At 33.2% G+C, this 288,358-nt stretch overlaps 11 protein-coding genes and 2 long non-coding RNA genes across 31 annotated transcripts; 7 read left to right on the top strand and 6 right to left on the bottom strand.

Moving 5' to 3' along the window:
* Positions 1-37,248: 37,248 nt before the first annotated feature.
* On the top strand, positions 37,249-39,698 carry LOC129911352 (uncharacterized). Of its 4 annotated transcripts, none has more exons than XR_008771628.1 (5): positions 37,249-37,499; positions 37,582-37,983; positions 38,057-38,128; positions 38,181-38,365; positions 39,246-39,432. XR_008771628.1 is itself a non-coding variant. In XM_055989120.1 (5 exons), the coding sequence occupies exons 2-5, from the start codon at positions 37,957-37,959 to the stop codon at positions 39,258-39,260; spliced, it is 318 nt and encodes a 105-aa protein (XP_055845095.1). In that variant the 5' UTR covers positions 37,249-37,499; positions 37,582-37,956; the 3' UTR covers positions 39,261-39,698. The 4 variants fall into 4 exon arrangements, 2 of the variants coding, with proteins under 2 accessions (XP_055845095.1, XP_055845094.1); XM_055989120.1 differs by having other exon boundaries at positions 38,038-38,128; positions 39,246-39,698; XM_055989119.1 differs by having other exon boundaries at positions 37,582-38,128; positions 39,246-39,442.
* A 7,397-nt stretch (positions 39,699-47,095) lies between these two features.
* LOC129911482 (uncharacterized) lies at positions 47,096-49,563 on the bottom strand. 4 transcript variants are annotated; one of them, XM_055989297.1, is made up of 4 exons: positions 48,830-49,563; positions 48,685-48,775; positions 48,448-48,632; positions 47,114-47,565 (listed from the first exon to the last, which is right to left on the bottom strand). In XM_055989297.1, exons 1-4 carry the CDS (start codon positions 48,854-48,856, stop codon positions 47,551-47,553), a joined length of 318 nt encoding a protein of 105 aa, XP_055845272.1. In that variant the 5' UTR covers positions 48,857-49,563; the 3' UTR covers positions 47,114-47,550. The 4 variants fall into 4 exon arrangements, 2 of the variants coding, with proteins under 2 accessions (XP_055845272.1, XP_055845271.1); XR_008771647.1 differs by having other exon boundaries at positions 47,363-47,565; positions 48,685-48,756; XM_055989296.1 differs by having other exon boundaries at positions 47,378-47,565; positions 48,685-49,231; positions 49,314-49,563.
* A 1,565-nt stretch (positions 49,564-51,128) lies between these two features.
* LOC129908750 (protein polybromo-1) lies at positions 51,129-67,806 on the top strand. Its single transcript, XM_055985493.1, has 20 exons — positions 51,129-51,373; positions 51,540-52,265; positions 52,338-52,539; positions 55,605-55,834; positions 55,899-55,958; positions 56,135-56,667; positions 56,729-56,861; positions 57,062-57,279; positions 57,789-57,950; positions 58,012-58,201; positions 58,266-58,394; positions 58,451-58,660; positions 58,731-59,069; positions 61,505-61,671; positions 61,742-62,123; positions 62,187-62,585; positions 62,641-62,906; positions 62,965-63,083; positions 63,151-63,238; positions 67,584-67,806. Exons 1-20 carry the CDS (start codon positions 51,248-51,250, stop codon positions 67,804-67,806), a joined length of 4,902 nt encoding a protein of 1,633 aa, XP_055841468.1. The 5' UTR covers positions 51,129-51,247.
* A 38-nt stretch (positions 67,807-67,844) lies between these two features.
* Positions 67,845-69,644, bottom strand: LOC129908751 (D-amino-acid oxidase). The gene is made up of 5 exons (XM_055985494.1): positions 69,325-69,644; positions 69,058-69,267; positions 68,704-69,000; positions 68,046-68,239; positions 67,845-67,975 (listed from the first exon to the last, which is right to left on the bottom strand). Exons 1-5 carry the CDS (start codon positions 69,507-69,509, stop codon positions 67,857-67,859), a joined length of 1,005 nt encoding a protein of 334 aa, XP_055841469.1. The 5' UTR covers positions 69,510-69,644; the 3' UTR covers positions 67,845-67,856.
* A 5,160-nt stretch (positions 69,645-74,804) lies between these two features.
* Positions 74,805-75,873, bottom strand: LOC129911949 (uncharacterized). The gene is made up of 3 exons (XM_055989985.1): positions 75,661-75,873; positions 75,092-75,459; positions 74,805-75,028 (listed from the first exon to the last, which is right to left on the bottom strand). The coding sequence occupies exons 1-3, from the start codon at positions 75,689-75,691 to the stop codon at positions 74,828-74,830; spliced, it is 600 nt and encodes a 199-aa protein (XP_055845960.1). The 5' UTR covers positions 75,692-75,873; the 3' UTR covers positions 74,805-74,827.
* Positions 75,874-134,975: 59,102 nt separating this feature from the next.
* Positions 134,976-151,681, top strand: LOC129910749 (TP53-binding protein 1-like). The gene is made up of 7 exons (XM_055988255.1): positions 134,976-135,232; positions 135,446-136,885; positions 141,603-142,869; positions 146,795-146,961; positions 147,026-147,177; positions 150,769-150,984; positions 151,053-151,681. Exons 1-7 carry the CDS (start codon positions 135,175-135,177, stop codon positions 151,512-151,514), a joined length of 3,762 nt encoding a protein of 1,253 aa, XP_055844230.1. The 5' UTR covers positions 134,976-135,174; the 3' UTR covers positions 151,515-151,681.
* A 13,076-nt stretch (positions 151,682-164,757) lies between these two features.
* LOC129909488 (uncharacterized protein K02A2.6-like) lies at positions 164,758-166,950 on the top strand. The gene has a single exon (XM_055986565.1). It carries the CDS (start codon positions 164,758-164,760, stop codon positions 166,948-166,950), a length of 2,193 nt encoding a protein of 730 aa, XP_055842540.1.
* Positions 166,951-171,761: 4,811 nt separating this feature from the next.
* On the top strand, positions 171,762-185,652 carry LOC129910750 (kinesin-related protein 8-like). Its single transcript, XM_055988256.1, has 5 exons — positions 171,762-172,126; positions 182,946-183,190; positions 183,268-183,713; positions 183,772-183,996; positions 184,427-185,652. Exons 1-5 carry the CDS (start codon positions 172,031-172,033, stop codon positions 185,557-185,559), a joined length of 2,145 nt encoding a protein of 714 aa, XP_055844231.1. The 5' UTR covers positions 171,762-172,030; the 3' UTR covers positions 185,560-185,652.
* Positions 185,653-199,388: 13,736 nt separating this feature from the next.
* On the bottom strand, positions 199,389-241,183 carry LOC129910747 (unconventional myosin-IXa-like). 12 transcript variants are annotated; one of them, XM_055988246.1, is made up of 24 exons: positions 241,122-241,158; positions 236,174-236,418; positions 235,851-236,100; positions 225,077-225,309; positions 224,872-225,008; positions 221,475-221,710; positions 221,204-221,410; positions 221,058-221,138; positions 220,482-220,988; positions 212,228-212,386; positions 212,026-212,168; positions 211,827-211,962; positions 211,502-211,767; positions 209,632-209,883; positions 209,239-209,425; positions 209,096-209,179; positions 208,850-209,033; positions 206,942-207,300; positions 206,814-206,872; positions 206,384-206,746; positions 204,902-206,322; positions 204,745-204,833; positions 202,786-204,593; positions 199,389-200,145 (listed from the first exon to the last, which is right to left on the bottom strand). In XM_055988246.1, exons 3-24 carry the CDS (start codon positions 235,896-235,898, stop codon positions 200,112-200,114), a joined length of 6,993 nt encoding a protein of 2,330 aa, XP_055844221.1. In that variant the 5' UTR covers positions 235,899-236,100; positions 236,174-236,418; positions 241,122-241,158; the 3' UTR covers positions 199,389-200,111. The 12 variants fall into 12 exon arrangements, with proteins under 12 accessions (XP_055844221.1, XP_055844222.1, XP_055844219.1 ...); XM_055988247.1 differs by lacking the exon at positions 241,122-241,158 and adding an exon at positions 240,862-241,064; XM_055988244.1 differs by lacking the exon at positions 241,122-241,158 and adding an exon at positions 240,378-240,663 and having other exon boundaries at positions 236,166-236,418.
* A 3,650-nt stretch (positions 241,184-244,833) lies between these two features.
* Positions 244,834-271,583, bottom strand: LOC129910751 (heat shock protein 60A). The gene is made up of 3 exons (XM_055988257.1): positions 271,448-271,583; positions 245,980-247,350; positions 244,834-245,645 (listed from the first exon to the last, which is right to left on the bottom strand). The coding sequence occupies exons 2-3, from the start codon at positions 247,348-247,350 to the stop codon at positions 245,292-245,294; spliced, it is 1,725 nt and encodes a 574-aa protein (XP_055844232.1). The 5' UTR covers positions 271,448-271,583; the 3' UTR covers positions 244,834-245,291.
* On the top strand, positions 267,287-268,863 carry LOC129910752 (putative nuclease HARBI1). 2 transcript variants are annotated; one of them, XM_055988259.1, is made up of 4 exons: positions 267,287-267,783; positions 267,842-268,249; positions 268,309-268,348; positions 268,669-268,863. In XM_055988259.1, the coding sequence occupies exons 1-4, from the start codon at positions 267,551-267,553 to the stop codon at positions 268,792-268,794; spliced, it is 807 nt and encodes a 268-aa protein (XP_055844234.1). In that variant the 5' UTR covers positions 267,287-267,550; the 3' UTR covers positions 268,795-268,863. The 2 variants fall into 2 exon arrangements, with proteins under 2 accessions (XP_055844234.1, XP_055844233.1); XM_055988258.1 differs by having other exon boundaries at positions 267,842-268,238; positions 268,309-268,863.
* Positions 271,584-272,529: 946 nt separating the features above from the next.
* On the top strand, positions 272,530-273,358 carry LOC129911588 (uncharacterized). Its single transcript, XR_008771674.1, has 3 exons — positions 272,530-272,885; positions 272,946-273,215; positions 273,275-273,358. It is a non-coding gene; the product is annotated as an uncharacterized LOC129911588 (long non-coding RNA).
* A 765-nt stretch (positions 273,359-274,123) lies between these two features.
* LOC129911587 (uncharacterized) lies at positions 274,124-275,694 on the bottom strand. The gene is made up of 4 exons (XR_008771673.1): positions 275,584-275,694; positions 274,795-275,502; positions 274,503-274,738; positions 274,124-274,446 (listed from the first exon to the last, which is right to left on the bottom strand). It is a non-coding gene; the product is annotated as an uncharacterized LOC129911587 (long non-coding RNA).
* Between the last annotated feature and the right edge of the window lie 12,664 nt (positions 275,695-288,358).

Genomic DNA, 288,358 nt, shown 5'->3' with positions numbered 1-288,358 from the left:
AATACATACAATAATCCAATATCTTAATTCAGAAAAAAAATTTTTTGTTTATCTTTCGTTTTTTGTATTGCTGGATCAATACTTCGCTTTTTATAACATGCTAAAACCAAAATGCACCTTTCATAATACATAATATAATATTGACTTGTACAGGTATTCGAATCATGTTTTGCTACTTAGTGCAAAAACAACCCATAGCTTTCATGAATTCCAAGAAATGTGCTGTGATGTGGGTGATAAAATATTTGACCAAAATATTTCGAACAGCACTGCATATGTAAATAAAATAACCTAAAAACTTCTGGTCAAACATTTCGGTCGAGCAGAAATTTAAACAAACAAATTTAAAAATGTTGCATGGAAAATAAGAAATCGATTTTTTCAAAAGATACACATGAAACACACAAAAAGTACACATTTTTTCTAAACAATATTGGTGGTTTTTTTCTAATGGTCGTACCTATTAGAAATAAAATATTTTTTAAAGATTATTCAATAAATTAAACTGGTTAAGAGTTGTAAAATATACATAAACTCTTTAAATAATGAAAATGAATACAGTGAGTGTGTTTCTTTATTTTTTCCGAATATTCCAAAAACGTGGAACACGCCTATTGTGTTTCTTTATTCCTCGGAATATTCCGGATAAACTTTTTTATTGTTTCTTTATCCATTCCGGAATATTTGGAATGCATTCTTTTTATTCCAACTCAGACCTGGAATTTATGGAATATTCTCCCACAGCTACGCTGTTGTGTGTAGGTTTAGGTTGTAGTGAGAAGCTGTCAGTTTTTCAATGGAAATAAAATTAAAATGCGCTCCGGAGCATAAATAAATAAAAATCGTGGGAAAAATAATGAATTAATACAAAAGTTTATATTTTAATTGTTTTTACTTCTAAATCTTATTATTGGAAATTTAAGAAGTAATAAATAGTGATTTTATATGTGTTTGTGTTTTAACTAAAAATGTGGTAGAACTTCAGATTTACATTCTTTTCAGGCTATTTCTGTTTCTTTATTTTTGCGTTCTATATATTCTCGATAAACTTTTTTGTCTCGCCGGTCTATTCTATTCCTTATCCGGAAAAAATAAAGAAACACACTCAGTATGTAGATACAGAAATACTGAGAAATTCCACTATGTTTAGTCTTCTCTATCAACGTTACACCATGTTTGATTCTTTAGAACATAATCCATAACATTAAGCTCCAGTCTTTAAACAATGTTTTCATCCCGCTCTGTAACATCTACAAATTCAAATACCTACTTAGAAACTCCTTTAAAGTATTTTTGATTAACTTTGTACATTATCATAAAATTCCGTTCGATATCACCGACAACCAATTTAAAAATATTTTTAATGGGAACACTGTTATCCGAGTTCAAAGGTTGCCAATGGTAAGTTGAATGACTTATCACCGTCGAAATGACGACCTATACACGCTTAACACATCCTCTTGAAAATATAGGCTTCCATAATGTCTATGAATAAATATGAATTTCTTTCGACAAAAGAATAGGTATACATTTATCAGATGATTTCAATGAAAATCCTTCTATTGTTAAATTGAATTGATTGACAGTAGACATCCAAAGAATCAAATGGTGAAACAAAGAAAGTCTTCTGTTCGAAGGAGATTGAAAGTAATTTATATTTAAGCCAAAATCGATGATGTTGACGGCTTTGTGTAATTAAATTGATTATTATTTTAAAGAAAAAGGAAGACTCTTACGTTCATATTGCTTATCTAAAAGCAAATTGATCTTTGTAGATATAACTTATTAAAGGAAATGAGGTGTTCTACTTTTTTAAATGCATCATAGTAAAATACCTACTTGAACAATTTTCCTAACTTTCCTTCAATTCTTTAAAAAAAATTGTTTTTTTTTTAATTTATATTTACTGAACCTTTAAATAAAGCAAAACAAGTGACATACAAAATAGAAATATAATATCAGCGAAATACCCGCTTTGAAAGATATATCTTGAAAAAGTAGGAAGATTATACTAATTTGTTTGTTGAGAAAGCAACACCAGTAAGATTCATGAGCAAACATAAGTTTTGCGACAGAAAATATACCGCAACAAATTGCCCGAAAAAATATCAAAAATATACGAAGTGTTAAAATCCTTAATTAAAATAATTAAATTTCATTCTAGATAAGATGGTTAAGTAAAGAAGAAGACAAATGTCCTTAAAAATGTAAATGAGCTAAATTAAAAACACACAACAAGGAGATCATGTTAATTTAATCCGTTTTGTTTGGCATGGTCTCTGTTTGTGTAGATACTATGGACGGTTTTAAAAATGTCCTTAAAATTTGTTGGCTTTATGACGCTTAATTTATTAAACCAATTTACATTACGGTTATAGAAAATATTAAAAATGTTGGCTTAACGTAATCTCTCAGAAAGTGTTTTCCAAATATAATTATTAGAACTTTATAACGGCAAAAACGGTTCTTACTACTGGAGAATTTTTCCCAAACCAGGTAAAAATGGCATACAATAAAAAAGACTTAGGTACTTGTACAAAAATTGAATGGAAGGGTGTTTTTTTTTCATGGAGGAGAGGGAGAGTGTGAAGATCTACAAATCAGCGAAAAAAGTGTTTGTGGAATGTAATCATACGACCACTCTTAAGTAATTTTTTTGATGCTGAATCTAATGAAATCAAATCTGTTAGCTTGACATTCTGTCAGAATAAGGAGCTACAGCCTTAACGGATGGGTTGACTCACTTGAAACTTGGTGTGTAGCAGTATAGTACATGTGGATTTTAGAATTTTTTTTAGGACCATATTTTTACGACTTTTAAAATTTTGCAAAAATCTTATTTTCCAAAAAAACTGCTTTTGTTAAAATAAAATCAAATCAAATGTTAGTTTTGAAAAAATGTCTAACACCGAATACGAAGTCCATTTTACCTCATCACGTCATGTTTTCGAGATAACCTCAAGTATTTTTACTTGCGATATAGGTACTATATCCCACAGTCACCGCCCCAAATGAAAATCATGGATTCCTGAGGTCATTTTAAGTCGAAAAACTTAAGAGGTAATTTTCTCGTTTTGTCCCGTTTTCGAGTTACCAAGGTTTTTATGATTTTTGCTCTCTTGTCCGTTAACTGGCCTTATCTTTGCCAAACTACGTTTTATTCCAAAGATTTTTTTTACAACCAATCAAGAATTTATTACAGTTTTAGTTTGTTTCAAAACTTTTTTTTTCTGCGGACAGCCGTTTCTACACAATTTTGCATCAAACACAATTTTCTTTTTTTTTTAAGTTGTTTTTTAAGCTTTCATATCATTTAAGTAAAAAAAAAACACGTTTATGAGTAGGGTAAGGTGGTATAAGAGTGCGCCAAATAAAACAATAACAAAAAGAATTTAACTACTTTTTTTGTATATAGTTTTTAGTTTATAATCAAAGCAACGAAAAAAACTTAAAACTGGTAACAAAAATGTATTAATTCGATAGTTATAAACAAAATACCACATTAGGTCATTTGCGCACTCTTATACACACTATTGTGTAAGAGTGCGCGGCTTAGTTTGTAAGAGTGCGCAGCTGCGTACAGGTGTAAGTTCGCACAAAAGTCGCAAATAAAACTGCCCATCTTTAAATAAACAGAGTATTTTTCAACCCATCACTCCTTGCATGAGGAACAATCAATTTAGTCTTCGATTAATGGTTCCGAAAAAATTTCAATATTTCCTAGTTACTTTCATTCGCTTGTTTTTTGTAAAACTTGTATTTGGTTTCTTTTTGGTTCGAATTGCTTTTTCTAGCTGCTGTTTGCTGGTATATGGACAAATGCCAGTTATTTTGAAGCCTTGGATAGCATTTACTGCTCTTATAACCCGCGCACTCTTATACATCATCATGGTGCGCACTCTTACACGTTCAGACATGTAATCGAAGAATATATATGTATTTCACAATGCACTTTATGACCAATCTTACGTGTTCCTTAAATTTTTCTTTTTACGACTTTTCAATGTCCCATACTTTGTTTATTGTTATATTTTTTTGTTGTTAAGCGGAAAATTTAATTTGTTTGTCAAGAAAAAATTGAAAAAAAGTGCTAAAAAACTTAAACTTAACTAGCACCTCTGTTTAAAAACACATTTGCATGAAATTTTGACAGCAGATCAAACTCATTTAGATCTTTCCAAAATAAGTGCATTCAGTCTAATATTCCCTTTCAGACCGTAGAAAATCGCTTTGCGCACTCTTATCAACCGCGCACTCTTATACCATCCTACCCTATTAATTTTTTGTGCTTTTTATTAAAGCCCAGTTTATTTTCATAAAAAAATAAGTTTTATTTCATAAAAACCCGAGTAAAAATGGAGTTCCGCCGCACCACCGCTGCACCACGTCCGCAACACTTTTTGACCGCCGCACCTACGCTGCAGCACGTCCGCGCTATGATCAAAAATTTCTAAACCGCCGCACCACCGTTGCAGCACAACCGCACTATGATCAAACATTTCTAAACCGCCGCCGCACCACCGTTGCAGCACGTCCGCACTATGATCAAACATTTCTAAACCGCCGCACCACCGCTGCAGCACGTCCGCACCATTTCATTTAAAAAAAAAAGAAAACTATTAAAAAAAATCGCTGACTGAGTGAATTAAAAAAAAAATTTAAATACAAATTTAATTTAAATGAACTAAAACTTTTTCTGAGCTTTATCTATTTGTTCTTTTCTTAACCACAATAGCTCAGAAAAAGTTTTTAATTCAATTAAATTATTTAAAAATTTATTTAAATTTTATTTAAAAATTATTTTTTTTTTAATTCACTCAGTTTGTTTATTTTTTTTTAATTACTTTCAGTAGCCTTTTTTATGAAATAAAACTTATTTTTTTTAATGAAAATAAACTGGGCTTTAGTAAATAAAAAACACAAAAAATTAATACTCATTAACGTGTTTTTTTTTTGAAAGTGTAAAAAACAACTTAAAAAACGAAGAAAATTGAGTTTGATGCAAAATTGTGCAGAAAAAAAGTTTTGAGACAAACTAAAACTGTAATAAATTCTTGATTGGTTGTAAAAAAAATCTTTGGAATAAAACGTAGTTTGGCAAAGATAAGGCCAGTTAAAGGACAAGAGAGCAAAAATCATAAAAACCGTGGTAACTCGAAAACGGGACTAAAACGAGAAAATTACGTCTTAAGTTTTTCGACTTAAAATGACCTTAGGAATCCATAGTTTTCATTTGGGGCGGTGACTGTGGGGCACCCTGTACCTATATCAAGTTATGCATTCGTACAAAAAAAAAAGTTGAGATAACATTTTTCCATGATATTACGACAGACAATGCCCAAAAAGTGGTTCCCGGAAGTCCGTCTGTCTGTCTGTATAAGGAGCTACAGCCTAAACGGATGGACCGATTTATGTCAAACTTGGTATGTAGCGTTATTTGGCGACTCTCCAGAGGCGTTTTTGGAATTAATTTTGTTGGACCAAAAATAACGGTACTTGTCATATACCAATTTTATTAAAATTGAAATATCTCAAAAACGGCTCTAACGATTTTGTTAAAAAAAACTCAAATGTTAGTTTTAAGCTAATATCTATCTTTTAATGAAAAAATTTTTTTTGAAAATCATTAACGGTACCTGCCATAGAACCGTTTTTTTTCAAATCCGATTATCTCCGAAACTGCTTATTCGATTTCAACGAAACTTATTTTGAAGAAGCATTTATATAATTAAAATATAAACCAAAAATTAAAAAAAAAATAAATTTTTAATTTTTAAAGAAAATTTCGAAAACGGGACATTGAATTTTTTTGAAATTTTGTTTTTAGATGTTGATTAGTGATTTCTACAAAATGGCATACCAATTTTATCTTAAAACTTTTTTTACAAAAAATTATTTATAAAAAATTAGTTTTTTAAAAAACGGCTCTAACGATTTTGAATTTTTTTTTTTTCTAAAAATGCTTCTTAATATACCAATCAAAACTGCATTCTTGTTTTGGAGTGCAATTTGATTTCAGATTTTATTTTATTTAAAAAAAAAAACGAATTTTATTTTTTTTTTTTCAAAATTCTATATAAAAAGTCTTGAAAATTTAAGCAACTTTAACTCTAAGAGCAAGTTCGTGCGACCCAGTCGTGCATTTTATTTTAAACGGTTCTAAAGATTTTGAACATTTTTTTTTTTTTTCAAAAAAAAATCTTAATAGAAGAAATCATATTGTAACTCTTTTTTTGAGTTTAAGTTTATTTAAAATATCATGGGTTTTCTTTCAAAAAAATTTTTTATTTAAGAAAAATCAAAAACTTTGTTTGAAAAAACCATTTTGAAAGCGGATTGATACATTATTTTTGTTTAACTTGGTTCTTATCCGTCGATTTATTATTTCCTTATTATATGTACATAATTATTATTATTATTCATACATAAAAAAAAACAACTTATTTAAAATAATAAGATTTAATATTCTAAGCAATTTTTAAAGCAAGAGCAAGTTGAGCATTTTATTTCCTTGCTAAATGTACCTTCAATCAAGTTTGGCCCACGCCTCAGCAAAGAAACAAGGAAGTCCATAAAACTCCATCTAATGCCATATGGAGGAATCCGGGTAATGTTTTTAATTTTGATTCCGATAAGGAACTCAGGAGCTTAAATATATTCCTCTTATCACCTAGCTTCACACAAACAATAATGTTCCTTGCAGCACTTTTCGAATTAGATATGATAATCTGAACCTTCCATGTACAATGTACATGATACAGATACCTACAGATCCAAAGTTCGTTTTGCTTGCTTCGTTTGCTGGGTTCTTCAACCTCTAACCTGGAGGGTCCGCATTCACAGAAAAATCGAAAAAATATATACAAAGTGTATAGTATAGAGAGTAAACTTCCTCCACCTCTTTAAGATGTTTATTTTCATATCTTTATACATATAAAAATAATAAAAAAAAAAAGGCTTCAGAATTTCCTAGAAACTTAAACTTTAACTCAACTCTATTCATATCTTGTTTTCATTAATGACATTTCAATAGCTCTTTGAGTGGGTTCCATAGATAACAGTTTCAATTGAATTCTTGCAATAAAATTAATTTAAAATAATTGGAACTTTAATGGGAACTTCACAGTCTTTGCGTTCTCTCTCTTAAAATAGGTTGGTGTTCTTATATTCAGGAGAATATCTTTCTCCAACAGCTTTACTGTCGTTGGCTTGCTTGCTTATGCTTGCTTCTACCATACGATGAAAAATGTAGCAAGGAATCGCCATTACATTTTTAGAATGCATTTCTCTTGCTGGCAACGTGTACGAGTGCAACTTCGTTCGAAAACCTCGATAGTAAATTTATGTGTCCTGGATTTGAAAGTATCGACAGCAGAGTATATCCGTTTTCGTTGGATGAGCAGACGACGGACGTGTTCATCTTCATCATCCATCCGTATAGCAACATCCGGTGATGTTGGAAGGGTAATAGATAAATGAATGCACAACAACAAGTTTATCCTGGACTCGAATCAAACATATATATGTATACATATACATAGATGGGACCAAGAATGCACAACATGCTGTCATTTTTATTGACATTAAACTTACAGTGTATGCAGAGGAGTAAATGTTTTCCTGTTCATTCTTTCAAAAAGAATTTTTGTAGAATAATTTTCGTTTTTTCCCGACCACCCTCATTTATATGGATTGTTTATATGTACCAACATTGTACAATACATTTATACATAAAAGTTATCAGGGAGATGTAATATAAGTTAGAAATAACATACTTTTTGGTGGTGAGTGAAATATTTTGTATTGTAAAACTTTTCCTTAAGTTCATACGAAAATTAGATGCAAACTGAAGGTTTTAAGAACTCGTAAGGTTTTAATGAAAAATTTTAACAACTGAACCAAATAGGATACCTTGATAAATAAAGGGTGGATTTCATGGACACTATAGCAAATCAAAGTACTATTATATTATACTTTAATTTTAGATAAATATTATAGATAAATATTTTTTGTACATGTTGTCGTGTTTAATTTTAATCAATACTTTATACACATTAACTTTTTGGAATGTGAAAACATTTGATTTCCTAAAACAACACAACAAAGAAAACAAACTTTGGATCAATTTTGAATTTAAATTTAAGCGGTCAATGGGGCGTATGTGTAATATTAGTTCTTTGAAAACTAAGAGCGATGTGATGTACCAAAACTTTAGTAAAGGCCTTCAGGCCTAGCTTATTTTAGTTTAATGATTTCAAAAGTAACAAATTAATATTTTTTCGCAACGTCTATGTGGCTAAATGTGAATTTGAAAAAAAAAAAATATTTAAAAAAATAAATTAAAAAAAAAACAATAACTTCTATCATAAATTTCATCAATTTGGTCCATATTAAAATAATTTCCCAAATGTCTATTAAACTGCCTTTATGAATGTGACTGAATTTATTTTGTTAAAAAACTTTTTTTACGTAATAAAGTCTTATAAATCGATACACCCCGACTGCATTCATGAAAAAGCATGAGTCATCCTCATGTTCCACTTTCCGTTAGCAGTTTGGTCAGGATTGCAAATTCATTGAAAGGCCAAGTCATATGGTGCCTAGTTGCTAGTTCAACTTAAGACAAAATCTACTATAGCTTATTTGAAAGGTTATATCCTTGAAGTTAACTCTAAGAAAGGATTTCTAAAAGTTCAATCATTTAATAGTGTAAATAGGGTACTTTCAAGGACTAATTTTATATTTTTTTCATTACTTCTGAAATTCGCTAAAAAGTCAAATTATAACTATTCCTTAATTTTTCACATAAACATTTTTAACTTGAGAGCTACTTTTACTATGAGTGCAAGTATGTATGTGCGACCTATTTATGGAATTTATTTTTTTTAGAAATGGTTATTTAACGTCCATTTTGCAGAAGATGATTTTTCTTTCATATTTCAAAACAATTTTTTTTTTTTCCTATAACAATAAAAAATGTATTTAAATTAGATTTAAATCTTAGCTCGAATTCATTCACTCTCCATTCTATTAATTTAAAGTCTCCGTTAAAAATTAGAAAACTGTCAAATAGCATAAGATTTTAAAAATGTTCCTTTATTAAATGGCGACTTTAAATGTAAATGAAGTGTGACTAAATCAACGTATTAATATTAATAGTATTTTTAAATAAAGAAAATGAAAACAAATTCCGCGATTTTTAAATGATAAAATGCAAAAAAGAAAGAACCGTTCCTTCCCTCTCTGGCCGAATGCTCTCACCCCTCCTACACTCTAAATGCCATTAAAAACTCATACCTACGGCAAGGTTATTTGCAATGTATTTATAACTTTCATTCTTGGTCTGTTTAACTGGACCACAGTACCATTTTTTTGTAACATTAGTTTATGTTTCTTTTTTCATTAAAAAAAAAGACGAGTTTTTCTCAATCACCCTTTGCTTGCTTATTTGTGTGCGTAGACAGAATTCTCAGAAAAATGAGTAATTTCTATTTTTTCTTTACAAAAATTTATTTTTACTAGCCGACCCCGCACTCAAAATTCGAGTGCCAATTGTAACTTTTATTTATGCTCAAATAAGCACACTATATAAATCACTTTATTTACTACTAAGAATATGCAACACTTAATTTTATTCGAAAATCGAGAATGTCTTTGAAATTTCTCGTCTTTGCTTTTAGAAGTTTCCACTTCCAGAAGGGAGAGGGCGTGGTTCAGCGCATTTGTTTTTGTTTTTTTCCTCAATTTTAATTTATTGTTTTTATTTATTTCGGTAAAAAAAAATAAATAAAGTATACATTCTGCACATCTAGATAAAATTTCCTATCGTTCGGTATATAATTTATGCCCCTTCAGTTTTTGTGGGCCACGTATTTTGTACCACAAAATAAGTGTTTGCCGTTTTATTATATGATGATATACATTTTGCACCACTTTTTACTTAAATTCTAGTACAGGTAAAATAGTACATAAAATCAAGAAATAAAAAAAAAATTGTTCCACTCATGAAACTTGGCAAAAAGTTTGCTTTTGGGATAAGAAACAAGTACAAAAAAAGTCTTAAATGTTGGGTGGAAAGGTGTTTTTTCGCGGACAAGAGGGAGGGGGTGAAGGTCAAAAATATACTGAAAAAAATTGTTTGTTTCCTCACACACAACTTAACCTATCAAAAAAACATCCTTTCACCAAAAATAATTTTAAGAACTTTATGAATCCTTTGTCCCTGCTTTATCTAAAACCTTCATCCCGAATTTTATTAGTGTAGCGTGTTTTTTACATGGGTTTCGGTTATATTTTACTTGTTGAAGTAAAAAAAACCCTTGTTTTTAATCGGCAATAACTTTTCTTAGAGCAATCGTATTGACTTTATTTTCATTAGATTCAGCATCAAAAAATACTTTGAAAACATGTGTCATATGATGATATTCAACAAACAATTTTTTTCAGTATATTTTTGACCTTCACCCCCTCCCTCTTGTCCGCGAAAAAACACCCTTCCACCCAACTTTTTTTATAGACTTTTTTTGTACTTGGTTCTTATCCCAAAAGCAAACTTTTTGCCAAGTTTCATTTTTTTTTTTTTTTATAAATGCCTAATTTACCTGTACTGTTCATGCTCATACTCTAGTTACTTTATTTCCTTAAGTATTTACATTTGTCAATATATGTATGAAATGGAATTCATTATGAACTGTAAAATTCTTCATCAAATTTGATAACGATGTTGATTATGAAATTATGAAAAAGTTTGAACAAAAAATGTTAAAGCAAACTTATATTGAAAATATTTTCCTTATCGATTCAAAATGAACATTGAATAAATTATTGTAATGCCTTGATTCCTCACACCACAGTATGTTGTTTAACATGAATTTTCAATACCTAAAATAACTTGTCAGACATGAATAATTCAAATTTCAATTTAATAGATTTATTTTTGTTTTCCTTTACATCCTTCAGAATTAAATTTAAATTATGAAAAAAAAACTTATTGTGTTCGTTATGACTTTTATTTTATTTAAAAACACTGGCATATTTTATTTAATAAAAATTTCAACACTAACAGTTTCAACGTAACTTTTTATGATTTCCACTGTCAGGACATGTAATTGAGAATTGATTTTAACAACAAATCAATTTTATATAAAAATTATAGCTTGTATACTTGTCAACTGTTTCATGTGAAAATCTCCCACAATTTTTTTTTTTTTGATGTGATTATCATTTATATATTATTTATTATCTTTTTTCCATTCCTGAGCTTAAAGCCATTTAAATTTTGATACAGCAAGAGTTTAAAGGTGCAAGACTACATAGCATAGACCATTGAAAATTAACTTAAATAACTTTTATCATTTAAACTTACTCCTTTGGGAAGGAGTTTAAGAAGAAAGTTTACTAACTCGTTGAATATTCATCACTTTTAAGTATCTCTGAACAAATGCTTTATCAAATTAAATGCTCGACTGGGTATCATTACGAACTTCTTGTTATGATGTGTAAATTCCCTTCCTATAGCCATATTAATGACTAATTTGAAAACTAATTTTATATCAAAATTAGTTTCGTTGAGGTGCCTGTTTTTGGAAAATTCGTAATGTTTCAGAAATTTAATTTTAAATTTCAATTAACTAGTTTCATATGGCCTTCTTACCTTACTTCCTTTTAGCTATTATTAAGAAGAAAAAAATCGTTTAAATAACTAAGTTGTATAAGGAAAAAAATCTTCTTTTTTTTCAATTTTTCATCATTTTAACTGATAAGGAGGATGCCCTCAAGGTGGGGTCCTCTCCCCACTTCTGTGGTCCATTGTAGTTAATGAACTGATTGTCATACTTAGCAACCCTGGATTTTATGTTCAGGGCTATGCTGACGACATTGTGATTCTCATTAAAGGTAAATTCGAAGACACGATCTCGAATCTTCTACAAAGAGCACTCAATCTAGTCGCAAACTGGTGCCTAAAAGTTGGACTCAACGTCAACCCTAAAAAAAGTACCATAGTCGCCTTCACCAGAAAAAGAAACAAACACAAACTTATAAAGCCTACTCTATTCGGTGAAGCGATAGAATTCTCAAAGGAAGTTAAAAATCTAGGGGTTACCCTAGACGAAAAACTCAACTGGAACTCTCATATACAGAAAACCATTGACAAAGCCAGGACTGCCTTATGGACCAGCAAATGTCTAACTGGTAAAAACTGGGGTGCCAATCCCAAAATCTCTCGCTGGCTCTATACAGCCATTGCCAGACCAATTATAACATACGCTGCACCGGTCTGGTGGCATAAAACAAAACAAAAAACAATACAAGCCAAGCTCAATAAACTATACAAAGACTAGCTTGTATAAATATTACAGGAGCAATGAGAACAGCCCCCACAGCAGCGTTAGAAGTTATCACAGATCTACCACCACTCCATCTCCTACTAAAGAAAGAAGCCATGGTCAACGGCTACAGGCTCATCGCAGAAGATAACTCTAATTCAAAGATAATTCACCCTGATATTCTCACTGAATAAAATAGAGAAGAATTACTTAAAATATCTCTAGTAGACAATTGTCTCCCAAGATATAACTTCACCCAAAACTATAAGGTCACATTCCCCTCACGACATGAGTGGGAACAGAACAGACCCATCTTCAATAGCGAGTCTCATGTATGGTACACAGATGGCTCCAAAACAAATGAAGGTGTTGGGGCCGGAGTATTCGAAATGAACACCAAAACTTACCTGCACCAGAGCATGGACAGCTTCAATTCCGTATTCCAAGCAGAGATATTCGCAATTGAACTCTGCCTCAGAGAAAACTTAAACAGAGCTGTAACAAACAAAAAAATGTATATTCTCTCTGACAGCAAGGCCGCACTCCTAGCTCTTAGGAGCAATGAAGTCACCTCAAAGCTGGTATGGGACTGTATACAGCTTCTACACCAACTTGCCAGTACAAACAGAGTTCAACTCATTTGGATACCTGGTCACAGCGGTCACGTTGGGAATGAAATAGCAGACACACTAGCCAGAAAAGGTTCCGCATCTGCATTCATGATGCCAAGACCATTCTGTGGCATACCAACAAGCACTGCAAAACTTTACATAAATAAATGGCTAAGAGATATGGCTAATCATTACTGGACGCATTCCGAAGGTAACAGACAAGCCAAAAAATGTATACCAAACATCTCCCACGCCAGAACGAAACAACTCCTCACACTCACCAGGAGTCAGATTCGCATAACCACAGGCTTTCTTACTGGACACTGCTCAGTAAAAAAACACCTCAAGACTATGGGCAATACACAAGACGATACCTGCAGAATGTGTAACGAAGACGAAGAAACAGCAGAACACATATTGTGTCACTGTAATTGCTTAATCAATACAGTCGACGTCACCTCGGAGGGTATTATCTCGAAGCGGAAAACATCGCCGCTAGTTCACCCAAAAACATACTAAGTTTTCTAAACTCAGGATTTCTACGTGAACTTTAAAAAGAGGAAATCACAATAGGCCTATCAGAGGCCGCAGTGATAAGCCGAATTATACCCACCTTTCACCCTAATCTTAATCTTAAATGATAAGTATAATAAAAATTCAATCATTCATACGAATCCCAAATATTTCACATCACCGTGACATATCGTGGGCACAACGCCAAAACCACGAATCTGCAAATTTGTAGTTTCGAGAAAAACGGCTTTAAAGTTTTGGAAACTCATGCAATCTTATGGAAACTCGTGCAACGTAAATTGATATTTTAGGCTTCTAAAAAACAGATGGAGGATTGGGGTCGATGCAGTAAATAGAGGTACCGATAACAAGTTAAATGACGCATTAAAGTGAAAATGGCCAAAAATGCAGATTCGCGGTTTTGGCTTTGTGCCGACGATATAACCAATATGTAAATGTGTATAAGCATATCGAAAGTAAAGATTACAAAAGGTTTTGATTCATCTATGTATGTTACTCATATACAAATCCATGCATAAATAATAGGTACATAACGCCATATTGTCCAACAACTTTATTATCAATGGCTTATTGTTTAACTTCAATACACTGTCAATGTAACATTATAGCTTTGGAATATTTATATTACTAGGTATACTTACAAACGAGTATTGGGGGCGAAAACGTTGACGACGCACGACTGCGAACAACAATTCCGCAATCATGAGCTCCATTCTAGCAGAAAAAACATCCATGAATATTCGAAATTGTCAGCATTTTCATCAGAAACAGATCATCCAACATATAGCCGAATATTAATAATGGCCTCGCAATGCCAGGGCACTTACAAAAATGTACAACAAAAATTACACTGAAGAAAATAAATTATAATTTCTCGCAAATGGCGAAAAATATGTTATCTTTTCTCGCATCTTTCAACCTAAACGATTCTTAAGTTCGTATCTGTCATTCAACAACCCCTAAAGTGCTATAACACAACATTGTAGGTTTTATAAAAAATAAAACGACGTGGTCGCACGTACTTGCACTTATAATAAAAGTATAAAAATATTAGCTTACCATTGGAATTTTAACGATTTGGTTAGAAATCAGAAAAAATTGAAAAAAAAATCATAAACCAAAATTTTTACATTTTTTTTTTTTTAATTTGAATACACAAAATCCTTTTAAATGATAAGAAGTATCTGTGTGTATGGTTTGAATAAAATCGGCCCATACCTTAATGAGATATGCAAAATGTCAGTTTTCTCAAAAAATGGCAACGCCATTTTGAAAAAAAAAAACTAAAAATGCAGTTTGATCAGAGTAGTTTAGATCAATGTACACCAAATTTTATCGAAATCGTTAAAGCCATTTTCGATAAAATTGCAATAATTGCAATAATTTTGTATGGGAGGTATACTTTTTAACTGAGATATTAGATAAAACAAACCTTGGAAATTACGAAAAAATCATCTGTACCAAATTTCAAGAAAATCCTTTTACCCTTTTAGACTGCAGTTTCATGTATAGTGAAGACGCGATGCGACGCACAGACGTCATGTATAAAACCACTTTTTTTAACTTCTACATCATCGTTATTAGCCCAGTCATTTTAGTCATTTTTAAGCCCAATCTGCGGAAAAATTCCTACTGGGCTGAATTTTGGTATACAGCTTAATGACGGCTTTGTTATGAAGATGTGAAAAATCGACATTGATATCGTGTCCGCGTTAATAGTTATAGGGGTCAAAGGTCACAAAAAGGTCAGCAAAACGGTAAGTCTTATCAAAAAATTTTCAATGCAAGAATTGTAGACCAGATTATTATATATAAAAAGTGTCATGACACTTTTTTTCCTAAGACCCACCGTTTTTTAGGTATAACGATTCAAAAAGTTGAAGTTTAGTTGTAATCGTAATAATCATATTCCTGAAAAAAAAACTCCTAACTGAAAAGTTCCTGAAATTTCATTATTTTTTTAGCTTGAATTTCGTTCCTCAACTGTTAAGAATATGGGGAAACCAAACAAAAATGGAAATTTTCGCCATTTTTCCGATTGGGGCCCTTCTCCCGAAACCATTTCCTTGGGAATTTTTGTTTAGAATATGTCTGAAAATATACAGGGTGTGCAATAGAGAATGGACAACCCTAAAACGGCTTATAGCTACACTTATGATTGTTCTAAAAACAGATAGAAAAAAGTTCTATCGCAACCATTTCATAAAATATGGACTTTTTTTCGTTCAGTGTATTTTAAATTTTATCATCTTATGTTTTCGTTCACTACAACCACGAATGAATGAATTTTATTTATTTCTTTTTTTTATAATTTTCTACAATAATTGGATGAGTACATAAACACTTTAAAAATTTCATAGCTATTGCACATTTTCGTAAAAAAAATTTTGAAATCTGTTTTTTGATGCAAAATGTAAAAAAAGTATTTTATGAAAAATTTAAAACACCTGTGGTATAAAATAAATCTATAGAAACCTAGGTGGCCATCTTTCTTAAAAATATTCTCCTTTTACCAGAATATTTTTAAGAAAGTTGGCCACCTAGGTTTCTATAGATTAATTTTATACCACAGGTGTTTTAAATTTTTCATAAAATACTTTTTTTACATTTTGCATCAAAAAACAGATTTCAAATTTTTTTTTACGAAAATGTGCAATAGCTTTGCAGTTTTTAAAGTGTATATGTACTCATCCAATTATTGTAGAAAATTATAAAAAAAAGAAATAAATAAAATTCATTCATTCGTGGTTGTAGTGAACGAAAACATAAGATGATAAAATTTAAAATACACTGAACGAAAAAAAGTCCATATTTTATGAACTGGTTGCGATAGAACTTTTTTCTATCTGTTTATAGAACAATCATAAGTGTAGCTATAAGCCGTTTTAGGGTTGTTCATTCTCTATTGCACACCCTGTATATTTTCAGACATATTCTAAACAAAAATTCCCAGGGAAATGGTTTCGGGAGAAGGGCCCCAATCGGAAAAATGGAGAAAATTTCCATTTTTTTTTTGGTTTCCACATATTCTTAACAGTTGAGGAACGAAATTCAAGCTAAAAAAATAATGAAATTTCAGGAACTTTTCAGTTAGGAGTTTTTTTTTTTCAGGAATAGGATTATGACGATTACAACTAAACTTCAACTTTTTGAATCGTTATACCTAAAAAACGGTTCGTCTTAGGAAAAAAAGTGTCATGACACTTTTTATATATAATAATCTGGTCTACAATTCTTGCATTGAAAATTTTTTGATAAGACTTACCGTTTTGCTGAAAATCGTGAAAAACCAGTTTTTGTGACCTTTTGACCCCTATAACTCTTAACGCGGACACGATATCAATGTCGATTTTTCACATCTTCATAACAAAGCCGTCATTAAGCTGTATACTAAAATTCAGCCCAGTAGGAATTTTTCCGCAGATAAAACCTAAAATTACTGGACTATATGTTAGATTTGATTAAAACATCGAAGTTTTTTTTGACACAAAACCAATCCTTGTGCTGTAGCGCAAGTAAAAATACCCGTTTCATTCCTTGCACTCCGTGAACTCGGTGTATTTTTCATTTCAGTCACGTTCAGGATACACATCATAGATATTCGTTTCGGTGTGAGGTGACCAATTGTTGTGCAGAACCTATTTGTTTCTTCTGGAGTAAGTCTCATTTTCATTGCACTCTATTTGGTTTTTGGTGTGACAATAACGAATAAAGTACACTGAAGTAGTATTATACCCGTTCCGAAAAGGCAAACGGATGGATTTATGCAGACTTCTTTTTCAAAACTCTGTAAATTATGTATTTTAATTTAATTTATATATTTAAAGAAACTATTAAAGAGAAAAAGAAATCTGTCAAATCGCATGCAAATTTAAAAAATTTCCGTTTTATATCGATACTTTAAATTTAACTTTGTGTGCTGTGAAAAGATTGGGCCTTAAGGAGTTTTAAAAAAGAATTTTTTCAATTTTAACTTTTTATAATGTAAATAGATCGCTCTTATATTTAATATGAAATGGAAACAGGCATCAAAAAAAGCATCCCAAGTACCTAAGTATATTGAGACGAAAAGAGAATCCATTTACGTGAGTCTATAATCTTGCTATTTGAATAATATGATCTATTAACTTTTTGAAACAAAGTTTTTCCGTAGTGTATATGTACTTATACTACATACATAGGTACCTACTTGTGTTTGTATAATTTTCATAGTAGCCCAAGTTGGTAGGTAGGTATACCACCATTCACCAACTATATCTAACCACCATATTGCTGCCGTAGGATGTCCTTCAAAATTCACATTTCCTGTCATCTTTTCCCTAATGGCAGTTGGGTGGTCCATTAGTATCTCCTGGTTTAGTTTGTTCATATCTTAAAGTGGAACAAAATTGGCTGGAAGCTTTAATAATTCTGAATTGCGGACACTGACTGTAGATACGGATGAATACTCAACGGAGTAATTAAAAACTGATGTTGATGACCGCATGCAAGGCACAAGGATGTGCCTTGTTTACAAACTAGAACGAGCAGGCTCTATATGTGAGTAAAATCTCGTAATTATACGAAAATGATTATTCCATTATTTTTGTTGTCTTTCTTCACTACGAGTTGAACGTTCTACCAAGTATAGGGGTTTGTGTTGCAAAGTATACGTTTACTATCAAATTTACCCCAATTAAAATTAATGATGTACAAAGTGTTATCTGGACTTGCAGTTTTTATGTCCACTAAATTTGCATATGGAAAACCATTTATGAATTTCATCTTAATTTATATACATACCTAATTTGCATGAAAACTGTATTTCCTTCATATTTCATTGAAGTATATGAGGAATTTAAAAATCAATAGTTTAAAAATGTTAAAGGAACAAATTTTACTATGTAGAAGTAGATAAGTTAATACAATATACAATTTTAAATCTTACATATATCTGAAACTTCGACATTTGAGACTATGTGAGTTTTTAAAACAAAAATTTTATAAGAACGAAGAAAAAATAATAAAAATAATAAAAATTATTTTTATTTTAAGTGGAGCGATTGAATATAATTCAATTTTAAAATTTTATGAAATCCATTTTTTTTATCCAAAAAGCCACTTAGTTCTGACCCTTAAGCACTTCATATGGAAATATTATACATAATAGTATTAGAAAGGAGAAAATCAGCTGCTGAAAAAGCTTTATCCTGATTGGTAGAATGATAACAAGTTCAAAACTATAAATAAATCATGTTAAACAAGATGAAGGCGTTTATTGAATCAGAAGGGAAACACACAAAATTTCCAATAAAGGTGGTTTCCCCCCCTTGTTCCTGATATGCTATTTTATATAAACATTGACATCATGATAAGAACTTTAAAAATTCAGCAACGTTAGTTAAAAAATGTAGTTTTCCTTATACCTAATAATATGGCAAGGTACTGTAAAATCTGGGTCCTTTATTATAGTTTATCCTTACTTGCAATTTGCCCAAAAGTCTAAAAACAAAATGTTCAAATTTCCATTTTCAAAGCAAACATTATCATTTAATTTTGAATACAAATAAAATGAAACTCCGAATATCATCTAACATAGGTTAATTAAAATATTGTTTTCCCTTCTAAATTGAATCTACTTCTATTCATGTCCTAACTATTATTATTGAGTTTCGATTAATATCATCTAGATTATAAATCAAGTCAATTGATATAAAATAAAGGCATTAATTAGGTAGGTACCAGGATTCAAACTCTGGTTTACTTACTTTCGACGCCCAGAAGATGTTCTTTACCGAACTATACATTTGAACTAGTATACAGTTCAGTACTATTATACATCTATGTACATTTGTTGAAATAAAATATTATTGATGGGTTGTGTGGGAGTTAGTTTAATGGTGGTTCTCATTTCACTTCCTCTTGCATTTTTTGTTTTGAAAAACAAAAAAAAATAAGAGAATCCTATTTAAATTGTCCTTTTCTTCCGCTCTTCTCTTTTAAAAAACGGCGAAATCAAACATCTCCTACTCCTTGAACCACGATATGATGAAAACACCCCTTATCTCTTATAAAGATTTTTCGAAGTTAAATGTTCGAATAATATATCTGTTCTGTAGCAGGGAAAGGATGTCATGTCTCATGTGATTTCTTTTGAGCAGGGGTAAGGAGCATGGGGTCAGGATACTTCGAAAGAGCAAATTTAAGAGTACATCATGTTAAACTGCTCTTATCAAAACATTAACTTCTTAAACCTACAAGTTTACAAACAAAAAATTAAGATTTTTATTTTGAATTATAATTCAGTTAATTTCTTATTGGAAATAGTCTTGCCTTTTATAAAAATGTAGATACTTTTTACATCATATTTTATTATAATTTACTAACTGACCCGGTGGGCTTCGTTCCTCCATTATCAATAGGTTTTTATATTTTTTACATCAAACGATCGGGATTTTTTTTTTTTTCTTTCAAACCAAAAAGGCGCAACTGAAATTTTGAATAATAACAAACAAATTGGGAACAAATGACTTAATAGAATTGCTATTCGAGTTTAAGTATTTCCAGGTTTCTGTGCAACTCGCAGGTACATTATTTATTATTGTAAAGTAGAAAAGCTACTGGATGTTTTTGAATTAATTAAGTAAATCAATGTTTCTTACATGGGAAACAACGGTATGTGACCCGTGTTAAATAACATTCAAACATAAGATGGAAACATGAAAAGCAAATCAATAAAAAGATTTGAAATAGCGGGACCGAAAGTTAATTTAGGCATGGTCCAGTAAAAATTTCTTTATACCAAATAATACGAAAAAAAAGTAACGCATACGCCATAGTGATCGTGAAAATTTAAATTCTTATAATCTTATAATTGATAGAAAGAAAACATACCATCGGTGACCAATTAAAAAACAAAAACAATAGACCTATGTAATCAATTCTCTGCACTTTCAATGTAATAAAATCAAAGCACTACTTGTAATGTATCCAATTCGAAAAAAAAGTTACGCATACGCCATAGTGTCCGTGAAAGTGTAAACTCTTATAATCTTGTAATTGATACAAAGAAAAGGTGCTATCGGTGACCTATTTGAATGAATTTTTATTGTAATGAAATCAAAGCAATAATGTAAGTGTAAAACTTTTAAATCTTATAATCTTGTAATTGATACAAAGAAAACGTATTATCGTTGACCATATAATCTGCGTTCCTTTGGGCTTTTGAACTGCCAAGTACTGCTAAGTACTAAAAGCTGCACTCAACTACTGTAGCGCTATGGTAAAATTATTTCAAAGCTGCTTTCAGTACTTCACAGCAGTCCAATGGAATGCAGGCTATAGTAGTATTATTATATAAAACAAATTATTTAATAAATCCCTTACCTTGCCAAAGACTTTTTTTTTATTAATGAATGTTAAAGGATGTCCTTGGTTACGACTATAATTTAAAAAAGAATATTTTCTATTCAAAATTTAAGAAAATTAATTTTTTTTAATTACTTTTTCAAGAAATTTAATTTGTGAATCCTCAGCCGTTTTTTGTTAATTGTTTTGTTTTATACATGAAAAAAAAGGCACCTTAAAATAAGATGATGCCCACCTTAAATCCTACTTTCTTAAAACAATAGATACGATGTCCGCTTAAAATAAGTGGAATCTGCTTAATTTTTTTTTTTAATTTAAGGTGAACTTTATTTCATTTTAATGTAAATTATTCAATGACATCAATCATAAATGGTGTTTTTTTTAATATTTTTTAAAATTTTAAGTCAAGGTAAGGTAGACCCTCCCTTCCATATAGTTAAAAATGATTTTTAAGAACCCCTCTACAAAAACCCATTATTATCAATTTTTCGCGCAAAAGTACAATATACAGGGTTTTCCGGAATGCGATAAGGTCACTTTAAGGAATGATTTTTGAGTATATTCTAAAAAAAATTGTTCTACAGTAAATCACTATCTGCAAAGTTGATTTAAGAGAAGATTTAAAAAAATTACTTTGGTATGCCTTAACTCATGTTAATGTTAATTTCTCCGTTAATACTTGAGGCAGAAACTTCATTAGTATCTTGATTTTTAGAAGAAATTTTATTCTTTGTAACTGCATTTAAAAAATGCTAACATCTTTTATTATTTCTCAGATACACTAATTTTTAAAGGCAGTTCATTTTTTCTTACCCATGATAATTTTTGACTTTGGGGCTAACTTTCTTGGATAAATGCATGGCGGACATAGTGTTTTATAAATGTATTCTTATGAAGAAAACCATATTGAATAAAAAAGTCACACACAAGTTTGCCAGAAAACTCGTAGATTTGATAATTAGGAAAGCGTTCACTAGGTAAAATCTTTAAAAAATGTATACAATTATTTATTATTGTAGGTATACAATACAAGCATTTACTATATATTTGATTTAAAGCAAAAAAAAATCATACCTACCATATCTACATGATAATACCTACCATATATTTCCATTTTGCATATAAAATTTAAAAACAAAAATTAAAACATATTTTTTTCAGTAAAATATATATTTTCTAGCGAATTTTAATATTTTGTATTATGCCTTATCAAATATAGCTTCATTGTACATTATGCACCAACATGATTTCTAAATGCTCCAACTCATCAAAATGCTTTATAATTTTCCCACTGCACCTAACATAAGCTCAACACTTAAACATGTCCGCTGATGTGTTAAAGTTCCTTGAATTTTTCTCTTTTTATAGATATGCATCAAAAAACGGTTTTATTCAAGGTTTCTTACTCAAGATGATGTCCGCAGGAAATATTGTAGATATAAAAGTTTTTCCATATGCCTTGAATAGCCTTATAAACAACAATTCTAATTAAAATCTCTATACAAACATAGATGAAAAATATACATATATTCACTGAAACAGACCGTCGCGTCGTCCTCGAAGACTGCAGGAGTAAAATAAAAATCCACGTCAATGATGCACGTTCTTGCTCTTGAATTTTGATAAATTTATAATAGTGTAACATAAATTCTACACAAAGGTAAAATATTATTAAAAATGCAAATATATTTATATTTTTTGTACGTACATAATATATGAACATACGTGTAATACCTATGTTGATTTGAATAAGATACAACAAACATATAAGTTCAGTCGAAAAAGAATAAAATGCACAACCGGGTCACACGTAATTACTCTTAAATTTCAGTACCTTTATTTTAGATAACTTTCGGAAGTTAAAGCATTTGGTTACAGAGGCGTACGTTGTTCTGCCGGTGCCCCGGATTTTTGTACTTTTGGTTTGATTTTTAATGTTTTAAATTTATATTTTCATGCACCGAACTAACAATTTTTTTTTGTCCGTGGGTAGGAGTTGAAATCTTCAAAAGATTCTATGAGGACCGGAAAACGCGTGCTCATAGATATGTGGGACTCTTAACCACTAAAACCACCTCCTCCTCCCGATTGCAACTAAGTTTAGATGGAACTTAGTTGCAATCTTTCTTTCCGGTGAAAGTTCCTACTGATGATATTTAGAAATAGCTAAATAACATTTTTTTTAAATTAAATCATTAAAATAATGGTTCAAATTTTGTTATCAAAAAATAGGTATTGTGACGATGCGTCATAACTTATAATATCCATTTCTAATAAAGAAATGAAAATTGTATAAGTAAATTATACACAATCGGCATATCCGCAATGCCCACACATTACCTTCTCTAAAAGGCATACGCATGCCATGTGACGTAGCCACAGTGCCACACAACTTAAAACAAAAACAAAAAAAAATAAACGAAGAGAAACGACGATCGTCATCCTACAAGAAAATTAGTTTTCATGCAATTTTAGCTTTTAGTAGTGTTATACTTCACAGTAAGTTTTAGCAACGAATAACATATGAGGAAGCAAAAATTGTGATTAAGTCGTCGATCTTGCAATTCTCTGTTTCCAAGTACCTATTCATTTAGTGTATAGATACAGAGCCAAGTAGACCCGGAAAAAGACTTGGCAATTAGAGGCAGCTCTTCTTGATCGTCATTTTCTTGAATTTTTGGTCCTAAATAGTAATTAAGTAGCTAGTTGTATTAGGGAATCAGAAATCAACACAGGTAGTTTACAATAGAATTTAGAACAGGAAATTATTATTATACTAACAAATTATACCGGAATTATCTCCACATTTTGGGGACATAAGGGTTTCCATCGGGATTCCCACAGACTACTCCATCGAGCTTCTCTTTGGACAAAGGTTCTCCTAGTGAGTTCCGACTAGAGCCTACGATTTTGTTCGTGTATTTAATTACACGTGTACCCGATACACGTGTACACGTGTATCTAAAAAACGTTTACACGTGTATCTTATTTACACGTGTATTTATTAAATACACGTGTATTTATATTTACACGTGTAAATACGAAACAAAATGATTTTTTTGCTTTTTGGGGGTAAAATAAAAGTTTTTAAAACTAAACAACTGAAGATTATTGTGCAAATAAATAGTTCGAATTGGAAAAATAGTATTTGAACTTTTTGAAGACCTTATAAATAATTTATTCAAAAATTAAAAATAATGATGTGCCTTTTCATTAAAAAAAAGCTAATAAATTTTTCCAAGATATATTTGCATATTGCCTACTGTGTCTTTCTCAGAAGAAAGTGTACCAACTGTTACATGTTTTTTTTTTTTTTTTTGTTAATCACCGTTTATTTGAAGATTATATGGTTTACTAAGTTCATAGTGAAAGTGTAAAAGGTGTTTTATAAATAAAGCGACAAATTCAATCAAAATAAATTTTAAAATAAAACTAAAATATGAAGCCAAGGAGTTGGGTATGGCAATATGCCCACCGAGAAGGGACAAATGCCTACTGTGACTTATGTAGTTCACAACAAAACAACCGTTTTTCTTGTCCCGGTGGAACAACCGGAGCCCTTGGACGGCATTTAAAGGGACTCCATGGAGTCAATTTAATTATTTTATATGTTTTGTTGCTTGGTAATCTAATCTAATCTGCTTTATTTTTTTACTTTTTAGAGCCGATTTTTCAATCTTCTAATAAACAGTCAGTTAACTGTTCGACGAATTAAGTTATTAGGCTCATAAACAATCAGATAAAAACATTGAATTTTTCAATCAAAAATAATTTATTCTACAGAATAACAAAAAAAAAATTGTCAAATTCAAAAATATTTAAAATTAAACGTCATTTTTATTCATGATTGTTTTTGTTTTCTTGTTTTCCACTGTATTTTTTTTCAAAATTCTTTCAAAACAGCTTTGACAACTGACACAATATTTTTTTTGAGATTATTCCTTAGAATAATTTTTATTCGTCTCTGAAGGAAGCAGATAGTTTTATTCTTTGGAATAAGCTATATCTGCCTGTTGAAAAATTGATTTTTTCTCTATCCTTAGGAATAAGTACTAACTGACTGTTTAACTGACTATTGAAAAATTGGCCCTTAGTCGTATAATATTTGAAAGAAGATGATAATTTGCTTGGGTGGTATGAGCTCCCAAAGCCCCTCTCTTGCAATTTACCTACAAAAGCTTTTGCGATATTTAGAATGGGATAAAATAGATTTGGGGTGTTTCAACCCCCCAATGCCCCTCCCCTGAGTTCGGACCCCAAAATATTGCGTTGCAATCCAAACTTCATATGTGTACAAAGTTCAGTTCGATACGATAATGGGAATCGGGTCAAAATTTTTTTCCAAGATTTATATGGCTAGGGTTGAATAAGAATTTCCAATTAAATTTTCCGTGTAATTTCAATGTGTAAATCTAGCCAATAACCGCAAAAACCTGAACAATATCCTTTTCATACAATATAATACATATTTTAGGAAATCGCCACCAAATCTACCTGTTCGAACGCTATTTACACGTGTAAATATAAATACACGTGTAAATATAAATACACGTGTATTTACAAATACACGTGCTTCGGCACGAATTATTTAAATACACGTGTAGCACGTGTACCTTAATACACGTGCAATAGTAGGCTCTAGTTCCGACCAGAATTATATCCACATTTTGGGGACATAAAAGCTGAAACACAATCACGCTTTGCCGTCGATTTTGACAACTGCGAAAAGTTCAACTATAGGAAATCTGTGTATCCTCACACAATGACGCTTTTCTTACGTACGCTTTTTTTGACAAACGTAAGGAAACGTAAGAAAGCGAGCAAAAGTTCAACCAGACTGAACTTTTGCTCGCTTTCTGACATTAACAGACATAGTTACAGTCACCCACATTATTATTGCGCCAAATGTGAATAAAAAAAAATAAATTATTGCAAAACTATGTGTGTTTTTTAATTTCTCTATATAGATTTTGCACAAAAAAACGACATCGAGATATTTTAAATCAAAACAATTTACGTATTAAAAACAAAAAAAATTTAATGATGTTTTGGACTGAGTTTTATTGTTAAAAACAATATATTTTGATTGGTTTTGTTTTTATAACTATAGGATTAAAGAATAAACAAATTTCTATGCATTTTTTAAACACATTAATATCCTTTTTCATTTTTCCACAATTAAATCAAGATAAAGACTTGGCCCAATAATTTTGTGAGTGACTGTGTTTTTTTTATTTGACAGCAGATTTTATGTTGCAATCAGCTGTTCAAAGTCAAAGTGACAGAAGCGCGCTTTGAGGATTTCTCAACGTAACGCAACGAAGCGACGCCCTAAAGCGTGATTGTGTTTCAGCTTTAAGGGTTTCCATTGGGATTCCCACAGACTACTCCTTCGAGCTTCTCGTTGGACATAGGTTCTCCTGCCGAGTTCCGACCAGACTTCTCTCCGTATTGTGGAGACATAGGATTCCATTTGGATTCCAAAGACTTCTCCTTTGAGCTTCCTAGCTCATTGGACATAGGTTCTCCTAGCGAGTACCGTCCAGAATCCTCTCCAGGTTGTGTACTGGGGACATAAGGGTTTCCATTAGGATCCCATAGACTACTCTTTCGAGCTTCTCGTTGGACATAGGATCTCCTGCCGAGTTCCGACCAGACTTCTCTCCGTATTGTGGGGACATAGATTCCATTTGGATTCCAAAGACTTCTCCTTTGAGTTTCCTAGCTCATTGGACATAGGTTCTCCTAGCGAGTTCCGTCCAGAATCCTCTCCAGGTTGTGTACTGGGGACATAAGGGTTTCCATTAGGATCCCATCACAGACTACTACTCCTTCGAGCTTCTCGTTGGACATAGGTTCTCCTGCCGAGTTCCGACCAGAATTTTCTCCGTATTGTATGGACATAGGATTCCATAGACTTATCCTTTGAGTTTCTTAGCTCGTTGGACATAGGTTCTCAGTGTGAGTTCTGACCAGATTTCTTTTCGGATTGTGTACCGGGGACACCAAAATATATGAAGTAACTTGTTATAAATAAAGATTAAGACATTGTATATATACAGGGTGTCCCATAAGTAATGGATCAAACGAAATATGCTGATAGGCCAACTTTAGGGCTCTCAGAATTTGGTAACTTGTTCATCCCAAATCCTTACGGTTTTCGATTTAATGCAGTTTTTGTGAATTTCGAAAAATCCCGACTTTGCAACAGTATTTTGCTTCCTCCGTTCACAATTGATTTTTGTTTTTTACAATTCTTTCACTAAAACATTGCCTAATAATAAGAAATAATTAATTAATCAAAATATTTTTTATTTCATACGCCATTTTGCTGCAAATTAATTAACAGTTCCATGTTTTATACACTGAACCAAATCCTTACGTAAATACAACGAAAAAATTCGTTGAGCCAACGAAAATTTAATTAATTTTCAGCCGGTGAAAAATTTAATTGGCTCAACGAAATGGCTTTCATACGTTAATGAAGAACTTCATCAACTAACGAAAACTGTCGTATTTTAATGAAATTTTTCATTAAAATTTTCGATCGCGAATTAATGAATTTTTACATCACTTTACGAAAGTTTTTCATCAATTAACGTAAAATTTAATTAAACACGGTGATATTCTAATGTATTTTTTGATTAATTTATGAAAGAACTTTCGTTAGCTAACGAATTTTTTCGTAAATTTTATGAATATTTTAATTAAATTACAAAAAAATATTCGTTAGCTAAAGAAACTTTTCGTTGTATTAATAATTTTTTTTTTAAGATTATAGTAGGTATATATTTATTGGACTTGTTAAATTATTAACAGTCCAAACAAAAAATTGGCGTTTCGACCCGGTAGAGCTCACTTGGACTCATCACTTGACTTATCCGTGAGACACCTTGTCAAAACGCAAATATTTTTTATATTCAGCTCAACTTACATAGATTTTTAAACAAAAACCTAATGTGAACTATATCCAGCAAGATTAAATTTTTAGTCCATAAAACAGAAATGCACCCGGCAACGATATTTTTTCGTTAACTGATGTATTTTTTCATAAGCCAATGTAATATTTCATTAGTATATGAAGAATTTTCATAAGCTTATGAAGATTTTCGTTAGTCAATGTTGAATTTCATAAGTTAATGAATTTTTTCGTTACTTAATTAAAACTTTGATAAAGTAACGAAAAAGTTCTTATTTTTGTTCTTCAAAATGAGTATGAAATGTTTCGTTAATTGATGAATCTTTTCATTGAATTGGATTTTTTGGCACTAAAAAGGGAGAAAAAGTGTATGAAACGTTTTCATTAATTGATGAAGGTTTTCATATTACGAAAAATTACATATTTTCGTTGAGCCAACGAAAGTTTCGTTGGGCCAACGAAAATGTAGTGTATGAAACAATTTTCGTAATTTTACGAAATTTATTATTTTCAGTGTAAAAACTCAATTTCTTTCTTTTATTTCAGAGCAACACCCTGAAAAAAATTTGTATGGTGTGGCACTGGTTTATTGTTTTGAAAACTTGTCGTGTTATTGCAGTTTTCAAAAATGTATAATAATTTCCAAAGTTGAAATTAGAACAAAAGATATTACAATTTGAATGCAAAAAAAACAGAAGTTTTCAGAGCAAAATACTGTTGCAAAGTCAGGATTTTTCGAAATTTCACAAAAACTGCATTAAATCGAAAACCGTAAGGATTTGGGATGAACAAGTTAGCTAATTCTGAGAGCCCTAAGGTTGGCCTATCAGCATATTTCGTTTGATCCATTACTTTTGGGACACCCTGTATAATAAGCTTGAAGTGAACAATAAATAAAACCGATTGAAATTAAGGATTAAAAGGCTGTTTCCTTGAGTTTGGAACTTTCAAAAACCCAAGTTTTGTTGCTTCTTTGGGAAGAATCCTGGAACCCCCCTGAGCTTACCTCAGCATAAGCAAAAAAGCATCACAGTATTTTATAGGAAATTAACAATTTTGATACCGAGTTTTGAAGCCAAAGTGCTGTTTGAAGCCAAATTGCTGCTAATAGGAACGAACATTATATAGGCTCTTGAAAAGAATATTTATCAGAGTAGGAAGGTATTACATTATAGGTAGGTACATCTTTAAGATGCAAAAGGAGTGAACAACTTCGGCTTTTTGACTATTTTGAGTTTGAATGAAAGTTTTGTCCCCAACAAGGGAAATAGTATTTTTTTGGGCCCGTGAGAGGTGAAAGTAAAGATGACAGAACATTGTTTGCTAGGCCAAGCCACCGAAAGATCGCCTAGATTGGCATTAAAAAATCCATTTAGTATTTCTGGGGCCCAATACTTTAAATTTTGTTTAGGGGTCCTTTGATGAGTAATTGTTCTTGTAACCTTCAATGCAGCAAGCCAAAAAAAAGTCTATAATTCATGCATTCAAAATAAATTAGGAAGCTAAGTAAACATTAGATCTGTTTGCCTCGTTATTATATATTAACATGATTCTTCTCCTACATGATCTTCCGTGGGGCCCTAGCATTCCTCGGCGGCCTCGGGCACTGCCCCGTCTGCCCCCATGGTATATAAGCCCCTATTTGGTTAATTTATTAGAAGAAAATTAGAGAAAAATCAAGGTAAAAAAATGTTTTTTTTGCCTTTGCTCGATGTGCATTGATTCGTTTTCAAGAAATTGATTTTTCAAAAAAATTGTTTTTGTTTTAAATATTTTTTAATTTTGATATTAAGGTTAATTTTTTTTGTAACTCGCCAGTTACGAGGTTAACAAACTTTAAAATTTAGAGCAAATCAAGTTAAGGATAAATGTACATACATAAAATATTATAACTTTTTTAAACAAAAGCAAAACAGAATAATTAAGTTATTCTCTTTTTATGAGTTTTACATAAAATAAAAATACATCTGGGGGTCAATTCCCGATCTGTGAAACTGTGAAGTGATAAAAATAATATCATTTCAATTTTCACAGCGTTTTTTCATTTTATTACTTCACAGGCACCCTTTTATTTCAAACTCAATGTGATAAGATGTGTACTAAAAAGTACTAAATGAAAAAAAACTTTAATTTTTGAGAAAAATAGCTTATATGAACAATAGTTTTCATAATAAACAAATTCGAATTAGCCTAGTGAGTAAGGCGGTTGCCTTTTACTCTACCGGCCTGGGTTCCGGGTGTAGTTGAGATTGTTTATTTTTTTTTTTAATTTTGTTCCCTATTTGTTTATTATTTTCTAAGAGGATATAATATATGGAGTGCTTGTGCTGTTAGTTCCGTGAAGCTTTTATAGAGGGCTCTAGTTTCTTTAAGTTTTTCGTTGAGTGCATGCCTCCATTTTATTTTCATTTGATGGCTGTCATACACAAGCTTGTTTATTTACAGCTGCGGAAGCGGACTCGTACTGAAAAACGAAGGCAGCGACCCCTATCCATGCATATGGCGTTACAATGTATTAGGTATAGGAACAAGCACTCCATATATTATATCCTCTAAGATTATTTTTCACAAGAATATTGGGTTGTGATAAATAATTTATCATATGAAAAGATTTAGACATTTGTTTTATATCTTTCACAAATCAAGAATCGAATTTATTATGAAAACGTGATAAGACTTATCACTTCACATTTTCACAGATCGGGAAGTGACCCCCTGGATGTAAAGAAATTGAAATGTCAAAAATAAATCCAAAAACATGATTTTTCACACAGAGAAAAAATAGTCATTTTTAACTATTTTTTAACTATTTTCATAATTAAAATCAGGATAACTATTTTGGATTTGGATTTATTTTTGACAATTTTACATCCAGATGTATTTTTTAAACTAGTGAATAATATGGCCGTAAGTGACACAAAAAAAACTACATTACATTACATTACCATATTAATCTAATCCGAAGATAAATCTACAGATTAGACACACACTACAGCTTCGGAAACTTACACAAGACATATACAACAGAGAAAGACAGAATAGAAAGAACAACAGAAACACAAATAACACATAACTACGTGGCACAGAGGGGGAGACATGGCCACCAGGGATGGGACTTTGCTGCAATTGCAGTAGATCTACTGCGTTTTTTTTTTTTTCAAGAAACAAATCTACTGCCTTTAAATAAAATCTACTGCACTTTTTGTTTTAAAATAAATCAGAGAGTTTCATATGAACAAGATTTCACCCGAAAAAATTCAATTTTTCAATTTTATTTTTACCCTATTATAAGTTCCGTGAGGAAAGTTGTTCACGTTCAGAAAACTCCCGGTAGTTTGAACTTTTTTTTCAGGTAATGAGTGAGGTAGTCGACAGGTCTTTTCTAACTAAAATTTTAGTAACGCACAAAGGAACTAGTTTTGCCGAAAATGTTATGTCCATTCGGGGGAAACCATAAACAAAAAATACCAAGACTGGAAACTCGGCGGTCAACTGACGTTTGCCTACAAGCTGCGAGGTGTGGTGAATGTCGTGAACCTATCGTTGTGTTCGTGTCCAATGTGTGTTGAATGTCGTGAATCTATAAATGTGTGCGTGTTAACGTCATTTGCCAACGTGGTGGCTTTCACATATATTCACAGACAGCACTGTACACAAAAGGGTTTTGGGGAGAAAGACGTACGAAAGTTTCCAGTCTTGGTATTTTTTGTTTATGGGGGAAACTTACAATAGATTTTTAAACTCTATGCCAACAAAAATGTTTCGGGTTGAAAATTTCTACGTGAATCTCATGTAAAAATGTTATGAACATATTATTTTTGTTTTATCGTATTTCTGAATGCAGTCAATGCATACATTTCTGTTTTGTTCTGTTTTTATTATTTTTTCTTAAAAAGAAATAAATGTTAAGTTTTTGTTAATTTTTATGAAATTGTATCCAAATATAAAAATATACTGCGATAAAAATGAATCTACTGCGTTATTTGATCAAATCTACTTCGACATTTTTTTTTTTAAAAGTCCCATCCCTGATGGCCACCTGCCAAAAAAAAAAAAAAACTTTATATGACAATTTTTTGTAAAATAACCTCAGGTAACATAATTTTTGTCTAAAACCTACCGTTTATAAATAAAAAATGTTGTGACCTTTGACCCCTTATAATAGGACTAGCGGACAGATTAAACTTCAGGACTTTTCACAGATTGTATAATACCACCCTTACACCAAGTAACAGGCTGTACCAAAAATCAAACAACATTTCAAACTAGGTATCGCAAGAGCAGACCAACCATATATTTAGCTTTATATAAATATAGACTGCCACGAGGCTTTACAAAAAAAATACTCGAAAAAGAAGGCAATACCTTATAGCCACTTCAGTACAATCCAAGCTATTGTTAGAATAAGATATAAAATGTAACCTAACTTTGAAGACTCAATAAAAATTCAATTCAATTCTAGGTATCTCATGTAATTTGATTAAAATCACAAATATAAAAATAACAAGAAAAACATAATATATGCCAAATAATGTGAGTTTGAAGCAAAAACAATTTCCTAAACAAACAACAATTCCAATAGAGAAGCTGTCAAAAACTTAGGAAGCTATCTTTTTTTTCATCTGACTACTATGTAAATTACTGACAACCTTAATTGTAAAAAAACGTGTTAGTAACAAATTTTCAAAAAAAAGCATTTTTGGATTTTAGCCTAGTACGCAACTGAAGTGAAACGAAAAATTTTGAAGTCTTCAAAGTCAACAGCGAACATGTTAACGAAAAAATACTATCAAGTACTAGGTATGTCAAATTCAAAATAATAAAAATACAATAAAAAAAATCCAAGAAAAATTATCAAAAAATAAAGTTTTAAAACAAAAAAAAATTAAATTTCGTTCAAAATTTTGCTGTGCTATTTTAGTATGAAAAATTTCGTTTTGCTTCAGCTGCGTACTAGGCTTTAAAATGGGTGCGTTCACGTACGCATAGATTACCTATCCAAGATACCTAAGTATCCGATACGTTTGTGAACACGAATCAGCTGTTCTTCAAATCTCCCATAAGATACACGAGAATCCAGAAATTTTTAGGATACGTTTACGATCAGCTGATTTTATATGGGATTACAACAACACAAAGGTATCCGGATACCCTTGGGTCGGTACGTGAACGCACCCAATAAAATGTAAAAAAGGAAGAATTCAATTGAAACTTTGTTTTCATGCTGTGGCGATTAATTAATTTCCTTTTTGCATACCAATTTTTTTTTTTTTTTTTATTTTATAATATTTATACATAAAAAAAGGCTTTAACGATTTTCAAAATTTCTTTTATACAACGTTTCCACCAAGCCTAAATCCGAGATTTAGCTAAGTAGATTTAGCATATATCTCGAGTTTCATTCTAAATCTCGGATTGAAAGTAGGTGAAAATCATAAATTTAGGGTAGCTGAACCCAAATCTGAGATTTAGCGAAGTAGATTTAAAATAAATCTCGAGATTTATTCTAAATCTACTTAGCTAAATCTCGGATTTAGCGTAGGTGGAAACATAGTATTAGAACAACTCAAGCACTTTTTTCGAGTCGATGGGAATAATTCCATTGTCAAATAATTTCAAACGATTTAGTAAAATGCTTAAGACTTTTTAGTAATTTACTAAGTCAAAAGCAGACTGATTTTTAGCTAAGTAAATTACTAAAATGGCTTTAGCAATTTACCAAATCGTTTAATACTACGTTTCCACCTATCCTAAATCTGAGATTTAGCTAAGTAGATTTAGCACAAATCTCGAGTTTTATTCTAAATCTCGGATTGAAAGTAGGTGCAAATCTTAGATTTAGGCTAGCTGAACTCAAATCTGAGATTTAGCGAAGTAGATTTAAAATAAATCTCGAGATTTATTCTAAATCTACTTAGCTAAATCTTGGATTTAGGGTAGGTGGAAACGTAGTATAAAGCACGCGTACGTTCCATTTGAAATTGCTAGTAAACTACAAGTACTTTGCTACCTCACAAAAGTAACTTGTAATATAATAGCTAGAACGTGCTCTAATATGTCATCTGCAGACACATATGTCACCTGTCATCTGTCACCTCATGCTATTGACTTGAACTTGAAGTCATATATGAAGTGTCGACGTCGATAAGAAATCATTTCGCCACCTACAGAAGTTTAGCAACGGGTTTCTAAACAAATCACTGTTTAATCAGATTTTTATTTTTTTATAACTTGAATTCTATAAATATCAAAAAATTATTTACTTTTTGCACACACACAAAAAACACACCGTTTTTTTTTACATGTCAAACGAATTTTGACAAAACTTATATTTTAGCAGCAAGAAATTTTTCAGGAGGGGAAATAAAATTTCTCTTTCATCACATGAGAGCTTTTTTTTCGTATTACTGCATACGATTACGATCCACACGTTAACGTGTTGACTATTACTATTTTTTTTTTTTAATTTTTGACATTATTGAGGTGAATAAAAAAAATTTTCAGCTGTTAAAAATTTAACCTCTCCACTTTAGCTGTGTGAATTAGGACACATATAATGTATTTCTATCTCAATTTCCACTTTTGTTTTCAGTTTTTGATTATTTATTTTAAAAAAATTGATTAATCTTTCTGTGAAAAATTTAAATTAATGTAAACGCAATAATGAAACTCACAGGACAACGCTTGGTGGAAGTTTGTAAATTATGTAAATATTTATAAATATTTTAAACACCATTAATTCTTTTGTTTTCCAACTAAAAAAAAATTTTGCGAACAGCTAAATTTAGCCAAAGATAAATTTTTTATTCTACAGACATACAAATGTCAAAAATGTATCCTCGGCTAAATATTTAATCCAATTCACACACCGTCTTAATCAGTAGAAAAAGATAGAGCCATAATAGGTTAACGTATGATCGTAATCGTATTCCGTAATTCGGCCCCCGGTTTTCATCATACTCCTATTTCGGCGTTTTTACCGGGCACTCTCTTTGAGTCCAGTGGAAAACGAATGTTGAAATAGACTGAATGTGTTCATCTGAGGTGCGTTCTTTTTCTAACAATAGTTAACTATTGTTAACTATCGTTAACTTTTGTCGTTCCTAAGTCAGCTTATTACATGAAGCCTCAAGAGGCTTGACTCTTTTTTCGAATTTTCTTTTGATAATCATTCTGTGAGGCGCGTACTATTACACGATGCCTCTTGAGTCAAAGACTCAAATTTTACATTTCTCTTTTTATTTAAGTATTGTTGTTGTTGTATTCCACCAAGAAGCAAAAAGAAATGAAAGGGAATGTTGAAAAAAGAAAGAGTGGAAAAAGAAACGTCAAAAAAGAGTCTCAGAATTTTGGCCCACGACTCTCCGGTCGGATGATTTTTTGTTTTATCTTCTTTCTCTTTTGCACTCATTAGTTTTGAAAAGAGGCGCGCCTCTTGAGGCTTCATGTAATAGCTGACTAACAGGCCGCCTCCACAGGAGATAATTTTTGTCATGTTGACGTGTCTTAACAAGGAATGTCTTGTGGAGGTTCGCCATTTCTTGTTATGATTCAATGTTAGACAACCGTGTCTTCGATTTTGTCTGAACACGATTGTCTAACATCGAATTTGACAGATGTGTTTTTTTTCTTTTGGAAGTGCAGTTTTTTCATTATTTTTTGTCCTCTCATGAAGAAGGTTGTCTCCGTAGTAGCGGACGACAAAATAATATTTGGTTGTTTTTGCGAATTTTTGCATGTTTTATGTTGAATTAGATTTCATGAAATGGTATATACTTTTTGAATTTATTTATTTATTTTGAATTTATATAACAGGTATAATTAATTTTTATAAAAATAGATTGTTTATTTTTTAGAAAGCAAATAAAAAACAATCCAAGCAATAGGTACATGTATAAATTGAAAAAAATTAAAAAAAAAAAGAATCATACAAAATTGGCCATATAAAATAAATTTTGTCCGCAAAAAATCATACATCATCCTCTGGCGAACGAAGCATATGAAATGAATTGTCCGAACATAATTTGCCCAGCCAAGAAAATGAAAATTGTTATGTTGTAGATGTTAGACATTGAGTTAGAGAAAAATATCTCCTGTGGAGGCGGCCTGAGGTGCGTTCTTTTTCTAACAATAGTCAACTATCGTTGTTATGTCAAAAAATATTGTTGATGTGTCATTGTTAGAAATTGTTGGGATTTTTACAAATCATTTAGGAACGATTTATTGTTAGATATTGCTAAGCTGTCAAACACAAAAAAAAATTGTTTTGAGAATGTTTTTATTTGCATAATTATAACAAAATAATGTTTTTTTAGTCAAAATAAATTCTCTTGCATCATAAAATTGCAAAACTCTGTATTTATTTTCATTTTATTCCGCTTATTTCCAAAAGAAAAAAATCCTTAAGTTGATTTTGTAAACAAAACATCCACTTTGACACATCAACAATCTCTTGAGTGTTTAACTCATATCATGGAGGTGAGTTGGAAATAGTTACGATTTGTAACTATTTGACACTTCAAAACGAGTTTAGGAACGATGTTCATCTGTCAAATAGTTACAAATCGTAACTATTTTGTAGTTTAGGAACGACAAAAGTTAACGATAGTTAACAATAGCTGCGTTCCTTTGGAAATATTTATCTACTTTTTAGTACTTTAAACTACTTTGATCTACTTTGCTATACTGAAAAAGTAGTTCAAAGCAGCTTTAAGTACTAAAAAGTAGATAAATATTTCCAAAGGAACGCAGCTAATAGTTAACTATTGTTAGAAAAAGAACGCACCTCAGAGGTGCGTTCTTTTTCTAACAATAGTCAACGATCGTTGTTATGTCAAAAATTATTGTTGAAGTGCCATTGTTAGAAATCGTTGGATTTTTTACAAATCATTTAGGAACCGCCGTATAGTTAGCAGCGAGTTTTCACGATTTTCAAAAATTTTGATGCAAATAATTAGGTGAGAATTAGGTGAAATTTGGTCAACGAATTTTAGAATTTGGTGAATCCTAGTTTAAAAGTTATTAACAATTTAAGGTTTGGCGTATAGTTAGCAAACGATAGTAACAAAAATAGGGTTTTTTGGTATCAATCGATCGGAAATCGCTTTGTGAAATTTGGTTAATCAATTTTAGAATTTGGTGAATCATAGTTTAATAAATAATTAACAAAATGTGAAAAAAATGACAGTTCTATAAACAATTACAATTTACACACATATTTAACGTTACGCGACGTAATGTTATGTAACGTAGTAAAATCTGTCATACACGTACACAAAACCAACACACATGAAACAAAATCTGTCCCAAACAACGTCAAAATTTTTGACAGCCCATAATTTATTTCACATTTTTTCCCGCGTTTCTTTCTATTTAAACAAACAAAAAAAAGAAAAGTTCTCGACAAACTTTTATGTACATCCTAAATATACCTATATCCCGGTCTGTAATTTTCTAAAAATATTTTTTGTTAATTATTTATTGTCCTTTTATGGGAAGTGCTAAAAACTTATCCATCGTTGGTTGTGTTAAATGCATTAAGGTGCTTCAGAAAAAAAGAGTCCAATAGACTTATGTTTGCAAGCCGCCACCATCAGTTTTTCTTTTTATTTATAAACAAATCTTAAGCATTTTCTTAAGGGAAAAACAAAAAAGGAAGAAGATTTTAAATGATGGCCAACAGAATCATTCAATTATACATATGTGCAAGCTATCCTAGACTTTATGCTGCAAAGGATGAGTGTACTATTGCGACAAGGTTTAGTACGTCTTATGCTGATTGCAACATATATACTCTTGGTACAGATTCCAAGAATCTTAAATAACAAATAACATTTTATTATAGTGAGCGTATCAAGAAGATCCCAGGCTAAAGGAGATTAATATGAAAGTGCAACGAATCGAAAAATCAACAACGTGCTTAGTCTTAACACTAATCAAGCAATTTGATGATCAAAATACACTCCGTCAGATGCTCTACATCGCTGACAATGTACCTAATTTCCATATGTTGTTCAAGATGCGCCCCTCTGATCTGATTTATAAAATCTAGTAGCCACATTCAAAGAATGTCAAACCTGCTGAAAATGCAGACGATATTCTTGAAGACCATGAGGAAAATCCACATGTTTTCTTTAAACGTTTACCCGAGGTTATTGGCGACATTTGGAAACGTATAACGTCAGTGTGGGCGTGTATACTGAAACAGTATTTGAAAGATATGTACGCCCTACAGGCTAAGAAGACGGTAAAATATCAAATAACACAAACATTTTACAAAAAATTGTTACGACGAAAACAGTGCCCAATTTCAATTGCAGAAATTAAGGAATTGGTCATAAAATCAAGTGATGTCTGTTTAAATCCAGAAGATGAGAAAGATTTATTTATATGTATGTACATATGTTCTTTATGATAAATGTAAAAGAATTTATTCTCTTTCAGTTTTTCAGTTTAAACAACTTATAAATAAGTTTGATCCAGATGATGCATATCTGCTCTTGATAAAGAAAAAAAATAAACATGATCAAGCTGGTGAGAGTAGTATAGGAGCAAGAGCGGGCAGTGCGACAACGCCACATGTAAATAGTGTTAATCATACGATGGTTTCAAGACCATCCCAAAGCAAGGTTAGTCAAAGAATGTTGTCTTTGTGATTTGCTTTCACAAGTTATTTTTTTTATCGATAGAATGCAACAAAAAATTCTTTCCTATAATCTTTCCTATTTTCTATTCCTTCTGACTTGTGCCGTGCAGCATGCATTTAAAAGTTATAAAGGTCCTACAAGCATATAGTCAAAATTATTATTGTTAATGCTCCTGGAGTCAGGTGCTTCTATTAATAAAGTACCTACAAAAATTTAATATTATTTTCAAATGCAAAGTTTTCAACATTTTAATTCTTATATTTGACAAAAATGTTTGTCAGATCTATGCTTAAACTAATCAAAATTGCACCTCCTTGCTAGCATGCCTTCATTACACGGCCAGTAAAACCCAGATTCGTGAAAACAGTCAAATAATTATGTTCTTTGTTCTGACAATTTTGTTACATATGTATTATGTTTCTCTTGAAACTGTTCTGCTGTGTTATAATTTTTTAGCGTGTCTAATGCAAAATTCTGCCAATTACTTGTGTATATGTATGTCTGTCTTCAAATGGGTAGGATTTTACTATCGGGTTTCAACTACCTTTTTTGTGATCTACAAGTTTCATCAGACAGAATCGGATAACAATGTTTTCTTGTGTGAATATTATTTTTTTTTTGTTTATATGGAATCTTGCAATCTATTTTAAAGTATAGCACTACCACAAAATTTGTTAACCAAAATGTAGGCTTACATGTACGATGTACCTACCTAAACCCAAATATACAATTATTGTCTTTGGAATCGATATCTTAAGATATAAAAAATAGTAAACAAAAACAATACCGTCCCATTGTAGCACTTTGCTTTTATTTACCCCTAAAAAATGTTATAATTGTTTTAATACAATTTTTTTTTCAGAGAATCGTTGGATAGTAGCAGTGGAAAAATTGCACCCAGCATAGGCTTTGGAACGCCAACATTACAGAACAAATGAATCAGAAACAACTATTGGAAAATTGACCCAATGAATAATAATAATAATAATTAGTTTTTAACAAGTCTTGTTATTTAATTAAACAATTTGGCGGAAAATTGATGAACATACCTTTTGTTTTGATCTGGATTTGTTTTTATCTCAAAACTGTTCTTACTTTGGTTCGATATATAAATATATTTATCAATATATAAATGTTCAATAAATCAATAGTACCTATAATAGTATCTGGTTAGTAATGAAAATGACTTTTTTTAAGTTTTGAGAATCACTTTGAAAATTAACACCACACAAACTAACAAGTTATTCTTTAGAAATCTCGAATAAACATTATTATTTAATGTTATCACAAAAGCAAAATTTCTTGAACAATATATTTTTTTCGTACTATACAAATAAATTAATAATTTTTTTTTGTTTTTTTTTTTTTTAAATTGAAATTTTTGAAAATAAGTAAGTATGTTCTTAGTTGCAAGTTAGGTTAGTACAAAATTAAATGCGTACTTCCTCCTACAGTTCAAGGCTATAAAAAACCTAATTAAAGAACTGAATTTAATCAAAATCTTAAGATCGGGAATATTTGAATGAATCAAAAATGTTATATTGGAGTTATTCAAAACAAGCATTTAAGTAAATTATTTCTCCGTATTTCAAGAAAACCAGTTTATTAGCCTCTGTAGCCGCGTTTCTTCATGCATGCATTTCGCACGTTGAGAAAGATAGTGTCGCAATTCAAAAAGTGATTTTGAATATGATTTTCTTATTTACTTCGGCTGAAAAATCGTTATTTTTGAGTTGTGTCACTATGCTTCTGAACGTAAGATAAGGCAGTATTTATATTTGAATCAGAGATTTTTTGGCAGATCCAATGATCTTTCGTGGCAAATTGGCCAAGAGATTTATTTTTATTCGTAATACTATGTTTCCACCTACGCTAAATCCGAGATTTAGCTAAGTAGATTTAGAATAAATCTCGAGATTTATTTTAAATCTACTTCACTCAACCTCAGATTTGGGTCCAGCTACCCTAAATCTAAGTTTTCACCTACTTTCAATCCGAGATTTAGAACAAAACTCGAGATTTATGCTAAATCTACTAAGCTAAATATCGGATTCAGGGTAAGTGGAAACGTAGTATAAGTAACTGTGTGTGGACGATTTTTTTAAACATATAAAAGTCATGTAAGAGTTTCGTGTGCAAATAGGTGTAAATCTCGATAAAAAAGGCAATGAGTATTTTATATAATGGGTTTGAAAGAACTTTAATGGTTTATAACATCGCTAATAACAATTTCCGCTAAAAGAAAGATTTTGTGTTTACATCAATAAAATTGAACTTTCCAAAATGGCATTTAATACATATCTATTTTTATCAAAAATGCGTTTGTATACAATATGAGTTTCTTTGTTTTCTTAACGGACTTTTTTGTTTATAATTAAAGAAAATCGTTTTAAGCATTTTTGTAAATAAATAATATTCAAAAAGTAAAGAAAAATGATTTAAATAAAGAAAATCTATCTCCGTTTTCATAAACAAATTAATCCCCTTCTTAACAGTTGGAATATCCATTGATAATAGTAGTAGATATTTCTATTGTTTCATTTTAAATTTCTTGATTCGAAAAAAAGTGTATGTGTATCCTTATGCTACTGATGAGCACCTCGCTTAATATTTTAAATTTCGTTCAGTCCACTGAACTGAAATTTCAGAAATTGGGACATGTGACAGGTGTTTGTATGTATCAAAAATCCTTACGTTACGGGTTTCAAAAAAGTTCTGTTTCCTTTAACTATTTGCATTTTAGACAAAATTCTTCTCCTTTGTTACATTATTTAATTTAAATTGTTAATAAAATAAAAGGTATAGCACACCAAGTTCTGTGAAGCTACAAAACTGATAATACATAATTTCTAAACATTAGGTTCAAGTTTCAGAATTTGGTGAATCATATTTTTTTTAGTTATCAACACTTCAACCAAAAGAATACACTAAAAAATGAGTCGCGACAAAAGAAAATCGCATTTATTTAGGAATTATGATTCACCAAATTATGATTTATGTACCAAAATGTTCTTGAACTTTTTCTGAACAAATGTTATAAATTTCAGAATTTGGTGAATCATACTTTTTGAATTACCTTCTTCAAAAGTTCAAATTATTCGCAGACACTTGCGAAAAAAAATACAAAAGCCCATATAACTCTTGAACTAAGATTCACCAAATTATGATTTATGTACCAAAATGTTCTTGAATGTTTTCTGAACAAATGTTATAAATTTCAGAATTTGGTGAATCATACTTTTTGAATTACCTTCTTCGAAAGTTCAAAATTATTCGCAGACAGTTGCGAAAAAAATACAAAAACCCATATAACTCTTGAACAAAGATTCACCAAATTATGATTTATGAACCAAAATGTTTTTGAACGTTTTCTGAACAAATGTTATAAATTTTAGAATTTGGTGAATCATACTTTTTGAATTACCTTCTTCGAAAGTTCAAAATTATTCGCAGACACTTGCTAAAAAAATACAAAAGCCCATATAACTCTTGAACTAAGATTCACCAAATTATGATTTATATACCAAAATGTTCTTGAACGTTTTCTGAACAAATGTTATAAATTTCAGAATTTGGTGAATCATACTTTTTGAATTACCTTCTTCGAAAGTTCAAAATTATTCGCAGACACTTGCGAAAAAAATACAAAAGCCCATATAACTCTTGAACTAAGATTCACCAAATTATGATTTATGTACCAAAATGTTCTTGAACGTTTTCTGAACAAACGTTATAAATTTCAGAATTTGGTGAATCATACTTTTTGAATTACCTTCTTCGAATGTTCAAAATTATTCGCAGACACTTGCGAAAAAAATACAAAAGCCCATATAACTCTTGAACTAAGGTTCACCAAATTATGATTTATGTACCAAAATGTTCTTGAACGTTTTCTGAACAAATGTTATAAATTTCAGAATTTGGTGAATCATACTTTTTGAATTACCTTCTTCGAAAGTTCAAAATTGTTCGCAGACACTTGCGAAAAAAATACAAAAGCCCATATAACTCTTGAACTAAGATTCACCAAATTATGATTTATGTACCAAAATGTTTTTGAACGTTTTCTGAACAAACGTTATAAATTTCAGAATTTGGTGAATCATACTTTTTGAATTACCTTCTTCGAAAGTTCAAAATTATTCACAGACAGTTGCGAAAAAAATACAAAAGCCCATATAACTCTTGAACTAAGATTCACCAAATTATGATTTATATACCAAAATGTTCTTGAACGTTTTCTGAACAAATGTTATAAATTTCAGAATTTGGTGAATCATACTTTTTGAATTACCTTCTTCGAAAGTTCAAAATTATTCACAGACAGTTGCGAAAAAAATACAAAAGCCCATATAACTCTTGAACTAAGGTTCACCAAATTATGATTTATGTACCAAAATGTTCTTGAACGTTTTCTGAACAAATGTTATAAATTTCAGAATTTGGTGAATCATACTTTTTGAATTACCTTCTTCAAAAGTTCAAAATTATTCGCAGACACTTGCGAAAAAAATACAAAAGCCCATATAACTCTTGAACTAAGATTCACCAAATTATGATTTATATACCAAAATGTTCTTGAACGTTTTCTGAACAAACGTTATAAATTTCAGAATTTGGTGAATCATACTTTTTGAATTACCTTCTTCGAAAGTTCAAAATTATTCACAGACAGTTGCGAAAAAAATACAAAAGCCCATATAACTCTTGAACTAAGATTCACCAAATTATGATTTATATACCATAATGTTCTTGAACGTTTTCTGAACAAATGTTATAAATTTCAGAATTTGGTGAATCATACTTTTTGAATTACCTTCTTCGAAAGTTCAAAATTATTCACAGACAGTTGCGAAAAAAATACAAAAGCCCATATAACTCTTGAACTAAGGTTCACCAAATTATGATTTATGTACCAAAATGTTCTTGAACGTTTTTTGAACAAATGTTATAAATTTCAGAATTTGGTGAATCATACTTTTTGAATTACCTTCTTCAAAAGTTCAAAATTATTCGCAGACACTTGCGAAAAAAATACAAAAGCCCATATAACTCTTGAACTAAGATTCACCAAATTATGATTTATGTACCAAAATGTTCTTGAACGTTTTCTGAACAAATGTTATAAATTTCAGAATTTGGTGAATCATACTTTTTGAATTACCTTCTTCGAAAGTTCAAAATTATTCACAGACAGTTGCGAAAAAAATACAAAAGCCCATATAACTCTTGAACTAAGGTTCACCAAATTATGATTTATGTACCAAAATGTTCTTGAACGTTTTCTGAACAAATGTTATAAATTTCAGAATTTGGTGAATCATACTTTTTGAATTACCTTCTTCAAAAGTTCAAAATTATTCGCAGACACTTGCGAAAAAAATACAAAAGCCCATATAACTCTTGAACTAAGATTCACCAAATTATGATTTATGTACCAAAATGTTCTTGAACGTTTTCTGAACAAATGTTATAAATTTCAGAATTAGGTGAATCATACTTTTTGAATTACCTTCTTCGAAAGTTCAAAATTATTCGCAAACACTTTCGCAACTGTCTGTGAATAATTTTGAACTTTCGAAGAAGGTAATTCAAAAAGTATGATTCACCAAATTCTGAAATTTATAACGTTTGTTCAGAAAACGTTCAAGAACATTTTGGTACATAAATCATAATTTGGTGAATCTTAGTTCAAGAGTTATATGGGCTTTTGTATTTTTTTTTTCAATAATTTTGAACTTTCGAAGAAGGTAATTCAAAAAGTATGATTCACCAAATTCTGAAATTTATAACATTTGTTCAGAAAACGTTCAAGAACATTTTGGTTCATAAATCATAATTTGGTGAATCTTAGTTCAAGAGTTATATGGGCTTTTGTATTTTTTTAGCAAGTGTCTGCGAATAATTTTGAACTTTCGAAGAAGGTAATTCAAAAAGTATGATTCACCAAATTCTGAAATTTATAACGTTTGTTCAGAAAACATTCAAGAACATTTTGGTACATAAATCATAATTTGGTGAATCTTAGTTCAAGAGTTATATGGGCTTTTGTATTTTTTTCGCAAGTGTCTGCGAATAATTTTGAACTTTCGAAGAAGGTAATTCAAAAAGTATGATTCACCAAATTCTGAAATTTATAACATTTGTTCAGAAAACGTTCAAGAACATTTTGGTACATAAATCATAATTTGGTGAATCTTAGTTCAAGAGTTAAATGGGCTTTTGTATTTTTTTAGCAAGTGTCTGTGAATAATTTTGAACTTTCGAAGAAGGTAATTCAAAAAGTATGATTCACCAAATTCTGAAATTTATAACATTTGTTCAGAAAACGTTCAAGAACATTTTGGTATATAAATCATAATTTGGTGAATCTTAGTTCAAGAGTTATATGGGCTTTTGTATTTTTTTCGCAAGTGTCTGCGAATAATTTTGAACTTTCGAAGAAGGTAATTCAAAAAGTATGATTCACCAAATTCTGAAATTTATAACATTTGTTCAGAAAACGTTCAAGAACATTTTGGTATATAAATCATAATTTGGTGAATCTTAGTTCAAGAGTTATATGGGCTTTTGTATTTTTTTAGCAAGTGTCTGCGAATAATTTTGAACTTTCGAAGAAGGTAATTCAAAAAGTATGATTCACCAAATTCTAAAATTTATAACATTTGTTCAGAAAACGTTCAAAAACATTTTGGTTCATAAATCATAATTTGGTGAATCTTTGTTCAAGAGTTATATGGGTTTTTGTATTTTTTTCGCAACTGTCTGCGAATAATTTTGAACTTTCGAAGAAGGTAATTCAAAAAGTATGATTCACCAAATTCTGAAATTTATAACATTTGTTCAGAAAACATTCAAGAACATTTTGGTACATAAATCATAATTTGGTGAATCTTAGTTCAAGAGTTATATGGGCTTTTGTATTTTTTTTCGCAAGTGTCTGCGAATAATTTGAACTTTTGAAGAAGGTAATTCAAAAAGTATGATTCACCAAATTCTGAAATTTATAACATTTGTTCAGAAAAAGTTCAAGAACATTTTGGTACATAAATCATAATTTGGTGAATCATAATTCCTAAATAAATGCGATTTTCTTTTGTCGCGACTCATTTTTTAGTGTATTCTTTTGGTTGAAGTGTTGATAACTAAAAAAAATATGATTCACCAAATTCTGAAACTTGAACCTAATGTTTAGAAATTATGTATTATCAGTTTTGTAGCTTCACAGAACTTGGTGTGCTATACCTTTTATTTTATTAACAATTTAAATTAAATAATGTAACAAAGGAGAAGAATTTTGTCTAAAATGCAAATAGTTAAAGGAAACAGAACTTTTTTGAAACCCGTAACGTAAGGATTTTTGATACATACAAACACCTGTCACATGTCCCAATTTCTGAAATTTCAGTTCAGTGGACTGAACGAAATTTAAAATATTAAGCGAGGTGCTCATCAGTAGCATAAGGATACACATACACTTTTTTTCGAATCAAGAAATTTAAAATGAAACAATAGAAATATCTACTACTATTATCAATGGATATTCCAACTGTTAAGAAGGGGATTAATTTGTTTATGAAAACGGAGATAGATTTTCTTTATTTAAATCATTTTTCTTTACTTTTTGAATATTATTTATTTACAAAAATGCTTAAAACGATTTTCTTTAATTATAAACAAAAAAGTCCGTTAAGAAAACAAAGAAACTCATATTGTATACAAACGCATTTTTGATAAAAATAGATATGTATTAAATGCCATTTTGGAAAGTTCAATTTTATTGATGTAAACACAAAATCTTTCTTTTAGCGGAAATTGTTATTAGCGATGTTATAAACCATTAAAGTTCTTTCAAACCCATTATATAAAATACTCATTGCCTTTTTTATCGAGATTTACACCTATTTGCACACGAAACTCTTACATGACTTTTATATGTTTAAAAAAATCGTCCACACACAGTTACTTATACTACGTTTCCACTTACCCTGAATCCGATATTTAGCTTAGTAGATTTAGCATAAATCTCGAGTTTTGTTCTAAATCTCGGATTGAACGTAGGTGAAAACTTAGATTTAGGGTAGCTGGACCCAAATCTGAGGTTGAGTGAAGTAGATTTAAAATAAATCTCGAGATTTATTCTAAATCTACTTAGCTAAATCTCGGATTTAGCGTAGGTGGAAACATAGTATTACGAATAAAAATAAATCTCTTGGCCAATTTGCCACGAAAGATCATTGGATCTGCCAAAAAATCTCTGATTCAAATATAAATACTGCCTTATCTTACGTTCAGAAGCATAGTGACACAACTCAAAAATAACGATTTTTCAGCCGAAGTAAATAAGAAAATCATATTCAAAATCACTTTTTGAATTGCGACACTATCTTTCTCAACGTGCGAAATGCATGCATGAAGAAACGCGGCTACAGAGGCTAATAAACTGGTTTTCTTGAAATACGGAGAAATAATTTACTTAAATGCTTGTTTTGAATAACTCCAATATAACATTTTTGATTCATTCAAATATTCCCGATCTTAAGATTTTGATTAAATTCAGTTCTTTAATTAGGTTTTTTATAGCCTTGAACTGTAGGAGGAAGTACGCATTTAATTTTGTACTAACCTAACTTGCAACTAAGAACATACTTACTTATTTTCAAAAATTTCAATTTAAAAAAAAAAAAAACAAAAAAAAATTATTAATTTATTTGTATAGTACGAAAAAAATATATTGTTCAAGAAATTTTGCTTTTGTGATAACATTAAATAATAATGTTTATTCGAGATTTCTAAAGAATAACTTGTTAGTTTGTGTGGTGTTAATTTTCAAAGTGATTCTCAAAACTTAAAAAAAGTCATTTTCATTACTAACCAGATACTATTATAGGTACTATTGATTTATTGAACATTTATATATTGATAAATATATTTATATATCGAACCAAAGTAAGAACAGTTTTGAGATAAAAACAAATCCAGATCAAAACAAAAGGTATGTTCATCAATTTTCCGCCAAATTGTTTAATTAAATAACAAGACTTGTTAAAAACTAATTATTATTATTATTATTCATTGGGTCAATTTTCCAATAGTTGTTTCTGATTCATTTGTTCTGTAATGTTGGCGTTCCAAAGCCTATGCTGGGTGCAATTTTTCCACTGCTACTATCCAACGATTCTCTGAAAAAAAAATTGTATTAAAACAATTATAACATTTTTTAGGGGTAAATAAAAGCAAAGTGCTACAATGGGACGGTATTGTTTTTGTTTACTATTTTTTATATCTTAAGATATCGATTCCAAAGACAATAATTGTATATTTGGGTTTAGGTAGGTACATCGTACATGTAAGCCTACATTTTGGTTAACAAATTTTGTGGTAGTGCTATACTTTAAAATAGATTGCAAGATTCCATATAAACAAAAAAAAAAATAATATTCACACAAGAAAACATTGTTATCCGATTCTGTCTGATGAAACTTGTAGATCACAAAAAAGGTAGTTGAAACCCGATAGTAAAATCCTACCCATTTGAAGACAGACATACATATACACAAGTAATTGGCAGAATTTTGCATTAGACACGCTAAAAAAATTATAACACAGCAGAACAGTTTCAAGAGAAACATAATACATATGTAACAAAATTGTCAGAACAAAGAACATAATTATTTGACTGTTTTCACGAATCTGGGTTTTACTGGCCGTGTAATGAAGGCATGCTAGCAAGGAGGTGCAATTTTGATTAGTTTAAGCATAGATCTGACAAACATTTTTGTCAAATATAAGAATTAAAATGTTGAAAACTTTGCATTTGAAAATAATATTAAATTTTTGTAGGTACTTTATTAATAGAAGCACCTGACTCCAGGAGCATTAACAATAATAATTTTGACTATATGCTTGTAGGACCTTTATAACTTTTAAATGCATGCTGCACGGCACAAGTCAGAAGGAATAGAAAATAGGAAAGATTATAGGAAAGAATTTTTTGTTGCATTCTATCGATAAAAAAAATAACTTGTGAAAGCAAATCACAAAGACAACATTCTTTGACTAACCTTGCTTTGGGATGGTCTTGAAACCATCGTATGATTAACACTATTTACATGTGGCGTTGTCGCACTGCCCGCTCTTGCTCCTATACTACTCTCACCAGCTTGATCATGTTTATTTTTTTTCTTTATCAAGAGCAGATATGCATCATCTGGATCAAACTTATTTATAAGTTGTTTAAACTGAAAAACTGAAAGAGAATAAATTCTTTTACATTTATCATAAAGAACATATGTACATACATATAAATAAATCTTTCTCATCTTCTGGATTTAAACAGACATCACTTGATTTTATGACCAATTCCTTAATTTCTGCAATTGAAATTGGGCACTGTTTTCGTCGTAACAATTTTTTGTAAAATGTTTGTGTTATTTGATATTTTACCGTCTTCTTAGCCTGTAGGGCGTACATATCTTTCAAATACTGTTTCAGTATACACGCCCACACTGACGTTATACGTTTCCAAATGTCGCCAATAACCTCGGGTAAACGTTTAAAGAAAACATGTGGATTTTCCTCATGGTCTTCAAGAATATCGTCTGCATTTTCAGCAGGTTTGACATTCTTTGAATGTGGCTACTAGATTTTATAAATCAGATCAGAGGGGCGCATCTTGAACAACATATGGAAATTAGGTACATTGTCAGCGATGTAGAGCATCTGACGGAGTGTATTTTGATCATCAAATTGCTTGATTAGTGTTAAGACTAAGCACGTTGTTGATTTTTCGATTCGTTGCACTTTCATATTAATCTCCTTTAGCCTGGGATCTTCTTGATACGCTCACTATAATAAAATGTTATTTGTTATTTAAGATTCTTGGAATCTGTACCAAGAGTATATATGTTGCAATCAGCATAAGACGTACTAAACCTTGTCGCAATAGTACACTCATCCTTTGCAGCATAAAGTCTAGGATAGCTTGCACATATGTATAATTGAATGATTCTGTTGGCCATCATTTAAAATCTTCTTCTTTTTTGTTTTTCCCTTAAGAAAATGCTTAAGATTTGTTTATAAATAAAAAGAAAAACTGATGGTGGCGGCTTGCAAACATAAGTCTATTGGACTCTTTTTTTCTGAAGCACCTTAATGCATTTAACACAACCAACGATGGATAAGTTTTTAGCACTTCCCATAAAAGGACAATAAATAATTAACAAAAAATATTTTTAGAAAATTACAGACCGGGATATAGGTATATTTAGGATGTACATAAAAGTTTGTCGAGAACTTTTCTTTTTTTTGTTTGTTTAAATAGAAAGAAACGCGGGAAAAAATGTGAAATAAATTATGGGCTGTCAAAAATTTTGACGTTGTTTGGGACAGATTTTGTTTCATGTGTGTTGGTTTTGTGTACGTGTATGACAGATTTTACTACGTTACATAACATTACGTCGCGTAACGTTAAATATGTGTGTAAATTGTAATTGTTTATAGAAAATTATTATTATTATTATTATTATAAAAATTTCACAAAGCGATTTCCGATCGATTGATACCAAAAAACCCTATTTTTGTTACTATCGTTTGCTAACTATACGCCAAACCTTAAATTGTTAATAACTTTTAAACTAGGATTCACCAAATTCTAAAATTCGTTGACCAAATTTCACCTAATTCTCACCTAATTATTTGCATCAAAATTTTTGAAAATCGTGAAAACTCGCTGCTAACTATACGGCGGTCATTTAGGAACGATTTATTGTTAGAGATTGTTAGACTGTCAAACCACCAGCTAAATTTCTTTTGAGAATACTTTTATTTCCATTATTATAACAAAAAAAATTGTTTTTTATTCACAATAAATTATCTTTCATCAAAAAATTACAAAACTCTCTTTTTATTTTCATTTTTTCCGCTTTTTTCCAAAAGAAAAAAAATCTTTGAGTTTGTTTTGTAAACAAAACATACACTTTGACACATCAACAATCTCATGAATGTTCAACTCATATGATGGAGGTGAGTTGGAAATAGTTACGATTTGTAATTATTTGACACTTCAAAACGAGTTTAGGAACGATGTTCATCTGTCAAATAGTTACAAATCGTAACTATTTTGTAGTTTAGGAACGACAAAAGTTAACGATTGTTAACAATAGTTAACTATTGTTAGAAAAAGAACGCACCTCTGTAAACTACAAAATAGTTACGATTTGTAACTATTTGACAGATGAACATCGTTCCTAAACTCTTTTTCAAGTGTCAAATAGTTACAAATCGTAACTATTTCCAACTCACCTCCATGATATGAGTTGAACACTCATGAGATTGTTGATGTTTCAAAGTGAATGTTTTGTTTACAAAACAAACACAAACAATTTTTTTCTTTTGAAATAAGCGGAAAAAATGAAAATAAAAAGAGAGTTTTGTAATATTTTGATGAAAGATAATTTATTTTGAATGAAAAACAATTTTTTTTTGTTATAATAATGGAAATAAAAGTATTCTCAAAAGAAATTTAGGTGGTGGTTTGACAGTCTAACAATCTCTGACAATAAATCGTTCCTAAATGATTTGTAAAAAATCCAACGATTTCTAACAATGACACTTCAACAATAATTTTTGACATAACAACGATCGTTGACTATTGTTAGAAAAAGAACGCACCTCTGTTGTGTATATATTTGTTTCCGCTAGAGGGCACTTTTTGACGTTTACAATTTTTCTTCGACATCCATTTATGTTTTTTTGTTGCAACGCCGCCAAATGCAAGTTGTAGTTAATCAAAGAGTGAAAATTCTTATTCTATTTCTTCAAAAATATATTCTTTTAAAATAATTTAATTATTAATTTTTTATTATGATTAATCGACGACGAAGAGGAAGTTCCGTTGCAAGCAGACAAGACGACGAAATTATGGACGATTCAACACCAGAACAATCTCCGGTACAAATTGGTGGCAGAAAGAGGAAGCGCTTGGATCCAGTAAGTAGTACCTAAACGTAGCCATTTATATATGTAAAATTAATAAAATATTATATTTTAAATGCAAACTGGTTCATAGTTAAAATTATTTCTGAGAATTTTCTCATAGACTTGGTAAATCCAAAAAAAAAGTTAACAAATGCATGTTTTTTCTTATTCATTCAAGTCTGAATTATGTCAGCAACTCTACGACTCAATTCGAACCATCAAAAAAGAAGATGGTTCCATGCTCTGCGACACTTTCATTCGCGCTCCAAAAAGACGCCAAGAACCATCCTACTATGATGTAGTTGCAAATCCAATTGATCTGCTCAAAGTACAGCAAAAACTTAAAACCGATTCCTACGACGATGTTGATGAACTAGCCCATGACATTGAACTTTTGGTAAACAATGCTAAAGCATTTTACAAACCCGATTCGGCCGAACATCAGGACGCATGTACACTGTGGCAATTTTTCACAACAAATAAATCAAAGATACTTGAGTCAGCGGGCATAGAAGAAGAACCCCGTTCGAAACGTGTTGGTCGTAATCCACGTCGTTCGACTGCAAATGAGAGTGAAACTTCAGAGTGTTCCAATAAATTGGATGAAGATTTTGATCCTTATGAAGAGCTTTTTGCATCTGTGATGACTGCAACTGATCCAACAATGAATGACCGTCCGTTGCATAGGGAATTTCAGTTATTGCCATCAAAAAAAGTTTATCCAGATTATTATGATGTGATTGAGCATCCAATTGACTTGAGATTGATTGCAACAAAAATACAAACAAATGCTTATTCAAATCTAATGGAAATGGAAAAGGATCTTTTGCAAATGACAAAAAATGCTTGTCAATTTAATGAGCCTGGTTCACAAATATACAAAGATGCCAAAACCTTAAAAAAGGTTAAATATGATAATTTCTTTATTAATGATTTGTATCTTATTTTTTTTTTTTTTTTTTTAAATTCTTTTCAGATTTTTACACAGAAAAAAATTGATATTGAAACAGGTCGTGCAAAGGCAACAACTTCGAGAAAAAATAAAACATGCCATAGCGCATCGATTGCTTCTTTGAAAGTCGAAATCGATACATCAGATGACGAAGATACAGATAAAAAAGGAGAGGGTCCAATGTGGGCATTGTTTGATCATTTGTTCAATGCTGCAAGCTCTTCAGGTAAAATTATATTGTACATTATGTATATTTATTCAAAATTTTTCCTAATTGTGTATATTTTCCATTGCTGATTAATTGAAACCTCTTGTTTTTTTGTATGGACAAAAAAAATAATACCAAATACATTAGGTTGGTTTAGGTACTTACTCAAATATGATAAGCTCTTTAAATTCTGATCTCGAATGCATTGTCCAATGTAAAATAAGAAACCGCGTAGAATTTAATGCTTCTAAATTACAATACTGCTTACTATCGTTAACACGAAACCTTCCCCCTTTGCCACTATCCATGAGTAGTACTTGCATGGAGGAAACTGATCAGCTTTCGATTCTAGGTATGTCCATTACAAACCACATTTTGTGCAGTGAGCACATATTCAATGTAGCCAAAAACTCTGCGAAATGCTTAGGTTTCCTCCGAAGATGTAAAAAATATTTCACCCCTTCTGATCTGGCTACAATTTATAAACCATATATTCGTCCAAAGCTCGAGTATATTTCCCATATCTGGGCAGGTGCTCCTAAGACCCACTTGAGTTATTTAGAAAGAATGCAAAATAGAGCTTTAAAAATGATAGGTGATAGGTCCATTACTGATACAATCCCACCCCTTGAGCACTGCTACCCCGGAATGTGCTTATTTTATAGTTATTTTTTATTTAATGTTCATATGAAATAGCTAGCTGCATTCCTCCCCGTAAACAATTTAACCGTAATACTCGTAATTCAAAGAATGCCCATCAGTTTACAATTGAGCCTATTTTCGGACGTACCATCAAATACAGAGATTCTTTCTTTAGTCGCACTACTAGAATGTTGAATGCATTACCCGCCTCAGTTTTTTCGACCCATTTTAATTTTCACAACTTTAAAACCAATGTGCATTGGTATCTCCTTTTACATCCTTTCCTCTTTTCCTAAAGCTCGTACTGAGTTTACATACATCTTAAGGGTACGCAAAACCCCTTCAATGCGCGCTCATTAAAAAATAAGAGGTAATAACACCTTGCAGGCAGGAAATCGAGTGTCATTTTCATCAGCTAAACAAAATTCTTTTTAAAGTAGACGGTAGATACCCAAATTCATTGAAGTAGTAGACCGAGAGCTGGCAGCAGATTTCTTGCGGGAGAGGTAACCGATTTATGTTAATAGAGCAATAATATTGCACTTTTCAAAATCGGCGCCTATATAAGGCGGCAGACTTAAATGTTTGTTATCGCTATAAATGGACATCCTTGCTTTATTAATATAAATACATAGTATTTTTTTCTTTTTGATTTGTTGATTTTTAAAGAAATGGCATTAGTTTTTAAATTTTCGAAAAAAAGGCCATACAATCATTAAATTTTAATATCTCACAAATTCTACGTACTTCACTAGAGAATAGTATTGTAAATTTACACACAAAATTTCAGCCCGATCGTATAAAAAATATAGGAGTAAGTTGGTCGCTCAAAAAAAAGGGATTTTGTGGTAATTTAGAACTACACCGTCATTTTATCCTCGAACAATTTTATATTAGTCTATTCTGTTACCTGTTGACAATCCAGTTAGAGCTTAAAAAATCTCAAAAGAAAATAATGTTTCTCCTTTGTTTTATCCGCTGATTAAAATGACACTCGATTTTGTGCCTACAAATTGTTATTACCCCTGTTAATTTTTTAGATTGGATTTGGATATTTCAGCCGCAAAAAATCCTTTGGGCTTTAGCTCTTTTTTGGCTTAAGCACGATACGCAAACATGGTTTGGGCTGAAAATATTAACATTTTTTGTTTTGGAAGTACCCAAACGAACCTACGATTTTGGGATGAAAATATTCACATTTGTTTGTTTTAGCGAGTATCCAAAGGACCTAATATTGGAATGATGAAATTAATCTTCATTCAACGTATTTGTTTCGAACTAAATGGAGAACTGCCCTATTGGAACACATACAGTGTTCGAATAAGGTGTTTCAAAATATATATAGTGCAAACTGAACTCATTAAAATGCTGTGAAAACTGCAATGATATTTTATTTCTTTGGCGCCGGGTACAAAGGGGTTCAGTCAGAAGAGCTAGTTTTGCGCAAAATGAGATCGAAGTTTCATTTGTTTTTGTAAATCTGGATATTATTATAGAGTAGTGATGTAAAAACGTCGCATGCTATTGACGGAAAAATGGAAGTTCTTAAACAAAACTTTTGACTTAACTCCTTAAAACCATTTAACCTGTACAAATTAATTTGGTCCTAAGGAGTTAAGAAAAATCTTTGTTTACATTAATAACAAAATTGAATTTATAAAGGAAAGTAGGAAATATCAATGTGAATAATTAGCAAATGTGAGAGTTCTTTGTGCTAGTTTATATATTGTAAAAAAATGGTTATTCTTTTTCTGTCTCCCTCTTGACTTAATCAGGATCAGATTTACTATATGGAAATTAAAAATTAATATAAATACAAAGGAGTTAAGTCAACTTACGCCCTTAATACAAAAAATTTAAAAACATTGTGACTAAAGTCCTTTGTACCAAACTATTTCTAAGGGAAGGAGTTATGCTAGAGCTATGGTGATAAGACCAAACAAAAGAGAAAAAAAAAACTGGCAAAAGTTCAATAACAATCCGAAAATCGATTTTTTTTTAACTTGACCCCTTTTTACCCGTCAGCAAAGATTTATCACTACATAGATCGAGAATTGACCCTGAGAATACCAAAAAATTATTTAATTTCATAATTATTTAATTAACAAAAACAAATTTTTTGCGTCACTCAATTAGAGATGCATTCTTAAATATTAAGATTAAAATTTCTGAGTTAGTTTAAAAGAATAAAGTCAGTAAATTTGAATAGGAAAATAAAATTTAATTTATTAAAGCTTACACACAATTTTCATTAATTTAAACAAAACAAAAACTTGTATAAAAAAAAACACCACTTATTTTATACACTTTTTTATTTATTTAAGTTCAACAATTTATACTCACATAAAATTATTATTTTTTTTGTTTGTTAATTTTGTTGTTTCCCTTTTATTTTCATTTTGTGTTTCAATACACTTTGGGAACAAATCAAACATTTATAGATCATCCTAATGCAACAGGCGCACCACTTGGAACATCATTATGGAAACTTCCGTATAGGCGATTCCATCCAGAGTACTTTGAATTAATTAAACGGCCAATCTCAATGTGTCAAATTCAGACAAAACTCAAGAAAGGTGTTTATGCTAATATAACTGACTTAACAGCAGACTTGTATTTGATGTTAGATAATGCTAAGAAAGCATTTGCTCCAACACATCGCACTCATAAGGTTTAAATTACTGTTTTTTTTCTTTGTACGAATTGCTTTAACTGTTGGTTTTTATATTCGATAGGATGCAGCAAAGATGTTAAGAATAATGAATGCTAAACTTGTAGAGGAAGGCTTAGATGCGGTAAGTTGTTTTAAGTTAGAAACACTCAAAACTTTTATATTTTATGTGTGTATACTAAAGACCCAAATTATGTAATCTTCATTATGCCAAAAATTGCCCTTTTAAATGGGGAATGTATAGAATATCGTATAAATACAAAAAAAAAGGATCTACATCATTATATTAATTTATTTTAGGAAATGAGCGATAGCGAAGAAACGACAACTGATTCAAACATAAATGTCATACAACCAAAGAAAAAAGGTCGTCCCAGAATCAACTCCAACATAAGTTCCCCAACACCTGCAACTCCAAGTGTTACATTCAGCGGTCCATCATCGAACATTTCGCCAAAAAATCGAACCCCAACAATTACCGCAACAAGAAAGAAAATGGCTATTATTCAAAAGTATTTGGCAGAATACACTGTTGGTGGGCGTAATATTGCTCAATTGTTTATGGAAAAACCTCCGAAAAAACTCTATCCCGATTATTATGATATAATTCAAAACCCAATTGATATGTCAACAATTGAGGCTAACATTCGACAAGATAAATACAACACATTGGAAGAATTGATTTCTGACTTCCGCCTAATGTTTTCAAATTGTCGACAATACAATGAAGAGGGCTCACCTATTTTTGAAGACGCTAATATTTTGGAAAAAGCATTGAATGAGAAATTAAAAGAATTTCCAGGTTTAAATGAAACTAAGAAATCATATTCAAGGTAAATAAATACATAAATTCCAACAATTCAAAACATTGGCAATTTTGGTTTTTTTTTTCAGGATGAAAATTAGTCGAAAGAAGACTCCCCGCATAAACAAGCTATGGATGTTTTATGAAACAATTAAAGAATACCAGGAACCTAAAGGAAAAAGACAATTGTCTTTGATATTTACAAAACTTCCATCCAAAAATGTAAGTTTTTTCTTATAGATATAATTTTATTTAAATACGTGGTATTGAAATTGATTTTTTCTTCATTATCCATTTCTCTGGGAATATGGATAGAAGAAGGTAAATTGATTGAAGTTGTTTATGTATTGAATGTGGTGTAATAATTTAGTGTGTCTACCAAGCTATGTTTTAGAATTAATCGAAATAATATCGTTTTTTAGGAATATCCGGACTACTATGATATAATCAAAGATCCTATTGACATGGAAAAAATTGCACAAAAATTAAGACAATGTTCATATGAAAGTGTCGATGAATTGACAGCTGACTTTTTATTAATGCTTGAGAATGCTTGTAAATATAACGAACCAGATTCACAAATTTATAAGGATGCCTTGATATTGCAACAATTGGTGATCCAAATGAAGCAAACTTTAAGGTGCTTATTTTGTTGTTATAAATATAGTAAATGCTTAACGGCCATTCCAAAGTAACGGAGAAGATATATTCACCTTGTTTCCAGTTTATCTCGTTGAAGAAGCAATATTTTTTCTTGGAACTTGGTAGGTCTTAAGGGCTCATGATAAAGTTTATGTTCTAGAAGTTTCACGAAAATCTAATTAAACGTTGCAAAATTATTTACAGATAAAGCGGTAACGGAGAAGACGCGTACAAATCTTCTCCGTTACCGTCTTGGTCTGTTAATAGTTCAGCTATTTTGAATTAGTTTTTCTTGAAACTTCTAGAACTTCAACTTTATAAGACCTTAAGACCTACCAAGTTTCAAGAAAAAAGATTGCTTCTTCAACGAGATACACCGGATAATAAGCGTGAAAATGTCCTAAAAATGCAAATGGAATGGCCGTTAATACATAGAGTAGGTGGTCATGGCCACACGATTGAGTGAATTGATTTGTTGTATAACCGACAAAAAATTTATATTTATAGAGAAGGAGATGAAACCCTTCCTGACGTCCCACTAGCCGTACAGGAATTACTACTTTCTCTGTTTTCTTCTATGTACAATCACCAAGATGCTGAGGGTAGATGCTATTCTGATTCATTGGCAGAACTGCCAGAATATGATTCAGTCTCTGGAGATGGAAATAAGTAAATAAAAAATAAATTAATAATGTTTTCGTAATCATTTAATTTTTTAAATTATTTCTAGCAAACAACGTGGTATTTCATTGGATCTAATAAAACGTCGGTTAGATAAAGGAGTTTACAAACGATTGGATACATTTCAAGAGGATGTATTCATGTGTTTGGAACGTGCACGTAAACTATCCCGAACCGATTCTGAAATTTTTGAGGATTCAATTGAACTACAATCATTTTATATCAAAAAGAGGGACCAGGTTAGTAAAAAAAAATACCTTGAGGTATAAGTTTTATGCGTTTCTTAAACTTAAATATACACAGTTATGCAAAGACACACTGAGTTCACCGGCATTGATGTATACAGCTTCTCATTTGGAGACTGATGTTGACGTTTTGCGGCAAACTAAACTACTGCAAGAAGAACAGGATCAAGATGACGAAGATAAAGCAGTAAGTTTTTCAGTTAAAGGTGACAATCATTTTTTTAAATTATTGATTTTTTAAAGGCTACCCAAGGTGAAAGTTTAACGATTGATCAAAAAGTTTACTCGCCTGGAGATTTTGTGTATGTTGAATCGACTGAAAACAAAATTCCCAGTATTGCATACATTGAACGTTTGTGGACAACAAATGAAAATGTAAAAATGATGCAGATTCGTATGTTTATGAGACCTCATGAAACTTATCATTTAACTACCAGGAGGTTTTTAGAGCAGGTACCATAAAAAATACACTCGAGTTAAAAAAATTTAAATAACACAATTACTTTTTTTTTCTATTATATAGGAAGTATTTAACAGTCACATTGTTACTATACCACTTGCTAAAGTTCTTAACAAATGTTATGTTATGCACATAAAGGATTACATTAAATACAAACCTGAAGGGTTTGCTGACAAAGATGTATATGTATGTGAATCTCGCTACAACTCTAAAGTAAAATGTTTTAAGTCGATGAAATATTGGAATTTTGTAAGAGAAAATGATCCAGTTAAATTTATACCAAGAGAAGCTCCACTTGAGCTTAAGCGTGTTATATCTGTGTTTAAGGAACGTATTGAAAAGCACAAATGTGAACTCGCTGAATTGAAACTTCAGGAAGCACTTGTCGAGAAAGAGAAACCAGTAAGTTTATCGCATCATGAATATTTAATAAAAAATTTTCAGAGGATTGAGTTACCAGAGAAAGAACGAAAGTTGGATCATTAGTCAAAATATTATCGATCACTCTAAGGCTTAGATTTTCAGTGTGAAGTTTATCTTGAGTTAACTCGAGGTAAACTTAATCATTAGGGTTGTGAGGCATTCTCTATCATTGCAATGTTGAGTTTGACTAAACCTCTAACTTTTTTTTTTTACGAAATTTCAACTCTGATTTTTTCTTAACCCATACTTCCATTCAATGTCAGTTCCCAGACATTTTTTTTTTATTATATGCCTGTTGAAGGAAAAATGCATGGCAATGGTTAGAAGGAATACAAAGATATGAAAGAATTTTTTGTTGGTACAGTGAATTGAGAAACAAGATGATTACTATCTCTTATAATTTTTTTACGGGTAACGTCCCTTTCAAGGACTCGAACCCACACCTCTAAGTTAGCAGTCAAGCAATATATCCACTGCAGTATTGACATTCGCATGTTAATGGTAAATTTATATCTCCGCCTAAAATTTAAATTTTTTCCTATTTTAACAAAATTAGTTTAATTTTGTTCATGTATTAATTCAAGAGTAAACAAGTAAACTTAATACTTTAAAATTTCTAAATGACAACTTTAAACATTTGGACTTTTGACAATGGCCGGGTTCAACGCATCATCTGAACTTAAGTTCAGATTTTTTTTGACGTTGAACGCACATTTTTTTATACGCACAGATTTCGTACACAATTACAAAACTAGATTTCATATTCTATTTGCAGTGGAAAATCTGAAATTTTTACACCAAAATCTCCAAAGTCAATAGAAAAAGACATAAAAAAGAACATTTTTTTTTTCTAGGATACTAAAAATAGTTCTAGTGATTGTAAAAACAGAGTTATTAATAAATGTTTTCAGTGAGATCACTTCAGTACATATTTGTAAAAATTATGTTGTTGGGTTGATAACATCCTTTTCTGCTATATCGTCGTTGTAGTTCTAATACCTCGTAACCCAGAAAAGTCTATTTTTTAGGAGAGGCAAAAAACTAAGTATGAAATGTATGAGAATCAATACAAATGATCTGGCTTTGATTAAGTGAAGCTCTGAAAATATCGATTTTAGGCAAACAGGATCTTTTCCATTACATCCGGATTTTTTTCAACAATACATCATTAGTCTAAAATCGGCTTTTTCTGGGTTACGAGGTATTACGGCTCGCGTACACCAAATCCGTCATCGGCCGAAGTATGCTCGGGCGTTGTCGGCCGATAGAACCAATCACATAGAAAGAAAAGAGAGTGCATACACCACTGAAAGCGACATCGTCCGTTGACGTACGATGACGCCCGATAATAACCGATTAACCGGCATAATCCGAACTTGTTTGGATTTTTCGTCCGTTGTCGGGTTGATTTATACAGAGATATTGCTGAAAGCCTTTTCTTTCCAAAAATTGAACTTTCAAAAATATAAATTTCTTCAAAACATTCCATTAAAAACAATTTTTATATGCACTTCTAGTTTCACAAATTCAGACTACAGACCGGCAGCGCCGTCTTAGATCGGAAGCAGTGTATGCAGACGATCGTCCGAGAAAGTCGTCCGAATAGTTCCGACCCGATGTCGGTCGATAATTCGGTTTTAGTGTACGCGAACGGTTAGAACTACAGCGACGATATGCTATCCACTTATGTATGTTTTATGTTGCTTTGGTCCCCAACTTCATTAAATTTTTTTTATTTCCTCATTTATTTTCATTATTCCATTTTTGCACACAAACATGCGGAGGAAAAACACTAAATTATATTATTTACATATCCATATTATGGATTGTAATATCATATCAACAAATAATAACAATAACACCCGAACAAATTTCCAAACACAAAAGCATATATAAACAAATCCATCTATAACTTGTATTAAAATCACAAAGTTCAATTTTGGTGTGTAGCACATTTGATACGTTTACCAACTTCACCAACACAAACACACTCATCTGAATTTTCAGATACAAATTTCCACCTGAAAATCGTAACTAAATGTCAAAAAACTTAACTAAATGCAACCTTACTTTTTATGACATCTGACCAATCAGAGCCTCTGAAAATTCAGATCTTAAGTTCAGGTGGCCTGCGTTGAATGCGGGGAATTTTAGAATTGGAATATAGTTTCAGACTACTTACTCAAATTCAAGACGCAAAAACCTTCCAGAAATCTAAGATTTGATTTATGTTTGCAAAGAAACACAATCGCTAACATAGGTTTTCCTATTTTGTCACATACATATTATGTAAATGTGTAAGATTTTATTAGCTCAGTCATAAATAAATAAAGTCTCAATTTGATGACTTCATATATAAATAAATTAAAACAGCCAGGGCATGATATTTTTTTGTTTTTTTTTTTTACTTAAAGAACGTCGAATGTCCCACTCCAGTTGGTGGAGAAGCCAACAGTACTTATTACCAGCAGTACAACACTATTTGCAGTGGCGTTATTAAATTAGGTGACTTTGTTTATGTGGCTACGCAAAGTGGAAAACAATCAATAGCACAAATTCATTCAATATGGGAATCTTCAGGGTAAGTATTTCTTACTGAATTAGATGTAATATCATGTTTTTTGCATTTGTTTTTATTTTTTTTTTTTTAGGAAATCTTATTTCCAAGGTCCTTGGCTGTTGGCACCAAATGAAATTTCATCGCCACCAAATAGAACTTTCTATCAACAAGAACTTCTTCTCTCTACGGTGCAAGAAATCAGTCCAATAATTGCCATAGTTGGACGCTGTGCTGTGCTAGAACAGAATGAATATTCCTCATGCCGCCCAACTGAAATTTCTGAAAGTGACGTGTACATCTGTGACTCCATTTACGATGAAATGAAAAAGTCTATTCGTAAATTAAATCCTAATACTGGACTTAAAAAATTTATTCATGGGCCGCTTGTAACACAAGATGAAATTTTCCACTTTAAAACGGTTATAAAGAAAAAAAGAGAGCGGAAGACCAGTGTTACCCAAGATGTAAAACCTGTAAGTGGTGATTCTATTGACGCTATATTTTTTTCTATTTACATTACATATTTCTGATTGAAGGATATTAAAATGGAAACAAATGAGAATCTAGGAGTTTTAGAAGATTCTTTAGACGGTGGACCGCCATCCGTAAATTCCGATATAGCAACATCCTCTCCGGCACCATCAGTATCTTCGACACCATTGTCGTCAAAGCTCAAGCCTCCAAAACCTAGCAAATCGAAAGTGCTTACCGGATATATATTGTACTCATGTGAGGTACGAAAAGGCATCTGTCAAAGCAATCCAGAATCAACATTTGGTGACATCTCCCGAATGGTGGGTAATGAATGGAAAAATCTTCCAGCTAGCGTTAGACAAGGCTGGGAGGATAAGGCTATTAAAATGAATGAAGAAAATGCAGCAAAACATTTTGAAGATCAACAAAATTACAGGCCCCCTACTCCGGTTGAAAATCAGGTAAACCAAAATATACGATTATCTGATTCAGTCGAATAAATAATATTCTTTTAAGGTCTTTGAATGCATGTGGGAAAAATGCGATTATCAATTTGAAGATGCCAACGATTGTTTGGAACATTGTATTGTAGAGGATGGTGGACATGTTCAAAAGTCCTATCCTCAGGGGTCGGATGCAGAATTTCATTGTTTATGGAGAAATTGTGTTCGTGCCAAAAAAAATATGCCAGCTTTTCCTCATTTGCAACGATTAGTTAAGCATGTTCGGGAAGTTCATCTTAACAAAGGTGGTAAAATTGTACAAGTTGCTGATAGGAGCAAGTAAGTAGTAGGGTTTGTATAGAATTTGCATATTTTAACCAAAACAATACTTTTATAGAAATTATGTCGCAAGGAAAACTCCACCACAAATTCAGTCACAAAATTCCCAAAGCAACTCTGGGCCAATGATCTCACCGCGATCAGGTCAACAATCACAACCTCAACCACAACAGCAAAGTGAGTAAAAAATAGTATTTAATTGAATTCTTTTCTTATATCTGTTTTTTTTTTTCTATTTTGCCAGTTATTTTGGCAGCACCTCCTCCAGAGCCTATGTTTGTGACAGTTCCACCAAGACCTCAACGGGTTCTTCATAGTGAAGCATATATTCGGTAAATATTACTCAAATTATTTATTATTATTTTTAATTAAGACTTTCTAAATGGAAGGGTCCTCTTTTCTAAGATGAGTAAAGAAGAATATCTGCACTCATTAATTTATCTAGTAATTTTTTACAACAATGTACGTCTGTTCTAGGAATAAATTAAGGCCACTTCAAAGGCACGCGCCTTTTAAGATTCGAAGTGTTTCTAGAAATCAACTTCAATCTTGTTCCAAATGATTTTTTATTCCGATATGTACATAGGCACAGTTTATAGGCATAGGTATGTATTCGTACTAAAAAAAAAGTTGAGATAACAATAAGACACAACATTAAGATGATAAAGAATTCCCAAAAAAAGTGGGTCCTGCACATCCGTCTGTCTGTCTGTACGAAAATAACGGCATCTGTCACTGTTATTTACCGATTTTGGAAAAGTTTATTTTTTCTCTAAAAACGGTTTCAAAGATTTTCAGCCCCATTCTGCTATTCATCGCACTGTGGACTGGAACGCTATTTTAGCAGGAATTAATTAAAAAGTCAACTTTCAATATTGCTAATTTTAGTCTTATTCGATATATAAATTGTAATTTCTAAATTTAATTTATAATTGTTTGTTCTAAATTGAGGTCAAAAAATTCATTGGCTACATAAAAAACAGAATTGAAAAGCAAGTTTTCGAAAAAAAAAAACAAAAACGGCCACTTTTTCCTCTATCCAGATATTCGTTTACTGAGTTTGTTTTAAAGGATCGATTGTCAAAATTTTTCTAATTTATCGATAAGTGATGTATCCAAATATAGTATTTGCAAATAAATTGTTATTATATTGAACTTTTGTGTATAAATTTTAAAGTAATGTACATATCGCACGCTCAGTGCAAAAGAGCGATAAGTCAAAAAATTACATTTTTGAGATAATGATGAGGAAATGTGGCTTTTTAAATTATCTTTCTTTTGAAGGGCTTGTTGTTAACGTAAACGAAAAATTCGAAAGATTATGACTGTTTTTATCCAATTCCTACTATATTAAAAGTCAAACTCTTTCCTAATTTAAACAATTTTAAAAAATAAATTTATTAAAACTACAAAATAAACATAATGGTTCTTGTAATAGAGCTTTGACATTATGGAAATTGCTGTCCCATGGAAAGTTATAGGGGAAAGTTTAGAGTCAGTATGTATTTTGCAGAAGCGTTTTCTCGAAATGAACTTTTTTGAGTTCCCGCTCTTTTGCACTGAGGGTGCGATATGTTACTAGCACGGATTTCATATAAAACGAATGTTCCTAAGCTTTTAAAAAATGGCACGAGTAGGCACACTCTAGAAATAATTTTAAAAAGTAGCTAAGATGTATGGCTTTATGTTTTATTTTAAACTATGAGGCATATGCATACAAAAAAGTAATTACTAGTAGTAAAAGGTTTATAGTAAATACTAGTAGTACTAGTAGAAGCTGAAACTAATAGTATTTACTACATTCGGTATGCATAAACCTTAGTTTCTACTAGCTAGTATAAACTAGTAGTAAATACTGGATTCATCCCAGTAAATACTACTAGTTCATCTGAAAGTAATAGTATATACTAGATACCTACATAAATGCTGTTGCTTTTTTTTTGTTCTATATTTTTAACGTTCTATAATTTTTTTCTTTTGTAACCAATTTTTTGTATTACAATTTGTTGATAAAATAGCCCCCTTCCATTGGAGGTGGTAGTTTACCCATGAGTAGGTCTATTACTAGAATTAACACTTGATCTTCTACTCGAGGAGATAGAAATGTGTAGTTGTTGTACTAGATTTCTACTCACGAGTAAACTACCACCTCCAATGAAACGGGGCTAATAACAACTGGTGTTTAAGGCGGTTAAGTTTTATACGCTTAGAACAAATGCCTAAAAAAGCATTTTAATTTTAGTACACATAATTTACTTCACTATTTCAAATCTACTTTGCTATTTTTACTTTGCATTACTTTGACTGTTTTAATCATAATTGTATACTTTTTTTTTGTTTCGTTTAATTTTCAGCTTGAAAAAATTTATTTTCCTTATTCAATAAAAAAATCAAATATACCTACAACATCGAGTGAATATACTTAAAATTAATTTTCAACACAATTTAAGAGTTTAAAAGTGAGTGTTCGAAGTTAAAAAAATGGCAAAAGTAGAAGTAGAGTTTGTTAAAATACTAGAAAAGTATGCCGTACTTATTAACAAATCTCAACAGCCTCATATAAAAAAAGCAAAGGCGGAAGCCTTAAAATTGTTTATTCCTGAGTTTCAAGCCAACACTGGTATTTTAATAACAGGAGACCAATTAAAGAAGAGGATAAATAACATTTAACATGAGAAAGTTTTTACTAGTAAATGTTCAAGTTGGTATTTAGAAACTTGAAAAATTACCAGTAAATACTAGAAAGTAAAAGTTCGTACTAGTTTTTTATGCATATCAAAACCAGTATTTACTATAAAAATTCATCCAAAACTAGTAAATACTATTCTTCTAGTAAATACTACCTTTCCAGCATTTACTATGTTTTTTATGCATATGGAAAGTAGTAAATACTATTAAAATTTACTAGTAAAAGCATATGCTACCTTTTATGCATACGGCTCTATGTCCTACAAGAGCAAACTTTTTTCGCTGTAACTCTGAAAGTATAGTGAGCAAAATATTAAAAAAAAAACCCACTTACCATGAAAAAAACGAGTTGAATGTTTTCAAATAACGGTTTTTTTATTTGCATTAACATTTTACCTTCCATATTTTGTAAAAACAACTTTTGTTCGCGTTCAATGACACCATTTTCGAATTTGATGCGTTCATTTTTTTTTTTGTTTTTTACCAATAATATCTGTTGTAAATTGGAAAACCTTATTTAACATAACTTTTCGTTTATTTTTGTTGTTGTTCTTATTTTTAGTGTCTGTTGTACCATAAAATTATGATTATTACATCATTCGACATCATCTTAATGCCTTTAACTGCAATTTCTATAATTAATTCCAGCTAAAATAGCGTTCTGTGCATCGGGGTGAATTCAAACTCACGTCGGTAATATCGGTAATGTTGTTTGCTATTCCACAATTCACGTGAATAGTATAGCTCCATACATTTGCAATCCGCATTAAAAATGTTCCGGATTTGTGCCTTTTGGTTGTAAAAATAAATTCACCATAATTTTTTTTGTTTGAAAATCATTACACTGGTTAACAAAATTTAACTTTTTTTTGTTGCCGAAACAAAAATATACTTCTCTGAAGGTTTTCGGTGTGCTGAACTCGAATCCGAAGTAAAAAAAAAATTAATCAGCTCCCGTTTTGAAAATATTACCGTTAGAAAATGCAGTACTTCGTACCTTATTCTTTTATATAAGGAAAATAGTTTGAGCAAATTTCGTAACGGTTTTTATAAGAACTATTTTCCATCTTTTTAATTCTGTTTAAATATTTCCGATATCTTTTTTTATAAATTTTATAACGTCATTATCTCCTCTATGATATATGTATGTACATATGAAGCCAAACCGACTTAATTAATTTTAAGATATCTCTGGAAATACAAAAGATTTAAACAGGTATCGAAAGATGGAAAATAGTTCTTATAGTAACCATTACTAAATATGCTCAAACAATTTTCCTTGTACAAAAGAATAAGGTCAGAAGAACTCAAAAAAACGTTTTTTTGCATTTTCTAACGGTAATATCTCGAAAACAGGAGCTGATAAGTTGTTTCTGACTTCGGATTCGAGTTCAGCACACCGAAACCCTTCAGAAAAGTACATTTTTGTTTCGGCAACAAAACCCTTGTAAACCAGTGTTATTATCGGTGTCTGCCGTAAAACCGTTTCTTTTTTTACTCTGATTTCTCCCAAGCTGCTTCACAATGTCGCTTTGGGCTTTGCTTTGACATATCTTTCTGTAAAATCTTGTTTTTAGAAAAAAAAAAAAAATACACGTGTTTTAAGTGTCTTGTTCTATAGCAAACAAAAGTGTTTCATTTAACAAAATTTTGCTCCCAATGTCTGCTCTTCCCCAGGTTAGGTTAGTAAGTAAACTAACATAAAAGTGTTTTGAATTGCAAGAGCAAGTACGTGCGACCCAGTCGTGCATTTTATTTTAAGCAGTACATATAGGTACATATGTATATAAAAACTTTTTTTTATAATTGTTAATCAATACTATTTAAAGAGATGGGTTTGTGAATATAATGGAAAATTTTATGTTATTTTAAAATTTTTTTTTTTGCGATAAAGCCAGTAAGTGCGAAACAGTCGTGAATTTTGTTTTATACGAACACATTACTTGACTCCTAAAACTAAAATATAAATTATAATACTTTTTATTTCAGTTACATTGAAGGTCTCCAAAACAATAGTCCCCATATTGGACCATGGGAAAAAACTATTAAAGCAACTCAACAAACGGCGCCCAGTGTTGAAACATCGCGTTTACCAACACATTGGCTTGGAAAACATGCCAAAGATCACCCTGATCAAATAGCAAATAGCCTATGGCATTTACGTAATTTTATGATGAAGGATGTTCTAGAAATCAAACGCAATTGTTTTTAATTTTTTTTATTATTTTTATACAAATTATACATATGTATTACGCGTCTATATTACAATTTTGATTTCATTGTCGTTTGAAGTAATTTAACTACTTCAGAAGCACATCCCCAAGACAAGGTTACACCGCAACCGCCATGTCCGTAATTATGAATCAAAATTTTGTTATTGTCTGAAAATTATTATGATAATAATAATAATAAAAAATGGTAAAAGTAATTTAAAATGCTATTTTAACTTACAAGTAGTTTCCATTTCCAAACGAACTTGTTTTCTTCCAGGGCGCAGACCAACCCAATCCGTTAGATGCTGCGCATGCTTTAGACCAGGAAAGTAATTCTGACACCCATTTTTTATAAATGTTTTATCATTAGGACAAATATTTAAGTTATAATCATTTTCTTGATGGGTCCCACCTAATACCACAGTGTCCACACTAAAAATATTTTTTTTTAGACGAAATGATGATATTGTCTTCGTTATAAAAATACCAACATAGGCTATTGATTACGTCTTACAAAAACGAACTAAGACGTTCATGGGTTTTTATTGCAGGAATCGTTCAATGAGTTATAAAAGAAGATAAAACCGCTGAGTGCTATTTAATGGGGGGGTGAAATTTAAGATATGTGTGCAAAAGCTCCCTTTTTGGTTTTTTCAATCTCGTAAACAAAGCAAAACTTTTTGCAGAGAATTAAATTTACTATCACAATAATGCTTTTTAAAATTAAAAAAAAAAATCCATACCAAAACAATCGAAACAAACAAAAAAAAATCCATTTCTGAGTCTTCAAAAAAAAAAAAAAAACAAATCTTCGGAAATGTATGTCTAGTCTTGGTAAAACATTTTCGAAAGCCAAATTAATTTAATTAAATTAGGGAAATAAATTAGAATCTTACTTAGGAATAATGTAGTTTCCATCATCACTTTCATCCAAAAATACTTGATAAATCCAGTTCGCCTTAACTCTTGAAACTTGACCACGTATTGAATGAACCAACTTATCATTGACTAAGTCTAAAGCACCTAACCCCACACAATTGACTATCACATCATAATGTGAGTTTCGAATAAACTCGTCGAAATCCGTTATTTTTTTGGTAATAACATTGCCTCCGGATGATCTAAACCTTTTCTCCAAGTAAGGCAAGAGTTTTACTGGTTCCGATGTATATGTTACAAAGTGTAAGCCGGACCTAAGATGTGTGTTTTATACATTAAATGGATAAACATTTAATATCTAGTGTAGCTACGTGAATGTTTTGTTGTGTAATCGACTGTACGCCTCTAATTCAGATTTATCCAAATTCTTGCAACCATACACTATATCCCTCCAAGAGTCATCCATTGGTTTTTCATTTGCTGTAAGGCGTATTACAGGAATGAGACAAACACCAGCTTTTCCACTATCACCAGAAAGCCATATTTGTTTTAAAAAATTGTGCATTGCCATCGACCATTCGCTGTTATTAGATTTAGTTCAAAATTCGGATTTTAAAAATAAATACCATGCTAATTACTTGACTTTTTCAGCTGGAGTATCACACATAAGATAAGGTCCCCATAGTCCAGCAGATCCATCTCCAGTTGTGCTTGGAGTAAAGAGATCGGATATTATTGTTACATTTGATTCTGGCCACTTTTCTTTAATTTGAACTGCACAACAAAATCCATTTATTCCACCTCCAAGAATTGCTACTTGCATTTTAAAAAATCAACTAATGAACTGGGTATCAAAGAAAAACATAGAATTAACTTGAATTTAATTGCTTAGCGCAGCACCCTTATCACTCTGACTACTCCCCTAATCTTGTATTGTTGCTGATACACATATTTATTGATAAATACAATCTATTTCTGAATAAGTAAAATGCAATAAATAGGTAAGTATTCCTGGTGTAGATTTGTATATTATTATTAAGTTATCATAATTATTTATTTATAGTATAAAACAGTGAGGTGAGTAAAAATTGTGTTAAAGATGTTTTAAAAATGAGGTATTTGGATCGGTGCACCGCTGTGGTGGCATTTGCATGTTTTGAGTCAGGGGTATCGAGTTTTTACTGTTTAATTATTTTAATAATTTAAAAAGAATAAAGAAAAATTGTAGTTTAGTAAATAAAACATAAATAATTTCCTTGTATATTTGTATTATTGTGATGGTAAGTATGAATATTTTATTGGTCATGGAACCAAGAACAAGAATAGTTAACAAAAATTAACCGGAAAAAAGTGATATTTGTTCTTCGAATAAGATGTCACACTCACCTCTATTACGGTTGTCGTTTGTACTAAGCCGACCAGCTCTGGAACTCAAAACTGAGGGTTACGTAAAGCAATTATTTTTATGATTGTGAACTTAGGGAAGCACTTTTCGCTAATCGAATTGAGAGTAGTTTATTATTATGTATATTAGTTTATTATTCCCTGCTCTGCATCCAATCCAATCTGGGTGCATATTTTGCTACGGTTACGGCACTTTTAATTTTGTTGCTCCAGTTCGGGTGAACCCTGAATCGCATCCAAACTAGATCCATATTTTGTATTAGTTATGGTAATTTTGATTTTTTTGCTGCAGTAGTTTTTGTGTTTTGGTTATTTCGCTCACTTTATATGAACTTAACGAATCCAAAATAACTTTATATTTTGTTGCTATTTTGCTGCTGGATAGTAACGTCAATTAAGATTTTGTTGCTCCGATAGTTTTTGTTTTTTGAGTATTTCGCTAAGTTCATATCAACTTAGCAAAACGAATCAAATTACAAAAATAATGGAGCAACAAAATTAAAATTGTCGCAACTAATTAGCAACAAAATAGTTACAAAATATAAATCTAGTTTGAATTCGCTAAGTTCAAATAAACTGAGCGAAATAAATAAAACATAAAAACTACTGAAGGACTGCGCTGGGGTCGCACGTACTTGCTCTTATGCTTAAAGTAACTATAATGTTAAAGCTTTTTATTCAAGAAGTTTAAAATTTGATATTTTTAAGAAATTTTATAAGTAGTATACAAAAATTAAATCTGTTTTTATAATTAATTAAACTCTGTTTTAAATTATCTTAAAAAAAAAACAAATATGCCATTTTATTTCTTGTATAAAAAAATATTTTTAGAAAAAAATTTTCGAAAATTGTAGGAGCCGTTTTTTAAAAAAATAATTTTTTATGTATAAAAATGTTTTAACATTTTTCAAAAAAAAAGTTGGTATGCCATTTTGAAGAAATAATTAATTTACATATAAAAACTAAATTTCAAAATTTTTCATTGATCCGTTTTCAAAAAATTGATTTTTCAAAAAAAAATTTTGAAATATTTTTTAAAAAACCAAAAATGCGTTATTTGAAAATTTTCTAAAATTTTAATATTATCTTTACTTACACACTTTTGTATAAAAATTTTCATTTAAGTCGGGTTAATGTTGTACGAGATATTCAGAAACGAAAAAAACCGTTCTATGACAGGTACCGTTAATAACGGTACAAAAAATATTTTTTTTATTTAAAAAGTTTGCTCTTATGTGTAGTACCACACACAAAAATTTTAATCAAAATCGTTAGAGCCGTTTTTGAAAAAAATTAACTTTTCTATTTTCGTTATATGGCAGGTACCGTTAGTTTTGGTCATAAAAAAAAAATTTCAATTTCCCCTCTAGGGAATCACCAAAAACTGTTAACTACCAAGTTTGAAGAAAATCACTTCACTCGTTTAGGCTGCAGCTCCAGATAGAGACAGACACACAGACAGACAGAATTGCCGGACCCACTTTTTTGGCATTCTCCATCATCGTAATGTCATGTAAAATTGTTATCTCGAGTTCGATTTTTTTTACGAATCCTAAACTTGCCCTATAGTACCTATATCGCAAGTAAAAAAACTAAATTACTGTACCTAATTAGCAACAAAATAGCAACAAGAAAGATATGGGCCTAGTTTCGATCCGATCCAGAGGGGGGGGGGATACTTCATTAAGGTCACACGAACTGATCGAAAAATTTCAATAAATCCAAACAAAATAATAAACTACTTCCAATTCGATTTGCAGAAATTGTTTCGCTTATTTCACACTCTCTTATTTTGTCATGGGGAAGTTGCTACCGATAGTATTATTAGTAGATGTAAGAAATGTGTGAAAAATCGTCTTCTATCTGGCTAATTACCGATTTTAAATAAAAAGCATACAAGATAAAAGACCTGAAATTAGCCTAAAGATTACCGGCCCTATTTGCTTTGCTTTCAAAAAGTTGAGATTTTTCAAAGCCTGTTTGACGTGATTAAGGAATAAAACCTTTCGATTCACGTGATTCGAATAGCAGAATAGGGCTGTACGTAGTGTGATAAAGGCGTTTCAAAAGGAATTTTTGATTAAAAAAAAAATATTTTGTCTGAAACGAAAGTGGAAGGCGGGAAATTAATTTCCATTTATTATTGAAGTATATTTGTCTGAAGCGAAAGCTGACGGCGGGGACTTAAGTTCCATTTTAGGGTAATTTGCCTGAAGCAATAACTGACGGGGAAGTATTATCTCCATTCAATTTTGCCTGAAGCGTAAGCGGACGGTTTAGGGTTATTTGCCTAAAGCGAAAGTGGACGGCGGGAAATTAATTTCTATTTTTAGGGTTATTTGCCCGAAGTGCAAACGGACGGCGGAAATATTATTTCCATTATAGGTTGTACGAAATAATATGTTATTGGTGAGGTTAAATAATTAAAATTGTAATAATTTAACATAAAAAAAAGATAATTTTGAAAATAAAAATATTAATTTTTTTTAATAATAAACTTGTCTTTTGGTGTTATTTGGACTAGGGATGTTGCGGATGTGGATTTTTTCACATCCGCGGATGCAGATGCGGATGCAGATTTTTAAAAGTTAACATCTGCAGATGTTTAAGATAATGGGCGCTTTCATAAATGCATGGTTGCGCAAGTCTGACGAATGCAAAGCTTTCATTAATGCAAATGACAAATGTCAGGTGTTCATAAATGCAAAACGCAAATATTTGCAGCGAAAATGTGCAAATGAAAAAATTCTCATGCGCAATGAATTTAAACTTAAAGAAAGAAGAAACATGACGTAAAAGATGATACAGCTTTTCTTTGTTTCTCAATTCTGTCAAAATATTAATTGGAAATTCAAAGTTCAAGTCAAAATAACAAAAATAGCCACGAATTTCTTGGATATAATAAATTTGTAAATATTGACAGAAATGTTTTTTTTATTAAAGGATGGAATTATGATAATATATTGTTTTTTTGGAGAAGAGGCTGAATTGCAACTTAAAAAGTTTGACAAATGACGCAAATAAGAAAAAGTGTTCATAAATTCAAAGTAAAATACATGCGCAAATAGTTTTTCTGACATTAGTCTGATCGCAAATGACCGCATGTAAACAAAGCAACCATGCAATTATGAAAGCACCCAAATATATCGACGGTTAAACTTCATAACCTCGTAAGTCTAAAAATTCGAAAAAATATTATTAATGCAAACAATTCAGAAAATTCAGAGCTATCTTTTGGTATATTCAGCTTAACAATGTTGTTCTGAACATTTTTCAGAAATGACAAAATTCAAACACTCGTATTGATAGATCCCATACAAAAACAAGAAACACAACATTTTGTTTTTTGATTTCTGAAAAACTTGCAAAAACGACTTACGAGGTTATGAAGTTTAACCTTCGATATACAAAATTAATATCAATGAATTAAAATAATGATATAGTTATAAATTACTTTTTTTATTTGTATTTAATGAGAGCAATTAAAAATAGGTGCATTAAGGCTTGGCCACACCGGAGGGTACGCGGTAGAGGTACAGGTAACGGTACGGGTATTTGTATGGAAAAAATTCCAAACTGACACATCAACGTTCGGGTGTGGAATTTTTTTAATACAAATATCGTTGCCGCTACCCGTACCGCTACCGCGTACCCTCCGGTGTGGCCAAGCCTTTAGACTTAATAAAAAGTAATACCGCCACCTTCTCTGCATCAAGTCGGTTACACAGAGATGGTTAATTAAGCCCCACTACTAAATAATTGTTCCCTAGGAAGACTGGTTTGTGGAGTGGGTAGAAATTGTCGTTAAGTTCTTCACTGGCACTTTTTTTGTCCGGAAAGAAAGATCTTTATTAATAGCCTGTTTTCACATATCGAATTCCAAATTCTAAACATTTCCTATACAATTTAAAATTCGACTTAAGGCTCTGGTAAAAACGGACTATATTTAAGACTTTTGCATTTTTTCTGTGTTTTGCCTAAAAAATTCAGTAACAGACGTATTACTCGGTGTGACTCCCACTAGTACGCGCCATTCGATGGCTCCACCCAACTTCTTTGCATCCGCATCCGCATGAAAACCCGCATTGATTATTGTCCCAAATTATGCGGACGTTCCGCATTTGCGGATGCGAATATTCGCAACATCCCTAATTTGGGATGCTTTCTTCGGATTCACCCTGGCCCCCTGGCCCTGAGTCCTACCTCAGCTGAAAAAAAACGGTGATTAACAAAAAAACACAAAAAATGTTTTTTCTTCGCATTGTTCGCTTGAGCAAAAGAATTATAACTTTAAGTAGCTGGGGTGAACTAAAAGAATAACTTTAAGAAGTTTAGGTGATCTCCAGCTCTAACGTTTTTCTCTGTAGGCAATGCCTAGAAATAAACGTGTGTGGAATTATTAGTTTGACAACTTTTATTCAACCTTTTATTCTGAATAGATAGCTTTTTCAAGCTTGTTTTCCATCTTTATTCTCTAATACCTGTGAACTCTTACTTTTGGTGATTGACAATTTATACTTTGTAATTAACGTTTTTATACTGGAAACTCTAATTACATTAAACAAACTAAGTACATTTTCCTCTAAATCGGTCCGAGAACCATTCTGCGAAACTTTTTTTTATTTAATAACGTTGTTTTCTTCTCAATGAATTAACTAAAGCTGAAGTTAAAATAAAGTATTCAATAAAACTTGCTAATAAACTACAGAAAAAATACTTGTAAAACTAAGATTTGTTTTATTCAAGACCTAGTTTTTGTTTGATAATAAACTGAGGCAACCGACGTCCCTTCCAGAATCTTGGAATTGGAGTTTCATTGGCTTTTTGCAATTTAGACATAACATATTGCTCCGCCGAAAACTTCTCTGCCGTCTTTATCTGGGATATAAGTTCGGCTTGAAATGCTTTTTCTTTCCTCATTTCTCTCCTTTGACGAACCTTGAAAAGATGCCAAATTATATTTTTATGTAATTATAAAATAAATAGATTTTAATATTCAACCTTTGCCCATTCGAACTTCATCTTCTTCCTAAGTTTCTTTAGCTTGTGCTTCTTCATCTTCCGCCTTCTAATAACAATGAGACGTGCTGCTTGTATTTCATTTTGGGTATTCTCTGGCGCTGGTGTCTGAATAATGTTTTCATTCTTTATGATTTCTCTTATTTCATTCAAAAGTGAATCTCTCGGATTTTCAATTATTACATTGTGCAAAGGTAGATCGTTGATGATTTTATTTTTGTTTGGATAAAGAGGGTATTGGACTGTAGATCCGATAAGAGGCAGTTGGCCAATTGTTAATTGATTTGCAATTAAAGTCGGTCGAGTTGTTGGGTTTGCATTATGAAAATTTCGGCTCCACTTTGATATCACTTGGATAAAAATAAAAAAAAAATTAACGTGACTTTTGAGACACTTTCTGCAGAAATATAATTTACTTAAACTTGGTTGCATAACATTTTAATCTTATTTATGTTATAAAAACTTCTATTTTATGTGCAAAGTTATGTCCGTTTATTATTAATTTAAATCAATTATTTATTAAGCAAATTTTAATAATAATAAAAACTTACAAGAAGAAATCCTACTCGGTAACCTCAACATTTTTTCTGAAAATGAATTTATAGTTTGACAGCTGGATGAACAGATAAAAAAATGAACTTTTTAAACATCGGTTCAGTGGTCGTCGTTTAGATTTGGCTAGTTCAGTTTTCTGCGATATCAGAAAATTTCATTAAAAACTCAAGATGCAATAAAAAAAATTGTTTTTCTTTCTGCCTGGCTACACAGTGATTGAAAAATCAGATTGGGCACAGTGTTGTGCCAAATCACGTTCCATTTTCCATTTCAAAACGAGAAAACGGGGTTGCACTCAACATTTGCAACTTTTTGTGTATGGACACAATAAAGTCGAAGGAGAAATCGTGATGAAAAAACCAATACATATAAAATCGGCTCCGCGGTGATTATAATTTCCATACTAATTTGAGCCGCCGTCGGACCCGTTTCGTATTCGAAGTTGCACTCAGCTCCACCTGAGGTGGAGCGGAATCATACCAAGGACGGACTCGTTTGCTTGAAGGGTTTCTAGGAACAAACGTCAAAAAGAGGAGAAACTTTGCAACGGAACTGTAATGCCTTCAGAAAATTCAGTTCCCTTCGTGAGCATCTTCCCCCTACACTCCTCATCCCTCTTGCCTACAAACTCACTCGTTAGGCGATTGGAAAATCAAGGTGTAGCCAGTCACTTTGTTCCTTTTCATACGTGAAGAACGTTTATGGCAAAACAAAAGGCTGAGAAAATTTAAAATGAGGTTTGAAAAAAGCTCTCATAAGCGAAATTTTGTTTGACATGGTTGCATTGTTAGAGAGAGAAGAACAAATCTTCGATCAAAGATGCCATTTGTCTGCAAAATATCTTGCAGACAAATGGCAGTCGAAAACCAAACGCAGTGAAGCAGACATACGAAAAAACACAGTTTAAAAACGAGCCAACTGAACAAACTATTTACTATTTACTACATTAACAATAAATTCATTACCTATAAAAAGTGAATTATTTTATTTATAAAAAGACAAAACTATAAGAAATAAGTTTCTTGAGGCAGCCGCCCTTACATGTTTTTTAAATTAAAAGTGTGTCTTTTTCCATTTACAATCGCGTGTGTGTATAGGTATATAAGTGTGAAAGTTGCCACCATAATTAAACGTTTAGATGCACACAGTCAAACACTCAAAAGGTATATACCAGCAAATAAGCACACAGTTAAATAGTCAAAGTTATATACACGAGATGGCATCACAGGGACAACAGGACGGAAAGGGACAACAGGAAAGTGATGATGATATAAGTGGGAAAACGATGGTCCTGCCAGAGAAGCTGTATCTTCAATGCTGATCAATGTCCAAGATGTTCCTTCAGATTTGGACGTCCAGATATACTTGTGCGTTACCAGCTACAAAAAATACAAAGGTTCCCAATCATCGTTGAAAACAAAATCGATCAAATCCTTGACTTTTCAGCACAGGTGCGCAACGTCGTGTCCTTCATGTCCACGAAAACTCTGGAAGTGTTCAGCATGAAGCGAATGGCTCATCCGCAAAGTGATACCAGTGTGGAGCGAACCACTTCATTACCAAGTGCAACGTCTTCAATTCTATGAGCGTCGATGATCGTTGGGCAAAAGTGAAGACACAACATTCGTGCTTCTCATGTCTGCGGAGAGGCTACAGTACATCAAACTGCAGAAGCAAAAGAATAGCAGCCTACACGACGAGTCACCGAAAAACATACCTGCACCTCAAAGCGTCCAGCCGATTTTGAGTTGCCGAACAACATCATCAATGGGACTGCTTTTCAAAATAATTCCTATAACATTGTTTGGACCGAATGGAAAAGTTGAAGTGTTTGCTATGTTTGACGAGGGGTCGGCAATTTCAATAATTCATGAAGAAGTTTCAAGTGCTCTAGGACTCAAAGGTCGACCACAGCCGTTAACACTCCAGTGGTATGGAGAAAATGTCACCACAGAGCCATCCACAATTGTCGATCTCGAAATAAGAGGCGAAGGTGAGTCATATTCTTTTATCATTAAAAATTGTCGCACTGTTCGCAACCTGAGCCTGCCAGTTCAAACTTTTAACAAATGCGAATACAAACATTTTGAGTCCCTACCAATGCGAAGCTATAAAGAGGTAAAGCCAGTCATACTTCTTGGTCTTGACAATGTTCACCTAGGGACATCCTCCACAATGGTGAAATCTGATCTTCATCAACCCCTAGCAATGAAAACCAAATTGGGTTGGGTTGCTTATGGGCCAAGCAGCAGCAATAGTGAACCATCAGCACCAGTTATCCTTATTATCAGAGAAAAACGTGACGATGACGATTTGCATAATTTAGTAAAAGAATATTTCTCAGCTAGCAACTTTGGGATTAACCCATCTCCCGAGATCCTCGAGTCCGATGATGACAAAATAGCTCGTCAAATAATGCAAGAAACAACACGCCGCATCGGAAATCGTTTTGAAACTGGCCCTAAGCCAAGTATAAAATTGAAATGCGTAAATACATCGAAAAGGGATACGCCAGAAAACTCCCACACAGCAACACAGCCTTTATGTCATTATGTCATGGTCTCCATGATGAGCTGTATGTTCGCCATGTGTTGCAGAATTTATCAAAAATCTTAATGCTCAAGAATTCCAACAAAAGTTCCCAGAAGCAGCTACAGCAGTTGTGAACAAACATTATGTCGACGACGGTGCAGGGAAATATAATTCCACGGGAATCTGCTCCACATGGGAATTTATTCCACCTTATGTTGGAATCTGTTCCACTTTTTGAAGTGGAATAAATTCCCGCCCCGAGTGAGAATTTATTACACTTTTAATTGGGAAATAACTTCACCTTCAATTTTGGTGATTAATTTTTTGTCATTTTGGAGAATGATTTTACTTTATGTTTGTATTGTATGTATAATCTGGAAAAAAGCTGCGTTTTTGCGGAAATGCATAGTACTTACTTACTTACTTAGGGTGACCAGCGCCGTAAGGCGGCTACAATCCGCTGTGGATTTGGGCCTCAACCTCAACCAAATGCATAGTACCTTCAGTTTATAAACCATTTTCATGGCATACAAAATAGTAGAGTCCTTCCAATTCGGTCTGGGAAAATATAATATATTTCTATTGTAAGTTTCTGAAACATAGCTATGTCTTGGATCGTGTCAACTGGTACATATTAGCCCTATTCCATTGGAGGTGGTAGTTTACTGGTGAGTAGAAATCTAGTACAACAACTACACATTCCTATCTCCTCGAGTAGAAAATCTTGTGTTAATTCTAGTACTATTTCTACTCATGAGTAAACTACCACCTCCAATGGAACGGGGATATTAACTACTTACATGCTCTTCATACGAAAACTGATCAAAAACTTTAAAAAACAGCAGTGTCGCTAATAAGTAGGTAGTCTAAAGTCGACTTTGATTTTTTTTGTTCCAAATCAAAGTAAGACATAGCAAAACAATAGGTGTGTTTTTTTGTTTATCTATATAGATTTTGTGCAAAAAAACGACATCGAGATTTTTGAAATCAAAACAATTTACGTGTTAAAGACAACAAAAACTTTATCTGTATAGATTTTTGAAAAATCCAGATAATTATCCAGATTTTACTTTCTCTCGATAAAAATAGTAGTGCCAAGGTACTTTATTTGTTGTGTTCATACAAAAATATCTGAAAATATTAACAAAAAAAAAAGCGGAGAAAACGAGGTTTGAAAAAAACTCTCATGGAAAAAAATAACACTGGTCAACAAAATTTGACTTTTTTTTTGCCACAAGAAGCAAAATATACTTTTCTAGTATTTTTTGTAGTACTGAATCCGAATCTGAAGTCAGAAAAATTTTATTGGCCTCCGTTTTTGAAATATTACCGTTATAAAATGCTAAAAAACGTCATTTTGGCTGTTTTCGAGGTTCTGTTTTTATGTGGGGTAGTTCATTATAAACAAATTTGTAACGGTTATTATAAGAACTGATATTCTACTTTCAAAAACTGTTTAAATTTTCCCGATATCTCTTTTATTGCTCGAGAAATCTTAAGTTTCAGTTAATAAGCCAAAGACAAACTAAACTTAATTTAAAGATTAAGTAACTGGTCACAGAATTTTTGCCACAAGAACCAAAATATACTTTTCTGAAGGTTTTTGGGTTGCTGAGCTCGAATCCGCAATCAGAAAAATTCTATTAGCCTCCGTTCTTGAAATATAACCGTTATAAAAAAACCTTTATTTTGCATTTTATAACGGTAATATTTCAAGAACTAAGGCTAATAAAATTTTTCTGATTGCGGATTCGAGCTCAGAAACCCAAAAACCTTCAGAAAAGTATATTTTGGTTCTTGTGGCAAAAAAAGTTTAATTTGGTTGGCCAGTGTTGTTTCTGATTCAAAGACCGCTATTTAAATTTTAAATATCTCGGGCAGTTAAAGAGATATCGGAAAGATTTAAACATTTTTTGAAAGAATAAAATCAGTTCTTATAGCCACCGTTACAAATTTATTCACAATGTATTACCCCACATAAAAACATAACCTCGAAAGCAGCCAAAATGACGTTTTTTGACATTTTCTAACGGTAATATTTAAAAAACGGAGACCAATAACAATTATCTGACTTCAGATTCTAGTTCAGCACATCAAAAACTACTAGAAAAGTATATTTTGGTTGTTGTGGCAAAAACCTTGTTGACCAGTGTAATCAAAAATTTGTTTGACATGGTTGCATTGAAATGTTAATATCTCGAGATATACGCAATGCACTTTTCAGATAAAAGTCTTAAATGGATCCTGATAAGATTGTTGAACAGATATGTATATAAAATTACCAAAGTTTTTTCGAAAAATTAGAAATAAAAATAAAAAAGTTTTCACATTTGATTTTTAAAAAATCGAAAAAAATTCAATATGGCTACCTTCAAACGCTTATAACACAAGAACGACGCAACTAATGTTAATGGTCATGGTCTTAAAATGTAGCTAAGAATATACAGATAATTTTTGGTTTTTTGTGAAAAAACAATTTTTTTGAATCCAACATGGATGCCATGGCCATATGAAAATTTTTGTTTGCATCCAACATGGATGTAATGGCCTTCCCACTTCGGAGTTAAAATAAAAAAAAAAAGCAACATTTTTGACAGACAGCTGCCAAAGTATATGTACAGTGGTGCCAAATATTTGCATGTATTTCAAAAATCCCGATGTCGTTTTTTTGCACAAAATCTATATAGATAAACAAAAAAACACACCTAATAATTTACGGAAAAGAGGAAGAAGCAGTCCCAATCTTTGACCTTCCTTTGATATTCGTATCACAATTCACTTTACTTATTTAATTCTTTTGAATTTGTTTTTACCTTCAAAAAACACTTAAAAGTGCCGATACGATAATCATCCGCAAATGACTTCGTACTCGTTGAAAATGGACCACAGCGCGTGCGATATCTGGGGGGGAAAGAGGCGTGGGGATTTTTTTTTTTAAATTTCTTTCAACTCTTATAGTTTTTAGTTCTCGTGATTTGAAGAAATATGTATTGTAACGATGAATTACTGAACTACTTTTAAGATAAATGTCTGAACACACTACCTACTATTGCAAAGGTAGAAATGTGAACGCACCTTTAATAAATTAGGAAACTACCCTCTGAACACATCCATAAGAAATTCCCTCGACTGCTAAATATCCCAAAATATCCCACTGGACTGGAAATATGAAGCGCCCCCTCTTGGAAAGGAAGTTTCGAGAAGCAAAGACGAGAACCTTCGAAGACATTCTCGAATCTCGAAATTCCGGTATAAAAGGGCAGCGTAGACACCGACCGGACACAGTTTAATCTTGAAAGTGAAAGAGTACAGTACAAAGTGAAATAAAGTGTTGCGAATTGTTAGTAGTAAATAAAGTGATTTAAAAGTGTGTTTGTTTGAGCGAATAATAAAAGTAAATTGAGTTGAAATAAAGTGTGTTCTTATTTGAACGGAAATATAAGTGGAAATTAAATAAGTGTTATTGTGAACCCGGAATAAAACATTACATTGGTGTCAGAAAAGTGGAATAAAACTTATTTATTTGTGCGAATCAGATAAGTTCGCGAATAAAATAAAAAGTGCGCGTGTGTTTTAACAATAAACAAAGTGTAAAACATTTTGAAATAAGTAAAAGTGCTCGCGTTTTGAAAAGTTAAAATGGGTAAAACACTAAATCAGTTAAGTTTGACTGAGCTGAAGGCGGAATTAACTAAGCGAGGTCTTCCTACTGCTGGCTGGATCGAAAAATGATCTCATTATTCGTCTACAGGATTATTTAACCCAGAAAAACGAAGATTTGGATACATTTCAATTCGAAGTTGAAATGATAGAAGAACGAGTAAGTACTAGTTCCGATATGTCATCCATGATGGCTGTTCTCCTTGCAAAATTTGAATAACAGAAAGATCAAATGGAACAACAACGTAAAGAACAAAAGGATGAACAGAAAAATCTTCTTGAACAAATTGAGACACAACGCAAGGAACAGAGAAAACAATTAGAAAAAAAACAGAGTAGTGTTCTCGAAAAAATTGAGGCACAATGTACCGAGCAAAAGAGTGAACAACAGAATCTTCTCGAAAAATTTGAAACCCAAAAGAACCTTCTAGATGAACAGAAAAACCTCATCGAAGGTAAGCTTGATGCTATCGAGAACAAGTTCGTTGCTCTTGACCCAACTAACAATTTTACTTCCACGAGGTTAAGATTTTTAATTTCTTGCAGCTATTATCTCTACAGGGCTTGTATTTAGTTTGTGAATCGAAAATTCAAACTTTCGAGGTTTAACTTTCGTTAACCGCTTCCTAGAAACCTAGTGCAAGTGGAATCTAAAAAATTTCTACAAGCATTAATGTAAACATTTCGTTTAAATTTCAATACGGCCACATGAAATTCCATTGTAGAAGCACAAGAAATAAAAGCCAATAACTGACTTCTTTTAAATGGCTTTGCAAAAGAAATTGTATTAGAACTGCTTACAAAATCTTTATGAATGCTTTCTATTTTTTTTTATCCAATTGGAAAATTATTAGACTCAAAAATGACTAAGGTATGTATTTAAGTATGGTAGAAGTACCTACAACTTATACAATTGCCTTAAATGCATTTATTATTATAATTCTATATTACCGAAATTATGTCAATAGTATATGAGTCGTTATATTCATTAAATAAAAAAAAATATTACGTTGAATTTCAAATAAACCGCATTAAACGGTTTTGCCTTTTTAAACAAATATTCCACAAAATAGATGTGTTATTGTTACTGCATTCTAATATTTGAATTAAAAAATTGTTGAATCATTGTTTTTGATTGAAAATATTACAAAGTATTGTAATGTTTTATTCCGGGTTCTCAATAACACTTATTTAATTTCCACTTATATTTCCGTTCAAATAAGAACACACTTTATTTCAACTCAATTTACTTTTATTATTCGCTCAAACAAACACACTTTTAAATCACTTTATTTACTACTAACAATTCGCAACACTTTATTTCACTTTGTACTGTACTCCTTCACTTTCAAGATTAAACTGTGTCCGGTCGGTGTCTACGCTGCCCTTTTATACCGGAATTTCGAGATTCGAGAATGTCTTCGAAGGTTCTCGTCTTTGCTTCTCGAAACTTCCTTTCCAAGAGGGGGCGCTTCATACTTCCAGTCTAGTTGGATATTTTGGGATGTGTTCAGAGGGTAGGTAGTTTCTTGATTATTAAAGGTCCGTTCACATTTCTACCTTTGCAGTAGTAGGTAGTGTGTTCAGACTTTTATCTTAAAAGTAGTTCAGTAATTCATCGTTACATTGCCCCCCTCTTAGGATTGTTCGTCCCGAACAACTCCATTGCTTCTTTCACCATTATAACGATGTAAACGGTCACAATGAACTACCTTTAGTTTGCCTCTTACCCCTCTTTGTATACGGTAAACCACGTCGTTAATTCTGGTTATTACTGTGTAAGGGCCTTCCCAGTTTTGTTGTAGCTTCGGTGATAGTCCCTTTTGTCGGTGGGGATTGTAAAACCACACAAGTTCTCCTTCTTGAAACCCTGTTGCTGTCGCTCGTGCGTCATATCTTGTTTTCATCCTGTCACTAGACGCTTTTATATTTGTCCTTGTCCGTTGGTGAATGTCAGCCAGTGTTCCTTTCAGTTTATCTACGTACTCATCCATTTCATGTGGCTCGTTTGGAACACTTCCAAATTTTATCTCACTTGGCAGGCGTATTGTTGAGCCAAATAGGACTTCCGATGGTGTATGTCCAGTAAAACTTTTTGTTGCACTTCTATAAGCCATCAAGAATAATGGAATATGTCGGTCCCAGTCTCGTTGATTATCATTGACTACTTTTGACAGGTGTTCCTTAAGTGTCCTGTTAAATCGCTCAACCATCCCATCAGATTGTGGATGAAGCGGTGTTGTTCGCGTCTTCTTGATGCCAAGGAGTGAGCAAACCTCTTGAAAGATCTTAGATTCGAAGTTCCTTCCTTGGTCGGAATGAAGTTCCATGGGTACTCCGAACCTGCTCACCCAATGAAAGACAATATTATCCACAACTGTTTTGGTTTCCTGGTTTGGGATGGCAAATGCCTCAGGCCACTTGCTGAAGTAGTCCATCACTACAAGGATGTATCGATTTCCGTTGTTGGTTTCGGGAAAAGGACCTGCTACGTCTATTGCAATTCTCTCAAAAGGTGCACCCACATTGTACTGCTGCATCTTGCTTTGGATTTTTCTAGCTGGTCCTTTGCTAGCGGCACAAGTATCACATTTTCGGCACCACTTTTCAACGTCTTCTCTCATACGTAACCAGTAGAATTGCTGTCGTAGCTTTTCCAGCGTCTTGTTGATGCCTAAATGGCCTACAGAAGTTCCACCGTGCATCTCTCGGCGAACATCATTTACCTTTGACTGAGGTACGACTAGCTGCATTACATAGGATTTACCATCTGCGGATTCCCACTTACGCCTGAGTAGCCCTTCTTGCACATGAAGTGAGTCCCATTGTGCCCAATATGCTTTGAGAGTGGGGCTTCGGTCGGAGATGTCGGCCCATTCTGGTTACTCTGGATGTTCCTTCCATGCAAGGATGGGTTCGATGTCCGAATCTTCCTGTTGGGCCATTCTGAGTTCTTCATTACTCCAGCCGCAAATGAAATCAGCTCTCGTTCTTCTAACAGCGACAACTTCCTTTTCTTCTAGTCGTGTGCAATGCTTGCAGTCTTGCTTGCACGGGCGCCGAGATAATGCGTCTGCATTTGAATGCAGCTTTCCTCTTCGATGTTGAATCTGACATTGATACGTCTGAAGTATCTCGATCCATCTTGCTACTTGACCCTTTGGATTTTTGAAGTTCAAAAGCCAATTTAGTGCACCATGATCTGTGCGAAGAAGGAACTTCTGTCCATAGATGTACTTATGGAAGTGCTTTGTTGCCAATACTAGAGCTAGAAGTTCCCTTCTGGTCACGCAATAGTTTCTTTCTTGTTTCGAGAGTACCTTGCTGAAATAGGCAACGACCTTTTCTTCTCCGTCATGAACTTGCGATAAAACAGCACCAACTCCAACATTACTTGCATCTGCGTCAATGATGAACTGTTTGCCTGGAGTCGGATAGGCCAGCACAGGAGCTTCACATAACCGCAGCTTCAGTTCCTGAAAGCTTTTCTCACACTCACCTGACCATTTAAAGGGTTTACCCTTCTCCGTAAGTTGGTGCAAGCTTTTGGCGATTCTCGCAAAATCCTTTACAAATCGTCGATAGTACGTTGCCAGACCGAGGAAACTCCGAAGTTGATGCTTGTCCTGAGGGGTTGGCCAGTTCTTCACAGTGTCAACTTTTTCAGGATCAGTCTTCACTCCTTGGGATGAGATGATATGCCCCAAATATTTAACCTCGGTCTTGAAAAGTGCACATTTCTTTGGATTTAACTTAAGATGTGCTTCTCGTAGCCTTTGGAATACAGCCTTTAGGTTTTCACAATGGTCATCAAATGTTTTCCCGTAAACGATGACATCATCCAAATAGACTAGGCAAGATTTCCAGGTTAATCCATTTAAAACGCACTCCATTAAGCGCTCAAAAGTAGCTGGGGCATTGCATAGCCCAAACAGCATGACATTAAACTGCCACAGACCATTTCCTGTGGAGAAAGCCGTCTTCTCCCGATCTTCTGGATGGATTTCTACCTGCCAGTAGCCACTCTTCAAATCCAAAGTCGAAAACCATTGTGCTCCTTCCATTGCATCTAGAGTATCGCTGATTCTTGGCAGTGGGTAGCTGTCTTTCTTCGTCACATCATTCAGCCTGCGGTAGTCGACACAAAATCGAGTGCTTCCATCCTTCTTTTTGACGAGAACTACCGGTGATGCCCAAGGGCTTTTTGAATTTTCGATTAGCCCGTCTTTCTTCATTGTTGTTATCATTTCTTCAACTTCACCTTGTTTGGCCAAGGGGAGACGTCTTGCTGGTTGACGAATCGGCCTAGCATCTCCTGTATCGATTCGATGCTGCACCAGTTGTGTCCGGCCGTATTGCCCGCTGGGTGAAGAGAAAATATCAGCATATTCATGAAGAAGACTTCCCGCAACATTAAGCTGATGTTTATTCAAGTTGTCTGATTTGAGAATTTGTTTCTTTAGTTTCTCAGAGTTCATAGTCATCTGTGTATCCACCTCGTTGATCTTAGTTATTGCGGCCACAGATTCACATTGCCCAACAACTTCTCCTTTCTTAAGCTTGATTGGGTACGGTTTGATGTTAAGTATCCGTACAGGTACCATGTTGTTCTTTGGTGCCACAAGAGTCTTCCCGATGATGATGTTTTGGGAACTTTGTTCAACTTCTTGCTTAACCATGAGGTATCGATGGCTTCCAATATTCCCCTTTAGATTCGTCCACACAAAAACTTCTGAAGAAGGAGGCAGGCACATGTCTTCCTTGATGACAGTTCTAATTGTTGTTGAGTTTTCGTTGCCAAAGACCATTGGAATCTCTACGTTTTTGTATTTCAGGACTTGATAACCGATATCCAAGATGATTCCATGCTCCTTCATGAAGTCGATTCCAATGATGCACTCATCACATATATCTGCCACCAAAAACACATGGGAAAACTTTAGTTCTGCCAAACGGATCTCAAGACGAACTTCTCCGTACACTCTTGCTGCTTCTCCTGTGGCGGTCTTCAGACGGTAGCTGTTGGTGTTATGTAGCCATGTCATCTTTACCAAGTCTCTTCGTACAATAGAGGCGGTGGCACCGGTGTCAATTGTAGCCACGTGTTGTTTGCTGTTTATGATTGCCTCCACTGTCAGACTTTTGTTGTCTCGTTTAGTCTGTGAGACTTGAATTGTGGTTCTGGGCCATCGATACCAGAAACCAGCTTCTGCCCCTCGAAGTTGGTTCTTACTCGTTTCCCGAATTGGGAATCAAGCTGAGCATGAGTGTTAGTTGTATCGCTTACCTGTTGTTGGGCAATATTCCTGTTTCCACAGTGTTCGCAAGCAGTTCTTCTTGGTGGCAATCTGCACTGCCGCTGGAGATGTCCTGTCTTGTAACAGTTCCAGCATCGAGCAGCTCCGTCTCGCTGGTTTCTTTGGAATGCGAGTTTTTGACAAGAGCATTCCTCCACTGCAACTTCTCTTACCCGATGAACGCCTTGAGAAGCCTGTTCTGCTGCTTCCATAGTTAGTGCGAACGCTAATGCTTCAGGAAGGGAACGTTTTCCAGCTGTTCGTATCGCTCGCTGAAGATTTATATCAGATACAGCACGAACAAAGGCTTCTGTCGCAAACTGATTGATAATGTCGTCTCCTGCTGTCGGATATGCAAGATGAGCTAACCTTTCAATATAAGCTTGAAGTTGTTGCAGAGTTTCTCCTCTTTTCTGGACTCTTGTATTGAGTTGGACGCGGAAGGCCTCCTGCATATGGCCATCTCCAAAGCGCTTTTCAATGACCTGGACAAGAGCGTTAAAGTTACCATTCTTTTCTGGTGGTAAAGTTTGTAACAACTCAGCAGCAGCACCTCTAAGAGCAAGAGTCAGCGCTATACATTTGTCTTTGTCATCCCAGCCATTTGTTGTGGCAGCTGCCTTAAACTGTTTCTTGTAGATCGACCAAGAACTTTGTCCATCAAAGGTTGGTGGAGGCATTTCTTTCTTCTTTAAATACTCACCAGAACTTTCTCGCACCTTAATTTTTCGAACCTTGTCAAGTTCTTCGGTAAAACTTTGCATTTTAACTTCCATTCCTTTCAATTTGTCATCGAGTTTTATTTCTACTTTCTCGAGATTTTCTTCAACTTTCTCGAACTTTTCTTGAGATTGTTTTTCAACACCTTTGATGGAAGCATCCCCAACTAACAATTTTACTTCCACAAGGATCTAACGAAGCTGTTTCGATTTTAGAAATATTGCTTGTATACGACCATAGAGAAGCCCATCTGGCCCACACGAGAAGCTTGATAGGCCTTAGAAGAGTCATATGCAAGTTAATTGGAGAGACTCATAACATGTCTTTAATGCCTTATAGAAACAACCAACATTTGAAATTTGAAAATGTGTATTATTGTTGCAGGCTTTTATTTTTATTTAGAAGCTCTGAGCAGACTTGTGGAATGATTGTGAAAGTCTAAACGAGGTATATCCCAAATAGAATAAAGAAAAAAAAATATTTTTTTTCATTTTTTTTTTGTGTACCTATTACATTTTATTTTTTCATTTTCTTCTTTGTTTTCCATCCAGACAAGTTTTGCTTCTGAAATTAAATTTCCAAACACAATTATATTAAGAAAAAAACTTCTACTTACTTGACGAATTTTGCTGGATTTGAACCTCGTACATCCTGATTGAAAGTCCGGTACCTTACCCATCGAGCTACTCAGGTATATAATAAAAGAGTTTCAAATTTGGACTAGTTGAAACCAGAACTTTCTAAGGGCTTCGACTGAATTCCTGATGAGTTGCACTATCTTAAAGAATATGGTGACCATTTGTGTTTTTTTTTTCAAAGTTATTATTTTTGGTTAGGTATTTTCTGATTTTTTTTTATCTTGTAAAAAATTATTTAATAAAGACTTAATAATATTATATTCTGATTGTCAAATCTTATCATTATTGAGAAGATGAAAGAGAATAACTTTTTACTCAAGAGCAATTTTTCTGGAGCAGAAAAAAATATCTGAAAAATTCGGTTTTTTTAGACTTTAGAGGTTTCACCCGGATGCCGTCAACTTGCATTTTTCCGAAGCAGAAAAAAAATTTTTAATTTTTTTGGGCTTTTGGCTTTTTCTTAAAAATAAGAGAATTAACTTTGTTTTGAACTTAGGTAAAAATCTAAAATGTCTATCAATATTTTATAATTAAATAAGTGGAGAAGATTAAAATCTTGTTTTCCTTTCTTCTCTACTTACTTGAATATGAACTCCAAATTGGTCAGTAAACCATTTTTAATATCACTATTTTAAACCAATTACCGATATGAAAAGATTCACTTTTTTATTTATTTCTTTATAACAATGAATAAAAAAACCAAAAATGGTCACCATAATGGCACTTATCCAAATATTTCTTATTCTCATGAGTTTGCCTGACAGTTTAAAAAATTTAGCTTGTACTCCATTGACCTATTATAATATAATATAATATAATATATATCACAACAAAAACATTACTGTTAAAAAAAGAGCCAAGTTCTCTTATATTGAAATTATGCTGGCACAAAAAGTACTGAGATGTAAAAGTGTACCAAGTTCTAAAGTTTGGGTTCAAATTCGTATCAATAAAATTTTGATTGTTCTCTTGACAATTTTTCTTAATTATCGATTTTTAAAGTTATTTCAAAAATTGCCAAGTAAACAATCAAAATTTTATTGATACGAATTTGAACCCAAACTTTAGAACTTGGTACACTTTTACATCTCAGTACTTTTTGTGCCAGCATAATTTCAATATAAGAGAACTTGGCTCTTTTTTTAACAGTAATGTTTTTGTTGTGATTTCACTACTTTTTGCAAGGTATGGCTGTAGAATATAAAATCTCTATATTTGATGAAAATTCAGTGAAAATGGGTGGTTGCCACGCCCCCTGCCTGAAATTCTCAAACTTTAAATTTTTTCCTTTGTGTAAACTACCAGCTCCACCATTCTACCAAATTTCAAGATTATACGACAATCAGAAGTGCTCTATAATATTTGATGAAAATTCAGCGGGAATGCCGGTTGCCACGCCCCCTGGCTGAAATTCTCAAATTTAAAATTTTTTCCTTTGTATAAACTACCAGCTCTACCATTCTACCAAATTTCAAGATTCTACGACAATCAGAAGTGCTCTATAATAATTTATGAAAACTCAGCGGAAATGGGTGGTTGCCACGCCCCCTGGCTGAAATTCTCAAATTTTAAATTTATTCCTTTGTATAAACTACCAGCTCTACTATTCTACCAAATTTCAAGATTCTACGACAATCAGAAGTGCTCTATAATAATTTATGAAAATTCAGCGGAAATGGGCGGTTGCCACGCCCCCTGGCTGAAATTCTCAAATTTAAAATTTTTTCCTTTGTATAAACTACCAGCTCTACAATTCTACCAAATTTCAAGATTCTACGACAATCAGAAGTGCTCTATAATAATTTATGAAAATTCAGCGGAAATGGGCGGTTGCCACGCCCCCTGGCTGAAATTCTCAAATTTAAAATTTTTTCCTTTGTATAAACTACCAGCTCTACCATTCTACCAAATTTCAAGATTCTACGACAATCAGAAGTGCTCTATAATAATTTATGAAAATTCAGCGGAAATGGGCGGTTGCCACGCCCCCTGGCTGAAATTCTCAAGTTTTAAATTTTTTCCTTTGTATAAACTACTAGCTCTACTATTCTACCAAATTTCAAGATTCTACGACATTCAGAAGTGCTCTATAATAATTTATGAAAATTCAGCGGAAATGGGCGGTTGCCACGCCCTCTGGCTGAAATTCTCAAGTTTTAAATTTTTTCCTTTGTATTAACTACCAGCTCTACTATTCTACCAAATTTCAAGATTCTACGATAATCAGAAGTGCTCTATAATATATGATGAAAATTCAGCGGAAATGGGCGGATGCCACGCCCCCTGAATTGAAAATCTCAAATTTTCGATTTTTTCCTTTGTATACACCACAAGTCCTATCACCGTGTAAAATTTCAAGTTTCTACGATATCGGGAAGTTCTCCATAATTTTGATGATCTGTCAGTGAGTCAGTGAGTCAGTTACGGTTTTTGCGATTTTTGAAGCCCTATATCTCAGAAACTACTCATCGTAGGAGGCTGAAATTTTGTGAGGAGTTTGGTTTTTACGAGCTCAACAAATGTAGTGAGTTTGAAATTTCTAGCATCTTTGGTGTGGAAGTTAGAGGGGGGTCGAAAATGGCCTGAGTTGTTTCCTGTAAATAAGGGTGTAGTGCCAAAGTTTCTAGAGAACTTGGCTGGGCACTACCGTGCCCCTTGATAATAGGTCAATGTTGTACTCACTTTCACAGGGCTTCTAGAAATAAAATTAGTTCGCTTAGGCAAACTTATAAAATTAAATGCTTTTTACAATATTTTGCTTGTACTTAAAGGATCTCTACAAATATAAATAAATGTCCATTAACTTCGCTAAGGCAAACATATAAAACTAAGGTCCATTTTCTTCACTCGGAGTTGAACATAACTTAAGAATTTTTAATATAAAAATTCTCAAGTTTTGTTCAACTCCGAGTGAAGAAAATGGACCTAAAAGCTTTTCGCGCATGCGCCTAAAATTGAACTTCTTTTTTTCTCATACAGAGATACAAAATAAACATTTATGTAAGTCGTTATATTTGAAAGTAATATAAAACATACTGTAACGATGAATTACTGAACTACTTTTAAGATAAAAGTCTGAACACACTACCTACTACTGCAAAGGTAGAAATGTGAACGGACCTTTAATAATCAAGAAACTACCTACCCTCTGAACACATCCCAAAATATCCAACTAGACTGGAAGTATGAAGCGCCCCCTCTTGGAAAGGAAGTTTCGAGAAGCAAAGACGAGAACCTTCGAAGACATTCTCGAATCTCGAAATTCCGGTATAAAAGGGCAGCGTAGACACCGACCGGACACAGTTTAATCTTGAAAGTGAAGGAGTACAGTACAAAGTGAAATAAAGTGTTGCGAATTGTTAGTAGTAAATAAAGTGATTTAAAAGTGTGTTTGTTTGAGCGAATAATAAAAGTAAATTGAGTTGAAATAAAGTGTGTTCTTATTTGAACGGAAATATAAGTGGAAATTAAATAAGTGTTATTGTGAACCCGGAATAAAACATTACATTGGTGTCAGAAAAGTGGAATAAAACTTATTTATTTGTGCGAATCAGATAAGTTCGCGAATAAAATAAAAAGTGCGCGTGTGTTTTAAAATAAACAAAGTGTAAAACATTTTGAAATAAGTAAAAGTGCTCGCGTTTTGAAAAGTTAAAATGGGTAAAACACTAAATCAGTTAAGTTTGACTGAGCTGAAGGCGGAATTAACTAAGCGAGGTCTTCCTACTGCTGGATCGAAAAATGATCTCATTATTCGTCTACAGGATTATTTAACCCAGAAAAACGAAGATTTGGATACATTTCAATTCGAAGTTGAAATGATAGAAGAACGAGTAAGTACTAGTTCCGATATGTCATCCATGATGGCTGTTCTCCTTGCAAAATTTGAAGAACAGAAAGATCAAATGGAACAACAACGTAAAGAACAAAAGGATGAACAGAAGAATCTTCTCGAACAAATAGAGACACAACGCAAGGAACAGAGAGAACAATTAGAAAAACAACAGAATAGTGTTCTCGAAAAAATTGAGACACAACGCAAAGAACAGAGAGAACAAATGGAACAACAACGCACAGAGCAAAAGAACCTTCTAGATGAACAGAAAAACCTCATCGAAGGTAAGCTTGATGCTATCGAAAACAAGTTCGTTGCTCTTGATGCTTCCATCAAAGGTGTTGAAAAACAATCTCAAGAAAAGTTCGAGAAAGTTGAAGAAAAACTCGAGAAAGTAGAAATAAAATTCGATGACAAATTGAAAGGAATGGAAGTTAAAATGCAAAGTTTTACCGAAGAACTTGACAAGGTTCGAAAAATTAAGGTGCGAGAAAGTTCTGGTGAGTATTTAAAGAAGAAAGAAATGCATCCACCAACCTTTGATGGACAAAGTTCTTGGTCGATCTACAAGAAACAGTTTGAGGCAGCTGCCACAACAAATGGCTGGGATGACAAAGACAAATGTATAGCGCTGACTCTTGCTCTTAGAGGTCCTGCTGCTGAGTTGTTACAAACTTTACCACCAGAAAAGAATGGTAACTTTAACGCTCTTGTCCAGGTCATTGAAAAGCGCTTTGGAGATGGCCATATGCAGGAGGCCTTCCGCGTCCAACTCAATACAAGAGTCCAGAAAAGAGGAGAAACTCTGCAACAACTTCAAGCTAATATTGAAAGGTTAGCTCATCTTGCATATCCGACAGCAGGAGACGACATTATCAATCAGTTTGCGACAGAAGCCTTTGTTCGTGCTGTATCTGATATAAATCTTCAGCGAGCGATACGAACAGCTGGAAAACGTTCCCTTCCTGAAGCATTAGCGTTCGCACTAACTATGGAAGCAGCAGAACAGGCTTCTCAAGGCGTTCATCGGGTAAGAGAAGTTGCAGTGGAGGAATGCTCTTGTCAAAAACTCGCATTCCAAAGAAACCAGCGAGACGGAGCTGCTCGATGCTGGAACTGTTACAAGACAGGACATCTCCAGCGGCAGTGCAGATTGCCACCAAGAAGAACTGCTTGCGAACACTGTGGAAACAGGAATATTGCCCAACAACAGGTAAGCGATACAACTAACACTCATGCTCAGCTTGATTCCCAATTCGGGAAACGAGTAAGAACCAACTTCGAGGGGCAGAAGCTGGTTTCTGGTATCGATGGCCCAGAACCACAATTCAAGTCTCACAGACTAAACGAGACAACAAAAGTCTGACAGTGGAGGCAATCATAAACAGCAAACAACACGTGGCTACAATTATTGACACCGGTGCCACCGCCTCTATTGTACGAAGAGACTTGGTAAAGATGACATGGCTACATAACACCAACAGCTACCGTCTGAAGACCGCCACAGGAGAAGCAGCAAGAGTGTACGGAGAAGTTCGTCTTGAGATCCGTTTGGCAGAACTAAAGTTTTCCCATGTGTTTTTGGTGGCAGATATATGTGATGAGTGCATCATTGGAATCGACTTCATGAAGGAGCATGGAATCCAATGGTCTTTGGCAACGAAAACTCAACAACAATTAGAAGTGTCATCAAGGAAGACATGTGCCTGCCTCCTTCTTCAGAAGTTTTTGTGTGGACGAATCTAAAGGGGAATATTGGAAGCCATCGATACCTCATGGTTGAGCAAGAAGTTGAACAAAGTTCCCAAAACATCATCATCGGGAAGACTCTTGTGGCACCAAATAACAACATGGTACCTGTACGGATACTTAACATCAAACCGTACCCAATCAAGCTTAAGAAAGGAGAAGTTGTTGGGCAATGTGAATCTGTGTCCGCAATAACTAAGATCAACGAGATGGACACACAGATGACTATGAACTCTGAGAAACTAAAGACTCAAATTCTCAAATCAGACAACTTGAGTCAACATCAGCTTAATGTTGCTGGAAGGCTTCTTCATGAATATGCTGATATCTTCTCTTCACCCAGCGGGCAATACGGCCGAACACAACTGGTGCAGCATCGAATCGATACAGGAGACGCTAGGCCGATTCGTCAACCAGCAAGACGTCTCCCCTTGGCCAAACAAGGTGAAGTTGAAGAAATGATATCATCAATGAAGAAAGACGGGCTGATCGAAAATTCCAAAAGCCTTTGGGCATCACCGGTAGTTCTCGTCAAAAAGAAGGATGGAGGCACTCGATTTTGTGTCGACTGCCGCAGGCTGAATGATGTGACGAAGAAAGACAGCTACCCACTGCCAAGAATCAGCGATACTCTAGATGCAATGGAAGGAGCACAATGGTTTTCGACTTTGGATTTGAAGAGTGGCTACTGGCAGGTAGAAATCCATCCAGAAGATCGGGAAAAGACGGCTTTCTCCACAGGAAATGGTCTGTGGCAGTTCAATGTCATGCCGTTTGGGCTATGTAATGCCCCAGCTACTTTTGAGCGTTTAATGGAGTGCGTTTTAAATGGATTAACCTGGAAATCTTGCCTAGTCTATTTGGATGATGTCATCGTTTACGGGAAAACATTTGATGACCATTGTGAAAACCTAAAGGCTGTATTCCAGAGGCTACGAGAAGCGCATCTTAAGTTAAATCCAAAGAAATGTGAACTTTTCAAGACCGAGGTCAAATATTTGGGGCATATCATCTCATCCCAAGGAGTAATGACTGATCCAGAAAAAGTTGACACTGTGAAGAACTGGCCAACCCCTCAGGACAAGCATCAACTTCGGAGTTTCCTCGGACTGGCAACGTACTATCGACGATTCGTAAAGGATTTTGCGAGAATCGCCAAATCGCTTCAGGAACTGAAGCTGCGGTTATGTGAAGCTCCTGTGTTGGCCTATCTGACTCCAGGCAAACAATTCATCATTGACGCAGATGCAAGTAATGTTGGAGTTGGTGCTGTTTTATCGCAAGTTCATGACGGAGAAGAAAAGGTCGTTGCCTATTTCAGCAAGGTACTCTCGAAACAAGAAAGAAACTATTGCGTGACCAGAAGGGAACTTCTAGCTCTAGTATTGGCAACAAAGCACTTCCATAAGTACATCTATGGACAGAAGTTCCTTCTTCGCACAGATCATGGTGCACTAAATTGGCTTTTGAACTTCAAAAATCCAAAGGGTCAAGTAGCAAGATGGATCGAGATACTTCAGACGTATCAATGTCAGATTCAACATCGAAGAGGAAAGCTGCATTCAAATGCAGACGCATTATCTCGGCGCCCGTGCAAGCAAGACTGCAAGCATTGCACACGACTAGAAGAAAAGGAAGTTGTCGCTGTTAGACGAACGAGAGCTGATCCCATTTGCGGCTGGAGTAACGAAGAACTCAGAATGGCCCAACAGGAAGATTCGGATATCGAACCCATCCTTGCATGGAAGGAACATCCAGAGTAACCAGAATGGGCCGACATCTCGGACCGAAGCCCCACTCTCAAAGCATATTGGGCACAATGGGACTCACTTCATGTGCAAGAAGGGCTACTCAGGCGTAAGTGGGAATCCGCAGACGGTAAATCCTATGTAATGCAGCTAGTCGTACCTCAGTCAAAGGTTAATGATGTTCTCCGAGAGATGCACGAGGGAACTTCTGGAGGCCATTTAGGTATCAACAAGACGCTGGAAAAGCTACGACAGCAATTCTACTGGTTACGTATGAGAGAAGACGTTGAAAAGTGGTGCCGAAAATGTGATACTTGTGCCGCTAGCAAAGGACCAGCTAGAAAAATCCAAAGCAAGATGCAGCAGTACAATGTGGGCGCATCTTTTGAGAGAATTGCAATAGACGTAGCAGGTCCTTTTCCCGAAACTAACAACGGAAACCGGTACATCCTTGTAGTGATAGACTACTTCAGAAAGTGGCCTGAGGCATTTGCCATCCCAAACCAGGAAACCAAAACAGTTGTGGATAAGATTGTCTTTCATTGGGTGAGCAGGTTCGGAGTAGGGTAGAAGGGGGAGCATTTGCCAGTGGGGTACCTTTGCCAGTCCAGGTTTTTTTCCAAACCAACAGAATATTAAATACCGAAAAATCATTTTCTGTTGCACATTTATGATTGAAAACTTTGCACAAAGTTTGACAGCTTTTGGCTGGACACGAAATTAATTAGACACTTGTGTTAGTTTTTTAATGTTGAGAACCAAAATATGAAGGTACATAACCGTCGTAAATTGTAGGTATTCGTCGTGTTAAATTACTTTTTGATACAAATATCTTTTCAAAATTATGTGTACTATGCTGTGTAGAAGCGATTTTTTTACTGTTTAACTTATAAAAAAGTTATAAGTAAATTTTTGAAAGATTAGCTTGTGGGGTGCATTTGCCATTCGTTTTTGGGTAGGTTTTGCTCTAGCAAATGCACCCCATGGGGTACATTTGCCAGAAGTAAGCTTCCTCAAAAGAGGATGGCAGAATCCTTTAAAATCAGTCCCTTCTTCGTATTTTCAGCTAAAAAGAAGTTTTGTTTATGATTATTGGTTTTATTTGTATTAATTTTGATATTTAGGTAACTGGCAATCCCTCCCCACCCCCGTGGCAAAGCCTCCCACCTGGGGAGGATTTGCCACATCGCTTTTCATTTTTTTGAATAAATTATTAAAAATAGAAATAATTAATATATCAAGATGAAAAAAATATTTAAGTGAAGATAATAAAGTCAATAATAATATCAGATATAAAAAAATTAAAAGAAACGTAAAAACTTTGCGTTAAGTCAATTTTCCTAAATCCTGGCAAATCCTCCCCCTTCTACCCTACCCTTGGAACTTCATTCCGACCAAGGAAGGAACTTCGAATCTAAGATCTTTCAAGAGGTTTGCTCACTCCTTGGCATCAAGAAGACGAGAACAACACCGCTTCATCCACAATCTGATGGGATGGTTGAGCGATTTAACAGGACACTTAAGGAACACCTGTCAAAAGTAGTCAATGATAATCAACGAGACTGGGATCGACATATTCCATTATTCTTGATGGCTTATAGAAGTGCAATACATAGTTCTACTGGACATACACCATCGGAAGTCCTATTTGGCTCAACAATACGCCTGCCAAGTGAGATAAAATTCGGATGTGTTCCAAACGAGCCTCATGAAATGGATGAGTACGTAGAAAACCTGAAAGAAACACTGGCTGACATTCACCAACGGACAAAGACAAATATAAAATCATCTAGTGACAGGATGAAAACAAGATATGACGCACGAGCGACAGCAACAGGGTTTCAAGAAGAAGAACTTGTGTGGTTTTACAATCCCCACCGACAAAAGGGACTATCACCGAAGCTACAACAAAACTGGGAAGGCCCTTACACAGTAATAACCAGAATTAACGACGTGGTTTACCGTATAAAGAGTGGGGTAAGAGGCAAACTAAAGGTAGTTCATTGTGACCGTTTACATCGTTATAATGGTGAAAGAAGAAATGGAGTTGTTCGGGACGAACAATCCTAAGAGGGGGGCAATGTAACGATGAATTACTGAACTACTTTTAAGATAAAAGTCTGAACACACTACCTACTATTGCAAAGGTAGAAATGTGAACGCACCTTTAATAAATTAGGAAACTACCCTCTGAACACATCCATAAGAAATTCCCTCGACTGCTGAATATCCCAAAATATCCCACTGGACTGGAAATATGAAGCGCCCCCTCTTGGAAAGGAAGTTTCGAGAAGCAAAGACGAGAACCTTCGAAGACATTCTCGAATTTCGAAATTCCGGTATAAAAGGGCAGCGTAGACACCGACCGGACACAGTTTAATCTTGAAAGTGAAAGAGTACAGTACAAAGTGAAATAAAGTGTTGCGAATTGTTAGTAGTAAATAAAGTGATTTAAAAGTGTGTTTGTTTGAGCGAATAATAAAAGTAAATTGAGTTGAAATAAAGTGTGTTCTTATTTGACCGGAAATATAAGTGTAAATTAAATAAGTTTTATTGTGAACCCGGAATAAAACATTACAGTATCTTACAAACAAAGCGGACAAATAATGATAACTTAATGATCAAAAACATATCAACCCTTCTTGTAATAATTGGTTGAAAGCGAAGCGGAAAAAAATTTGTTGACATGAGAATCTGCTCAAATTTCACAACCGAAACGCGAAGCGGAAAAAAATTTTGACCACGGGAGAATCAATTTTGAGGTGTGAAAATAAAAATTCGCGCGAATTTTACATTACATTCAAATACTTTCAAAAAATCTTGAAGTCTTATTTAAACATTTCAATTTTCGTTCTTCTTTATTTATATTTATTTTTTTATGGTTCATTTAAACATTTTTTCGCTAATTATTTTCGTTATTTATTAATTTATTTATTTCTATTTATTCAGTTTTTTGTTAATTCCTTTTTTTTATTTTTGATTTACATTACATTTTTTTTGTTTCAAGTTTCATATTTTTTTTTAAATTTTGGTGAAAGGTTACAGTTTTTTTTGATTAATTAATTTATATTCTTTTTCATAACAATATCGTTAATTTTTTTGTTCATTCAGTTACTGTCAGGTATTAGTTTTTTTTTTTGAGAAAAAAAAAAAAAAGTTTTCGAAAAAAAGGGAAAAGAGAAAAAATTAATTAGTTCAAAAACTCACCACTTTTGTATAAGTTTACTTTTCAATTCCGTTCACATATTCGTTGTTTTTGTTGAATCAGCTGATTATAATTTTGAAAAATGGCAGACGAAAATAACCAAGAAGAAAATTAACGTATCCAGCGATTGATTAGAGATGCTGAAATAGAAGAGGAGAGAATGACAAGAAATGCAAACACAGGTGCTAGGCGCCGAGTCGCACACTCACCACCTCCAACGGATAGACAAACCCGATCCGAAATATAACCAGTTCTAACGGTGTAGCCCCAACTGTCTCAACTCCGGTAGTACCAAATGCAAATGATACTAATCCAGTGGGTCAAAACACAAACCATCCAAATGTAAGTATTAACACCAGTTCGATCTCAACCCCGACTTATAGCGATCTTATTGGGGCAGGGGTCGACGACACGGTTAGGCAAGCTCCAGCTCCAGAATTTGATGATAGTGCAAGGGGTAACCATACCAATGAGGGATCTAGAGGTATCTTAGATACTCTTATTCGTTCATGGCCGAAAACTAAAGAAAAGAAGGTTATACCTGAGAATATTACAGCATTTATTCAATCTGAAATTACCCGAAGTATGTCTAGTTGTCAGGATGCGTTACAACATAATGTGGAGAAAGCTCTTAATGAAAGTATCCAGAATCAACTAAGTGGTTTTCTGGAAAAGTTAACTCTGGCGATGCCAGTTCCACCAGTCAGTATTCCGACAACTAGTCAACCACCTGTCGCAACAGTGCAGCCACCAATACCAATTCCAGTTCAAGTAGGTCCGCCACCAATAGCTAGTTATTAGGGTGGTCGTTATTTTCCAAAAATTGGAATTTCTATGCTCCCAAGGACTTATATGGTTGGAAATAAATAAAAAAAAATATTCCCCAAGTTTCAAGTCTCTAAATTAATTTTAACCTGTGCCGAAAAGCGGTTGAAGTTTCTTATGGGAATAACATGGGCTTTTGGACCTTGTTCCATCAAATTTAAATTCCAGCCAAACTATTCGTTCTTAAAATCTGAAACTTGGCAGACTTATACCTTATAGTTGTAGCAATCATGTGGAAACTATAATAGTTAAAAATCTGAAAAAAATCCACATGATTGCTACAACTATAAGGTATAAGTCTGCCAAGTTTCAGATTTTAAAAACGAATAGTTTGGCTGGAATTTAAATTTGATGGGACAAGGTCCAAAAGCCCATGTTATTCCCATAAGAAACTTCAACCGCTTTTCGGCACGGGTTAAAATTAATTTAGAGACTTGAAACTTGGGGAATATTTTTTTTAATTTATTTCCAATCATATAAGCCCTTGGGAGCATAGAAATTCCAATTTTTGGAAAATAACGACCACCCTACTAGTTATAACCCTGCTCCTGCAGGGCCACCACCACAGTATGCGAATCCTTTAGCTGATCAAGGTAGAAGTGCGTTTGTACCAGTAGGTCATCAAAGTAGAAGTAATCCAGTTCAGTCAGCTGCGCCGGAAATACCTTACCAAGAGCAGCCCAATCCTCCAGTTTTTGGGAGTTATTGGCCAACCGTAAAAGAAGCTTTGCTAAGCTGATATAAGAACCCGATGACTGATCTAGAAATCGTAAGAAATATTTTAGATCGTAAACAATGTTCTTACGAAAGTAGCGAGGAGTTCTTTGTAGCAATTAATAAAATGAGGTATCAGTTGCGCATGCAAATTCCAGAGGTCGAAATGGTTAAAATCATTAAACGAAACCTCAACGAAAAAGTGAGAAATTTAGTGTTTCCTCAAGCTATCTTTTCCCTTGATCAGCTGAGGTACGTCTGCAAAGAAGCAAAAGCTGCGTTTCCAAAGAGAGATCGGGAACTACTGAAGCCATCTGGTAGGCCTTTAGCTAGGTTTGGTGTGAACGACCTGGAGTATATGAAGAATAATACCAGTTTTCGGAGGAACAACTAGCGGCTTACCAGCTCGGTCAGGCACGATCCAAAAATCCTCCTCGGAAACAAGTCGATGCTTCCACATTCGAGTATTGGAACTGCAAGGAGCAGGGCCATACATGGTTCAACTGCCCCTCAGAAAGACGTATTGTTCATTGCTACAACTGCGGTCTGGAAAGTTACTATACAACCAACTATACGCGATGCCACTCGGAAAACCGAGCGAGGGACGCGAAGGCTCCGGGGGAATCGCGTGCAATCCCAAAAATGAACCCCCATACATAGAAAATCCAAAACGAAAATAAAGAATTTGAAAAAGAGATAGAGGTAGAAGAGTTTCCCTGTGAAAGAGAGAAAAAAGTTACAATTTTAAAACGAGAAAAAAGTACAGAAACAATCATAGATAATAAGATTACACAAAATTTTTCAAAAATTAAGCCGTTACATGTCCGTATAAAGGAGTATAACAAAGCGAAAAATCGTATTTTTAATAGCATAGGTTATACCCCGCCGAAAAATATTTTAAAAGCAAGAGCCCGATTTAAAGCCCGAAAAGAGACCGAAACTAAAATTTTGTCGACTGTTTTGAATTTAGAGTCAGATAAAATAGACCTTATGCAAAAATCAAATTATTGTCAAAAGAAGTTTTAGCATTGACCTATTATATATGGACTGCTAGTTGATTCTCGTTTCCATACAAAATTTTTGAAAATGTGGTTCAATGATTACTAGCGCCTGTGGAAGAAAGTGGTAAATAGAACTCAGTTAGCGTAGCGACATCTTCCGTCAGATGGCTTGAACTACCATTTTTGTACATAGAAACTATGGCCATCTACATATTTTTGTTATAAAAATGAGTAGTACCTGTCTTTTTTGAAGTCTACTTTTTGACGTTTTGGAAGAAAAGAATTCTTTCAGAAAAAAAATTATTTTAAAATGTTTGTGCGAAATAAAATAGCGAGGTAAAATAATTGAATCGTGTTGGAAAATGGTTTTTATTTTAATTTATTATTATTCGAAAGTTATTAAAAATTAGAATTAAATCTTTCAAAAAAAAATAAATGTTCCTTTTTCAATAATTTTCATTTTTTTTTTTTTCAGATGCAATCGTGGAAACGTTTTGGATGGAAGGAGGTCCAAATGCCCCCGCCCGAACAGCCAAACTTATCGCATGGAGTCGACTTGGATGGATGGAAGCAAGGCCAAATGGTCGAGTAAATATTTGTCGATTTGATGTTCTTCAATAATCCTTATTCCTTTTCAGAACAATATTCCACAAAAATAATATACTGTAACGATGAATTACCGAACTACTTTTAAGATAAAAGTCTGAACACACTACCTGCTACAGTAAAGGTAGAAATGTGAACGGACCTTTAGTAATTAAGAAACTACCCTCAGAACGCATCTAAAGAAATTCCCTCGACTGCTGAATATCTCAAAATATCCCACTGGACTGGAAGTATGAAGCGCCCCCTCTTGGAAAGGAAGCTTCGAGAAGCAAAGACGAGAACCTTCGAAGACATTCTCGAATTCCGAATTTCAGGTATAAAAGGGCAGCGTGGACACCGACCGGACAGTTTAATCTTGAATGTGAAAGAGTACAGTACAAAGTGAAATAAAGTGTTGGAAATTGTTAGTAGTAAATAAAGTGATTGAAAAGTGTGTTTGTTTGAGCGAATAATAAAAGTAAATTGATTTGAAAAAAAAAAAAAAAAAAAAAAAAAACGTTACATTGGTGTCAGAAAAGTGGAATAAAACTTATTTATTTGTGCGAATCAGATAATTTCGCGAATAAAATAAAAAGTGCGCGTGTGTTTTAACAATAAAAAAAAAAAAAAGTGTAAAACATTTTGAAATAAGTAAAAGTGCTCGCGTTTTGAAAAGTTAAAATGGGTAAAACACTAAATCAGTTAAGTTTGACTGAGCTGAAGGCGGAATTAACTAAGCGAGGTCTTCCTACTGCTGGATCGAAAAATGATCTCATTATTCGTCTACAGGATTATTTAACCCAGAAAAACGAAGATTTGGATACATTTTAATTCGAAGTTGAAATGATAGAAGAACGAGTAAGTACTAGTTCCGATATGTCATCCATGATGGCTGTTCTCCTTGCAACATTTGAAGAACAGAAAGATCAAATTGAGACACAACGCAAAGAACAGAGAGAACAAATGGAACAACAACGCACAGAGTAAAAGAATGAACAGAAGAATGTTCTCGAACAAATAGAAAAACAACAGAGTAGTGTTCTAGAAAAAATAGAGACACAACGCACAGAGTAAAAGAACCTTCTAGATGAACAGAAAACCCTCATCGAAGGTAAGCTAAATATGATCGAAAACAAGTTTGTTGCTCTTGATGCTTCCATAAAAGACGTTGCAAAACAATCTCAAGAAAAAATCGAGAAAGTTGAAGAAAAACTCGAGAAAGTAGAAGGAAAATTCGACCAAGTCGATGACAAATTTGAAAAAATAGAAATTAAAATGCAAAGTTTTACCGAAGAACTTGACAAGGTTCGGAAGATTAAGATCCGAGAAAGCTCTGGTGAGTATTCAAAGAAGAAGGAAATGCATCCACCAACCTTTGATGGACAAAGTTCATGGTCGATCTACAAGAAACAGTTTGAGGCAGCTGCCACAACAAATGGCTGGGATGACGAAGACAAATGTATAGCGCTGACTCTTGCTCTTAGAGGTCCTGCTGCTGAGTTATTACAAACTCTACCACCAGAGAAGAATGGCAACTTTAACGCTCTTGTCCAGGTAATTGAAAAACGCTTTGGAGATGGCCATATGCAAGAAGTTTTCCGGGTCCAACTCAATACAAGAGTCCAGAAAAGAGGAGAAACTCTGCAACAACTCCAAGCTGATATTGAAAGGTTAACTCATCTGGCATATCCGACAGCAGGAGACGACATTATCAATCAGTTTGCAACAGAAGCCTTTGTTCGTGCTGTATCTGATATAAATCTTCAGCGAGCGATTCGAACAGCTGGAAAACGTTCTCTTCCTGAAGCATTAGCGTTCGCACGAACTATGGAAGCAGCAGAACAGGCTTCTCAAGGCGTTCATCGGGTAAGAGAAGTTACAGTGGAGGAATGCTCTTGTCAAAAACTCGCATTCCAAAGAAACCAGCGAGACGGAGCTGCTCGATGCTGGAACTGTAACAAGACAGGACATCTCCAGCGGCAGTGCAGATTGCCACCAAGAAGAAAAGCTTGCCAGCACTGTGGAAACAGGAATATTGCCCAACAACAGGTAAGCGATACAACTAACACTCATGCTCATCTTGAATTCCCATTCGGGAAACGAGTAAGAACCACCTTCGAGGGGCAGAAGCTGGTTTCTGGTATCGATGGCCCCAGAACCACAATTCAAGTCTCACAGACTAAACAAGACAACAAAAGTCTGACAGTGGAGGCAACCATAAACAACAACCAACACGTGGCTACAATTGACACCGGTGCCACTGCCTCTATTGTACGAAGAGACTTGGTGAAGATGACATGGCTACATAACACCAACAGCTACCGTCTGAAGACCGCCACAGGAGAAGCAGCAAGAGTGTACGGAGAAGTTCGTCTTGAGGTCCGTATAGCAGAACTAAAGTTTTCACATCTGTTTTTGGTGGCAGATATATGTGACGAGTGCATCATTGGAATCGACTTTATGAAGGAGCATGGAATCATTTTGGATATCGGTAATCAAGTCCTGAAATACAGAAATGTAGAGATTACAATGGTCTATGGCAGCGAAAACTCGACAACAATTAGAACTGTCATCAAAGAAGACATGTGCCTGCCTCCTTCTTCAGAAGTTTTTGTGTGGACCAAGTTAAAAGGGAACTTTGGAAGCCATCGATACCTCATGGTTGAACCAGAAGTTGAGCAAAGTTCCGAAAACATCATCATCGGGAAGACTCTTGTGGCACCAAAGAACAACATGGTACCTGTACGGATACTTAACATCAAACCGTACCCAATCAAGCTTAAGAAAGGAGAAGTTGTTGGGCAATGTGAATCTGTGGCCGCAATAACTAAGATCAACGAGGTGGATACACAGATGACTATGAACTCGGAGAAACTAAAGAAACAAATTCTCAAATCAGACAACTTGAGTCAACATCAGCTTAATGTTGCTGGAAGGCTTCTTCATGAATATGCTGATATCTTCTCTTCACCCAGCGGGCAATACGGCCGAACACAACTGGTGCAGCATCGAATCGATACAGGAGACGCTAGGCCGATTCGTCAACCAGCAAGACGTCTCCCCTTGGCCAAACAAGGTGAAGTTGAAGAAATGATAACAACAATGAAGAAAGACGGGCTAATCGAAAATTCCAAAAGCCCTTGGGCATCACCGGTAGTTCTCGTCAAAAAGAAGGATGGAAGCACTCGATTTTGTGTCGACTACCGCAGGCTGAATGATGTGACGAAGAAAGACAGCTACCCACTGCCAAGAATCAGCGATACTCTAGATGCAATGGAAGGAGCACAATGGTTTTGGACTTTGGATTTGAAGAGTGGCTACTGGCAGGTAGAAATCCATCCAGAAGATCGGGAGAAGACGGCTTTCTCCACAGGAAATGGTCTGTGGCAGTTTAATGTCATGCCGTTTGGGCTATGCAATGCCCCAGCTACTTTTGAGCGCTTAATGGAGTGCGTTTTAAATGGATTAACCTGGAAATCTTGCCTAGTCTATTTGGATGATGTCATCGTTTACGGGAAAACATTTGATGACCATTGTGAAAACCTAAAGGCTGTATTCCAAAGGCTACGAGAAGCACATCTTAAGTTGAATCCAAAGAAATGTGCACTTTTCAAGACCGAGGTTAAATATTTGGGGCATATCATCTCATCCCAAGGAGTAATGACTGATCCAGAAAAAGTTGACACTGTGAAGAATTGGCCAACCCCTCAGGACAAGCATCAACTTCGGAGTTTCCTCGGTCTGGCAACGTACTATCGACGGTTCGTGAAGGATTTTGCGAGAATCGCCAAAAGCTTGCACCAGCTTACGGAGAAGGGTAAACCCTTTAAATGGTCAGGTGAGTGTGAGAAAAGCTTTCAGGAACTGAAGCTACGGTTATGTGAAGCTCCTGTGTTGGCCTATCCGACTCCAGGCAAACAATTCATCATTGACGCAGATGCAAGTAATGTTGGAGTTGGTGCTGTTTTATCGCAAGTTCATGACAGAGAAGAAAAGGTCGTTGCCTATTTCAGCAAGGTACTCTCGAAACAAGAAAGAAACTATTGCGTGACCAGAAGGGAACTTCTAGCTCTGGTATTGGCAACAAAGCACTTCCATAAGTACATCTATGGACAGAAGTTCCTTCTTCGCACAGATCATGGTGCACTAAATTGGCTTTTGAACTTCAAAAATCCAGAGGGTCAAGTAGCAAGATGGATCGAGATACTCCAGACGTATCAATGTCAGATTCAACATCGAAGAGGAAAGCTACATTCAAATGCAGACGCATTATCTCGGCGCCCGTGCAAGCATGACTGCAAGCATTGCACACGGCTAGAGGAAAAGGAAGTTGTCGCTGTAAGAAGAACGAGAGCTGATCCCATTTGCGGCTGGAGTAATGAAGAACTCAGGATGGCCCAACAGGAAGATTCGGACATCGAACCCATCCTTGCATGGAAGGAACATGAAGAGAAACCAGAATGGGCCGACATCTCCGACCGAAGCCCCAATCTCAAAGCATATTGGGCACAATGGGACTCACTTCATGTGCAAGAAGGGTTACTCAGGCGTAAGTGGGAATCCGCAGATGGTAAATCTTATGTAATGCAACTAATCGTACCTCAGTCAAAAGTTAATGATGTTCTCCGAGAGATGCACGAGGGAACTTCTGGAGGCCATTTAGGCATCAACAAGACGCTGGAAAAGGTACGCCAGCAATTCTACTGGTTACGTATGAGAGAAGACGTTGAAAAGTGGTGCCGAAAATGTGATACTTGTGCCGCTAGCAAAGGACCAGCTAGAAAAATGCAAAGCAAGATGCATCAGTACAATGTGGGCACACCTTTTGAGAGGATTGCAATAGACGTGGCAGGTCCTTTTCCCGAAACCAACAAAGGAAACCGGTATATCCTCGTAGTGATGGATTACTTCAGCAAGTGGCCTGAGGCATTTGCCATCCCAAACCAGGAAACCAAAACAGTTGTGGATAAGATTGTCTTTCATTGGGTGAGCAGGTTCGGAGTACCCATGGAACTTCATTCCGACCAAGGAAGGAACTTCGAATCTAAGATTTTTCAAGAGGTTTGCTCACTCCTTGGCATCAAGAAGACGCGAACAACACCGCTTCATCCACAATCTGATGGGATGGTTGAGCGATTTAACAGGACACTTAAAGAACACCTGTCAAAAGTAGTCAACGATAATCAACGAGACTGGGATCGACATATTCCATTATTCTTGATGGCTTATAGAAGTGCAACACATAGTTCCACTGGACATACACCATCGGAAGTCCTTTTTGGTTCTACAATACGGCTGCCAAGTAAGATAAAATTCGGATGTGTTCCAAATGAGCCACAGGAAATAGATGAGTATGTTGATAACCTGAAAGAAACACTGGCTGACATTCACCAACGGACAAGGACAAATATAAAAGCGTCTAGTGACAGGATGAAAACAAGATATGACGCGCGAGCGACAGCAACAGGGTTTCAAGAAGGAGAACTTGTGTGGTTTTACAATCCCCACCGACAAAAGGGACTATCACCGAAGCTACAACAAAACTGGGAAGGCCCTTACACAGTAATAACCAGAATCAACGACGTGGTTTACCGTATACAGAGAGGGGTAAGAGGCAAATTAAAGGTAGTTCATTGTGACCGTTTACATCGTTATAATGGTGAAAGAAGCAATGGAGTTGTTCGGGACGAACAATCCTAAGAGGGGGGCAATGTAACGATGAATTACCGAACTACTTTTAAGATAAAAGTCTGAACACACTACCTGCTACAGTAAAGGTAGAAATGTGAACGGACCTTTAGTAATTAAGAAACTACCCTCTGAACGCATCCAAAGAAATTCCCTCGACTGCTGAATATCCCAAAATATCCCACTGGACTGGAAGTATGAAGCGCCCCCTCTTGGAAAGGAAGCTTCGAGAAGCAAAGACGAGAACCTTCGAAGACATTCTCGAATTCCGAATTTCAGGTATAAAAGGGCAGCGTGGACACCGACCGGACAGTTTAATCTTGAATGTGAAAGAGTACAGTACAAAGTGAAATAAAGTGTTGGAAATTGTTAGTAGTAAATAAAGTGATTGAAAAGTGTGTTTGTTTGAGCGAATAATAAAAGTAAATTGATTTGAAATAAAGTGTGTTCTTATTTGAACGGAAAGATAAGTGGAAGTTAAAATAAACGAAATAAGTTTTATTGTGAACCCGAAATAAAACGTTACAATACTAAAAATTGTACATGATGCGTGTTATGACTTCGGGCAATATCACATTATTGAAAGGCTCTTCAAGACACTTCAAAAACTCCAGATCATGAGAAAGTGTTTTGGGGATTTTATCACCTTCATCTCCAATTAGTTCTTTCTTTGGATTGAATTGATCAAAGAATGAATACATCTTTTCCATACATATATCGAAAGTATGGGTGGTTGGATGGGTCATTGGTAGAATTTCACGAGTTTCTTGTGGCGTCGTGGCTGTGGTTGTTGTTGCATCTTCCATTTTAAACATTTCCTCGTCATTATCTTCATCATCATCCATGTCGTCTTCGTTTTCTTCCTCAAATTCAGCTTCTTCAATTTCACTTCGTGGTGCATTCACATCAAGAATGAGCAGTTTTTGAACCAACACCTGTATCAGGTGTTCAGTTAGGGCTGGTTGGTATTCCATTAGCCACAACACATCGTGTATATATCCAGCCACAACATGAGCAGGTTTCATTTTGCCCTATGTTATTTTTGATGTTCCCATGATGTCCTCCTGGCATTGCCATCAAGAGTAACTTGCTGCAGCCGATGATCCAAGATGGTTACAACGACTATGCCTGCTCTTTTAACACCAAATAATTGATGTCTCATCGTTTCACGTTTGATGTAAAACTCAACCCGTAATTCGGGCGTGGCTTATTCTGCATATTCGGTTTGGAGTTCTGCTGCCTCTACACGGAGAAAAATTAAAATGTGAACTACCTTATTTCTGGTACATTTAACTTTAATGTAAAGTTAAAATAGGGATGACTCCCCAATAAAATAAAATTTACCTTATAATCCAGTCAAATAAGGGTTTAACCTCGGAATGAATGTTAGTAGAATTTTTTTTTGCTCAATATCTTCCTTTTGCCATTCTATAACATATCTCAAAAGTCTAGAAAAATCTCATGTCCGCTTGTCGCGATTTCAAGGTCAAATCGCGAAATGGAGATTTTCAAAATTAGCAAAAATAGGCTATGGTATTATATACACATATGATACATGATTTCAAGGTATTTTTTAATGTTGATTCCAAAAAATCTAAAATCAAGACAATCTGACGTCTCTGGAAAAAGTTATACCTGTTTTTCATCTGTCAACTCATATTATTATAACAGTTGCAAACTTACTGCCGAAAAACCCTTAAAAGTTATGGTAGATGAACCAAATTTTGCATGAAGATTTTAGAATCCATCATTATTAAAAATCAAAACAATCCATTACAAAAAATATATATAACTACGAAATAATGGCATTTTTTTGATGGAGGGGCAAATTTTAGGATATGCACTAAAGAAGATTCTTGTTCATCTTAGGAATAAGTGCTAATAGGCTAATTTTTTCATTTTAATCTTTGTTTGGATGTTCTTTAACTACCCTCAAAAATCTAAAAAAATCTCATGTCCGCAAGTCCTAATTTTCTTGGTTTGAAAATAAGGTGCAGATTTTAAAAAATTAATAAGAAAAGTTTAAATTTTTATATGTATACCAACATAAGCGACATGATTTAAAGGTATTTTTTAACACTTATTCCAACAAAACTCACAAACAAGTCAACCTGACCATCCCTGAAAAGTAATGCACTTTATTCATGTTGATCTGACACAAATATCTGAAGTGTAGTTTTTCAATTTTTTTAAAATCTGCACCTTATTTTCAAACCAAGAAAATTAGGACTTGCGGACATGAGATTTTTTTAGATTTTTGAGGGTAGCTAAAGAACATCCAAACAAAGATTGAAATGAAAAAAATAGCCTATTAGCACTTATTCCTAAGATGAACAAGAATCTTCTTTAGTGCATATCCTAAAATTTGCCCCTCCATCAAAAAAATGCCATTATTTCGTAGGTATATATATTTTTTGTAATGGATTGTTTTGATTTTTAATAATGATGGATTCTAAAATCTTCATGCAAAATTTGGTTCATCTACCATAACTTTAAAGGGTTTTTCGGCAGTAAGTTTGCAACTGTTATAATAATATGAGTTGACAGATGAAAAACAGGTATAACTTTTTCCAGAGACGTCAGATTGTCTTGATTTTAGATTTTTTGGAATCAACGTTAAAAAATACCTTGAAATCATGTATCATATGTGTATATAATACCATAGCCTATTTTTGCTAATTTTGAAAATCTCCATTTCGCGATTTGACCTTGAAATCGCGACAAGCGGACATGCGATTTTTCTAGACTTTTGAGATATGTTATAGAATGGCAAAAGGAAGATATTGAGCAAAAAAAAATTCTACTAACATTCATTCCGAGATTTACCCCTTTTTTCTCCTTATTTTACTGTATTATTACTTTTCTAGTAAATTTATAGCTTATGATTAACTTTACAGTAAAGCCTGTTTTGTATGAATTCCTAATAGAAATTACTAGAAAGTTAGGTACATATTTTATCTTACTATAAGGCTGAAAATATTGATTTTTAAAGTAAATTAAACTTCTCTACGGAAGGTATATAATTTAATTACAGATTGGATCAAATAAAGTCAATTTCGTTTTTATTGATGACATTTTTCTAAATAAAATTGTATGCATCTATCTTACAAAAATTAATTAAAATAAAAAAAGGTTTGTAATTATTGAAAAACATAACTGGGTAACATGTACTTAATCCTCAAAGCCATTTAGGAGTAAGTACGTATGACCATGTTATGTTTTTCAATAATTACAAAAATCAGCTTTTTTTATTTTAATTAATTTTTGTAAGATAAATGCATTCAATTTTATTTAGGCAAATATCATCAATAAAAATAAAATTGACTTTATTTGATCCAATTATTTGCGAATTCTTACTCTCGCCACCTTAAAGCTTTGACAAAAAAAACATCCAACACAAATGGAGAACAAATGGCGCACTTTTCAATGACAGCTTTAAGAGTTTTTTTTTTCTATGTATCGAGGGCACTGATCTCTTTTGGGGAAAATTCCTAGAATTCAGTATTATTATTACCTTAGGGTAAGGTAAAACTTATTCATAGACTAGTTAAATTTGTAAAATATGTTTTACTAGAATCTTAAAGTGAAAAGATTCATACACTTTTTTGGTTGAAGTTATATTTGACTCTACATAAAGAAAATATTGCTACTCGTAAGGTACATACTACTTTAATTTGTTCACCATAATTTTCTTGTAAAAAATACTTTACGGATCCAAGAAATGTTCAATACGTAAGGTAAAATTTACTTAAAATCTAGGGCTTTTTACTTTAATTACCTTACTAGTCATATGGATTATAAAATACTAGATTCATTTTTCTCCGTGTAGAGAGTCCGATTTTCTTTTGAGAGATTTAGAGGGTTCCTGTGATTGAGTTGCTGCTGGTAAAACTAATTTGATTGTCCATTTTTGTTAAATTGTCTTCCGAAATGAAAGAATAGAATAAAAATTTAAATTATAAAAATAAAAATTATATTTTTAATTTTTTGTTACCTTTTTAAGGCTTGGCCACACCGGAGGGTATGCGGTAGCGGTACGGGTAGAGGTAAAGGTACTTGTATGAACAAAAATTCCAAACTGACATATCAACGTTCAGATGTGGAATTTTTTTCATACAAATATCGTTACCGCTAGCCGTACCTCTACCGCATATCCTCCGGTGTGGCCAAGCCTTTATTCTTGGGAAACATAAAATTTATGCAAACAATTAAATTGTTTTTTTTTTTTTTTTTTGACAAGCAAAAGTCACAAAACTAGATGTCAAATTACTATTTCCCGCTGCCCTACCAAGGGGCGCCACCATAGCTTGAACCTGGTCCTGGCAGTCCATATACAGGGTGTCCGGTAGAAAATGGATAAGCCGGAAATGACTGATAGGTGCACTTTTGACTGTTCCGAAACCAAATAGAAAAAGGTTCTATCGCAACCAGTTTAGAAAATTTTAGCTTTTTTTCGTTCAGTGTACTTTAAATTTCATCATCTTACGTTTTCTTTAACCACAACCACGAATGAATGAATTTTATAAATTTCTTATTTTTATAATTTTATACAATAATTGGCTCACTACATAAGAAGTTAAAAGTTTTTAAAATTGTTGCATCTTTTCTTTAAAAAAATTTTGAAATTTGTTTTTCGATGCAAAATGTAAAAAAAAATATTTTATGACAATTTTCAAACACCTGTGGTATAAAAAAACCCATAGGAACGTAGGTGGCCAACTTTTTTAAAAATATGCGCGTCCAAAGGGGATTGCAGAATGGTAAAAGTTTATGTGTTTTTTTTACTTTTTTTTCCCAAATTTTGACTTTGAAGTTGATTATTTCGAGAACAATTAATTGCAACAATTTGATTTAAAAATTAGAATCAAGTGTACAATTCTGGCTTTTGAAAAAGGTATCATTCATAACTGTAAGTATTGCCGTTGTTTTTTAATATTTTTTTTTTGTATTTAACGTGATATTTTAGAAAACTGCCCCTCCCGACTAAACGGGGGGTGATGGACCCCCCCTCCTACATATATAGTCTAAGAGCCAGGAGCAGATTTCTTGCGTGAGAGGTAACCGATTCATATGAATGTCAGAGGTAGCGTGGGTCATGGTGATGACGAATACCTTAGTCTGCTTGCATTTATTTGGGGCGTTGTCGAGAAAAAGCGCATCAAAAGTACCATTTTTCTGAAAATCGATTTAGTGAGGGTAACCACTTAAAATTTATAGATAACCAACGCCACATACTCACTGATAACAAATTTACCAATGGCAGACATTTTAAGTGGGGCCAAACCCCCGGCAGACTGTCCCGAAAATGCGTTTTTTTTTTTGGCGTTTTTAGACTTTTGGGTAACCACCTAAAATTAATCGCATCCTGTAGCGGTGGACTCCCGAAAATGCGTTTTTTTTTGCGTTTTTAGACTTTTGGGTAACCACCTAAAATTAATCGCATCCTGTAGCGGTGGACTCCCTGATAACAAAAATACCCATGGCAGACATTTTAAGTGGGGCCAAACCCTCGGCAGACGGTTTTGTAAATGCAGTTTTTCTTAAAATTGATTCATTTAGGGTAACCACTTAAAATTAGTCGCATCCTGTAGCGGTGGACTCACTGATAACAGAAACACCCATGGCAGACATTTTGAGTGGGGCCAAACCCCCGGCAGACGGTCCAGAAAATGCAGTTTTCTTAAAACTGATTTATTTAGGGTAACTAGTCGCATCCTGTAGCGGTGGACTCCCTGATGACAAAAATACCCATGGCAGACATTTTAAGTGGGGCCAAACCCCCGGCAGACGCTCCCGAAAATGCAGTTTTTCTGAAAATTTATTTATTTTAATTTTTCACATAACTCGCGTATTATTGGACCTAGCAGAAAAAATTGTATAGCAATCTTGAAGATAATTTAATTTCCTACAGAATATGTTAAATAAGTTTTTTCGATTAAACCTTCGGTTTAAGAGTTCGGATGGTTTTTTTTTTAAGCAAGTCAAAGGGTGATTTTCTTATTTTCGTCATATCTCTTTTATTTGAGCTTTTTTAAAAATTATTTTAAAGTAAAAGTTGTAGATCTTTTTATTACCTTCATTAATTAGATTAACGGTTTTTCGATTTGACAGACCGTTTTCGATCTGTAGGAAAAAAACTTCAAAAAGTTTGCAATTTTTTATATAGGAAAAAGGTTCTACATAGTACAGGGTTTGGCCCCACTTAAAATGTCTGCCATGGGTATTTTTGTTATCAGGGAGTCCACCGCTACAGGATGCGATTAATTTTAGGTGGTTACCCAAAAGTCTAAAAACGCCCAAAAAAACGCATTTTCGGGACAGTCTGCCGGGGGTTTGGCCCCACTTAAAATGTCTGCCATTGGTATATTTGTTATCAGTGAGTATGTGGTGTTGGTTATCTATACATTTTAAGTGGTTACCCTAACTAAATCGATTTTCAGAAAAATGGTACTTTTGATGCGCTTTTTCTCGACAACGCCCCAAATAAATGCAAGCAGACTAAGGTATTCGTCATCACCATGACCCACGCTACCTCTGACATTCATATGAATCGGTTACCTCTCACGCAAGAAATCTGCTCCCGGCTCTCGGTCTAATAGTAAAATATTATTGTATTAAACTCCTCTACATAATACCGTTATCAATTCTTGTCGCCTAAAAACTTTTGATTTTTATTCCAAATTGTCTCGGTTAGAAATACAAAAATATGAATAAATTTTGAAAAGGAGCAGCTAGGATTTCAATTCCAACGGATTTTGCACGTATAATCATCAACACAACCCAACTTGCAGTTTTTGTCGACATTTTTGTGCAACCTATCGATGCTTCCTGCCCACCGTGACTGGGATGTCGCCTAGTTTTCTCAAAACATACTTAAAGCAATAAAAAAGTTTTAAATTTTGAAGAAAAAATTAATTTAATATCGCCGTCGGTTGGTTCAAAATAAATTACTAACAAAAATATGATCAAAAATTTTCTTCCTGCGTAGGATAAGAATTGAAGCAAAGTCAACTATTCCAGCGATTTTTTTTTGTATTTTTCTGAAGTTTTTTTAACATTTCAACGTAATTTTGAGCTGATATCATTGAATTTTGAGAAATTTTTTCAATTGAGGGTTTTCCATTAAATGTGGGTGGGTACTAAAAATAAAAATCAAAAAACGTTTGGACACATAGTCCAATAAATGAAGCTAAAAAAAAGGGGGTTACCCTACAAAAGGTCCGGTAGTTCTAAATTTTTGATATGTTGTTAGGTATGGTTAGTAGATAGAAAAACCAAATTTCCACAACCACGCCCCCTCCGCCCCCTTCAGCATCACCGAAAAACCATAGAAATCTGGCACTTTTTTCACTTTTATGCCCATAACTTTCTTCTGGTGCATTTTATTGAAAAAAAGTTGTTGGTAGACTTGTAGAAAACATAATTTCCTACGAAAATGACCTTGGTAGTATTTTTATACATCCAAAAACAACGAAGTTATGAAGCTTCCAAAAACATGTAAAATTTCGGATTTTGCAATATTTTCAGTTTCTTGTCACTTAACAGTGCTATAACTCTTTAACAATTGACTTTTACGCAAAAGTCTTCATAATCAATCTTATAGACAATTTAATTACCTAAAATAAAATGTAGCCCACTTTGATTTTGTGAATCAAATAACCGAGTTAGGGCTAAAATAGTAAAAAAGTATTTTTGATAGTTTTAGAAAATTTTTTAATTATCCATTAAATGAAGGATTTGAATCCCACAAAAAGTCGGGTGGTTCTTATTCTATATTTAATCAGGTTCTAATGGTAGATTGAAAAAAAAATTCATAGCCACGCCCCCTCCGCCCCCTTAATCATACTCCAAAAACCAATTCTGCATTTTTTTCAGTTTTATGAAGTTTCATAGGTATATGAGTTGATGAGTTGACAAGTACGAAGGAGGTTCAGCTTTATTGCTATATACAACAGGGTGGTCCTTAGGAACAAAAAATTGGGGACGTCCCCTAGAGTGGTTCCAAATCAGGAAAAAAAAGCCCAAATTTTTTCAAATTTGTATTCCTAACCCTTCCTGACCATATTTAATTAAGAAGTTTATATAAAAAATCCGCCATTTACCCAACACTGGACACAGAATATCGCCCTTGCTATAGTAACTTCTTATCAAAATAGGGCCAGGAAGGGTCAGAGATAAAAATTTGAAAAAAATAGGGTATTTTTTTTCCTGATTTGGAACCAATCTAGGGGGCGTCGCACTCAATTTTCGAAAAAGAGTAAAATAAGGACCACCCTAATATACAACTATCAATCGGAAGTTGATACAAATTTAATTTTAATATCTTATTACTTAATTAAAAAAAGTTTTGAAAGCAGAGAATGGTCCTAGTCGTTATAAAGAAATCTAATTACAAAATTCCAGTTGACCAGTTTTCCTATAATTTTGGTTTAAAAACCCAAAATTACAGTATTTATCAACAATCGATTGACAGTTGTAAATCACAATACGGGTGATTATAAAATGGATAATAAAACAGTCAAATCCTGTTTGCCTAAGAAGTATGGAGAAGGTTAAAAGGTTGAGAGTAGTCAAAGCAGCCGCAGGCACAGTTTTGGAAGTCATTCGGTCTAAAGTTTACAATACAGATGAGTACCCTTACATATCCTCTATTTTTTGAAACTGTAATACTGAAGAATAAGAGTGGCCCTTTGGATAAATGGAAAAGGAAATGTTTGGCCTTATCCCATGCTGTTAAAGCTGCTGCTCGTCCCCGATCCTTCCTTTCCCCCTTCAAACAAGAATAAGTGTATATGTATAGGAAGGTCCTGAGCTTCTCATTTATATGATTACATCCCTTGGCTTTTCATCAAATCACCACGAGGCGCAGCTACTTTAAGTTTCTACTATCATGCAACCACAACCACCCCTGATTCAACTCGAACGTAAGGATGCTTTCTTCCAGTTGCGCCAGAATTAGTATCTAAAGCAGGTACCATAGAGCTTCAAAGATTTTTGAGGAAGACATCGACTTACTATACCTAGGGCAGAGAACGTGTATGTACCTTCGAAAACCTGGGAGGATCAATTTATCTGATGAATTCTCCATTTTTCACATTCAATTCTATGGAGAACGTCTCATTCATGCCATAAGTGAATGTGACACCACCTCAAACATCTTTGTTTTCGGAAAAAAACAAATTTTGCAAAATGTTTCAAAAACCCCTCTGCTCTTGAAGCTGCAGAGAAGCTAAGGACCCAAATGCCAGAGATCAGAAAGTATCGGAGGCGGAAGAACATATCTTGTTGGCTTTATATGGAGAGGACAGTAGTCATATCTCTAAGCTCTCTTCGATATTTCAAATTTATGAGCAGTTCAACTAACTTAATTTGTGCAAACTACCGCGTACAACAGATCCAGCACACTTTCATTTCCTCCGGACTTATCACCAGATCATGGCGTGGATGGGTATTGAGAAAAACCTCTGGAATGGGGCTGGACGAGAGGATGCCACGTATTGCAACCCATTAAAACTGTGCAAGATCCTGCTCCCCAAAAATTGATGAAAGCTGTGTCATGCAAATACCTATGTGCCTAGATGCATGGGAGCTGGCAGATGCAGGAAAGAGGGACTTAAATGTTCCACATTGTGTAATTTTTGCTGTGGACAATCCTGTCAAAATCGTCCACTTGAATTTTTTATGAAGATGTCGACGAAGAAGATCAGATATCATCGATCAATTTGAAGAAAAATTCAACGAAGCCAACTTTTCTCATAATTCACCATCTTCAACTCCACCTATTACTTCTATATTTCCCCACCTGCTACCCCTTCCCCTCATAACGCAATTCTTTTACCTTCGTCCACTCATAGCCCACCGCTTTATAAGCGCATGAGATATTAAACTAGGTTATTAAGAAATACGACTTTTATTAAATAAAAACACTTACTTTTACCTGGTTCTTATCAAAATAATAAAGTTATGCAAATGAATTCCCTACAAAAGGATTTTTGGCTAAAAATTAAAAATTAGGAAGTTATAGCGCTGTAAACAGGTAAGAAACTGAAAATAAAGAAAAACGGAAATTGTAACTTTTTTTTGAAAATTCTTAGTTTGGTGGATATTGGATGTGCAAGTTGTAGAAAATTTTGTGTTCTACAATTTTGCACATTAATTTTTCACATTTAAATGACCAGAAGGAAGCTATGGGCATAAAACTGAAAAAATGCAGAATTGGTTTTTGGGGTATGGTTAAGGGGGCGGAGGGGGCGTGGCTATGAATTTTTTTTTCAATCTACCATTAGAACCTGATTAAATATAGAATAAGAACCACCCGACTTTTTGTGGGATTCAAATCCTTCATTTAATGGATAATTAAAAAATTTTCTAAAACTATCAAAAATACTTTTTTACTATTTTAGCCCTAACTCGGTTATTTGATTCACAAAATCAAAGTGGGCTACATTTTATTTTAGGTAATTAAATTGTCTATAAGATTGATTATGAAGACTTTTGCGTAAAAGTCAATTGTTAAAGAGTTATAGCACTGTTAAGTGACAAGAAACTGAAAATATTGCAAAATCCGAAATTTTACATGTTTTTGGAAGCTTCATAACTTCGTTGTTTTTGGATGTATAAAAATACTACCAAGGTCATTTTCGTAGGAAATTATGTTTTCTACAAGTCTACCAACAACTTTTTTTCAATAAAATGCACCAGAAGAAAGTTATGGGCATAAAAGTGAAAAAAGTGCCAGATTTCTATGGTTTTTCGGTGATGCTGAAGGGGGCGGAGGGGGCGTGGTTGTGGAAATTTGGTTTTTCTATCTACTAACCATACCTAACAACATATCAAAAATTTAGAACTACCGGACCTTTTGTAGGGTAAAACTCCTTTATTTACTGGACTAACATGGTTGCTTCGGCAAACTTTTTTTATTGTTAAAACAATAGGTTTTTTTATAAAATAAGTAAAAAATGTCTGTAGCTTTAAAATTATAATAAAGTAAATATTGAAATAAACTTTAAATTAAATTTCTTGAAAGAAAATCAGATATCAAACAAGTAATGTATTTTTTCCTTAAGTTTATTGAAATAAAATAAAATGTGACCTAGGTATATTAATTACACATTCTATCTTAATCAAGTTGTGCTATCTTAATGAATCTTGTAAGAATTTGTATTTAACTTAAAAGGTCATACTATATTTTTTTATCACTGATTGCGTTCTTGTTAAACAAATAAGCTTCCGGTCATAATAATTTGAACATCGTAATAACTTAAATAATTCACGAGTTCTTTGTTTAGTTTCACAATTATTTAAGATAAAGTGTTGGCCCTTTTTCTTCTGTGCAACTTCAACTGCAAAAGGAAGTCTTTATCCATAAGCTGATATATATGTCACCCTCATTTTCTGACAAGTACTTGGTACTTTTTACTTACTTTGTTTTCTTTTGTTTTTTGATAGTGTCTTGAACTACATTTTGTGCATTTGCAAAGCAAAAGCAATGCTTATCTCGATGTAGGCAAAATCCTGCACCGGGTTGCTTAACCTCAATTACATCGGGAAGAAAAAAAAATCTAGGCGCAGAAAGAATGCAGAATAAAAAATCACTCACGTTGGCAGGGTTGCAAAAAATTCTAAAAATAATTTAAAGATCCTATGCAAGATGTTTGTTTTTTTTTTTTTTTTTGTATGGGACATTGAACTCTATACTAAGAGGCAATGAATTTTATCTAAATAAATAGTATATGATAGATGCAAATGTTTTTTTTTTTTTGATAATTATTTGTACATAGAGGTTAAAAGGTTCGCTGGTGCAAATTTGCAAAATAATATTGCTTTTTTATTTAAGACAAGCTTTTAGCCCGCTATGGTGATGATTTTAAAGATCATGGCTTACAACTTTACAAGATAAATTAAAAAAAAAAAACCCAAAGGAACGTAGGTGGCCAACTTTTTTAAAAATATGCGCGTCCAAAGGGGATTGCAGAATGGTAAAAGTTTTTATCAAATCTAGAGTTACTAGGAAGTTATTGGTACCAAAGTCCAAAAAGAGCCTATTAATTTAATAAATTATTTTGACTGTAAAATCTTAAGTTTTTTCACATTGCTGCCACAAATGCATGGATTCCATCAGTTTTTTTAATCAGTCATATTTTACAATAATTTTTCTTACACATAACTACTAAAAAAGCGTTATAACCGTTAAACAATGGCTATAAAAAAAAATAATTTAACTTTTTTTTAATGCAAAGTAGAAAAAAAAGTATTTGTTTGCTCAGTTTAAGCATGGGCATACAATTGTGCATCGGGACAGCTTGTTTTGAGTGTTGACTTCTTAATGATCTCGTTTTAAAGAAAAATTGAGATTTTCGGTCCCGTTGGCCCAATGCAACCTCATCGAAAATGTTGCAATATTTTCGAATTTTTGTTCAATTCCCAATGTTATTGGGCTACGAAAAACATCCAATATTTGTTAGATGCAATTTAATTTACAGTTAATATGGTGAGCCACTTCTTATTTTATCTTTTAAACTGGTTATTAGCGAATTAGCAAACAAAAATTTTTTTTTCTACTTTGCATTAAAAAAAAAGTTAAATTATTTTTTTTATAGCCATTGTTCAACGGTTATAACACTTCTTTTTAGTAGTTATGTGTAAGAAGAATTATTGTAAAATATGACTGATTAAAAAAACTGATGGAATCCATGCATTTGTGGCAGCAATGTGAAAAACTTAAGATTTTACAGTCAAAATAATTTATTAAATTAATAGGCTTTTTTTGGACTTTGGTACCAATAACTTCCTAGTAACTCTAGATTTGATAAAAACTTTTACCATTCTGCAATCCCCTTTGGACGCGCATATTTTTAAAAAAGTTGGCCACCTACGTTCCTTTGGGTTTTTTTTATACCACAGGTGTTTGAAAATTTTCATAAAATATTTTTTTTTACATTTTGCATCGAAAAACAAATTTCAAAATTATTTTAAAGAAAAGATGCAACAGTTTTAAAAACTTTTAACTTCTTATGTAGTGAGCCAATTATTGTATAAAATTATAAAAATAAGAAATTTATAAAATTCATTCATTCGTGGTTGTGGTTAAAGAAAACGTAAGATGATGAAATTTAAAGTACACTGAACGAAAAAAAGCTAATATTTTCTAAACTGGTTGCGATAGAACCTTTTTCTATTTGGTTTCGGAACAGTCAAAAGTGCACCTATCAGTCATTTCCGGCTTATCCATTTTCTACCGGACACCCTGTATAATAGGTCAATGAGTTTTAGATTTGCTAGACAGCGGAGCCAGTGTTAGTATACTTGGCAAAAATTGTATGCAACTGGTCAAGGAGCTCGGTTGTCGAGTAACGCCATATAAGAGCGGAGTCAAAACAGCCGACGAAAAAAGTCAGTCTATTGTGGGGAAAGTGGAACTTAAAGTTCATTATAAAGAAAAAGAAGAGAGACTTACCTTCTTTCTAGTACCTAATTTAGACCAGGAAGTCTACCTTGGCGTAGATTTTTGGAAATCTTTCCAGTTAGCCCCTAATATTATAAGTAGCCTTTCGACAGATGAAACCTTCTGATCCGAATGCTCATAAGTTGAATTCTGAGCAACAAGCCAGACTAGATGCAGTAAGGGATCAATTTTTATGTTTTGAAATTTGAACGCAACGGTTTGGGAAAGACGACGTTGATGGAGCATACCATTGATACCGGAGATGCTCTCCCTGTGAAACAGCGTCACTACCCTGTGTCTCCAGCGATACAAGCCATACTATACGAAGAATTGGATCGGATGTCGAGTCTCGGCGTTATTGAGCAGAGTGAAAGTCCGTGATGTTCGCCAGTGGTTCTCTTGCGGAAACCAGGCAAAAATCGACCTTGCCTGGATTCTCGTAAGGTGAATGCACTGACGAAAAAGAACGCTAACCCTCTTCCTCATATCGAGGGACTTACCAGTCGATTTCCAGATGCCGTCTACATGAGTAGTATAGACTTGAAAGAGGCATTTTGGCAAATACCGCTGGAGAAGCAGAGCAGAGAAAAGACTGCCTTTGCGGTACCGGGGAGACCCTTGTACCAATTCACTGTGATGCCATTTGGGCTGTGTAATGCTGCTCAACGGTTGAGTCAGCTGATGGACAAGGTGATTCCTGCACGGCTTAGGGAGCGTGTCTTTGTGTACCTCGATGATTTGCTTATCATGGCGCCGGATTTCGAGACCCATATCTCATTGTTGAAGGAAGTAGCCGAATGTTTGCGTAAGGCTAATCTCACCATCAACATGAAGTAATCAAAGTTTTGCTTCAAGGAGTTAAAATATTTGGGCTTCATTGTTGGTGGTGGGAAATTCAAAACCGATCCAGCAAAAGTGGAAGCAGTTAAAGATTTTCCGATCCCGAAAACCCTCAGACAAGTTCGGAGGTTACTGGGCATGGCAGGGTGGTATCGGAAATTCATAAAAGAATTTAAAATGACGGAAGAAGCGTTGAAAGCTTTCGAAGATTTGAAGGAAGCGTTGATTTCCGCTCCGGTTCTTTCATGCCTGATTTTTCAAAAAGATTTTTTATCCAGTGCGATGCTTCAGACGCGGGCATAGGGGCGGTGTTGTCGCAAGTAGATGATGAGGAAGAAGAATACCCAATCGTGTATTTTTCCCAAAAATTTAACAAAAGTCAGAGAAATTACAGTGTGACCGAGAAGGAGTGCATGTCAGCACTGATGGCTGTGAAAAAATTCAGGCCGTATGTCGAAGGCATGGACTTCACCGTCATTACTGATCACTCCAGTCTTCAATGGCTGATGAGTACCAAAGACTTAAGTGGAAAACTTGCCAGGTGGAGTTTGTCGTTACAAGCCTATGTCTTCGACGTACAGCAGCGTAAAGGTAGCCAACACGTAGTACCGGATACTCTTTCTCGGGTACATGTAGATTCTCTGGCTCTTGATGATGTTGCCCCGTTGATCGACTTGGATTCTGTAGAATTCCAGTCCGAAGAATATTTAGATCTCATAGAAGAGATATATAATCGCCCAGATGAACTTCCCGACTTAAAAATTAAAGATAGGTATGTTTATAAGAAAGCTTTCAAAAAGTTAGGTGAAGAAGAGATGCTGGAGCATTCTTGGCTTCTTTGGGTTCCGTCAGGTCTGACTGAAGAAATCATAAGTAGGGCCCATGATCCCCTTAAGGCTGCTCATGGTGGAATAGCCAAAACTTTAGACCGGATCCGACAATATTTTTACTGGCCTAATATGACTGTGCATGTTCGCGTATATGTTTCTAATTGTAGCGTGTGTAAGCAATGTAAAGCGTCAAATCAAGTAACTCGTCCCCCAATTGTAACGTCCTATTGTAGTAATCGTCCTTTCGAAAAAATATACATTGACTTTTTAGGGCCTTATCCTAGGTCAAAATTAGGAAATGTGTATGTTTTCATTGTTTTAGATCATTTGTCCAAATTTGTGTTATTAAAAGCTTTAAGAAATGCAACGTCTTCGAAAGTAATACAATTTTTGAAAGACGAAGTTTTTAATATGTTTGGAGTTCCCAACATAATCCATTCTGATAATGGAAAACAATTTGTCGGAAAAGAGTTCCAAAATCTTATTACCAAATATGGAATAAGACATTTTAAAACAGCTTTTTATTCACCGCAATCGAGTGCGTCGGAAAGGGTTAACAGCTCGTTTTTAGCTGCTATCCGATCATACCTTAAAATCCTCCTAACAATTTTGCTTCTATAGTGCTTTACAGAAGCGACAATTGCATCTGTAAAGCTTTATAGAACCAAAATTGTTTGTCGGGAAATGATCAAAGAGAATGGGATACGCACCTCTTGGCGATATTGCGTGTGCGTTAAGGAGTGCAGTTCATAGTGCTACTGGTGTATCCCCACATTATGCTTTATTTGGTAATAATATGATGATGCACGGTAGTAGTTATGAATTTGCGAAAAAGTTGAACGCGATGGACGACAACGAGTTGTTAATTCTTCCTCGCCAAAGCCGATTGCAATGCATCCGAAATCAAGTTCGTGAAAATATTTCAAAAGCAAATGAGAAATCGGCGAAAATATATAATGTCCGAACGAAAAATACACGATATGTGCCGGGACAAGAGGTGTATCGAAGGAACTTCATATGTGCCTGGCTACACGGTGATTTTTCAATCGCCTATGCAGTGAGTTTGTAGGCAAGAGGGATGAGAAGTGAAGGGGGAAGATGCTCACGAAGGGAACTGAATTTTCTGAGGGCAGTACAGTTCCATTGCTAAATTTTTCCTCTTTTTGACGTTTGTTCCTAGAAATGTAAAAGTGGAACGTGACTGGGCACAGTGTGTAGCCACTGCATGTGATTTTTCAATCGATTGAAATTAGAAATTTTATTTATTGCATGCTTAAAATTAGTTCTACGTATAGGCCTGTGCCTACGTTCTGTAACTCTCGCATCGAGAAATTTCTCGCACGAAACACGCAAATCGGAACAAAAATAATGGGAATCGACACAAAAATCATTTTCTCACATTCGTTTGTTTCTATAAACAAATTTTTCTCGCCTTGAAACATTTCTGAATCAAAATGCTTGACAGACTGGAAAAATGTGAATAAAACTGTGTCTGTAAGAAAATAATCGAGATAATTTCTCGATTGAACTGCCAAAATTACTCACAAGCAAAAAAGGATGCGAGAAAGTAAGATATTTGAAAAAAATTTGATAATCTTGCATTAAATGTGAGATGTGTTAAAAGTTAAAGTGTTCACGGTAATTTATTTTTGTATCACTTAAATTTTTAAAATAAAAAAAAGAATATTAAAGAAAAAAAAAGAAAAAATTACATGCCCTAACTGTGACTTAAACTTGGTACCCTCCACTCGCTGACCGACTGCTCTACATTCGGACTACCGAGCCTTGAGATATTTATTGTAAAACTATGTCTATATGACCTTTGATGGCCAAAGGTACAAATATTTTCCCTTTTTTTGACAATTTCCAATAATTCCAATGGAATAAGAAATTTACAGGGTTGCTTCTCACATCGAGATACAGACACAGGTTATTTTTCCAAATAGAGAAACGTATGGAATTTTTGTTTTAAAATTTTTCGATGCGAGAAGTTCTCGACTAAGTTACAGAACGTAGGCACTGGCTACACAGTGTTGTGCCCAATCACGTTCCAATTCACATTTTCTAGGAACAAACGTCAAAAAGAGGAAAATCCTCACCCCTCTTGCCTACAAACTGATTAGTTAGGCGATTGAAAAATCACCGTGTAGCCCGGCACTATGTTACTTATGTCGTTTTCGATTGGTTTCACTCAAGAATTCACTCATTCTGAAATCGAATGGAACAGGCCAAGTCGATTCCACTCAATTCTGTTTTTTATTTTGTGTTTGTGAAATGTCAAAAATTGTCAAATATTGATATTATTTTTTTTTTTTTTCAAACGAAAAAATTATAAAAATTAAAAATCTGAAGACGACGGAAGAAGAAAATGTAAAAAAAAATCATTCCACTGCATTAAGGTACCCATTTTATTTTTATGTTAATTTTAATTTTAATTTAATTTAAATTTTTGAATGACAACAAAAAAAGAATGATTGAACATTTTTTTGTTGACATTTTAGTGTTCATGTATTAGTACTTTTTAAATCGAGAAGAGAATTTCTCTTCTGAGAAGCGTTCTGTCTGTCATTTTTGTGCGAATAAAACACTTTCAGAAGGCTTCTGAATGATTCCGGACGTTTCCGGAGAGCCAATCGAAAACGCCATTAATGTTATTTATTTTGCTATTTTGTTATATGTTTTGATTTAAATTCATATATACTTAGTGCCTGGCTACACAGTGATTTTTCAATCGATTGAAAAATCACATGCGGTGGCTACACACTGTTGTGCCCAATCACGTTCCACTTTTACATTTTCTAGGAACAAACGTCAAAAAAAGGAAAAATTTAGCAATGGAACTGTACTTCCCTCAGAAAATTCAGTTCCCTTCGTGAGCATCTTGCCCCTTCACTCCTCATCCCTCTTGCCTACAAACTCACTGCTTAGGCGATTGAAAAATCACCGTGTAGCCAGGCACTTAGGTACTAAACTGTGATAAAAACTATTAAGGCTTGGCCACACTGGAGGGTATGCGGTAGCGGTACGGGTAGCGGTGAGGGTACTTGTATGAAAAAAATTCCAAACTGACATATCAACGTTCAGATGTTGAATTTTTTTCATACAAATATCGTTACCGCTACCCGTACCGCTACCGCGTACCCTCCGGTGTGGCCAAGCCTTTAAGCATCTGTGATTTTATAAATTTGATAAGTTTTAAAGACTGATAATTTAGTTAATTTTTTTATAATCTGTGATATTTACTTAATTTTAGTTCAATTGTAGTTTAGTTAATTATATTTTTCTTAATCTGTGATATTTACCAATTATTTTTACTTTTTTTAAATTTTTCTTGACTTTTTAAATAACTGTGATACTAGGTTTAAGTTTTTTTTACCACATTTATTTATTTATTTATTGAAATTTATTTATTTAATGGTTGTTTTGCATGTTTGAATTATTTGTGTTTTTAATAACTAACACTTAATACTACAATATGTAAATAGAAATACTTAGCAAAACGCTCACCATTATTAATAAATGCAGAAAATATTTGTCAAACAGGGAACTAAATTGCTTTCAAACACAATTTCAATGGCTTTTATCCAGCTAAAGCTTATTAACTTCCTTCTTTAGGTACGATCTGTTAAAAGAAAACAAAATATTATTGTTTGAATAGGTTATATACGAAGGGTACTTCTACTTACCTTCACTTTTGCTGCGGTTGTCTGGTATGGGGATTGTTGAGCACGGCTCATCCCAAAGGGTAGATATAATCCTGTTGGGAGAATCCAAAATGGCAGAGGATTCTCATGGTTGGGTGGGTAAAAGGCCACACTGCAATAACACCGCCAGTGCCCTTGGGGTGGTGAACGTCCGTCAGCGTCAAATTTTGAGTTTAGTTGTTAGTAAACCGGCCTGATTTATGTTTTTGGCTGCTGGTGACGTTTACTTCCGGGAACAAGATCCCCCCACATCCGACGAGCTGACGCTGCGCATAGCAAGCAGGCCAAGTTCTCGGGAGTAGACACTCTTCCCCTTTTCCTGGTGTTCCTCTTTCCTTTTCCAGATGTTCCTGTCACGGTATGGTAGTTTTGCTGCCTTATCGACTCTTCCTCTTCCACGCTCCTCTCCCCTCCACTAAAAGGCAACATTACATAATTAAGAATCCCGTGCAAGCAACTTCAGTTGAAGGAAAAACTCTATAATCGTTTGTTTTGAAAAAGAATACATCGTCGTTTTATAAAAATGAAATATTTTGGTAAAACTAAACCTTCTATTTCCGTATACATAAAGTATTGCTTAACATGAATTCAAATGGTTCTTAAAATATTCAGAAATCAATCAATCACAGTTTTGATGGGTAATAATTCCACAAAAAAATTTGTGTAGTAAATTCCCTTCCACGGTGAGAATTTATTCCACTTTAAAAAGTGTAATAGATTCCCACTTGAAGTGAAATAAATTCCCATGTGGAGCAAATTCCAGTGGAATTATTTCCCTGCACCGTCGACGACTATGTGGAAAGTTTCCGAAGTGAACAAGAAGCAACACGTATTTGCAAAGACGTAGTGAGAGTCAACAGTAAAGGTGGTTTCGATTTGAGAAACTTTTCGTCTAGTTCAGCTAAATTGCAACACACCATGAACGCCAAGTCTTCAGAATGTTCCAAAACCATAAACATGGAACACCAGGCAACCACAGAAAAAGTGCTTGGAATGCATTGGAACACATCTAGTGATACCTTCGAATTCAAAACAAAATTTCACCGAATTCCGACCGATGTCTTGAAAAGTGTCCAAACCGCCGTTAAAAAGAGAGCTCATAGGGATAGTATGGCCGTCCATGATCCCTATAGATTGCTAGCCGAGTTTCTACTATATCTAAAAATATTGGTTCGAGACACTTGGAAGAGCGGCATTACCTGGAAAGAGCCACTTACTGCCGATCTGAACAAAAGGTGGCAAGCCTGGTGGGAAGAGTTCCAAAAAGGCAACATTTTCCAAATTCAGCGTTGTTACTCGCCGTATTTGCTCAATGCAAATTCAGTAGAGTTATACATTTTCATAGACGCAAGCCAAGAAGCCTTTGCCGCAGCCGGATACTTTAGAATAATCCATAACCATGGAACAGATATCGTTTTCATATTTGGGAAAACTCGTGGAGCACCACAGAAAACTATTTCCATTCCTCGACTGGAGCTCCAAGCTGCAATACTCGGCATACGCCTCGCTAAAATTATTATTCGGAATCATAACGTAAATATTTGCAAAACGACCTACTGGACCGATTCCAAAACCTCGCTACATTGGATCAATTCAACAACACGAAAATTCAAGTCATTCGTTTCACAGCGTATCGCCCATATACTTTCGTCAACTGAACCATCCCAATGGCGTTGGGTTCCTAACAACAAAAACAGCGCAGATGCAGCCACTCAAGCACGCAACCCTTCTTATTGCCTCATCCGCATAATTAAGTGGCTTATGATGAAGGTGCTTCCAGAGGAGGCTCCAAGAGTGGAGACTCTTAGAAGCGTATTGATACAAGCGGAGAGAATATTATAAATTCACGTCCACTGACAGACATTCCCATTAACAACGAGGAAGACGATCCATTACCCAACTAGCACAACAGCTTCTGTAAATTGAAATCTCGCAGGTTCTACTTTTTATACAGCTTGTATTGAGCTTGCTTCAGAATTTATTTGCTTATAGAACTTCGGACTTGTTTAACAACTTCTAATAAGTTGTTTAAATACTGTTAAAGAGACTTAAACGAAGAAAGCTTGTTTTTCGGATAAGCCTGTTTAATGAATTTATAGAAGCTTTACAGAAAATACCAAGATTTGTATTTGATTTTCGGTTTTAATATTAAATAATCTAGCTCGGACAATTTTTGGTTTTCACATTGAATAATTTAGCTTGGACATTTTTTTGCTATTTGAACTGATTAAGTTTTTGATTTCATTAATGAATATACTAGGATGGCCGAGTGGGTAAGAGTGGTGGACTCTACCACCAAGCAGATACGAAGTTCGATTCCTGGGTGTGGTAAAAAAATTATATATGTACTTTTAAAATTATTATTAATAGATATACTAAAAACTAATGGGATGTTAGCTGCGTTCCTTTGGAAATATTTATCTACTGCTTAGTACATAAAACTACTTTGAACTACTTTTGATATACTGAAAAAGTAGTTCAAAGCCACAGTACACATATAAAGGTAATATCTTCCGAACTGACATTGGTCGCCAAATTGTAAAAACATGACAATTTGGCGACCAATGTCAGCTACCGAATTCTTAATTGTTTTAAATTACCGACGAAAAACGCACAAAAACCGAAAAACCACGCACAACACTAATTTTTTAACAATTATTGACAATTTTCCGCGAAGAAACACCAAGAAAATTTGTTATTTTTTAATTTATAATTATTTTAAATGACATTAGGTGTGTTTTTTATTACAACCGGTCTTAACTAGACAAAAAAAACGCAGTCTGGGCTAAGCAATTTACATGTTAAATACAACAACACCTTAGCCCCTTGGGCTTAGTTGTTAAGCCCGGAGATTTCTCTGGGCTTAACTTTTTGAAGAGTTTTAAATCTGTGCTACCAAACTAATTTTTTCATAAATTGTTTAGAATTTGTTTAAAAACGTGAAAACTCATGTTTGGAAGGACAAAATGTATTAAAATAGTTTTGCTAGCATACATTTTTGTATCTCTTCGTAAAACATAAATGAAAAATACAAGAAAATGACGAAAGCGAAAAATATGACAACTCTAAATTTTTGTTGTGTCTGCTGTTTTCGGAACATTCAATATACAGTGCTGCCAAGATTTCAGGTTAAGCCCCGAGGCGTTTTTTTTGTCCAGTTAAGACCGGTGGTAATAAAAAACACACCTATTTTATAAATTATAACAAATACAAATTTCCTGTTTACTGCGATTGAAATATAAAAATTAAAGGCCGCCCTGACAGATTGGTGCCAATTTTTGACAAACAAATTTTGACAACGTTCGGATTATACTACCTTATTATGTGTACTGTGGTTCAAAGCAGCTTTAAGTCACAGTACACATAAAAAGGTAATATATTCCGAACTGACATTGGTCGCCAGATTGTCAAAACATGAAACTTTGGCGACCAATGTCAGCTACCGAATTCTTAATTGTTTAAAATACCGACGAAAAACGCACAAAAACCGATAAACCACGCACACCACTAATTTTTAAACAATTATTTACCATTTTCCGCGATGAAACACGAAGAAAATTTGATATTTTTCAATTTATAATATTTTTAAATGACATTTTATAAATTAAAACAAAAACAAATTTCCTGTTTACTGCGATTGAAATATAAAAATTAAAGGCCGACCTGACAGATTGGTGCCCATTTTTGACAAACAAATTTTGACAACGTTCGGAATATATTACCTTATTATGTGTACTGGGGCTTTAAGTACTAAGCAGTAGATAAATATTTCCAAAGGAACGCAGCTGTTATAATGGCTGTGTTTTATTTTCCTCGTAATCCAGATCAGATCATTGTTTTTATTAGCTTTATAGCCTGTTTTCACTACAGCCCAAATGAGGTAATTTAGCTTTTTAACAAAGATCTATTAAAAAAAAAAAAACAAAGTCAATTCTATTCAATCATCAAATTTCTATTATTCAAAAACTTACCTCTAACATTTAATTGCTTCATAGAATGAAATAGAGGTAGAAACTAATGATGGAAATCAAAGTATTATGCTTTATAATATTTTTTTATTTATTTATTATTTACCGACGCGAAATACACAAATTTAAATTTAATTTTACCGCTATGATTTTTTTTTTAGATTGACGTTTCGTAAAATGCCACAATTGTGGCCTATTCACAATGAAGTTTTATGTGCGTTCAGGCGATTTGACTTAATTTCCTAGCTAATTTCGTTGAAATGAGATGATAATTATCTCATTTCAAATTTGAAATTTGTATGGGAAATTATCTCATTTCGAACCTCATTTGGCAAATTTGATCGAAATCATCTCATTTGCTCTAGTGAAAACAGGCTATTACAACTAAAGCAGGATTTTGTTTTGTTATCAGGTGTGTTTTTTGTTTATCTATATAGATTTTGTGCAAAAAAACGACATCGAGATTTTTTAATTCGAAACAATTTACGTGTTAAAAACAACAAAAACTTTATCTGTATAGATTTTTGAAAAATCCAGATAATTATCCAGATTTTACTTTCTCTCGATAAAAACAGTAGTGCCAAGGAGCTTAAAGGCTTGGCCACACCGGAGGGTATGCGGTAGAGGTACGGGTAGCGGTAACGATATTTGTATGAAAAAAATTCCACATCTGAACGTTGATATGTCAGTTTGGAATTTTTTTCATACAAGTACCGTTACCTCTACTCGTACCGCTACCGCATACCCTCCGGTGTGGCCAAGCCTTAAGGCTTGGCCACACCGGAGGGTACGCGGTAGAGGTACAGGTAACGGTACGGGTATTTGTATGGAAAAAATTCCAAACTGACACATCAACGTTCGGGTGTGGAATTTTTTTAATACAAATATCGTTGCCGCTACCCGTACCGCTACCGCGTACCCTCCGGTGTGGCCAAGCCTTTAAGGCTTGGCCACACCAGAGGGTACGCGGTAGAGGTACAGGTAACGGTACGGGTATTTGTATGGAAAAAATTCCAAACTGACACATCAACGTTCGGGTGTGGAATTTTTTTAATACAAATATCGTTGCCGCTACCCGTACCGCTACCGCGTACCCTCCGGTGTGGCCAAGCCTTTAAGTGTTGCAACACATAAGCTCCTTGGCACATGTGTTCATACAGAAATATCTGAAAATATTAACAAAAAAAAAAAAAGCGGAGAAAATGAGGTTTGAAAAAATCCTGATAAGATTGTTGAACAAATATATACATAAAATGTCCAAAGTTTTTTCGAAAAGTTAGAAATAAAAATAAAAAAGTTTCCACGTTTGATTTTTACAAAATCGAAAAAAAATTCAATATGGCTATGGCTACCTTCAAACGCTTATAACACAAGAACGACGCAACTAATTTTAATGGTTATGGTCTTAAAATGTAGCTAAGAATATACCAATGACTTTTTTTGAATCCAACATGGATGCCATTGCCATACAAATGGTTTTTGTTTTTTTGTGAAAATTTTTTTTTGCATCCAACATGGATGTAATGGTCTTCCCACTTCGGAGTTAAAATAAAAAAAACACAAAAACAACATTTTTGACAGACAGCTGCCAAAGTGTATGTACAGGGTGCCAAATGTTTGCATGGATTTCAAAACTCCCGATGTCGTTTTTTTGCACAAAATCTATATAGATAAACAAAAAAACACACCTATTGTTTCGCAAATAAATCAATGATCTGTGCCTACGTTCTGTAACTTAGTCGAGAACTGCTCGCATCGAAAAATTTTAAAACAAAAATTCCATACGTTTCTCTATTTGGAAAATAAACCTGTGTCTGTATCTCGATGTGAGAAGCAACCCTATAAATTTTGTATTCCATTGGAGTTATTGGAAACTGTCAAAAATAGGGAAAATATTTGTACCTTTGGCCATCAAAGGTCATATAGACATAGTTTTACAATAAATATCTCAAGGCTCGGTAGTCCGTAGGTAGAGCAGTCGGTCAGCGAGTGGAGGGTACCAAGTTCAAGTCACAGTTAGGGCATGTAATTTTTTCTTTTTTTTTCTTTAATATTCTTTTTTTTTTTATTTTAAAAATTTAAGTGATACAAAAATAAATTACCGTGAACACTTTTACTTTTAACACATCTCACATTTAATGCAAGATTATCAATTTTTTTTCAAATATCTTACTTTCTCCCATCCTTTTTGCTTGTGAGTAATTTTGGCAGTTAAATCGAGAAATTATCTCGATAATTTTCTTACTGACACAGTTTTATTCACAGTACACATAAAAAGGTAATATATTCCGAACTGACATTGGTCGCCAGATTTTCAAAACATGACACTTTGGCGACCAATGTCAGCTACCGAATTCTTAATTGTTTAAAATACCGACGAAAAACGCACAAAAACCGATAAACCACGCACACCACTAATTTTTAAAAAATTATTTATCATTTTCAGCGATGAAACACGAAGAAAATTTGTTATTTTTCAATTTATAATATTTTTAAATGACATTTTATAAATTAAAACAAAAACAAATTTCCTGTTTACTGCGATTGAAATATAAAAATTAAAGGCCGACCTGACAGATTGGTGCCCATTTTTAACAAACAAATTTTGACAACGTTCGGAATATATTACCTTATTATGTGTACTGTGGTTTTATTCACATTTTTCCAGTCTGTCAAGCATTTTGATTCAGAAATGTTTCAAGGCGAGAAAAATTTGTTTATAGAAACAAACGAATGTGAGAAAATGATTTTTGTGTCGATTCACATTATTTTTGTTCCGATTTGCGTGTTTCGTGCGAGAAATTTCTCGATTCGAGAGTTACAGAACGTAGGCACTGATCTGGTTCACGAGGAAAATAAAACACAGCTAATATCAGATCAAAAGATAAAATCCATGATTTAAAACCAGTTAAAAAAGAATAATTTTTTCAAGCTTCGTTTAAATTCCTTATAGAAGGTCAAACTTGTATAAAGTTCTCCTTTTTCCATGGCCAACAATCTTACTAAAGTTTAAAAGAAGCTTAAATGTAGCTTTTGTAATACCTTAACCGAAGATGAAATGTTAGTTGGGTAACCCCTGATCACTTCTTACTTGGCCCAACTGCACTTGGGACGATACCCATCATTGTATATATATTTCCATAGTACTATCATGAAGTGAAACGATCTTAGGAACTCTAGTGGTGACTTGAAAAAGCAGAATTTGTATGAAAAAAACACACTGAGCGCCACCTCAAAAAAGTGGCGACATGAACTAATACTAAATTCGACTTCATGATAGTACTATAGAAATATATATACAATGATACCCATATGGGTATAACTCATTTTTTGTAAAAATGGCGCTTAGAACATTGTAATTTTGGGCCGACGAAATGTAGCTAAGAATAGCTATACAAATGATTTTTGGTTTTTTGTAAAAAAAAAATTTTTGCATCCATCATGGATGCAAGTGACAAATGAGTGAAAACTCTAAAATTTTTCGCTGGAGCTGCGTACTGAAAAACAAAAAGGCAAAACGAAATTTTTCAGGTTTTCGTTAACGAAATTTTGTATGCAAAATTTCTTTTCGCTTCAGCAGCGTACTAGGCTTAAAGCCTTAACTACATTGGCCCAAAAAGTGGAAAAGTACAAAAGTGAAAAATTTCAAACGCATTTTTGTATAGTTTTTCGGGCTGAAAAACTAAAACAAATAATGCAAAAAGCATATTTTTTGGTTTAAAAAACAATTTGTATACTCACAAAAATTAAAACGCTAGCCAGAAAACAAAATATTTTCACTTTTGTACTTTTTCAAAAAGTGTTGTATTTTGTTTAGCCTTAAGCCTAGTACGCTGCTGGTGCGAAACGAAAAATCTTGGAGTCTACAAAGCCAACAGCGGACAAAAAATACCATCGGGTATTACAGAAAAGTAAAAATAATACTCGTAAAAGTACAAATCAAAATATTCACGAAAAAACATAAAAAAATAAATTTAAAAGCAAACAAAAAAAACAAATTAAATTTCGTTCAAGATTTCGTTAACGAAATTTTGTATGGAAAAGTTTGTTTCGCATCAGCAGCGCACTAGGGTTTAAAAAACAATTTGTGTACTCGTTTTTGCAAACAAACTGTGCTTGTAGCGAGAAAAAAATATTTTCACTTTTGTACTTTTGCAAGAAATTAGCCTTTTTGCCAACTGTTCACGTGCTTTCACTGCTATTTGTTTCAATTCTATTCAGTTTCAAATCGGTAATGCCCCTTCTGTGAAATATCACATGTGGTCGCAACCTTAGAGCGCGTCTTTTTTTATTTTTCTGACTTTTGATTTTCACTCTACCGTTTCGAAAGGTTGGTATCTCTGATTTCATAAATACAAATGGCGAATGGTGTAATTGTTAACTCGGCTTTTCTTTTCTCATTATTTTGAACAAATAACGGCTTCTAATTTGTTAAATTGATTAAAAAAAATCATAAGTATATTGTCGAAACACTAGAAATTATAAAATTTCTTTTTTATTTTCGTTATTTATAATAAGAAACGAAATATGGAAGTTGAAGGAAAAACTGCGGCAAGCGTACAGGACGCGTCGTTCTTGAAAAAAGGTATTTTTTCTTTCATTTCGTTTTTTTTTTTTTTTTACATGAAAAATTCTTTCATTTGTTGTTCGTCTATTCATTACTATAATAATATAAAAATAATTGAAATAACTTAAAAATACATTAGTTATTTGTAAATGTTGGAAAATTTTGCAAAGAAATTTATTTTTTATTGAATTATTTATTGAGCGCCAATTTGCTTGTGTGTATACATTTCAGATTCCGTCGTCGTAGACGAAAAATTAAACAACGCCGCTGTTGAAAAAATTGCGGCCACGGCCAACCCAGCTACTGCTACCGCCGAACTTAAAAAATCCGAAGCTGATTGCAGCTCAACAATGAATGAAGAACAATTATTATTGTCTGACGAAAAGGATGATTTGCTGGAGCAAATTGACGAAGTTTGCCATGACAAAGTTGAAAGCTCCGAAGACATAAGTAAAGCATCAGAAAATGAATTCTTAAAAAAGATTGAAGAAATGGAAAAGAGCGACGGCGAAGTAAAAGAAGTTGAGAAAGCCAACAATGTTGCCGAAGAATTGAAGGCCAAACATATAATTGATTGTGAAGCTTCTGCAGTTGATGATGTTGTTGTTGGAGATAAAGTTCTTGATGTGGAAGAAGAACCAGTGGCGAGAAGTAATGAACCATCAGCTACATCCAGTGTGGATAATAAAGATATAACGCCGACCAAAACAACAGAAAAGTCTGAAGCTAGCTCCGAAAAACCATCAGCCAATGAAGTGAATGCAAATAAAGATGCCTTGGTTTCCAGTTCAACAACGCCGAAAAAGATTGAGAATAACTCGACACACAGCGAAGCATTGTGTAAGCCAGATGAGCAAAAAGCCATTGTTACTGAACCAAAGGTAGAGTCCACCGGTTCTGTAGTTTCAACGGAGAAAGAGAATGATGTTGAAAAAATGGAAACAGTCGAAAAGGATAAAATGGAAGTTGACGACTCGAATGCAGCCACCGATGTTGAGGTTAACAGTGAAGTAATGGATGTTGAAGAGGCCAAGGAATCTGTATCAGCCGATGAAAATGTAGAAATGGTTTCTGAAGAAAACTCATTAGACAATGAAGCTAAACCGAAACAAGAAGAGTCGGAGGTTAATGATGTTGATATGAAGGAAACATTGACCGCCAAAACTAGCGAACAAAAAGAAGACATTAAGAAAACATATGTAGAAAATAGTTCTTCGGATGCGGCAAATTCTATTAATAGTCACAGCAAAACTGAAAGCACAAAAGAACCAATAAAGGATGAAATAGAAAAACCAGATATTGAATTGGTGAAAGTCGTCAATCACACAATTGATGGTGATGATGATGATAAAAAAGTCGATTCAGGCCTTGATACATCCACAACATCAACAACAACAACAAAACCACAAGAAAACAAAATTTTGCTTGAATTAAAATCAAAGCCAAAAGAGAATATTGTTTCTAGCAGTTTAACAAACACACCGGTTTCATCGTCTAACGTATTTAATAGTACGCCTATTCAAAAGCAATTTGAAATATCATCGGAAAATGTAAGCAAAATTTCGGATGCCGCTGAATTAAGTCACACAGATAAAGAGGAAGAAGCAACATCTACAAAACCATTAACTAAAAGTTTTGAAGATTCAACAACGGAGAGTGGCACATGTGCAAGTAAGTAGTAAAATATATGTTGTTTTTGTTTTCTCAAGTAGAGTTGCCTATTGTTTAAAATTTTTTTTAATTTTTATTGAAGACCGCAGTTTGGATTAACTTAACAATTACCAAAAAATGATAATTTTAGATTTTTAAGATACTACTGGACAAATTTAACAACTAAAAATAAGAGTATACCCCAATCAAACTTATTGGGTTATCACATTAAGAGCCGAATGCAATCCGGCAATTCTGTCTGTCTGTGTGTACCTCGAGCTACAGCCTAAACTAATTAAGCGATTTTTTTCAAACTTGGTAGTTAACAGTTTTGGGTGATTCCCTAGAGCACAAATAGAATTTTTTAGGACCAAAACTAACTGTGTAGCGTAACACATAAAAGCTTCCTTTGGAAATGAAAAAATATTTTTTGTACCGTTATTAACGATACCTGCCATACAACGTTTTTTTTTTTTTTATTTATGAATTTCTCGTAAAGCCTGGTACGCTGCTCGCGCTAAATTTTAGCCGAGATAAAATTCCCATACAAGTTATCGATAATTTGTATGGGATCCATTTTAGCTCAGATGAAAATTTTCGATAATTTGTATGGGAGCTAAAATTTAGCGCGAGCAGCGTACCAGGCTTAAACGACGAAACAGATTTCAACCAAACATTTTCATACAGAAACAAAAAATTATTTTTTTAAAAAACGGCTCCAACGATTTTCAAAATTTTCCACTGTTATTACGCTTTTTTGGTCTATGTAAAGGGAATGCGAATAAAACAAGTTCTATCCTCTTATTTTTTACTTAATTATTTAAAACATGTTTTTAATAATTAAGTAAGAATGAGAAAAAAATATTTGATTTTATAATTAATTAAACTAAAACAACATTGTACTAATAGATTGAATAAACACCCATAAAGAAGTAAGAAACACTTACGAAACGTTGTGAAAAAATAATGGAATAGAACTGACTATTCGCATTTCCTTTACATAGACCAAAAAAGCCTAATAACAGTGGAGTATTTACACTAAAAAATTGGTCAAACTCAACAAATAATTTCAAAATGTTTGTTCTAAAAATTCCCTTTTATGCAATAAATCAAATAGCATACTTGCTTTTGTGAAAAAGATCATTTAAATAGTGTTCAACTAGTTACAAAAACAGATTTTATTTTTGTACACTATTTATGAAATTCCCTAAAAATATAAAAATTTAAATTTTCCCTAATTTTGTTTAGTAAAAAGCTTAAACATAACTTTAATTTTTAATTTTGCTGGGAGCAGCACCCCCATTTATTCATTTATAATAATTAGAGTTTTGGAACCTGAGGTCGAACTACGGCATACGTACGTTAACGTATTGACGCTTTATGTCTCTATCATTTTCTTCTAATTAACAAGCAGGTATAATGGCACAATGCATGATTATTTTTTTTTTATGAAACATAAAAAAAAACTCTTTATCTACATAAAGTGTTATGTCGCATTACTTTCTTAACGCCTTATTTTTGCCATTTGTTAGTGACAACCAAATTATTGTTGTCAGCAAGGTGGAGATATTTTTTGATTTCCTTGAATCAGGTTCCGGACATATTGTTAGCAACAATTGGAACACGAGTGCTACATTAAAAATAAAATTTCTTATTTTTTTCGATTGAAATTAGAACGAAAGATATTACAATTTGAATGCAAAAAACAGGGATTTTCAAAGCAAAATAACAAACAAAAATCGAGCCTTTTAGTCAAAAAGAAATAAAAAAACAACGGTCGAGAAAATGTGTTTATTTTTCTTTGTTATTTTTCTCTGAAAAGCCCTGTTTTGTTGCAATTAATTTGTAATATCTAGAATTCTAAATTCAACTTTGGAAACTTTTACACACTTTTGAAAACTGCAATAACACGGCAAGTTTTTACAATAATAAACCTTTATCACACAATACAATTTTTTTTCGGGATGTTGCTCTAAAATAAAAGTAAGAAATTGCAGAAAAATGGCGTATGAAATAAAAAATATTTTGATTAATTAATTATTTCTTATTATTAGGCAATTTTATAGTGAAAGAATTGTAAAAAACAAAAATCAATTTATGAGCGGAGGAAGAAAAATACGAAATTTCACAAAAACTGCATTAAATTGAAAACCGTAAGGATTTGGGATGAACAAGTTACCAAATTCTGAGAGCTTTAAAGTTGGCCTATCAGAATATTTCGTTTGATCCATTACTTTTGGGACACCCTGTATATCATCGGCACAACGCCAAAACATCAAATCTGCAGTTTTGGACATTTTCACTTTAATGTTTATTTTACTTGTTATCGGTCCATCTATTCACTGCGTCGATCCCAATTCTCCGTATGTTGCCTAGAAGCCTAAACTAACACTTTCCGTTGCACGAATTCCCATAACATTGCACAATATGCAGTGGCATATGTACTACACAAATCATACCGGTGCTCCATTTTTATTACTAAAAAAAATTGACAAAAAAAGAGTTTGACTTTTTCATATTGGAGCAGCTCATTCTACAAACTCGTACACGATGTATTTTTTTTAAAGTGCCAGTTGTACAAACGTGGATCAGCCTTGGTTCAGAAATTTAACCCACCGATTTCGGCGGATTAGCTGCGGGTCAACTTTGGTTCAAGCATGGATGTGGCGATTTTTACATATGTGAACCTTGCACCAGTGCTAAACTGGAACCTTTCCACCGATTTCATAAGATAAAAGTTGCTGAACCACGGATTAAATGTTTGTACAACTGGGCCTAAGTTTATTATATTTGACCATTTGTGACAACTGTACTTACGTTTTCGATTATAAAACCGCATATATATTATAATTTGTAAATTAAAAAAAAAATTCCTCGACTTTTTTAATGCACACCTTAGGCATACGGGTACGAATTTGGCTTATGCCTACATCTCGGAGCTCAGTGTACAGCAAGTGTGCAGCGAAGGAATCTAATGTACTGCTGTATGCTTACTCTAATACATTGACATAATTACCTTACACAATACATGGCTGCATGCATGCTCTACGAGTGCGGGAGATTTAAAATTTTTGAACTGCAAGTTCGCAAATGTGTGCCGAGGGTTAAGTCTCATTTCAATTGGCTCTAAACAATCTATAATTTGTAATTGTCATTTTCTGGTAACTGCCATACAATGTTAAATACGACTCAACCAAAAAGTTTCTCTAGCCCGCGCCCGCTCTATCCTTAGCCATCCTTTCTCAGTTGCGCACATCAAGTTGATTGAGGTTCCCTTCGAGTTGCGTGCGCTAACTAAAACTTGGTCGCCGTCTCTCTGAATTGGAGCCGAAAACTTTCCGGGCCGGATCATTGTTGTACATGCGCTGCACATAACCTAGCCAATTTTTTAGTTGCGCACACCAAGTTGATTGAGGTTCCCTTCGAGTTGCGTGCGCTAACTAAAACCTGGTCGCCGTCTCTCTGAATTGAAGCCGAAAACTTTTCGGGCCGGATCATTGTTGTACATGAGCTGCACATGACCTAGCCAACTCATTTGCTGCATCATAACTCGTTTGGTGAGGTTAGTGTCTTTTATTCTTCATTCATCATCAATGTAGACGGAACCAAAAATCGCCCGAATGAATTTTCTCTCAAATAATCCAAAGAGTTTTTATCAACCTTCGTCAAAGTCTCTTCAGCATACAGAAAGAGTAGGATAATAAGAGTCTTTTAGTTGTTCGAGTGAGGGCGAAATCAAATCACATTCGATTTTTATTCGTAATTGTGTGTGAGCAATTTTTCTATATAAATAAACAAGTCGGTCTCATGAGAAAACCTCGTAACTCCCAAAATCAAAATTTTACAGGAGAGACGAAAAAGTAAACAAACAACAGAGTAGTTGGGAAGAAATGCGCTGTGCAAAATTTGAATTTAAGTCTATTTAGAGTTTTCGGAATGACCCCAAATTTTCTGGGTTGCTCCGCTGACATATTTTCTAAAGAATGGCATTCAAAAGTCATTTTGGAGTTACGAGGTTTTCTTATGAGACCGACGACATGTAAAGAATTTACAAAAACAAATTTTCAGAGAAATGTGAAATATAGCGATGTGTGTGGAAGGTGTATGCGAATAGGTGTAAATATCGCTTGAAATCTAGATTTCGAAAAATTGATATTAATGATCTCTTTTCGCAAATGGGATATCAGTATTTTCAAATCATTTCGGCTAGGAGATACAAAAAAGTGTATTTGGTTTTGGTGGCAAATGGAAATTCAAGTAAAGTAAATCGTGAAACTTAAAGTAGTATACACATGCACAATGTGCGGTTTTTTTGTTTTTGTAATTTTTCAATATTTGTTTATTTTGGTCTTCTTACATTCAACAGCCTTTCGACCTTGTGTATTTTCTTAGAGATTAAACTTCAACTTAGTCTTTTATTTTAAATTTAAGATTTAGACATTATTATCATGTCTGTTTCTTACAGAAGATGCAAATGCTTTCTGATATTTGTGGTTTTCACTTACCCTATTGCAAAATTTGCGTTTTCATTAAGTACACATTTGTTTGTGTAACTGTTTTCATATACCCATCGCAATCGGATTTATTAAATCCGATTTTGCAACCACTATCCCTTTTTACGAAAACATTGAAGGTTAATTTACAAAATCTATCGTATTTGTATTTATCTACTATCCCTATTTACGAAAAAATTACTATTTTTCTATGTAGAAAAATAATAACTTTTTTTTTATTTTAGCGAGTGAAACTGATCATCCCTCATCTGATGGTACGATGAAAAAATACATTGATGCCATAAAAAAATACAATGGTATGCCGGATACAACAACGGATGAAGAGGAAACATCAACACCAACAAAAAATCAAAAATCTAATGAAAAGTTTGAAATCAAATTATCTGACCTATCTGGTTCAGATTTAAAAAAAGATAGCACATACGAAGTAAATGTTTGTTGTGAGAAAAATGATGTCCGGTACCTATCGATTGAACGTGTCGATCTTTCTAGTAATAAGAACAAGAGCGAAATTGATAAACCTTCCGCATCAGAAAGTTCTGTTCAAAGTTCATCCAATGGCAGCGTAACTAGTTTACCAGCATATTCATTGCCACAAACAGTAGATACCCCAACATCGGCATCAACATCGTCTTCAATAAACTGCCATAGTTTGATAGCTTCGCAAAACAAACATACCATACTAGGCATCGAAGAACTATGCAATTTTATGATAAATCAATTCACGAAGATTAAACACGCTGTTAATCCTGAAAGTGCAAAACAAGCAACTGCAGCAATATTAGAAGCAAGCACACCAACTCATCAAATTAAAAAGAACAAAAAGATTAGTCCCTCCGCAGAGACACCCTCAACGTCAGCGAGCAAATCAAAACGTGCACGCAAAAGATCTATGCAAGAAGACGATGTCGAAAACACTCCTAAAGCGAAACAAGTCAAGCGAGACATCAATAAAGATACTCCAAAAGGTGATGAAGCTGACAGTGAGGACTCGAAAGCCGGTCCATGTGTGCTTGCGAAATGGGTGGACAAGAAGTTCTATGCCGGTAAAATAACCGGTGAAAAGCCCGGTAACAAATTTGTTGTTCTTTTTGAAGATGGAGCATCTAAGACACTTCCAAAAGAGTCAATAGTTTTTGGAGAAGGCGACACATTGCCATTGCAAGATCAACAGGTTTACGCTTTGGTAGATGAAGATTATGAAAATGGTGTTGTTATGTCTATAGAAAAATCAAACAACAAAGTTTATTACAATGTTAAGACAGAAAATACAACGGTTAAAGTCACCGCTTCTGATATCTATTTGGAAGTAGACCAGGCAAAAGAAATACAGAAAATTCAAAACGTTAATAAAGGCATCGAGGGTATAGAAGAGGAAGAATCGTTTGGAACTAGACCATCTCGGAATAAGCGACCACCAGCATCACCCAGCACTCCCGAGGCAGGATATTCTGGTGCGGTCGGCAAAAGGGGCGGAAAGAGACAAAAAAGGTATTCTTAAAAAATTGCACACACCCCACTCACACCATACTACTTTTTTAAGTACATTAAATAAAATAGGCTAAAAAGAAAAAAAAATTAAAAAAAAAAGTATATCATCCTAAAGATAAGTTTGAGCAAAACTTGAAATTTTACCACGCTAAGTATACAAAATAGCCAATACTTAGTTCATTATAACCATGTTCGAATGTATATTTAGAATTGTATGCTAAAATAAGAGAGCATAAAGCTAACATTCCTCTTGACAAAAAAAAAAAAAAAAAACTAAAACAGAAAACATTGAAAGGAAATCTTTATGTTTTAATTATGTCTCATTATCGTCATTATAATTTTTAATAAGATTTCAATTTTGATATACTTAAATTAACTTTTTCTTTTATTTTAACGATTGATAAAGTAGTAACAAAAATAAATTTTTTTCTTGCATGAGACGGTGGTTAGCTATTAAAATAACCGAAACCAGTACTCGAAACATATTTCTTTCTTACAAGCGAATGAGGAAGTTATTGCCACAATGTTGTTGTTAGTTTTTATTTAAGCCCTTTGAAATTTCACAGGAACATACATTAAAGCTTCAAGTCTTTTTTGTTTGTTATATAAATGTAATATATAGTAAAGTCTATAAAACCTAGGAAATTTAAATTACTTTTAAAACATTAAACGATTATTTTTATTTGATTTAACAGAAATTCAAAATTCAGATATTTTAGATTTAAAAATATAATCTACATATTAAAATTAACTAAAGGCCACTTTAAACTTTTTTAATAATTTAGCTTTGATTAGGCTTGTTTGTTTCTATGAATTGTAAAGAAAATAATTCGCACAAGCAAACAAGCAGTTTTGTGAGCTTCTAGAAATGATTTAGGTAAAATGTTTTTTTAGAATAATGTTTCATATTGTTTTATTAATAATTTGGTAGAAAAGCTAATTTTCTTTTTGAGCATTTGGTTCAGTCTTAAATTTAAAAACAAAAAATATGCAAGTATAACTTTTATTTGGAGATCATCATCATTGTTGTAACATCAAATTGTCAGATATGATTTTATTTTTCAGGAACTGCATTTACACTATTTCAATGATCCCTGGACTGATTTCACTACCACCTTATAAAGGTTAAATAAGCTTTCTTTATATATAATATATATAATAGCCTGTTTTGACTAAGACAAATGAGATAATATTTCCTAGACAATATTCAAATTTGAAATGAGAAATAATTTGCACCTCATTTGAACGAAATGTGCTAGAAAAAGATGTGACGCAAAAAAATGACCTATTCACAATGATGTATTGGGTGTTTTTGTTCGTAGATTAACTTCATATGCTGGCTCATTTCGTACAAATGAGGTGGATATTAACTCATTTCATATTTGAAATTTGTACGGGTAATTATCTCATTTGTCCTTATCAAAACAGGCTATAAGACGCACTCCATGTTAAAATTAAGTAGAGCATAATTTAATTGTATGTAGTTTGATAACTCTATCGCATCGCTCAATGCGTTTCGAGCTATATAATAAAGAAGTGCCTTGTATAGGGAAACAAGCAGATTATTGGATATAAAAACATCAGTTTAGAAAATGAAACGTATCTTCTAAAACATGGAGAACATTTATTTTATCAAACGCAAGTGAAAGAGCACTTTGTTTAACTGAGGAAACAATGATATAACTGTAAAAAAAAAAACAAAATTGGTGATTATTATTTGGAATTAATGTAATTGAATTCCAAATCTTTTATTAAAACAGAAATCACTTTTTTGTTTTATATAATAATGTGGTTTTTCAAGTATAGTTATAACTTGGCTTGTAAAATACATCCAAAGGCTTACAAATTAAAAGAAGCAAATCTCACGCTTACTTTCGACATTGTTTTTATGCTTACAAAGGTCAACAATTAAACACTCAATTCATTCAATCTTAGTTAGGCTGTGTCTAAAAATGTTTTAACATTAATGAATGTATTGGCATAACATAAATTTCCATTATTTACTAACGGATTTAATTTTTATTAGATTTTTTTTTTTTGTTTTGTTTTAAGGAAAGGATTTTAGGAGTAAACAATTAAGATAAGCTTGAAGATCTTATGTAGAAATTTTAGTGTTTGGCATACATCGCTCATACGAAGGGTGCAAATATAAACAAATAAATTTGTTGTTTGCGTAAAATTAGTTTTCACTTGTTTTTGATAAATATTTCCTTTATCATTTCTTTTTTTAATTTCTTAAAATAATAAAAAAATAAAAAATACGTAAGAACATGGCATAACTGAATTATTTAAAAATATATTTTATAATAAGCGCTATCTTATTTACCAATCAATGTTGTAACTTAAAATAGAAATAAGTATATTACTTTCGAAATATCAACATTTAAAATTTATTAATAATAAAAAATATAAGTAAAATAAAAGAAAACAAAAAAAAAATACATTTTATTTTAAATTGTTTTATGAATTGAAGTATGAAGAGAAGATACAAGAAGAATATACAATTAAAAAATAAATATACACAACCTCAAAAAAATGCAAAGAACACCTCTCATGCATCCTAGTAGTTCATTAAATTCCCTTATTTTTCAATATAAAATAAAAAATAAATAAATAGTTTTTAGATATAAATATTACGGTGTAACTGAAACAAAAATTATATATATATGAATAATATGTTTATATATATATGTATGGATATGTATCAATAAACATTATGCATATTAAAAGTATAATTTAATTTTAATAATAAAACTTGTACTCTGGATGGTAATTTCTTTTCATTTAAGTATATATTTTCTATTAGCCTAGTCGACAGTGTTTTGTAACATGATTAAGATTCGTTTAAGCAATTAGTAAGTTCAGTTTAAAAGAATATTGTGTGTTCCACAAGGAACTTTTTAGTGTTTTTTTTTTTAAGTAGTTGACAACTATTTATGAGGAACGAATTAAAGTTAACAAAAGTTTTTTATTTTATGACTTCTTTTCGTGTTGCCAAAACATTACGTAAGCGGCCAGTTATAGTGACAAGACTAATTAATATTGCAAACATGAGAATTATGTCGAAAGATGTTTGTTTGAAATTGAAAAAAAAAAAAAAAATACCAGGAAATAAATAAGCACGTACATATTTACCAAAAAATAATAATTAATTGAAATAATTTCATTGATTCGTTTACCTGATCGTTGTATAGCTCGTCCTTATTAAATGGTAATTTTCTGGGATTCGTGCTAAACAAACAATAAGAATTAAGTTTAAGAAAAGAAAATGATAGAACGTTATCCTCTAAGATCGTTAAAACAATGTTTGATATGACAACTGAAGAATGATTTCTTTATTTAACTTCATTAAAAAACAAAATTTTTGTATGGCATTGGAGAAAATTCATTAAAATCAATAGTCTGATATTTCTCTGCCCACTTGGCTATATTGTATTTTAAATATTTTGATGAACTTTGGCTTTCTTTCTCTACTTGGGTTTCTTTTTCTGCTATTTTCCAATCTAATCGCGTTTAACGAAATTAATTCGCGCTCAAACGTATATTTATTTGTTTCCTTTTTATTTAACGAAGTAGTAATAGATGTCGGAATATACGTTCGGTTTGTAATTTAAAATAATGAACAAATTATAAATATTACTGCTTCCGTTTTACGGTTACTAGTGTCGCGTTTGTTTTGTGATGAATCCTCTTGTAAATTTGATAAGTTTGTGTTGTTCTTTTTTATTGTTGTTAAAAACTAAGTAAATAAAATAAAATAAAAGTGAAAAAAAGATTGGAAACTCGATTACTATTTCGTTGGATGAAAAGGACTTCAACACTTATTTACACGTAATTATTTCTTTAATTATTTGCATCAATTTTGTATTTAACTATACGCAAAAAAAAAATGGTTTACCACAATGAACTGTTTTAAAATTTTCAGATTACCATTTAATTCGGCACCTCCAAAACGGATAAATGATGATAGTGACAGCTCGGACACACTAGAATCTACGCCACCTGCTTCGCCTAAGGAAAAGGTTGGTTTGGAATTAGTTGAGGGTGTGCAACCAGAACTTCAGAATTCAGCCAATGATTCTGAACTCGCTCGTATGTGATTTTAGATTATATTCTACTAATTAAAGAAAATAATATATGTATTACATATTCAAAGGGATGATATTTATATCTGATTACAAGAAAAGCCAACCGAACTGTGATGTAGATCAACTATTGGGGCCACTGGCAAAATCGAATACACTCTTTCGTAACAAACATTTTCTCCTTACATGCACAGTAGGACTCAGACCACACCGATATCAACAGGTGAGTTTTTGTTAATTTGATCAAATAGATGTTTTTGAAATTATATTTAATTTAATTATACACATGTACTCGTACTTAATTTTTGTTCATTGCAAGCCAATGATTCTGATCTCAATTTGTTCTCTTAAATAAGACATGCAATTTTGGAAAAGAAGGTATAACCAAAATTTAAGAATGTAGTCTTATATAGCTAGATGCGTTCTGATGTATCGAATTCAGAAGTTTTAGTGCTTTAATTCGCAGCTTTTTATGGTTTTCAGGGGGTTTTAAACGCAAGTTTTCCAATAAATGCTAGTAGGCAAAATTATGACTTACCAGATCAGCCCAAGAGAGTTTTTAATTGAAAAAAGTGATTGCTAAGGATAAACAAACGTTTTTTATTTGTTCGTTTACGATAGACAATTTTGTTCAAATTTTATACATTTTAGACCCTTCGACAATAAAAGATTATTAAGAAATACATAAAAGTATTCGTTTGTTGTTTATAGATTAAAAAGTTTACTTAGTAAAATACTGAGTAAATGTAAAATACGGCTGAATTTTATCACTGTAAAATAGTGTGAATTAAGTCTGGAAAACACGCGTTTTTTAATCCCCTGAAAACTATAAAAAGCTGCGAAATAGGTTATTCCTTCACTTCCAAAATTTCCTGTGGGCTCTCGGTCTACTAAAACGGAATAAGTCCATTTTGCAAAATTGTTGGGAAAACGAAAAAACCTGAATAGCTTCTATATTTTACTGTTTTCAGATGTTTGACCTTAAGATAAAATAAAGATGATGTGGTTTTGAGTCGAATGAAATAGAAATTTTATTTCTATCGGTTTCTGGTAGACAGGTATAAAGATTTAAAAACGTTGGACTTATTCCGTTCTTAAAACTTACTGTTCCACCCAACTTTTTCTTATAGACTTTTTTATTCTTGGTTCTTATCCCAAAAGCAAACTTTTTGCCAAGTTTCATGAGTGTAATAATTTTTTTTTTATTTGTTGATTTTATGTACTATTTTCCCTGTACTATATTGTTCCCGAAAGAAGTGTTGCCGTGTAAATTCGAAATCAAAGCATTCGTTTTTATTTTTTACCGACTTCCAAAAAGGAGGTATTCAATTCGACTGTATTTTTTTTTTTTTTTTATGTTTGTTACCGCATAACTTTGGACTGAGTGAACCAATTTTGATAATTCTTTTTGTATTGGAAAGCTGGTGGCTGCAGCGTGGTCCCATTTCAATTTAGTTCACTTTTAGCCATAGGAACTATTTTAAAAACCATAAAACCCAGTTTTGATCCATGGAAGTCGGTTTTGTTTTTTTTGCTAAAAATGATTATTTAATGTATTATTAATATAAATCAGTTACCTCTCGCTCAAGAAATCCGCTGCCAACTCTCGGTCTACAGTATGTACATTTACATTTAAAAAAAATTGAAGGCTTTTGAATGAACAATTCAATATAAACTGATTACACCTCAAGTATGAAAAAGACATACAAAAACCCCTTTGAAAAATAAAATTGTTATAGCAATATTGGAAAACAAATAAATACTTTGGTACTTTTTGTAATAAAGCCTGGTACGCAGATCGAGCTAAATTTTAGCCGATCTAAAAGTCCCATACAAGTTATATTGATACATTTTAGCTCGGCAAATTTTTTTCGATAATTTGTATGGGAACTAAAATTTAGCGCGATCTGCATACTAGGTTTAAAACAAAAACTTAGTAATACTTAGTAGTGGAGTAACTAAAGCTCAAAAATTGGCAATATTAGGGAACCCGGCCGAACAGCTTAGATTTTGATGATCTTTTTTTTCAAACGTCGGTAATTAAAAATACTTTAAAGTCTATAGATTAAAAATTGCCGGTGTTGCCGTTTTGATTTTTTAAATTTAATTGTCTAGGAAATTCAAGGAAAAAAATATATGGGAGTGAGGGACAATCTTCCATAGTTCAAGCGATAGATGCAATTTTCTTATTAATTGACTTCAAACACAAACAAAAATATTTGAACACAACGGCAACACCTACAATATTCAAATATACATTTTTTAAAAGCTAGAAGCTTAGTCATATATGTAAAATTAAAATTAAGTTAATTGAATGAACGGCTTTTGAAAGAGTGGTAATTAAACTCAGATTTTTGAAAAAAAAATTATTGAAAAAATTTTAACATGTCGTTTTTTAAACTTGGTCGTAATACAAAATGCATTTATTTTCAAATTTTTTTGGCCGTATTTATTATGATTTCAAATTATAAAAGGAAATGTCAATATGTATTACGGTTTATGAAAAAAATTAAAAAGTATTTCATTTTCGAAGAACTTTTTTTAATAAAAGTTTTGAAAAAAAATGTAACTTATTTTTTTTTTAAAGTTCAACATCTAAACATAAAATTATTTTTTATTCATTTAATAACCCTTACTGTTGAAAGTTAAATAGCAAAAGTTTAAAGTTCCTATTTACCACAGTCTTTGAGAAAATTAATTATTTCAATGCAAAAATTCAGTTTTAATAAAAAAAAAACCATTGAAATTGAAGTAATTTTCATTTTTTTTTTTCAAAAGTGTGATATATTTTACCTTTTTTGCTTCGAAATTCAACTGATAATATTTATGGCCAAAAATTTTTTTTAAATAAATTCATATTTTATTAGAAAAAGTTTGGAAAAAAGTCATTTTAAATTTTTCTAATAACATTTTTTTTTTAATTCTGAGTTTGAGGACCATTTTTTCAAAAAGTCTTGATTAAATTAAGTGGATTTAAATTTAAGAGATAAGAATGAGCTTCTGGCTTTTTAAAAATGTATTTTAAAATATTGTAGGTGTTGCCGTTGTTTTCAAAATATTTTTTTTGTGTTTGAGGTCAGAATGTTAGAAAATTGCATTTATCGCTTAAACGATTAAAGATTGTCCCTTACTGTTTATATATTTTCCTTAAATTACCTAGAGAATCTTTTGCTTTCATTTGTTTTATGAAATTTAAGCAAAAAAAATGGTTTTGTTAAAAAAAATAATAATTTTAATTTAAAAAAACAATACGGCAACACCGGCAATTTTTAATCTATAGACTTTAAAGTATTTTTAATTACCTACGTTTGAAAAAAAAAAATCGTCAAAATCAGAGCTGTTCGGCCGGGTTCCCTTATAATTTGCTTTAGTTACTCTACTATAGTACTCAAATTGGTACCAAGAAATTCTTCACGCAACTACCAAGTCGTAGTCTTAATAGTCTTGAATTAGAGCAAGCGATTTATATATTTTCAAGCGATAGGTATTGCAATAGTTTTGAGTTTCAATAAAGTTAGGGACTTAACTTAACATTTAGTCAAGTTTTGCGTCTGTGATCGGTAAGCTGTTAAAAAAAATCCTTCCAATTTTGGCAATTTAATTTGAAAGCTGAGTGGAAAGTTAGGCAAGAAAAATCTTCCTTAATCGATTTACTCGTCTACTTAAATTTTCGTTCAGAAAATGATGTTGACTAAAACTTTAGTCTTTAATATTTCCTGAATGTGCCCAATAAATATAAATAATATTTGCTTTCTGGTAGGGGCCAATAAAGAAAAATGCAATTATAATTAAAAAAAAAAAAATGTTTTCCTAGGAAAAAGCTGAAAACATCGAAAACAACAGATTCAAGCAGTTTTCTGAGGTTCCATACGTTAAACGTTATCTTCAAAAGCAGCTTGAAGCGGGTGGAGCTAAGATATATAATTACTTTGAAGACGTTCCTAAAAATAAATACAAACAGTGCAAGCTTATAGCACCAAGGCCATGTAATACGGCAAAATATGTCCAATGTCTAGCATCGGATATACAAGTATGATACTCTTAATTGTCAATAAATACATTTATAATAATAATTGTTTTGGGAATCTATTTTTACAGGCTATTTCGCACGATTGGGTTATTGATAGTTGTCGCCAAAATAAATTAGCTGATTTTAATAAATATCAACTACCCGCTGGATGGTCCTTATTGGCGGAAACATTCGTCCCATGGAAAATTGGAAAAAACAATCATTTACGAATAAATGGACAACCCTTTGCCAAAACCTTTGTTCTAATTGCTGGTGAACACAGTGATTTTGTTGAATTGTGGGGACGTATTTGTAAGGCAGCCGGAGCAAAATTGCGCTTGATAAAATCACTCGATGACATAACACCAACAACGACTGGATATATGGTTGCAGAATCGGACTTTTCGCATGCAATTAAGGCCAAGGCTCAGTATTATGGTATTCCCGTTGTTTCAACTGTTTGGATTGTGCAGTCGCTCATTATGGGAGCAATTTGTCCACCGAATAGTCATCCAAGGCTGTCGCAGTTGTTTGAAGATGAAGAAATCTAACTTCAATAAAAAATATGTCTTGAGTTATCTTGTTAAACAAAACAAACAAAAAAAAAAATTAAAATAAAAACAAACATTCAATTTATATTTTCCAAAATATGAGTACTTTAGTTAATCACCCTAAAAATAAATATAAATACAACTTCTTGGAAGTACAGTTATCACAGTACCTTGCTAATTTGATAATAATGACTTTTATGTGAACTAGAAAGTTTTGAAAAGTAAACAAATGAGAAATGATATTAGATTTTTTTTCTTGCTCTATAGGGCAAGTATTGGTTTCGTGTAGAAAAAAAAAATTGAGGTTTTAATCAAAACCAACATTACGATGATGGAGAATATCAAACAAACTGCGTTTTTAGTTTTTCTCAAAAAATGCGGAGAACGGAAATATGGCGTTGCCGTTTTTCAAAAATTGACATATTTTTTAAGTTCATAAATTTCATCACAGCATAAGTCAATTTTATTAAAATTTTACAGACATCATTTTGAATTATAAAATATAAAAAAAAAATATTTTTAAAAACATTTTTGAAAAAAAAAAAATTGAATTTAATTTTTAAACTTTCGACTTTTTTTTTTTTTTTGATTTTTTTTTCTCGACACTCAACAAAATCTTAAATTTCCAATAGATATTTAAGATAAAGATACTGTGAACTACTAGAGCAAGTACGTGCGACCCAGTCGTGCATTTTATTTTAATTTGACCTCGAATATCTTTCAAATGGTTAGATTAATAAAAAAGTTTGTAAGGCCTTTTTTGTGGAGCAGTCTGTTTCCTACCAGAATATGTCTTGCCTGTTTGATTATTATAATTTTTCAATGTGTTACAAAATTAATAACAAAAAACGAATTTTTAAAGATTTTTCAAACCTTGGACATCAAATATATTTAAAACGGTTAGATAAACGAAAAAAGTGTAATAAACCTTTTTTGTAGAGCGTTGAATTTCGTACAAGAATATGTAAAGAAATTTGCTTAAAAGTCGATGTATAAAAAAATAACTTTTTTTATTAGAAGATTGATGTAAAAATGGAAAATTGCGAAGCGGAGGACCTTCCCATTAAGATAAATGGCTCATGTTTGGTGAGCATATTCTAGAGGTGTCTAGCAATCGATTTTTCGGAGTTAAAAATCAAAAAAACCACCCTATTGCGTATGCGTCCTTGATAATTGCATAAATCAGGGGCCCTATTTTTTAAAACGATTTATCATTGAAAGTACTTTGATATTGTTCAAATGCTAATACGTATTACCATAATCTTATATGTATATTGTTTCAACTATCAGCCCTAGTCTGCTGTTCACGTGAATCTCAGATCCGATTCACACATTCGATTCACTTTTACTCTACCTTGCCATTCTGCTATCCATTGGGTAAACTGCATTATCATCCCTCTATTTCACGTCCACATGAACGTCAACTTAAAAAAAATGGCGAACAAGTAAATTGAAAGAAAAAAAGATTTTTTTGTTTGTGTTTATTTGTATAGAAAAAATAAAAACAACCGATTACATGTTAAGAAATACTTAAAAAAAATATAAAAAGTGGCATTTTTCTTAATTTAAAGATGGTGAATTAATTTTTACAACCAAAAGTGACAAATCCGCAACATTTTTTATGCGGATTGCAAATGTATGGAGCAAGTTCATTCACGTGAATAGTGGAATACCGAACAATATTACCGATATTACCGACGCACAGTGGGACGAATGTATGGGAAAATCGGCATTTCTAATTAGTGACTGAAACTACGCAAAGTTGCATTAAGACGTCTATTTACACCTAAATCTATGAATTCAACATGAAAACCAGATAAATGGAAACATTTTAGCCAGGAAATTCATTTTTATTTAATTAAAAGAGTTGAGCAGCAAACTTTGTTTTAGGATTTTCTTTTTATTATTATTTTTTCTTTTAAATAATTTTAATTTATGTAAAATAGAACTAATAATAGTATAGATAATAAAACACTATAATTTGAATATTCAAACAAATAAGAAAATAATAAAATAAAGAAACAAAACTTTTTATTCATTGTCGATTTCGGAGGTATAACTTAAGTCGTCCGGGTTAAATTCTAGGGGAAAACTAAGATCTATATAATTTTTTGATGAATGTTGGTATATATCTCGATCATAATTTGATATATGTGAACTTTTTGACCAGAAATTTGACAACTGCTAAGAATTTTTGCATTTTTATAGAATTTTATCCCATCATTTTTGATTAAAATGGTAAAATGTTATAAATAATATTGGTTTAAAGAGCATTTTTTTGTTTTAAATTGATGTTATCACTTACGCAATCATGTATAGCTTTAGTTATATTCAGATTAGAATTCAGCCATTATTCGTTAGCGCTCATGAACCGATTGAGTCTTCTAGAAAACTGCTCCATCTTCTACTTTACTTTGAGGCAATAAAATTTAGTTACTTCCTGTATTTGAGCTTCTACATCTCCTGTTGACTCCTCTAAGCCAAGAAGTTGTTGAATTTTCAAACAGAACCCATCAAATCGTCTGTTCAGCCAAGTTTTAAGATATATAATAAGTGTTTAACGTTAGTCCTTAACGCATTAAATAAATAATAACAAAGTTTTTAAATTTTGGCCATTTTTGATATAGGGGGTCGAACCTAAAAAATGCGATTAAAAGTACTTAGGGCAAATTGGGGCAAGATTTTTTTCTTGATTCCTTTAGAGGACACTTTCCTCAGTATAAAACCATAAAAACCCCAGAGAGCCTTTTAGGTGTAAAAAATAAAATCTTACTCAAAGTCAAAACATTTTTTTTCTACCAACACTTGGAAAAATCACTAATAAAAACAAAACTCAACAAAACAAAAAAAATTTTATAGTTAAATATTAATTTATATACCTTGATGAGTGTTATTATCCATTATTAAATTAATTTTTTACCGCACAAAAAATATTGGGAGTAAGACAAATTACAACCTGATTTTTCACATTTTCAAATGCCCATAACTTACAAAATATATGACGGCGATTTTTTTTTATTATTTTTCTGATAACTGTCACCACTTACCCTATCTACCGTTTTCGTTTCGACGTTAACTTTTGGAACACCCTGTATGTATATTTAATATACATATACAGTGGACTTTCGCTAACTTGAACATACCATAACTTGAACAATCCAATAACTTGAACATCCTATTTTGCTGAACTTTTTTATTGCTGACTCTATAAGTTGAATATTTTAAATATTCGAAGCTCTTTAAGTTGAACAAATAAATTGTATTTCAACAGAAGTTTGAATTTCCTCAATATAGGATACTACTTTTGTAATCGTGTTGTGTGTCATTTACATTAATTTATAATAACAAATTGTATTCATACAAAACGAAGACTTTTTTATATGTTCCAGCAACTTGAACAATCCAATAACTTGAACAGGCCTGGTTTCGTATGTGTTCAAGTTAGCGAGATTCCACTGTAATATATTTTTTCGGTTTAGTTTGCCCTCAGACATTCTTGTTTTACATAATCCCTCTTTGTCGTAGCTATCGTTTGCTTGGCGCTCATTTCGTATTACATAATAGACCCCTTGCCCTATCAAAGTATCCATTTGGAGAAATTTTTTGCCGGTTTGTATAAAATCAGAGAATTTTCTATCGAAATATCGGCTCCAATTGACTTATGGGACAATCTGCCGCTTAAATATGGTACCCATCCAAAGCTTTTGCGATGAAGTGCATTCAGCAAAGATTTTTTACTTGCGATATAGGTACTATATATCAAGTTATGCATTCGTAGAAAAAAAAAAGTTGAGATAACATTTTTCCATAACATTACGATTATAGAGAATGCCAAAAAAATGGGTCCCGGAAGTCCGTCTGTCTGTCTGTATACGAAGCTACAGCCTAAACGGATGGACCGATTGATGTCAAACTTGGTATGTAGCGTTATTTGGCGACTCTCCAGAGGGGTTTTTGTAATTAATTTTTTTGGACCAAAAATAACGGTACCTAATTGTCATATACCGAAAATAGTAAAATTGAAATTGCTCAAAAACGGCTCCAACTATTTTGTTTAAAAAATTCAAATGTAAGTTTTAAGAAAAGGTCTATCTTTAAATAAAAAAAAATTATTTTGAAAATCATTATTAACGGTACCTGCCATAGAATTTTTTTTTGAAAAATCAAATTTTCGAAAACGGGACATTGAATTTTTTTGAAACTTTGTTTTTAGATGTTGATAAGTGGTTTCTACAAAATGGCATATCAATTTTATTTTTAAACTTTTTTTCCAAAAAATTATTTATAAAAAATTAGTTTTTTAAAAGACGGCTCTAATGGTTTTGAAATTTTTTTTTTCTAAAAAAAGATCTTAATATATCAAATAAAACTGCAAACTTGTTTTGAGGGGCAATTTGATTTCAGATATTGTTTTATTTTTTTGAAAAACGATTTTTTTTTTAATTTGTTTTTTTTTTTTTTGCTTTATATCCCTACATTTCCCAAATTTCTATATAAAAGGTATTAAACATTTAAGCGACTTGAACTCTAAGAGCAAGATCGTGTGACCCAGTCGTGCATTTTATTGACAGTTATGCGTTAAATTTCTTCGTAAATTATCCGACAGAAAATAGATTATTAAAAAAAAATGTAATTATTGCAGAAGTAAGTACAAAAAAATACATTTCGTCGCCTCAATAAAATATTGTCGTATGTGCAAAATTGAGGTTTCAAAATTTGATAATTGATTTTTTCTCCTTCGTTCTGTGAAATCCGTTTCCGAGATAATCGCTATGCATTTTGTCGTATGTGTAGTGTAGGCTTACAAACATTTTCAGTAGCTTTTTGTCGTAAGTGCACAGAAAACGTGCACATACGACAAAAATTATAACATACTACAATTTTTTCATACAAATCAGTGTTTTTCTTCGTTCGGTAAATAACTGTCGTATGCACGGTTGCCGGAGTGGGTAGGATCCTACCAAACTGGGTAGGTTTTTTCACCTTGGGTAGGTTGGTAGGTTTGAAGTCAATTTGGTAGGTTTTTCCAAGTTCTTTCTCTAAAATAATTTTATTTTTAATAATTGACAAACAAAAATTGTAATTATGTCAAATCTACCCAAAATATTTGTGCCAAACAAATGTGCCCATCTAAGCCGAGAGTAATAATATTAACTAATGTATGTAAACGCAGTATCCTCATCAGTGGTACCACTTTACTTCAATTGAAGTAGATCTACTACTTTTTTTCAAAAAAAAATTAAAATCTACTTCCTGCTTCGCACCATCACAAAAATATCGAAATCTACTTTATTTTAAAATGTCTGTTCCAATCACCCCTGTTTTGAATTTTTAAAAATCCTTCATTTGGATTGAGCTTTAGGTTATTATCTTTCAAATAAGCTATAGAAGATTTTTGTATATAAAATAGTTTATTTTTAATTTTGAATTGAAATTTTTGCCGCACTGGCGAAAGTGCGAGAGTGCAATGTTAGAAAATGGCGTCACGTTTTGTGGTAGCTGCCATGGTTCATCGATTTATAAGACGTTATCACGTCAAAAAACGAACTGTGAATTAGTATTAATATTAATCAATAAAATGTATGTTTTTATTTTTTTAAATAAAATATCAGTAGGAAATTGCTGTTGTTTTTTTTAACAAGAATTTATTATCTTAAAATCGAAAATTTTCGATGGGTAGGTTTTTCTTTGAATTGGTAGGTTTTTTTGGAAACTTTGGTAGGAAATTTTTTATGCGAGTGGCAACCGTGGTCGTATGTGCTGTTTTTGCAACACATACAACAATATTTTACTGGAATTTCAGTAAACGTTTGTCGTTTGTCCCATAAGGAAATACACTGACGAGTGTAATTTCAGTTGCAATCAAGATGTCGAGCAGGTCGGACGAGTCGACCTGCGCCAAGTTTATCCGAGGAGCTTTAAGCCTTAACTACATTGGCTCAAAAAGTGAAAAAGTACAAAAGTGAAAATTTTCAAACCCATTTTTGTATTGTTTTTCGGGCTGGGAAATAAAAACAAATGATGCAGAAAACTTATTTTTTCGTCCAAAAAACATTTTATTTACTCTTTTTTACAAAAAAATTGCGCTTGCGAGAAAAAAAATATTTTCACTTTTGTACTTGTTCAAAAAGTGGTGAATGTAGTTAAGCCTTTATGCTCTATTTTATGCATACAAAATGGTCTTATGATTTTATTAATTAAGCATACGTAAAGAAATATTGGATAATGAATTCTTCGATGCCGATCTTTTAGGTTTCCCCAATGCTTCGAATCCAGTGGCAATAAAAACTTGGCCCTACGAAATTTGTATGAAGCTTTTATCGTGCTATCTTAAAACTGTAATAATTGAATAGTAATGCCGACTTTTCGCGAGTCGATTTTAGCCGCACGATATGTCGGTCGACTAGGATTTTTCTATGGGGACTGTCACTTTAGTCGCCTGCGACTTACGTTCACACGGGTCGAAAAGCTTCGCGGCACGTGAAAAGTCCCCATAACTTAATTTTAGTAAACTGTGATCTCATTAATTCTAAAATTGCTTTAAAAATAATGTACCTATTATTTTTTTTCTATTTACATATGTGATTTTTGATATTTGATATTTCTCACTTCCAAATTAAAAAAGTTCTATCATTTTATAGGTGAACTGCTTTTAAACCAATTGTTTAGAAGTTAGATGTAGGTATGTTATTTTACCATTGATGTTTTTGTTAAAATTGAGTTTTGCTAGACTCGGGTTATTACCAAGAGCCAATGTGATTTTAAAAAGTTAATAAATTAACGTTAGTTATTTGTTTTTTTCGCATTGAATTTGACATCTATTTGTCGTATTTCGTAAACAAGTGTGGAATAAAACTTTGCTTATTTTTGTGTTATGCCCCATATTGCACTCAGAGCTGACCCGCTCTACATCAGAAAAAAAAAATTCAAGAAGTGTTCAAGTATATAGAAAGTATAGAAAGTGCATTTAGTGATTCAGTGAATTCAGTAAATAAAAAAAAAAAAAAAAAAAAATAAAAATAGTGCAAAAATATAAATTTAGTGATTCAGTGAATTCAGTAAATAAAAAAAAAAAAAAAGTTAAAAGAAAACCACAAGCTACAACTGACGTAGCAAATATCCACAGGTAAGTATACGTATAACTGTGTATGTAGGTACTTATTTGTTAAAAAAAAAAAAGAATTAAGTGCACAAGCTCAAATTTCCGCTTTGCACTTCATAAATTTTTTTTTTCTACTCATTAAATGTTTTTATATTTGGTGTTATTGGTTGTTTTATGTTCTTATTTATTGTTTTTTTTATTTGGAGTTATCTGTTGTAATTTTTTTTTTTTTCTTCCACGCGAAAACGTTTTTGTTGGCATAGGTCGATGAAAATATAATATTATATTTCAAGGTTATTTCGATCCAACAAAAAGTTTTTTGTTAGCGTAGGTCGCGATAAAAATATTATTTTTTTTGCATACTTCTTTTGTTGGGAACCGTACAATAATATAAGGTTGGGTTAATTAGCTCCAGTATTTGTGATAGTTTTATGGATAGAACAGATAGGTCTAAAGATCAATTAATAGAAGAAATCCTTCAATTAGAAAAAAGATCCAAAGACCAAGGTGACGAAATTCAAAATTTCAATTACCATCTGTTAAGAGAACTTAAAACTATCACAAGTAGGGAGACTTATTCCCTTATATACTCACAACTAAGTTTGCAGTGGGGTAAATTTACGCGGCTCGAGACTACCGACGCAATACTCGTTGAGTATTCAGAGGCAGTGCAAAGGCTCCAGGATAAAAATAAAAGGGAAATCCAGGAGCTGAGAGCTGAACTCAATAACGTTCAGAAAATTCGTTTGAGTTTTAATCGGAGTCAGCTCGAGTCCGAAAGCGTAAACGAACGGGCCGAAGAAGACATATCGAAACTAAACTTAGAAATCGATATACTTCGGTCGAACCTCACTAAAGCAAACAGTGAGTTAAAGTCTGCCCAGAAGTCTGTGGTAGATAAGGAAGGGGAATTAAGAAAGTTACGTGGTTTGGAATTAAAACATTCCACGGAATTAGAGGTTTTTAAAAAGAAACTAGGAAATAAAAAAGAAAAAACAGTCTGTTTCCAAATTCCCGAGAATCTAAACACCTTTGAAAAAGAGGACAAGCCAGTCATGTCACACGAAAAAATTGTGAAAATAGTAGCTCAATTGGTCCCGCAGTTCTCGGGGGCAAGAACGCCAAACTTGTCTTGTCAAGTTTACGAATTTTTAAATGCGTGCGCCTTGGGGTTGAAATGTATCGACACGGCACATGAATCCATATACGTGTCTATACTTTCAACGAGATTGGTTGGGGATGCCTTTGAACTAGTTAGGTCAAAAACACCTAGTAGTTTAAAGGAATTGGAAACCCTGATTAAAGGGACATATCTATCTGTCCGGACGCTAGATAGTGTGACTAGCGAAATCAAACAGTCTCACCAACTAGTGACCGAAGATATTCACGCGTTTGCCAGACGTTTGACGGGCCTCCAAACAAAGGCGCACGACATAATTGACGCATGTTACCAAACAGCGGATTCAGTAGCTTTAAAGAAAGAACTGAAAAACTCCATCATTATCACCTTCAAGATGGGGCTGTTGGATCCAGCTTTGCGTCAATTCATGCTGACCGTAAGCGGAGATGATATGCAGACACTGGCAGACACGGCGACAAAAACATCCCAGCTACTTCATCCTGAATACAGCGGAAACCTCTCTTTCCATAACATTCATAACACCACTTTCCAATACAACTCCCAGTCCCAGTTTCCCAAACAAACTTTGACGTACGACCAAATGAGCGTACCACAGCAACATCCACAGTTCCCACAGAGCAACCCTATCTGGAATACCTCTCCAGCAATATCCCAAGTTCAGGAGACAAATAAAGCAATGTCATCAGAGATACTCAAGTGTGGTTTTTGCAACAAACCAAATCACACATATGCGGAGTGCAGAATAAGGAAGAACACTCCTTTCTGCGAATCCTGCCAAGCCTATGGCCATAGCCGTGGGACTTGTCCCAAAGCACAAGTCTTTGTAACGGAGGCTAAATCGCGAAAGGTAAGGCATAAATGTGATTGGTGTTCAAGAATAGGCCACTCAGAGGATGAATGCTATAGTAAGAGGAATTACTTAGCCAAAAAAGGGGAGGGAAACGGGAAAGGGGCCAGCCTAAACAACTGAGCTGTGCCCCAAATACGTCAAAAACTATTGAAAAAAAGGGCCAGTCTAAACAACTGAGCTGTGTCCCAAATACGTCAAAGACTATTGATAAACAAGTCTTAGTCACCAAAAAATCTAATTCTCCAAAGAAAAATATTTATGAAGACAAAACTTTAAGGAAAAAACTAAATTTGGATAACAACGAGAAGTCCCCAGACAAAGGTATAACGCTTAGAAATAAAATTAGGACTCCTTCTCGTATAGGTATTAAAAATCGTATTTCGATTTTAAGTAGGAACAAAATACCTCCAACTAGTTCTCTTAAATGTTTTAAAAATTGTATTTTTCCGAAACCTTCCTTCACAATTGGAAGAAAGGTACAAAAACAAGTAAGAAACTTTATGGGTCTGTTTTTTAACTTATTTTTATTAGCATACATTTATGTAAATGAATATATAATACAGATGCGCAATAAATGTAAAAGTATCTTCAAAACAAATAGATTTTGTGACATAAAGCGAAGTCGATTTTGTCTAATAAATAAGTTAAATAAAAACGACGTTTTCGTAGAATTACCTTTTCCTGAGGCAAAAGGAGGTAAAGTTACCGTACTCGTAGATACAGGTGCAGATTTAAGCCTTTTAAAAAATAGCGTTTTAATTCAGAAAACTAAATTTTGTTCAAAAGAAATACGAAAGTTAGGTGGAGCATTTGGTGGAAACACTACAACTTTGGGTACAGTCCAATCGTATAAAAGTTTGGACAATGTTTCCTTAAAATGGCACATTGTGGACGGTCTGACAGACATACCCGCCGATGGTATAATAGGCCGGGATATTCTTTGGAACCATGCTATAATTGACTCTGTTACCAAAACACTAAAATTTTTGGACAACAACAGAAAGCTGGTATCACAATTTCCATTGATAAGCCCTAGTAAACAAAAAAATGATGAAAATAGGGAAGTGAAACCTCGTTCTCAATCTATTCTGAAGCTAAAAATAAACACTGGTTTAAGAGAAGTTCTTGTACAAAGTCAAGAATTAGAACCAGGAGTTTACTTGGCTAACACTATAACCAGAGTGAAAAAAAATCATTTGTTTATTTCTATCATTAACTCTACCGAAAAAACTTATTATTTACCTGACAATTTTATACCCAAGTTTCAAAATTTTAATAAGTTTCGGGTGCAAACCCAAGACAAGATAAATCGTTCAATTTTTAGCGTTACAGAACAGGAGCCGAATAAACGAATCTCTAAGCTCCTGAATACGTTGAAAATTAGTTCAGATCTCAATAGGGAGGAAAAACTGGCAATCGAAAATATATGCATTCAGTTTAATGACATTTTCAACTTAGAAGGCGACCCATTGACGCATACTAAAGTGTTAACTCATAAGATTCCAGTAAAGTCAGATCAAGCAGCAATTAATCAAAAACAATATCGTTTGCCTCAGATTGCTAGAGATGAGATTAATAAACAGGTAAGCGAAATGCTCGCAAATGATATAATCTCACCTAGCAAGTCACCATGGAACTCACCTCTTTTGGTAGTCCCGAAAAAATCCGGACCTGATGGTCAAAAGAAATGGCGAGTTGTGGTCGATTTTCGTAAACTGAACGAGGCTACGATTAAAGACGTTTTTCCACTGCCAAGAATAGAAGATATTCTTGACCAGTTAGGAAATTGCCGTTATTTCTCAACCCTTGACCTGGCAAGCGGCTACCACCAAGTTTTAATCGACAGCAAAGATAGAGAAAAAACTGCTTTTAGCACAGGTTTGGGACATTATGAGTTTAATCGGATGCCTTTTGGTCTTACTGGAGCACCAGCCACGTTCCAACGGATAATGAACTACATCTTAACTGGTCTTCAAGGAATTGACTGTTTTGTCTACTTGGATGACATCGTGATCTTTAGCCCAAATTTGCATGATCACAATGAAAAGTTGATGCGAGTTTTCTCGAAGTTAAGGGAGTATAAACTGAAACTCAATACAGAAAAATGTAATTTTTTGTGTAAAGAAGTCGTTTATTTAGGTCATGTATGTTCAGAGAACGGTGCCACCCCTGATCCTTCTAAGACAAGTTGTGTTAAGAATTTTCCTGTGCCGAAAAACATCAAAGAAGTTCAGTCATTTCTAGGTTTTGCTAACTATTATAGAAAATTTATACCTAACTTCGCTAAAATAGCAGCTCCAATTAATTCTTTGCTAAGAACAGAAAATTACTTCAAGTGGACAAATGTGCAGCAAGATTCTTTTGAACAACTCAAACAAGCCATTACAACACCACCTGTGTTAATTTATCCAGATTTTTCTAAACCTTTTTTATTAACCACAGATGCAAGTAATGAGGCTCTGGGTGCAGTCTTGTCGCAGGGAAAAGTTGGTTCGGACAAACCGATAGCCTACGCAAGTCGTTCATTAAGTAAAACTGAAAAAAGGTACTCTACTATAGAAAGGGAAGCTTTAGCTGTTGTCTGGGCTGTTAATAATTTTCGTTCATACTTGTTAGGTCGTGTCTTCACTGTTTATACGGATCATCAACCTCTTAAGGGGGTTTTCCATGTGAAAGATCCCACAGCTCGGTTGTGCATGTTCCGTCATAAGCTTTCGGAGTACGTTTTTAAAATAGAATACAAACCTGGTAAGTTGAACACGAATGCGGATGCCCTTAGTCGCATACCTCATTGTCTGGCTATTTTAAGTAGTCGCATACGTCAAGCGGAGCATTGTCTGGCTATTTTAACTCGGTCCAAAGCATCTAAGACACCTTTGTTAAATTCACCAGATCAACAAGACGTTCCCAATCGAGACCAACAAGACGGTTCCAACGTTACCAAAAAAACTGATTCCCCTGAATTTTTAACAGACCAAAAAGAAATTGAAACGGTGTTAAAAGATTTCCATAATTCAGCACTTGGAGGTCATCAAGGGTATAAGAAAACGCTGGCTCGCATTAGACAACAATTTAAATGGAAACGTATGTCCAAGGACGTTAAAAGTTTCGTAAAAAATTGTCCACAGTGCCAGCAGAATAAGTCTACCCCCAATAATAAAATGCCCATGGTGATAACTGACACTCCAAGTCTACCTTTCGACAAAGTTTATATGGACATTGTATGTGGTCTTCCCCTGTCTTATTCGGGAAACAGATATATTTTGACTTTTCAGGATGACTTAACAAAATTCACGGACTGTGCGGCGCTTCCTGATATGGAAGCTTCGACAGTGGCTAGAGCCTTTTACGAACAAATTGTGACAAGATACAGAATTCCAAAGGTACTCGTGACTGATAATGGTGCAAACTTCACGTCGAAGATTTTTTCACAGACATGCAAGTTACTAGGCGTGAAGAAACTCCACACGACAGCGTACCACCCTCAAGCCAATGGTTCATTGGAGCGAAGTCATCGACCTCTAGCCGAATATCTTAGATCTTTTGCGGCAAAAGACGAAAGGAACTGGGACCAGTGGTTAAGGCAGGCAATGCATGTTCATAATAACCACGTTCATACCGCTACACAGCTAACTCCTTTAAATGCTTTATTTGGTTTTAAGTTCGAAATGCCAACTAACCTGAACAGAAAAACCACGCCACTTTATAACGCTGATGACTACCCTCTACTGCTTAAATATCAACTCGGGGAAGCCCATAGGTTGGCCAACGAGAATCTCGAGAAAGCTAAGATTAAATCGAAGGTTAACTACGATAAGGGTGCTAAAACCATTGTTTTTAAAGTAGGGCAAAATGTTTTGTTAAAAAATCCCGCAAGGAAAAATAAATTTTCTCCTATTTGGTTAGGACCATTTCAAATTGTAGTGTCTTGGAGTCACCCTGTGACTCCGAATACAAAAGTGACAGGAGACTTCAAAAGTGACACGACATTTATGTCAGTCAGAGAGACACGTGCCTACTAGTTTTTTGGTTGGTTTTGATCATCCAAGAAGATAACTGAATTAAATAAAAACTAAAAAAGTATATTTCATTTTAACTATCTTTTATTTTATTTAATTTAAAACCACAACATTTTGGCGACGAGCGAAAAATGAACGAAACTACGATGTCTAATGTCAACCATACGTCATCACAAACTTTCGGCAAACTGGAGCAATTTCAGCCATCAATGGCCTGGAATAATTACAAAGAACGAATGGAGTTTTATTTTGAGGCCAATGGCATATCTAACGACGGATCAATGAGAGCAATATTTTTATCATGTGTTGGGGAATCTACATATGAGATAATCCGTTCTTTACTTACACCTCTGTCCCCCAAAGATGTGTCGTTCCAAGAAATCGTAGAAAAGTTGGATGATCATTTTCATCCTAAACCAAATGAAATAGTACAGCGATTTACGTTCCACCAACGTGTTCAGAAGAATGGGGAATCAATTGCTGATTTTGTTAAAGACTTGAGAAAATTATCTGAACACTGCGATTTCATGGAACTAGACAAAATGCTGAGAGATCAGATTGTTTGCGGAGTGGCCGATGAGTCATTACAAAAGCGTCTGTTTAGTGAACTCAAGTTAGATTTTAAAAGGGCGTACGAAATTTCGGTTGCACATGAAGCAGCCCAGCGCAACGTACTCAACGTCCGTTGCAATAATGAAGTGATGGCAATGTCAACTAAAAAGAAGTACCAGAGACCAGAACATTTGCGATGTTTTCGATGCGATGGCAATCATTTTGCTGATAAGTGTTTTTATAAAGATAAAAACTGTGATTTCTGCAAAGTAAAAGGCCACTCAAGCAAAGCATGTTATAAAAAGAAGGCAGCTAATCGTCAACAACAAGCTATTCACGTAGTAGATGAAAGACCAGTTCAAGACGAGCCCGAACATCAGCTCTGTGAATCAACAGGCTCATCAAACTATTTTTATGAGTTAAATCACATCCAGACAGCAATGTCAAACAAGATTTTGACACAGGTTTGGCTTAATGGGGTTATAGAGTCTTTTGAGGTTGACTCTGGTGCGGCGTGCACCGTGATTTCAGAAGTTACTTGGAATCGTATAAATCACGAAAACAAGTTGTTGATTCCATCGACCATTACGTTGCAAACTTGGTCCAAGGAGAAGTTGCGCATTCTGGGATCATCTTTGGTGAATATAAAATATAATAATAAAGATTATAAATTGCCAGTTGTTGTTGTTGCAGGTGGTGGGCGTTGTTTGATGGGAAGAGACTGGTTTCCAATTTTGGGAATTTCTGTTCAAGGTGTTTGCGCGTTAGAGGTGGCAGGGAATGCTTTGAATTTAGAGGGTAAATTTCGAAACGTTTTTAGCGAAGAATTGGGTGCTCACAAAGGGCCACCTGTTTCTTTGGAAATATTGCCAGGGTCAAATCCAATTTTCCTCAAGCATCGTCAGTGTCCAATCGCCTGGAAGCCAGCAGTTGAAACAGAAATTGAAAAACTCGTTCAACAAAAAATTTTGGAGCCTGTCATGTTTTCCCGTTGGGCAACACCCATTGTACCTGTGCCTAAGTCTGACGGTTCTGTAAGAATATGCGGTGATTACCGGAGCACTGTAAATGCGGTGATAAAAACCAATGCTTACCCTCTACCAACTGTCTCAGAGGTCATGGCGGCAATCTCGGACTGCAAAGTATTCACAAAGTTAGATTTACAACAGGCCTACCAGCAACTGGTTGTTGATGACGCCTCGGCAGAGTTGTTGACCCTTAATACACACAAGGGATTATATAAGGTGCGTAGATTACCTTTTGGTGTTTCGGCCGCTCCAGGTTTGTTTCAAAAATTTATGGATAGTCTTTTGATCGGTATAAAGGGCGTAAAAGCATATCTCGATGATATCATCGTTTCTGGAAAAGACGAATCTGACCACAAATGTAATTTAGAAGCAGTTTTTGAAAAATTAGCCAAAGCAAACGTGACAGTAAACAAAAATAAGTGCTTATTTGCTCAACGCGAATTGGACTTTCTTGGTTTCCATATTAGTGGGGATGGAATTTCCCCTAACAAAGAGAAAGTGAGAGCGATTCAACAGGCACCTACTCCTGAAAATAAGGAGATGTTGCAATCCTTTCTGGGTTTACTTAATTTTTATAACTCATTTTTACCTCATAAATCATCTGTTGCTGAAAAATTACATCGATTGCTTGATAAAAATGTGCAATGGAAATGGACCGATGAACATCAAGGTGTTTTCAACGAACTAAAAAACTTGCTTGATTCAGATACCATTCTAATACATTATGACGTGTCTAAACCGTAGTTACACCTTACTCACAAGAGCAAGAGGAACAAAATGTTAAATCAAATGATGATATCTTAGCCCCCACCACCTCCGCAAAACAAGTTCCTGATAATGTCACCCGTTATGGACGAGTGATAAAAGCGCCTGAACGCTTGGGAATAAACTAAAAGGGGAGGAATGTAGTGTCTTGGAGTCACCCTGTGACTCCGAATACAAAAGTGACAGGAGACTTCAAAAGTGACACGACATTTATGTCAGTCAGAGAGACACGTGCCTACTAGTTTTTTGGTTGGTTTTGATCATCCAAGAAGATAACTGAATTAAATAAAAACTAAAAAAGTATATTTCATTTTAACTATCTTTTATTTTATTTAATTTAAAACCACAACACAAATAATATCAACAGGTAATGTGAATTCGAGAATTAAAATGGGCAGCAAAATTAAAAGAGTTCACAACAATCAATTAAAAGTTTTTTTTTCATAACATCCAATTAATGCCAACAAAAACGCACCAAAAACTAAGCTAAAAAAATATATCTTCTATTTCAAATATATATTTTTAACAATTTTGTCTTTCTTTTCAGTATTGATCAAGTGAAAACAAAGGAAATACAAACTATTGTTTTATTTATAATTGTTAATTATAGTTTCTAATTATATAACTATACAATATTTGTTTTAGTAAACAAAAAAAATGTTCAATTTTTATTGTTTTGAAATAACTATGTTCATGTTAATTATTAACATCTACCTCGGGCAGTCACAGAAACCCTACAATATAACATCATTAGAAGAGAATTCACCGGCAGTTTTCGAAACGGTAGAACACGCAGTCTTCTACAGCGATTCATGGACAATTTTAACAAAGTTCACACCGATTGACTACGAGATGGTGATAAACATGGTGGAGAAGTGTGAAAGAAAACTAGAAAATATGTGCAGCAGCATTCCGGATTCCGATTTTGAGCGATATTGTCACTTGATAGTCCAAGAAACAGAAACGAATATAGTGAACCTTCAGCAAACTGCTAATCGCCTGAAAAAACTACTACACGCAAACCGCCAAAAGCGTGCATTAGATTTCGTCGGAGGTTTTTCGAAATGGGCTTTCGGAACGATGGACAGTGAAGATGCTAGGAAGGTCTACCACCAGCTTGAATTCCTTCATAAAAGGGAGGAGGAATCATTCCAGTTAATGCATCGCCAAATGACTGTCATGAAATCGAACTTCGACACGTTGAGCAAGCCCATAGCTCAATTGGCAGCGGAGGTAGAAAACATCACGGCAGGTGTGGAAAACCTTAGTGAGACATTCCTTGAATACAGCCAAAACACAAACAAGGAAGTCGCAATGTTGAAGATAAGAAGCGAAGCCAATGTAATAACATCAGTAATTACCGCAAAAATAATGGAGATCCAAAATCAACAAGCCCTGGAGTTGTCAATAGTAGATGATCTCTACAAAAATAAACTCCATCCTTTTGTGCTAGACGAAGGTAATATCACTGACTTGCTTCGAAGCATCCCCTTTAAAGGAGGGCTGTCATTCGACAACGTAATACATTCGGCAGCTAAAACGACAGTCTTCACAACTCAAGGAAACCTACTTGTGAAAGTAACGCTTCCACTGCCAGACTCTTTGCGTTACGACATACACAAAGTATACGCCTTGCCAACAGTGTTAGACGAACAATGGGATTTGGTTATCGACACAAGGTTCGAATACATCGCAGAATCTAATAACCACGACCATTTCATAATGTTTAACGAAGAACAGTTTTCCCGATGCTCACACGTGGCAATAGGAGAATCGACAAGAGATATAGCAGTATGCCGACACGAAAGCCCAGTACTCACATCAGGTTCAAACGATTGCCTAATTGAGCTCCTCCAACACGCAGCTACATCCAAAAAAGCATGTAAATACTCTGCAGTCCCAGCCAGCAGAGGAATCTTCCTGAAGATGACAGCATCGAACGAGTGGCTATTTAAAGTAAAGGATACTTTCGTTTTGAACTTGAAGTGTGCCAGTGAGCAATATACCGCCACTCTCAACGGTTCAGGAATCCTTAAAATGGAGTTGCCATGCGAAGCCAGTGCCAAAGGATTCAAACTGTTTTACGAGTATCACTCCGAGGTCTTCACCGAATACAAACAACCAATGGTGGACCACTCAGAACTTGTACAAGCCTTACAAGCAAGCTCTGTTCCAGCTAAAGAAGCATCTACACCAAAACTTCTTCCGATACGGATTGGAAACCATAAACATTTTTCCAACAATCTCAATATTGGAAGAAAGAGTATAGAAGAGCTGGAAAAAGGTTGGAACCAACTGAATGGAGAACGTAAAGCGGCAGATCAAGATTGGGAGCTATCACTACACCGTTACTCCATAATGTCGATGATCACGTTGGGAGCAGTTGCTATCATTGCCATATTTCTAGTCCGTTTTTTCCGATCCAGATCAAAATTCACAAAGTCCACCAGAACAAAAACACCATCACTAACAAGTCTACCACTCCGTGAGGTGAATTTTTACCAAACACCAAAGAGACGTGCTCCTGCAACACCGTTGGCCGAAACAAACAACAGTACAGCAGTCTTCAGCATCACCTCTGCCCGGGTGTAAGAGCTTAAACAAATTTAAAAAAAAAAAAAATTAAAATCAACAAACAAAATACTAATTAAGTATCAATTTCTCTATCATTTAAAAATAATATTTTGTGTTAAAATAAATAAAATAAATAAATAATAATTAACTAATAATAATAAAAAAAAAATAAAATAAATAAATTAATTATATTTTGTGAAAAAAATAAATAAATAATATACTAATAATTAAAAAAATAAAAAAAAAATGTACAAGAAATATAAAAAGTATAAAAATAAAAAAGAAATGTATAAAAAATTGTAGTAATTTCTTTATCTAATTATATTTTGTAAAAAAAAAAAAAAAAAAAAAAAAAATTTATCTTTATTTAATATTTTGTTAAAAAAAAAATATTAATTTCTTGATTTAAAAATATTTTTATTTAAAAAATAATAATAATAGTTAACTTCTTTTTATAAATACGTAAAAAATAACATAATAATATTTTGTACCAAACAAAAGAAATTTTATTATTGTATTCATTCATTTTTTTTAAATTTTATTATATATAATATTTTGTACCAACAGAAGAAATTTTATTATTGTATTCATTCATTTTTTTAAATTTGAATAATTGAAAAATAATTTAAATATAAAATGAAACAATTGAAAACTATTATTATTAGAAAAAAAAAAAAAAATGTTAGATTTAAGTACTTACTTAATAAAGAAAAACTAACCAGTTCTGGAGACCTGGCCTGAACTTCGGAAGGGGGAGGAATGTTATGCCCCATATTGCACTCAGAGCTGACCCGCTCTACTTAAATAATTACAGCAATTTTGTGTCACACTTAATGTGACGCAACGCTCAGTGGGTCAAGCCAACTTCCAGAATGCAACTCAGCAGGTCAAAGCTGAGTAATGCATTTTGGAAGTTCATGAAGTTCCGGGTTGGTCTTTAGAACTCGAGTTGAGTTTTAATTAAACCACCAACCGCGACGGACCTTTTTCTTTATAATTTGTTATAACATTTGTCGTATGTGTCATCAATGGGTGCGTTCACGTACGCACAGATACCCTATCCAAGATACCTAAGTATCCGATACGTTTGTGAACACGAATCAGCTGTTCATCAAATCCCCATAAGATACACGAGAATCCAGAAATTTTTAGGATACCTTTGGATTTTTTTGCTTGTCAACACAGCTGATCGATCAGCTGAGATTTTATATGGGATTACAACAACACTAAGGTATCCAGATACCCTTGGATCGGTACGTGAACGCACCCAATTTGTCGTATGTGTTTGGCTAACAAATAGTTTCTGTGAAAACGTTACATACGACATCGGCATATTGGAGAAAATTGACTATTATTTGTTTCTGGATTGGAATATTGAAATAATTCTAACATAATTCAATAGACAAATATTTTCTGTATATGTCATGATATTTTTAAAAAAATTCAACGTACAGTTTTCGAGATAAAAATCTGAACTTTAATTGCGTTTTCCCAAAAGAAGCCGAATGTAACATACGACATTATGTATTTTACCAGCAAACGCAATAATATTATGACAGCTAAACGAAAGTTAAACGATAGGTAAATGGCAGTCGTAAAGATTAACGAGTATCGATGAAGTAAAACGATTATCGTAATACGTAGTCGGATTTCAACGAAAACGAAGTACATAGTTTCAACGATAATCGTTTTACAAAATAGGGCCCCTGGTTCAAGGTCCATATACACTAAAATAGCTAAATCCATCCTTGAACCAGAGTTGATCCACTGCTAATCTGCCGAAATCGGCGAGTTAAATTCCTGATCCGAGGCTGAACTACGTTTGTACAACTGGTCCTCAATGTTGTGCCCAATCACATTCCACTTTTACATATTCTAGGAACGCTGGTAAAATAGATACCCCGACAAACAATTTTGGTGCTAAAAAGCTTTACAGATGCAATTGTTGCTTCTGTAAAGCATTATAGAAGCAAAATTGTTAGTAGGGTAGTAGTACTTTGCCGCCTCCCAAAGGTACAGGACTATTAAAGAAAATCAATGCATTTCCCCATTAGGAGAGACCAAAAGTATGTGTAGATATTAGTACTAGATCATTGTCTTATCTCCTCCAAACGAACGCGGCTTTCAACGAGGTTTTGAAACATATTTTCTTAGTGTAACGCTAACCTTATGATAATCTACTACACTTTATATTTTCATCGCCTTGCAGTTGTCAGTCCTGACTGAAGTTCATTTCATTTTGACGTCCAAGTTCCACGTTTAAAAAAAATGGGGAAAATTGAGAATTACAATCATGTTTATAAAAATACAACGGGCAAAAAATAAATAAATATAAACAAATCCCTTAAAAACATAAGTAAAGAGTTAATATTCCAGCTGACCATTAAAAATAAAAAAACAAAAATTGCATTTATTGCCAACAAACTACAATCAACTCTAGCTGCGCCCCAATTTCGGCATACGTGTCAAACTCCAATCAAAGAACATGGATTTTTCATTCATTAGGCAAAACGAAGAAGATTATATCTTGAAAGAGGATCTTTTTAACACCAGAATTCCTAAATGTACACCCGAAATAATGGTATGTATATTATAGGTGCATTACATATTAAAACAAAAAATATGGATTTAAAATACGTAGAATTAGCAACTAGCAAAGCAAGTGAAACCCAAATAGATGACGCACGCAAAGATTTGCATCAGAATAACTTGCTGTTGCCATATAAAATGTGTATATCGGCAATTTATAATTAGTCATACAATAAACCAGATATAGGTATTCTTCTACAGTGAATGAAAGATTACCGGTGATGATGCTTTAAGCTTTCATTTTTGGCCTTGTGAAATCTGGAAAAAAGCAAGTTATTCGTGAAAGCTGACGAAGCAATTTTGCGGCGTTTAGGGTTAATTAGGTCAGATTGTTTTGCTTTTTGTACTTGTGAACAAGCAAATAATACGATGTACCCACTACAGTGGGTAGGGGTACACTACAAAACAATGAAAATGGAAACGAGACCCGCCCATGGTATTTCATCAGACCAAACCATAAGGATAATAGATTTTCTTATTAATTGTAAAAAAAACGACTAGGTATTAGGTAAGCTTAAAATTAATTAGAATTTAAATTATACATAATTTGATAAAATTCAATTTCCAACATCAATTCTAGAGCAGCACACTGAAAAAAAATCTGCTAAACTAGAAAGTCAGAGAACTTAATTTTGGTCAGGGATAGTTAGGGAATTTGAAAAGAAGTCAGAGATTTTTTTGTATCATTTTTTAAATATTTGCTGGGAAAAAAAAGGTGTATTAAGTTATGTTATCAATCAATGCATCGCACCTAATTTTTCGGATAAACTCCTTGAAGCTGTAGATAAATCTGTGGCCTGGTTATGGAATACGAAGTTGATCGTTTAAGATTCGATATCTCCCTTTCGATTCGCCTCGAATATCTGAATTATGGAATTCGAAGCGAATATTTCCAATATTCCAGCCAAATGACAGCTGGTTTCATTAGAATTGTTTTGTAATGTGTGTGGACTTCTTTTCTTTACTTGCGAAATAAAATAAAATGTTTAAATTTTAAATGTATTCAAGTGTTATTTGTGCTTGCAGAAAGTTAGAAAAATAAAGAATACACATTGCAGGAAAAAAAACAACAACCAAAAAGTACCTACCCTCGCAATTGTCACTTATGAACTTTTGCGCATCAAACAAGAAAGTGTTTTCATTTTGTGTCTTTAATTTGTTAAAAAAAATATAGCTTCTTATTATTAATTTGCATTGTTTATTATGTATACAATAATAAACAACTCAAAGTGTATTTAATAAGTATTTTATTAAAAATACCAGCAAAAATATCTTTCGTCGGTCGAAACAAAAAATCCGCCAAGAAAAAGGTGTCGTAAATCCATGGGAAGGTAAAAAGATACGGTCGAAAGCGAAAACAATAATACAAAACTTCAAATTCTCCTCCTAAATCGATCGACACCGTATTCCATAATTAGGCAACTGAAGAATATGTTATTTGCTCGGATGAATTACTTTAAAGTAGCTCAAAAAGGACATGGATTTCATTACTTCGATGAAACGAAAGGCATCGTCTGTAATCGATATTTATGTCGTTTTCCAAAATTATAGGAGTGAATCACTCCTTTTTTGTGCAATTTTGGAATTTGTTCATGACGAATTTGACAAGTGGAGTGATTTGACGTTTGCTTTGCATGTGTTTGTAATACGAAATAATGAATGAAATAATAACACAATCTTTTAAATTCACTTTTAGTGATTTTTTACAATACTGTAATGTTTTATTCCGGGTTCACAATAAAACTTATTTAATTTCCACTTATATTTCCGTTCAAATAAGAACACACTTTATTTCAACTCAATTTACTTTTATTATTCGCTCAAACAAACACACTTTTAAATCACTTTATTTACTACTAACAATTCGCAACACTTTATTTCACTTTGTACTGTACTCTTTCACTTTCAAGATTAAACTGTATCCGGTCGGTGTCCACGCTGCCCTTTTATACCTGAAATTCGGAATTCGAGAATGTCTTCGAAGGTTCTCGTCTTTGCTTCTCGAAGCTTCCTTTCCAAGAGGGGGCGCTTCATACTTCCAGTCCAGTGGGATATTTTGGGATATTCAGCAGTCGAGGGAATTTCTTTGGATGCGTTCAGAGGGTAGTTTCTTAATTACTAAAGGTCCGTTCACATTTCTACCTTTACTGTAGCAGGTAGTGTGTTCAGACTTTTATCTTAAAAGTAGTTCGGTAATTCATCGTTACATTGCCCCCCTCTTAGGATTGTTCGTCCCGAACAACTCCATTGCTTCTTTCACCATTATAACGATGTAAACGGTCACAATGAACTACCTTTAATTTGCCTCTTACCCCTCTCTGTATACGGTAAACCACGTCGTTGATTCTGGTTATTACTGTGTAAGGGCCTTCCCAGTTTTGTTGTAGCTTCGGTGATAGTCCCTTTTGTCGGTGGGGATTGTAAAACCACACAAGTTCTCCTTCTTGAAACCCTGTTGCTGTCGCTCGCGCGTCATATCTTGTTTTCATCCTGTCACTAGACGCTTTTATATTTGTCCTTGTCCGTTGGTGAATGTCAGCCAGTGTTTCTTTCAGGTTATCAACATACTCATCTATTTCCTGTGGCTCATTTGGAACACATCCGAATTTTATCTTACTTGGCAGCCGTATTGTAGAACCAAAAAGGACTTCCGATGGTGTATGTCCAGTGGAACTATGTGTTGCACTTCTATAAGCCATCAAGAATAATGGAATATGTCGATCCCAGTCTCGTTGATTATCGTTGACTACTTTTGACAGGTGTTCTTTAAGTGTCCTGTTAAATCGCTCAACCATCCCATCAGATTGTGGATGAAGCGGTGTTGTTCGCGTCTTCTTGATGCCAAGGAGTGAGCAAACCTCTTGAAAAATCTTAGATTCGAAGTTCCTTCCTTGGTCGGAATGAAGTTCCATGGGTACTCCGAACCTGCTCACCCAATGAAAGACAATCTTATCCACAACTGTTTTGGTTTCCTGGTTTGGGATGGCAAATGCCTCAGGCCACTTGCTGAAGTAATCCATCACTACGAGGATATACCGGTTTCCTTTGTTGGTTTCGGGAAAAGGACCTGCCACGTCTATTGCAATCCTCTCAAAAGGTGTGCCCACATTGTACTGATGCATCTTGCTTTGCATTTTTCTAGCTGGTCCTTTGCTAGCGGCACAAGTATCACATTTTCGGCACCACTTTTCAACGTCTTCTCTCATACGTAACCAGTAGAATTGCTGGCGTACCTTTTCCAGCGTCTTGTTGATGCCTAAATGGCCTCCAGAAGTTCCCTCGTGCATCTCTCGGAGAACATCATTAACCTTTGACTGAGGTACGATTAGTTGCATTACATAAGATTTACCATCTGCGGATTCCCACTTACGCCTGAGTAACCCTTCTTGCACATGAAGTGAGTCCCATTGTGCCCAGTATGCTTTGAGATTGGGGCTTCGGTCGGAGATGTCGGCCCATTCTGGTTTCTCTTCATGTTCCTTCCATGCAAGGATGGGTTCGATGTCCGAATCTTCCTGTTGGGCCATCCTGAGTTCTTCATTACTCCAGCCGCAAATGGGATCAGCTCTCGTTCTTCTTACAGCGAAAACTTCCTTTTCCTCTAGCCGTGTGCAATGCTTGCAGTCTTGCTTGCACGGGCGCCGAGATAATGCGTCTGCATTTGAATGTAGCTTTCCTCTTCGATGTTGAATCTGACATTGATACGTCTGGAGTATCTCGATCCATCTTGCTACTTGACCCTCTGGATTTTTGAAGTTCAAAAGCCAATTTAGTGCACCATGATCTGTGCGAAGAAGGAACTTCTGTCCATAGATGTACTTATGGAAGTGCTTTGTTGCCAATACCAGAGCTAGAAGTTCCCTTCTGGTCACGCAATAGTTTCTTTCTTGTTTCGAGAGTACCTTGCTGAAATAGGCAACGACCTTTTCTTCTCCGTCATGAACTTGCGATAAAACAGCACCAACTCCAACATTACTTGCATCTGCGTCAATGATGAATTGTTTGCCTGGAGTCGGATAGGCCAACACAGGAGCTTCACATAACCGTAGCTTCAGTTCCTGAAAGCTTTTCTCACACTCACCTGACCATTTAAAGGGTTTACCCTTCTCCGTAAGCTGGTGCAAGCTTTTGGCGATTCTCGCAAAATCCTTCACGAACCGTCGATAGTACGTTGCCAGACCGAGGAAACTCCGAAGTTGATGCTTGTCCTGAGGGGTTGGCCAATTCTTCACAGTGTCAACTTTTTCTGGATCAGTCATTACTCCTTGGGATGAGATGATATGCCCCAAATATTTAACCTCGGTCTTGAAAAGTGCACATTTCTTTGGATTTAACTTAAGATGTGCTTCTCGTAGCCTCTGGAATACAGCCTTTAGGTTTTCACAATGGTCATCAAATGTTTTCCCGTAAACGATGACATCATCCAAATAAACTAGGCAAGATTTCCAGGTTAATCCATTTAAAACGCACTCCATTAAGCGCTCAAAAGTAGCTGGGGCATTACATAGCCCAAACGGCATGACATTGAACTGCCACAGACCATTTCCTGTGGAGAAAGCCGTCTTTTCTCGATCTTCTGGATGGATTTCTACCTGCCAGTAGCCACTCTTCAAGTCCAAAGTCGAAAACCATTGTGCTCCTTCCATTGCATCTAGAGTATCGCTGATTCTTGGCAGTGGGTAGCTGTCTTTCTTCGTCACATCATTCAGTCTGCGGTAGTCGACACAAAATCGAGTGCTTCCATCCTTCTTTTTGACGAGAACTACCGGTGATGCCCAAGGGCTTTTGGAATTTTCGATCAGTCCGTCTTTCTTCATTGTCGATATCATTTCTTCAACTTCACCTTGTTTGGCCAAGGGGAGACGTCTTGCTGGTTGACGAATCGGCCTAGCGTCTCCTGTATCGATTCGGTGCTGCACCAGTTGTGTTCGGCCGTATTGCCCGCTGGGTGAAGAGAAGATATCAGCATATTCATGAAGAAGCCTTCCAGCAACATTAAGCTGATGTTGACTCAAGTTGTCTGATTTGAGAATTTGAGTCTTTAGTTTCTCAGAGTTCATAGTCATCTGTATGTCCATCTCATTGATCTTAGTTATTGCGGACACAGATTCACATTGTCCAACAACTTCTCCTTTCTTAAGCTTGATTGGGTACGGTTTGATGTTAAGTATCCGTACAGGTACCATGTTGTTCTTTGGTGCCACAAGAGTCTTCCCGATGAAGATGTTTTCGGAACTTTGCTCAACTTCTGGTTCGACCATGAGGTATCGATGGCTTCCACAGTTCCCCTTTAACTTCGTCCACACAAAAACTTCTGAAGAAGGAGGCAAGCACATATCTTCTTTGATGACAGTTCTAATTGTTGTTGAATTTTCGTTGCCATAGACCATTGGGATCTCCACATTTCTGTATTTCAGGACTTGATTACCGATATCCAAAATGATTCCATGCTCCTTCATAAAGTCGATTCCAATGATGCACTCGTCACATATATCTGCCACCAAAAACACATGCGAAAACTCTAGTTCTGCCATACGGATCGTAAGACGAACTTCACCGTACACCCTTGCTGCTTCTCCTGTGGCGGTCTTCAGACGGTAGCTGTTGGTGTTATGTAGCCACGTCATCTTCACCAAGTCTCTTCGTACAATAGAGGCAGTGGCACCAGTGTCAATTGTAGCCACGTGTTGGTTGTTATTTATGGTTGCCTCTACTGTCAGACTTTTGTTGTCTCGTTTAGTCTGTGAGACTTGAATTGTGGTTCTGGGGCCATCGATACCAGAAACCAGCTTCTGCCCCTCGAAGTTGGTTCTTACTCGTTTCCCGAATGGGAATCAAGTTGAGGATGAGTGTTGGTTGTATCGCTTACCTGTTGTTGGGCAATATTCCTGTTTCCACAGTGCTGGCAAGCATTTCTTCTTGGTGGCAATCTGCACTGCCGCTGGAGATGTCCTGTCTTGTTACAGTTCCAGCATCGAGCAGCTCCGTCTCGCTGGTTTCTTTGGAATGCGAGTTTTTGACAAGAGCATTCCTCCACTGTAACTTCTCTTACCCGATGAACGCCTTGAGAAGCCTGTTCTGCTGCTTCCATAGTGAGTGCAAACGCTAATGCTTCAGGAAGGGAACGTTTTCCAGCTGTTCGAATTGCTCGCTGAATATTTATATCAGATACAGCACGTACAAAGGCTTCTGTCGCAAACTGATTGATAATGTCGTCTCCTGCTGTCGGATATGCCAGATGAGCTAACCTTTCAATATCTGCTTGGAGTTGTTGCAGAGTTTCTCCTCTTTTCTGGACTCTTGTATTGAGTTGGACGCGGAAGACTTCCTGCATATGGCCATCTCCAAAGCGTTTTTCAATGACCTGGACAAGAGCGTTAAAGTTACCATTCTTTTCTGGTGGTAAAGTTTGTAACAACTCAGCAGCAGGACCTCTAAGAGCAAGAGTCAACGCTATACATTTGTCTTCGTCATCCCAGCCATTTGTTGTGGCAGCTGCCTCAAACTGTTTCTTGTAGATCGACCAAGAACTTTGTCCATCAAAGGTTGGTGGATGCATTTCCTTCTTCTTTGAATACTCACCAGAACTTTCTCGGGCCTTAATTTTTCGAACCTTGTCCAACTCTTTAGTAATGTCTTGGAATTTCTCTTCGAACTTTGTGTCCATTGCCAACAGCTTTTCTTTGTTTTCTTCAACACGCTCGTCAAGAGCAGTGAACTTTAAAAGATTCCCTCTAAAAGATTTTTCTGTTCTTCTAGAAGATTCTTTTGCTCATCGCGATGTTCTTCTAGATGTTTCTCCATTTTTTCGAGAAGATTCTGTTGTTCACTCTTTTGCTCTGTTCGTTGTTGTTCCATTTGTTCTCTTTGTTCATCAAATTTTGCAAGGAGAACAGCCATCATGGATGACATATCGGAACTAGTACTTACTCGTTCTTCTATCATTTCAACTTCGAATTGAAATGTATCCAAATCTTCGCTTTTCTGGGTTAAATAATCTTGCAGGCGAATAATGAGGTCATTTTTCGATCCAGCAGTAGGAAGACCTCGTTTAGTTAATTCCGCCTTCAGCTCAGTCAAACTTAACTGATTTAATGTCTTACCCATTTTAACTTTTTAAAATGCGAGCACTTTTACTTATTTCAAAATGTTTTACACTTTGTTTATTGTTAAAACACACGCGCACTTTTTATTTTATTCGCGAAATTATCTGATTCGCACAAATAAATAAGTTTTATTCCACTTTTCTGACACCAATGTAATGTTTTATTCCGGGTTCACAATAAAACTTATTTAATTTCCACTTATATTTCCGTTCAAATAAGAACACACTTTATTTCAACTCAATTTACTTTTATTATTCGCTCAAACAAACACACTTTTAAATCACTTTATTTACTACTAACAATTCGCAACACTTTATTTCACTTTGTACTGTACTCTTTCACTTTCAAGATTAAACTGTATCCGGTCGGTGTCCACGCTGCCCTTTTATACCTGAAATTCGGAATTCGAGAATGTCTTCGAAGGTTCTCGTCTTTGCTTCTCGAAGCTTCCTTTCCAAGAGGGGGCGCTTCATACTTCCAGTCCAGTGGGATATTTTGGGATATTCAGCAGTCGAGGGAATTTCTTTGGATGCGTTCAGAGGGTAGTTTCTTAATTACTAAAGGTCCGTTCACATTTCTACCTTTACTGTAGCAGGTAGTGTGTTCAGACTTTTATCTTAAAAGTAGTTCGGTAATTCATCGTTACAATACTTTATTGATTTTTTTTTGTAAATAAATATAATTTCCTTCACTAAAAAAAGTTATAACAACCACCCAACAATTTGACAAGCAGTCCATGAAGTCAAATGTAGAAGTATTTTTAGGTAATCACTCCGTCACTCCTTCAAAATTTTGGGAGTGAAGAATACACTCCAAAAATTCACTCCTTTTTCAATTTTGGAATTTGAAATCACTCCTTTTGGGAGTGATTATATAGCTAGAAGTGACACTCTTTGAATTTTGGAAAACGACATTAGAGAGCGAATTTATGGGTTTTGTAAACATGAACTTCTTCAAGAGTCTATGGGCACTCAATTTGTCAATAAAAAAAAACTCAAGCACGAGTGGAAAGAGACGGGCCCAGATGAAATGCAACTCCTTGATACTGTGGTCTCCATGTTGTTCATGGATCCATGAAGATATTGTCTTAAAACTTGTTTATAACGTTTTCAAATTCACTACTGCTAGGAGAAGTAGTTGAATTTATTTGAAGTTTGTTTCAATTCGAAACGGAGTGGACTTAATTTCTTTTAAAATATTACGGGGTACGATGGTAGTGTTTAGAGAGATGCCTCAACATATTTCATGAGCTCAAATATTTCTTCGCTTTGCACAAAGATATTCGAAAAACGCAGCCTATTGAAAACATCAACATTTTTACTTGATCTACAGGGGCAGGTTTTAATCAAAACCAACATTATTATGATGGAGAAGATCAAAAAAGTGGTCCGTCTGTGCGTCCATCTGTACATCGAGCTAGGGCCTAAACGGATGGATGGATTTGCTTGAAACTGGGTGCAGATGATTTTTGCGTAATTTCCAAGACCCGTTTTTTAGTTTTGTTTAGTTTTTTAATATCTACTTTTTAACGCATATCTCCCATATACCGTTTTCGAGGTGTTGTAATTTTCTCGAAAACGGCTTTAACGATTTCGATTAAATTTTGTGTACGTAATTCTTTTATTGATTCTAACATAACTGCGTTTTTAGTTGTTGTTGCAATTTGGCGTTGCCGTTTTTCAAAAATTGATATATTTTTTAAGTTCATATATTTCATCAAAACATAAGTCAATTCTCTTCAAAGTTTAAAGACATCATTTTGAAGTGTAAAATTAAAAAAAAAAACGATTTTTTTAAAACGAATTTTAAGTTATTGCACAGATTTTAACGCAGGCCTGGCATGGGGAGCTAACCAAGAAAAAACGTATCGAAAAATTATTACACTTATGATGGTATGTGTGTATATGCTATGATACGATTGTACGAAGCTTGCATGGATGTGTGTATATATATAATATATGTATATAAATTGTGTTAGAAAACGAAGAAGACCGTAAATGCTGTGTCTGCAGGATAAATCAGGAGCAAACAAAATTATCTGTATTTTCTTTTCTTTTGTTTTCTCTTCCCATTCTTCGGTTTCTTGTTCAACTTTTTGTGATTTTTTCTTCTGTTTCTTGTTCAACTTTCTTAAGTCAGACAGAGAGGGTTATTTAAATTGTGTTAGACAACAAAGAGAGGAGTAAGGAAGAAGACCATAAATGCTGCATCTGCAGAATAAATCAGAAGCAACAAAAATTATCTGTATTTTATTATTTCCTTCTGTTTCTTGTTCAACTTTCTCAAGTCATTTACCCCGTTTGTATGGCGATTTGAATCGGAATTGAATCAGGATTTAGGTCTATATATACCTGAATCGAATTGAATCCGGATTTGTCGATCCGATACGACTCGGGGAGCTGAATCGAATCGAAAATATGCATATATACCGAATGAATTGAATACTCGAAATATAATTTATGGTGGAAATTGTGTGTGATTGTATTCTTATTTGCAAATTCACTGTATGTATGTCTAATGATATCTAGTTTTACTTGTACTTTGTTTTTGGTTAGATTTTTCTATTTTACTGCAAATATATTAAAAAGAAAAATTGTGTTTTCGATTCTATTTCAATTCGATTCCTCGATCTGGTACTTCCATATACCTGGATCGAAATTTCGATTCAGTTTCAATTCGATCTTTAAATCGGTCATACAAACGGGGTAAGGGTAAAAAATCTTCCATCCCTCTTTTTCGAACTTTCTTTCTCCCTTACTCTTCATTGAATCTTGACTCTTGCGTCTTCATGTGAAAGTCTGCTTTTACCATTGGTTCGCCATCCCTGGACTAGAGGATAGCCATTGAGTTACGGAGAGCAAATGAAAGACGATCACATTTTCGATTATATATAAAGTTTTTTTCGATTATCGTTTTGATAATTCGGGAATGGGGGTGATTCTAGTTCTATTCATATAAGCGGCAGTGAAACTAAATACATATGTAGCAATTGTGCTAAGTTATATAAAATATCAAGAAATTGACTTATTGAAAGGGCGCCAACTTGTGTTGAGGTAAAAACTCAACTTTACACCTCCTCGCCCTATGATATGAAAATTACCTTACCAATTCCTCAGTTTTATTTTTGTATCATTTTAACACAATCTACATACGTAATATCGTGGGCACAACGCCAAAACCACGAATCTGCAAAATTGTAGTTTTGAGAAAAACGGCTTCAATGTTTTGGAAATTCATGCAATCTTATGGGAACTCGTGCTACGGAAATTGATGGCTTTTAGGAAACAGATCGATGATTGGGGTCGAAGCAGTGGATAGAGGGACCGATAACTAGTTAAATGACGCATTAAAGTGAAAATGTCAAAAAATGCAGATTCGTGGTTTTGGCTTTGTGCCGACGATATATGTAAATAAATAAATTCAATTGTATATTTTTTCTTCTCTCTTCTCCTTCATTATGTATAAATGTTAAAGCTTAAATAAATTAAATCAGAATGTATTCAATGACAAGCTCAATTTTTGTTTTTTCCAACTCATCGACTTGCACTTAATTAAATCAATATATGTATATGTAAGTACTTTAAAAAGCATAAAAAAAGAAAGGTTTCCAAAATTTGTTTTCAGATTATACTTAAAAAAGAAACATCAAACTATCACAACATGAATTAAATATATTTAAAATATCATTTCTCCTCACGCTCTTAGGAAGAAAATTGGTCATCAAGTACGAATGACATTTTGGATTCCATTTTTCCCATGGATTTTCTCAATAACTTGACCGATCACCAAGGCGAGTTTGGGTCTCTAGGAGGCTTCAACGGACATATGAAAATAGAAGCCGAAGACTATGATATCACCGAGCCCACATTACCTGAACCATTGCTATCACATAGCAATGTTATATCCAGCAATTCATCTGATAGTGGCCTTTCTTCGGATAATCTAGAAGCGTAATTCATTTTCCTACTTCGCTTTGTGAATCTATGTATATGATTTCTTTAATTTTCTTATTTTCTATTTTTATTAGGGACATGAGTCCACCATATGAACCTCTGAGTCCACCTTCTCCAGGACCCTCAATAAGTGAAAGAGGAGGCAAAAGGTCACCTGCCGAATTATCACCTATGGAAGTTATTCATCCGGCAAAAAAAATTGTTTGCAATAATGAACATAAACCTAAAGTGATTGTTCAAAAAGTTCCACAAGTTATGACTTTATCAAATACAGTTCAAACTCATACAAGCACAGTACCGCTACAAAAGCAACAATATCAAAAGTTAAATAATCAACAACAGCAAACAGTGGTAAATGGAATTCGTGGAAATGAAATAAAAATTGTCAAACTATCTCCTCAAATGTTTACTGCTTCAAATAACAAGAACGTTACAATTCAAGTAAAGAATTCGAACAGTGGAGCAAAAATTCAGGCTAAACCAGGCACTTTATTTTTAAACAAAAATAAATTAACAGAAAGTAAGTTTTAAAAATTTTTTATTCTTAATTTTAATTTAATTTTTAATTTTTTTTTAAGTGAAAAAAATCGTTCGTGTGCAGAACAATAATCCAAGGTCTATTCTAATACCAGTTTCTCTACAAGATGTAAAAGAATTGAAAACTTTTAAAATCGTTAATACGACAGCGGTCCGTTCCACTCCTGTTAAAATTCAAGAAACCCAAGAAACAAATATCCAGCAGTTTCCAATAAAATACATTTCAAAACCCAATGTCTTAAAGGATGTTGGAATCAAAGATGAAAGTAAGTCAATTCATTTCATATTTAAAAAGAGTATGAAGAAAATCTATATTGTTTCTAATTGCATCAATACTGAACGTTTGAAAAGTTGTGTATATATGGCTTCTAGCCCACAATAAAAAACTGTGTTTTAATAATATATGTAATCTTGAAAAGTAACTTGATTACGTTCTGCTTTCAAAGCTGTATCGAATTTATATTATCAATTAAAATTATTGTTAAATTGGAATAGAAAAAATGTCACTTCAAGCAATTTATTATTTAAATGTATTCATTAAAAAAAAAATTACTGAATGTGATCCTTTAGGTTAGATGTATTGTATTCTTCATATTTTTTCTATTTTTTTTTTTTTTTTTAAATAGCAACAATTTTCAAAAAATTGTTCACAGCGTATAAGAATAATAACACTTTTATTTTTTTTTTAAATTATAGTGCAGGAGGATTCTTTTATTGAAAATTCATCGGATTCTGAAAGCATTATCATTGAAGACGGGTATGATGACGAGGAGTATGTACATGATCCAGAAGTTCCGTATCCAAAACTTGCTCTCACTTCAGAAGAAAGACGACTTTTAAGCAAAGAAGGCATAACTCTACCAACCCACTATCCACTAACAAAACATGAAGAACGTGAACTCAAACGAATTCGCCGCAAAATTCGCAATAAAATATCGGCACAAGATTCGAGAAAACGTAAAAAAGAATATGTAGATGGGCTTGAGGAACGTGTTAAACAATGCACAGAAGAAAACCAATCTCTCATGAAAAGAATAAAACAGCTACAGAATCAAAATCAAACACTAATGTCGCAAATGAAGAAACTGCAATCACTTCTCACAAAAGGAACAAACAAAACAACACAGCCTACAACCTGCTTAATGGTCTTGTTGCTAAGTTTAGCTCTAGTTGCGGCTCCTAATTTAAAATTAGGTCAAAATCCAAAAGAAGCCGATTTGGAAGAAGTGGTGCAAGAGACAATATTACAAAATCGTAGAAATCTTTTGTTCAACACTAAAGATCAAAGTACTGATGTTTTCGATGAAGAAGTTAACATGAGTGACATTGTCTCGGCTCTTGAATTCAACGAACGAGAAAATAATGCAGTCTGCAAAACAAACAACAATGCTTATACATCAAGCTCGTTAGAAGAGCCAAAGTGTAAGAAAATGAAATTGATTCAGTCAAATTTCTTAGATGATGTAGATGATGATAATTGGTACCTATCCAAAAAGAACAAGGACACAACGAATGTCGTAAGTGCATTAGAGAATTTTCAAGAAACCAAACAAAATCTACAAACTAGTGGATTTAATATAGAAAAAAAGATTGAAGTCGAATCAATTAATGATGACAGTCAACATAGTTGGCTTGACAAAGATATACTTGATATGGTTTCGCCAACTATCAATGGTTTGTATGAATTGAACATGGATAAAATAACACCAGGAAATTACGTAAATTCACCTCAAACAACGGTTCTTGATGTAACGACTAATCAAATGTATGGAAATCAAATAAATAATAAGCAAAATTCATCGGAAATGAGGCAGATTAAAAAGTATTAACGGTAATGCAGATAAAACTATTTAAAATCAAACAAAAAATAAAAAACACTATTTCCTTTCCATTAAAATATTATAGATATATTTTTCTTTAAATTGTTTATGTTATTTTGTTTCTACATAATAAGCTAATTAATTTTATTTTTATAAAATACATGTGCATTAAAAATTCATCCTTTCGATTAATCGTGATTCAAAAACTGAAAGTCTTCATGACTTATTGTGTATTTTCATATTCAAAAGAAAACCATATCGTTGTCAAAATTTCTATAGAATATTTCTGATTTTTTTAAGCAATATTACATGCACATAAACATAAAATTAAATAAACTCTTCATTTCATAATAGTATTATGAAAATATAAAATTCGCCAGAATCATTTCAATTTTTGTATCACGAATTTTTATGATTTGGGTGAGTTTAATACGTTTTGGACTAAATTTTTTTTTTTTTAAATATATTATATTATTGCCTCTGTTATATTCGTTTTACACATAGAAAAATAAAGTATACATGTTTTATTATAATTAGTTATTCTCTATATATTTTACCTATACGATTAAGTAGTTAAGTATTTTTTTTTTATATAAGCATTTCATTTATTTCTGGACAAATCGCTGTATAATAATAAAAGAAATCGAATAAAAAGTTTTCAGGACTAATAAAGAACAACAATATTGTCCTCTTGAGTAAAATTGATTGTTTTATTCTAATTTATAAGTTATAACTAATTTTCTGTTGCTGAACAAAGTTGTGAGAAAAGAAAATGGTTGATTTTAAAATGTCCTGAAATACAGCTGCGATAAAGCGGCCACTACTAAGTGGTTATAAACGTTAAGTAAACTTAAAAAAACACAAGCAACAAATACTGTTAACAGAACAAGGAAAATATTAAGATACATTCTAGGGTATTCTGCTTACTTTCTTATGGTTGGCTTCCAAAAACTTTTCTGTCTTTTTTTTCTCATATTATACATATTCATTACTAAAATGAAGTTTGAGAGAAAAAAAATTTTTTTGTTTCATTTAATCTTACCACACATACACTTTTTCGACTATGAATAGAAAAAAAAGTTTGAGACATTAAACCAAACTCAAAAAGACCCACCCTTTATTTGCCAACGTTGAAGTTGAAAGTTGTAAAGAGTTTATAATTACATAGAAATTGAATACCAACTATTAGGTGGAAATTGAAAAAAAATATAACTAGCATTTTTTTTAAATAATCTTAAACATAAATGGATCCAGACCAAATTTCAAAAGAATGACTTTACTTATCGAAGAGCGAAATAAACAAAGCAATATCTGCTACAAGTCCACTTTGAGTAAAAAAGTCATGGAAAGCATTCCCACTCCACAAAATAATCCCATAAAATATAACAATGAGAACGAATTAGCTTTTTTTATGGATTTGGCTCTGTAAAAAAAAAAAAATATAAAATTCTGAGAACTTCGTTGAGATACCCCAACATAGATGTTTTGCCATAATACAAAACAATAACAGTTTCGAAATAAGAAGCAGTTACATAAAATTGCGAAGTCACGGAAATATCAGCTAGAATGAAACTTCAAGACATGATAGGTCATACTGTAAGGCGGCTATTACAAAGTAAAACGAACAATCAAATTACTTTACTAGGGCTGTTAGCCCCTTACCGCATGATTTTTTTTTTTCGGAAAAAAAATATCGATACCTTCCCGTAAGAATGTATTAAGCGATATTTCTAAAGTTGTTCAGGAAACGCAAAAAAGAAAATTTTCTTGTGAGGAAATGTATGGGACTCCCAATTTTATTTTCTCTGTAGTTTCATTTGCATACATGATAGAACAACCAAAATGTTACCAAAACGTGGCTCTTAGCTTAGAGTATATTTCCACATCAAAAAGTCATTTTCGAAAAAAATGTCGCTTAGTACATTCTTACGGGAAGGTATCGATATATATGGTAGATTCTGTTAAATAAAAAGATTCGTGTTTCAGGAATTTTCAATTTTTCCGGTTAGGATCATATTTGGCACATTGAGCAGAAAACGAAAAAAAAAAATTTAAATTAAATTAATTGCATATACGTAAAAACTACGCGCTGGAACTGTATGAGTCTCAATAAAATAGATTAAAAGGACTTTTAATCTATTTTAAATTAAACTTATAAAATTCCGCACTTAAACGTAAAAAAAACGGGTATAGAAAATAAGAAAAAAAGAGAATTTGTTCCCTTGTTGCATGATTGCTATTTTATGGACCAACAGAAAATGAACATTTCTGCACGGTGGCTCATATATGATCCATTCACTTAATGCCACTTTCAAATCACTAAAACTTGATAAATGTAAAAAAAATATATTAGTAACTAGCTGACCCGGCGGACTTCGTTCCGCCTTTCCAAGTATTTGTTTTCAAATTTTAGCCCTGTAATGTGTAAAACTTTTTCCGGTTCACTCGGTTCGGTTGATATGTGGAGCACAAATATTTTGGCTATTTAGGAAATTCAATTAGTAGGAATTTTTTTTGTAAATTTATTTGTGTCCTAGTGACAGATCAAACAAAATATTTTTTACTATTTTGAAATGATTTATTGTTTTAAATTTCTTTATTTTTATCCAATAAAGCTAGAACTGCATCGAAACACAAAGTCAAACAAAGTATAAAAAGTAAACTAAAGTACAAAATAACAAAAACAATTTTATTGATGTGACATTTAAAAATTTAAATTATTTGAAAAATTAGAAACTTTTTTGTACTTTTTTCACTTTGTGTTTCTATGTAGTTCAGGCATTGAATAATTATATATAGAAGTGACACCGATAGTTTCTAGCGCCACTCGATTTTATTTTTTTTCGGCAATCGGATGTACTAAAAAAATTAGAGATGCCGCGAACATTCGGCCACTATTCGGTATTCGGCCTATACGGCCTATTTTTCAGGTATTCGGTATTCGGCCGAATAGTTTAACTATTCGGCCGAATACCGAATACCAAATGGAGAAGAAAAAAGACAAATTATTATACCAAAATGTGTGTTTTATTAAAAATTTTTAATTTTAGTACATATAGGGCGATTTTATTCACTTGAAGTTGAACACAACTCGAGGATTTTTATTCTCAACTTGAAAAATTGTTTTCATTCACTGAAAGTTGACGTTTTTAACTTTCAATTTTCAAATCTAAAGTTTATCAACTTTAATTTTTTCAACTTCAGGAATTATCAGAAGTTTTCGAGCAAACTTGAGTTTTTTTTTTTAAATGCCGTTATTTATTATTATTTCTGTTTCAAAAGTTTGTTTAAATGTCATATGACCAATTTTTCAATAGTCAGATAAACCTCAGTTAGAGGTTATTCCTAGGAATAAAATTTTTTTTTATATTGACATTTATTCCTCTGATAGTCTAACTGACGATTGAAAAATCAGGGCTTAATTTAAAATATGTAAATGCAAAAGTGATTTGTGTGATAAAAATTGATTTTATTTGTTTGATTTTTTTCTCTGCAAAAAAACATTTTTGTTTAGGAGTTTCCTTTTGTAATCTTGGAAAATCTACTTTTTCATTGGAAATTGGGAGCGTTTCCCTCGAAATCTTATTGGTTTGAATAAATCAATAAACATATGAAACCATTAATTAAAAAAAAAACCTATGAAACTTCAATTTAAACGACACATCATTCAAAATAATATTCGAAATTGACAGTTTGTGAAATTGACTGTCACAAATAACCTAGGGATATTATTAAAACAACAAGTTGGGCAACTTTGAGTTTGGAACAAGGGAGCTAAGAATTAATGAATAAAACAAATTTTCAGCTTCAGATTAAAATCTCGAGTTGGAGCTAACTCTCAAGCTTGCCAACTTCAGATTTTTCTCAAAGTTGAGTAATAGTGAAAAAAATGGCCCATAACCTACTAAAGGCAAGTTGTGGTGAATGAAACTATTGGTTCCGCATATGTTGGTAGTAAACGATTACGTTTATCTTCGTAGACTATTCCTGCTTCGAAAAATAGTCTTTCGCTGTAAGCACTTGTCCCAGGAGAAGAAAGGTAGACTTTTGCAAATGTTTTCAAAATATGAAATTTTGTAGTATGTGTTGCCCACCACTCATATATAATTCGATTTTAGATGTCTACCTTTGCAGTAGTGTGTTCAGGCATTTATCTTAAAAATAGTTCAGTTATTTATCATTACAATACTATGTTGTTGGGAATTTTTTAAGCCACATCTATTCTTGAGAAAAACTATAAATTTTTTTAAATTACCAACGTTTTTTTCTGAGTGTCCTTGGCCGAATATTCGGTATTCGGCCGAGGAATGTGGCCGAATATTTGGTATTCGGGTAAATCAATGTTCGCGGCATCTCTAAAAAAAATCCCCAGAGAGAATGGAGCTTGTCTCGGATCTTCTCGGACAGTCAAGCAGCCATTAAATCTCTTGCCTCTGTCTCTACAAACTCAATCACGGTCCTCGACTGTCAAACATCTCTAAGGGAGATGTCTGAGCAGTTTAACATTCACCTCGTATGGGTGCCGGGACATAGAGACATCCCAGGCAACTGCAGGGCAGACGAACTTGCCAAACTAGGAACAATTACTCCTCTTCAACCAGAAAGGAACAATATGGGAACACCTATCGCTACATGCAAACTTATGCTAAAGCAGGACGCTTTAAAGAAAACCAACCTCAGATGGACTCAGAGTAATACTTGCCTAGCTACTAAACAAATATGGCCTTGTATAGACTTGAAACGTTCAAAGGGTTTGTTAAATTTAAACAGAATGCATATTAGTAGCTCCACCATAGGTGTCCTTACAGGACACTGTCTAATAGGTAGACACGCAAAAAGAATGGGCGTGTTCTCTAACGATTTCTGCAGAAGTTGCATGGATGAAGAAGAAGAGGAAACTGTTCAACATCTTCTGTGCACCTGCCCTGCTCTCTCTAATAGAAGAAAACTCCATCTAGGAGAATTCTTCTACGAATACACTAGCGATCTAGTGAAAACGGACGTTAAAAGTCTATCTTCATTCATAAGAAGCACCGAGTGATTCGGCTAGTGAGTCCCAACTTGCTAGTCTTTTGTGGTATCACAATGGATCCATAAGGGTCTAAGTGTGTCGGGTAATTAGCCTGACAGCCAATACTACCTAACCTAACCTATGGAGCTTGTCCTAGAAAATTGAGCAGGTTCAGAAACGTTAGGCACTAAATATTTAGGTAATTTCTCGGTCTCTGATTGGTCAGCTGTCAAAAAATATCTTTCCAATTTAGGTAATTTTATTGGAAAGCTAACTGGAAAATTAGGCAAGAAAATTTTCCCTAAAAATTTAGGAAAGTTTTTTTTGTCAACATGACAGCAGATTGTTTTGAATTAAAGAATTAATTTAGCAAAATTTAATTTTGTGTGAAAAACGAGTAAAAAGTGCATTATCGATTATAATTAATATTATTTATTCATTAAAGTTAAGTGAAATTTGGTGTCTGCCCCATGCGGTCTGTGAAATTCTTCAATAAATTTCGAAATTTGACAATAACATCAGATCCAAACTAATTTAGTCAATTTAATCAAATTTCCGTTCAGAAAATGACGTTGCCTAAATATCTAGTTACTTATATTTTCTGAACGTGCCCATTATGTTTCCAAAAATTTGTTTATAAAAAAGGAAATTTCACTAATACAAACATAAGGAAACAAATATCAAATAAAAATAAATCGTATCGACACGTCGACATCCTAATAGCCTGTTTTCACTAGAGCAAATGAGATGATTTCGATCAAATTTGCCAAATGAGGTTCGAAATGAGATAATTTCCCATACAAATTTCAAATTTGAAATGAGATAATTATCATCTCATTTCGACGAAATTAGCTAGGAAATTAAGTCAAATCGCCTGAACGCACATAAAACTTCATTGTGAATAGGTCACAATCATGAAACGTCAGTCAACCTAAAAAAAAAACATTACGGTAAAATAATTTCAATTTGTTTATGTTTATTTCGCGTCGGTTCGGCAAATAAAAATAAAATTACAAAAAGAAAACATTAAAAAAAAACTAATACTTCATTAAATTTTGCTAAAAAAGCTAGACGTGGCCGAGCACATTAAATAGAAGTCGAACCTATCCGATCGTGCCAAGGATACGTCGCGTCTTTATTAATTCTAAAATTAATGAAAATTGAATCCGACTACGATGATGCCCCAAGCCCATGAGACTGTTCCCACTTGCAAGCTGTCCCACATGAAGTCCCACAATCCGTATTCTACCAAGAACAATATAACATTTAAAAATCAAATGCATAAGGTAAGGAGTTTGATTTAATTGAAAAAGGGTTTTATTGACGTGCGTTTTCAGGTAAAAGGCGTCCTTCCCGGCAAGGAAAAGGAGAAAATTGGACTTAAACCAGCGGCTAACTAGTCTATAGTATCGGCTCCTCCTCAGCAATCAAATGTGCATCAAAGCTTTATCAATTCTCAGATGAAAAGAAAATCTGGACCCCCATTTACAGTCGAATATGCAACCTAATTCAATCCTCTGCTGCCGGTTATGATGATGCAAATGTGTCCACCCCCAATGAAGCTTTATAAAAATGAACATTTGAATAAAAATTAATACTCAATTGTGTTTATTAAGAAATTTCTTTGATACATTTTGGCCACTATTTGGACACCACACGAAGGGAAATATAATTTGTGTTCGTTCCAGTGAATAGTTAGATATGTTACGATGCTACCATTTAAAATGCATGTTAAAACTACACTTTGCAGCCACTTGTGCACTGTGAAATGTTTTCTCTTGTTTCATACTGTAGGGTAAAAAAAACCACAATGTTGGCCTCGAGATCGTAAAAGCTGAAAGAATTTAATATGTATTGTTTAAATGTGATAAGTTTGAAAAAAGAAATACTAACCTTTATCCAGAACTGCTTTGGATTGATCATTTGGGTCCCTGACCAAATAGTCGAAAAAAACCATTTTAAGTCACTTCCATTTCCGTCGGCTTTTGCGTCTAACTCTCTTCCTTAGCTTTCTATGGTTTTTGCGCTTGTAAAATTATTTATGGTAGGGGCTGAGCATATTATAATAATATTATTTTCCATTTTTCATGTTTGTTTTGTTTTTGAAAAATTTTCAATTTGTTTTTTTTATTTTTATTTTTTTTATTCACTAATTTCACCAAATGTCACATTTCAGGGTTGACACTTCTTGTCAGTCCAAATGAGATAATTTGTAGTGAAAACACTTTTTTGGTAATTTGCTAAATTACCTCATTTGGGGTGTAGTGAAAACAGGCTATAAAAAAGAAAAAAAAATAAGGAAATTTTAAGTCGAAACACAAAGTCAAAAAATAGTATAAAAAGTAAACAAAAGTACAAAATAACAAAAACAATTTTATTGATGTGACATTAAAAAATTAAAATTATTTGACAAATTAGAAACTTTTTTGTACTTTTTTCACTTTGTGTTTCTATGTAGTTCAGGCTTTACTCACACAAAAAGCATAAAACAAATATCAAACAAAAATAAATCCTATCGACATCCTATGAAAAAAGAAAATAATTAAATTTTACTCATACATACAAAATTACACAAATATCAAACAAAAATATTGAAAAGTAAGTTGACATTAGATATAAATGTATCCATAGTAACTCGAAACTAAAAACAAGAAATATTTTATTACGACGAGATTTTGAACAATATTAAATATTATTGTTGTATATCCTAGGCACGTTATAGCTTATAAGGCATGAAAGTTACCCTTATTTGAATAGTCCGATTAGCGTAGGTGACAAGGTGATTGCTCTTTACTTTTGCTCTCTGAGTTCGTATCCCCACAGAGATTGCCATTTTTTTATATTATATTTTTGTTGGCAATATTATGAAATGCGTAACAACTTGCGCCGTTTTTTGCTGAATCGAAACTTAAGCATTTAATTACAACATAAATCCTTATGTGATAGGTAGTTTACGCCGAAGAAAAAGTAGAGCAAAAAAGTTTATGTTCAAAATAAATTATTCAAGGTTCGTTTCAGCAAATGGCCCTTAATGAAAAAAAGAAAAGCGTTAAGAAAAACTTATCATTAGTAAATTTTATTTTCTACAGCCCTAACCAATAATCAAATTTAAGGCTGACTTTAATATTTAACTGAATTATACATATTTCACCCTACCAATAAACAATTTAATACTCAGGTACAAGGCTAACGCTCAGCTAAATTTAATAGTTGAGTTTCATAACCATAAAATTTAACCGAGCGTTTGCTTTTAACCTGAGTTGTTTTTATGCACTAGCCCAAAAAGTTAAAGGAACAAAGCAAAATTCGTGATAGCTCCAAAACAAGTACCTACCTATTCGATTTGATTTCTTCTACTAAGATATATTTTTAGAAAAAAAAATTTCAAAATCGTTGGAACCTTATAAATAAATTAAATAAAAATTCAAAAATAAAATTGGTATGCAATTTCGTAGAAACTACTAATCAACATTCAAAAAAAATGTTAAATTTTTTTTTTTTATCCAAAAACTATTATTTTTCCAAATTTTCTTTCTGTATCATATTTAAACTATATATAGCTAGTTTAAATTATACTAGTTTGGTACGGTTTTACGGTAGGTTAATAATAATTTTTAAAAATTTCCATGATTGCCCAAAAACTATTATATAATTTTTTTAAACAAAATCACTGGTACCGTTTTCGAGAAAATTAAACATTTCCGAAATTCGTTTATGACAGGTATCGTTATTTTTGGTAAAAAAAAATTAGTTCTAAAAACCTAAGTTTTTTAGTTCTAAAGACCTAAGTTTTTTAGTTCTAAAAAACTAAGTTTGATGTTAATCGGTTGATCCGTTTAACTGTAGACAGACAGACTGACAGACAGACAAACGGAAATTCCGTGACCCACTTTTTTGCATTCTCTATTATAAGCCCTGTTTCTTTGGGAGGTGGCAAAGTCCCACTAGTAGTTTACTAGCGATTTTCAATGGAACGCACTTTCAACGAATTTAATACAAATCGTATCCACTCGGGAAGAAGAGCATGAGTAGATGATAGTACCTACTAGATTAACCAAAAAATCTACTATTAGTAGACTACCACCTCCAATGGAACAGTGCTATAGTAATGCCATGTCTGATTGTTATATCAACTTTTTTTTTGTACATACAAGAGAACAACATACTAAAATTTGAGACAATTTCACCGCGGGCCACTTCCCATACAAAATGTGCGGGGTCCTTTAAGTAATGTGTTCATATGTTAAATTTAAAAAAAAGCTGATGAATTGGGCAAAATTGGTTTTTTTTTTTTTTTTTTTTTTGATATGATAACGTCTAATAAATTCATGAAACCCGGCTGCATACACGACAAATATGACACATTCTCCCGTTTCATTACCCGTTACCAGTGTGCTTTAGATTATAATTTCATCTTAAAAGCCAAGTAACATGAAGTCAAGTCCAACTTAAGACAGTTGAATGATTTTAAACCCCAAATATTGAATTTGCTTATATCTTGACATCAGCGTCACATTCCAGGTTCATTTATAAAAAAAAATTGTCTCGAATGAACCTTATCACACACATAAAAATTCAAAAAAATCTATACAGTCTTTAAAACTCCAAATATGGAATTTCACTATAACTTGACAACAGCGATACTTACCGGGTCTATATCACACACATAACATTTTACAAAGATCTGTCAAGTCGTTCGTTTAAGATATGCAATTTTCTTAAGATTTGACAACAGCGCAGCCAATGGGGTCCAATTATGAAACAAAACATGTGTCCAATGAACCTTATCACACACACAAAATTTCACAAGTCGATCGTTCAAAATATGCAATTTTCCTATAACTTAACAACAGCGCCATCTACTGGGTCCAATTATTAAACAAAATCTGTCTCGAATGAACCTTATCATTCACAAACAATTTCACAAAAATCTGTCGATTCATTCCCCAAACATGGAATTTGCCTATAACTTGACTACAGCGCAACCTACACAGGGTTCAATTATAACACAAAACCTGTCTGGGGCAAACCTTATCACACACACAAAATTTGACAAAAAATATCCAGTCATTCGACCCCAAATACGGATTTTGAATTAAACTTGACAACAGCGCCACCTACCGGGTCCAATTATAACACAATACCTGTCTCAGATGGACCTTATCGCACACACAAAATTTCACAAAAATCTATTCAGTCTTTCGACCCCAAATACGGAATTTGCATATACATAACTTGACAACAGCGCCACCTACCGGGTCCAATTATAACACAAAACCTGTCTCGGATAGACCTTATCGCATACACAAAATTTCACAAAAATCTGTTCAGTCATTCGACCCCAAATACGGAATTTGCATATACATAACTTGACAACAGCGCCACCTACCGGGTCCAATTATAACACAAAACCTTTCTCGGATAGACCTTATCGCACACACAAAATTTCACAAAAATCTATTCAGTCTTTCGACCCCAAATACGGAATTTGCATATACATAACTTGACAACAGCGCCACCTACCGGGTCCAATTATAACACAAAACCTGTCTCGGATAGACCTTATCGCATACACAAAATTTCACAAAAATCTGTTCAGTCATTCGACCCCAGATACGGAATTTGCATATAACTTGACAACAGCGCCACCTACTGGGTCCAATTATAGCACAAAACCTTTCTCGGATAGACCTTATCGCACACACAAAATTTCACAAAAATCTGTTCAGTCATTCGACCCCAAATACGGAATTTGCATATAAATTGACAACAGCGCCATCTACCGGGTCCAATTATAACACAAAACCTGTCTCGGATGGACCTTATCGCACACACAAAATTTCACAAAAATCTGTTCAGTCGTTCGACCCCAAATACGGAATTTGCATATAACTTGACAACAGCGCCACCTACTGGGTCCAATTATAAAACAAAACCTGTCTCGGATGGACCTTATCACCCCCACCAAATTTCAGTAAAATCTGTCCAGTCGTTTAGAAGGAGTAGGCTCACAAACAAACGCACAGGAGAATTATATATATAAGATAATAATCACATTATATCCTTTATTGCATTTTTTTTTAAAAGTTCTTGCTCATTGTTTTATATTTTTTATTCAATTTTTCAAATATGCTCCGTCCTGCCTATCACCAGTTCGGCCACTTTAGCGGATAACTATGCTCGCCCAAATTCTTATAGATGGCGTAGGTTGCATTAAAATAGAAGTCTTCATAAGATTGTTTGAAGACAAGAGATTTTAATTTTTTGTTGTTCACAACTGAAAAGGTTGACCAGGTTGCATAAAGTAAAGAGCAACTTTAAAATCGAATGTTTTTTTTTAATCAATTTTAAAAAGACTGATTATGGAATACTACGAGTAAGTCGATCGATACTCTTTATAAAGAACTGATGTTTTTTTTTTTTAGTTTATGCCAGTGTAGGAAAAGGGGGGAAATAAAGTATCTACCATTAAGGTGTCTATTTCCGATAAAATCGGTATGGGAGCGCTAAAGTAAGCCTTTTCCAGATATAAAGTAATACGGAAGCGAAACGAAAACGATCATTTGTTTTTGAAAAACGAAAGAAAATGTGCGACGTGTTTTCATTATCGAACGGTTTTTGTTCATTATGTTGGTGGTGATGACCTTTTGTTTATGATATAATATAACAAAACGAAAACGATCGTTATTTTTTCAAAAAATATGTATCTTATTATTTTAGTATTAGTAATGACAAACGTCAAAGAAAATTTTTAGTTCGTGAGCGAGCACTATGATACTCTTAAGAATGAAAAAGACAATCATGTTGGCACTCAAAAATAAATCAATCGAAAAGGAAGGCCATGCATTACAGCCTCCAATTATTATACAAGAAAGAAAAGTCCAGATATGTACCCCTATGTATTCATGTAACTATCTCGTTTTTAAAGTCTCAATAAAAAATACAATACAATACAAAAAACGATAGAAAATTTGCGACGACAAACTCAGAACGAATGCTTTCGTTTTCCAAGTTATATCAAGCAAAGCGTTCGTACATACGAATAAGTTTGTTCGTTTACGTGTTACAGAATTTCATCCCTGATTCAAAAACATTTTTACATCTACAAACAATAAATCATGTTCTATCATGTTTTATGGTTTTTTTTTTTAAACTCACTAAACTTAGACCAGTGCCGATGCCTTCAAAAACATTAAAAAGTACAAAAAAATCATAGTAGGATGAAACCCATTGGAAAAGGAGGGGAATATGATAAGAATGAAAGGAAAAATAAATTACGGGCGAGCCGAGTTCGGGAAGTGGGTGGGTTGAGTTTTTAGTGGTAAAAAATGGTATATCTCGATTTCCGGCAAAACTACAAATCCTATAGAAAAAAGTTGTATAGCAAAGTTGTAGGTAATAAAAAGATCTACAACTTTTGTATCAACAATTTTTTCACATAACCTCAAAATTTATGTGAAAAATTCAAAAAACCGAGTTTTTGGTTTTTAATTTTTATCTTTTTCAAAAACAAAAATTTTTCTACGAAATTTGGTGAAAACTTACCTTATTTTGTCCCAAATACACTGTAATTTATTTGATTTAAAATATTAATTTGTTCACCTTATTTTGACTTAATACCAAAAAAACACCCTAATTTTCAATCGAAAATTCACGTGTCAAAATATCAGCTTTTTTCAAAAAGTCGGTGGCCATTTCGTTCGTTAAAATGTCTATTTTCTGATGGTGTAAAAAAAATTGTACATTAGTATACTATAGAACATGTTCTAGTAAAATTCAAAAAATGAAAAAAGCTTGAATTCGAAAAAAAATTTTTATCATTGTTTACAATTTTGGCCTATTTATTCAAATTTACACTTTAATTACTCAAAAAACGTAAGATTTCATGTAACATTGATTAATCTTACGTTTTTTGAGTAATTAAAGTGTAAATTTGAATAAATAGGCCAAAATTGTAAACAATGATAAAATTTTTTTTTCGAATTCAAGCTTTTTTCATTTTTTGAATTTTACTAGAACATGTTCTATAGTATACTAATGTACAATTTTTTTACACCATCAGAAAATAGACATTTTAATGAACGAAATGGCCACCGACTTTTTGAAAAAAGCTGATATTTTGACACGTGAATTTTCGATTGAAAATTAGGGTGTTTTTTTGGTATTAAGTCAAAATAAGGTGAACAAATTAATATTTTAAATCAAATAAATTACAGTGTATTTGGGACATAATAAGGTAAGTTTTCACCAAATTTCGTAGAAAAATTTTTGTTTTTTAAAAAGATAAAAATAAAAAACCAAAAACTCGGTTTTTTGAATTTTTCACATAAATTTTGAGGTTATGTGAAAAAATTGTTGATACAAAAGTTGTAGATCTTTTTATTATCTACAACTTTGCGATACAACTTTTTTCTATAGGATTTGTAGTTTTGCCGGAAATCGAGATATACAATTTTTTACCATTAAAAACTCAACCCACCCACTTCCCGAACTCGGCTCGCCCGTAATTTATTTTTCCTTTAATTTTCATCTTATTCACCTCCTTTTCCAATGGGTTTCATTCTACTATGATTTTTTTTGGTTTCAAAAATTATCGACCCTGGTCTAACTGGTAAATTGTTTAGTTTAAAATTTTTAGATTAAAATTTCAGATTAAAATTTTTAAGATTAAAATTTTCACATTGGTTAAAATTTAATCTGTTCACCAGTCACCACGCAAGTGTCAAAATTTAACCAAAGTGATACATTTTAACGCAATTCACACACGGCCCTAAAACATCTTCATTATATGAGTTAGTTAATACATCAATTCAAAACAAGCAAAACGTACTAGTCATTATTTATTTTACCACTTTATTTAACAAATAAATGAAAGTATACTGTACAAATAGTGAAACCTAAATATTGACTTGGTCACTTACATAAAATATATGTATAATATAATAATAATAATATTAATAATAATAATAATAAAAAAATAATGTTGATCATCCAACAGAACCTGAACAGGTCCTTTTATATTTCTCCATTTCTTTTCTTTTGCGTTTGTTTGGATTGCAAATTATTAAATACTCATACGAATAAAAGAGTTTTGATAATGGATACGAAATTAAAGAGATTCACATATATATATATATATATATATATATATATATATATATATATATATATATATGTTTAAAGTATGTTTTTTAAGGTATATATTATATATATTTATATATATATATATATATATGTATATGTTTAAATTTGTGTATAAAAAAGAACAACTTTTGCTACAGAGTATTTTTATTTTTGTTTGTTTATTTAAATTGGTTTACGTAGCTTAGTAAAATCTATCACTATTTCATGTTGAATTAAAATTTTATTTATTTAGTTTAAAATTATATGCTTATATAGATAGATATGACAATAAAAAGCGAAAACAATGTATAACAAATATTTTGCGTTTTTACACTTTATTTCTTAATAATGCTTTTCGAGAACTTGATGGGTTATTGTATTATTAATAACCTTTTTTATGGAAAAAAAATAACATACTACATCACATTTACCATATATTTATTTTTTTGCCATTAGGAAATCTAAAATAAAAAAAAAATGAAAACAAAATAAAGTTTAAAATATGTTAAAGTAAATGTTTATGTTACAGAATTATTATTCTTTATTAAATTTCAAATTAATATAATTTTAGAATCTCATTGATCAGTAAATAAATTTGTTTGTAAAATATAAAAATCACAAAATAAAGGCTTTGTTTAAAATAATACATACGTTTAAATTTACTTGCGTTTTGGAATAATTTTGTTTTTATATATGATTTATGTATGCTTGTTTCTATTAAGAGCAAGAAATTTCAAATATTTTATTATTTTTAATCACGATTTCGGATGAATTAACAAATAATTTAAATAAAAGGCATTTATCGATAATAGATTCAAAAAAGATTCGATTTTTTACCAATAGAACATTTTTTTTAAACTATTTTTTCGGAGTTGATATTTTTTTTTATTCGGTTTTTCTGTATAAAATGAGATAATGGCCACACAATATCAATAAATGCAGATTGACACGAATCAAATGTCGAAAACAACAGACAAAAGTGCAGATTTATTTGAATAAGATATATGTTTATTTGTAAGTCTTTTTAAAAATGCAAATGATTTTAAAGACTTTCCATACAAGACTTTTTTTGTACTACGATAATGCAAATGAATAAGAAATGATGAAAAAAATGTGTTCTGCGATTATCGGGTAAAATCACAGCAATTCACAGTTTCGAAGAAAGTCTTGCTTGCAAAATCTGCGTGTAAAAGCAGACTTCGAAATTGATTTCAATTCACCATGTAAATGAAAATGATTTATTTATAATGAGTAGTTTTAGTACACTTTTTCTAAGAAAAACTTAAGTAAATTATATTGATTTAGATTGGTTTTTAGGTGGATCTTAAAAACCATAGTGAATACGATCCATTGAAGTATTTGGTAAGAAAAATGTTAAAATTTTAAGCTATTTGCGGTGAAATGGTTATTTCAGAGTAAATTTAACATTTTTGTACATCACAGTATCTAGATCACACAAGTAAAAAAACACTAAGTAAAACGTGATCAAGAATGAATTATTCTGAATAAAGGGTTTATGAGTTTATGGAAATAGTCTTGTTTAATATTGTTTTATATCGGATAACTCCACATTATTTAATATCCTACACTCACTAAAAGAAACCTAACAAGTGATTTATTTCATTGCTTCACACACGTTTCTACTGCAATGATCCATATAATGATAAATACTCAACTAAATGAAGAGTTTAATTTTAGTATGAATTTTGCAAAACTTAATAGGTTAATAACGATGCAAAAGCGATAAAAGCGAAAAATTTACCCAAACTTTTTAATTTGAAGCCCCGGAGTTTTCATTCAGAATAGGGGTGAATATTACAATCTATATTTTGTATGTAACTTTTATTTGTTTGTCAAAATTTTAAACTATTAAGTAAAGTGTTAAAGCAATTTTAGTAATTTACAAAGTTAAACATCAGTTTCAGTGTTAAGACTTGGTAGCTTACTAAAATGGCTTTAGCATTTTACTAAATCGTTTGAAATTGTATGCCAATGTTATTAAAAAGATTTTTTTTATATAATTTTGTTGTTCTTAGTAAAGTTTGTTAATGTCAAAGCTTTTATAAAATCAAAGTAAAGTCGATTGTGATCTGAGGAGGGATGGCTGAACCAAAATTTTTAAATTAAAGGCGAATTACTAAGCGTTAAAATTATTGATGAATAAATACAATCATTAGCTTGCCCGGTTTTTTTTTCTACAACTCAATAGTTATTCATTTTTTTATTTTATTCGAAAAATAAAAACAAATAATGTACAAATGTACATACTAACTTCTGTAATTTGCATTTCTTCTCCGAATAAAACTAAAAAATAAGAAGCTACAGAGTATTAGAAAAAAACACCGCAACTATGTTTTTAAGTTTAGAAAAGTTTCAGTTTGAATTGTACTGGGTTCTTCACGACTTGAAGGAGCACTAAGATCAATGCATTGCTGCAGTTTAAGAACAAAATAAGTTTACGAACAAAAAAAATGTCAAATTTTGTTCCGCGAATGAAATTAGTTCCTATTGTTGGCTAACGGTATTTTCTCAAACTTGTAGAAACCATTCGTCAATGGAATGTTGTCAGAAATGCATATTTTATGTATAGCTAAGGAAAAAAAAAATCTAAGTGCCGCATTTGTCGTATCATTTGATATTGTGTCGGAATATTAAAAAAAATATTGAAGGAGCCCTGTTTGCCATTGAGACTGTTTTTTAAAAATTAGTATCGCTCAACCATTGTTTTTGGAAATAAAAAGCGTTTTTTATAAACCCGAATGCTTGAAAAAATATGACATACATGAAAACATTCAACAAGTTAAGTATAGTTGCTATGCCTTTAATAATATTGATTTTCAAGAAAGAAAAATAATAAAATAGTTTTTACTTTTTTTTTAGTTATATTTATGTAACATTGTGAAATTTGCATATTTAGTTTTTTGTTTTATATATTTTATGTTTGGAAGTTTTTGTTTTACATTACGTCTGCAAACATACTTTTAGTTTTAATTTTAATTTTTTTAATGAATCTGTACCTATGATTAATTATTATTTATATATGAGTTTACATATAAATGTACATTATCTTATTTGAGGATAAATTAGAACATAGAACTTACACCATAATTGGTTCGTCGTCCAAACTTTCCTGTTTCTTTTTCTTCCGAGTCGTTTTTATATTACCGCCCTCTATAATACTTGTTACTTTATTGCTACTGGTATTGGGAAATGGTGTTGGTAATGAAGATGATGCAGAGAGAGACGTTCCTGCTATGACATGTGGTGATGTTGCAGAAGATGATGATGACGATGATGAAGGAATAGCTGAAAGCATTTGAAATCCATCAGCTCCGGATATACACTGGGGTGCGTTTGGGAGTAGATGTATGTTTGTAGCATCGTAGCCACTTGACATACTTCGCACAGCCATTGGTTTGCCCGATTGGCTTGTTGTTGTATAATTGAGTCCACTCGGACCGGCACTTGTCGATGATACCTGTGCCATGGTATAACTTAGATTCTGTTGACTGCCAGAACGTCGCGTTCCACTGCAAACGAAACTACTGTTGCCATTATTGGATGATGTTGATTTGGGAGTAGATGAATAACTTTTCGTCGTCGGATAGCCAGATGATACCATTTCGTGATCCAAGGAAACATGATGCCTGGGACTCGAAATGTAATCGATATTTTGATCACGAAGATTATAGCTTAGAACTATGGAATCACTCGCTGAATCTGCGTCGAAATTTTGTTTTTGCACATTGTGCGTTTGCTGCTGTTGGTAGTGCTCTTGTGACTGTTGTTTCTCATCGTATCCTTTTCGACTGGCATTATTATCTCCACTAAGACTTCCAAATGAAGAGTCAATGCTATCTTTGAAATCTTTACACTCAGCTAAAGAATGACTATCTTTGTCCTTTCCCGTACTCAAGTCATCCAAACTCCCACCTTCCCCATCTAAATCAGTCGAGAGCAAGTCATCGTCTGACGTAGTCCTTACTAAATTTGGCAACGCTGAAGTTAATAGTGCTTTCTCTTTCCGAATTTCTTGGATGTGTCCTTCTAATATCATTTCTTCCGTTTCAGTCTCAATTTGCGATGGCCGCTGGGTTAACTCCTCCGGGGCAAACACTTTTGAGCTTCGTAAAGTACTAAGTCTAGTGGTGGCGGTGTGTGCTGCCGTGTCCAAAGTGTCTATATCAGCTAGTGTACTCTTCACATTTAACATCTTCTGTGTGATCAGGGTTTCTATGCACTTCGTTTGTCTACAAATATCATTAAGACTATCCTGAGCAGGTACTAAACGATTTGTTCGTAAAACACAAGGAGCGAAAACTATTGATAACGAACTCGCCGACATGCGATTGTGTTTTTCTCTTTGGGCTACCAGAGCCAAGTGAAAAATTAAACGCTCTAACAGAAAATGATGCGAAGCCGAAAGTTTTTTAATCAACGAAAGAAGAGTTTGTACTCTCACATTCGTATCTGGTAAATCAGAGGCACGCAAAAAATCATCGTAACGATCGAACGAAAGTAACGGCTCCGGCATTTCACGTAGGAATGATTTCAAAACATTGGCTAACACATGTACGTTATAAGATTCATAGTCAATTTCTGCACCAATCGGAGTTTCAGACATTTTTTGTTTGAGTTCTCTTATTTTGGAATTGACGCCACTCTTGCGGTATATCCCTTCAGTATAGAGAGCTAACATTTCAATTTTAGTAATAAGTTGTTCGATTTGTATGGGTATTTTAGCTCCTTCAGCTAAACATAAATTCGTTAATGGCACACCAAAGAGTTTTGAGTCAGTAATACTAGATTGTGACGATACGCATCCACCGTGTGATGAAGATGTTTTGTTGCATGAAGAAGCCTTTTGATAACATTTTTTGTGACAAGTAAGGCGACAGTTTTGACAAACCTAAAAGAAATGAAACAAATAATGTAATTTAAGAAACTGTTAAATACAAAAACAATTATTGTGATATTTAACTATCGGTATAATCACTTTAGAAGGTTCTACATTACCCATTTCATAATATTCTATTATTGAAATTATTTTTGGAACTTACCAATCCCCGTTCGATTGGCCATAGCAAAAAAAGTTGACATATTTCACAGGCCGTCGGTATATTGATTATAGTTAATTGGAACGTATGTCCTGCAAAACATTTTTCTTATATTATTTAAAAGAAACAAAAAAAACTTTGTATAACTTTATTAAATTACCGTGATAATTTGTATGTTCCTCGACTTTTCTTTTCTTCTCCTTTTTCCTTTTAGCCTTTGGTTTTTCCGTTTCTCTAGAATTCATGAACTCATTCATGAAGCCACGAAATGCATTTACCCCCATGGTCAGAGGGAAGTCATTCTGTTTTCCACAACACGTTTCCATAACTTGACCAAAATTATCAATTAAATCTCTATACTTTATGTTTAATGAATCAGAGTTTTGTTTATGTGCAACACTATATTGCGTCACTAGATTGTCCTTAAAGGCTCGCAATGCTTGTTTGAATACTCTATCAACTTCTGATGATTTTTCCCCTTCATTTTCATCCATTTTATAAATTTTTTGTGTGATGAAATCCTGCATTAGATTTAATTCCTTAGCATCGCTTATAATTCTGTCCGTGGAATCTGTATACTCTCGTGCCGAATATTTTGAGTTTGGTGTCATGCTTTTTTCTGTACCTTTTCGCATGCGTTTTGATCTTTTTGCTTCACATATAAGTGTTTTGACTCCACCATTTTGAATACATTTTGTGTGCACGAGTACTTTGCAGTCCAAACAACGATAACCTTCATTTACAAACGCATCACTCTCTTGACAGCTTGCACATTTTTCTGCTTTTCCAATTCGGGCAGCTTTTCGGAATCTATGTCCAGCAATATTGATTTGAGTGGAAGATTGATACATGTCATTGCCTCTATTAACCTCAAGAAGTGGAACCTTATTGGTGCTTGGATCTGAGTTACGGCGACGCAATCGTTCGGCAGGTGGATCACTTAACTTAGGAAAACGCGGTGCTACCACTTCAACCGAACTCAAGTCATCACTCAAATTTGATTTGACTCGACGGCTCTTTGTTGGCTTATTAAGGCGACTAGTCATGTTGTATTGAGCTTGATCTTCCGATATTGAACCTAAAAGTGCCGCAGCCTTACCTTTAGGTACTGAAGCAGACGCAACACTAGCAGTTGATACAGTTTGTGCAGGACTTGATGACTTACTCTCATCATTGGCGTAATGCTTTTGTGAATAGGAACTTGCTTGATGAGGACTTGCCGTTAGTTGGTAATTTGAGTGAGTGTCGGGCAATACATTGATATTCTCATAATGCTTAGAGTAATTGGAATTTATTTCTGGATCGCCTGCACTAATGGATTTTTGGGGACTTTGTGCATCACTCATGTGATACCTTCCTTGGTGCTGCTGCCCAGCTATAATATCACTAACATTTTGTGAACTCCCTTCTACAGGATTTGTTTTTGTTAAAAGGCTGTAGTCTTTTTTCGTTGGGTTGTTTGATTGCTGATTGTCTATATCTAATGTGTTATTATAATCTCCAATATCTTCATAGTCCATGTTATAATAGTTTGTAGGACCAGAATCTGTTCTTCGCACTGGAGTTTTAATGATGTCATGTCTAATCGTACAAAAATAAATTTTAAATAAATTAAAAAATAAATAAAAATAAATGTACAAACCTTTTGAAATTTTCTGGGCTTTTTTCAATATATTTTACGCCAGTCTCACTATTCGGATATATCTGTTTTCCTTTTTCAACATTTTCAGTAGTGTTTTGCCTTAGATGTAATTTAATATCAAAATTTTGAGGTAGTGAATAATCACTTCCAATAGGAATCGTTCGGTTATTATTGCCAGATAAAATCATCAAATTTCTCAATTGATTGCCAGCCTTTTGAAGTACTTCATTATTTTGCGATTCAAGAAGTGTTGCTTCTAGATTGTGTTGTATAGCCGGTTCATCGAATTCACTATCCAAGCTGTGATGTGGTCTTTGAAAAGAACGTTTGAAATCTTCGGCTTTATAGATTTCACTAAAAGTTCTAAAAAAAAAACAATATTAAACAACATCAATTATAAACTATTTATTCTAGTTATTTATAGTCATACCTGTCTGTACTCGGCAAACTCTGCGTGCATCGCAATCGATTTCTTTCTTTTTGCAAGCGCTATAGAATAATTACAAATATATTTTTAGTAAACGATATCATTAAAGAAAGTAAATTTATTTCACCAACCATTTTGTGACTACTATAACGCAACCTTGCTAACATGCCCCGAGCATGTGCCTGTACTACCACAATACTAAGTCTTAACTTATGGTAGAACGTTTTTTGTTTATACATTTTCCAAAAGGATTGAATTGTTATTGCTGCACTCCATCGTTGACGGTTGCTCGTAAGTTTTTCTTGAGCTAGCGTCATTCTCCAATATGATTGTATTGTCAGAGCAGCACTTTTGTAGAGTAAAAATTTCTTTCTTTGAAGAATACCACGAAACCATCTTTGGATCAAAATAATGCTATCGATGATTTTTGTGTGTAGTTTGATATCCAAACGCATTTTCTGTGATTCCCTCATGTAAATTTTTGTTGCACCTGTTGAGGTATTGAAATTAAAAAAAAAAATCAAGTTCTTGTTACAAAAAAAAAAATAGTTTTAGTTTTAAAACATTCCTATCAGCCCTATAATGGAATCCGTTCGGAGAAAACATTTTTATTTGCATTAATCCTGTTAGAGCAAGATCCCAGGGCCGCCATACATTACTTATTTTCTCAAGAAAAAAATTTATGGAATTACGTAGTGCTAGGACATACTATTAGTGTATGGATACTGGCTATCTTGTGCCGACGGCCATTTTACCGGTAACAGGTGCTAAAGGTACGAAAAATACGTACTTAGTTTTCTTATTTTCTCAAGGCTGATTTTTATATATGATACTCGGGGAACTAATTCAATAATTTTTGTAAGCTGCCAGACCCATCGGATAGGCCTAACACCTTGCCAGACACGCATAATAGGAAACAGGAAAGTTAGATTTTATTATATGGAGGTCTGGGAAAAAATTAATAAAACATTTTGACTTCAGGACTCGAAAGAGTATTAAGACACGCGTCGAAAACCACATTTTGCACAACCGCATCTAGAGTCATTTGGCCGCCATTTTGTTTTTTTTTTTTATAAAAATTGCAATTTTTCACATAACTCACGTATTTTTGAATCTACAGAAAAAAAAATGTATTGGAAACTTGAAGATAATTTAATTTACTACAATATATGTTAAATTACTTTTTTCGATTATACCTTCGGTTTAAGAGTTAGGGTGGTTTTTTTTTTTGAAACCATATTTTCGTCATATCTCTTTTATTTGAGCTTTTTTGAAAATTTATTTGAAGTAAAAGTTGTAGATCTTTTTATTACCTTCAGTTATTACATTAACGGTTTTTCGATTTGACAGACCGTTTTTGGTCTATAGGAAAAAACTTCAAAAAGGTTGCAATTTGTTAATATAGGAAAAAGGTTCTAGTACAGGGTAATTTGCATTAGATGTAACAACAACCTAGGCGTGTAGGTTGCACTCAGACAAGAACAAAATCGTATAACTAACACTGCCAGACCCATTTCGTCAGCTATTTTTTTTTGCCAGACACCTTAAAGTTTTGAAAAAAATAGTTTAACTTTTAACCATTAAAAAATTTTTTTCGACCATATAAGAACCACCCTATTGTTCAGGTTTAATTTTTTTTTGTGACAAATGAGAATGGGCATATTTGAATAAAACACGGTCCTTTCGTAACCAAAAATGATTTTGTCTTGAGTTTATTGATGTAGTTAAGTCATAAATATATTGTGTTTTCCCAGTGACGTTCCTAACAAATGGATAAAATACATTTTTGTATTTAGCATTTTATATAGATTTTCTCAATATTATAACTTTAAAGTGCATTGTAAATTTGCATTGCAAAATGCTTATGCTCTGTCATTTTTCCTAAGCCTGATATTTCAATACAGATTTAAATTAAGTAAAGTAAACCCCAGGTCGGAAAATCCTACTACTTTATACTACTTTAACTTTAGAAATAAAGTTCTAGTTCCAAGTACAATAAATTCCATTATATAGGTTTATATAGTTAAATTTTAACATACCAAGCTGATAATGCTGCTTGTTCAAATCCATAGTACTGAGGAAATCTTTTACATCTTTTTGAGAACTAACCAAACCTTTTGGTAGCAGTATTCGATAAAGTTGAATAAACTCTTCATATGTTAATCGTACATTATAACCAGCTCTTCGTATACGTACAGTCTCTAACATACCAGTGTATCGCAACTAAAATTTGATAAAGCACTTAAAATAAAATTGCATAAACACATTTTAATTTGTCTTATTACTTGTCGGACAACAGTCGTTTCGTCAAATTTGTTTGGTATTTTTTGTGCATTCGATTTTATGCAACGGATAAAGAAAGGGTTTGCCTGCGAAGGAAAACAAAATATTATGTAAAAATATTTGGGTTTACAGGTTTATAATTTACCTGATTAAGTGTATCCATGAGTGCAGTAAGTGAGTTTTGAAACTGGGCTGTTACCGTAAGAGGTTGTTTGCGGGTTTTAATACCTGTTTGATTAAACAAATTTGTGCCAGCCGTCATCATTTTAACAGTTTGAAGATTTTTTAGTCCCTTCTTTGGTCTCTCTCTCGGACGGAAGGATTTATTTTTCCTGTATAAAAACGAAACAAAAAAGAACAAAAAGAAAAGAACTCTTGTGTGAAACAGACCTAATAGTTTAACTACTTTTTAAATTATTTAAAACAGAATGCAAGAATTATTAGAATTGGATCAGAAAAAAAAACACATAACAAACAACATTTGAACATTTTTTTTTTTGAAAAGCTTCTATGAAAAGAAAGGAAGAAATAATCTTACTGAACAATTTGCGAAGCTTTAGCCATAACTTCCTGACTGGAGCGCTCAAATCTTGAATAATTTTTTGAAAACAATTTATTAGAACTGTTTTCCATTACGCCAGCTTGACTGCTCTCGTAGACAAGTTTTCCATCAGGGAAATTTTTATTATTAAATGCAATACTTGACCATGATCTTCTGGTGTTACGGCACGCATTAGTCGGCAGTTGATTTGGTGCATTAGGTAACTCATTTTTAATGTTACTTTTTTTACTACACGAAAACAGAGTTAAAAAATAAATAAATAAATAATAAAAAAAAAACAAAAACAAAACAATAAAACGATGCAAAAACATAAAACAAAATATTTTAAAAGTTTTAAGTAAATTAAAAGAATTAAGAAAATAGTAATGGCTTGCAAACAACAATAGAATCAACACCATGCAATGGAAAATTGAGCAGCAACAATATAATTTGTTTTGTACACTCAACACGGCTATTTCTTTGACTTACGCAATTCTATTTATTGTTAGATTTACAGATGAAACTGTCACTAGATGGCTGTATCGAAAACGTATAATGAGTACACAAAAGAAAATGTCCAATTGGTATTTTTTACTATATTTTTTTAGTTTTGTTAATTTTGAAATGTGCACATAGTGGTAATATAATAGAAAAAAAATAATGGAAACGCTTTAAAAAAATAGGAGAATTCAAATTTGTTGAAATCTTTTGATTCGGTTTTTTACTTATAAATTATCTCAAGTTGAATGATTAAATTGGCTGATTGGTTGTTGTACTCTTTAAATGACTACAAATTAAACTTTATCATTAATAACATTTTACATTCAAATATGAATTTTATTTATTTTCAAGTTGTTTAGACTACATAGTTGCAATCTGGCTAGTCAAATTAAACATTAAATTAGCTTATAAAATTAAATTTCTCGAAATCCAAACAATTTTCTGGCACATCAAACATAATATTTAATGAGAGAATTTGATTTGTAGTTTTTTTCATGAGAACATTAACTGATCGCAAGTTAAGTCAGCCATTGTGAAAGCAACCCTAAGAATATTTTACACATTAAAGTATAATAAGAATGTAGGAAAGTAAAAAAATGTGTTTATTTTTTCGAGAATCATGATGACTTTTCCTGTCAATTATTCTACTGTAATAAGTGGTTTAAAACTGATATTTCAATGTTTTCTGTTTAAGTGTTATTGATGGAAATTTTGTTTTCACCTGACAAGCAGCTACAAATTTTATACATCTGGAAGCTAATTATTTTAGCTAAATATGTTTGCAATTAGTGTTTCACATTTAAAAAAAAACTGCAATATCCTTTAAAACCGTAAACATTAATTTGATAACAAAACAAAAAAATGGAAAATGTACGTTATTGCTATATAACTTATATTTCTTAAAAAGAGTCTGAATGGGCGGACCACTCATAAGTTGTATCAATAGTGTGGTAAATATTATAATAAGTGCTCTCAAGTTATGAGTGCTTATAGAATGATTGTAAGAGTTATGTTTTATGGTATTTTAACAGCTCTTTAATATCCCTTTTATACTAAAAAAAAGTTCTGTCAACCCATTGATCGAAGGTTTGCAAAATAATCAACACTAAAAAATACACGAATCAGCTCCTTTAAATCTTTCAACTAGTGTATTGTGTTTATGATGTAAACAAAATTTTAAATTGATACTTTTTCACAAATGCATACATTAGACGTAAAGTTGCTAGATACAACACATCATATTTTTATATCAATAGATATACCTAATGTAGTTTAAACTTAAATGCAATGGTGGGTTGATAGTGTTAAATATTTGTTTTAATATTATTTATTATAACGACTTAGGTACACAAGTTTTTCTACATACCTTAAAATGATGTCGTTTTGTTGGCGATAACGATTCTTCCCACTGTATTTATTCAAAGCATAATCAGTCCTTTCTTTTCGGTGTTTACTGCCAGCATTTCTAAATGCAAAATAACTACGAAAAAATGCTCGTATAATAGCCCAACGGAATACGGCCACTGGATCGGCACCAACGAGCTCTCGTACAAATGCCATGCTGGAATTTTTGAGTACGCTGACAATATCTTGACGCATGAGGTCCAAATTTTTTTCCCTCATTTCGGTAACCTTAGAGCGAGAAAATCAAAATTTAATTAAAGTATTTATGATAATTATTTGATTAGTACCTGATACTTCACTTTTCCCGCATAATGCTTTATTATAAATGCATTTTCTTTTCGTTGGGGTTTTTCATAAAATTTATTGTCCTTATGGACACTATTGAATTTTTGTAGAAGTGTTTCATTTGTAGCCCCCGGAAAACTGTTGAAAAATTGTCAGTTAGAAACTTCAATAGCTAAAAAAAAATTGTTATTTGATACTCACTTGCAAAGATCATCCAAAATGCAAAGTAAACCTGTGGGTTTTGATTCAAATAAATGCAAACATCCAGAGTTGTCCATAAATTCTATATCACTCCATTTAATATCTTCACGTTTGTACTCATTTTGTTCGTATTTGAAAACGTGCTGTGTGAAAATTCAATGTTATTAATATAAATGATACAACACGTTAAAATAGAACTTACCAAATTAAAATAGTACTGTAAATGTTCATTGGCATAATTGATACAAAGCTGCTCAAAGCTATTCTGCGGACCAAAGTCTTCAAATCCAAATATATCAAGTACTCCGATTGAGTGACCAGTATGAGGGGTCTGATCTTTGTTAAGCAAGGCATGATTAACCTATAAATGAAAAGTTATGGGAAATCCAGGTTATTTTTGTTCGGTAAACTTTCGATAAATAGAAAATGTTATTCCTACAGCGGCCTTATTTCCGCTTGTTTGAGGGACAAACAAATTAAAAATTTGTGTGGGAGGGTTCGGGATATTAAATCAAGTAAACGATACAAATGCAAACATTTGGACTTATTTCAGTTAGTTCAATATTATATGCAATTCCAAAGTTCAAATTTTATCAGAGCGTGTTGATGGTAATCATAATCAGGGTGGTTTGGTTGATAACAATTTATGTGAATTTCCCTTTGCCACAAGAAATCAATTATTTTTGATCTTCTGTCAAAAAATTCCAGGAAATACTGGTATTTCAAATTCTGTTTGCCAAAAGAGATCAAGTTATTTTGATAAGATATCAAAACAGATCTCGATTTTTAACCAGATTTACAGCTATGTAATTGCATCCCAGTATTTGACATTTATGTGAACATTTGTTGTAGTAAATTTTTTACCATTACGTAATTATCAAAACGTTCCAGAAAGATAATAGAAAACGTGATCGTCTTTGATTTACTCTCCTTAACTCGATCGGTATCGTTTGAGAGAAATAAAATGGTGTCAGCAACATTGCAATATTTTTGTATCGTTAGTCGTTAAGACTTTTTTTTATTGTAGACAATTTTATCTGTCCTTATTTACATATGTAATTAGTTTTTAATTTGATAAAATTCATAAAAAAGATTCATTTTGTTTACAAATTTAGTCAGGACGATACTTATTTAGCTATTGTGTTATCGTCTGCGACGATAGTAATTATTGAAGTTACGGAAACCATCATCGAAACGATATCGTTTTTCGATAATCGAGTTACGGAATGATCTCCTCAGGTTTTTTGTATATGGTAAAAATGCTCACAAAAAGTTAAAATAAAAATAAATTTCTTGGCAATACCCATTTGACACAAGAGATCATTTGATTTGCTACACAATTGAAGATCGTAGAAGATGTAATACATATCGCTCATTTACTTGAATACTGTCATAACTAAAAAATCAAGAATTTTGAATTATTAATGCAGAAGTTATTGGAATAAAGTATGTAATCTTTAATCCTACAGAAAATCATTTCTTAACTTTAAAAACTGACGGAGAAGGAGCATTAGTTTTGTTTTAGAAACTAACTTTTTACATACTTTTACAAATAGATCGATACTAAACCAGTTTTTTTTTTAAATTATGACAGTGTTCAAGTAAATAAGCGATATGTTTAACTAAAACAAAACTCTTATCTTATTTCTTCGTATTTTTACTTCTTCGGGGACTTTTCGATGTTTTTCTTTGGTAGAGTAAAATGAAAATTGAATACTGAAACATAAACTTAGGATTACGTAACAACATATTCTGTTTAGATGAAATTGTTTAAAAATTTGCTTTTGTTTGATTTTGAAACTTAAAAAATAATATTTATATTTTGTTCACACAAACAAAAACACTATAATTAATTGCTACTTATTCCTGGACTTCAAAGTGCATGAAGCATGTGCATGTTCGGTAAAATTTTATCAATATGTTGTAAACAGTTTTCGCAGTTCAGCTTCATTTAAAGATGCCCATATTTCAAACATACACTCCTTTTCATCAGAATAGGTACACAACTTTTCAAATGTTCAGTATATGTTTTTTCCTTACAGTGTAGGAAAAATAATAATTTTTTGATGTCAAGTCATTGCTAAAGATGTTAGCAGAATCAGCAAAAAAAAAATAATTTAAAACGTGTGGTTATTTTTCTTGTTTCTATATGGCAAAGCATTGCACATCGGAAAACTGAGTTATTTTTTTGTTTCATCAGAATAGGTACACATAAAGAATGATGTCAAAGTGGTCCATGAAATGAATTTAAACCAAGTTCTTCTTAAAAATGTATTTTAATTATTTTATTTTTTATACATGAAAAACTTATACTTTTATTTTTTGTATAGTGGCGTTTTTATTCATAAAAAAATAACAAAACTGTTTAGGAATTGCATTGTTTAATTTCTTTATGCAATCAATCTGAATCTCTTTCCTAAATTGTTAAATGGTGGGCTACGAAATATTTTTGTTTAAAATCGATTATCACAAATTTTATCAGTACGGGCTAGCAATTTCCAAACATTTTCAACAAGGTTCAGGGTTGTTTTCTATGGCAGATACTGAAGTACTTTCTAAATTTTCATTTCTTTCCAATATTTTACAGAGCATTTTATGTGGTAGGAGGCGTGGTCTTGTTGAGAAATTCAAAATACTGGTTAACAAATACTAGAGAATTAAGGAAAAGTTTCTTGAATATGCATTTACAAAAATAATTGTGACCATTCTTCACGTTTGAAATTAATTTATTAGTATTATCGTAGGGAATTACTTTCTTCCATGCCTTAACACTTCTCAAAATCGTTTCTCCTTTCGCGAAATGTTAAACTGATAGTTTAACTCACCAAGGACATCAAAATTAAATGTTAATTAATCCAAAAATAACAAGAAATACCACTCAACTTTTCATGTGGTTAGGGATTTCAAAAACCTTAAACGAATACAATTCTGTTCTTGGTTTAGTGATGGTGTCTTTTCAAAATTCAGCCATTTTAGAAGATTGGGACTAATGACCATTCTATTTATAGTCCAGTAAATAAAGGAGTTTTACCCTACAAAAGGTCCGGTAGTTCTAAATTTTTGATATGTTGTTAGGTATGGTTAGTAGATAGAAAAACCAAATTTCCACAACCACGCCCCCTCCGCCCCCTTCAGCATCACCGAAAAACCATAGAAATCTGGCACTTTTTTCACTTTTATGCCCATAACTTTCTTCTGGTGCATTTTATTGAAAAAAAGTTGTTGGTAGACTTGTAGAAAACATAATTTCCTACGAAAATGACCTTGGTAGTATTTTTATACATCCAAAAACAACGAAGTTATGAAGCTTCCAAAAACATGTAAAATTTCGGATTTTGCAATATTTTCAGTTTCTTGTCACTTAACAGTGCTATAACTCTTTAACAATTGACTTTTACGCAAAAGTCTTCATAATCAATCTTATAGACAATTTAATTACCTAAAATAAAATGTAACCCACTTTGATTTTGTGAATCAAATAACCGAGTTAGGGCTAAAATAGTAAAAAAGTATTTTTGATAGTTTTAGAAAATTTTTTAATTATCCATTAAATGAAGGATTTGAATCCCACAAAAAGTCGGGTGGTTCTTATTCTATATTTAATCAGGTTCTAATGGTAGATTGAAAAAAAAATTCATAGCCACGCCCCCTCCGCCCCCTTAACCATACCCCAAAAACCAATTCTGCATTTTTTCAGTTTTATGCCCATAGCTTCCTTCTGGTCATTTAAATGTGAAAAATTAATGTGCAAAATTGTAGAACACAAAATTTTCTACAACTTGCACATCCAATATCCACCAAACTAAGAATTTTCAAAAAAAAGTTACAATTTCCGTTTTTCTTTATTTTCAGTTTCTTACCTGTTTACAGCGCTATAACTTCCCAATTTTTAATTTTTAGCCAAAAATCCTTTTGTAGGGAATTCATTTGCATAACTTTATTATTTTGATAAGAACCAGGTAATAGTAAGTGTTTTTATTTAATAAAAGTCGTATTTCTTAATAACCTAGTTTAATATCTCATGCGCTTATAAAGCGGTGGGCTATGAGTGGACGAAGGTAAAAGAATTGCGTTATGAGGGGAAGGGGTAGCAGGTGGGGAAATATAGAAGTAATAGGTGGAGTTGAAGATGGTGAATTATGAGAAAAGTTGGCTTCGTTGAATTTTTCTTCAAATTGATCGATGATATCTGATCTTCTTCGTCGACATCTTCATAAAAAATTCAAGTGGACGATTTTGACAGGATTGTCCACAGCAAAAATTACAGAATGTGGAACATTTAAGTCCCTCTTTCCTGCATCTGCCAGCTCCCATGCATCTAGGCACATAGGTATTTGCATGACACAGCTTTCATCAATTTTTGGGGAGCAGGATCTTGCACAGTTTTAATGGGTTGCAATACGTGGCATCCTCTCGTCCAGCCCCATTTCAGAGGTTTTTCTCAATACCCATCCACGCCATGATCTGGTGATAAGTCCGGAGGAAATGAAAGTGTGCTGGATCTGTTGTACGCGGTAGTTTGCACAAATTAAGTTAGTTGAACTGCTCATAAATTTGAAATATCGAAGAGAGCTTAGAGATATGACTACTGTCCTCTCCATATAAAGCCAACAAGATATGTTCTTCCGCCTCCGATACTTTCTGATCTCTGGCATTTGGGTCCTTAGCTTCTCTGCAGCTTCAAGAGCAGAGGGGTTTTTGAAACATTTTGCAAAATTTGTTTTTTTCCGAAAACAAAGATGTTTGAGGTGGTGTCACATTCACTTATGGCATGAATGAGACGTTCTCCATAGAATTGAATGTGAAAAATGGAGAATTCATCAGATAAATTGATCCTCCCAGGTTTTCGAAGGTACATACACGTTCTCTGCCCTAGGTATAGTAAGTCGATGTCTTCCTCAAAAATCTTTGAAACTCTATGGTACCTGCTTTAGATACTAATTCTGGCGCAACTGGAAGAAAGCATCCTTACGTTCGAGTTGAATCAGGGGTGGTTGTGGTTGCATGATAGTAGAAACTTAAAGTAGCTGCGCCTCGTGGTGATTTGATGAAAAGCCAAGGGATGTAATCATATAAATGAGAAGCTCAGGACCTTCCTATACATATACACTTATTCTTGTTTGAAGGGGGAAAGGAAGGATCGGGGACGAGCAGCAGCTTTAACAGCATGGGATAAGGCCAAACATTTCCTTTTCCATTTATCCAAAGGGCCACTCTTATTCTTCAGTATTACAGTTTCAAAAAATAGAGGATGGGTAAGGGTACTCATTTGTATTGTAAACTTTAGACCGAATGACTTCCAAAACTGTGCCTGCGGCTGCTTTGACTACTCTCAACCTTTTAACCTTCTCCATACTTCTTAGGCAAACAGGATTTGACTGTTTTATTATCCATTTTATAATCACCCGTATTGTGATTTACAACTGTCAATCGATTGTTGATAAATACTGTAATTTTGGGTTTTTAAACCAAAATTATAGGAAAACTGGTCAACTGGAATTTTGTAATTAGATTTCTTTATAACGACTAGGACCATTCTCTGCTTTCAAAACTTTTTTTAATTAAGTAATAAGATATTAAAATTAAATTTGTATCAACTTCCGATTGATAGTTGTATATTAGGGTGGTCCTTATTTTACTCTTTTTTCGAAAATTGAGTGCGACGCCCCCTAGATTGGTTCCAAATCAGGAAAAAAAATACCCTATTTTTTTTTAAATTTTTATCTCTGACCCTTCCTGGCCCTATTTTGATAAGAAGTTACTATAGCAAGGGCGATATTCTGTGTCCAGTGTTGGGTAAATGGCGGATTTTTGATATAAACTTCTTAATTAAATATGGTCAGGAAGGGTTAGGAATACAAATTTGAAAAAATTAGGGCTTTTTTTTCCTGATTTGGAACCACTCTAGGGGACGTCCCCAATTTTTTGTTCCTAAGGACCACCCTGTTGTATATAGCAATAAAGCTGAACCTCCTTCAATCGTACTTGTCAACTCATCAACTCATATATGAAACTTCATAAAACTGAAAAAAATGCAGAATTGGTTTTTGGAGTATGGTTAAGGGGGCGGAGGGGGCGTGGCTATGAATTTTTTTTTCAATCTACCATTAGAACCTGATTAAATATAGAATAAGAACCACCCGACTTTTTGTGGGATTCAAATCCTTCATTTAATGGATAATTAAAAAATTTTCTAAAACTATCAAAAATACTTTTTTACTATTTTAGCCCTAACTCGGTTATTTGATTCACAAAATCAAAGTGGGTTACATTTTATTTTAGGTAATTAAATTGTCTATAAGATTGATTATGAAGACTTTTGCGTAAAAGTCAATTGTTAAAGAGTTATAGCACTGTTAAGTGACAAGAAACTGAAAATATTGCAAAATCCGAAATTTTACATGTTTTTGGAAGCTTCATAACTTCGTTGTTTTTGGATGTATAAAAATACTACCAAGGTCATTTTCATAGGAAATTATGTTTTCTACAAGTCTACCAACAACTTTTTTTCAGTAAAATGCACCAGAAGAAAGTTATGGGCATAAAAGTGAAAAAAGTGCCAGATTTCTATGGTTTTTCGGTGATGCTGAAGGGGGCGGAGGGGGCGTGGTTGTGGAAATTTGGTTTTTCTATCTACTAACCATACCTAACAACATATCAAAAATTTAGAACTACCGGACCTTTTGTAGGGTAACCCCCTTTTTTTTAGCTTCATTTATTGGACTATTACTGTGATACAATTATAAATAACAACTTTTTTTCACTCTTATTCTTGTCGTTAATCCCCCAAAACTGGTAGCACATGTAAAAATTTACTCGTCTAAGAGTGTTTTTTTGCATTTTTTTTCCACCATTCATTTTTTTTACCCCCAGAAGTTTGTATCTGAAGTCTGGATAGAGCAAATTCACAATTCGTAATTTTTTTTAACCATACCAGTACTGGTGGATCCTTCATTGTTTGTTTTATTTCTTAAGGTGTTTTCGCCAAAATTTAGCGATTTTAATCCACCCATGTTTTTCAAAATGGTAGTATGATTATTAAACTTAGAGACTTAGGAAAGTCCAGTTATTTGTTTTAATGGTAAATTTGCTCGAAATCCACAAAAACATTAAAGATAAAAAGGGTGCACCTATTCTGATGAAGAAAAAAATAAGTTAATTTTTCCTCGGAAAATACTTTACAAGAAAAACAATGGGAAAGTTATGGTCCATTTTGAAATAATTTTAGTCGTTGCTTTTTCTAACATCTTAAACTATCAAAAAACAATAAAACCTTATTAGGTCACGCACCAATATTGGGGACAAACATTTGTTAATGAACATTTGAAAAGTTGTGTACCTATTCTGATGAAAAGGCGTGTATTTAAAACCTAACTGAAAGTCAAGACAGTCTGTTGTTTTTTAATTTATGTATATGTTGTATTCTAGGGATCCTAAGCATCTTGATCATAAGCTGCGAACTACGAACTTCGAACTGTGGATAGTCGCATATTTTGACTTTTCTTTCACGTGACTTAATATTTCTACTCGCAGATAGCAACGAATTCCCAGGGATTTGTTAACAGGAGTAATATAATTCTGGGGCTAAGTCGGGCGCGAACAATTTATTCGTTTGCAGTGTGCAAGGTATGTGGACCGTAAATAGAGTTGGACAATTCCTTACTACCAAATTGACTCTAAAAATTTGTCTTGTTTAAGTGAACAAAATGCAAATTATAGATGCAATTGTTATTGTATAATTTGAATGAGTTTTTGTTTGAAAATTAGTTTTATTAATGTGTTAAATCGCATTTGAAATTAATTAAATTATTTTTTTTTACTACGGTTCCTTTTATGTCATAATATAAAAAAAAACTAACATGATAATTCCATTATAACGATTTAGTGGTATCTAGTATTTTTTTCTATAAACAATTGAGAGAGTAATAAACAAGTCTATTTACTACAATTTTGCTTTCAAATGATCTATTCCTTTAAATTATAATTAATTTTAGAAGTGGTTTGTGTATAGCTTTTTAATACTGGCAGGGCAGCTGCTTGTGTAATCAATTTATATTGAAGGTTTTGAATGAACAATAACAACTTGTGTGTGTTACCACCAAGTTCATAGGCTGGAGTTATAGCTATTTCACGGGGACCAACCCGATCATCAGACTCTTTTCAGTGATGCTAAGTCGCTTATGTTCAATTAATTTTGAAAATTGCCCGAGCGAGGCTTGAACTCACGACCTAGAGTTCAAGCCTCGCTCGGGCAAACTTAGCATCACTGAAAGGAGTCTGATGATCGGGTTGGTCCCCGTGAAATAGCTATAACTCCAGCCTATGAACTTGGTGGTAACACACACAAGTTGTTATTGTTCATTCAAAACCAATAATTAATTTTATGCTGGCTTTAACGTTTTTTTAGCACTGACTTAGTTCACTTTCATAATTCAGGGCACATATTATGTACTCACTTGCAAAACAATCCAATCGAACAAAGCACCATACAGACATTTAGCCAATGCATCCCTGGCAGCAATTGCTTCGGGTAACTTATATTGCATTATAAGTGTCTCTCCACTAGCTTTAACGCGTTTCGAAGTTAACGCCGCCAACAATGTGTCTTGTTTCACTTTCAACAGCTCTGATATAATAGCCACGACATCTAAGTTCCGAACTTGTACACTTTCATCGTGATGGTAGGTTGATTTTTTCGGAAAGAATTCAACATTACCCAAAAGCAAGACTGCTGATAAAACATTAAAGAGACGGCGCTGTTTTTCCGAAGAAAATCCAACCATTTCCATACTTTGTTTGAGACGAGAAAATTCATATTTTTCATTACAATTTTCTAATGTTAGGTTTTTTGAGTTTAAGTAGTTGTATTTATCAGCTGGAAGAAGATACAGAGACTCACGTTCTGCATCTGTTGCACCTGATAGCAAATAGTAAAAAACATGATAGTTTCTTTCGTAGGGGCCCTTTAATATTAAAGAAAAAAAATAATTATTATTTGCATCTAATGCTATACAAAGTTTATAAAAATATACCTGTGATACTATTCGACTCTTTTCTAATAAATATTTTTGGACGATCGCTCCTTGGACCATTCCATTTTCTCTGTAGTTAACCTATAAGAATTGTAAAAAATTATATTATTTACAAATTCCAAATAAATAATGTTTTTTAAACTCACTTGAATAAATTTTCCAAATCTACTGGAGTTATTGTTGTGGGCTGTTTTAGCATTACCAAATGCTTCAAGAACAGGTCCAGCACTTAGAATAGTTTGTTCTACACCAGATCCATGTGATCCTTTTTGTGACAAAGCAGTTAAATGGTGAAGTAGAAAATTTGTGCTCTCTGTTTTCCCTGATCCACTTTCACCACTAATTACGATACACTATTAAGAAACAAACCAAACTTTACTATTTTCTAAAATGTATGTGTGATTATTAAAATCTTACTTGATTTCTATTCTCTTTAAGCATTGAGTAATATGCATTGTCAGCAATTGCAAATATATGTGGCGGAAGAATTGGGCCTATTCTTTGATTTTGATACAGTCTTACATATTTTGGATTATAAATAGGATAGAATTTGAACGGATTAACGGCGATGAGTATACTCCCAACATAAGTATAAATGTATCCGGCTTCGAAACGTTGCCTTAAGTTTTCCAACAGAGTTGATTCATTTAAGTCTGTGAAAATAAATCAATAAAAAAATTTTTCGTTAACGAAACAATAGCGTTAAAGGCGAAATTCAAAAATTATAAAAAAAACGTATTGATTTTTTCGAGATAAGACCTTGTACTCTCGGGCAACGAACTATCTTTTTTTCTTTCGTACATAATTTTTCTATAGGAATTTCAGAGTTTTAACACAGCTGAGTATATCAACTAATTTTTTTACACAGAATTAACCCCTCTTCAATGCTGCATCCAAACTTAGCTGATGTCAGAACTTTTTTCAGATTTTTCCCCAGCCCGATTATAAATGAAAACTCCTGAGGAAATGTGTTCGGAAGAAGGGCTCCGAATCGAAAAAATTAAAAAATATCATTCCTTTTTTTGTTTTATTTGTGTTCCCTTGCCATCAATAATGACAATTAGTCTAAACTTTTTGATTGGTAGCCTATTTCCCGGACGCGATTCCCCGGGAGTTTTCATTCACAATCAGCCCTATCGGCAATCTCACGTGAGAAATTTCCCCGGGAGTAGGTTTTCTCTCCCGGGAATTTTTCTCCTTATCGGCAATCTCCATCGGAATTTCGTTTTCGGGAAAGAAGTACAGCCAACTTAACAAAACAAAAAAACTTTCGAACACATGTCTTCGAACATTTTGACAACTCTAATTTGATTGTATTTGGTGCACAAAAACAATTAAAATGTTTAATAGTAAATATTTATATAATTTTTTTCTTTGGTGTTGATTTGTGGATTTTTATTCAATAATTTTTTTTATTTTTTGGCCAACTTATTATAGGCTATTGATTATGTCGAAAAAAACAGGGTAATAAGGAACTAAGACGTTCACGGGTTTTTATTGCAGGAATCGTTAAATGGGTTATAGAAGAAGATAAAACCGCGGAGTGCTATTAAATGAGAGGGTGGAAACTGAAGATAGGGGTGCAAAAGCCCCCTTTTTGGTTTTTTCAATATACCTCGTAAACCAAGCAAAATTTTGATATATTGCACATATAACTTTTTGTAGAGAATTAAATTTCCTATTGGAATAATGTTTTTTAAAAATTGAAAAAAATTTCCATACCAAAATAGTCGAAACAATCATAAAAAAAATATCAAAAAAAATCGATTTTTTGAGTTTTTTTGCTTTTTTACTTGTACATTTTTTGGGTTGAGATAGACATAAACGCTGCTCCAAAGAAAAAAAGAAGCTTAAATTTCCTTCAAAATGCTGTACTCACTAAATTTTTTCATTGAAAATTAACCGAAGTATGGCCATTTTAATCTAGCTTTTTTTTCGCATTTTTAGTTTTACTCAAGTAAAACAGAAACATTTGAGGGGAAAGTACGATAACTTAAGCACCAAGAACTGATAATGAGATTTTGTAGAGGGTTTAAAAACAATCATTGTTTACTATGGGAGGGGGGGTCTATGTCCCCCCGTTTTGGCGGGAGGGGCAATTTTCTAAAAAAAAAAACTTAAAATAAAAAAAAAATATTAAAAAACAACGGCAACACTTACAGTTTTGATTGATACTTTTTTCAAAAGCTAGAATTATAAACTTAATATTAATTTTAAAATGAAGGTATTTTAATCAATTTAATTCTCTACAAAAAGTTATATGTGCAATATATTAAAATTTTGCTTGGTTTACGAGATATATTGAAAAAACCAAAAAGGGGGCTTTTGCACCCCTATCTTCAGTTTCCACCCTCTCATTTAATAGCACTCCGCGGTTTTATCTTCTTTTATAACCCATTGAACGATTCCTGCAATAAAAACCCGTGAACGTCTTAGTTCCTTTCTAAACTACATAATCAATAGCCTATTACTTTGTTTAAAGTGGCCGAACTGGTGATAGGCAGAGAGGAGCATATTTGAAAAATTGAAAATTGAATAAAAAATATAAAACAATGAGTAAGAACTTTTAAAAAAATATGCCAATAAAGGATATAATATGATTATAATTGCTAATATATATTTTTTTACATTTATCAAGTTTTAGACATTTGAAAGTGGCACTAAGTGATTGGATCATATATGAGCCACCGTGCAGAAATGTTCCCCTCCTATTGGTCCATATATGAGCCATCGTGCAACAAGGGAACAAATTCATTTTTTTTCTTATTATCTACACCCGTTTTTTTTACGTTTTCGTGCGGAATGTTATAAATTTAATTTAAAATAGATTAAAAGGCCTTTTAATCTATTTTATTGAGACTCATACAGTTCCAGCGCGTAGTTTTTACGTATAATTAATTTAATTTAAATTTTTTTTTGTTCGTTTTCTGCTCAATGTGCCAAATATGATCCAAACCGGAAAAACCAAAATTTTCCGACTTTTACTCAAAATATTGAAAATTCCTGAAACACGTGTTTTTTTATTTAACAAAATCTACCATATATATTTTTTTCACAAAAAAAAAAAAAAATCATGCGGTAAGGGGTTAAGGTTTTTTTATATTTTATTTTTGTCTACTATTTTGCGTTATGCAGTTGCAATATCATTTGCTTTTTGTTGGATTAAGGAAGTAATAATTTAATATTTTTAACAGAATATTTTGAAAGAAAAATACGTACATTTTGGCTTCAAAATATCTGTTCCCCATAAAAAATATGATAGAAATACTTCGGGGGAGAAACTTCATTCCCGATAGGTATTTTTGTGTGGGAATTTTTTCCTAGGAAATTTTTCCATTCAAAAAGTATTGGCGATACCGATTTTTCGGAATAGAGACATTTTTCCAGGGAAATTGTATTGCCGATAGGGCTGAATAGCGCTAATATTACGGTACGGGTTTTAAACGTCTCTATCAGCTTCATAACAATCCGAACATTTATTGCCCAGTTTTTTCTACAACTAATTTTTTTTTAAATTTTATTTGTAAAATAAAAAACAAAAACGCTTAAAATGAAAAAAAGTAGCTATCGAGTTTTAGAAAAAATAGGGCGGTTGTTTATTGCTGTTTCTTTGTCATTAATTGTGAAACGTATTAGCTTCTGGTTTACTGAAAAACGGTACATGTTGCAAAAATATCATTGACACATTTTCTTGGAAAAATATGAATGCTTTGATTATAAATACATAACGCATTTTTTGAGCATACATACATATTTGCCTTACAATTTAATATTAAATATTTTCAAATACAGGATAAACAAAAAGTTTTCTTACCTGGCAATTGGCACAAATCAGGATATTCTCTATTTTCTGGTTGTAATAGAAATGGAATGAAATCTCGAAAGATTTGGGAGTCGAGTCCATAACTATCTAACCACGTGATGTCACTTTGTGATTCTCTTAAGTAAAATCTTAAAATAAAAAGAATTAGAAATATTCAAAATATTGTTTACAGAAACATTTAAAAAGAAATAATTACCTATGAAAATCGCTATCTGAATGCATTGGCCATAGCAACATCACCGACACCGGTTTTTCTTCGGGTGCCAAACGTCTTTCTTTGCACTCGCCTGCAACTTCAGCTAACTCGTAATTACTTCCTAGCAAGCCCAAACGCTCAACTATACATGATACAATCTCCTCCGCAGTCGTTTGCTTAGAAGCCTCAACACTAAGGGCTTCATAATGCAGTGAAAGTGCGCCTACATAAACCTAGAATAAAAATATAGTAAATTAAATAATTAAGTCTATTATCAAACTATCTCAATATATTTTTATTAAACACACACATATCTCTCTCCAGAAGTAAATAAATAATACATTGAAATTTTGGTTTCGACAAATCAGTCTACATACATAATAGACCGAGAGCCCACAGAAAATTTTGGGAGTGGAGGTTTAACGAAAATGTGAGTATGCAGTTTTATAGCCTTATGCTTTCTAATAACGTATTCAAAAGTATTCAAAAAGTTCAAAATTTTGGGAGTGGAGGTATAACGAAAATGTGAGTATGCAGTTTTATAGCCTTATGCTTTCTAAAAACGTATTCAAAAGTCTGACAGCTTTAAACAGTATTTAATCTTTAAAGTTTAAGGACTGGAGCAATGAACACTTGATTTTAAGTGCCCGAATATCGCATGTAGGTGGGTATAAAGACCGTCACGGGAGACGCTGTAAATTGCGCTAACTAAAGAGGTATAGGTCTACTCAGTATCACATATAAAACTTTGTCGGCTATCGTGTATGATCATCTAGAACCTTTTGCCAACGACCTGATCGCCCTTATCAGTGTGGTTTTAAGCGAGATAAATCTATCATCGAGCAAATTTTTACACTCCGACAGATTTTAGAAAACACTCAAGAATACCAAATCGATACGAAAAGTCAAGTCAGGTAATGATAGTGTTAATATGTAAATAAAGACGAGATATAAAGATCCCTGTCGCGTATCGGCATTCCTGCCAAACTCGTTCGCTTGTGCAAGATGACCATGGAGAATTCTCGCTGCTCCTTCAAAGTGGACCAGGACATCACCGGATCCTTTGATGTGAAGATTTGTTTCCGACAAGGCGATGCGCTATCATGCAACCCTTTAAACATTGTGCTGAAAGCAATTGTGCTGAACTCAGAAGTCAACTCAAGTTGCACAATTTTTCAAAGGTCCGTTAAAATTTTGGCTTATGCGGATGGTATTACATTATCGAAAGAACGAAGCAAACAGTGTATACTTGGGTTTCACTATAACCTCGCATAATGACATCAGTGCAGAAATAAAGCGAAGAATCACTCTTGCCAATTTTAGACTGCGGACACTGTTGAAAAAAGGTTTTTGACACGAATAAATTAATGTAATAAAAGTGGGAACCATTTTAAAAGAAAATTTGTGCCTTAGAAAAGTCAAATCTCGTTTAGTTTCAAAAACGTTCATTTAGACGTAGACTTAACGATTTCTATGAAATTTCAAAACAGCTGGGAGTGTGCCGTTTTTAGGTACGTACAAAAATTCACTGTGGAAACACCATTACAATCTTTGACATTTTTTTTTATAAAGTTACATTTTTTATCCAATCACCACATATTTATGTTGAAGTCAATTAATAATTATCTTTAATGTTAATTCATACTTTAACATACTTTCTACTTTACTTATGTTTGTTTAAACTGAGAATGTTTTTATGTTTATATCAAAACTTGTTTTAGAAAATTTATTATTCTCGATTCAAATCTTTTTCAATACTGTCGTTCATTTTTAATAAAGAATATTTTGTTCAATTTAAATACAATATTGATTCCATAGAAAACAATAGGTTATGGGCCCAGTATGCAATATTGATTAATTTGTTTTGATTTGAATTTAATTTTCGTTATTTGTGAACCGAGAGATAGTCGTATTTGAAGATGGACTTAGCAAAGCATATCAAGCTTTTGGCTGGTGAAACAGATTGGCCGATATGGAAAAGAAAAATTCGAGACTTACTTGACTACCATGAGGGAGCGCTAGATGCTATAGATGGAATTCTGAAGAAGCCAGATCCTTTATCAAACACAGCTAAAGCAGAAGAAATAAGTCAACATAAAGAAATTATCAACTTATATCGAAAAGCGAATAGCTACGCTAAATTGATGATAACTAGCTCGTTCACAGAAGAAGTTTATCAGAAAATAATTTATAAAGAGACTGCACATGATGCGTGGGAAGCTTTAAAACAGCAATTTGAAGCAACATCCAAGGATCAACTGTTCAAGATATGCACTGATCTCTTTGCATTCAGTTGGAATCCTTCTCAAGATGTTTCCACACACATTGCGAAGCTCAGAGGTTTGTGGAACGATCTCAAAGCTAAGAAAGAGAACACGTTACCAGACTTGATGTTGGTATGCAAAGTCCTGCATATTTTACCATCAAGATTTGAGACTTTCAGATCAAGTTGGATGTTACTCACAAAAGATGAAGCTAAGACATTTGATGAGTTGACCACGCAGCTTTGCATGTATGAAAGAAATTTCAAGAAAACAGAAGAAAACGATAATTTAGCTCAAGAGGCGCTAATTGCATCAAGATTCGACAAAAAGAAGCAAGAAGTTCGACCAAAACAAAATTATTCAAGAAACAAGAGAGAATACATTTGTAATTTTTGTAAGAAAAGAGGTCATTGGGTTCGAGATTGCAAGAAGTGGTTATCTGAAGGAAAACCAGCAAAAGACATGAATTTTAGCAGAAGCAACATTGTTGATACAAATGCATCTTTAGTGTCTGTTTGCAATAATGCCTATGCAACTGAACTAAATTCAATGGATTGGTGGATCGATAATGGTGCTACAAGACATGTCACCAACTCTCGAGACTGGTTTATCGATTTTGAAGTATTTGAGAGTTCATGTCAAATTCAAGCTGCTGGAAAAGAAACTCTTATAGCTGTTGGAAAAGGGAAAATCAAAGTCCAATCAACTCACAACAATGAAGAAGTGACCTTGAATGATGTTTGGTATGTACCTTCTATTTCGAGAAATTTATTTTCTGTTCTAGCCGCTCAAGACCGAAATCGAAACAGTGTTTTCAAGTCCACAACTACACAGTGTTGGCTTGATGTTAATGGCAAGATAGTATTACGTGGATATCGTCATGTGAACGGATCTTTGTACAAGGCAGCGATCACACCAATAGTTTCGAAAGTGGCGTCAGATATGCAGTTCAATGTAGTGGTTGGAGATGATACGACACTACAACTGTATCATGAGCGGTTTGGACATCAAGACAAGAGACACGTCAAAAAAATAATAGAAAAAGAATTAGGCATCAAAGTCAAGCTTGACCAGAATTTGTGTGAGCCGTGCATATATGGAAAAGCACATAGATTACCATTCGGAACGAGAAGAAAAGCGACTATACCAGGAGAGCTTATGTCCACCGACGTGTGCGGACCCTTTAGCGATTCTTTTAAGAAGAAAAAGTATCTAGTTGTTTTTAAAGATAGTTTCTCTAAATTCCGGTACGGTTTTTGTAAAAGTGTACCAAGTTCTAAAGCTTGGCTTTAAATTTGTATACATAAAATGTTGATTGTTCTCTTGACAATTTTTCTTTAAATTACCGATTTTTAAAGCTATTTGAAAAATTGCCAAGTAAACAATCAACATTTTATGTATACAAATTTAAAGCCAAGCTTTAGAACTTGGTACACTTTTACATTTCAGTACTTTTTGTGCTAGCATAACTTCAACATAGGAGAACTTGGCTCTTTTTTAACAGTAATGTTTTTGTTGTGATTTCACTACTTTTTGCAAGGTATTGCTCAGAGAAAATGAGCGGCTACCACGACCCTTGTCTAAAATTGTCAAATTTAAAATTTTTTTTTTTTGTATAAACTACCAGGTCTACCATTCTACCAAATTTTAATGTTCTACGAAAGTTAGAAATGCTCTATAATATTTGATGAAAATTCAGCGGAAATGGGCGATTGCCACGCCCCCTGGCTGAAATTCTCAAATTTTAAATTTTTTAATTTGTATAAACAACCAGCTCTAACATTCTACCAAATTTCAAGATTCTACGATAATCCGAAGTACTCTATAATATTTGATGAAAATTCAGCGGAAATGGGCGATTGCCACGCCCCCTGGCTGAAATTCTCAAATTTGAAATTTTTTCCTTTGTAAAAACTACCAGCTCTACCATTTTACCAAATTTCAAGATTCTACGATAATCAGAAGTGCTCTATAATATTTTATGAAAATTCAGCGGAAATGGGCGGTTGCCACGCCCCCTGAATTGAAAATCTCAAGTTTTCGATTTTTTCCTTTGTATACACCACAAGTCCTATCACCGTGTAAAATTTCAAGTTTCTACGATATCGGGAAGTTCTCCATAATTTTGATGATCTGTCAGTGAGTCAGTGAGTCAGTTACGGTTTTTGCGATTTTTAAAGCCCTATATCTCAGAAACTACTTATCGTAGGAGGCTTAAATTTTGCGAGGTGTTTGGTTTTGACCAGCTCAACAAATGTAGCGAGTTTGAAATTTCCAGCATCTTTGGTGTGGAAGTTAGAGGGGGGTCGAAAATGGCCTGAGTTGTTTCCTGTAAATAAGGGTGTAGTGCCGAAGTTGCTAGAGAACTTGGCTGGGCATTACCGTGCCCCTTGATGTCTTTTTTTCTTTAATGGGCTATACTATAAGGGTTAGAGCATGTTATTTTTAATTTTTTCCAACATTACTTTTTCGGGAAAAAAAACATTAAAAAACACAGGTTTTTACGGCGATGTAACTCAGAAAGTATAGCTCGCATGAGGAAATGAGATATGGGAGAAAGAAAGATAGTCGTATTTTCGAACCGAAAAAATCAAGCAAATTTTCTGTGCTTTTTTTAAAAAGCGGATGTCCCACCCAACAAAAAATTAAGTAAACTGAGATTTACACTGAAAATAAACCCCTCTTCAAAACTGCATCAAATCCTAGGTGGAGTTTCTTTTGTTGTTAGATTTTTCCATATTAACTGAAATGCACATTTTGTTTAAAGGGTTTTATTGTGGTTTTTATGGTGTTTCGTTGATTTTAGTGCTACGGACAGAATTTAAATACAATTAATCGAATATTGATTCCATTGAAAATAATAATTTACACACTTAGAGCAATTCTAATACATATCAATAAAATTAAACACCCAATGAAGGCAAGAAAGCTTCAAGTACATCAAGTACATATTAAAAACTTCCAGGTGAGAAATAGTTAACAAGCTTACCAAACAATGGAAAGAGAGTAATTAATTTATTTAATTGTGGGATTTTGTTTTACTAAAATCTATTCATATGCATCTGACTATTTTTTAATCTAAGAATTAGGGACTGGTTAAAGCGATCTTTACAGATCGCTGCATAGGGAAAAATTGAAATAATATAAAACAGTCGTTTATTTACTTGCTTATGATGGCGCTATGTGCTTCAAATTCCGCATTCAATCGTTTATAATAAAAATTATGTCAGTAGGAAAAACACACAGTTCAAAATTTATTATAATTATTAACTCTCATTGCTGCTTACTTTAAAAAAATATTTTGGCGTAATTAAAACGTTCTAATTTTAATTTTGCGGATTATTTGACTGCGTAGAAATATGTAGTTGATTTTATCGTCGGCAAAACTTGGTGCTTACTGCAGCTCAAACTGCAGCTGAAACACCTTATATATAATATAAATGAATAGGCCCATTTAGAAAGTTTTTGAAGTTATCATTGTCAATAAGATGAAATAGAACGAAAAATTCTTAAAAAATCTAAGTTAAGCGAACGAATTTTATGAATTATGATTAATAAGTCTTTCCACAAACGCTTATCGGTTTTATTTTCAGCATCTGACTCATCACAATCATAGAAACTTGAAAGTGATTCAATTAAATTTTATGTGTACATGGTAAGTTTTTTATAAACTTGGCAAAAAGTATTCGCTATCCCTTAAAAGATGGCATGGCAAAATGAAAGCAATGGAAACAAATATATCTGAGGTTCATATCAAGGGTGATTGTGAAGAGGACTCGATTTTAGAAGAAATCAAAAAATGTTCGCAAAATACGATGGATTGTTAACTTGACGACTTTACCAGAAACTTTGGAAAAAAGGCATGATGCATTTTTAAGTTGTAACAGCAAAATGCTCGAGAAGAAATACTTCCAGAAACGAACTCATATTAATCGTTTTTGTAGCGGTGTAAAGCAAAATTGTTTTAAACAAACATTACTTTGCCTTGAAATCATTTAATAAAATTTTAATTTCGTTCGCCTTCAAATTTGAGATTAAACAAAACCACAATAATTTTCCTTTATTTGCCGGCTAAGGAGCAAGGCATTGCCCTCCAGATAATGGAAAGAAAAACTAGTCTGTTGGCCCTCAACAATATCAGTGTAAGATTTTTTATTTTTCACCAAAATAATTTTCCTTAATTTGCCGGATAAGGAGAAAGGCATTTCCTTCCAAAGAATGGAAACTGAAACCAATTTCTTTGTCAAAATATTGGATATGAAAAAAAACTATTTTGTTGTTTTTTGAAAATTCGAGAAGGTGATTTAGATTGATGGTTGCATTATAAACGTATTAATGTTTTTAGTTATTTTAGTGGTAAATGTATTAAATGTAAGCACTGGTGCTTTGTTGAAAGTCTGAAATCCAAATAGGTTTAATTTTCATAGGCCTCTTTACTATCTTGTTTCTTATTGCGCAGATAAATTCTGAATTATTGTTTGAAAAGAATCGGCACACACACAAATCGGCAGACTAACATGTTTGTTATCGATATAAACACCTCCTTGTAATATTAATATGAATCGGTTACCTCTCGCGAAAAAATTGGATTCCAGCTCTCGGTCTATTAGAATTGACACATTTTTATGAAAAGTGCTGTGATTGTTTGGCATAGATGATGATTGATTGATATTTAGGGGTGTAAAATGCATTGCGACCTTTAAGATCTGTTATGTCTCCCTTTAAAACCGGCTGAGTTGGCTCTTCATATTGCAGCTCCGCCTCTAACTTAATTCCTTTCAGAAAATGGAGTATTTGGGGTTTCTTTAGAGTCTTATTGTTCCTCTTCGGCCTGGTGGCAGCCCAGGTGCTTTAATCTTTGATGCATTAGTGCATTGCAGCGGCCCCGAATGTGGCCTGGTGTTTCTTCGTGTTCATTGCCAAATCTACATGTTGCACTATTTACTAGGCCCAAAATATTTATGTACCTTTTAGCTTGCCTTGAACCGTAATGAGACCTGCGATTATCCTGAAGTTATTCTTACTCAAGTTGATACAGGATTTGAAATGCTCTTGGTCGTAGTTTCCGAGAACCATTTTGTCCTGTTTCAGTTTTGCGCAGTCTTGTACTCTTCTGGTCTCCTCATCTTTTATTATTTTATTTTTAATTAGGTTTTCTACTCTTCCGCAATAGGGTTGGAAATTGCTTTCGCTTATGCTATAGAATCCGCCTCCTGATTCTCCTGGATACCCATTAGTTACTAGGCCCAAAAACGCCTCCACCTCAACCTTTCGCTGTTCTCGATCCGTCCGTATACCATCTGATGGTGTTTTAAATGAGTAGTTAATAGATTCAACTTCGCATTCTTTTTTACTACTAAGGTGTATTTTGTAGTTTTTCACAAAGTTATAGTTTGTGACCATGGCATCTCATGGAAAGTTGAGGAAGTTTTCTTCTGAGAAGATGAAGTGTCTTTCTCTGTTACATTAAGCATTTTCCAGTTCCTTTCTTGGCAAACCTCACGATGGCTTTCTTATCATCACTTTCAATTGCCTTGTAGGGCATTTTCTCATTGTCTCGGTGATGCAGACACATGCGAATCTTTGCACTTTATCTAGTGATTTTCTAGTTGTGGCAAGATAATTTTTTTTTTGTGCAAAGCAAAGGTACCTAATGATGTGTGGTTTTCAGTCCCTGAATTGCTTTTTTATTTTTTACATTAAGGATTTCGTGGCTTTTCTAACGGCTATTTCTAAATGTTTGTTCTAGAGGAGTTTACTATCTAATGTTTCTGTTACATCTCCAGCTTACCTTATAGGCTTCATACGAAGTAGAAGTCTATTTTTGTTTGTAAATGGCATTGTTTCTGTCTTGGTAGGATTGATCTTAAGTGCAAAACCGAGAGTGCGTATACTATGGGAAGTCAGAATTTCTAGTAGCCCATCTACAACAATACTCCACAGCAAGGGTGAAAGAACCCGTCCCTGAGAACATCTAGTTGTTATGATAGTTTGTACAATAAGACCTGAGGCCGAATCGGCTAAGTTGATATTTGATAGTTGACAGTCAAAATGCACCAAACTTGTGCAATATGACTGTCAGCTATTAAATTTCACTTTAGCCGATTCGACCTTTACCTAAGCTCATCTTGTGCTTAGTATTTCATCGATCCATTTCACTACAGTGATGGGTACTTCTTTCTTTACAAGAGATAAGTCTGAAATGACCACAGGGCCATAAATCTTAAGATCTTTGTATAGAATTTATTAGTTGGAATAGATAAGTTTTCATAGATCCTGTCATTTGATCGTGCTAGCAATGGTGAAGAGGCATGTTTGTTTTTATATTATTTGGTATAGCTAACCGTATCTGCAGTAGGAGTTTACATGTTTTACAAAAACAACACTTAGCTGCCCATACAAATTTAGTTTAGTTTATTTATTTAGCAGAACTCTGCTATTAAAATTCCAAATTTATAATAATATTAAACTTAAATTCTATGTATATACAATTTTTACATTCTTAAGTATAGTTACATTTGATGAATTCAGTTACATATCTTTTAAAATTTTTGAAGTTTGTTTCATTTTTAGCTTCATAAGGAAGTGAATTGAATAAATGTCAACATTTATACAAAATGCTATTTTGTGTAAGATTTTCTACATAATGAGGAAGTCTAAAATCTTCTCTATTTCTTAGCTCATAAGGCTGCGATTGGCCAACATATCTCAAATATTTACTTAAATACCTAGTTAGGAAGTAAATTGTTTTTAATTTTAAACACAAAACATAATACATTAACAAAAATTCTTTGCTTTACATTCATCCATTGAAGCATCTCAAGCATTGTTCGCATAATTCGCATAGATTTGTTTTGTAACCGTTGTAATTTTAACAATTCAGAATTAGAACAAAGATACAAAATTGACGAACAATACTCGAAGTGAGGTTTTAACATGACATTATAAATATTGATTGCACACATTATAGATAATTTGTTTCTTATTCTGTTAAAAAATCCATTTTTTTGACTAAATAATCAATATGCGTATTAAACTTTAATTTGCTATCTATAACTATACCTAAACATTTTATTATTTGCACTTGTTCTATCTTTTTGTTGTCAATCTCCAGGTTCAAGTCGATGTTATATTTAAAGGCCATACACTTCGATTTTGCCACATTAAGTTTAAATTTGTTAGCTTTCAACCATTCGCTGATTCTTTTGAGGTCTTCTTGTTAATGTTTTGTGCAATCTTCGGCGTTTTTTCCCGATATGAAAATAAATGCATCATCGACAAAAGCACAATTTGAGAATTGATAATAACTTCTTTGATGTCGTTGATGTATATGATGAATAGCAGTACGCCTAAAACAGATCCCTGGCGAACTCCGTAGATTGTTTCGACATTCGACGCTGTTTGACAAAACTCCATTCACTGATGTTTTTTTTGTTCTGTTGGATAGGTAGGAGTTAAACCATTTCTGCTTTTCTTCTCTAACACCATAGCCTCTTAGTTTATCCAATAGTATTTTTCGATTTATTGTCTCAAAAGCTCTTTTTAGGTCTTCTCAGCTATCTCCTCTTTCCAACTCATAAGTACATTATTTAGCGCGGACTCGCATAAATGTTTTTTTCGAAAACCAGATTGGTTCTTCAGTAGTAAGTTGTTTTCTTCGAAATAATCTTCAAGTTATGAATGAACTATTTTTTCAATGACCTTTTCGTATACTGGGAGAGCGTTGATTGGTCGGAAGTTTTCGCTTTTGTCTGTTCCTTTTATTTTTTCGATAGGAGTAACTATAGATTCTTTCCACGTTTCAGGAAAGAGACCTGTTAGCATTAAAAAATTAACAATTTTAATAAGCATTGGACCAGCTAAATCCATCTGCGGACAGAATATTAACAAAGTATACTAGTTTCTGATTTTCTTTATCTAAGTGCGTGTATATAAAACGCTTTATAATGTTGATGTTTGGAAATTCTACTGCAGTTAGTTTTGCCACAAAAACACCGTTCTTTATATATTAGACCCTGTTCACACATAGCTACTGTAATTATCACATATTTGTCTAATCTCAAAGACGGTTTTCGAGGATAAGGGCACCATGACATGTATAAACTCTCCCCTATAAAGCATTTCTTTCGAATGTCAAAATCAGAATGAATCATTTAAAATTAAGAAAAAAAAAATCGTATATGTATATATTAATAGATGTGCATATACCTATGACAAGCAAATTTTATAAGTACTTTAAATCATGAATCACAATAATCTTAGAACTTATTCTCCTACTATGCCAAACTCATTAAATTTAACTAAGAGTGACAACAAAATTATTGTAAATTCAATTTTATTAAAATCCCTCCAAGATAAATATAAAACACACACACAAACGCATACACTCCTCTACTCAACACCTAAATATGTATATACAAACTGTATATTAAACATAAATTAAGTATATCTCTTCTGACAAAAATTATAAACAAAACAAAAAAAAATGTTCATTCTTAAAAACAAATTACCTGCAGAATGTATCTCGAACAATCACTGTTGACTTCCACAGATTGCATTTTTATCAATTTTTTTCACAGAATTGTTTATAATTTTGTTTGCTGTTGTTCACAAAGTTAAATCACTTGGAATCATTTTTTCAAGTGTTGTTGTTGTTTTGGTTTTATGTAATATTTAAACTCAAGCTTTCATGCACTTTTTTTTCTTCTCTTTTTTCGTTACACCGGCGGTGTGGTCGATCACTGAACGAATCAGGAACAACTAGAAAATAATAAAACAACAACAATTATATTAAACATTTATTAACAAACAAGAAAAAAAAACACATTTTTACACTGAGTGGGTGGTGGTCAACAACAATGTTTATATTCCATGCGTTTTCCTTTTCTCACATCTCATTTGATTATTCGGGATTTTTTTTTTAGCTGTCTGTTTATTCGTTTTAATGTTTTTTCTTTTTTTTTATTTATTATTAGGTATTTCGAAAATGTTTTCTTTTCTGTGAGAAAGGGAGGTTTACTTTTTTTTTGTTCTTCAACCGCTAGTTATGATTTATTTTCACCCTCTATCGCATATAAACTGGAAATCATTTCTTTAAATGAGTCACGTAAAAAAAAATTACAAGCAAGTAGAAAAATAAATATATATTTCTACTGTTGTATTTATGTATATAGCCTCACAGTCTATGCCAGTGTTGTTATATAGTGTGAAAGAAATTTTATTCCTGCAATTATATTATCAAAAATATTTTAACTTTATGCAAGGTCATTATTGTTTGATTTGGGAAAACTGAGGGCGGTGAGGGATTAACGATCATGATGGGAAACAAATTTAAGTTTTGAGTAGCATTTTCTTCTTTTTACGTTCTAGGTATAAATAAAAAAAAAGAAAATGCTACTCAAAACTTAAATTTGTAAAAATAAGCGGAAAAAAAAGGGATAGATCCCCAATTGAAAATTCTATGGTAAAGAGTATTTTGACGTGAACACCCGAGAAGAGATTGATATCCAGAGTAAGTTGGTCAACAAATTTGAAGTTAACTACTTGATCAAAATTTCAATTGTTTTCCGAGTCCAGCGTTTGGCTCCCGCTTCACGGAAGAAAAAGGCGATACCACCAAAGGTAGTATCAACGAAAAAATCTCTAGCTATAACATTAAAATTGTCTTGGGTGGTGTTAATGCCAAGCTAGGAAGAAAGGTATTTTTGCAAGCTCAGTTGGAAAGCATAAACTTTGCGACACCAAGTCCGATTTAGACTTGGCTGTTATCATAGCCAGTACGCGATTCGCGCAAAGTGAGATGGATTTTTTTTTTGTATCAGAAAATCAAATAAATGTGTTCATAACCTCAAAACCTGATACATAACAAATGTGTGAAGTTTTGGAACCACTTCTAAAAAAAATTCAAGTATAAGCACTTGTCAAATCGCTCGGAATGAAATGACAGATTTTGTGGAATCTATTATGTATTATACTCTGTTTCCACCCTGTTATAAATGATTTTTGTCACACATTTTTGACATGGTTTTAAGTTTTTGAAATAGTTTGAAGGCAATTTGAGCCAGTCCCTGGCTACCCCAGATCTTGGAGAATTTCTTCTAATAGGAGCAGACGAAGCGAATTCCATTGTTTAAGTTTTTGCTGTAGGTACTGACTGTTCGGAAAAGAAAAATAAAGCTTTTTAACGTTCAATGATAAGAACATTATTTTCTGTTTTTCCTATTGAGTTAGAACAGTTTTGAAAAGATTCGTGAGAACTTTCAAATGTGTTTGCTCTAACGTTTTCACGACACTGTTCTGCCCTGTACTATATACATTATTCAACTAAATTAATATAATGTGTTCAACGGGTTCAGAACAGAAAAGGTGTGCTTCTTGTGTTTAATTAGGTCTGTGGTTTTCTGTTCATTGATGCTGTCTAGAATAAATTTGAACAGGATTTTTTGTTCTTGCTTTTGATTCAGATCAGATTCGTGAAAACTGTAAAATATCACACCTATTACAATTGTCAACTATCAATTGATAGTTGATAAATTCTGAAATTTGATCTTATGGGGGAAAACTGGTCAATTTTTAATGGAATTTTTTCAATTACATTTCAAATAATAACCGTTCTTTGTTTTTTGCAAATTAGATAAAAAGAGATCGAACGTTATTTTTTATCAACTATCAATTGATAGTTGACAATCGTAATTGGAGTGTATATCATGAGTTCAAGATTGATTGTTGTCAAGAAACTTCTCAAGAAACTCTTCTGTTGTGTCCCTATGTCCCAGAACTAATGTGAACCCCTAATCGTGGTCCTACATTTTTTATTTTTGTAGTCTACTCATTCATTAGTGGATTAGTAGATCTAGTACTACAACCAACACCTGATCTGCTCAAGTAGATAGGAATGTGGAGCTGTTGTACTAGATTTCTATTGATGAGAAGTCTACTACCGCGGTTGTTAACCCTGTTCATTTAGGAGGTGGCAAGGTACTACTAGTAGTTTACTAGCGACTTTCAATGGAACGCACTCCCAACAAATTCAATACAAACCGTATCTACTCGAGAAGAAGAGCATGAGTAGATGATAGTACTAGATTTACCAAAACATCTACTATTATTAGACTACCACTTCGAATGGAACAGGGCTATTATTAGCCCCATTCCATGGGCTTTTCACGAGTAAAAGTACTAGAAGAACTTCTTTCTCATTGGTTAACCTGCACTGGTGAAGACCGAAACAAACATTTTTTCCAATGATAAATTACAACAAAAGTTATTTTCCAGTACAAAAAAATGTTTGTTTACATCTTCACCAGCCCAGATATGACATTAGCTACAAGTTCTCCATTGGAGGTGGAAGTTTACTCATGAGTAGATCTAGTACTACAGTTAACACACGATCTTCTACTCGAGGGGATAGAAATGTGTAGTTGTTGTACTAGATTTCTACTCACGAGTAAACTACCACCTCCAATGGAACGGAGCTATTAGGTGTGTTTTTTATTACCACCGGTCTTAACTGGACAAAAAAAACGCCTCGGGGCTTAACCTGAAATCTTGGCAGCACTGCATATTGAATGTTCCGAAAACAGCAGACACAACAAAAATTTAGAGTTGTTATTTTTTTGCTTTAGGGTATTTCTTGCATTTTTCTTGTATGTTTTACAAAGAGACACAAAAATGTATGCTACTAAAACTAGTTAAATACATTTTGTCACTCCAAAAGTGAGTTTTCACGTTTTTAACCCTTTCGAACCCAAGCTATGAAAATCAATATTAAAAAATGTTTTTTCGGTATTATCGGGTCAAAAACATCACAACTAAGAAATATGAATAGCAAAAAGTTATTTTCCAAAATAATACATAGCAAAACTAATATATTATTCTCATGTTACATGTAAGTAAGATGCACTGCCTATGAACACCAAAGAAAGTCGGAGAACTGAGAAAATAATTTTTTATGAAACTATAATGTATGCTACTTCTTCTAAGCAAAAAAACCAAACACTTTCTGCATTACCATTTTTTATATCTTTTTTTCAAAACTATGACCATATATAAAAAAATTTTTTTTTTTGCAAAAAAAAAAAAAAGGAAATTTCAGTCCCTTTTTCGATTTAAAAAAAAATTTAAGGTCTGATATTTGACTAACTTTTTGTAATAATCCAGTAACTAGGCATTATTATCTTTCAATTAAGCCATTGAAACCTAAAGAATTGTTTAATTTAATATTTTTTACGAATTTTTAAAAAAATGTTACATGAGAGTAACGCTGGGTCCGAAAGGGTTAAACAAATTCTAAACAACTTTTGAAAAAAATAGTTTGGTAGCACAGATTTAAAACTGTTCAAAACGTTAAGCCCAGAGAAATCTCCGGGCCTAACAAGTAAGCCCACGGGGCTAAGGTGTTGTTGTATTTAACATGTAAAATGCTTAGCCCCGACTGCGTTTTATTTGTCCAGTTAAGCCCGGTGGTAATAAAAAACACACCTATTATCATGAAACTATTCTATTCTGCCCTGTTGTAATGATTGCATCTTTGAACACACCTAATTTGTAAGTACATTTTGACATTAATTTTCAAACGCAAAAATAAATTATATAACAACACTGATCTATGCTATCAATATTTTAAGCATATTCGCATTCGCAGCCAAAGCAGCACAGCAATGAGCAACAGCAACAGAATAGTGCAAGTGGAGTAGCAGCTCATCGCAAGGAATTTTTATTTTAAGAATTTTTTTCCGTGACATATAAGCGAAATAAAGCAAAAAAAAAAAAACACCATTATCCAATGTGTATGGAGGATATTTATCACATTTTTTTCCATATTATTTTGCCCTTATATTCCTTTTGCTGCCGCTATATGCTCCTCTCTTGTTGCAATATAAATGATGCGTGGTGTATGATCAATTTTTGAGGAGCTAAATTATAAGATTGTTGTTGCTGAAACTTGCACTATTCTATGATGCTCATGCTACTGCTGACAAACCCAGCCTAGTGCTAGTCACAAAGGCGGAGTAAAGTAGTTTTTTTTTTTTTTTTACTTCTAACAATAATAATTGCAATTGGAAATTTTTTTAATGGTTTGTTGCACGACGGACAAAATTTATCATAAAAATGAGGTCACATGTTGGTCAAACTTTACAAGCGGTTCTCACTCTGGGTCTTGGTTTAGTACGTACGTATGTACAATGTACATACACATTTTTCTTTTTCCGGATTTCACATGAACATTTTTTCATTTAACAAAGAGATGACAATTTTTGTTTTATTTATTATTTTTTTTTTTTTTTTTTCAGATAAAACATTTAAGAAAAAGATCTTTTTTGTTTAAAAAAAAAAAAACACAAATGTTTTTTATGTTGGAAGCAAATAAAATCAAAAATATTATTTATCCTAAAGTTTGAGAGGAAATTATTTTGACTAAATACATATTTTTTTTAAATATATTTTCATGTCGGAAATCTTTTCACTGCACACTTTGGTCGTTTTTTTTTTTTGTGGTTCGTTCGTCCGTTTATTTTTTACTTTTCCATGATTTGGTTCTCTCAACGACGACGACATCGACGACGGAACAGACGAAGTACCGACATTAAGAAAAAAAAAAAAAGAAAACTTATGACACGACGCTTTCATTCATGTTTTTTGTTTTACATGCATATATACGAAATGTATTTAAACAAACAATTAAATAATTGAAAACTAGATTATTTGATTGATAATTTATTTATGGAAAGGAATTACAAAACAGTTATTTAGTAAGTTTAGAAGCAACAGATAAAATTTACTTTTTTAAAAAAGACTCGTCGAGCCAAGTCAGTTCATGGCAGCCATGTTTCTTATCTTTTTAGTACAATTGAACTAATTCATTAGTACACAAAAAATTTATTGAACAAAAAAAACGAATTCAAATTAAAGTAACGAGTGAATACTGGTTGGTACAGTAGAAAACGAAATTAGAAAACTTGGGCCCATATTAGACCAGATAAATTTAAAGCAATGATCTATATAGGCGTTTTTCTTTTTTAGCCTATCGAGCATGCTCTGAAGAAGCTCAGAACACGTTCAGAACGAAAAAAGAAACATACATTTTTGTTTGACAGTTCCGGCTCTGTTCTGAACTAAAAAAGAAAAACGCCTTTTAGGCGTTTTTTTAAAAGTAAATACTACGTTTCCACATACCCTAAATCCGCGATTTAGCTAAGTAGATTTAGAATAAATCTCGAGATTTATTCTAAATCTACTTCGCTAAATCGCGGACTTAGGTTCACCTATTCTAAATCCAAGATTTTCACCTACACTCAATCCCAGATTTGGAATATATCTTGAGATTTATTCTAAATCTACTTAGCTAAATCTCGGATTTATACTACATTTCCACCTACTCTAATTCCGAGATTTACGGCCATATTATTCCCTCTGGATTTAGTTTGGATTAAAGTTTATTTTAAATCCAATCGCTCAAATCTAAATTTCATAAATCCAATAATTTCATTTTTTGTTCATATTATTCACAAAAAAAAAATTATGTGATTATTCAATAAATTTTGTATACCTAATTTGCATTTATCTTAATTTTTCCTTCTCAAAATACTTGACAAAGCAACTTAACACTGTGAAAATAAATTTTGTATAATTTGCATTTCGTCGCCTCAATAAAATATTGTCGTAAGTGCAAAATTGAGGTTTTGAGATTTGAATGCAGTTTTGCTAATTGATTTTTTTTTCTTTCATTCTGTGAAATCCGTTTTTCGATATCTGTATCCGTTTCCGAGATAATCGCTATGCATTTTGTCGTATGTGTAGGTTTACAAACATTTTCAGTAGCTTTTTGTCGTAAGTGCACAGAAAACGTGCACATACGACAAAAACTATCACATACTACAATTTTTTCATACAAAATCTGTGTTTTTCTTCGTTCGGTAAATAATTGTCGTATGTGCTGTTTTTGCTACACATACAACAATATTTTACTGGAATTTCAGTGAACGTTTGTCGTATGTCCCATAAGGAAATACACTGACGAGTGTAATTTCAGTTGCAATTGCAATCAAGATGTCGAGCAAGTCGGACGAGTTGACCTGCGCCAAGTTTATCCGAGGAGCTTTAAGCCTGGTACGCTGCTCGCGCTAAATTTTAGCTGAGATAAAATTCCCATACAAGTTATCGATAATTTGTATGGGATCCATTTTAGCTCAGATACAAATTTTCGATAATTTATATGGGAGCTAAAATTAAGCGCGAGCTGCGTACCAGGCTTTATGCTCTATTTTATGCATACAAGGTGCATAAAATAGTGGTTTTATGATTTTATTAATTTAGCATACGTAACTAAATATTGGAAGATGAATTCCTTGATGTCGATCCTTTAGGTTCCCCAATGTTCCCAATCCAGTGACAATGTAAACTTTGCCCTACGAAATTTGTATGAAGCTTTTATCGTGCTATCTTAAAACTGTAATAATTTTAATTCAACTCGAATAGTAACTTAATTTTAGTAAACTGTGATCTCATTAATACTAATTGCGGTTGGTGTTGATGTTCATATGTCCTTGTTGATGTTGTTTGTATTAGTGTTCGTATATTGGTGTTGTTGTCGCTGGTAATGATTTTGGTATTGAGTTGATGCTGGTAGTTGTGTTGGATATGAAAAAAAATCCTACGCTACATAGTAGATATTCATGCCTATTACCGAAGACGCAGATGAACTGCGGCGGCGGCGGGAGTGAGAGTCACTTTCACAAGATTTTGTATTACCGAAACGAATGATAGATAGAATGACATTTGGCTATGTAAGTGTCGACAATGACATATGTCGGTAAGCAGTTTAGTGTGTTTTCGTGGATCGATAATACAGTTCGTCCCAGGGAGTTCACAGATTGAAATTTGATTTGGTTGCGGATCGAGTAGTTTCACAATTTTTCGATGCGAGAAGCTCTCGACTATGTTACAGAACGTAGACACAGGAGTCGATTATACAGTTCATTCGTAGAATTCACTAATAACAAAATATCGCGAATGCGAATCTACCGCGAATCCAGTCAACTCCCCGGGCGCGAATTCACTAATAGGCATGATTGAAAGCAATCGGATGAGCAGTTTCCGAGATCTCGAAGGTATCAGGTCAAAAAATGTAGTTTCGTGATAATTGAAAGAAGAAAGAAAGTCAACCGCATGTTGACGTGTAATTTCGATTGTTTCGATACGCAATAGGTCTTAAAATTTTCGTTACAATTACTAACCCTTTCGGACCCAGCGTTACTCTCATGTAACATATTTTTAAAAATTGGTAAAAAATATTCCATTAAATATTTTTTTAGGCTTCGATGGCTCAATTGAAAGATAATATGATGCCTATGTCATAGGCAGTGCATGTTACTTACATGTAACATGAGAGTAACACATTAGTTTTGCTATTTATTATTTTGGTGTTATTTTTTTTGATTGTTGGTTTTGTTATTGTTGTTGTAGGTGTTGTTGTTGTTCAGGGTTCGAAACTCGGTCATAAAGTTTTGGAGCAAATTTGAAAAAAAAGTGGAGCAAATGCAAAATTTCCGGAGTAGATTTGAAACAAAAAAATCTTTACCTTTAAGGAATTTTTTTTTAATAAAAAACAATTAAGAATTAAATTAAAGTCAATTCAATTCATAAAAAAGAACTATTTTGTGATTAATTCACCTTGGATCAATTTATATTGTTTTATTAGCCTCATTAATGCAAGTGGTGGTTACAAAAATGTGTTTGTAATTCTAAAATAAACAAAAATTCGATTTAAAACATTCCAATCTGGTAAGCAAAGTTAGTTCAAAAAACGATTTTTCTGTGTGGAAAAAGTGGAGTAAATTCTTAAAAATCGGAGCGTTGGAGTAGATTATTTTTTTCCCTCAAAAGTGGAGCAAATTTGCTCCGATCGGAGCAAGGTTTTAACCCTGTTGTTGTTCTAGCCATTGTATTCTCTTACTAGTTCGGCGCGAAATTTAATAGTTAGAGTATTTTATCAGTGAGTTCCAGTTTCCTTCGCCATTCAGTAGGCTGAATTCATTAACGCTTCAAAAATATTTCTGGTGCAAACGTGATGCTTTGTAGGTAAGGTAGTGTTTTCTTTCCATACAAAAAGTCGTGATGCAAAAGCAGTGATGCGTTTCTGAATTCAGCCGTATATTTACCATATTTTCCGTACTGTAATATACGTAGTTCTTTCAATACAGGACATACTCTAAAAAAGTGGATAAATGTGTTGTCTTCTCCCATATTACATAAGGTACACACGTTTTCTGTTGTTTGATGGGAATATACCCTTCAAATAAAAAAGTCCTGCTCTTGCCTTAAAAAAATCATTCTATTTTTGATAAGAAATTTTCTTCTTGAAGGTATCTACTCGCTGCTCCCCTCAGTATGTAGTCGGAGTTGATGTTGGGACTTTCATTATTTTTTTATGAAATCTTTTCGAAAACGACAAGCAATAAATTTGAGAACAAATGATAAAAAATCAAACACAAATTTTATTTTTAAAAATTATATAATTTTATTTGTCCCGAAATAAGACGTACAATTAAATTTTCGTATAAACTAAAAAACCCGTAAAGATAAATGCAATTTAACAGGTTTTCTAAAAACACGTTTTATAATTTTTTATTAACAGGTAACTAAAATCTATTATTATTTTTCTTGAAAGAAACTCCCACTTAAGTGCACACTCAGTCGAATGATTTAAATCTTCTTCTCAATCTAATGTAAGTCTTAAGATCAACCAATTGCGACTTGCTGCACTTACAAACAAAAATAAAATTGTTCTGTTTTTACATATATAATATGTATAATAATAAATGGAAGTAACGTAAAAAAAGAAACGGAATTTGTTTTTAAAAATACAAAAAAAAAATAATAAAATGAAACAAAAAGTACATTTTATGTATAAAGTAAGCAGTGATGCGCTGGATGGTCAGTGGTTATTGCTTTTACATCATACCGCCCATTCCACCCATACCTCCCATGCCTCCCATGCCACCCATACCAGGCATACCACCAGGAGCGCCATCTTCTTTGGGAGATTCACAGACAACAGCTTCAGCTGTCGTTAGGAGGGAAGCAACACCGGAAGCATCAGTCAAGGCGGTTCTCACAACTTTGGTGGGATCGATGATACCTTTTTCGATGAGGTTTCCATATTCAGACTTCAATGCGTCGTAGCCGAAATCTCCGTCCTTGACCTCAACCTTAGCTACAACCATGGCACCATCAACGCCGGCATTTTTGGCGATGGTCATACATGGCATACGAAGAGCGCGACGAACAATATCAATTCCCATGTTCTAAAAATAAAGAATTAAATAATGCAAAAATAAATATGTATAGAATTGCACAGAATAAATGTGCCCATGATTATGAAAGTGGACTAAGTCACTTTTTGCATTGTTTAAAGAAAAACTTTTTTTATAACGATTTAATTATATTTCTTTTATGAAATCACTAGAGGAGTAATAAAGAAGTTTATTTACTGCAATTTCGGTTTCAAATAAACTTTATCCCTTAAATTATAATTATTTTTAGGCTAGATTTGATGGCATTTTTAGGAGTGACTCAGTCCACTTTCATAATTAAGGGCACAAATATGCATAGAATAAATATGTATAGAATTGTACTTACTTGATCTTCGTTGGCACCTTTAAGGCCATCTAATTTGGGAATGCAACGCAGCAAGGCAGTACCACCTCCGGGAACGATACCTTCTTCAACAGCAGCGCGGGTTGCATTTAGTGCGTCATGAACACGGTCCTTCTTTTCGTTCACCTCAACTTCGCTGGATCCACCAACACGCAAGAGTGCTACTCCAGAAGCAAGACGAGCAAGACGTTCTTGTAGCTTTTCCTTTTCATATTCAGAGGTAGTTTCTTCAATTTGATCCTTAATTTGGGTTACACGCCTGTCAATGTCCTCCTTCTTGCCCTTGCCCTTCAACAAAAGAGTGTCGTCTTTTGTGATAACGACCTCACCAACTTTTCCCAAATCACTGAGTTGAACATCTTCCAGCTTCACCAAATTAGCATCGTCACCAAAGACAATACCACCCGAAGAAATAGCCATGTCGGTCAGAGTGGATTTGCGGTTATCACCGAAACCTGGAGCTTTTACAGCTGCAACCTGAAGACCGATTTTCAAACGGTTCACCACTAAGGTGCTCAAGGCTTCTCCGTCAATATCTTCAGCAATAATCACTAAAGGTTTCCTTTGGGCATTGGCAAGTTCAAGACATGGGATGATTGATTGAACGGAGGAGATTTTCTTCTCGGAAAACAATACCAGAGCATCTTGGAATTCAACCTTGGCACCCTTCGAAGAGTTAATAAAATACGGCGAAATATATCCTCTGTCGAATTTCATGCCTTCAATTACTTCTAGTTCATCGGTTAAGGTTTTTCCATCCTTAACAGTGATGACACCATCACGTCCCACTTTCTTCATGGCCTCGCTGATGAGGTTTCCTACTGCAACGTCTCCGTTAGCAGAGATTGTGGCTACCTGAGCAATTTCTTCGGGTGTGCTTACAGGACGGGACATAGCTTTGAGATTGTCCTTAACAGCATCAACTGCAATCATAACACCACGACGAATCTCTACTGGATTGGCACCCTTGGAGATTTTCTCAAAACCTTCCTTGGCGATAGCGCGGGCCAAAACAGTAGCTGTAGTTGTTCCATCTCCAGCTTCTTCGTTAGTGTTGTTGGCAACATCTTGTACCAATTTGGCGCCAATGTTTTGGAATTTGTCTTTTAATTCAATTGACTTAGCAACGGTGACACCATCTTTTGTGATCTTTGGTGAACCCCATGACTGTTCAATGATAACGTTGCGTCCTTTTGGTCCCATAGTAACGGCTACAGCATCGGCTAGTACATCAACGCCTTGAAGCATAAGAGCACGTACTTCTGGTCCGAACCTAACGTCCTTTGACATTTGGCGCACAGCATATTGGCGGGCAACGGAGAGACGAGAAATTGTTGCTGGCAGGCGATACATCTGAAATAAGTAGAAATAAATAAAAATAAAATAAATATAAGCAAAGCAAAAATTTAAAAACTCATTCTACATTATATGTCGAATGATCTTTTAATCTGTTATGAATTAGATTTTGAGTGAACGACTGAATTGAATCAATTTGGCAAGAATTTGGAATTCTCTAATAACCATATACAAAAAAATTTGTTGCTTTTTTGGGTCCAGTGTGTAAAATATGTATGTACAATTTTCTTGACAAATTAAGGAAACTATATTCAACTATGAAGTACAACAACCGAATCTTCAACGGCTATACAAAAAGTTCAATTATGATGACGTTCTCGTTGATGATTTTCATGATGGCCGAATTAGTCTTATGGATGGTATTCTGCTGCGAGGCTGCTTTTTTTGTATTAGAAGTGCTAATTTCCGAGTGCAAAAACTATTTCAACAAACGTGTTTTTTTAATGTCAGTAAGGTAAGGCATTTAGGGTGATGTTGTTCACTAAGGCCCAATTTATTGACTCTCCATTAAACTTAAATCGCCATTAAAAAAAGAAGTTAATTTTAAAATTAAAAACCAATTTCGTTTAATTCAGTCTCTTTTAAGTATTTTTTTGAAGTTTGGCATCATTAACTAATTGAGCATTAAATTTAAAAGTAGTTTTAGTTAAAACACCAAATTCGACCTTTTAAGAGGGATTTTTAGAGTTAACGGAGGTTTTAAATATGATTTGAATTTATTCACTCTCCATTAGCGTTAAATGTCATTACTGTAATTATTTTATTATTTTATTTCAATTGAAACAATTTGTGATTCAAAAGAGCTAAGCAGTAATTGAAACAGAAAACAAAATAGTCCACAGGAGGAATAAACATCGAAAAATTAGATAACATTTCTTTAAAGGATTGTTGAAATAACTTATTAGTCCTAATATGTTTGTGTAAATTTTGTGATGTGATTTCAATGAAGTTATATGTATGTGTTGTATCGGTCTACTTCTGAATAAATATTGCTTTTATGCGGGTTGGGTTCGATATCCCGCTTTTTATATTCCCGTTTTTTAAAATCCCGCTTTTAAAATCCCGTTTTTCATTATCCCGCTTTTTAAAATCCCGATTTTTATAATCCCGTTTTTTATTATAACGATTTTGCAAGCAAAACTAGTTGTTTTATTTTAAAAAATCGCGCGATTTTTTAAAATAAAACAACTAGTTTTGCTTGCAAAATCGGGATACTAAAACAAATTAAAAAATGAGACATTGTTCTAAACGCATTTAATTAAAAGCTTTAACAAAAAATATAATATATAAAAAAATAAGAAAAAGTAAGGAATGTGATACTAAAAAGAAATCAATTAACAAACTAATATTTACTTTAAAGTTTCAGAAGAACAATCAAATCGTGATAATCCCATAGATTAATAATAACATAAAATGATCACAACACCTTAAATTAAGTACACACTACATAATCAAAAGAAATTTCATTTAAATATATTTCAACTTATATTTGGATGCATTTCAACAATTTTGATATTTAAATAAATGAAATTTCTTTTACTTGTGAACTCAATTTAAGGCTTTAATCATTTTATATTTTTATAAAAGAAATACCGTTTTCATTATGTGTTGAAGGTACATATTGTGTGGGCAAAAAATCAGTTTACTAATTTTTTGTCTATTTCTCATGATTTTTTTATTTGTGAATTAAGCATGTATTTTGTAAAAAAATCGGGATTTTCCGGATTTGACGGGATTTTAAAATGCGGGATTTCAGAAAACGGGATTTAAAAAAGCGGTATTTTAGAAAACGGGATTTTGAAACTTTTTTTTCGGGATTTTCGAAAAACGGGATTTTAAAAAGCGGGATTCCGATACGCTCCCCTTTTATGCACCTTTATCAACTGGAAATTCTATTGTAGATTTTTTAGGTGTATTCACGCGTCAAGCGGACGATTGCTAAGAATCGAATAAGATTCATATCTACATATTTATGACATAAATTTCCTAATGCGTTGTCCTAAAACGACCCAAGAAAAGAATCTCTCTGGACGCCAAAATTCTGGTTCTGGTAAAGCAATTATCGTGCTTTAAGGAAAATTGGCGAAGAGCGGAGAGAATTACGAAGTTATAAAGTTCAAAATTAATTCAAATTGGCGCTCCTAGGGCAAGTCGTTTTCTTGTCGTTTTAGTACAAACGACTTATAGCCTGTTTTCATTTTATTTCAACATTGCACTAAAGATAAAGATTTTGAAAGGACATAAATTCAAAAAAATTAATGGATCTACTCCACAAAACAGCACAATATACAAAGTCATCTTCTCCACTTCAAAGAAACACAAGCGTTGATGGATAATATTTTCATCTCATAAAATTGCAATTGCATCAGTTTTTGGTACACACTGACATTTTGATACCCTCGCTTATGGACCAGTTTTTATATTTGTTTTATTATTCTTCATTTAAACCTTTTAATTCAAATCTATGTATCTATTTATTATACTTTGACAAATATTAAATTTTGACAAATTAATTTTTCAAAAAAATAAAAAAATCCCTAGGATATTTTTAACAGAGTTTTAAATTTAAAGTTACCATTAAAAGTAAGGACTTTAACTAAAGAAGGATGAATTAAATGAATTTTTAATGATGTATACTTAAAGGCGTCAATAGTTTAACAACGCTTTTAACTAAAACGATAAATTTCAAAATTTAATGGGGGCTCAATAAATTGGCCCTAAAAGTTGAACATAACTTGAGGATTTTTATTTTCACACTTTTGAATTTCCCAAAGTTTACGACGATTTTCAACTCGAGATTTTATAAACTTTCAGAAAAAGTAGAAGTTTGCCTTCCAAACTTTAGATTTTGCTTCAAAATAATTTTTTTTTAAATTTTCCTGTCAACATATTTCTGGCAGTTATTGTGAAAACAAAATTAATGTTCCAAAACAACGAAATTTTGGAAAATTGTCCTTTTTTTAAGAGGAATCGATACAAATGTTGCCCGCTTATTTAAGGAACAAATTCATAAAAAAAAAACTAAAACTAAAACAATTTTAAATAGAGAGAGAATTGAATTACATAAATATATTTTCTTATATTTCAATAAAAAAACTTTAAATAAAAACATTCTGTTTTACGAAAATATTCATTTTTTTTCTGGTGGTATGGATTGTGCAGTAAGTAATTTTTCAGATTTTCTTTTAAAATTCTTTTGATCAAAATTCTTGATCAAAATTTCTGACTATTAGCCCTGTTCCATTGGAGGTGGTAGTTTACTCGTGAGTAGAAATCTAGTACAACAACTACACATTTCTATCTTCTCAAGTAGAAGATCATAGAGGAAGGAATACCTAGAGAGCCGACTCGTACCCCCCTTACCTAAAACACCCGCAAATTTAATTTCAGATAATCTCTCTTATTTTTCTCTTGTTTTCCTATCTGTGAATACGTGTGAAAAGTACAATTCGTTTAATACCTTCCTTTCACCAGTAGATGTCCTCACAAATTTTGAATTTAAACATGATTTTGGTTTGTACATGAACTTGAATAGCTCAAATAGCTCACTCCAGACACCCACCTTTCAATAAATATGTACAGAAATAAAAAAAAAAGGTTCGTGTTTTGAATTTATTATATTATTTTTTTATGAATTTATTTCCTACTGAGCACTTAAATTGTTTTTAATTGTTTTGAGCTCAACTCCACAGTTGAATGTGTTGGTGCCATTTAAAATGCACGGGAAAACTACCACATATAAGCACTGTGGAGTTTTTCCTCTCATTGCAGCTTGTAGGGTGGAAGAGAAAAACCAACCGAAGTCGCGTCTCTAGGTATTCCTTCCTCTATGTAGAAGATCATGTGTTAATTGTAGTACTAGATCTACTCATAATCTCCAATGGAACGGGATTATTGTTGACAGGGCGGACGCTAGAATATTTTCACTTCATAAATAATTTTTTTTCAACAAAGGTGATTAGTACGGTATTTTTATATAGTTTATATAATACTTCGAGAGCCTTTTTGCCTTACATCAGAATCTGGACCCTTTTGCACCAACCATTTTACACTTTGCATTTTGCAACATTGAACTTTAACATTGCAAATTCTTTGTTTTTTAAAGTTTTATTTAGCAACCTGTGCCTTAAAAAGATAATATTTATGTACAATTTTACAAATTTTCTTGATGTAAGTTACATTTTTGCTGTTTTTAACACTTTTACATAATATTAATGAACATTTTAAACGTTATAATTAATTTTTTTTTTTTAATTCAAATATAGTTTCTGAAGTTTTAACAGAGTCAGGAAGGCTGTTGAATATTTGAAATCCCATATACTACATTGTTCTTTGTCCCCTTGCATACGCGTTGAATTCTTAAATCATTGTTGTTTCTTAGATTGTGTTATGAGATTTCGTTGATGCTAACATTTTCTCGCAGATATATTGCGCATAATACCATTTTAAATTTTATAAACAAATAGTCTTTGATTAAAATTGTTCAAGGACTCAGTTCAAGGACTCAACCATAGATAATATTGGGGTGTATCTATCGCACTTTAAAACTACTCTCATTGATTTATTGGAGTACTTGAAGTCTTTTTTTTTGGTATTGATGGCATACAAAAAAAGTAAGCTGCAACAATATTCAAAATGTAGTTTCAGAACAACATCATGCACTCTTACTGCACAGTTCATTGTTATGTTTTGTCTAATTTTACGAAGAACTCCTAATGTTTCACCAAACTCCAATTTGTAAAGGAGGAATTATTTTTTTGAGAAGTAAAACAAAAATTCTTTTTCTGAAACGCAAAGTTTTGCCAATTTGCAAAGAATTATTTGCACTTTGCGTATCAAATTCAATCGCTTTGAACTAGAGCTCTTGATACCCGGATACCCGAGTACTCGCCCGAGTACCCGGGTACCCGAGTTTTCGGGTATTACTCGGGTAGCCGGGTACCCGGTTGTTTAGTTACCCGAATAAACGGGTACCCGGGTACTCGGGTATCAAAAGAAAAAAAAGTATTTGTTAGCAAAATTGTTGATACTGAGCATTTTAAACGGTAAATAACACACCATAGGTATAACATTGAAGGCAAAAATAAAATTCAAAGCAGTTCTCCAGTCAAAGCGAAGAATTGTCGTCAAAAGAGTTTTAACCTGGTTTACTAGCAAAAATCAAAAGATGCAATATCCGCATCGTCTCCATTCCTCTGGGTGGCCAAACTATGCCCACCGGAGAAGGGTCCTTGCCGTGTGCAAAGATACCTTTCATTTTGTTTATTTTGATTCTTAAAAATTTTCCAAAATATTAAGTAAAAAAAAAAGCGGAGAAAATGAGGTTTGAAAAAAGCTCTCATAGAAAAAAATAATCAAAAATTTGTTTGACATGGTTGTATTGAAATGTTAATATTTCGAGATATACGCAATGCATTTTTCAGATCAAAGTCTTAAATGGATCCTGATAACATTGTTGAACAAATATCATATAATAAAACGGCAAACACTTATTTTGTGGTACAAAATACGTGGCCCACAAAAACCGAAGGGGCATAAATTATATACGGAACGATAGGAAATTTTATCTAGATGTGCAGAATATATGTATACTTTATTTATTTTTTTTTACCGAAATAGCTAAAAACAATAAATTAAAATTGAGGAAAAAAACAAAAACAAAAACAAATGTGCTGAACCACGCCCTCTCCCTTCTGGAAGTGGAAACTTCTAAAAGCAAAGACGAGAACCTTCGAAAACATTCTCGAATTTCGAAAAAAATTAAGTGTTGCATATTCTTAGTAGTAAATAAAGTGATTTATATAGTGTGCTTATTTGAGCATAAATAAAAGTTACAGTTGGCACTCGAATTTTGAGTGCGGGGTCGGCTAGTATACATAAAATTACCAAAGTTTTTTCGAAAACTTTGAAATAAAAATAAAAAAGTTTCCACTTTTGATTTTTTAAAAATCGAAAAAAAATCAATATGGCTACCTTCAAACGCTTAGAACACAAGAACGACGCAACTAATGTTAATGGTTATGGGCTTAAAATGTAGCTAAGAATATACCAATGATTTTTCGTTTTTTGTGAAAAAAAAATTTTTGAATCCAACATGGATGCCATGGCCATACAAATGGTTTTTGTTTTTTTTGTGAAAATTTGTTTTTGTATTCAACATGGATGTAATGGCCTCCCCACTTCGGAGTTAAAATAAAAAAAAAAACAACAGCAACATTTTTGACAGACAGCTGCCAAAGTGTATGTACAGTGGTGCCAAATGTTTGCATGGATTTCAAAAATACCGATGTCAAAATCTATATAGATAAACAAAAAAACACACCTAACGTTAGTGTTTACTGTCTTAAATTGTAGCTTAGAATATACCAACCATTTTTGGTTTTTGGTAAAAAAAAAATTTTCCACCCATCATAGATCCCATAGCCCTAATACTCTTAAATCAAACGCTTCCAAATAAAACAAACAAATGGCTTTATTGTACCCGGGTACTCGGGTATTATAATACATGAAACTACCGGGTACCCGGGCACCCGAACTACTCGGGTACCCGAATACCCGGGTACCCGGGTACTCGAGTAATACCCGAAAACTCGGGTACCCGAGTACCCGGGTATTTGTGAGGACGGGTACTACCCGGTCGAAATCAAGAGCTCTACTTTGAACATCTTTTTGAGGATGAAGAGTATAGTAGTAGTTACGTGCGTGAGAGATGTAAATTAAGAATAAATTTTGAAATTGGGATCAATTAAATATTGTTTATCAAAACGAATAATGGTTGAAGTGGCATTTATTTTATTTAACTTTGTTGTTTTTTTTATTCGAAATAAATCATGACATTTCAAAACTTCCATTTTTTTTTTTTATTTTTCCGTTGATTACTAAGAGAAAAAAATGTTTGAATTGTCTTGTAAACAAAACATGTAATTTGACAAATCAACACTCTCAACTCATATTAGGTCCTTTCCACACTCAGTTTTAAACTGCCGAATTTAGTAATATTTGATTATTTTTGGTCAGAGTCTGTTCCCAACTTCAAAAATTGTGTAGAAGAGAGCGCTCACGAGAGAGTAAAAAATTTCCCCACCCTGACAAATTTAGCCCAAAGAATTTCTTCCGGCAAAAATATGAGTTCTGTCAAATGAAAAGTTGACGTATTCTATGTCAAACAAATAAATAAAGATGAAAACAAATCAATTGTAGTGATTTTTAAATTGAATCGCGTTTACGTGGTTTTTGCATTAAAAAAGTGTTAATGTTTATAGAATTAAGCATAAAATATGAAATTGTGTTGAATATTATTTGAAACATACATAGTTTTTAATATGCTTGGTTTTGTAAAGTTAAAAATTGTTTTATGGGTAAACGGACGGGTACCTCGGATTTTTGCAACCTGTTTTTTTTTTTCAATGTTCCAATAATGGAAAACCCATCCATGGGGGTAAGCCTTGTCGTGGCGGATGGGCTTACGGTGACTACTACTATGAAGCTAAGAGCTATGCGATCGCGAAACTTGTTTTCGCAGAAGGGCCTCCCATGGTCGACAGGTCGAAGCGGAGTAGGCTGTTGCTACTAATTACCCCCCAACGAAGGAGTGTTCCCACCAAGGCACTCCCAACAATTGACGGTAGCGGAAGAATTCATTTATAGAATCAACGGTAGCGTCACCAGTTCCAGTTAGGCCGAACTACTTGGTGAACCCCTTATACGAGCTACTCCGACATATTCAGAGCACAGGTCTATAAGGAGCAAATCACATCTAGGCAAAATAACATCAAGGTGAGCCTAGCGACACACACCAACATCTAAGAGCTTTCCATTAAGCGTGCATGCAATTCCTTGGGTTAGGCGACTGGAGATCACCGGCGTAGTAAAAGACGATCACATTACAAAATCAGGAGCATGCCAGTGTCGACAATTTGCGAAAAACGTTTCGCGAAATTTTCCGAAAAATTTCGAGCATTATGGAAGTACTTGCTAACACGAACAGCACTACCCCGCCAGGCAGTACCGCTGCTACACACGGTACTGATCCTGGACCGATTAGAAATAATCGGGTCAGAGCTATACGGATTCCGGGGGCTAGCAAAGTAATGCACGAGGTTAGAAGAAAATTGAGAGTCGCGAGTTGGAACGTGGGTAGCATGAACGGCCGAAGTTGTGAATTAGAAGAGATGATGAAGAGGAGGCGAGTGGACATCTTGTGCGTCCAAGAAACCAAGTGGCGAAACACTGGAAACAGAGCCCGTTTCTTAGACGTCAAGACAAAACAATACAAGATGTTCTACTACGGAACAGAGCAAGGTAGAAACGGAATCGGTGTCATCCTTGCGGAAAAGCTTCTTGGAAGCGTTTTGGCCATTTCGAAGTCCAGTGACCGATTGATGTCTCTTAAACTGGTGATGGAAGGAAAGGTGTGGAATATAGTCAGTGCATATGCTCCCCAAATTGGATGTGAGCAGGTGGAAAAAGATGCATTCTGGCTAGACTTCCACAACCTCATTAAAGACATCCCAAAGGAAGAGCTTTTGTTTGTGGGTGGAGATTTAAATGGACATGTGGGGAACGGCAACGAAGACTATGAGGACTGCCATGGTGGCCTTGGATTCGGAACTAGAAACCCTCCTGGTGAAGAAATTCTAAGCATGTGCAGGTCACATGGTCTTATAGTGTTGAATACCATGTTCATTAAACAAAGCCGACACCTTATCACTTATAGTAGTGGTGGAAATGAAACACAGATCGACTACCATCTGGTATCTAGTTTCATGAAGCCGCTGCAAAGTGATATTAGGAGAAGCGATCGCCCAGCAACACCGTCTCCTACTGACAGAATTTTTTATGGAGACGAAGGCAGCAAACAAACAAAGAGAGGCTACCGGAGGAATCAAGTGGTACAACCTGGACAAAGGAAAAGGCAATGCATTCATCTCTGTTATGAGAAATTATCTGTGCGGAACCATCAGCAGACTACAAAACGAAGAGTGCAGAGTACAAAATATGTGGGACTCTCTGCAACGAACTTGCTTGTCGAAGGCGAGGTCACTGCTAGGAACATCAAAAGGAAACTACCAACGGGAAAAAGAAACATGGTGGTGGAGCGATGAAGTCAAAGCAGTGATATCAAGGAAAAAGACCGCTTTCCAAGCTTGGTCCAAATGCCCCTCTCATAATAGAGATGAAAAAGCACGACTCGAAGTGGACTACAAGCGCTACAAGAAGGAAGCCAAGAAGAAATGCGCCCAGCATAAAGCAGAGAGTACGGAAAGCATGTATCGCGAGCTAGGGGAAATATCTGATCCAGCTGCTGATGCAAACCAGGCTCTCCAGGAACTGCGACATGCCAAGATGAACAAGGGTGCAGCCATCTTCAAAATTGCCGCTCAAAGGAGAAGGAATTCTCAGGAAATACGTTCACCAAAGTTCATTAACGATGCTCAAGGCCTACTACTTGTGAATGACGACAAAATTCTCCACAGGTGGCGACAGTATTGTGATGAACTCCTAAATGAGCAATTTCCCAGGATATACTTTCCAACAGCCGAACCTAATTTAGACGAAGTACCCGACCTTACAGTCGAAGAAGTTAGCGTGGCGGTGAAAAACTCCAAGAAAGGAAAAGCTATTGGTCCAGACGAAATACCCTCTGAGTTCTGGAAGAAGATGGGAGACATTGGGTGTAAATGGCTCACGATTCTCATCTCCAAACTCATTAGCGGTGACCAAATGCCAAATCAGTGGAGAGAAAGTTTCCTTCTCCCAATCTACAAAGGAAAGGGGGACACACGAAACTGTGATAACTACCGATCGATTAAGCTGATGTCACACACCATGAAGATCGTTGAGCGGATTTTGGACGGCCGACTGCGAAAAATAATACGGCTGTCTGATGACCAGTGCGGGTTTGTCTCGGGTAAATCAACCACAGATGCCATACAGAGTTTAAGAATCCGAATGGAAAAACACCGTGATTCCTCAAGGGATTTGCATATTGTGCTGGTTGATTTCGAAAAGGCATTCGATAGACAACCACGAGATCTGATATGGGTGTCCCTGAGACAGCGAGGGGTTCCGGAAGTCTACGTGCGGATGATCAAGGACATGTACGAGGAAGTAAAAACGAAGGTAAAATGCCCCGCAGGAGTCACCGAAGAGTTCCCAATCAAAGTCGGTGTGCACCAGGGAAGCGTCCTGAGTCCTTTGCTCTTTATTACAGTCCTTGACTTCCTGCTTGAAGGAAAAGTGACGGATCCGAAAGTGAATCAGTTATTCTTTGCTGATGATGGAGCCATCATAAGTCAAGATCCAACATCCTTGCAACGAGCACTTGATGTGTGGGTGGATGTTCTGGAAGGAAGTGGGTACCGGATAAGCGCGAAAAAGACAGAATATCTCTGCTGTCCATTTTCTGACCCAGACGGCCCTATTCCGGACATTTACCTGAATGGAACAACACTTCCCAAGTGCGAAAAGTTCAAATATCTTGGATCTATGATCAACAACCAAGCTTCTTGTGATGACGACATCAATCACCGAATAAGTGTAGGGTGGATGAAGTGGCGCGAAAACTCTGCCATCTTCTGTGACCGAAAAATGCCCCCTAAACTGAAAGGAAAGCTCTATACTGCAGTTGTTCGCCCAGCACTTACATACGGTTCACAATGTTGGACAATGTACAGAACGTATGAGAGTAAACTGACAGCAGCTGAGATGAAGATGCTTCGTATGACAGCAGGAGTAACAAAGCTTGATCGAATCAGAAGCAAGAAAATCCGAGGAAGCCTTCACGTCAAAAACACCATTTTGGATAAAATACAGCATGACCGTTTAAGCTGGTACTGTCATGTACAAAGACGAAACCCTGAGAACCCAGTTCAAAAGGCGATCGCTTACGACGTTCCAACGCAATCGCGAAGAAGAGGCAGGCCTAAGAACTCATGGAGAAGACAAATGCAACGACAACTGCATTCAGTTGGCCTTAGACATGGAACAATTCAAAATCGAGAAGCCTGCCGACGTTTCCTGAGGTCAACCCGGCGAACCCCACATGCGGAGCCGTAGTGTGAAGCAGTAGAGTGGGAGAGTTGTGACCCCATCCGAGATTATGACTATCGTCGATAATGGAGAAGAAGAAGTTCCAATAATGGAAAACAAATTTGTTTTAAATTTTAATCTGTTTATACCCTAATATAAACTAACTATAAAAGATCCATTCAAATACTATTTTGCTTTTCATTTCATGCTCACGTCTCACGATGAATGACAGTGCGATTAACTTAAAAGTTGATAACGAATCTAGAAATAATTTCTGAAATGAAGTACCTGGGTATTGTCATAGACAATAAATTAACATTAAAGAAACATAATAGACTACATACATTGAAAAGAAAATATCTAAAAAGACAAATTTACTCAGAAGAATTCGTAAAAATATTTCAAAAATTAGTAGCTGTGTTTTTTCGGCATTGCTATCCGTATCCGCAGTTGGTGTTTACATGCATTACAAAAACAACACGCAGCTGCCGATAGGAATAGAAGCTAAACCAAGCTGCGGATAGAAATTTGATGAAGTGTATACATTTATGTTTTCCTTTCTCTTGGTGCGTGCATATGAATTTTTGGTCAATGTTGATATTTGGGAAATCCTACTGCGGATAGCTTTGCCAAAAAAACACGCCTAGTGCCATAAACATATTCAACGCGATAATAAAACCTCACTTTGAGTACTATCCCTCAATTCTGTTTTTGTGCAATCAAGAGATGATAAATAGACTTCAACTTCTTCAAAATAAGGCTATGCGAACAACTTTAAAGTGCAATATTTATACTCCTATACGTTATATGTTGGATATGTTAATGTGGCTTAATGTTAAACAAAGAATCTTGACGAATGTTTGTGTTTAAAATTAAAAATAATCTAATGCCTTCTTATTTGTCTCGTTTAGTTAACTATGTGGGTCATGTTCAATTCTTTGCACTAAGAAACCATAACGATTTTCGCCTCCCATTCGTTCGATCAAGAGCTGCTCAAAATTGTTTATTCTACAAAGGCTTGCAAATTTTCAACACCTTGCCAAATGAACTGAAGTCCGAAAACAACCTAAAAGCTTTAAACGTCAAATTATATATTTTATTAGATTCCACAATTAATTGTATAATCTGTTATTTTTCATAATTTTATTTTATTTTGTTTATATTTTTTTTTTGTTAAAATTAAATTATTTTAATTGATTTAATTGTTAAATTATTGTTTTTTAATTGCTTCAATTGCTTTGTACTCTAAACACGTCAAAAAGTTATAAATAACAAATAAGACTAAGAGCCAATTTTTCAATCTTCTAATAAACAGTCAGTTAACTGTTTGACGAATAAAGTTATTAGGCTCATAAACAATCAGATAAAAACAATGAATTTTTCAATCAAGAATAATTTATTCTACAGAATAACAAAAAAAAATTGTCAAATTGAAAAATATTTAAAATTAAACGTCATTTGTATTCATGATTGTTTTTGTTTTCTTGTGTTCCACTGTATTTTTTTTTTAAATTCTTTCAAAACAGCTTTGACAACTGACACAATATTTTTGTTGAGATTATTTCTTAGAATAATTTTTATTCGTCTCTGAAAGAAGCAGATAGTTTTATTCTTAGGAATAAGCTTTATCTGCTTGTTGAAAAATTGATTTTTTCTCTATCCTTAGGAATAAGTACTAAATGACTGTTTAACTGACTATTGAAAAATTGGCCCTAAATGTAGGTACTATGTTTTTTGTTTTTCGTTTATTTAGTTGAAATACTAAGGGCGATTTTGTTCACTATTGCTCAAATTGAAGCAAACTCTCAAGTTAGCAAACTTGAGAGTTGACTCAAACTCGAGAGTTAAAACAAAAGTTGAGAATCTATTTTGTTCACTATTTTTTTCTTAACTCTAGAGTTTATAAAACAAAAGTTGGCTAACTTTCAGTTTTAAAAATATCCCTAAGATATTTGTGACAGCTGAAACAAATACTGCCAGTTCAATGTCATTTATATCAATGTCATTTATATTTTGTGCATTTTTTGTGTTTCAAATGTGAAATTTGTTTTAACAATAATTTAAAATCGGCATTTAACTTTATTTTGTTTTATTTTAACTCGAATTTTGAGCAAATAATTTTCTTATTGCAAAAGTTTGAATGTGCCGTATGACAACAAAATTCTAAAGTTATATGTATATGTATATTTGTGTAAATACAAGTTATATGTTTATGTAAATGTGTGTAAGTACAAAACGGCGGGAAATGTTAATGATTCATTTGATGAATTATAATTATCTAAACTAATGTTTTGATATTAAATGTAAAGTGCAACCATGAGTGATGTTCACCTAGATTTTTATTCAGAGGCGGCGGAAGAGGTGTGCGGAGTGTGCCCCCGCACACGGCCCCGCGCTTGCAGGGGCCCCGCGGGTGCCAAATGAAAATGTCTTTATTTATAACAATCAAACAAAAATAAATAATTGAAATTGGCTTGTTTCCACTCGATAGAAAAAGAAAATTAAACAATTTAAGATAATTGTTTAACTTTTTTTTTTCTAAAGTGAAGCACATATTTAGTTTGCAATCACCTTGGATTATCTAAAATGTTTGCCTTAAGATTCCCAATTCAATTTAAAACATAATGAAATGTATAGGGTAGGGCGAGGAGGTTTTGACACGTTAACGGACATGTTAAAAATTAAGAACTTCCTTTTATAAATAGCCATCTTTTTACATAAAATGCTTTTTATTAAGGTTTAAGCTCATTCAAAAACAAATTTTAGTAAGTAAATTACTAACCATATCAAAGTTTATTGTAAATTAGTAAATAAAGAAAAAGTGATGAAACATCCTACCTTGTAGGAGGTTCCGACTTTTAAGTAGGAGGTTTCATCATGCCATAGGAGGTTCCGTCAGTTCGAAAAATTATTTATCGACGAATCACCAGGAACATAAGAAATTCAAATTAGGGGCCTTTTTGGCTAACCAACCACACAATAGGTGGGGGCCCGTAACATTTAATACCTAAGGTAAACAAAAATAAAAGTAAACTTACATTGTCTTACAAAGAAAAATAAAGAGCAAAGGGGCCCAAATTTAGTTTTGCTCCGGGACCCCAGCAACTAAACGTAGCCTCTGCTTCAAGCATGGCTAACTTATCAAATGTCTTATCAGGATAAGGATACCTACTTTTTTATTTTTTTCTTATTTTCACTGAAAGGTTATACAGGTTTTAATATGAAAAAAAGCTAAAACGTACTATAAGAATAAAATAAGGATGTTCCTACATTTTGACTAAACCTCCTACGCAAAACATGCCGAAACCTCCTTCAACACAAGACAATTTATAAATTTATTTAGAAAATTTACACATTGATATTCACGTTAAATGAATACAATTATTAGAATACTATTATTTACCTAATTTATTTATCAACAAATCGCATTCAAAAACTTAAAACAAAAAACGTATCGCTTAAGAACTCACCAAGAAAAATTACATCTGCACTTCACAAAAAAACAAAATACGAAATTATTTGTTGCGCAATTACAGTAATTGAACAAAATAAAGGAAAATAAAATTATATACTTCGAGGCGTTAAATATAGGACGTAATCGTTTCAATCAAATTTAAAGGAAGGGAGAAATTTGAGTTTGATGAAACCTCCTCCTAGCCTTACCCATACATTTTTTCTTACAAAATCTCAGTGATAAAAACTTTTTTCTCTTTTTTCTATTTTTCAATTTTGTAAAGGTATTTAAAATTGGATAAAATAATTTTTTGTATAGAGCTTAAGAATGGGCCAACTTTATTTCCTGTAAAAAAATTGTTTTCTCGCTATGGCTCGCAATTAATATATACTGTTTACACTTTGTACCAATTTAAAATTAGGACTTAGAACTTTTCTGGGGTCGAACTACGGCATACGTTCGTTAACGTATGGTTGCTATGTGTCCCTTTCTTTTTCTGCTGATTAAATAGAGAGAGCAATAGTCAAAACGTTAACGTATGATCGTAATCGTGTGCGGTTTTTCGACCCCTGTTTTCCGCCGCCAATTTGTTGATCTCCTGAAAAATGATTAAAAATGAATTTTTCGCTTTTCGAAATCGCGTATTCGAACACGTTTTGCGGAATCGTATGGGAGGGGGGTCTATCCCCCCTCGTTTAGCGGGGAGGGGCAATTTAAAAAAAAATTGACTTATTTTGGAAAAAAATTATTAGAAATCAAAATCAATACGTGGTATACCTTTTTGTAAAGCCAAAACCCTATTCTCTTACAAAAATTTTAAACAAAGCCATAAAATGGAACAGTTTTTGAAAAATTAATTTTTAAAATCAAAATTTTGAAAAAAAAAAATTGGGAAAAAAAAATTTCAAACTAATTCTTTTCAAAATTTTATGTAATTAAGTACTAATTTAGTTTTTAAAATTCGATGCTCTTATTTATTTTAAAACAAGAACAGAAAACCAGATTCAAAAATCTTTGCTGCCGGGTACAAAGGGGTTAAGCCAAAAAAATCGATTTTCGGATTTTTATTGGACTTTAGTCAGTTTTTTTTTCTATTTCGTTTGGTCCTATCGCCATAGCTCTAGCGTATCTCCTTCCATTAGAAATGATGTCGTACAAAGGGTTTAAGTCAAAATTTTTTTAAATTGTGTGGTACTAAGGGCGTAAGTTGACTTAACTCCTTTATTTTTGCGTTTATTTTTAATTTTTAAATGAAAAATTTGATCCTAGGGCGTAAAGTCAAGAAGAAGACAGAAAACGAAAAACTATTTTTCTATGGTATTATATTATTTCAAAAAGAATTCTCACATTTGGTAATTAATCACATTGATATTTCCAACCTTCTTTTATAAATTAAACTTTGTTATCAATGTAAACAAAGATTTTTCTTGACATAACACCTTTGGACCAAGTTTATTTTTGAAGACTAAATGGCTCTAAAGTGTTAAGTCAACACAATTTTTTTTAATTTTTTTTTTGCTTAACAGCATATGGATATTAGAAAAGATTTTATAAATGATGTTTCTGCATCATTACTTTTTCAAAATAATCGTATTCAGATTTACAAACAAAAATTGAAACTTCAATTTCACTTTTCTCAAAATCACCTTTTCTGACTTAACACCTTTGTACCCGGCGCCAAAGAAATATCTTGTCAGTTTCGAGAAATTAACAAAAACCCAAAAATTCTTTTTTCTAAAAAAAAACTCTTCATTTTCTGTTTTTACGTGGCTGGACTTGTTGATAAATTAATTTACGAAACATTAACCACTAGCCAATTATTTTTTAAACATTCAGACTTAAATAAGGATGCAATAAAGTGATAGAGTATTGGATTCACCCTGAGTTGATCAACTTTTTTCATTGATAACACCTGAAAACTTACCTGAGAATTTTTCTTTTTATGTCTGGGGTGCTCGCCGCCCCATACGATTTTTTTCTTGTCTCGACCTAACCTACACGCTCTAGCTTTTTGGCACATTACTCCTGAATCACCCTGTATATCTTCCTGCATCTAGAAGGGAAATCCCCTTGGTTTTTTCCGGCCTCTTTTTTTAATGGAAATCATAAGCAAGTGATTTTAAAAAACAATAGTTTAAAGAAAGAAACAATTTCCTTCTTCCTACTGATAAATTTTAATGTTGTATGTCAATATAGCACTCAGCGATATTACAGGTTGTTTGAAAAGTGTCAATTTTCAAATAATTTTAAGACTAACGTGAGACTAGCCTAACCACATTCTTAGAACCGTCAAATAAAGAAGTTATGCAGTTATTTGCGTTTTGCCAATAATAAGATGAGATGGATTTATTCCCTTTTTCCAATTATTGATTCAATTGATATTTTTTACCGACTTCCAAAAAGGAGGAGGTATTCAATTCGTCTGTATTTTTTTTTTTTTTTTTTTTTTTTTTTTTTTTTATGTTTGTTACCGCATAACTTTGGACTGAGTGAATCAATTTTGATAATTCTTTTTGTATTGGAAAGCTGGTGGCTGCAGTGTGGTCCCATTTCAATTTCGTTCACTTTTAGCCATAGGAACTATTTTAAAAAAGAAGCCGAGAACAAACTGGCAAAAACAAGAATTTTATTTATTTAATCCGTTAATAGCCTAACGTTAGAATTTAAAACTATTTATGTACATACAATTTTAATAATAAAATTTTACCTAAAAAATAAATAATAACTATAATATGTTAAAAAAGTTTTCTTTAAATGTTTTGCTTTTGACATTGTCGTTTACAGATGAGATCAAAAAGTAATATTTTTTTATTGAAGACTGAAATCAATTGATTTAATGGGCTATTCACACCATAGTTTGTTCTGCTGAAAATCGGACATAAAGAAAATTGTCTTCTTATGCTAGTTTGACTATAGCTGAAATTTAGACGACACAGAGTTGATGGACATATTATTGAACCATTGATTAATTTGACAATAAAACAAAGCTGAATATATTTTCTATGTTGTAAAAGTGAAGGGAGTCTGTGAGAATAGGGTGGGTGTATGGATCTTTGGGACCATGGAAGAAAACTAAGGCAAAAACGCAAAAACCTCCTCTGTATACCTTCAAGTCTATTTATATGAACAGAATAGTAAGGAGCCCATATTACGCAGCCGTATTCAAGTACAGGTCTAACAAAAGAAATATAAAGAAGCTTGAGGACACACATCACGAGAAAATCGTTTGATAAAACCAAGAATCTTATTAGCTTTTTTTACTATAAAGTTATAATGGTCAGTAAACGTCAACTTAGTGTCAAGAATAACTCCTAAATCAGAGAACTCGGAAAGTTTACAGAGAGAAGAAGAATCTAAAATATAATTATAAGTTATAATTGTTTTTTTGCGTGAAAAACACATAGTTTTACATTTGTCTATATTCAAATAAAGTCGGTTAATATTGCACCATTCCCTAAATCTATGTAGATCTTCTTGAAGCTGTGAGCAGTCATTAATTGAGTTTATAATTTTGAAAATTTTAATGTCATCAGCGTAAATTAAAACAGACGAGTTTTTTATAATGGATGTTATGTCATTTATGTACAAAATAAATAAAAGGGGACCTAAATGGCTACCTTGTGGAACACCAGAGTTGACATGAAATTGGTCCGATTGCTCATTTCTGAAAGTAACAGTATAACTTCTATTCTTTAAATATGACGAAATCCACAGTAAAAATTTGTCATTAAATCCTAAGGCCTTTAGTTTGTGGACTAAAGTCTTGTGGCACAATTTGTCGAAGGCTTTACTAAAGTCTGTGAACACACAGTCTACTTGCTTCCGGTTTTCAAAGGAATCAAGGCAAAAAGAAGTAAAATGGAGCAGATTAGTAGTAATAGTTTTTACATTATAAAATAAATATCCAATTTTAGAAAAGTAAAATTTACTCAAAAATGACTAACGATCTTATGAAAAAAAACAATCAAGTGTTAGTTTTTATTAGTTTCTATATTTTGATGAAGAAAGTTTGATTTTTATTTTTTATTTAAATAGTCAAATTTTAGAAAATGTTACATTTAAATTTTTCTGAAATTTGGAATGTAGATAAATAATTTCTGCAAAATTTCATACCAATTTCACTTAAAATAGTTTTTTCCGAAACATGTTTATAACGGTTTCTAACGATTTTGATTTTTTTTTTCTACAAATGCGCCTTAGTAAATCAAATTGCTCAAATTCATCAAGATTTTGTTAGGCAGGGCAGCCACTGCAGAAACGTGTATTGTGTCAAATTAAAGGTAATGCCATCTTCTCAAATTCAGATGTTTTTCGGGTCAAAGGTTGTCAGTTTCATAAAGCAGCCTGCTTTAAGGTTAGAAGCGATGGAAGTGCGTTTTTTGGTATGTTGGTCGACAGTTAAGGAATTAGCATTAAAATACAAAATGGTGTTTTGGAAAAAGCTTGATAGATTCTTAACAACGACCCAAAGTATGTGCAAAACTACGAACAAAATTCAGGAAAAAGTCTCATATAATACGCTGCGCCCCGTTGAACTTATGGAGTTAAAAGGCAAATTTAATCTCGAATTAAAGCTAATAATGTCTACTTTTGAAAACCAGAGGTCTTTAAAGTCAGGAAATGGAACTTAGGTCATGCAGTCTGTTTTAAAGTTAGGAGCATTTTTCACTTCTAACGTTCCCACAGGCTTGAGGGTGAAATGCCAAGCTTCGATCCGGCAGACCTCCCAATTTTGAAAGAAGATGTTATAACCTTTATTTTGACATCACTGAGTCATTAATTCCTATTGTTAATAAACATTTGCATAACACCTTTTGTCTAATTTTTCCTTGTATTGTAATGATTTTAAAAATACTTTGTATGGATAAAAAAAAATTCGTTGATGAACGAATTAATTTTTTTTCTGATATCTACATACGTATATTTAACGAATCTTATTTATATAAAAAGTTTAAAAAATTAAATCAATTTGAAATTTAAGAACAAGTTCGTGAGATCGAGTCGTGCATTTTGTTTTTCATCTACATTGAAATGATAACCTATAAGTTTATTATAACAATTTTTTACTTGAACTTGGACGGAATATTTGATCCTTTTTTTCAAAATGATAGTCCAAATCATTTTCCTAGGGGCCCCGCAAATTTACTCTCTCACACGCCTCATTTTGGTCTAGCGCCGCCTCTGTTTTTATTATTTGATTGCTTAATAAATCTGTCAAGTTCTACGAGCCATTTCAGTTCATTATTTAACATCCATTTTGCCCATAAATAATTTTTTTTACCACGATAAATTGTTTAAAACAAAAATTTATAATAAAACATGAAATTTTTCTATGCAAAACCTCAAGTTTGCTTCATAACTTCTACTTTTTCTGGAAGTTGAGAAAACTGGAAGTTGATAAACTCTCGAGTTGAAAATCGAAAGTTAAAAACGTCAACTTTTAGAGCCGTTTTCTTCACTTAAAGTTGAAGTCAACTTGAGGATTTTTATTCTCAACTTGAGATTTTGTTTTTCTTCACTCAAAGTTGACAGTTTCAACTTTCGATTCTCAACTGTAGAGTTGATCAACTTTAGATTTTCTCAACTTCCGAAAAACTAGAAGTTTACAGCATGAACTCGGGATTTTCTGTCAGAATTTGAATTTGTTTTTTTTTTTTTTTAATTTGTTTTAAATAAATTGTCTATTTTCACCACGTAAATTGTAAAATCATTATGTTTCGAAGAAAATATTTTTGGGAAGATAGGCCATCGTCTTCTTCAGAAGACGAAGACAGTGAAAATGAAGAAAATTTAAGAATTGAAAGAAGACAATATAAGATGCTCCCACGTATTGGACTTGATAGATGGGATGACCGCGATTTTATTTATCGTTTCCGGCTTTCGAAACCAACCACATTGATGGTGCTGAGTCTAATAGAAGATTCTTTGCCTTGCAACGAAGGAAGGTATTGGTATTCTTCTATTTTTTAATAAATTAATGCTGTCACCATATTACCATCTAAGATCACGTGAATTACGAGGAATAACCCAATTATTGATTGCTTTGCGATATTATGCACTCGGATCAATCCAATTGGCAGTTACAGATTTTATTGGAGTAAGCATTGCTACTGTCCATCGCACCCTTAAAAGAGTTTCACAAGCAATTGCCAATCTTGCTCCACGATTCTTTCGTATGCCTGAGACACGCATGGAACGATTAGAAGCAGCCCGAAATTTTTATGCAATAGCCAAGTTTCCGAGAACAATTGGAGCGATAGATTGTACCCATGTCCGCATACAATCACCAGGCGGAACTGACCCAGAACTCTTCCGAAATCGAAAGGGATGGTTCTCTCTAAATGTTCAGACAGTAGCCGCAGCAGACTTGAAAATCATAGATATTGTTGCTCGTTGGCAGGTTTGCTTATTGTATACTAGTAGTAATTGGATTCGAATAAAAACTTAAATTCTAAATCTCTCTTTCAAAGGGTTCAACCCACGATCAGCGAATTTTCAATTTATCAAATTTAAAGCAACGATTTGAAAGAGGTGATTTTGAGCATTTTATTATAATTGGCGACTCTGGTTATGCAAATACTAGGTATCTTGCGACGCCTTTCCAGAATGTATCAAATGATGCTGAAAATTTATATAATGAATCACAAATTCGTACCCGAAATTGTGTCGAGCGTTCGTACGGAATTTGGAAAAGGCGTTTTCCAGTGTTGGCAACAGGATTAAGGTGCAGGGTTGAGACGATACAATTGATCATTATTGCTTGTGCTGTGTTACACAACATAGCAATCGACGAAAAGGAATTACAGCCACCGCCAGAAATACATGGGTTTGCAGAAATGCTTTCCGCTACATGTGTGCCTTCTCCAACTCAATCTCAAGCAGCAACAGCTGTTGTTGGTAATGCCCGCTCTCGATTGGTTCAATCATATTTCCAACCAATGCTAGGTCGACAATAAACCACAACATTTAAAACACAAACTTTAAAATTCTTCAAATGTATTTAAAGAAGGTATTAATAAATATAACAAAACTTTTAAAATAAATATTGTTTTCTTGATGCTGCTGTTGGGGCTATAGTTTGTTGTTGCTCCATGGGTACATTTTTTAAATTGTTCATGCGAAGTAGATGGAGCTCGCGATCATACTCCAGTTGATTTTTTGACCTCTGCAATTCGATAAGGGCACGGTCTCTATCGAACTCGGCTCGTTCCCGCTCAAATGCAGCTCGCTCAACTTCCGCCGCAGCTCTCTTATGTTCCTGCTTATACCGCTCTCTTTCGCTATTCAATATTTCCATTTCAATGGCGTGTTTTGCTTTTGAATGTTGATGCCTTTCGTCGGATATTTTGGCTACCTTACAGTTTATTTCCTTGTCTCGGTTGCATTTTCGACGCCTGTTCTGCAGCAAAGGGTTTGACTTTAAACTTCTTTCCTAAAATGCGAATAAAAGTTGATATGATATGACCAATAACAAAAGAATATTGATTAACCTGGTTAGGAGGAGCAACATTGAATGCTATTGTAATTTTTTCCCAAGCCCGGTCTTTGTCCAATTTTGTAGCACCATCGGTTTTCTTATTTTCTATAATATCACGAAACTCTAGGACGTTAATAACTAGCCAATTTTCTTCTTCAACCGTATAAACAATTTTTGGCAGTTTATTAGTTTTTTGTGCCATAATATAACAAAACAACCGGTAAATTACAAATTTTTATTTTATTTTGATTTAAAAAACATTGAATCTTTTAAACCGTCAAAATTATTTTAAATCTAAATTTGAAACTGTCATGTATGTCACAAATTTCCCAAGGATTTTTTTGAATATCGAAGTAGGTCAACTTTTGATTCTCAACTTCCTAGTTGAAAATAAAGTAGGTGAAGAAAAACAAATTCTCAACTTGCCATTCAACTGTTAGTTTGATATCAACTTGGGAGTTGATCAACTGCGGAGTTTGAGGCAAGTTGATAAAAAGTGAAGAAAACCGCTCTTAGTTGTTCAAGTTATGTTCAACTTCTAGTGAACAAAATCGCCCTAAATAAACCAACAAACTAAAAGAACTATTCTTTGTGAGAAGAGATAGCAAAAATGATCCTAGAGCCGTTTGCTGAATCGAAACTTAAGCATTTATGTTCAACATAAATTCTTATGTGATAGTTTACGCAGAGGAAAAAGTAGAGAACAAGAGTTTATGTTCAACATAAATTATTTAAGTTTCGATTCAGCAAATGGCCCTTAGAGAAGTGCGAAATCGATGAATGCAGCAAATAATGAAGGTGAACTTAGGCCATTCCTTCGAAGGTAAATGCTGAAAACCTGCGCTCTTGCCAAGACATAAAATTAAACATAAAGCGCCTTCGCTTCAGTGAAAATCAAGAAATTATTTTCAAGAAATGTCCTTAGAATCTCTCGTCTTCGGTGCTACGACAAAGTCACCAAAGTGCTTAGGAAACCATATGCAGTTTTATGACTTTGGCGTATCATACATTTTTTTATATTTTAGATTAGATTACATTAGATTTATTCATGAAAAGATAAAAAGTATACATTTAGGTTAGATATTTTTAACATTATAAATAATTAAGGCATGACAGGACTCTGCCGTAGGCCTGAGTGGCTCTGAATTTAGCTTACAAAATTAGCCAGTTTAAATTTTTTTAAATTAATCAATGATTAATTTAAGACTTTGGCGTATCAGCGACGAAATATAACTTGAAAATAATACCCAATTCCTTAAAAAAAAAATTGAATTCAATGCGATCTTGAGGCGATTATGTACTTGTCATAAACAATGTGCCGAATATGATTTATTGAACAAAAAATCGCAATGAAAACGATTTTTTTTTATTAAAGCATTCCGACATAAGACTATTGTATTTAATTCATAGGATTAAAATCCTCTAATACTGTCTATCACCGCGAAATATTTCTTTCATCGTTTCTTGCATTTTTTTAGCCATACCCAATCAGCTTAAACTTAGGTTATAAATGATCTGAAATAATGTTTTTTTTTAATTCCACACAAACATTACCTAACTCGAAAGGGTTTGAAATGAATTTCATTTAAAAACGTCAGTATTTTGCTCTTCACAAAAAACTCCTTTTCCAGTTGTTATATAACTTCTCTTTGCATGATGAAATAATGATATCCGAATGTGTATAACACAAAATGAGAGAAAAAAAAAATATCAGGAGTTTCGAGATGCCCTTTGGACTGATGGAATTTTTAGATTTCTTTAAAACGATTCCTTTCTGACTTTGAGAAAATGCAACATACATTTCAATCAAGTCAGTTGATGCAGCACATGCTTTTATAATGTAATCAGTTGCATACTACCTACATTTATGACATGCTTGTTGAATGGATTTCTCGATCAAAACAGAGAATTCATATTTCACGAATTGCAGTTGACCAATTCGCATATCATTTTTATTTCATTATATTCTTTTAAATTAAAAAAACAAGAAAATATAATCACAAGCCTTATCAGAATGACAGATTCCAGAATAATCTATCTCTAATAAGAATTTGAGGTTATTGGTTTTTTTTTTTCTTTTTGCAATTTATTAACACAAATTATAAAAATAACAAAAAAATTTTAAAACTTACGTTGAAAATTATTTGATTCACTGTTTTAATTAAATATATTTCACAAAGAAAAAATAATTATAATTATAACCAATGGAAATTCACAACAACTGCCGGTCTGAGCAGAAGGAAAACGTGATTTGAAATGACTTTTCGTATGATTTTTTTTGGATTTTCTGTATCGACAAGTTGATTTGCCTGTTTTTTTTTTCTGAAGGTTGGAGTACTGAATTGTGACAGCGAAAAGAAAGCGTTCAAAGCTTAAAATGCTTTGTTTATTGAATGGGAAGCACAGTACAAATGGAGTATTAGCTAAATTTTAAATTATTGTTATAGTCTATTTATCAGAATATAAACAAAATTGTATTAAAGCCTGGTACGCTGCTCGCGCTAAATTTTAGCTGAGATAAAATTCCCATACAAGTTATCGATAACTTGTATGGGATCCATTTTATCTCGGATAAAAATTTTCTATAATTTGTATGGGAGCTAAAATTTAGCGCGAGCAGCGTACCAGGCTTAAGCCTGGTACGCTGCTCGCGCTAAATTTTAGCCGAGATAAAATTCCCATACAAGTTATCGATAACTTGTATGGGATCCATTTTATCTCGGCTAAAAATGTTCGATAATTTGTATGGGAGCTAAAATTTAGCGCGAGCTGCGTACCAGGCTTTAAGGCAGAACTATAACACTGTGCAAGTTGAAATTCTTGACAGGCACGCGAATAACTGTTTCGCCATATTTCGGACCCGAGAAATCCATTGGCATCATTAGTTTTTCGATTTATCGGTACGACTTCGAACAAAATTTTTTTTGAAAGTTTTTTCAATTATTTTGAGAATTTTCCACTGTTTTTAGTCATTTTTCAATCAAAAACATTGTTTATATTGCTAATAATTCTGCTCAAACGTTATTTGCTACCAGTAGAAAGACATTGTAAACAATTTTGAACAATTTATTTGAAAGTTTAGTGATTTTTTTTGAAATTTTTTTAAAAAAATCGGAATTTTTTACATTAGGTGTGTTTTTTTGTTTATCTATATAGATTTTGTGCAAAAAAACGACATCGAGATTTTTTAAATCCGTGCAACAGTCTGGCAGCACTGAACATTGACTTTGACAGCTGTCTGTCAAAAAGTTTGCTTTTGCTGTTTTAATTTTAAAAATTAAAATTTAATAAAACAAAGCTCTAAACAAAAACAAACAAAAAAAATCAAAGAATTGTTCCTGTTTTGTCGATTGTCATGTTCCTCTAGCTGTGTTAGTTTTATACCTTAAACAGTGGTTACCTATGATGCCCAAGATGACGAAGAGAGATCGCTGCCACACATCTTCCATGGTTTCCATTCCAAACTACCACCAGGAATTCTAAAACATGGTTTGCCCACTGTGAAGGAAGTTGCATCAGCCATAACAACACAACTTGAACACAAAAAAGAACATGAAGAGAAGAAAGAGAGTAAGTGAATTTTTTCTCTCCTCTATTTACATCAATTTAACATCGGAAGAACAAAAACAGATGATCATCTTGTCGGGGGACTTTGAAAGGCTTGTTCTACACGCTGGACGTGTCATCGAAAGGGCTCTATCTAAGAATGTCGACATCTACACAGATTACATTGGAGGTGTTGGTGATTATGAAGAGTCAAACGATGAGAGGACACATGCTAGGTTGTCATTGAATCGAGCTTTCTACGAAGACCGATGGTCTAAGAATCGATGCATCACTTCAATGGATTAGTCACCACATTTTCCTGAACTGGTTGTTGCTTTGTATCACAATAATGAGGTTTGCATTTGTATTGTATACTACGATTCTACCTAAAACCCATTACAAAACATCCATAGGAGAGTCCCAATGAACCAGATGGTGTTGTAATGGTCCGGAACACAAAATATAAAAAAACAAACACCCGAAGATGTATTCCATTGTCAGAATGCCAACATGCTTTCCTAAATTAAATCAAAATCTTATACTCGGTGGAACGTATTTCGCTCAGATTGTCCTTTGGGATAATCGAGTGCAAAAGCACACCCCCATCCAGAGGACACCACTAAGTGCAACTGCACATATACGCATCCAGTGTACTGTTTGCAAATGGTTGGCACACAGAATGCACACAATTTGATATCGATCTCATCCCAGGCAAGCTCTTGAAGTTTGGTTAAGGTAGTTGTTGGAGGAGGATCAGGATTAAATAAAAATATTAAACCACCTGATGTAACTAAAAAAACTTCGCCGGCAAGAGTGCTGTTTTGGGGTGTAAAATCAAAATCTATAACGCAGTTTTTTTCTCAGATGTGAATTTTTATTAAATTTTTGTTTATTTGATGTTAAGAACAAATACTTTTAACTTTATATGTATGTAAACGATCAGTTAATAAATTGAATGTTGATTTATGTTGAAGTTAAGAAAGATTTTGTTTGTTTGAAGTTGTTATGTATGTTTACTAGCTGTATCGGCGGCAATTTACTGATGTGGAAAAGTTTTCGTCCCGTTGCATGCAATACGATATTATGCTAGTTGGTCAGATACAAGCTCAACATGCCAAATCGACTGGTCCTACACATTTCGGGAACAATTGAGTATATAAACCGTTGCTGTTATTAACCTCATTATATTTTTTGGTACTCTCTATTTACTTCTTATTTAATTATTTAAGCAAAAAGAAAATAGCAAAGAAAAACAAAAACAATTTATGCAAAAGTATACATTTTTTATTTTTAAAATTCAAAAGGCTTAAAATGTACCACAGCTATTATTTTTTATTGGAAAAAAATTAAAAAAACAAAAGCTAAATTTATCTAAACAAAACAAAGTTGTGTTATGAAGCCCATGGTGGTGTCACTGGTCATTGCAATAACCTATAGGAAATCCCAATCAATGACAATTGCACTTTTTCTAGTTTTTATTGTGGGAACATTGAAGACACAATTTTCGGTTTAATCAACATCGGAGGGTTAGATTAATGTAGTACAAATAGAATACAGCACCAGCAGTAAGTCGACAATTACAAAACTATGAATTTACATTTTTCGTTAAATAAAGCAAAGTAATTGAATATGTATTCTTACTCGTTTGTAATAATATTGTTGATGTTTGGTTTTGGTTGTACTAGGTCGTGGTTCTTCGCTATCTTTAACAAATTGATCGTCAATTTTTTCCTCCCAATGAGACTCGCAGTACTTTAAATCCTTCTTTCCCAATTGTGTGCAAGGTGTTGTCCAGTTCTCCATACATATGCAACTCTCGACATGCCTGAACGGGTAACCATTCGTCTTGCAAGGATTTCCGTTGGCACTGGTAGTCCCTTCAAAGAAAAAATTAAATCAAATGGATAAAAACGGTGCTTTCTATTAAACTTACCATTATGTCATATTTTAAAAACGAATTTATAGGCAAATGAAGTGTATATTGATACAATATCTTTGCCACAACGCTTTGTCTTTGCATATCTCGATAATGGAGTTAGGTTGGTGAATGTATCACTGGGTAATTTGGCACACTATTTATTTATGAGAGCGATTGCCGTTGATAGATCGACTGCAGCACCAATTAGCAGCTTTGGTAAGAGTTTTTGCGCTTCAATGCAATTTGTAAATTTTTTACCTTCCGCCGTAGGTTATGGGTTTCAATTCATCATCAACACTTACGTTAGGACTTATTTTATTAATTTGGCTATTGGAACAATTCTCCAAGTTTTCTTCCTGAGTCTCTTTTTTTTCGATTTTGAATCGAATAAATTGTTGGATTAAAGTTTCCGATAGGTCTATTGATTGATTTTCAGTTGATGATTGATATACGATTACTTTCAACAATGCTCTTTGGAAGTTCAACTACACTTGCGGCAAGTGAGCAAGCTATAACTTCGGGATTAAGAATTTTCACATCGGAACTGCAACTAAATTGTTCTTGTGCGAAATTGGGTGCCACTTATATGGCGTGGTATGCCTGTGTGACTCTAGCTCTATCCATCCAACAACTAGATAACATTTTGGGAGATCGATTCCTTTGAGCTGTACCTAATGTTATGAAATATTTTCTTTTCGGCGGAAGATATTGCACCCGTGAATCCTAAAATTATTAAATTAAATTAAAAAAACAAAGTTCATGGTACAATTTTCATCTTTTTCCAAAAAATATGCTTGTACTTACATTGATTTGTGTTGTTTGTTTTTCCTAATTGATTTAAATAATATTATTTTTTTGTCGTATATCTGTCAACTACAGCTGTCGTTTAATGGAATATGACATTTAATAAGTGTACTATACCTTGGCAGTACTGTTTTCTATCGAGAGAAAGTAAAATCTGGATAATTATCTGGATTTTTCAAAAATCTATACAGATAAAGTTTTTGTTGTATTTAAGCCTGGTACGCTGCTCGCGCTAAATTTTAGCTCTCATACAAATTATCGAAAATTTTTAGCCGAGATAAAATGGATCCCATACAAGTTATCGATAACTTGTATGGGAATTTTATCTCAGCTAAAATTTAGCGCGAGCAGCGTACCAGGCTTTAACACGTAAATTGTTTTGATTTCAAAAATCTCGATGTCGTTTTTTTGCACAAAATCTATATAGATAAACAAAAAAACACACCTATTGTTATCGTTTTTTCGCACAAAAACAAAAACATATTCTCTTTTGCACAAATACATAGCATGTTTTCCATTAAAAATTCATTTAAGCCTGGTACGCTGCTCGCGCTAAATTTTAGCTCCCATACAAATTATCGAAAATTTTTAGCCGAGATAAAATGGATCCCATACAAGTTATCGATAACTTGTATGGGAATTTATCTCAGCTAAATTTTAGCGCGAGCAGCGTACCAGGCTTTAACTGTTAATTTAGTGTTGATTAAACTTTGACATAATATCGATAGCATCGAAAACAAAAAAATATCGAGTATATCGATACTTCACAAAACTATCGATAGTTTCAATACTTCCAAATTATTTTACCACAAGGCTACCGATATTATCGATAGCTTTGAAATTAATTAAACACAATTTGAACTACAAGTTAAGTTTTCGTTTGACATTGGATGTAAAGCCTGGTACGCTGCTCGCGCTAAATTTTAGCTCCCATACAATTTATCGAAAAATTTTAGCCGAGCTAAAATGAGTCCCATACAAATTATCGATAACTTGTATGGGAATTTTATCTTGGCTAAAATTTAGCGCGAGCAGCGTACCAGGCTTAAACAACGAATTAACATAGTGTTTGGTAGATATCGATAGTTTCCATTGTCGATTGTATCTATAGTTTTAAGAAAAAATATCGGTAGCCTTGTGGTATAATAATTTGGAAGTATTGAAACTATCGATAGTTTTGTGAAGTATCGATATACTCGATATTTTTTTGTTATCGATGCTATCGATATTATGTCAAAGTTTAATCAACACTAAATTAACAGTTAAATTAATTTTTAATGGAAAACATGCTATGTATTTGTGCAAAAGAGAATATGTTTTTGTTTTTGTGCGAAAAAAACGATAACAATGTAAAAAATTCCGATTTTTTTAAAAAAATTTCAAAAAAAATCACTAAACTTTCAAATAAATTGTTCAAAATTGTTTACAACGTAGCAAATAACGTTTGAGCAGAATTATTAGCAAAATAAACATTGTTTTTGATTGAAAAATGAATAAAAACAGTGGAAAAATCTCAAAATAATTGAAAAAACTTTCAAACAAAATTTTGTTCGAAGTCGTACCGATAAATCGAAAAACTAATGATGCCAATGGATTTCTCGGGTCCGAAATAGGGCGAAACAGTTAATCGCGCGCCTGTCTCAAAAATTTTTTTCAAAAAACTTGCACAGTGTAATTGGAGGAAGCAGTCGGAAGCTAATGTCAAATCCTACGTTTTTTTTTATCGTTTTCTTTGACTTTTTGATGATCCGTCGAGTGCGGTTGCGAGAGTTGTTCCCCTTCGTTTCGTCCGACGCTTCAGTCAATTATATTTTTCTACCTTCTTCTACCTACATAAATGAAATTTGAACTAGAGATAGTACATTTAAAGGCTTGGCCACACCGGAGGGTATGAGGTAGCGGTACGGGTAGAGGTAACGGTACTTGTATGAAAAAAATTCCAAACTGACATATCAACGTTCAGATGTGGAATTTTTTTCATACAAATATCGTTACCGCTACCCGTACCTCTACCGCATACCCTCCGGTTTGGCCAAGCCTTAAAGCTTGGTCTTTAGTCAAAACAAAAACTATTACAAATATGTTATTTCACAAATCATCTCTTCGCTGATTTGTTCTGTACGTGAGAATTTTTTCCTCTCCCCGGGATGAACTGTAGGTGTGTTTTCTATTACCACCGGCGGCGTGGGCATATTTTGGCCACATTGAGTAAGGCCGTGTGTGAATTGCGTTAAATAGTTAACCCCGTGTAAGACAGAAACAGGGGTCAAACTACAGCATACGTTCGTTAACGTATGGTTGCTATGTGTCCCTTTCTTTTTCTGCTGATTAAAGCCTGGTACGCAGCTCGCGCTAAATTTTAGCTCCCATACAAATTATCGAAAAATTTTAGCCGAGATAAAATGGATCCCATACAAGTTATCGATAACTTGTATGGGAATTTTATCTCAGCTTAAATTTAGCGCGAGCAGCGTACCAGGCTTAAATAGGGAGAGCAATAGTCAAAACGTTAGCGTATGATCGTAATCGTGGGCGGTGATTCGACCCAGATTATTTTCATCCGAGTAACAGGTATTATAGGAGCATTTGTTTTTTAGCAGATTACTCGCCCGTACTGCAAATATCAAAGATGAATTTTATCGCGAGTAACAGTTAAAGGCTTGGCCACACCGAAGGGTACATGCGGTAGCGGTACGGGTAATTGTATGAAAAAAATTCCAAACTGACACATCAACGTTCAGATGTGGAATTTTTTTCATACAATTACCCGTACCGCTACCGCATGTACCCTTCGGTGTGGCCAAGCCTTAAAGGCTTGGCCACACTGGAGGGTATGCGGTAGCGGTACGGGTAGCGGTGAGGGTACTTGTATGAAAAAAATTCCAAACTGACAAATAAACGTTCAGGTGTGGAATTTTTTTAGTACAAATATCGTTGCCGCTACCCGTACCGCTACCGCGTACCCTCCGGTGTGGCCAAGCCTTAAGGCTTGGCCACACCGGAGGGTATGCGGTATAGCGGTAACGATATTTGTACTAAAAAAATTCCACACCTGAACGTTGATGTGTCAGTTTGGAATTTTTTTCATACAAGTACCCTCACCGCTACCCGTACCGCTACCGCATACCCTCCAGTGTGGCCAAGCCTTTATTATAAGTTCCTTTTTAATTTTGACTAAGCGGATAATTTTGATCCGAGTAACAGGTATTAGGTATAGGAGAATTTGTTTTTCAAGCAGATTATTTGAATAAACTGCAAGTATAAAAAATGAATTTTATCGCAAGTAACAGGTATTATAAGTTCCTTGATAATTTTGACTAAGCAGATAATTTTGATCCGAGTAACAGGTATTATAGGAGCGTTTGTTACGTGGTATAAAAAGAGAAGGTATGATCATTAGAAAAAACTCAGTATCGAGAACTGTCAAAACTTATGGCTACTTAAAGTTTTGACAGCCCAGCCCACTGAAATTGTTGTTGTAAACAAATTTGTCTTGGAAATTGTTGTTGCTTTTGACTTTGCCAAATGCAAAACGTCAAAACCTTATTACCCCATTTTGTAAGATGGCGGCTCTAATGATCATACCTTGTCTTTTTATACCATGCGTTTGTTATAACTGCGGTGTTAACTGGAAAAAAAAAACGCATCCGGGGCTAAGAAATTTACATGTTAAATGCAACAACACTTTAGCCGCTTGGGCTTAGTTGTGTAGCATGGAGAATTCTCTGGGCTTAACTTTTTCAACAGATTTAAATCTGTGCTACCAAATTAACTTGTTCGTAAATTGTTTAGAATTTGTTTAAAAACATCAAAACTGATTTTTGGAATGCAACTTATTATTTTAAATATTTATTTAATAGTTAAGCCTGAACTACATCAAAACACAAAAGGTGTGTTTTTTATTACTACCGATCTTAACTGGACAAAAAAAACGCCTCGGGGCTTAACCTGAAATCTTGGCAGCACTGTATATTGAATGTTCCGAAAACAGCAGACACAACAAAAATTTAGAGTTGTCATATTTTTCGCTTTCGTCTTTTTCTTGTATTTTTCATGTGTGTTTTACAAACAGATATAAAAATGTATGCTAGCAAAACTAGTTAAATACATTTCGTCCTTCCAATCGTCAGTTTTCACGTTTGAAAACAAATTCTAAACAATTTAAAAAAATGAGTTTGGTAGCACAGATTTAAAACTGTTCAAAAAGTTAAGCCCAGAGAAAAATCCGGGCTAAACAACTAAGCCCCAGGGGTTAAGGTGTTGTTGTATTTAACATGTAAATTGCTTAGCCCAGACTGCGTTTTTTTTGTCCAGTTAAGACCGGTTGTAATAAAAAACACACCTAAAGTCAAAAAAGTAAGAAAAAGTAAACAAAGCTCAAAATATAAAAATCACATCACAACCTGACATCTATTGTAAAAAAATTACTAAAAAAGCTCTTTTGTTTTAAAATTTTTACACACAACAGATTTTCAAAAAATATTGGACCAATAATTTTACTTTATACGTGTTTATAATAAAAAAAGTGTGAATATTTATATTTAAAAAAAAAAAGGAAAACCAACACTTAACATGCTGCAAATGTTCCAAGTCAGGACATATAAGGACATATTCATTCATATAGCACTCACTTTTATTTTTTTACCCAAAGTTTTTGAACGAAATCGGAATGTCGGGACAAAATCGGGACAGTTTGTAAATCGGGACAGATATCGGGACAGGGTCCAAATGTCGATACTGTCCCGCCGAAATCGGGACGTCTGGCAGCCCTATACAGGACACGAAAATTAGATTGAAATTCGACTAAGAGGAATCTATTTCATCTTTTTGCTGCAGGCGATTTCATTAAAAACGTTAAAAAAATTTTATTTACAGGAAAATTTGACCTAAAGGAAGTACGATACGACACTTCCAGCAAGAAAACGGAGTTCAGAAAAGACACTCCTACCTCCGACCGCGAAAAACGGGGTTGCACTCACACACTTGCAACTTTTTGTGTATGAACACAAAGTCGAAGGAGAAATCGTGGTGAAAAAACCAAGAAAACGGAGTTCAGAAAAGACAGAAATTTTTTGGAAAATTTCGCGAAACGTTTTTCGCAAATTGTCGACACTGGCATGCTCCTGTTTTTGTAATGTGATCGTCTTTTACTACGCCGGTGATCTACAGTCGCCTAACCCAAGGAATTGCATGCACGCTTAATGGAAAGCTCTTAGATGTTGGTGTGTGTCGCTAGGCTCACCTTGATGTTATTTTGCCTAGATGTCATTTGCTTCTTATAGACCTGTGCTGTGAATATGTCGGAGTAGCTTATAAGGGGTTCACCAAGTAGTTCGGCCTAACTGGAACTGGTGACGCTACCGTTGATTCTACAAATGAATTCTTCCGCTACCGTCAATTGTTGGGAGTGCCTTGGTGAGAACACTCCTTCGTTGAGGGGATAGTTAGTAGCAACAGCCTACTACCCTTCGACCTGTCGACCATGGGAGGCCCTTCTGCAAAAACAAGTTTCGCGGTCGCATAGCTCTTAGCTTCATAGTAGTATAGTCACCGTAAGCCCATCCGCCACGACAAGGCTTACCCCCATGGATTGGAGCCTTCAAGGGATATTCAGCAGTCGTATTTCTTAGGGATGTGCTCAGAGGGTAGTTTCTTAATTATTAAAGGTGCGTTCACATTTCTACCTTTGCAGTAGTATGTAGTGTGTTCAGACATTTATCTTAAAAGTAGTTCAGTAATTCATCGGTACAATACATTACATACATTGTATGATATTGAAAGTTCTGATGTATTATTTGTGCCCTTAATTATGAAAGTGGACTAAGTCACTCCTAAAAATGGCATCAAATCTAGCCTAAAAATAATTATTATTTAAGGGGTAAAGTTTATTTGAAAGCGAAATTGCAGTAAATAAATTTCTTTATTGCTCCTTCAGTGATTTCATAAAAGAAATACAATTAAATCGTTATAAGAAAATTATTATGTAAGTTTTTCTTTAAACAATGCAAAAAGTGACTTAGTCCACTTTCATAATCAAGGGCACATTTCTGTTTCATAGAAATGTTGTATGAAGAACTGTCATACATCAGTGTATGAACGGAGAATCGACTGGAAGTATTCCAATGTTGTATGATACTGTTTCATAGAAATTTATCATTCATCATTTTAATACATTTTGTGTAAATTTTTCATACATTTCATACAGAAAGTCTTTTTGATGTAAACAAAATTTATTTACTTAATAAAATTATAAAAATGGGAGTTTTGTGTTCATAATTTAATCATAAGGAATATGCACAAGCACATAATATATTTAGTGTTTTTGCAAATAAAATAATAATTCATTGTCTTTTTCTTGTTTTATTTTTAAATTTCATGACACTCAAGTTTCTGTTACACTCCAACGAAACCTAACCTCAAATTTCATTCAAATGAAATGTCAAAATAAATACATCAACTACAACAAATAGATTTTATATACTTCCAATGAAATCTATGAAACAAAAAATTGTATGTAATGTATGAAAAAAAATTGAATGTATGATGTATGTAATGTATGTGATGTATAGTATCTTGTATGAAATAGGGCACAGGTGTATTTTTTAAACTAGTGAATAATATGGCCGTTAGAATAAAACTCGAGATTTATGTTAAATCTCGGATTTATGGTAGGTGGAAACATAGTATTAACCTTAGCACTAAATTTATTGATGGGCCCAAAGGGTTTAATTAGTGATTTTAGCACAATTTAGCAGTGGCGAATCCAGAAAAAATTTTGGAGGGGGCTGGGAAGTTAAAAAAAAAATTTTTTAGAGGATAAATGTGCAAAAAACATTTCTCTATTTTTATTTATCTTTGATCGAGAGTGAACCGCTGTGCTGTGATACTGAAAGTGGTACGTATAGTAGGATTTTACTGCTCTCGACAGATTCGTACTACTGTCTCCTCCTTTCACATTCAGAGTACCTAGAGTGTTTTCAAAGTTCTTGTTTCCCAAACATTTTACACAAACACTTTATTTCGTTCGAATTTTGTCATGTGCTGAATCCAAAACTGTTTACAGATTTATTCCTATCACGTCAATAGTTTTTGAGCTATTCACCACTATTTTCGATATATACGCCCATGTTCCGCAATTCTACCAAAAGTGAATTCGAATCTCTTTTCAATTTCACGTGAAATGAAATATCAATATTCTTCATTTCGATCCATGATACAACTAAACAGATAGCGCACTCGCGTTTATAATTTTGTTTCGTTCTGCACATCTACGTCACAGACTCTCAAAGAGTTTGACATTCCTCCTTCAGCATAGGAGTTCAAAGCAAATCATGTCTGTATTTTGGTTTGCAGTTTTCTTTTTTATATTAAAATGTTAATATACATTTATTTTTTTCACAAATCGATTTAAAAGTTTAAAAAATTTGTTTGTTCTTGTCGATTAAAGCAATTTGATGTTGTTTTCATCAATAAATGTCACCTTAAAGTAAATACTAAAAGCAATAACAACAGAAATTAGAGTGAAATCCCGCCAAAATTACGTACTTGCCTCAACTCAGTGACGTCAGCGAGGTGCATAAAAGTGTGAAAACCAACAACAAACATGCGCAATGCCATATCTTTAGTAGTTGTATCATGATTTCGATCGATTTCGAAAACTTCCAAATTGCTTCGAACTGTCAAAACTGAAAGATATTCAATTTTTATTCTGTTTCTAAAGTGAAATTACTGCTGCTTTTTCAATTGCAGATTCATTGAAAAGGGCCAAAAATTCACGAACAGAAACATATTGAATTGAATTCGATCAGAAAATCTAAATGAGTGAAAATATGCAGAACACCTAATTTCACTTTCGGCAAGTGAATGCGCTAAAAGTGAAATGCAGAACGTGAAAGTCTCAAAAACTTATTTTGAATGAATTTCTTTTTGATGTTTAATCCAAAATATATATTTACATTTGTTCGTAATATGTTGCTTTTTAATCCAAATCAGAAGCGCAAACTGGAATTTGCTTAAAGAAACCTGTTGACCACTTAGATTTTGAGATATAAAAAGATTTCTATTTCCAATACCTTTGAGAAAAATATTATTTAAAAAAAAAGTAAATATACATAAGAAGTTTTTCAAAACTAAACGGTGATGTAATTCGATGTCAAAATACTAAAAAAATGATCTGAAGAATTCGGAATTTTAATAACATCCGAAAAAAAAATTACCTCAACCCTCAACGTCAGCTAAGGTTCATATCAAACAAACACAAACAGCCGTTTCAGAATTTTGAGGGGGCTCGAGCATCTGTGCTGCCTCTAAATCTCTAAGATTTACGAACACGTTTCAGTTAATCATGTACATTATGATGAAATCAGCAAAATAATAACATGATCTTGAAGGCTTGGGAGGGGGGGGGGGGGGGCTTGAACCCCCTGAGCCCCTCCTCAATACGCCACTGCAATCTAGTTCTCATAATTGTAAAACAGTTTGTTTTCCTATGGTTGTACAACCTACTGAGTGAATTTCTGTGAGTAAGGCCCATTTGCTCATACTAGTCATAAATTCTAATCTTAGCTAGGACGAACATAGTTCTTTAGTTCTACTTAGTTTATTCTACGTTTCTAAAAAATATTTATGTTAAACCTAGCAATGATATACTTTCATGATATAAATAGCTGAGAACTTCAAATTCAATTGTCACATTGAAACAAATGTCAATTAATTAAATCAGTTTTTGAGCAATTTAGCAGTTAGAATACAACTATTTTTTTATATTTTAACATTTGTGGTATTTTATTGCAAGAAAAAAGTTTAAAATAGAGAAAGTGACCAAAAATATGTGATAAATCTGATTCCAAAAAAATGTGTTCATGTGAATGTATTTGATCTGTAAATGTGTTTGTGTGTAAAAATATGTTTTGGAAATATGAAAAAAAAAATGATGAACAGTGCTTAAAAAATTTGTGCGGGAAATTAAACCATTTTCTGATGATAAGGGGGTATGAAAATAAGTTAATCATAATTAGACATAAATTGCTCTTAATTTTGCGACCAAGATCATTTTTCAAGGGGTATTACTTCTTTTTTTTCTCAATGAATAGTGCTTAGGTGTAACATAAAATCCTTAAGTTCTACTATTTCTTCCCCCTAAGTTATGTTAAACTTAGAGGAATTTATGACACAATTTGAAGTTCTTGCAAACCGCTATGTATAATTTAAGGGTTTATGTTTCACATAAATATTTAAGACTCGTTTCAGCAAATGGGCCTAAGAAGTATAACTTTAATGTGTACACACACTCATTTTTACATATAAAAAACACCTTGATTACAACTTAAGAAGAAAAGAAATAATAGGAGAAGGTATTAGGCCTCTTATTTTGAACATTGCTGAAATTCAATGCGCATACGGGCTCAAAAGTTTCTAGATAAATACAAAAAAATATTCCCCAAGTTTCAAGTCCCTATCTCTATTCTAAAGTCTTAACTACATTGACCTAAAAAGTGAACAAGTACAAAAGTGAAAATTTTCAAACTGAGCTTGTGATGATTTCCCGAAATGGAAAAACTACAAAAATGATACAGAGAACTTATTTTTTGGTTTAAAACACAGTTTGGGCTAATTCATTATAAACAAATTTGTAACGGTGATTATAAAAACAGATATTCTTCTTTAAGAAACTGTTAAAATTTTCCCGATATATCTTTTATTGCTCGAGATATCTTAAGTTTCAGTTAATAACCAAAGAGGAACAAAACTTAATCTAAAGTTTAAGTCACTGGTCACAGAATTTTTGCCACAAAAACCAAAATACTTTTTTTTATAGGTTTTTGGGTTGCTGAACTCGAATCCGCAATCAGAAAAATTCTATAAGCCTCCGTTCTTGAAATATAACCGTTATAAAAAAACCTTTTTTTTTTTTCATTTTATAACAGTAATATTTCAAGAACGAAGGCTAAAAGAATTTTTCTGACTGCGGATTCGAGTTCAGCAACCCCATTACCTCTAGAAAAGTATATTTTGGTTCTTGTGACAAAAAAATTTAATTTGGTTGGCTAGCTGGTGTTATTTCTGTGTCAAAGACCGCTAATTAAATTTTAAATATATCTCAGTCAGTAAAAGAGATATCGGGTACCAATTGCAATGATGCAGTGGATGTAGTGCTTGACTGCAGCATTCGTTTCTTTATCCCCCTGCTTGGAAGCCACCCGTGGGATTATATGAGATAATAATCATCTTGTTCTCAATTCACTGTACCAACAAAAAATTCTTTCCTTTCTTTCTATTTATGCATTTAAAAGACCTTGGGTCTTTTAAATGCATACTGCACGGCGGGTATTCACTTCAGTAACGAGTAACGAAACCTTACTTTCTAAACAGTATCGTTACTCGTATGTTTCGTTACTGGGTACTGAAGTAACGAAACACACGAAACACACGAAACATACGAGTACGACGCGATTCCAATTTCAATACTAAATCCTATGTATGAAATACGAAACATAGTGATACACACAATTTGTCGTATTTCGCATCATTGTATATATATTTCTATAGTACTATCATGGAACGCAATCTGGTATTCTTTCATGTCGCCACTTTTTTGAGGTGGCGCTAGTGAAAAATTTTGTGGAGAGTTAAAATTGACAGCTAAAGAGAGAAAGAGAGAATGAGATTTTATTTGTCGATAACATTTGTGGGAGTAAAGAGATGAACACGAATTTATTTTTGCATTTTAAAAAAAGGGGAAATTAAGAACACATAATCAAAAAATATGGGAAAAAAACTCAATACATTCACAATCTACGTTTGGTAGAATGGTTGAACGGTAAAATGAATTTATTTTTATTTCTCTGTGTGGAACTTTTGATTTGGGATTTGAAGGCTAGCCTTGAAGGTTGCAATGTATGTATGTAGTAGTTTAGTTATCTTAAAGTAATGAATTTTTTGGGTAAAAGGAGCAGAAAAGTCTTTAATTGTGTATTTATTTTAGTGCAATTGCAATTTCACTAACATTTTAAAGGGGTGTTCAGATTAACAATGAAATTGTATTAGCGCAACGTAAATACAATTTCAGTTAAAGCAATCATTTTTTTAAAGTCTGATAATAATGTTGATTTTATTTATTATTTATTTATTTATTATTTATTATGATATGGATAGGTATGTTTATTTTTATTGCAACAGAAAATTAAAGGAAAAGCTAGGTAATGGTAAGGTGAATAAAATGTTCAATTTTAAAAATATTTTTGGGCAAAAAGTTGAATTATTGCTCATCGATAAGTGAACAATTTGTGCAATTTGTGTTTTAAAAAACTAAATTGAAAAATTCCTGATAAATGAATGTACCTAGATATTTTGTAATGAATTAGGATTTTTAACGAACTAGTTTTATTTTTTATGGGATAAAATGAATTTTATAGGTATTCATTGAAATTTTGTTGTCCTATTGTAATAAAGTTACATTACAATCGGAAAGTCAACATTTTTTTTAACATAACAAAAATTTAACTGACCAGAATCGAAACTTTCTGCATCATTTTTGCAATTCTTCAATTTAAATAGTTTTGAAACATTTTACTTAGGTAGTTTAAAAATAAATCAACTTTTTTTGGTATAGCGTATTCTTTTCCACATCACCCAGATAGTGTTGCCGAAACATCCAAATATTGACTACAGTGTTGAAGTTTTTTTTAGTAGGTATCAATATTAAGTATCGAAATAACGATGTTTTGACAACACTACACAGAGGGGTAGAATACCAGATGCGTTTTTTTTATCGAGGTTTCCCCAGTAGGCCTAGTCCTCGTTTTATTGCAATAAAATAAATAAATAAATAAATTGTGTCAAGGACTAGAAAGGTATATATATAATATATCACATGCATTACTTCATTTTTGGTATGTGTATGAAAAAAATAAATAAATAATATAAAAAGTAAATATGGTGTTTTTTTTACAGAGGTATCCCCAGTCGACCTAGTCCTCATATCATTGTTACTTAATAAATAAACATAAATAATATAAAAGGTAAATATGGTGTTTTTTTTATCGAGGTATCCCCAGTCGACCTAGTCCTCATATCATTGTTACTTAATAAATAAACTTAAATAATATAAAAGGTAAATATGGTGTTTTTTTTATCGAGGTATCCCCAGTCGACCTAGTCCTCATATCATTGTTAATTAATAAATAAACATAAATAATATAAAAGGTAAATATGGTGTTTTTTTTATCGAGGTATCCCCAGTCGACCTAGTCCTCATTTGATTCTTACTTAGTAAATAGGTAATAAATGAATAAATAAATATTTTCAAGAACTAGATACATATGAATGTACGAGTGTATTGAACATGCATTAATTAATTTTTTTTGTTTTTTTTTTTGTTTTTTTTTTGTTTTTTTTTTTGTTTTTTTTTTTGTGTTTTTTTTTTTTTTTTATTAGTTTGTAGCTAAAATGGAAATAAAGACTAAATTTAAGATCAAATAAATATTTTATTTATTATTTATATTTCTTTTAACAGTATAATTTATAAAACAACAATATTAAACATTAATATAAAAATTTAACTGGCTTTTTCCCCGTGCCTTTGAATTCTAAATTGTTTTTTCTTAAAGTAAATATTATAAGTCCAATTAGGGTGGCTTAAACATCGATAGTCGGACGTTTCGATAGTATCGATGTTTTCAAAAAAAACTATCGATACTATCGATAGTATCGATAGTTTTTTTTTTTTAATAAAATTCACCTTATCAAAACCACAAAAAAAAACAAACAAAAAATG

Source organism: Episyrphus balteatus, chromosome 2, assembly GCF_945859705.1.
Source record: "Episyrphus balteatus chromosome 2, idEpiBalt1.1, whole genome shotgun sequence".
NCBI classification, from domain to species: Eukaryota; Metazoa; Arthropoda; class Insecta; order Diptera; family Syrphidae; genus Episyrphus; species Episyrphus balteatus.
This window is presented reverse-complemented; position numbering and strand designations above follow the sequence as displayed.

Bases quoted from the DNA above. Each gene is read 5' to 3' on its own strand.
- LOC129910751 (XM_055988257.1), bottom strand. From the start codon at position 247,350: ATGTATCGCCTGCCAGCAACAATTTCTCGTCTCTCCGTTGCCCGCCAA. The intron at 245,646-245,979 runs GTAAGTACAATT...CTTTATTTTTAG, and splicing joins AAGGTGCCAACGAAGATCAA to AACATGGGAATTGATATTGT.
- LOC129910750 (XM_055988256.1), top strand. From the start codon at position 172,031: ATGGATTTTTCATTCATTAGGCAAAACGAAGAAGATTATATCTTGAAA. The intron at 172,127-182,945 runs GTATGTATATTA...TCACGCTCTTAG, and splicing joins AATGTACACCCGAAATAATG to GAAGAAAATTGGTCATCAAG. The intron at 183,714-183,771 runs GTAAGTTTTAAA...TTTTTTTTTAAG, and splicing joins CAAAAATAAATTAACAGAAA to TGAAAAAAATCGTTCGTGTG.
- LOC129911482 (XM_055989296.1), bottom strand. From the start codon at position 48,856: ATGTACGCCCTACAGGCTAAGAAGACGGTAAAATATCAAATAACACAA. The intron at 48,633-48,684 runs GTATGTACATAT...ATTCTCTTTCAG, and splicing joins TGAGAAAGATTTATTTATAT to TTTTTCAGTTTAAACAACTT.
- LOC129910749 (XM_055988255.1), top strand. From the start codon at position 135,175: ATGGAAGTTGAAGGAAAAACTGCGGCAAGCGTACAGGACGCGTCGTTC. The intron at 142,870-146,794 runs GTATTCTTAAAA...TAAAATTTTCAG, and splicing joins GGCGGAAAGAGACAAAAAAG to ATTACCATTTAATTCGGCAC. The intron at 146,962-147,025 runs GTATGTGATTTT...ACATATTCAAAG, and splicing joins CAATGATTCTGAACTCGCTC to GGATGATATTTATATCTGAT.
- LOC129911352 (XM_055989119.1), top strand. From the start codon at position 37,957: ATGTACGCCCTACAGGCTAAGAAGACGGTAAAATATCAAATAACACAA. The intron at 38,129-38,180 runs GTATGTACATAT...ATTCTCTTTCAG, and splicing joins TGAGAAAGATTTATTTATAT to TTTTTCAGTTTAAACAACTT.
- LOC129908750 (XM_055985493.1), top strand. From the start codon at position 51,248: ATGATTAATCGACGACGAAGAGGAAGTTCCGTTGCAAGCAGACAAGAC. The intron at 58,202-58,265 runs GTTAGTAAAAAA...AAATATACACAG, and splicing joins ATATCAAAAAGAGGGACCAG to TTATGCAAAGACACACTGAG. The intron at 58,395-58,450 runs GTAAGTTTTTCA...GATTTTTTAAAG, and splicing joins AAGATGACGAAGATAAAGCA to GCTACCCAAGGTGAAAGTTT.
- LOC129910752 (XM_055988258.1), top strand. From the start codon at position 267,551: ATGTTTCGAAGAAAATATTTTTGGGAAGATAGGCCATCGTCTTCTTCA. The intron at 267,784-267,841 runs GTATTGGTATTC...TTACCATCTAAG, and splicing joins TTGCCTTGCAACGAAGGAAG to ATCACGTGAATTACGAGGAA. The intron at 268,239-268,308 runs GTTTGCTTATTG...TCTCTTTCAAAG, and splicing joins ATATTGTTGCTCGTTGGCAG to GGTTCAACCCACGATCAGCG.
- LOC129910747 (XM_055988248.1), bottom strand. From the start codon at position 235,898: ATGCAATCTGTGGAAGTCAACAGTGATTGTTCGAGATACATTCTGCAG. The intron at 225,009-225,076 runs GTAATTATTTCT...TTTTATTTTAAG, and splicing joins TCAGATAGCGATTTTCATAG to ATTTTACTTAAGAGAATCAC. The intron at 209,426-209,631 runs GTAAGATTATTT...GTTTTTATACAG, and splicing joins AAAGCTTCGCAAATTGTTCA to GAAAAATAAATCCTTCCGTC.
- LOC129911949 (XM_055989985.1), bottom strand. From the start codon at position 75,691: ATGTTGAGGTTACCGAGTAGGATTTCTTCTT. The intron at 75,460-75,660 runs GTAAGTTTTTAT...TTTTTATCCAAG, and splicing joins ACCGAGTAGGATTTCTTCTT to TGATATCAAAGTGGAGCCGA. The intron at 75,029-75,091 runs GTTGAATATTAA...CATCTTTTCAAG, and splicing joins TGAAGTTCGAATGGGCAAAG to GTTCGTCAAAGGAGAGAAAT.
- LOC129909488 (XM_055986565.1), top strand. From the start codon at position 164,758: ATGAACGAAACTACGATGTCTAATGTCAACCATACGTCATCACAAACT.
- LOC129908751 (XM_055985494.1), bottom strand. From the start codon at position 69,509: ATGCAAGTAGCAATTCTTGGAGGTGGAATAAATGGATTTTGTTGTGCA. The intron at 69,001-69,057 runs GTAGCTACACTA...CACACATCTTAG, and splicing joins TTACACAACAAAACATTCAC to GTCCGGCTTACACTTTGTAA. The intron at 67,976-68,045 runs GTAAGTTAAAAT...AATAATTTTCAG, and splicing joins TTTGGAAATGGAAACTACTT to ACAATAACAAAATTTTGATT.